At 42.9% G+C, this 284,274-nt stretch overlaps 3 protein-coding genes and 1 long non-coding RNA gene across 8 annotated transcripts; 2 read left to right on the top strand and 2 right to left on the bottom strand.

The window, feature by feature from the left end:
- The first annotated feature begins 20,572 nt into the window (after positions 1-20,572).
- Positions 20,573-78,873, top strand: CHGB (chromogranin B). 2 transcript variants are annotated; one of them, XM_030196302.1, is made up of 5 exons: positions 20,573-20,761; positions 52,259-52,305; positions 57,677-57,770; positions 62,692-64,433; positions 78,481-78,873. In XM_030196302.1, the coding sequence occupies exons 1-5, from the start codon at positions 20,704-20,706 to the stop codon at positions 78,559-78,561; spliced, it is 2,022 nt and encodes a 673-aa protein (XP_030052162.1). In that variant the 5' UTR covers positions 20,573-20,703; the 3' UTR covers positions 78,562-78,873. The 2 variants fall into 2 exon arrangements, with proteins under 2 accessions (XP_030052162.1, XP_030052163.1); XM_030196303.1 differs by having other exon boundaries at positions 20,573-20,756; positions 52,257-52,305.
- LOC115465661 lies at positions 47,151-58,719 on the bottom strand. Its single transcript, XR_003941443.1, has 3 exons — positions 58,709-58,719; positions 51,967-51,974; positions 47,151-47,302 (listed from the first exon to the last, which is right to left on the bottom strand). It is a non-coding gene; the product is annotated as an uncharacterized LOC115465661 (long non-coding RNA).
- Positions 78,874-81,126: 2,253 nt separating the features above from the next.
- TRMT6 (tRNA methyltransferase 6) lies at positions 81,127-182,509 on the bottom strand. 4 transcript variants are annotated; one of them, XM_030196305.1, is made up of 11 exons: positions 182,214-182,509; positions 170,794-170,921; positions 151,545-151,654; positions 141,189-141,280; positions 141,030-141,113; positions 134,708-134,832; positions 117,282-117,646; positions 101,176-101,258; positions 85,549-85,651; positions 85,373-85,459; positions 81,127-82,161 (listed from the first exon to the last, which is right to left on the bottom strand). In XM_030196305.1, the coding sequence occupies exons 1-11, from the start codon at positions 182,312-182,314 to the stop codon at positions 81,988-81,990; spliced, it is 1,452 nt and encodes a 483-aa protein (XP_030052165.1). In that variant the 5' UTR covers positions 182,315-182,509; the 3' UTR covers positions 81,127-81,987. The 4 variants fall into 4 exon arrangements, with proteins under 4 accessions (XP_030052165.1, XP_030052166.1, XP_030052167.1 ...); XM_030196306.1 differs by having other exon boundaries at positions 182,210-182,339; XM_030196307.1 differs by lacking the exons at positions 151,545-151,654; positions 170,794-170,921 and having other exon boundaries at positions 182,214-182,262.
- A 5,571-nt stretch (positions 182,510-188,080) lies between these two features.
- On the top strand, positions 188,081-276,324 carry MCM8 (minichromosome maintenance 8 homologous recombination repair factor). Its single transcript, XM_030196309.1, has 19 exons — positions 188,081-188,161; positions 199,278-199,449; positions 199,547-199,639; positions 201,898-201,980; positions 202,511-202,657; positions 207,287-207,390; positions 212,672-212,870; positions 214,703-214,788; positions 219,982-220,133; positions 229,450-229,648; positions 242,790-242,820; positions 248,564-248,704; positions 253,178-253,319; positions 256,231-256,426; positions 256,768-256,987; positions 258,507-258,716; positions 265,291-265,367; positions 267,499-267,688; positions 274,146-276,324. The coding sequence occupies exons 1-19, from the start codon at positions 188,147-188,149 to the stop codon at positions 274,236-274,238; spliced, it is 2,550 nt and encodes an 849-aa protein (XP_030052169.1). The 5' UTR covers positions 188,081-188,146; the 3' UTR covers positions 274,239-276,324.
- The last annotated feature ends 7,950 nt before the right edge of the window (positions 276,325-284,274 follow it).

The following is a 284,274-nucleotide window of genomic DNA, read 5'->3' on the forward strand; positions in this document are numbered from 1 at the left end:
TGTGGTACACATGTTCCGATCGCCCACTGGTGAGAGTCACTAGCCACTGATCAGCATATTGTAGGTTAAAACGTATTCACTATGGATCTTAGAGGTAGTGCTATGCACAGGGATGGCAGGAGACACATTTTAAAATACTGCATAGACTGTACATACATGCCACACAAGTAGCGAAGATATATCGGGTAGTGAAAAGTATTTGTAGTAAAATGTGTTAGTGTAGATATTACCTATATACGTTGTTTCTGTATAAAGATACAACAGTTTTGAGTTGAGTTATGAACACATTTGCTGGGTGAGTCAATGATTATGAGCCCAGAGGTGTGCTTCTAGGATCACGGTGATGATCTTGAGCTCCCATCTGCTGAAAAAAAATTATTTCTTCCGAAGACCTGTTTTGTGGCTAAAAAAAAAAGTGTTTTGATTCAATGGATACATTCGGAGCTGCTGGGGCAAACCTTGTATCAGATGCATTAAGCTATTGCAGATAGAGGATCTGTCTATGTTCTGAGATGGGAAGAAAGTAATCAATGCATTTTTAAAGATTTGGGATCCCTAACTATGAGATTGCATATTGCACTCTTTAATTCCTTAAGATCTGGGTAAACGTAATTGTAGAGGGTCTATCTGAGTGGAGCATATATTTATTTATTTATTTATTTATTTATTTATTTATTTATCACATCTTTTTCAGTAGTAGCTCAAGGTGAGTTACATTCAGGTACACTGGATATTTCTATGTCCCTGGAGGGCTCACATTCTAAGTTTGTACCTGAGACAATGGAGGGTTAAATGACTTGCCCAAGATCACAAGGAGTAGCAGCAGGATTTGAACTGGCCACCTCTAGATGTCAAGGCTGGTGCTCTAACTAGTAGGCTACTCCCCATATAAGAGGGTGATTGTTGTTCAGGGGGAAAGGGGAAGGTGGAGGTAGAGATGTGCTAGGCAAAAGATTGAGGGGTGGTCTGCTTGGGGTGGGGGACATTTTCAAAATATTGTGAGTTTGTGTATAGTTTAATGGCCTTAATGTGACTTTGTGAGTGCTACTTCTTGTGATATTTGACTAGCTTATATATCTTTACCAAAGATAGTTAAATATAAATTATAGGCATTTGGGTAGGGCAGATTGGAGTAGTGGGGGGGGGGGGGGGGGGAGAAGAAAAATTAAAAAAAAATAATGCATGTGAATATGTGATGTGTCCTCAACAGTTATATGAAGAACCAAAGTTAGCAAAGGTTTGTTGAGATGTCTTTTGTTGATTTTCAATAAAGACAATTTTAATCTAAAAAAAAAGCCACAGCTTTTGCCTCTTTTATGGAATATTAAACCTGATGAGTAATTTATTGAATCCAACCTCATTTAAGTTTTCTAGTTTCTTCATTCAATAAGCAGCATCTTATCATACTATGTAATAATGAGGTCTCTGTGGCTCAAAAATTGACATATTATATGCAGTGAGTGAACAGTCAGAGTCATTCTACTAATGAATAAGAGCAGCAAGATGGCAAATTGAACTTAATATGGGAACCTGCTAAGCAGTTCAATTCACAGATATCATCAAATAAACAGAAATTGTTTAAAGATGGTTTTCAAACAGCACCCAGAGAATCTATGCATAGCAGTTGATAACACACAAAAGATAAGAGGTGTTTAGTAGGAATACTTCATAAAATGGTGCCTTGACAATTCCATTCAAAAGTATGTTGTTCCTTATACAAAAATAACATTTAAATGAAGCAGGTGCGGGATATGTTGATGACCCTAAATGGATGGGAACTAACACTTCATAAGCACCTGAAAGAGCACATTTAAAGTAGGAAAAAACACATCCAGTGAAAGGTTTTGAAGATGATGTTAGACATTGAGATCCAGGTATCAAAAGTAAGGTACGGACAATCATATAAACCCTTCAACAGAGTACCCTGATGATGGACTGATATGGCTGTGGGTTCCCTAACACAGTTTGTGAAACATGATGTCATATTAGTTACTCTACTGCATGTAGGGGGTCTTTTACTAAGCCATGGTAGCATTTTTAGCTTGCAGTAGAAATCAGCTGGAGGTAAACACCAAGACGCCTATTATATTCCTATGGGCATCTTGGCGTTTACAGCCAGCTGATTTCTACCACAAGCTAAAAACGCATCAAGTACAAGTCCACGTATGCTACCTCCTTCTCTTTCATTAGCACTCAGCTTTGGAATTCTTTGCCGAGGACCATAAAAACCATCATAGATCATCTAACTTTCGGGAAATCTCTGAAGACCATGTTATTTGGAAGTGCTTATCCCACGACCTCTTCATGTGTCTCCACTGCTGGAAGCGCATCGATCTAGAGACACTTGGACACATCCCCCTTCCCTCTTCCCTCACAGTTTCCCTTCTCCTTCTGTCCATTCCTACTTTTCCCCAATATCTCTTGTAGGTTTTTTGCTGAATTAGCTTCATTTTACTGCATTGGCGTCTGCCTCTGTGGTGCATTGTAAGCCACATTGAAACTGACACTGTTGGGAAACTGTGGGGTACAAATGAGATAATAAATAAATAACCAACCACCTACTAAGAGGAGTGATAATCATTTTTGTTGCAGGTCATGCATTAAAATAGCAATGAGCACAGATGCATTTAGTGCCTCCCATTTAGGAGGTGCTAAATGGACTTGCACTAACTGCAAAATTGTCAGTTAGGGCATAGTAGCTGCCATGTGCTAACTGCAATATGATCCTCATGACCATTCTCTGTCCCAACCCCGCCTAGTTACACTTCCAATTCAAAAATGAATGCATGAATCAGCCATGTTAATTCCAAAAACACTGCAACAACAGTTACCGAATTTGTGCAATAGAAGTTAACACGTGCCAATTTGCGCTTTAAGGGGCCCTTTCACTATACTGTGGTAAGCGCTAGCGCATGCTTATCGCGGCTTAAGAGGGCTAACCATAGCTATGTGGGTAGGGTGGTTAGGTTTGGGACTACTGAGGGGTAGGGGGGTGAATCTTTGGTTAGGGTTTGAGATCATAAGAGTCCAGGCCTCAGACCTATGTTTGCTTGTTTTCTGCATGTTTTTTTTTAAACATGGTTTTTGTTCCTTTGGGGTGGGTGGGAGGAAGGGAAGCTTCGTTTGCTGTTGTGCTGGTTATTGCATATGCTGTGAGTTTTTCATCTGTCTTTACACTCTGTATTTTGTTGCTACATATTATCAGTAAAAAGAAACTTTAATAATATATATTTTTTTAAAGGGCTTACCATGGGACTTGCTAGGCATTCTGTGGTAAAATCTCAGTCTGTGTCAACAAACCACATGCTAAAAAGTTTTTGTATTTTGTTTTTTATGGAGGGGGCGTATCTGGGGTGGAGAATAGGTGTTTTTTCACTAGTCAGTTAATACATCTGCATTACCACACACACTGATTAGTGCAGGAATAGTGTGTGAGCCCTTACCACCCACAAAATAGGTGTCAATAAGTGCTCACACACTCACTTTACTTAATAGTCACCAACTAATTGCAATATTAACGCATGGCCATTAATTCAAATAATGGAAAACTGACCATTTTACTGCTGCGGTATAATGGCCTTGGCGCACAGGAAGGATCCATATGAGGATACGCTAAAGCCACTTTTTACTGCAGATTTAGTAAAAGAGTCCCTAACGCGCTTTAGTAAAAGGGCATCATTATAAGTTAATGAAAAGTGTTTTGGTTTTATTCCCTTTATGCACCACGACATGGACCAGTGATGAAATCTTAATGGTGAATTTTGTTTGACCGTTCTGTTGCCAATTCTTTTTTTTTTGATGATCCATCAATCTTTTAATATGTTATATAGGTGGGGTATCTTCGTTAACCTTTATAAATTAAATGCTATGTACAGTATTCATCTACGTGCTTCCCCAGTTTAGGTGCCTTGTTTTAACGTCCTCTAAAAGATGTCATATTATCTCTTTTCTTTTCTTATTTGTGTGCAGCATGACCCTATTAAGAAAGGTATAAATATAAAAAGATTTTTTTTTCTCCAAAAGCCTTTAATCCAGTCAAGTAACCAGTATAATTATAAGAAACACGCTGCACTGACTGCCTGCAGCAGGAAATTTCGCTTAGTTACTGCCAGGAGACAACAAGAGAGGTGGCAAGCTTTGTAGTATAGAGCATGCTGAGAATACAACAGAGGCAATTCTGCTGAGCTGAGTACTCCAGAGTGGGGTTTTCCACACTGCTGCAGTATGATGAAGCATTTCTGTGCCACTTTAATGTCTGAAAAGAATTGTGATGGGAATGAAAATTCAATTACGGCTTTATATGCCCAGACTATCTATCTATGGGGCCCTTTTACTAAGATACGCCAAAAAATGGGCTGCGTTAGTGTAGGTGTATGTTTTGGGCGCACGCAGATCCATTTTTCAGCGCACCTGTAAAAAAGGCCTTTTTAAATTTTTTGCCAAAAATGGACGTGTGGCAAAATAAAAATTGGCGAGCATCCATTTTGGGTCTGAGACCTTACCGCCAGACATTGATTTAGCGGCAAGGTCTCACGCGTTAACCATGCAGTAATTGTCTATGCGTGTAGAATGATGATTACCGCCCAGTTTCTGCTGCACGCCAGAAAATAAAAATTGCATAGCGGATGCTTGTCAAAAATGAAATTACCGCAAGGGCCAAGTGGTAGCTGGGCGGTAACTCAAAATTGACGTGTTTTGGGCACATGTAGGCGCCTGTACGGCTTAGTAAAAGGGCCCCTATCTATCTTATTGGTCCCTTTTACTAAGCTGCCACGTAGAGTCCCTTTTTACCACAGCAGGTAAAAAGGTGGAAAAAAGAAATGGCTATGCAGTAAGTATGCACTTGCTGCACAGCTATTTTGGGGGGCGCACTTACCACCACCCATCGAGGTGGCGGTAAGGTCTCCTGCGCTAACCCCCTATGGTGATAATTTTTTAAAAATTCTGGCAGTGTCAGAAATGCTGCACACTGGGAGCAGAACTAATGCCGGCAGCCGCAGTGGGCCAGCGGTAGTTTTGGATTGCTACGCGGCAAACCTTTAGTAAAAAAGACCCCCATATTTCTATCAATATCTCTATCTGATATCCATTGATTTCTATATCTATCTATCTATGTAACTAATGCATTTCATTAACACACTGTAAAGTGTCGGTTGAGAATTATGAAATTCTCATTTCTAATAGTGCTGTAGATCCCTACTACTACTACTTATCATTTCTACAGCATTACTAGATGTACACAGCACTGTATGTATTATCCTCTGGATTCGATATATGGCGACTAAAGTTCCATGTGCAAATCAGCATGCATTGCCAATTTGCGTACACAACTTAATCGATTAATGAGCTAATCAGTGCCAATTATTGGCTGCTAACAACTAGTTATCGGCATTAATTGGCCTTAATTGGGATTTATGCATGGACTGTATTCTATAATGGTCTGTGCATAAATCCTAGGATGTGTATTTTGGGGGTGTGTGTTTAGGGGGTGTTCCTATGAAATACCTGCATTCCTATAGAATACACCCGATCTGTGCCAAATTTAGGCCAGAGGCGTAGCAAGACTTCGGCGGGAGGGGGTCCCAGATCCCAAGGTGAGGGGGCACATTTTAGACCCCCCATGCCCCAGACCCCCCCCCCCCCCCCCCCCGCCATTGCTGACCCCCCCGCCGCCGCCACCACCACCACCACCTTTGACCCCTCCCGCTGCCGACCCTCTCGACCCCCCTCCCACCACCAACCCTCCTCCGCCGTCGCCTACCTTTGCTGGTGGGGGACCCCAACCCCCGCCAGCAAAGGTCCTCTTCTTCCCATGCAATGCTTTGTTCTGTTTCTGACGTCCAGCACGTTGTATGTGCAGGACGTCAGACTCACAGAAACAGAACGAAGCCTTGTGCGGGAAGAAGAGGACCTCGGCTGGCGGGGGTTTGGGTCCCCCGACAGCAAAGGTAGCCCATGGTGATGGTGGCGGCGGGGGGAGGGTTGGCGGCTGGAGGGGGGGGTCGAGAGGGTTGTCAGCAGGGGGGTCCAGGGCCAAATCTACGGGGGCCGAGGCCCCCATGGCCCCACATAGCTATGCCACTGATTTAGGCACCGGCATTTATACCTGCTGAAAGCGGGTGTAAATGCAGGTGACAAGTTAGGCGTGGATTAAGTGCTTAAGCGCTGTTCTATAAAGTGTAGATGCCCTTTATAGAATACTGCTCGATGCATTAATTTTTCCATGCTGATTTTTTGGTGCGACTTACTGAATCTAGTCCTATATGCGGGTTCTTTTTCTGTCCCTAGTGGGCTCAGAATCCTTCCCCTACATGGACGTCACAAGAAACAAACTAATTTAAAAAAAAAAAACAAGCTCATACATTTTGGGGCCCTTTCACTAAAGTGTGCTGAGCCCTTATCTCATGAATTAATACAAGCTGTTAGTGTATGAGCCTGGTACCCATTACTACTACTAATCATTTCTATAGCGCTACTAGACGTACATAGCCCTGTACACATAATATACAGGTACTTTTCTTTCCCTAGAGGGCTCACAATCTAAGTTTTTTCACATGGAGCAATGGAGGGTTAAATGACTTGCCCAAGGTCACAAGGAGCTGCAGTGGGCATCAAACCCAGGTTGCAAGGATCAAAGCCTTCTGCACTAACCATTAGGCCACTCCTCCACTCCCTTTTTGCCATGCTGTGACTGTGTACACTAATTCATGCATTACCCCTGGATTCTATATAGTGCACTTAGATTTAGGCACTGAAATTGGTGCAGATTCTGTAACAACGCGTGTAACGTAATTGGCTTAACAACAGCTCTTAACAAGCAATAATGAGCACTAATTGGCACCAATTAGAATTTAGGTGCACAACACACTCAGTGTATTCTGTAACGATGTGTGCCAACTTCTATTGCGTGGACACCAAAAGGGGCAGGGTTAAAGGTAGGGAAATGGGCGTTTCATGGGTGTTCCAAAATTTAGGCACCTAGTTATAGAGTAGAACCCAGTGTGCCTAAATCTACACACTGAGATTTACCCCAGGTTTTCTTTGGTGTAAATGGATGCACACAGATATCGGTGCTACTAGATTGTAAGCTCTTTGAGCAGGGACTGCCTTTCTTCTATGTTTGTGCAGCGCTGCGTACGCTTTGTAGCGCTACAGAAAAAGTGGCCTGTAATAGTGTGGAATTGTCATGTGCTGAGGCCACTTTTTAAGACAGCAGGAAAAAAGCATTTTAAAAATGGAGGTCATTAATGGCCATGAGTGTGCCTGGTGGTTTTGCTGATTTCCTGCAAGCTACTCGCATGGTAGCCCTACCGCGGCTTCATAAAAGGGCCCCTTAATGCAGTTGTGTGGTAGTCTGTTTCTGTGTGTCAACTGTGTATTAAGTGCTTAACACACTTTAGTAAAAGGGCCCTTTAATGTCTGCATTCTCTTTTCTCTTGCGAGTTGCAGCAGAACTCACAGGCATTCAGAATCCAGAGAGTACAGTATCTTGCTCTCAGCCTTGGCATTCTTAGAAATAAGGAAGTCATAACTTTTCAGATGATGTTCAAAGTACATAGTAATAAGATATATTTTAAATGGATATGTTCCCTGCTGCATACTTATTTTTCTGGTTGATTTCTTTTGCCTGCTTTCCATCGTGTCATGTTTCCATCCTCCAGCCACGTTATCTGTATCTCTCAAAAATTAAAGCAGGTGGTGTCTGTTTCAGTGTATCAGAGGACGGTCCTGGAGACACTGACATACATATATATATATATATATATATATATATATATATATATATATATATATATATATAAAATTAGTGCAAAATTATGCATAACCTTGTAACTAAAATAGAGATTGCTTGGGAAGAATATTTACTACATTGGATATCTAAGAAATAAATTGTTGTGAGAAGTGAACAGTACAAGATGCCAAATTTACAGCAGTTCTGTGAAAAAATAAAACACAGCAAAACTGACATTTAATATAATAGCTAAGTATTTGTCTTCCTAAATGATCCAGTTTATGTCCTATTTGATATAGCCAGAGAATTATTCTTAATCTTTCAAGAGCCTGCATATGGCATCAGCTCACCAAAATTTGGGGCTTAGAACAATTTTTATTGTAAAGATATTTTCTCAGTCAAAAATAATGGTATTCTAGATTTTAAAACACTGTCCAGTCTCTCTACTGCCTATCTTGAGAAAGCATGAGATTTTAGGCTTGCTTCTGCTTGGCATTGCATATGCATAATCAGCTTCATTATAATATGCATGGCAATTACAATGTCCTTAGAGATATGCAGAATTATATTGCCAATGTCATCAGCATTTGGAGCTGAGCTGAGGAAGCCCACTCAGCAAGTTCTTGCCCTCAAGTTAGTTCGAACAAAGGGAAAGAAACCAACAATCCTTCCCTACACTTCAATCATCGTCACCTTTTCTTTCGCATGCCTACTCAGATGTAATGAGTGATTGAAGATGACCATAAAATCCATATACAGATTTGCAGTCAGTCTGAGAAACACTGAACGTGAGAAAGTTGATAAACAGAAGAAGGGCTCCAAAATCAAATCAGACCTTGAGTTTGGCAATGTTGCCAACTGAGTCATTTCAGCAGTCCTCACAAATCCATCTTTGACCAAACGTTTGGGAATTTAGATCACAAATCTTATGCTTTGAAATTCATTATCCTATCATCTCCACCTGCAATATTGAAGGATCAAGGTTCCTTTACATCCTCTGAACTGCTGTCCTACCACGAGATTCCTAATTTCCTGAGAGATGTCCATGGTAGCAAATGAATCTAACAATTCTTCACCTGGGGACTGGTATTGCTCCCCTTTCTTCAAACAGTGCTATGATGCCAGTATCTAGAGGCTGCTTCTTCCTAAAAATATTCCCAGATCATCTCCTTAATGTGGCTATAAGCATACAAGTTGTCAAAGACATACTTTTAGCTGCATTGAGGAAGGGAAATTCTCAGACATCTAAGTATATTTCTACTAATACAAGAAAAACTGCTATAAATGCATGTAGATTACATATGTGTATATGAGTTGCCTAACATTTTATTTTATTTGCTTTTGTTTTTCAGATATGCTGAAGAGGTTAGACCCTGTTTTGGGGGGACTTTTACAAAGGTGCGCTACGCGCTGTGTAGACACCCATAATATTCCTATGGGCATCTATATGGTTAGCTAGTGCACCTTTGTAAAAGGGGCCCTTCATTATTGTAATATCATAACATAGTAAATGACAGCAGAGAAAGACAAAAACTCAAACAATCCACAAATACTGGCAAATAGAAAAACTCCACAACTGATAACCAGTATAGGACCCAAACACTGAAAAACTTGCAATGAGCTGCTACGAATAATGCATCAATAAATTTAGGAGCACATAAGTACATATGTACATAAGTATTGCCATACTGGGACAGACCAAAGGTCCATCAAACCCAGCATCCTGTTTCCAACAGTGGCCAATCCAGTTCACAAATACCTGACAAGATCCCCCCAAAAGTACAAAACATTTTATGCTGCTTATCCCAGAAATAGTCCAATTTAATAATAGTCTATGGACTTTTCCTTTAGGAAGCCATCCAAACCTTTTTAAAACTCTGCTAAGCTAACCACCTTTACCACATTCTCTGGCAATGAATTCCAGAGTTTAATTATACGTTGAGTGAAGAAACATATTCTCCGATTCGTTTTAAATTTACTACTTTGTAGCTTCATCGCATGCCCCCTAGTCCTAGTATTTTTGGAAAGCATAAACAGATGCTTCACGTCTACCCGTTCAACTCCACTCATTATTTTATAGACCTCTATCATATCTCCCCTCAGTCGTCTTTTCTCCAAGCTGAAGAGCCCCAGTCGTTTTAGCCTTTCCTCATAGGGAAGTTGTCCCATCCCAGGTGCAGAGAAGGGTGATATTTTTGTCACCCTTCTCTGCACCTTATCTAATGCCACTATATCTTTCTTGAGATGTGGCGACCAGAATTGAACACAATATTCGAGAGCTATCTCCAGTCCCATGCACCCACAAAACATGTGCAATAATGTGAGAATAAAATGAAAAAGTGTCCAAATAACTCAGTCTTTATGTAGCAATATCAACTTTCAAATAAATGTACTTAATAGAATAATGTACATGTTTTGTGGGTGCATGGGATCGGAGATAACCCGATGAAAGATAATTGAACTAGTTTCACCTGACTGTGAACAGCACTATACTAGAGCTGTGTTGTGGGTGATGATTTATTCTGAGGGCTCTCCTAAATTGATTGATGCATTATTCATAGCAGCTTACTGCACATTTTCAGTGTTTATGCTGCTATACTGGTTATTAGTGGCAGATAAAGACAAACATGGCCCATTTAGTAAGCCCAGTAAGGTTGTTAGGGTGCTCTGTGGAGTGAGCTAAGAACCTGGGCAACTGGGTTCAATTCTCACTCTGGCAATAATTGGGCACTAGCAATCTATTATTGATGTTAAATTAGGATTTGTGCGGACATCTGGCTGCATGATGTTGTATAACACTGCGTGCCCAAATCCCATAGCACAGAACTCAAAAGGAGGTGCGGCCATGGGAGAGTCAGACGATTCTGAAAATTGTGCGTAATGTTATAGAAAACCGAGGATGCGTGCTCAAATTGGTTGCCAGTAACTACTCCTGGTTTCAGCAGGTATAAGTCCTGGTGCTCAGATTTGGGTGTAGGAGTCAGCGCTATGTGTTCTATAAAGGGTACTCAGCTCAGTGTGACCTTTACAGAATAATGCTGAGCACTGATTTTTCAGTTCCATTTACTAAATCTAGCCCTGTGTGTAAGTCCCTAGATGAGCAGAAGGGTGACCAGGGCCAGCATTGGGGGGGGGGGGGGGGGGGGGGGGCAAACAGGGCAGCTGACCTGGGCCCCACAGCACCAGGGGGTTCTGCAGTCCAAACATCTCTCTCCCTTCTGCCCAACATAGTCTGTCTCCTCCTGACCTTTCCCTCATCTTCCCGATCTTCTTTAGAAGTTTATTTCCCTTCTTAGAGGGGCCCCAGCATGGCAGCCATCCTCACAAGCTGCCTATGGCTGCCCCAAAGCTTTCCCTCTCTGCTGCAAATCGCAATCCACCCCCTCTGACACAATTTCCTGTTTCTGCCTGGGTGGATCATGGCAGCTTGCTGAGGCTGGCTGCTGTGCCAGGGCCCATCTGAGAAGGGAAATACATTTTTAAAGAAGACCACAAGGTGAGGTGAGGGGAAGAGAGGGAGAAGGGGAAGAGATGCCCAGACCATGTAGTAGCAATGCAAGTGGGAAGATTGGGGGGAGGGGGAGGAGAGGGGATCAGGGGGTCCCCCCTTTAATTTCTGCCATGGGCCCCACCCTGTCTAAAACCGGCCTTGAGGGTGACACAACTTCTACCTTGTATAAGGTTAAGCCTGTCATCTTTCTGCAAATGTTAATGCAAAATTATATCCATCCCAGTAAGGTCCTTTTCAAGTATTGACACCAAGTCTGTCTTGGCCTTCCTGGACCTCTTTTCTCTTCTGGTTTCTAGTTCATGGCTTGCCTTTTGTAGATATGCAAGCCATCTAAACTACCATTGCTGTAGAATCTTACTAACTAGTAGCTGTGTAGTTGTCTCCCTTATCCCTTCAGTTTTAACCTTATCTTGCAACTTGACATGCAGAATCAAAACTGTCCATTCTGTTTTGGAGAATTTTCATTACTGGCTAGGTTTCTGCACTGTATAACAGAGTGGGTATCACAGTGCAATTATACTCATGTATCTTCATTTGAGTTGTTAGCTTCTTATTGTCCCAGATCTCATCCAATCTGTTCACAATTCTAACTTTCATTTATTTTTCAGTGTTGTTGACTTCTGTTACCAAACTTCCTAAATGCACTTTTTCTAGTCCAATTTATGTCAATTTGATTGTTGTGTAATCAGCTATGTTTATAGTCATAACCATCTTTTCCCTAGATTATAATTAACCCAACCTGCTCACCAAAATGCATTGTTCTATCTGACTTGGTCTGCATTGCCCAAATAGAATGCTCCACTGTGTTTCCAAGTTGTTAATATGGCTCAAGAAATAAGTGATTTATTAGGCCTTCAATTAGTCAGGCAATGACAATTCCAGGATTGAACAAATACTCTGATCCTTCTAGCCTCTAGGCTTGTCATTGTTCTTCTGACATAGGTCCTTAAGCAACTGTCTGAGCATTTGAACATTAAGATAATTCACACATACACAAAGCAGTGGAAAGTTATAAAAACATCTCTAAGCTTCCAGTTAGCAATGTCAGCATGGAACAATTGAAGTCAAGGAAAGATCTGGAAGACCAAGACAAATCTCTGATAGAACCGGTGGTGTAGCCAGGTGGTTGATTTAGGGTGGGTCTCAGCCCAAAGTGGGAGGGCCCAAAATTTCATTTCCACCTCTTCCCTCCTCTCTCCCTGACTGCCCCAAAAACTAAAAATAGAAATACCAGAGCTGGTGGGGGATCTCCCAATCTTGCCAACCAAGGACCTCTTCCCAGCCGGAACACTTGCAACCTGGGTAGCTGGTGGTGGTGTTCCCAAGCTGTTACCACTGCTAGCCCCTGTGCATACTCAGTTTCACATATTTGTGCTCGTGTGCATTGGTAAAAACTGAAGAGATATGGGGGGAGGGGAGGGGGCTGACAGCGGCAGTGACAGCAGCAACTCAGAAATACTGCTACTGGTTGCCCAGGTTGCAAGGAGGACTTTGGCTGGCGGGACTTGGAAATCCCCACCAGCCTAAGGGAGAACCAATGTTGGGTGGTCTTAAGTTAAAAGTGGGCGGGCCCTGGCCCACCCCGGCCTATCCATAGCTACACCACTGAATAGAACTGACTAAAAACTGGTCAGACCATCATATCAGTACTGATGACCTCCTAAAATGTTTTTCCTACATGAGAAGTTGTTTATAATATAGCATTGTTTAGAAAACAACCATCTGCCTGAAAGAATTGTCTAAAGGATACCTCATCACAAAAGTCATCATCTAACATATCGAGAAGAAATTAATTTTTTTTAAACCTTGATAAACTTGAAACTTTTTGAACAAAGTTCTTTGGACTGAGGAAACAAACAAACAAAAAAGAACTGTTCAACTACAAATACACCAGAACCAGTTGGACAAAAAAGGGTAACATATTTGAAGAAAAGAACACCTTGCCAAATTATTAAGCATAGAGGTGAGTCTATTCTGCTGTAGGGTTGTGTAGCAACCAGTGGCACAGAAAAGATTGTGTAGGTGGAAGAAAAACATGTCCTAGAAGCTGAAATATCCAACCTCTTTTCAACTTCAAATTCAGTGAAGCTCAAAAGAGATTGGATATTTCTGCAATATCACAATCTGAAACATACCTCAAAATTAACCTTGCAATAGTTACAGAAAGAAAGTTTAAGATTTTAGACAGGCCTTCATTGTCCCCAGTATCTTTCATGCTCCCTTTCTCTCACCCCTTAGTCTCTTTCTTTACACCTTTCATCTACTTACTGGCTTTTCCCATCTCCCGCTCTCTTCTTCAGCATTCTCATTGTCCTCAATACTCAGCCACAGGTGATGAATCAAGTGCTGTAGTGTATGCAATACCCAACCAAATAAGGACTGTATGAATCTGGTTGTATCACTATGTCAATAAATATATTGTATCAATAAATATATAGTTTTCATGAGGAAAAAGGACCTCAGACACCACTCTGGAAGAAAATATATTATCTTTCCCTTATGGGTGCATATCTCAATCACCAGTCCTTAAAAAAACTCATATTATTCATTTTTTATTGCAGAAGTGAAATTATGCTTTGAAACCCATGAAAAATTACATCCACTGTTCACTGTCCAACACTTCTCACTTGTATTGTCTAACACATAACATCCAGGCAATAATCTGAGCTAAGAAACGCCATCATTAGGCTCACAAAAAAAGAGTGCTTACCTTTAGCTCAACCGGGATCACCATTTCACCAACTGCTGGCTTCCTCAGGGGTTTCTTTCTTATATATTTATTGATTTAGTGTATATAACCAGATTCATACAGTGCCTGTTTGATTGAGTATTGCATCTCATTTCTTTCCTTCCCCAGTCTCCTATACCCCTTCTGTCTTCCATCCACTCGCCAAGTACTCCGTTTCCATCTTCTATATTAATACTCTGTCTTCATCTTCTCTCCACTGCTTCTCATCCTCTAACCAGCCTCACTTTCATCCCTCTTTCCTTGCCTCCAGGCCATTCTTATACCTTTCATCCCTCTCCAGTCATCCAGGTCATTCATACCATGTCTCAACTTCTCCCCACTCTTCATCTTCTCCTTTGTCCCCCTCCCAAGTCGCTGAGTCAATCCATCTTTTGGTCTGTCTCTGCCCCCCCAAGTCCTCAAGTTCAATCCATCTTCTGTTCTGTTCCTCCCATTCTACAAATTCAATCTTTCTTCTCCTGTCCTTACCCCCCCCCCCCCACTCCCAAGTCCCTGAGTCCAATCCTTTTTCCCTCATCCCCTCCCCCAAATCCCATTCATCTTCTGTTCTGTCCTCCTCAGTCCAATATTTCTATTATTCTATTGTCTTCCTCCCTCCCTCCCCCATCTTCCTATACTGCTCTCTAAAGTCCCTGAGATCAAGTTCTTTCTTTCCCCCCAATTTCCCTTCCTCAACTCAGAACCTGTAAAGTGGTCTAGATGGGGCTGCAGCTCCAGTTCTAGTGTCAGCCAGTAGTTATACAGCCCTTCTTTCCTCCTTCTGCTATCCTTCCTACAGCTTCTGGGCCAAGTAATTCAAACCTGCTTTGTTTCTATAGATCCCTGTGTGGTTCAAACATGATCTGAATGTCTGTCCCTCCACGTGCAGAGAAAGCAATAATTTCAAAAGCTGCACATGGGGAGGAAACATGCAGTTCAAACTATGCAACTGAAAAAGATGGTGTCTGAACTGCTTAGGGCTCTGTAGATACAGAGCTCTGTAGTTCACGCAGAGCAAATGTGACTCGGGTGGCCCATCAGCTGTAGGAAGGAAGGAAGGAGGGGCTATGCGACCCATGACTGGCACAAGATCCAAAGCTGCAGCCCAGCTAGACCAGCTTAAAGGTATTTTCTGATTCTGGTTAGGGTGGCAAAGAATTGGCAAGCCATTTTTTAGGGTAGCACCTGTCAACCCTCAGCAATGACTTTGATATTTAACTTTATATCATGTTGAAGTTGTGTCAGCATCTGTTCACTTAGGGATTCATTGAAACATACCATTAGACTAGGGATTGCCTAAAGTTTTGCACACAACTGTAGATAAGCAAGAGATGGCAAGAAATGTGATAGGTGTCTTTTTTTAAATAATTTCTTTATTAGGCATGATCAAGAGGACAAGAACAATAAAAAATAACCAACACAGAGAACTATGGTGCCAAGCACACAGTGTGTTTCTGAACTATGTACCAAGAGACAAATAATCCAAAGAGAGTATGGAGATACAGTATCATAGGAAATTGTCTCAACCATACCATACAATTTTTCAACTTTCAAAACCACCTCACCCTCCCTCCCCATAGGAATTGACAAAAACCTAAAAACACCAAAGAATATGGTAGGAAGTAACCAAATACCACCACTGACAGAGTAACTCCAGCAAAAACCATCCACCAAAGTGTCCCTTGAGAAGAAATCAATGATTCAACAATAAACTCCTCTCCGAATGAGGTAGCTCAGTGAAGTCCTTCCTTCCTTATCTGATCAGTCGAGTACGGCTCTTGGTCACTCTATGGATCAGTGTTAGCCATGCCTTCTGATCTCTCACAGCTTCTTTCAGTTCTGCTATGTTCATTCCAGTATCTTCCTTGATAGTATCTATCCAGCAAATTCTTGGGCGGCCTCTTTTGCTACTAACCATTTGAAGCATGATATCTTTTTCAAGGGAATTGCTTCGCATGATGTAACCAAATAGGAGTGCTTTTGTTTTCCTAATTTGGCCTCCAGCAAGATTTTTGGTTTGATACATTCCAGAACTGCTTGGTTTGTTATTTTGACTGTCCATGGGATGCGTAGCAATCATCTCTAGCATCATAATTCAAATGCATCACTTTTTTGCCTGCCTGCCTTTCTCAGCATCCAAGATTCACAGCCATATGTTGCTATTGGGAAGATGATTGCACTGAACAATCTACATTTGGTTGCCAGGCTGATGTCCTTGCTCTTCCAGATGTTGTTCATGCTGACCATCACACTTCTTCCATGTGTCAACCATCTCTTGATCCCAGGAGTGCACTCACCATCATGATTAATTTTGGAGCCAAGAAAGATGAAATCTTTGACAACTTCAATTTCTTCATTGTTGATGTTGATGTCAGCATTCACATTTTTTTTTACTGATGTCATGATCTTTGTCTTTTTGATTTTCAGCTGCAGTCCAACGTTCTTACTTTCTTCTTTGACTTTCCTGATCAGATGCTCAGTCCAGTAAGGTTCCCAAATATTTTGAAAATGAGTCCAGTGCTGAACAATCATCATTCCCCACTCAAGTGTGTTCCATATGAGCCAGGTCAGACATCAAAGTTCACCAGGAAGAAAGCTGCAGGACAGAACTGGTGCACCATACTATCAAAATAGCTTTCCTTGCCAAGACCATAGCTGTAGCCAGCAGTAAGGCATGAGTTTCTGACAGACTGGCTAGACAGACAGACTGCTGGAACAGTGCACTCTCTAGGAAGCAAATGATGTGAACATTCAAACAAGAGGTAACCAAAGAATGCATGCCTATTGGAGGCAGACGGGGTATGCTGGTAAACTTGCTTAAGCCTGGTCACCTTCTTCTCTAAATCAAGCATCTGAGCTACCACTTGCTGCTTACATTGGCAAACATAAGCAATAATATCTCTGCATAAGACAATCTTAGTGGCCACCCAGAACAAAAGTGCATTCAAGATATGCTCTTCATTGAATGAGGCATAATAATGCAATTTCTGAGCCAGATATTTACAAAATGCCATGTCTGAGAACAGAAAAGCTGGAAACCTCCACTTCCCACCCCCTGCCCTCAACCCCCCCTACTTCTATATCCACCGATACTGGACAATGATCTGACACTGCCAAAACCCCCAATTCTGCTGCCATCACCATAGGGAACAAGGATTTAGACACAAAAATATAATCTATCTTAGAAAAAGTATTATGGACTTTGGACATATGAGTAGTCTCCTTCCCGAGAGTATAAGACCTGACAGGTATCTACCAAGTCCAAACTTCTCTTCCGTGCACCCAGGTTACAATCAGCGCAATGGTGAACATGGCTCCTATCCACCAAAGAATCTAACTGGAAATCTAGGACAGTATTAAAATCCCCCAAGAAGATCTTATGCAATTGTGGGGCATGGAAATTCCCACAAGTGTGGTCAATAAAGATTTAAAAAACACTCTAGGTGACTCATTCAGTGTATTGGTAGAGACCACCACAATTGGCAGATGGTATACCTCTCCTCCGGTCTTTTAGCAGCTGAAAAGGAATCCTTTTATAAACCAAAATAGCTAATCCTGCTTTCTTTTTAGGAACAGGCACATAATAACATTGCCCCACCCATGATGTTTTCAATTTCTGATGCTTTATTTCTGAAGGCCCACAATCTGCACTTTAGACCTGGCCAGTGCCTGCAATATTTTAGATCTCTTAATAGGTGAAGTTACACGAGAGGCATTCCAAGATATCACCTGTTAGAACCTGACACCCCTCCCCCCTTGGAGATTCCAGACCAGAAACATAGCACATAGTACTTGCCCATCAGGGTGCCCAGCCCTCACCCCAACAGGCTGCAACAAACATAAAAGAACAAAGTCCTACTGACCCCACCAACACCACCACCAGCCTAAGGACAACCCTCCACACTGTCACCTACAACCCTCCCACAAGGCCCACCAACCCCACTGCCCACTGTACCACCCACCCATCCGCCAAGTACACTCCACACTCACTCCATCTACTGTTATCACTTCATGCATTCAGCAAAACCATCTCCCCCCCCCCCCCCCCCCCCCCATCCACACATACGCACACCAGTCCAAAACATGTCTATTAGCAGCTCTTCACCTATTCAAAGGCAAGATATATGGGAAGTGTTGCTCTCTGATGCTCATAGAGTCGGGTGAAACCCAAGACGCCTCTCTACCAGAGAACTTCAAAGGGAAAGGCACAGTAGTTGTAATCCTCCAGTAGATAGTCAGACCTGATGGCCAAAAACAAATCAAGATGAGCTCAGGATTAGGAAGTAGTACCAGGCTGCATATCAAACCAGTGCATCACCTTCACCTGAGCCTCTTCTGCGGTGCTAAAAAGGTGGGCCCTTCCCTCATAGAACACCCTCAGGGTGGCTGGATATTGCAGTGTAAAATGCTGGTTCAGCGTAGTCATCCTTTCGCAAATGTCAGCAAAGCTTCTCCTCTGAGCTGCCACATGCACAGAATAATCTTGGAAACAATATGTATAGCTCCTTTTTGAGACAATAGGTGTGCAAAATTCAAAATACAGGCTATTACAATACGAGGCCTTGTAGCCCATGCGGTGTGCCTTCTAAATGCACATTGGGCCTAGCTTGACCTGTTGCATAAGTTCCCGAGTCAGCCAGCCCTCCAGAAAGCCTAAAAATTCCCCATCCTTGAGCAGCTCAAAGAGTCCAACAATCCATGTATTATTCCTTCTAGACCTGTTTTCCAGGTCATCTAATTTGCCTGTGCAGGTTGCCACCACCTCCCGCATCTTTTTCAGCTGTGCTGTCACCGCCTGACCATATCCTTCATCTCACTCACCCACCAATCGACATTGGCTACTTGATCATTGAATTCAGCCACTGAAATGGACAAAGACTGCAAATTTGCATTTATGACATCGAGTCTGGATCTCAGTGCCAGCATTACAGCTTCTGTAAGTTTTTGTAACAAAGCCTCGCTTATTCCCAATGGTTCCTCCAGGATCTCTGCCTTCTTTGCTCCCCCCACCTCCAGGGCCCTTTATCTTTTTTTTGCTGGCTTCTCAGACATATCAGCTACAGTTTTGAACACAAATTTGTCCATACACATTTACAGAAGCTCAGTGCGCTAAATAGACTCTTTATGGAAGCAGAATTTAGTTCGATGGATCTAGAAGAAGGAGGTAGTCTGGAGAGCTCAGGAGAGACACTGTCTCCTCGCTCACTGCATCACAGGACCCCTCCAATAGTTGCTATTAAAAATTAATTTTCTACTTGGGAACAAATCTTTTTTTAGATAGGAAGATCAGCAAATATTTTTGGGATAGGGAAGATTTATCTAATACAGTAAACCATATAAGCTCAGTTCAAATTCAACTGTGGCTCCTTGACCTTGGGCAAGTCAGGTTCAAACTAATGCTGCCATCCCTCCTGGGACTGTATTTGAATGTAACTCATCTTGAGCTACTGCTGAAAAAGGAATAAGCCAAATTTATAAATTTCAGTTAAACATCCTATTTTTTTGTCAAAAATAAAAGTTTTAATGGGAACTCTTTGTGTTTGTGGCAGTCAGCCCAGATTTATGCCCAATTCAGGCACAAGTAAATATATTAGTGACCGAGACCCTTTATAAATGTTACTCTTTTCTATATTTTAAATTATTTATGTGATTCTATAAACTGCCTAGTCTGTAAATAGTGTTTCCCTCCAAAAATATTTTTCCAAGTCATGACAAATCTCACCCAAGCATCTGCTTTGCCAATAGATGCCAGTCAAACCTTTTCCCACCAATCAGCTCCCCCCCCCCCCCCCCAAATTGGTGAGGACAACAAAGCAGTAGTACCCTGTACAGTGGAACAAGAGAAACTATTTGGAGTAAAGATAAAGGGTAAAGGGGCCAAGGATTTGATATAAAAGTATAGTGTTATCTGCCCATCAGGCATATCCAACAGACCCCTGCATTTATTTCTATTAAAAAATCGTTGTTTTAGAACAATTTTTGAAAATCGGGAACTTTATGCCTTTGCTTGTGCATTATTTGAGGGGTTTATGCAGTGTTTTCCATATTATCTGACTTTTTATTTATCCGACAACGGGTCGGTCCCGTTTAGGATAATCGAGACTGTACTGTACCAGCTTTCTGTTGTGATCCATGAGCGGGATTTCAGTGAAAACGAAAATCATAGGTTGATCGTCAACGACTTCTGAAAAGGGATTATGCTCGTGAACAGAAAAGAAAAAAAATAAATCAGTTTGTCAATAGTGATTATAATTAACTTCTATGATTACATCATACCATATCTTGGGTGGACGCCTCCACTTTTGTATCTTGCAGCTAAGGAGTGTGAACAGGTGCACTGACGGGCAGAAAGCGAGAGATTGTGTGCGGGAGCTAGGAAAAGTGTGCCTCAATAATCTCAACAGCAAACAGCAGAGAGAAGTGAATTATTCATTGGAATAGGAGTTTCTACACAGATGGGCTTTCAGGACGACACTTTCTGACGCAGTTCCGATCTAGTAGGGGGCGGTGGATACCCTTTAGTGTGCGAGTCATGGGTCCGCCCCTAGGCAGCTGCCCCTTATAAATACAACCCACACGCTGGGGCTGCAGTTTTAGGGAAAGCCTTAGATCCGAGCGCACCGACTCATTTACGCCGTTAGCGGACGCTGTGTTCCCTCGTACCCCCTAGGGTCCGAAGTAGCTGGTCGAGCTGTGGCTGCGTGAACGGACAGGTGGGGACACGGAAGGAGAATGGCATCTGCAGTTACAGCCCAGCTGCTTTTGCTGTTGCTGGCTGCACTAGCAGCAGGTAAGTGCGGCTTCCCAGCTCACCATTCAGCACCCTGGAGAGCAACCTAAGTTACGGCTCTGGCGTTGAGTCGCCAGGAGCAAGTGAACACAGTAGAGAAATAATGTATAGCCTGGGGTTTCCCTAGCCCACCTTCTGCAGACCCATCCAAGGGTAGGCAGCAAATTCGGGCTTTTATCGAGAGTCTCCCCTATTCTGTATCCGATCTCGAGCCTGTTTTTTTTCTTTTTTAGCAAATGGGTGCTGAAAAGCTGCCCCCCCTTTTTTTTTTCCTCTGCTGCCCATTCCCCGTCTTTGCATCTCAGGAATGTTAATATTGGGGGAGGAGGGGGCGGGCTGTGAAAAGGGAAGAGAGGGAAAATACACCCGAAGGGAAGGGCTGGGGTTCGGTAGTCTATCCCTGAGTCACGGCTTTGCAGTTCTTACCCGTTGCCTCGATCTGCGATAGGTGAGTTTTCCGTTCCATGCCTAAAAAAAAAAAAAAAAAATTAAGGACATCTGATGCGAGGGGGATTTAAACGAGATGCTGAGTTGATTCAACTGTCTTTATCCGAGAAAATGAACTGATTGTATACTCGGACTACTTCTGTCTCTTCTGATTACTTATGGCTATTGGAAGGTAAAGGGCTAGCGGAATATAACAAAGAAAGAAGAGAAACAGCAAGGAAATCACCACAATACCGGCCAGTGCAGTGGCTTCAGAGTATCAAAGAACAGAGCAAGAAGGAGGACAAAGTGCATCTTTAATTCTAAAGGAAAATGAGGGAGAATTTATGACCAAACCAACGGCAGAAGCTTGCCAATAATACGTGACCACCAGATCCTGCTTATCCACATTTTTACTTAGAAAAAAATCGACAGCCAAAGTAAACCTGAAAAAAAAAAAAAGAATAATTTATTAGTTTAAAATGGTAACAACCTACTTGGTGCTTGCTTTCTTTTCGCAATACTATTCCATTTTTGTTATGATGGAAGGGAATTTCACCTAATGATTCAAAATAGCATTTCTTTTGTGGACTACGCCATCTGTCGAGATGCTGGGCTTTTTAACATCTATATATTTAGAATTCCTTTCTTTTGTGTAGCATTACTTCCACTTCTAAGCCACTGATTTTAAAGAACTAGCTCTCTCTCTCTTTCAGGTTTTGAAGGTCTTTTCTTTCCCTGCCCATTTGACCCATTTCCATTAAATATGGGTCCAAGCATTAGTGCCAGTTTTGTGGGCATACTGGGTACTTCGGCACCCCCAGTATTGACTGGGAAAAAATGTCTTCATTTTGGCACCCACTATCGTTTTGAAAAGTTGGTTCCTCTAGGTCCAGGAAATTTTGGGCTGCTGTTGTATGGATTGCTAGCAAGAACACACTACTGCCTCTTTCTTGATAAATATGTTTAACAATTGGAAAAATGGGCCCCCCAGGGAAGCATATATTTTAAATCAGATGCATTTTAAAACAACAAATTAAGCACATCTTTATAATGTCTTTTAAAATAAAATGTTAAGATATATAACAGTCTAGATCTCCCTCCATTTATGTCAACAAAACTCAAATACCCTCTAGAAACAAGAACAGATGAACTGTCAGCTAATGCAATACCTTATAACAAGGTAACTGATGACCAGGCGAGCTGACCTCTGTAGCAAGAGTTAAAATCAAGAGGAAACAGAACAGGAGGACACAATATTACACAACCAGGAGGAAGAAAGACAGGGAGATGACCTAGATTCAGTGCAAACAGCTCTTGTCAGCAGCCCGATGATTATCAGGAAAGTTACAAAGGGCACAGTCAATGACAGCAGTGTTGATGTGTAGCCAATATGATACATTTCCAGTTCTGACAAGGCTGTCCATAGAAGTTTGTAGAATATATTTAGGGACCTTGACATAGCTGACAAAATTGTGTGAGTTGGCTAAGTATTTGTCAGATCTAAACAGCAAGCAATCACAAATGCAGAAACAGCACCTTGGAGAATAAGTGGAATGCAGCATGTGCTCATTATTGTTTATTATATTCATAAATGACTCAATATGCATTTTAAAATATTTTTGACATATTCGTAGCTAAAATAAAAACAGCTGAGAAGTGTAACAAATCTGAGGCTATGGAAAAGTTAAAGCTGACTTGGATAGATTAGAAAAGTTGTTCTCAGTCTAGTCACAGGGTTATACCCCAGCCAGGGGAATTCTTAGGATATCAGCAATGCATATGCATGAGATATATTTCCATACAATGGGGCAGTGTATTCTATCTCATGCACTGTGGATATTCTGAACATCCAGATGACTGGGTGTGTCCCAAGAATTGGGTTAAGAAGCACTGGATTAGAAGCTTGAAGGAGTAGTGACAAATGTAAGGCATTGCATATTGGAAATGGTACCATGTTTGTGAAAAGGCAGGAAATTAGTTGAGATGGGCAGCCAGAAAATGTTTGCTTTGTCTCATTTCAAATGTTGATTTTATTTATTTGTTTGTTTGTTTTTTTCTTTTGCCATTTTGTCATTACGGGAGGAATGCCGTTCAGAGAGAGTGCATCTTCTATGCAAAGAGTGCACCCTATTATCGACAAATAAAAAAAACCCCACGAAGGGACCCTTTTACTAAGGCATGGTAGGCCCTACTGTGTGTTAAAGAGCACAACTGAAGGATGCACTGAGGTGACCTGCAGTAGTGCTCTGCTTAGCACATGCTAATCCTGCACTAGAAAATATTTGTTATTTTCCAACACGGGAGTCATGTCTAGGGGCAGAGAGTAGGCGTGCCTGCAGCAATTAGTACAGGAGTAGCACAGGAGCTCTTACTGCCTCCTAAATAGGTGGCAGTAAGGGCTCCCGGTGGTAATAGCCATGTGCTAATGGGGGGGGGGGGGAACCCTGAATGGAGCCATTTTACTACCATTCTAAAAGTGACTGCAGAGCATAGGAAATTTACACACTGACAGAAGCGCTGGCCACTTTTTAGCATGGCTTAGTAAAAGGACCCCCAAAATGTCATGTTTTTTCTGCTCATTTGTTAATGATATACGATGACATGAGATATGTCGTTGACATTTCCCATGTTTTTATTGCTTATAAGTTTTATATTGATATTTATTTATATACTAGTGGAACTACAGTGGGGGAAATAAGTATTTGATCCCTTGCTGATTTTGTAAGTTTGCCCACTGACAAAGACATGAGCAGCCCATAATTGAAGGGTAGGTTATTGGTAACAGTGAGAGATAGCACATCACAAATTAAATCCGGAAAATCACATTGTGGAAAGTATATGAATTTATTTGCATTCTGCAGAGGGAAATAAGTATTTGATCCCTCTGGCAAACAAGACCTAATACTTGGTGGCAAAACCCTTGTTGGCAAGCACAGCGGTCAGACGTCTTCTGTAGTTGATGATGAGGTTTGCACACATGTCAGGAGGAATTTTGGTCCACTCCTCTTTGCAGATCATCTCTAAATCATTAAGAGTTCTGGGCTGTCGCTTGGCAACTCGCAGCTTCAGCTCCCTCCATAAGTTTTCAATGGGATTAAGGTCTGGTGACTGGCTAGGCCACTCCATGACCCTAATGTGCTTCTTCCTGAGCCACTCCTTTGTTGCCTTGGCTGTATGTTTTGGGTCATTGTCGTGCTGGAAGACCCAGCCACGACCCATTTTTAAGGCCCTGGCGGAGGGAAGGAGGTTGTCACTCAGAATTGTACGGTACATGGCCCCATCCATTCTCCCATTGATGCGGTGAAGTAGTCCTGTGCCCTTAGCAGAGAAACACCCCCAAAACATAACATTTCCACCTCCATGCTTGACAGTGGGGACGGTGTTCTTTGGGTCATAGGCAGCATTTCTCTTCCTCCAAACACGGCGAGTTGAGTTCATGCCAAAGAGCTCAATTTTTGTCTCATCTGACCACAGCACCTTCTCCCAATCACTCTCGGCATCATCCAGGTGTTCACTGGCAAACTTCAGACGGGCCGTCACATGTGCCTTCTGGAGCAGGGGGACCTTGCGGGCACTGCAGGATTGCAATCCGTTATGTCGTAATGTGTTACCAATGGTTTTCGTGGTGACAGTGGTCCCAGCTGCCTTGAGATCATTGACAAGTTCCCCCCTTGTAGTTGTAGGCTGATTTCTAACCTTCCTCATGATCAAGGATACCCCACGAGGTGAGATTTTGCGTGGAGCCCCAGATCTTTGTCGATTGACAGTCATTTTGTACTTCTTCCATTTTCTTACTATGGCACCAACAGTTGTCTCCTTCTCGCCCAGCGTCTTACTGATGGTTTTGTAGCCCATTCCAGCCTTGTGCAGGTGTATGATCTTGTCCCTGACATCCTTAGACAGCTCCTTGCTCTTGGCCATTTTGTAGAGGTTAGAGTCTGACTGATTCACTGAGTCTGTGGACAGGTGTCTTTCATACAGGTGACCATTGCCGACAGCTGTCTGTCATGCAGGTAACGAGTTGATTTGGAGCATCTACCTGGTCTGTAGGGGCCAGATCTCTTACTGGTTGGTGGGGGATCAAATACTTATTTCCCTCTGCAGAATGCAAATAAATTCATATACTTTCCACAATGTGATTTTCCGGATTTAATTTGTGATGTGCTATCTCTCACTGTTACCAATAACCTACCCTTCAATTATGGGCTGCTCATGTCTTTGTCAGTGGGCAAACTTACAAAATCAGCAAGGGATCAAATACTTATTTCCCCCACTGTATGCCCTTTTCCTCAACAATGAAACGGGCCCTAGGAAGGCTGTGATGTAAACTTTTTTTTCTCTCTCCCCTGCCCTCCCCTCCATGTCCACCGATTCTTCCCTTCCCTCCCCTCCCATCCCATCCCCTCCATGTCCAGCAATTCTCCTCTTCCCTGCCCTCCCATCTGTGTCCCATGATTCTCTCCTTTACTGTCCTCCCATCCCATCCATGTCCATCAATTCTCCTCTGCCCTGCCCTTCCCTTCCCCTCGATGTCCCGCAATTCTCTCCTCCCCTCGATTTGTACCTGAACATTCTCTGGCTGGCTGGCGCTGGCTTCTGTTCCGTTCGTAACATCCCTCCTGACATCAGCTTGCCTCCAGCGTTCCCTTCCCTCTCACTGTTCTGCCCTCTGATGTCATTACATCTTGACGCAAGGGCAGGACAGTGAGGGAGAATGGAACGCTGGAGGCTGGCTGATGTGACATCAGGAGATGTTACGAACCCAGCCAGCTAGCCAGCCATGGAACGTTGGAGGTGATGCATTTAGGGAGTAGAAATCCAAGGGAGACGTTTGTGTTAGGTGGGGAGAGTCTGATAGGTACGGACAGGGAGAGGGATCTTGGGGTGATGGTGTCTGGGGACCTGAGGGCGACGAAACAGTGTGATGGAGTGGTGGCCATAGCTAGAAGATTGCTAGGCTGTATAGAGAGAGGTGTGACCAGCAGAAGAAAAGAGGTTTTAATGCCCCTGTAAAAGTCGTTGGTGAGGCCCCACCTGGAGTATTGTGTTCAGTTTTGGAGGCTGTATCTTGCAAAGGATATTAAAAAATGGAAAGCGGTGCAAAGAAAAGCTACGAGAATGTTATGGGATTTGCGTTACAAGACGGATGAGGAGAAACTTGTTGACCTGATCATGTATACCCTGGAGGAAAGGAGAAACAGGGGTGATATGATACAGACGTTCAAATATTTGAAAGGTATTAATCCGCAAACAAACCTTTTCCAGAGAGGGGAAGGCGGTAGAACTAGAGGACATGAAATGAGATTGAAGGGGGGCAGACTCAAGAAAAATGTCAGGAAGTATTTCTTCACGGAGAGAGTGGTGGATGCTTGGAATGCCCTCCCGCGGGAGGTGGTGGAAATGAAAACAGTAACGGAATTCAAACATGCGTGGGATAAACATAAAGGAATCCTGTTCAGAAGGAATGGATCCTCAGGAGCTTAGCCGAGATTGGGTGATGGAGTCGGTGGTGGGAGGCGGGGATAGTGCTGGGCAGACTTATACGGTCTGTGCCAGAGCCAGTGGTGGGAGGCGGGACTGGTGGTTGGGAGATGGGGATAGTGCTGGGCAGACTTATATGATCTGTGCCAGAGCCGGTGGTGGGAGGCGGGGCTGGTGGTTGGGAGGCGGGGATAGTACTGGGCAGACTTATACGGTCTGTGCCCTGAACAGGACAGGTACAAATCAAAGTAGGGTACACACAAAAAGTAGCACATATGAGTTTATCTTGTTGGGCAGACTGGATGGACCGTGCAGGTCTTTTTCTGCCGTCATCTACTATGTTACTATGTAAAAAGGCAGAACACAATACCTTGGCTCAATGACGAACTAAAAAAACTCAAAACACAAGCCAGGAAACTTGAACAAGCATGGAGAAAAATAAAAGATGAACAGACACTTAACGCATGAAAACACATACATAGAAAATACAAAATGCAATAAAACAAACAAAAAGATCCTATTACAAAACCAAACTAGGACCGGATTAAAAAGATTTGAAGAAACTGTTCCAACTTGTAAATAAGCTACTGGACACCACAACCAATACAGACATCCCACCCTCAGACAAACTTGCTAATTACTTCAACAAAAAATAATAAAACTCCACAACACACTTCCTCATCACTATACTGACATCGAAATCTTCTTCAATTAATTAGACTCAACCTCAGACGGATACCCAACTGACTATATTTGGACAACATTTAATCTCATCAATACTGAATCAATTAGACAAGCAACTCACAGATTCGCCAAGACCCACTGCAAACTGGACACATGTCCCAGTTATTTACTAACATCCGCCCCTGATCGCTTCATATTAGAACTCACTTCCTACCTAAATTTCATGTTACAACAAGGTCTCTTCCCCGAGGAATATGGCAACATTTTACTCACCCCTATACCAAAAGACACCAAGAAAAGCACAAACGATCTCACCAATTACCGCCCAGTGGCATCTATCCCACTAGTAGTAAAATTGATGGAGAGCCTGGTGACTAAACAGCTCACGGAATACTTGGACAAGTTCTCAATACTATGTCATTCACAATCAGGATTCCGCTCCCACCATAGTACCGAAACAGTACTAGCCACCCTCCTGGCCAAATTCAAGCAGGAGATAGCCATGGGTAAAAGTATACTCCTCCTCCAGTTCGACATGCCGAGTGCATTCGACATGGTAAACCACAACATACTTCTAAGGTTACTTAACCACTATGGGATCGAAGGAAACATACTTAATTGGATTAAAGGCTTTTTAACTACCAGACCTTATCAAGTAAAATCAAACTCAAACATATCACCACCGTGGAAAGCAGTATGTGGAGTACCTCAAGGATCACCATTATCACCTATACTCTTCAACATGATGATGATTCTATTGGCACAATTCCTATCTAATCAAGGACTCAACCCATTCATTTATGCAGATGATGTTACTATCTACATCCCTTTCAGACATGACATGAAAGAAATAGCCAATAAAATCAACGATGGCCTGAACATTATGGACTCCTGGGCAAATTCATTCCAACTGAAACTGAACACTGAAAACACACAGTCTCAGCCTTACCTCTCAACATAACAAATATAAACCCACAACACTAACTACCCCAAGTCACACCCTCCCTACATCAGACAGTCTGAAAATACTAGGTGTCACACTTGACCGTAACCTAACTCTCGAGAGCCAAGTAAACTCTGTAATAAAGAAAATGTTCCATGCAATGTGGAAGCTTAAACGACTAAAACCCTTCTTCCCAAGGGCAACCTTTCGATACCTAATACAGTCAATGGTCCTAAGCCATGCAGACTACTGCAATGGTATCTACGCAGGATGCATGGAACAACTAACAAAAAAAATCCAGACAGCCCAAAACACAGCAGCCAGATTGATATTCGGCAAGACACGCTTCGACAGTGCCAAACCTCTTCGAGAAAAACTACACTGCCTCCCAATCAAGGAGCAGATAATCTTCAAAATTTGCACTCTGGTCTACAAAATCATATATGGTGTATTCCCAGGATACGTGATAGACCTCATAGATCTACCAACAAGAAACAGAGTCAGTACTGCTAGATCATATCTAAATCTACACTAACCAAACTGCAAAGGATTGAAATACAAAACAACCTACGCATCTGGCTTCTCCTACATAAGTGCACAACTATGGAATGGCCTCCCAAAAGCTGTGAAAACAATCCAATACCACTTTAGCTTCCGGAAATCACTGAAGATCATCCTGTTCCAAAAGGCTTACCCTACTGACCCAACTTAAATGCCTGAATCCAGCAACAAAACGAAACCAAAGTCCGCAACGAACACTATACAACTCTTCTTCTCTACGACTCTCCTAATGTATCCGTAACACATGATCCTCTTTGATAATAACATCACTTTGTATCTGTTTTTCACTGATGGCGACTAACGCCTTACGATATTATGTAAGCCACATTGAGCCTGCAAATAGGTGAGAAAATGTGGGGTACAAATGTAACAAATAAATAAATAATAAATAAGAGCGCTCATTACAAGTCCACACGGTCATCTGTATTTTTTTATCTGGCCCCATATCTTTGAAACAATTTAACATCTGAGGAAAACTTTCCTTTTCCCAGTTTAAATCCTCATTAAAGGCGCACTGCTTTCAAATAGCCTTCAGCATTTCTCCTGATGAGCTTTACAGCTTCTGCCATATGCAGTTACACTGAGATATTGATTCTGCTTGGTATGAATGCATTCTTTCCTATTATTATTGTAGCTCCTTTCTTTGTATTAATGGATTTTATCCTTTTATGCAAACTGCCTTGACCTTTTAATAGTAAAAGTGGTATATAAAATTTTAAATAAACATAAACACAAGTAGCACATATTTTTAGGTGCCCATATTTATTTATTATTTAATCATTGCTTGATATACCGCCCATCATGGACAAGGTATGCCGCTAAGCAGTTTACAAAATAAAATAAAAAGATAGGGGAGAAGAGGAAACAAGGTGGATTGGTATGAAGTAAATTATAATTTCTTAATTGTTGTTTTTCAATTATTATTTTTTAATTACTGTTTTAAACAATTTAAATCTACATGTTTTCATTTTATGTTTTTGTCTGTATCTCAATATTGTCGTTCTGATTGATATGTTTATGTTTGTTTAATACAGACCCCTGATGCAGGCGCTAAGCGCCGAAACACGGCCCATGTCGGGTCTATCTTGGAATATTGACAGTTGTTAATAAAGAATCGTGTCCCGTTTCCGAAGGCTCTTGGTGCTTCTGTGTTTTTCTGGACTTTTTTTGTACTTTGGACCCTCTCTGTACTTTATAGAAATGGTTAGACAGGTGTGCATGCAAATTCTAATTAATGCCAATTAGTGTCAATAATTGCTTAAGTGGAAATTATCAGCACTGATTGGCTTGTTAAATAATAAAGTTGTGTGCACAAATCAAGAATACAACTGGATTTGCACACATAACTTAAGTTGCACTGTATAGAATCTGAGGGTATAAATATAATTAAAAGCAACTGAGGAGCATAGAGCACAACCAGCCAGGAAGCTAACCTTAATACCAGGATTCTAAGAGGCCTAGGTACATATACACCCCCCCCCCCCTTGTATTTTCACTTAGGTGGAACTTTCTAGAAAAGTGCCTACTATAATTCTGCACACAGTTGCCAATTTTGGTGCCTCTGGCACATGTAAGTGGTGCATAAGTGTTGGCGCCAAGATACAGAATTGTCCTTCAAGCTTTTGAACTATTCTTATTATATATTTGAAATCTATGTGTGTGTTTTGGAGAGGGGGGTGGATATGGTTATTGAGGAAGGCTGCTCCTCAACTTGAGATAGTCTAATGTTTCATGAACTAGGACCATACTGCATAAAACTGTACATATAATATTCTGGAAGCACAATTAACCCCAAACTCCATCTACTATAATAAAACTCACCCTCAACGTTCTGAAGACAATGTTCTGAAGTCACTCAGTCACTCCTTGAAGGGTTCGTGGATTCATGGTGGTGAAGCCACAACACTGACCATGTATCTCTCAGCCCCGCCCTCGCATGACGGACCAATCAGAAAAAACACACTCAATGTTCTGAAACACAAAGGACCATCACAAAACCGTTCCCAGGCAACGCTAGGCAACGTAAGACGGACCTATCAGAGGAAACTACGTGGCAATAAGGGAGGAGCATTCACCAGCAGAATGGCTCATTATCTGTGCAGCACGGAGAGCACAGAACCACTGCTTGAACGAGAGAAGAATATTCCTGCTGTGGGTATGTGCAAAAATAGACCGGAAGGGGGGGGGGGGGGGGGGGAAGAAATTTTTAAATGCCTATTGCCGGTACTGAAGAGTGCCAGATGGCCTATAGCACAGACTATATTTGGGTTCGCTAGACGTGGAGTCGGTGGAGCCGGAGAACAGTGTGCCCCTCACCATCTGGGATGTGGGCGAACAGGACAAGCTGTGGCCCAGCTGGAAGGATTACCCGCAACCCAGCCAGCAGCAAATTTCCCTACTCCTTCCCTGCCTAGGAATCGCTGGAGACTGGCTGCAAAACTAACGAAACAACCGCACACCGACACACCACCTCCATCATTCAAAAGGCATCCACTCTTTCTACAACAGAAATGCAAACTAATAATACAAAACAAACAAAGAATACCCAGTTTCTCACGCGGCTGCAGGTAACTCCCTACCCCCTTCCTCTTCCCCTTTTGCTGAAGCGGCCAAGGACGTGCCCAACCATCCCCAGCCTCAGGCAAGCCATCTCCCACCTCGGGGATTCCCCAAGCACCCGGAAAAAGATGGTGCTGCTTCCCGCAGCGCATAAATGTTCCAGCATTCCCCTGCAGCAGGCCTGAAATGGACCAAACATACCGGATCACCCCCCGACGGCCCGAGACCGTGCTCCTCTCCCTTCCGCCAACTTAAAACAACCATCTGCATACTCAGGCAAGCCGTCTCCCACCTCCAGGATGCCTAGAACCCCAGCCCAACCGAAAAAGACGGCGCTGCTTCCCACAGCACATTTCACTTCCAGCATTCCCCTACAGCAGCCCTGAAACGGCCAAAAAATACCGACAGACCAAGATCGTGCTCCTCTACCTTCCGCCCATTTAAAACAACACTGCTGCCTCAGCACAACACAAAAAAAAAAACCCGGAAAAAACAATCCACCACTCAGCAAAGGCTGACCCCCCTACAACCACATTTACATTTCACCAACAGAAAGACCCCCCTCCACAAACCTCCTTGACAGACAAAACCACATATACACAATACAACAGAAACACACCCTCAAAGCCACACACCAATCCATCCCACTTTGCCAGTACAGCACAGCACATACCCCAACCCCCCACCCAAAAAACAAATAAAAAAAAGACACACATCAACAACCTGCACACACACCCCACCCTCACACTCTCTCTCACACACACACACACACACAAAAACTCTGTGACACATACACACAAACAAAAAAAAGCCACATGCTAGCGTCCGTTTCATTGGTTTCGGAAACGGGCCTTTTTTTACTAGTGTATACATAAAAATATAGAGCTGATATTCAAATGATTCAGGCTCCTAACTTTGAGAGTTATGCGCTCATATATTGGCCTCTTTGAAAATGTACTAGGGCTACGAATATCACTAAACATAAATTCAGGAGCATAAAATGTGGGTAGATTTAGGGTACGGAAAAAGGGTTCTGAGTGTAGCACTGATTTCAGCACAAGACTCATAAATTAGGCTCAGAAATCTAGGCAAATGAAGAGCAGGCCTCGGAGTTGGTGTTAAATATGCCGGGGCCCAGGGCAGATATTTGAAAGGAACCCCCAAAGTTCAACCACAGGCTGTATAATACTCAGCTTCAGGTAGGCCTAGGGCCCCTGTAGCCTGGAGGCCCAGGGCAACTGCCCCCTGTTTATACCCCCTAACACTGGCCCCCTGGCAGGCCTAAATTTATAAGTGTTATATTTAAACTCTACATTAAGATGAATTTTTAGCTGAAAACTTATAGCTCCTAAGTTTGGCAGAAAATAGGGCACACATTTAAGAGCCTAACTTCACCTTAGGAGCTCAGCAATTTTTTTTTTTTAATATCAGGCCCGTGAATCAGTAGCAGAACCAAATGTACAATCCTTCAGTAAGCTTTATGGTAAACAATAAAAGCCATTGTTTAGTATTTTCAAGGCAAGCAGATACTTTGAAACAAAAATTAACTAAGGAATGAATAAAATAGAAATATAGCAATCCATAGCCAGCATCAAAAAACTTTCCTAAGCATGTATTGTGTCTGCAGTCAATAATGTAAATAGTGTCAGTAAACCTGAAGGCATGCATTCTTGAGTTTTAAGCTCTGAGATAGGAATATCCAGTTTAAATTTTGCTTCCCTTAAAATGGTGTCAATGTAAACATGCTCCAAGGAGGTACAAAGTGAAATTTACATACCAATAACCTAACAGTGGCAAATATATATATATAGTTACATTTTTACCCCGCGCTTTCCCACTCATTGCAGGCTCAATGCGGCTTACATGGGGCATTGGAGGGTTAAGTGACTTGCCCAGTGTCACAAGGAGCTGCCTGTGCCTGAAGTGGGAATCGAACTCAGTTCCTCAGTTCCCCAGGACCAAAGTATATATATATGGAGAGAGAGAGAACGATTTGACCTCATCGTTGTTCACATTTGCTTTGTCACCAGGGAGAGCGCTCCCCTGGTACAATCAAGAAACAAATGTCCACCAGCAACTTCAATCTTAAGGCTTTTATTCCATGCAGGTTTCTAGTAGACCTGATACACAGTTCCAGCAACAGCATTCACCTTCAATCTTAAGCACATGTAAGCCACCTGAAAGTGTGTGGCACATAGTCCCCTTTAAGCAGGCTATCAGCACATATCAGGATTCAATACAGGCTCACAATTAGCTTCAGTCTGGGCTCTTTATCCAGTGCACAATAAACAGTAGTTCAATTCCAAATAGAAGCAGTCCATTCAATTCATCATCACAGTTAAATCACAAAGCAGCAGTTTCTACCTACTACTCTCTTCACCTTCATAAGGGTTCCATACTTTAGGGACTTCTCATACCCAAGGAATTCCACCTTACATCAGCTCCACTGGTAGATTCAATACTTTAGGGACCTCTCTTACCCCAAGGGTTTTCAGCCTGCACAACTTTAGGGACTTCTCTTACCCAAGGGTTTTCAGCCTGCATCTGCTTTACTCTAACCTCTTCTCTCCTTCTGCTTCGCTCCTCCTGGGACTCCTTCCCACCTGCCTAATCAATCCCTGGCTTCTGCTCTCACAACCAATCATTCTCCTCTCATTAGCTTCCCCCACACCCATACCAGCTGAGTTGAGCATTAGACTAATGATGAGCTCCTGCACACAGGGTTTCCTATCTCTCTTTCCCCCTAGTGGCGGCCAATCTACACATCTTGCTAGCTTACACCCCTGCCTTCCCTTATTGCAGATAGGAGTCCAGTTCGGGTTTTCCATCTCACCCCCTGGCTCCTTGCCTGCAATGCCTTCTGGGACTTGTATTTCAGACTGAAACTGCCTTAACCCAACTATCCTAGATGGGTCTCTATCACAGCTTTAAATATCTTTTCTAGATTTGTTGAAATATTTGGAAAGCATTCTCAAAACAAAACAAAAGCTATTGCCAGCACAGTCACAGAAAGTATTTGAATGAAAATGAACACTGTATTCAAAGGCAAGCAGCCTCTTCATTTTCATCTATCTTCTCTAATTAGATTGTTTTTCTGACAGTTTTCTGCATCTAATTTTATGCAAAGATGCACACGGTAAATCAGTTGAAAAGGAGGGTAATTGCTTATGAATAGAGTAGTAAATATTTATATTTACAGTGCTGAGAAACAGTTTGTGAACTCCCTAGAATGTTCTGTATTTTAGTACAATTATACTCAGACTATGATTAAATGCTAATATAAACCCCGATAAGAGAGACAGATAACCCCACTGAATAAATAAATCTGACAATGATATATTTAAATTATTTATTTAACAAAATGATTCAACGATTAGTATCCTACTGTTTTTGTGTGATAAAGTAAATGAATCCTTCATTCAGTAGCTGGTGGCACTTAATTGAGCAGCAATAACTTCGACTAAACATTTCCTGGAGAAAGGAAATTAAGAAGTATAAATCAAAGGTTGCCCGGGCAAAGAAAAATTTCTATGGTCAAGATATAAGAAAGTCAGATAATTCTAGTCAAATGCTCTTTATGAGAGCTTGACCAATTCAACAGTTGTATTAATGGTTCCATAGTTTTTACAACCTAGCGCCAATGACTTAGCACTTTTTTCAAGATAAAGGGTCCTGTTTACTAAGGTGTACTAGCATTTTTAGCGTATGCACTAACCGTGTAGATGCCCATAGGAATATTATAGACATTACACAGTTAGTACATGCTAATGCTTAGAGTCAGTGGCATAGCCACAGGTGGGCTTGGGTGGGCCAGGGCCCACCCATTTATGGCTCAGGCCCACCCAACAGTAGCACATGTTTAGTGGTAACTGGTGGGAATCCCAAGCTCCGCCAGCTGAAGATTTCCCCCTGATGGTAACGAAAACGCTACTCTCCACAACACCGGCACCTGCGCATGCTCAGTTTTCAGTGCATTCCTGCTGTCAAGGTGGAAAGAAGCATTTTCCCACAAGCTGAGATTTTTTTTTTTGGGGGGGGGGGTAGAACACTTGGTGCCCACCCAATTCTTGCCTAGGCCCACCCATAATCTGTTGTTTGGCTACGCCCCTGCTTAGAGTGTGCTAAAAACGCTAGTGCGCCTGTAGCCAGGGCCACCGAGAGACTGGGCCGGGTCCGGGGCAAGGCTGCCCCTATCCCCATCCCTCCCCCCCAAGGATCGCCGCCGCCCCGCCTCCCCCCAATTGCTACTTCTGTCGCCTCCCTCTCCTACTCCCACGCCACCGGCGCCACAGTCTCCAGTCTCTCCACCTACCTTCCCTCAGCTCCCTTCTGTCTGCCATTCAACCCCCTTCATTTAAAAAAAAATCTCAAAATCGGCAGCGCATTCTGTGTGAAAGCGTCAGATCACCTCGGGCAGGCCTTCCCTCACTGTGTCGCACCCTCACGGAAATAGGAAGTTACATCAGAGAAGGGTGGGACACAGTGAGGGAAGGCCCGCCCGAGACGATCTGCCGCTTTCACACGGAAGGCGCTGTGCTGCCGATTTCGAGATTTTTATTTAATGCAGGGGACCGGGTGGCAGACAGAAGGGAGCTGAGGGTAGGCAGGTGGAGACTGGAGACTGCGGCGCCGGCATCCTGGGAGCAGGAGAGAGTGAGAGACCCGGGTGCCGTGCCCTCCTTGGAGTCCTGGGCCTGGGGAATTTTGCCCCCCCCCCCCTCTCAGTGGCCCTGCCTCTAGCACAGCTTAATAAACAGAGCCCAAAGTCAATAAAATCAGACAGTCTTTTCTGGAGGTTAATTTAGAGAACCTCACAAAATTAGACCATGAGGTCAATAATATTCCTGGAGATAGAATATGGGGACTTTTATTCATGCAAATAACAAACTTTTTGCTTTTATCTTTTCTATCTTGGAGCTTTTGGATCGATTGCCTTCCTGTTTTTTGGGATAGAATATGGGGGACATTTGAAATGTTTTCACTAGAGTCCATTTTGTTTGCTAAAAGAAGACGTACCATTAAATATTTTATGTTGGCTAATTGGGGGGGGGGGGGGGGGGTCTTTTACTAAAGATTAGCTCAAGTTATCTGCAGCAGGGCCCATAGGACTAAAATGGGTTCTGTTACAGATAACTGGAGCTAATCTTTAGTAAAAGACTCCCTGAATTTGTTAATACAATGCTACAATCAGGCTGTTGGAGTTTATCTGAAATTGTTTTAACTCCCTTACCGAAATCAATTGGTGCAAATTTAACTAAACCAGAAAATTATCGTTTGGTACTGAGTGTTCCCTGGATGGCCAAACTCTTACAGTTTTTAGTAAATGAGTAACTTCAGAATTTTATAGAATCATATAATATTCCGCATAGTCACAGCACTGATTTAGACAACAACACAGTACGGAAACATTATTCTTAGTCCTTACAACTAGGATAAAATATTTTCTGAGCAGAGGACAAGTTATACTGCTGCAGTTTGATGTATCGGCAGCATTTGATGCCATATAAATCTTTCAGTGCTTCTTTTTAAGTTAAAAAAAACTGGGAATAGTAGGGAATGTGCTTGACTCATTTCAACTTTTTCTGAAAAGTAGATGCTATAGTGGGAAAGGAAGAAATGGGAGGTCATCTAGTTGGAGTGCTGGCTCACCACCTTCTCCATCATTTAATATCTATTTAAGCTTGGTAGTTTTCTGTTGAATATTGGAGCTTTTGTTCTGTCCTACATAGATGATATCTTTCTCTTAAGCCCAGCTCTAAAAAAAATGTGAGGACACTTTAATATCTATTATCTCGCTTATAGATAAATGGACTACTGACCATTATTTGAAATTAGTTAAACAAACAACTAAAATTCTGTGGTTTGGAAATATGGAAAAGATTCCAATTAAGTCATTGACACTGACCTCGGGTGAGAAGTTAGAAACTGAAGATAATTCTAGAGTACTGGGGATAATCCTGGATTCCAAATTATGGTATGATAAGCACGTTCGGGGACCTTTTATGAAGTGGCGGTAAGTACAATAGAGCTACCTCTGGCAAAATGTAGCCGCCTGCGGTAGTTCCAGCTCAAGCGAATGCCATTTCCTGCATTAAAAAAATCCTGGAAATTGGTAGCAAGGTGCTAACCTGGCAGTAATCGGGCATCGCCACATGCTGCCCGGTTACCACCAGGTTACCGTAGGAGTCCTTACCGCAACCTCAGTGCCACATGGCCACATGGTAAGAGTTATCTTACTGCATGGTCATTTTTTGAGGGAGTCTTTTTACCCACTGCAGATAAAAATGGCCCTGGTGCACGGGGAAAATAGCCCTTGCTGCTACCTCAGAGCCCTTTTTTCCTGCAGCTTAGTGAAAGAACCCCTTATTGCTTTAAGCAAGAGATTATTTTTTAGACTAAGACAGTTACGGGCGATAAGGTCATCTTTACAACAGAAAGATTTTAGGGTCTTGGTCCAGGCAGTTCTTCTTTCTCAACTTGATCACTTTAACTCCTTATTGTTATGATTGGGGTCTGAACCCCTCTCAAACTTACCTCTTTCCTGGGGGTCAGCTTCTTAGCTGGTTTCTGTTTCTTTTCGCTGTCCTTTCTGAGCTGGCTCTGTCTCTCTGTGCTGGCAGCTTCCAGCAGCATGGCTCTAATTGTTTCACTATACTGCACCTGTGTGTGTGTTGCCTGAGTTGCTCTACCTCTCTTTGGGTGTACTGGCTTCCAGTGCTTCACGGTTTTGCATTGGTGTGGGTTGGGCCTCTCTGGGTCAGTGTGCTTTTGCCTAGGTCTAGGGAGTGTGACATCATCAGGGAGGGCCTTGATAAGGAAGTGGTGTTGTTTCCTTCAGAGCCTTTGCAACAGTGGTGTTTGCTTTAGGTAGGGTGGTGCAGTGTACACTTCTGACTTTGTGTCTAGTTTCCCTGCTTGCTTTTGCTAAGGGCCAGGTTAGTGTTAGTGCAGTGTGCACTAGTGTCTGTGTGTTTAGCTTTCCTGCTTTTCCCTTTGGTTCCCCTGCTTTTCCCTCTTGGTTTTGGAAGCATTGCTGTGTGTAGGGCTTTGGAAGCTCTGTTGTTGATATAAGTACTTCAGGGTTTGGTGTTGTTAAAAACACTGCAGAGTTTGCTGTTAGAAGTACTTCTGGTGTTTGTGCTATTGGGAGCATTGCAGTCTTTGCTGTTGGTGTTTGGTGCTTTAGAAGCACTTTTGGCTTATGTGTTAGCTTCACTGCTTTTTCCTTGTGGCCCCCCTGTCTTCCCTTTTAGTGCTAGGAGCTCTTCTGGTTGCTTGCCAGAGTAGTGCTTAGGAAGCACCTTGTTAGTTGTATCTAGCTTGCTAGAGCAGTGCTTAGGTAGCTGGTTAGTTCTGTGTTTAGCTTATTAGTGTAAAAAGCTCTGCTTGTAGCTTGGTGCTTAGTAGCACCTGTGTTAGCTTTGTGTTTAGTTCCCTGCTCTGTTAGTTTAGGGCTTAGGAAGTCCCTTTCTTGAGCAGGGATTAGGAGCTCCTGTTTAGTATAGGGCTTAGGAAGTCCTTTTGTCAGTTTACTGTTAGGAACACTCCTGCTGGTTTAGGGATTGGGAGCACGTAGATCAGTTTAGGTTTAGGAGCACTTCTGTTTCCAGTTCTGGTCCCTATGTCATCCGGTATCCAGTAAGTCCTGTCGGCTACTCGAACCCAGGAGCTCAACTCCTGGGGGGCTTAGTAGCTAAGTACAGGTGAAGCTGTGTGGACCAGTCCGGTGTGCTCCAGTCCGGTGTTCCAGTCCTGTGTCCTCCAGTCCGGGGGATTCCAGTCCATGTGTTCCGGTTCGCTGGGCAGTGTCTGCAGTCCCTGCCGGTGTGCTTGCCCAGTGTTGGTTGGTGGGTTTTGCCTGCTGCTGTCGCTCCTCGGCACGTTTGCTCCAGAGCCCGGCCCCGCGGGCTCTGAACCTGTTTTATCTATCTCTTGTCTCCCCTACTCCTCTTAAGAGGTTGAAAATTTGCCCCCCCTCCACTTATGCTTTCCCTCATGTAGCCTTCCTTTCTTTTCATTCTTCTTTTGTTCTGTTTTTAGGTTGTTTCTTGTGTGTGCTCCCTCTGAAACTATTTATTCTGACTTTGTAAATTGCTTTGGTGTCTTTGTACGTATTAGCAGTATATCAAAGAAAGCTGAACATAAACATGAACTATTTACTTCCACAATTTCTAGAACGCACTATCCCAATGTACTTGGTGGTTTATAGCTCAACACATACATAGCAAAAACAATAACATAATCTAACATACAATAAAACATAAAACAAAGCACTAATCTGAATTAAATGCCAGGTACATGCTAGGCTCAGTGGCGTAGCCAGGTTGAGGGTCTGGGTGGAACAGACTGCGACGGATCAGGCACATATTTTAAACATGACAGGTCACATGAAAAATAGGCACTGTCGCCGTCAGAAGTCCTTTTGGGGGAGCAGCTGCTCCCCTGGCGACCCACTTAGCTACACCTCTGCCTAGGCTACCACAGTAAAGTCAACTCTACTGTAAATTAGTAACAGGCCTCATTGTTGTACTAAAATAGCACAAGTTATTGGTAAAATAGCACAACTTAATGGTACCCTACGTTGATATCAATGCCCCTTAAAGACAAATTTTACAAGGCATGTAGAGAGGGGAATTCACATGCCCAGATTAGGATGTGGAGAGAATTCGCATAATATTTTACACGATCTGCTAAATGTAGATTCTCTTGTAATATAGGTAAAGGACTACACGTATATGCTGCTCCATGTGCGTTAGGAGCAGTAATTCCAAAAAGTTGCATATAGGGAAAAAAATATGCAGCACTACAGAGGAGACCTTTAGGGACATAGTAGAGCAATCCCACCTCCTATCTGAAAGCCCCTGTGTTGCCTTATGCCGTGGCAGATAGTGTGGGCGATCACAACATCTGTCACAGCATTTAATGTGGGAGCAGGCTGAGAAGGTAAAATGAATAAATAATGTTCTAAAGGCCATTCCTGTGATGTTACACCTCCCTAACATCCTCCACTGTGTCAAAACAATGCTCTTACTATTCAGTCCCCATCTTCCCCTACATGTTCAATTCCCTCCCCGCATGTCAGGTTCTCCCTCCAAACCTTCAGGTTCTGTCTCCAGACTCCCCCTACCCCAACAATTAATCCAGACTCCCCCTACCCCAACAATTAATCCCAACCCCCAATCAATCAGCTAGTTTCTAGCACCTCTGCTGGTAAATTATTCTAAGTACTGTTATCTTCCTCTGTGGTTCTTAAACCAAAACCTAAGTTCCCTCCCCATGTCAAACTACTAAACATAATCCAAACAGCCATCCAGGTTAGTGAGAGCATTGTCTGAAGCATCCAGCCGTTCTATGCTCTTGAATGTTAAGATTATATTTGTCGCTTCTCTCTGTACAGCTTAATCCAACTTTCTTGGAAGCTTGATACAGACTTACTACTTGTAACCACAGCCTTCTTGTAAATTTGATGCATTTGTACATCTGATATTAGGGTTACACCCATGGGACCTCCATTCAGGCTTCTTGGAAACCTGATACAGCCTTATCACTGATCTCCGCCCACGGGTTTGCATTTTCCCCTCTCTATGACTATTTTCACACAGTGCTGTAACAGAAGCATTACTAGAGGAAGAATAGAAGACATATGATATGAACATAGAACAATAAACCTATTCAAAGTACATAAGATCAAAACACTACAGATAAAATAGCAAAAGGGTGAGGCCAGTGGCGTAGCCACAGGTGGGCCTGGGTGGGCCAGGGCCCACCCATTTAGGGCTCAGGCTCACCCAACAGTAGCACATGTTTAGTGGTAGCTGGTGGGATGCCAAGCTCGGCCAGCTGAAGACTGCAAATGTTTAGTTTTCAGTGTATGCCTGCTGCAGATTGCCAAGGTGGAAAGAAGCATTTTCCCACCAGCTGAGATATTTTTTGGGTGGTGGTTGGGGGAAGGGAACGATTGGTGCCCACCCACTTCTTCCCTAGGCCCACCCAAAATCTGTTCTCTGGCTTCGCCCCTGGGTGAGGCAGACACTAGAGACAAAGGGTGAAAGGTCACCTCAGTGCCACCAACAGAGAGAAGAAATTATTAGATTGTGTGCCACAGAGACTTCACATTCTATGAAAAGCTAACACAGATATAATAGAGGCAGGTTTAGAAAGTAGAGATTGGGTCTCAAAGAGTGTGTTATCATTATCCTAACCAATGAGTGTGCATGTGACACTTTTGCAGATAAAGCAAATAATTATTTCCCATATTTTGGTATGTTAAATTTTATTTACAAAGGTAGATTGAACCTTTGTTTGCTAAACCCCATTTTTCTGGAAATGATTTTAAAAGGTTGATATGACCGATAGCTGGAACATTTTTTTGTTTTACCTTCAGGAGTAAGCTGGCATTCTATTATTTTTTGACACTCCTGATCAAGCCTTTAAATGCCATTATTTCTTCAAGTAAATGTCATTGAGAGGAGATATATTTTATTCTTCAGAATAAAAGGTTGCTAAAAATTTGTATTTGAGAAATAACTGTATGGCACTGATGATAGTCTATATTAATATGTACAGCAAATTTGACCAGCAAAATGTGGTTGATTCAGTTCATCTGTCTGTTGCTAGAACATTTTGGTATGAAACCCCCGTGAAAGGCTGACTTTTAAATTTGAGAGGATGAGGCTCATGAGGAGATAACAGTAGTCATAAATCAGTGACACATATTCCAGTTGGAGCAAGGTGATGTGCAGATCCTGGGGGAAGATAAGTCTCTGCCTGGACAGCTGTTTAATGTTCACATTTGGAATCTGGAAGAAAGAATAAGGAGCAGTCATGTCAATCCTTTAATCGACTCCAAGCAGCAACAACAGCAACCACAACTAAACACATGTGGACATGTATTAGTAGGGTTTACTACAATATCAAAACATGGGTGTGGAATCAAAAAATCAATAATAATCATTTCCAAACAAAATGATCCATTTTGTTTGTGAATTATCATATATTAGTAGGAAAAGGAGGCAAATGGGATGTGAGAAGAGTGTAAAATCTTCATCAGGGCACACTTCTATTAGGTTCAGTTGTAAGAACTCCTCCTCAAAAAGATTGTCCAGTACCAATTGCTAGGTAGACAGGGATATGCATTTGTTAGTGTGCATTCAGTTCACTTGGGTGCCTTAACAATTCTATAAATGGCACATACTTTACTGAATAACTAACGCACTAACTTAGTTGTTTGATTGGACCTAAATTGGTACCTAAGTGCCGCTAAATGGGGGGGGGGGGGGGGGGGGGAGGGAAGTTATCAAGCTGTGTTAGGGCTTTAAGTCCTGTTATTTGCCCCTTGAAGTAACTTAAAAGCCCCTAACACAGCTTGACTTCATTTACCACAGTGATATTTAAGTCGCCGGGGGTTAAATAGTAATGAGATACAAAACATGCTATGTAAAAACCATATCATGACTTGAGGTGATATGGGCAGAAAATCATGATAAAATAACCCCAACCAAAAGCTGGGGGCAGGAGGGCTTTACCATGCCAGAAGCATTTTGCACACCAGCTTCTTTTTATTCACACCATGATGGCCAACTCCTTGTCTTTGGGTTACTTTCCCACCATTTGGAAGACGGCCATCATTCGCCTAACCATTAAGGATTCTAAAGTAGGTCCTTCCTCTGACTCAAACTTTCACCCAATTACCATTTCTGTTCAAGATAGTGGAAAAGATAATGCTTAACCAGCTTGAGGACTACTTAGATAAAAAAAATATATATATACACCACCCAAATCAGACAGGTTTTTACAAATCGCATAGTACAGAGATATCCCTTTTAGGGCTCACTTCACACATCTTGCAAGTCCTGGATTTAAAAAATTGCTGTGGTACTTTTCTCTTTAGGCTTCAATCCATTGGTATCAGAGACACAGTTCTTAATTGGTTCTCCTCTTACTTTCTGAATAGGAAATACATAGTTCAATGGCAGGAACAAAACTCTGATCCTTACATCTTAAAATGTGGCATCCCATAGGAGTCCATACTCACCCCTCTCCTCTTCAATATATACCTGTCCCCATTCCTGACTCTTATTCAGTCACATGGCCTCATTCCATTCATCTATTCTGATGACATACAGATCTTGAAAAGGTTACCCTCTAATAGTAGTCATGAAATAGATAATCTCAATCTTAACCCTCCAACAGATTAAAACTTAATCCAGATAATTCTAAACTGCTTGTTTTCAGCTGCACACAGCACATGCATGCCAACCCTTTCTTCGCCAATTTTGATATCAGAGATTGCAGTTCCAGTAGTGGATGCCATCAAAGTCTTGGGAGTAACCTTTGGCAGCTCTTTGACGTTCACCACACACATTTCTAATGTAATCCAAGCTAGCTACTTCAAGCTTCGTATGATTTATCCTACTCGGCACCATTTTACCATCTCAGCACTCCACATTATAATCCACTCCTTAGTCATATCCAGGCTAGATTACTGCAATATAATTTTGCAAGGCATCAGAGCTCATGATAGCCATCATCTGTAACTCGTCCATAATTCGGCTGTACAACTGTTGATGAACTCTGACAAGTTTGACCATGTGACACGTCTTTTTCGTAATGAACACTGGTTACCAATTTCCCATTGTACCACTTACAAGCTAGTTCTTATAACATTTAAGGTACTCCAGGCAACCTCCTTACCTCTCTCATCTACTTGTACCTTATATGGCATCTAGAAGCCTTAACACATAATCTATCTGTTCCTTCACTGAGGCAAACCCACTTTCATACTATTTGTTATAAGATTTTTGTGTAAATGGACCACAATTTAAGAACTCACTTCCACTTCATCCTTAGAAACCAATCTTGATAGATCAGTTTAAGGATGCCTTTGGGTCTGAGCCTTCTTGATCCCAAGCCTACCGTGTGGTATGATAGTCTGTGTGGAAGTGAAGGCTCATTGATGCTGCAATACAATGTCTCCTTGTTCTCTTTACCTCTTCTATTCTGTCCTATTAATTGTTGTAGTTCTCTTCAATCTTTAATTTTTAATGACTGTAAACAGCTTAGATGGTAAATACTTTTGACACGGTATAGCAATAATAAATTAAACATGAAACTTGATTCAATGCCATGGTCTGGCATTCCTGACTGGAGCTTAAAGGGGCCGTGATGTAGATTCAGATCCCTTCTTGACTAAGCCACCCTCAGATCCCAATCCAAGTTTTTGCTTTCCCGATCCATTCCCTAACCTTGCAATCCAACTCCCCCCAATCCAGTCCCCAATCTCCCGATCCAAGTTCCCACCCCCAATCCAGTCTCCAACCTCCTGATCCAAGTTACTACCCCCGATCCAGTCCCTAACCTCTAAAAATCTCCCCACCCCACCCTCTTGCCCATACCTGTGTTCTCTGGTGGTCAAGTGGTTCCTGGACAAGGGCAATCCTCACTCGCTCCTGCCCTTCTGGCGCCTGTCAAAATGACGCCCCTAATGGTAGTCTCATGTTTCTACTGCTAGGGGGTGGGAAGTTGGATCAGGAGGTTGGAGACTGGATCGGGGGAAGGGGGATGGGTACTTGGATTGGAGGATGGTGGGCTTGATTTGGAGGGTAGGAACTAGAAGTCATGGCCAGAAACATTACACCACAGCTTGGCAGCCTGATGCTCCAGGCCACTTGAATTCTGCTGCTTGTGGGGTGGCTCACAAGCAGCGTTATTCATTTACCACGCTAGTCGACAACCTGAGAGACTGTTATATCACAGGTTTTTGACTACCATGGTAAATCAAGCTCATCTGTTACTTCACCTTGATAACCTTCCCCTAACTGTCAATATTTGCCACTAATTAGCAGTTATTTGCATTAGTGATGTTTGCCATTACTCTATAAAGTTGGCTCCTAAATCCTATAGTGCACATCTGCAATGAGGGTGTACAAATGACCGGGATATGGGCTGACCACTTAAGCATGCACTTTACACACAGAACTGTCATATTTAGTTATGAGTGGATATGCCTGCTGTAGGTGTGAGCACTTACACCTGTTTTACATTTAGATGCATTTCTGCTGACAAGCTAGTATTCTATAACGCACACAATTTAGCTGCTACAGAATACTAGTTTACTTTTCACGTTTTGGGCCAGGATCGTGGCGTCCTATATAAAATTTCCCTAAGTGTATGCAAAATCGATCATGCAATCATAAACCCATGAATTTATGTATGTAGAATCAAATTTGTGCATGCTATAAAAGCTCTAACTTGTGTACAAAAAAGGTTATTAAAATGAATGTGTGAAACAACCCCAAAACACCCAAATCTTAGAGTTACAGTTACATTTAATTTTCTTATAGTCCGTTACCATTTACATAGTTCACAGCACATTATAGCAAGACTCTAGAACACAAATATCAAAAGCTCAACTGAGATAACATCAGCTATTTCTTATTCACATATTCAGTAAACAATAAAGCCTTTAAACCCTTGTTATACATATCATAGTTAGGTAAAAACAATAAATTAATGGGTAGCAGTTCCAATAGCAGCCTGGAACGCAAATGATCATGAAAAATATTTCTTCAGGATAATACCCCTAGGTAGAGTTTATCTTGTTGGGCAGACTGGATGGACCGTACAGGTCTTTATCTGCCACCATTTACTATGTTACTATGTAAAAGGAGAACAAAACATGTTACTTGACTGCTGTGCTCCCTTGCCCACCATGGCTAACTGTGAACATACAGTGCTAGCCCAAGAGAAAATGAACAAAGCTAACTAATGACAGCTTCTATTGACAGCTTTTTGAAGTAAATAGTTTTTGAGAGATGCTCTGAAGTTTTGGAATGATTTTTCTAAATATAAAAATAATGGAAGGCTATTCCACATTGTTGGCCCAACTACACTGAACATAGAGTATCAAAAAACTGTTCAAGAAAACTTGATGAAAAGAAGAAATAATTAGCTAATTCTGCTGAGCGGAATGGAGTGTCCGTGAGGGAGCGTAGAGAATCAAATATCGAGATAAGAAAAGAGATGAATCGGTATAGTGTGTTTTGTGGACCAAAACTAAGATTTGATAAATTATGTGATATTCAATGGGTAACCAATTTTCAGCTTTTAGAAAAGGGGTCACAAGGTCAAACTTTCTACCTCCAGAGATCATTTATTGAGTTTACTATACCACTTCTCATTATGTGCAAAATGAACCAGATTACAGTACATACAAATAAACATAGAAACAAACCTAATTAATAGGAACACCATAAAATAGATAGGAAAGCACAACCACTCAAGACCAACTAAGCAACACACAAACATCCAAATTTAATTTAATTTGGCATTTATAACCCAATTTACTAACAAGTTCTAAGTGGTTTACAATTAACAGTATGTTATCAAAAGATTAGCTAACGTTAATTAGTAATAACTTATAGTGGAACTGTAAGCAATATTACATTACATCTTGTTAACTAGCTAGACATGGTTGAGCATAATTGAGTATATAAGATCATATTTAATATGAAACCTGATAGTCTTGGTAGCATACTTGCTTCTCCCTCCCCCACTCCCGTTGCAGAAATCCAACCAGTAGGGACATCATAGTCCAAAAGTTTTGTTGAAAAAAAATGGGTTTTCATGGAGGCACGAAAAGATGCATAGGAATCACCTAACACTCTGGAATGCACTACCTGAAAGGCTCCGCTTAACACAAGACTACCTCTACTTCAGGAAGCAGGTGAAAGCTTGGCTCTTCAACCAGGCCTTTAATGGAAGAAGTAACTAACTTGTTAGTCTCACTCACACACACAAGGAGTAACCCGGGCTGCACGTACTGCAGCAGGTCATGTTTATCCATTCCTACCCTAGCTGATATAATATTTAACCATCTTTCTGACCTCATGTGCACCTTTCTTTAGACACTTTATTTTCTAACTCCTCTTACTCTCTTACCTATCTATATGTTCCATCTTTGCCTATACCCTTCACTGTCAATTAAAATGTTCTATTACGTATTGTGTTGACATTGTGAGTAGTGTGTTATGCCATACTTTGCATTGTTATTTGAATATTTGTACTGCTGTAATTGCCTATTGTCAAGTTTGATTTATTCTTACTGTACACCACCTTGAATGAATTCCTTCAAAAAGGCGGTAAATAAATCCTAATAAATAAATAAATAAACAAACCTTAGATACTGAGGAAGCGAGTTCCAGAGGGCAGGTGCAACAAAGGAAACAAAGATGACGTTGGGTAGAATCCCATTGTGCCTTAGAAGGGTGAGGTATAATAAGCCTATTATCCATAAGTGAACTGTTGAGAATGCTTCAGATCGGAGAGTATGGGAAGGGGTGTAAGGTATAATCAAAGAGGACAGGTAAGAGGGAGTGGCAGTATGCAGAACCCTATGTGTAATTATAAGAATCTTATATGGAACTCTGTAGGCAACCAGTGAGGCGTTGTAATAACAGGGAGATATGAAGACATGATCAAAGTGGCCTGCATGACAAATTATACAAGCCACAGTGTTTAGAAGGGTTTGAAGACACTTTAAGTTGGCCCTGATAACACCTCCTTAAATTGAATTGCGTCATAACGAGAATTAATGTATGCATACAACAAGGAACAGAGTGAAGCTGGGTCGACCAAACTATGAACAGACTTAAGACATCTGAGAAATAAAAAATCAGTCTTCATAACGAGATATTTGCAGTGTACAAGATTCAGCAGAGTCAAGAATAACTCCCAGATATCTGAAGGAAGTAACAGGGTTAATCTATCTATCAAAGAACACCGATGATAGGCAAGGTATGGGAAAAAAAAGCCCATAATCCAGCAAGCCACTGTCTTCAGCTTAACTGCAATATTCTGTATTAACTGTAATCATCTGATTTTGACTGTTCACATGCGTAATAAAGGGCTCTGTTTACTAAGATGCACTAACGTTTTCAGTGCACGCTAAATGTTAGAGTTGCCCATATGTTCCTATGGGTGACAGTGTTTAGCATGTGCTAATCATTCAACATGATGTGGGTACTGAAAAGAGTAAAACCATTCCTCCCACAGAAAACTTTCCGCAATCTAGTACAATCCACTGTACTCACCCATGCCGACTACTGCAACAGTATCTTCATCGGCTGCAAAGCCCAAATCATGAAAAAACTCCAAACCGCCCAAAACACAGCAGCCAGACTCATCTTTGGCAAACCACGATTTGAAAGTGCAACACCACTTCATGCAAAACTTCACTGACTCCCTATCAAGGAATGCATAAACTTCAAAGCCCACACAATGATCCACAAGATCCTTCATGGCGAATCTCCAAGCTACATGAACAACTTGATCAATCTTTCAGCCAGGAACGGGTCCAAATCTTCTCGTACTTACCTTAATCTCCATCTTCCCAATTGCAAAAACCTCAAATACAAAACCTACTATGCATCCAACTTCTCCGTTATAGGCAGCCAACTCTGGAACGCAATACCTCGACACATCCGAACAACCAATGAGCACCTACCCTTCCAAAAGCTGCTGAAAACTTACCTCTTCAGACAAGCTTACCCAAATAACCCAACTTAATCCTCGAACTTAACCACACTACCCATACTCCAATCCTCTCCCCCACTTCTCTCCCAATTGTACTACTCCTTACAACTAGATCATCTCTGTTACACTTCGTACCATACTCTGTGTACCTGTACCTTACTCTGTGCTAGCTCTATGATACTCTGTACCATATCCTGTAAGCCGCACTGAGCCTGCTACCAAGCAGGAAAGAGCGGGGTATAAATGCCATAAATAAATAAATAAATAAAAATAATCATTAACGCGCACTAAAAATGCTAGCACAGCTTTAGCACAGCTTATTAAACAGGGCCTAAAATGAATAGCAATGCTACTGAAGCAATAAAGGGAATGCAAGGGTTTCCATTTGCCAAGAGGTTGCCTACGATCAGCTAATTTTCCTTTAAAAATGAAGGATTGTGGAGAAATATTATTATTCTAATATATTAAAGGATCTTTATTCTAGCAATGAACCAATAAAATGGACTATGGGAAATACTTTCACTATCTTTCATAGGAGGTCTTTTTTCTTCAGTGAGTATTGGGAATTTGGAATGTTTGCAGCTTCTGGTCTCCAACCTTCCCTGCTGAGATGTTTTCCATCCCAACTTTGGCTCTGCCTCCTCCCTGCTGATGTCCTTTAGAGCAGCTATTTAGGTGGTCCCCCACACTGCAGGCATACTACTCTTGACAGGGCAAACCTGGGGAACTGAGGACTTGGTACATATTGGGAGTTATTCAGAAATGGGGTGGGGTCAGGCTATATGAGAATTTGCTAAAATAGCAGGTTTTTCAAAATTGTTTTATTTTATAAATTATTTAAGTAAATGACCTGTGACCTGTCCTCCTTATACGTGTGGGATCATTAGGGTTTCAGTGATAGATTGATAATAAATGTATTGTTAATTGCTAATGTATTGTTATGGTCTTAATTTAATGCATTATTGCATTTTAATTATACAGTGTTTCTTGCAGTGTATTAGTTTGTGCATATGGTTTTATAATGATGATATGTTATTTTGATATATGCTGCTATGTATTTATATTTTATAATTAAGAATTGAATGAGCACGAATTTTAACCATAGAAAGGCATGCTCAAACCAAAATTTGATTAGATAAGACAACTTCAGTGGAACATTGAACACTAAAACCATCCATGAGTTTGATGAAACATTTGAACTCTAGAAAAAAGTGCTAGCCTAGGGATTTCAGTTAGTTACTAAGGGATCCTTCTAGTAAGCTATGGTAAGCACCAACATGTGCTTACTCTAGATTAAAAGAGTTAACCAACTCAGTGCCTTTGTTACTCGAATCGGATTATTTTTTTCATTGTATTGCAAAATTAGATATAGATGCGATAGTGTTTTCAGATAAGTAGCCATCAGCACTTACTCTATACAGCAATGTGTGTAAACTCTCTCTCTCCCTCCTTCCGTCCATCTCCCCACATTATCTGGTCTAAACTCTCCCAACATTGCAGGCACTTGTTAAACTTAGTGAAGTTGGTGTCTTGCAATTTGGGAATGATGGTGAAGCCAGGTTCTTCATCAAGTGAAAGGGAAATGGGACTTGACATACCACCTTTCTGAGGTTTTTGCAACTACATTCAAAGCGGTTTACATATATTCAGGTACCAGGGGCAATGGAGGATTAAGTGACTTACCCAGAGCCACAAGGAGCTGCAGTGGGAATCGAACTCAGTTCCCCAGGATCAAAGTCCACTGCACTAACCACTAGGCTACTCCTCCACTCAAGAAAATAATAGCAAGGGGAGGAGCTTATGAACAGGTATAGAGGGATAAAAGGTGGGTAGACGGTTGTCTACATTGGGAGTGGACAAAAGTCCCTCATCCACTTAGGAGATACCAGTGGGAATTGTGGAGGGTTTGCTATGTCAGAGAAGATTTTCATCCATACCTACAACAGTAAATTTCAGAAAACCAAGAGACTTATGCAGTGTATTTTTTTTCTAGCAAAAAAGATGCCGGTACTCAAATGCCAGGCCACTCTTTAGGGGTGGGGTGATCACTGAGGGATCCACTCCCCAATACCCAGGCCCCCTGCAACCAGTCACAAAATCTATGACAAGGCAGAATTGGTGTGTAGAGCCTGAGCTCTTTCATTAAAACTTGAGGACTATGGGTCAATTTTAGCAGACAATGGAAAAGGTGCCGGGACTCAGTACATACAAGTACCCCCTCAAAAAAAGCCCTGGACTTATGAATCCTTGAGCTTTTTAGGACCAATATTTTGGATCCTCCATATCAGAAATATGTTTTTAAGATGTAATGATGTGATGTAACAATTCCGTAGTATTAAGACTGGTGTAAAATGAATGAGCTCAAGACAGTCAGCCACAACATGGACTGAGCTTGTGGAAATAATTTATTCACTATCACTCTTGGCATTCTTTTAAGTACTATGCTGTGTATGGGCTTTTGGCTATATCTTTGGTAATAGTGTGCTTTATGTTTATTTATTTATAAAATTTATAGACCGCATAATCTACAATTCTTAGCGGTTTACAAAGAGCATTCACAATATTCAAACACACATAACTTCGGTATACAATAAAACATAACTAACAGTCAATTACTTATCATTTCTCCATTCAATTTAACTCATCAGTTCATCACATTAAAAGCACACTGATACAAGTGAGTCTTTAAAGCCTTTTTAAACTGATCAAACTTATCAATTAGTCTTAACGACACAGGAAGATCATTCCACAAGATGGGTCCAATCAAATAAAAAAATGACAACCTATAATCTTCCAATTGAACCATTTTAGATGTTAACTAATCTGAGGCCTCATTGAAACCAAATAGTAGTGATGCCAGTGGTTTATAAGTAAAGTTAGCAAGTATGGATGGGTATGAAATTGCAGATAATTCCCACGTCAAACAGCAAATGTAGGTTAGTAAATAGGGGCCTAAATGCACCACAATAAGGTGAATGAAAGAAGCACATTAACCCACATGTATTGTGCACTTTACTTAATGAACTTGTAAGAATATTAACAAAAGGGTGCTTGACAAAGGCATTTTCCTGGAGGAGACAATCTTTCAAGAATGTTAAGGAGGACTGTAGAAAGGTCAGTGTATCGACACAGATGAAATAGAACTTTTCATTTCTGTCAATGTTTTATAGAGAGTTTTTACTCCTTAAAAATTGCGTTCATAAATAGTATATAAGATATTATTTTTGTAGAATTAATTTTCTTATCTTTTGTTAGTGGAATTATTTTTGTTCCTTATCTTATAAGCATCTTTTTTTCCCTCCCACAAGCTGTCAACTCAAAGCCAATTGAAAATGGAGACCATCCTGAAGAACTGGTACGTTTTCAAAGCTCTTAACATTTCATGAGAGGATATCTAACATTAAAAAAAACCCCACAACAACAACAAGTTGTCTCTTGATTTTGGTATCTGAAAAATAACTGAAGTGATTCAAACAATGTAGAGCTAGAGGAGTGAGAGACGTATAATTGACGTATAAATTTCCTGGTGGTCCTAGAAATTATGAGGCTTAATTCCAGCAAGCACAGCGTCCTTGGGTGATTCTGTACCTTCCTGAATTGCTCTTCATCCAGCACTCTGGCCTTGCCACTTGAATGGTGTCAGCCAAACAAGATCCAGGGGTCCTTTTACAAAGGCACGCTGAAAAATGGCTTGTGGTAGTGTAGGCGCGGGTTTTGGGCACGTGCCGATCCATTTTTTAGCACACCTGTAAAAAAGGCCTTTTAAAAATCTTTGCCAAAAATGGAAATGCTGCAAAATGAAAATTGCCGTGCATCCATTTTGGGTCTGAGACCTTATCGCCAGCCATGGACCTAGCGGTAAAGACTCACGTGGTAACCGGGTGGTAATGACCTACGTGCACCAAATGCCACTTGGCGCGCGTCTGTTACATTACTGAAAATAAAAAATATGTTTCAGACATGTGTATCGGACACGCGCCAAAAATGAAATTACCGCAAAAGCCACGCAGTAGTTGGGCAGTAATTCCATTTTGGCACACATAGATGCTCACGCGGCATAGTAAAAGGACTCCCAAGGGAGCTCTGAAAAAGAAGGGGCTCTTCTGACACACAGATGGAAGTGCCCATCAGAAGAGGTGCTACCAAAGGAGCATTCCCCTTTGGGAATTCCTTCAGGAGACTGAGGGGATTCAAATTGTTGTATGCACTATTTGTATCAAGATGGTTAAAAGGAAAAGAAAATTGAAGATATACCCTAAAGTAAAATCTTCTTTGGTCCATGAACCTATAGATGTGTTTGTCATAATTGGATCCAGAGTAGAGAGGAGTGTAGTGACTCCTTCCTCTGGTGAGGGCATTGTATGGTCTGAGCTGGACGTCTCCACTCCTGTAGTTCAGTTTCTGGTTCAGAAGTTGGGGGAAGATTAGATGTTGTGTGAGATAACATATATAAGGCAGTTATTGTGGTTGAAGAAGGGATGATATAAGTCCCCCCCCCCCCCCCACCACTGCTCCCTCTAAGCTGAGCGGGAGTCCTCCATCTACAGTCTTGCCAGTGGTTGGTGCTGTTTCACTATCACATTTTCAATAGTGAGGGACAGGCAAGCTCTGCAGGAGTCCAGGGAACCTACCTATCTCTAGCCATTGAAAACACTCTTTCCATTAAGAAGAATTTCCTTAGATTATTCCTGAGTCTGTCCCTTTTCAACTTCATCCTATGTCCTTTCATTCCCGAGCTTCCTTATATCTCCTGTGAATTATGCCAGAGAGGTATTTAAATGTCTTTATCATATCTCCCCTCTCCCGTCTTTTTTCCAAAGTATACATATTGAGATCTTTAAGTCTGTCCCCCATATGCTTTATGACGAAGACCATTGGCTATTTTAGTAGCTTCACCCTGGCCTGACTCCATTCTGTTCATAATTTTTTGAAGGTGTGATCTCCAGAAATGTATTTATTTATAGCATTTATATCCCACAATTTCTCACCCACGGGCAGGCTCAATGTGGCTTACAACAGTCTGTAAAAACATACATCAATTCAGCAAACAAACAATCAATTACTTAGAAATGTAAGAGAGAAAGGGTAATAGCAAGGAAGGTAAAAAGAGAAAGAGGAGTGGTGATCAATATGACGCCTTGACAGTGACAGTTCAGAAGTAAGAGATGCTAGGCGGGATTTGAGCGTAAGCTTTTCCAAATAAAAAGGTCTTGAGGCATTTTTTGAAGGTCGGGTGATCAGGAGTAAGTTTCACCAATTTAGGTAGACCATTCCACAAATGAGCGCTGATATAGGAGAAGTACATATTACTCTAAATGAGGTCTAACCAGAGACTTATACAGAAGTGTCACTTCCCTTTTCCTGCTGGTCATTCCTCTCCCTATGCACCCAAGCATCCTTCTGGCTTTTGCCATCACCTTTTCTACCAGTTTGGCCATCTTACGATCATCACATATGATCACCCCCCAAATCCTGCTCCTCTTTCGTGCTTAAAAGTATTTCACCCCTAAACTGTAGTGCTCCCTTGGGGTTTTGCAGCCCAAATGTATGACCCTGTGTTTTTTAGCATTAAATATTAGCTGCCAAAATCTGGACTATTCTTCATTAAGATTCTCCTCGTTTTATCCACATCTTTGGGAATGTCTACCCTATTGTAGATTTGGTATCATCTGCAAGGAGGCAAACCTTACCAGACAGCCCTTAAGCAATATTGCTTAAAAAATGTTAAAAAGAACCAGGTCAAAATCCCAATCCTGTGGTACACCATTGGTAACATCCCTTTCCTTAGAGTAAGCTCCATTTACCTCTGTCACCTTCCACTCAACGAGTTCTTAACCCAGTCAGCCACTTTAGAGCCCACACCAAGGAATGAATAAAAGATAAGAATGATACAGTGGGGGAAATAAGTATTTGATCCCTTGCTGATTTTGTAAGTTTGCCCACTGACAAAGACATGAGCAGCCCATAATTGAAGGGTAGGTTATTGGTAACAGTGAGAGATAGCACATCACAAATTAAATCCGGAAAATCACATTGTGGAAAGTATATGAATTTATTTGCATTCTGCAGAGGGAAATAAGTATTTGATCCCCCACCAACCAGTAAGAGATCTGGCCCCTACAGACCAGGTAGATGCTCCAAATCAACTCGTTACCTGCATGACAGACAGCTGTCGGCAATGGTCACCTGTATGAAAGACACCTGTCCACAGACTCAGTGAATCAGTCAGACTCTAACCTCTACAAAATGGCCAAGAGCAAGGAGCTGTCTAAGGATGTCAGGGACAAGATCATACACCTGCACAAGGCTGGAATGGGCTACAAAACCATCAGTAAGACGCTGGGCGAGAAGGAGACAACTGTTGGTGCCATAGTAAGAAAATGGAAGAAGTACAAAATGACTGTCAATCGACAAAGATCTGGGGCTCCACGCAAAATCTCACCTCGTGGGGTATCCTTGATCATGAGGAAGGTTAGAAATCAGCCTACAACTACAAGGGGGGAACTTGTCAATGATCTCAAGGCAGCTGGGACCACTGTCACCACGAAAACCATTGGTAACACATTACGACATAACAGATTGCAATCCTGCAGTGCCCGCAAGGTCCCCCTGCTCCGGAAGGCACATGTGACGGCCCGTCTGAAGTTTGCCAGTGAACACCTGGATGATGCCGAGAGTGATTGGGAGAAGGTGCTATGGTCAGATGAGACAAAAATTGAGCTCTTTGGCATGAACTCAACTCGCCGTGTTTGGAGGAAGAGAAATGCTGCCTATGACCCAAAGAACACCGTCCCCACTGTCAAGCATGGAGGTGGAAATGTTATGTTTTGGGGGTGTTTCTCTGCTAAGGGCACAGGACTACTTCACCGCATCAATGGGAGAATGGATGGGGCCATGTACCGTACAATTCTGAGTGACAACCTCCTTCCCTCCGCCAGGGCCTTAAAAATGGGTCGTGGCTGGGTCTTCCAGCACGACAATGACCCAAAACATACAGCCAAGGCAACAAAGGAGTGGCTCAGGAAGAAGCACATTAGGGTCATGGAGTGGCCTAGCCAGTCACCAGACCTTAATCCCATTGAAAACTTATGGAGGGAGCTGAAGCTGCGAGTTGCCAAGCGACAGCCCAGAACTCTTAATGATTTAGAGATGATCTGCAAAGAGGAGTGGACCAAAATTCCTCCTGACATGTGTGCAAACCTCATCATCAACTACAGAAGACGTCTGACCGCTGTGCTTGCCAACAAGGGTTTTGCCACCAAGTATTAGGTCTTGTTTGCCAGAGGGATTAAATACTTATTTCCCTCTGCAGAATGCAAATAAATTCATATACTTTCCACAATGTGATTTTCCAGATTTAATTTGTGATGTGCTATCTCTCACTGTTACCAATAACCTACCCTTCAATTATGGGCTGCTCATGTCTTTGTCAGTGGGCAAACTTACAAAATCAGCAAGGGATCAAATACTTATTTCCCCCACTGTATATATTTATACCATTGTGAAGAGACAAATATAACTGTTTAAGTACATTTTAAAAAATGCTGCATTGTATTCCAGATCACTGCCGCCAACCCCTTTGAACCCCACTCCTGCTGCCAACCCTCCCCCACCACCATTATGTACCTTTGCTGGCGGAGGTCTCCAACCCCAGCCAGCCGAAGTCCTCTTCTCCGACATGGCCACGTTGCTGATCTGCAAAGGCAGGCTTCTGTTTCTGTGAGTCTGATGTCCTGCATGTACAACGTTGGGGACCCCCACCAACAAAGGTACCCAACAGTGGCAGGGGAGGGTTGGCAGCAGAGGGAAGAGGGGGTCGAAAGGGTTGGTGCCGGGGGGGGGGGTCAAAGGTGGTGGTGGTGCCGGGGGGGCTAAAATGTGCCCCCTTACCTCAGGCTCTGGACCCCCCTCCCGCCAAAGTCTGGCTATGCCCCTGGCACAAACATCAATATTCTGGTTATGTACTATTCTATGAAATGGGGCCTAAATGCAACGATGTGGAGTTTGAAGATGGGGGCACACATGGGTGGAATCTGGATAGAGTGTGGGCGGGGGGGGGGCACAGAATTTCTGTGCATTTAACAATCTAGAAGTGAGCATTTTCACCAGCTATACAGCTGCTGTAAGTGATTGGACCTCATTTACATCTGTGTATTTTAGGCACCTACTTCTCTTTTATAGAATAAGCTCCAGATAGGCACCTTCTTGCTGCCTAAAAATAAACATCTCTTTACAGTGGCAAACCAAGGGCAAGGCGATGGGTGCAGTCCGCTCTGGGTGCAGGCAGTAAGGGGGTGCATTGAACAGTCAGTCACACAGCTGTTGGCTCTGCCGGTCCCCTGTCCGGAACAGGAAGTTGGCATCAAGAGGGCAGGGGACCGGCAGAGCTGACAGCTGTGCGACTGCTCAGTGCACCTCTTTACTGCTTGAAGGGAGGGAGGCAGTGGTGGCAGGCATTGTCAAGTTGCTTAACTATGTATTACTTTATTGTCCTTATTGTTGTGAGTGATTTGCAAAAAAAATTAATAAACAAATATATTTTTTAAAAATAGAAAATAGAAAAAAGCTGCAGTAAAAGGCCAACTTTTACTGCAGCTTTGTAAAAGGACCCCTTTGTGAATAGGGTGCACAATTAAGAACTACTACTCACTTCGTAAGTGTTGACTATTTTTTCAAGCTTGACAGATTAAAATGCATTTTGTTCCACTATTTTTTTTCTTTTGCAGGTAACACGGTGCATCATAGAAGTGCTGTCTAATGCTTTATCAAAACCAAATGCTCCTCCCATAAATCCTGAGTGCAAACAGATTCTTAAGAAAAGTGAGTTTGGATACAGGCTAGTTTTGGACTTTCATAACTGAAAAATTAACTGAATCCCTCTACATTGTCCCTAATAAAGAAGGTTAACATTGTGAATGTGTACAGAATAATAAATTGCACAGCTCTCAAAACCAATCATGCATGTATTTTCACAGAATAATACAGAAAACTGATCTGCAAAGACCACAATACTTTTGTGATTTGTTTCTGGAGAGGGAATTTTTGTAAGAAGCAAGCAATTTTGTGTATTTGTTTTCAGGGCCACCAAGAGGGGGGACAAGATTTTCCTATGCCCGGCCTCCAAGGGCAGGAGCAAAACTGTTTACTGCCCTACGGGAATGGTAAAAAGTCTTACTCCCAAGGTGAACCCCCCCCCCCCCTTGCAATTACAGCTCCCGTGGTCCTGCATCTCTGTGTCTTCCTCCCCTCCCCCCACCGTGGTCTCTATCTTATGGAGCTGCCGACAATTCCCACAGACCTGTTTTGGGCTTTCCCTCTGCCGGAGGTCCTGCCTTGCATTGAAACATCCTGTATTCAAGGAAGTTGCATCAGAAGACAAAGTGCACCTGCAGCGGAGTGGCATTGGAGGGAAGGGAAAGGAGAGAGGTGCTGAAGCCACTGGAGGGGGGTATGCTGGAGCTGGAGGGAAGGGAGAGAGATGGTGGACCATTGGGGGTGGAGGGGAGGGGAAGGAGGAGGAGGGAGGGATGGCTGGAGGGAAGGGAAAGAGGAAGAGGTGGGGATGAAGCAGAGCCCTTAATATTTTTTTGCCCCAGTCCTAGCTTTGTCTCTTGGTGGCCCAGTTTGCTTTTGGAGAACTGACTCATTTAGAGAGAACTTAAAATTGAGTATGAATTCCTATGATGAAAAATTTAAAACAAATGTGCATCAAAACTGCCATAAAATCATAGCTTTCATTCAGCATTTTAAAAAGTAACAGTTGGACATGTTTTACCCATAAGGGTAGGGATTCCTCTCTGGAGTCCTTTGCCCATGTCATGGTGCTGATAACATTAGAGGAATGAGACTTCATATGCAAAAGGGATGGTAAGAATTAGAATACTGTAATGTGATTCTGAGCAGTGGCTCAGGCCCCCTCCAAATCACCCATTCAATGACTGGAGCCCTGTCAGCTGAAGCGCTGCCCAAGCCACCCCCCCCCCCCCCCCCCACTCGTGCTGCTTCAGGAGCAAGGAAGTTGGCAATTTGCTCAGGGAGTGCTGGCATTGGTGGCTAAAAACATGCCACTGACTTCCTCATTCCTGAGGCAGCACAAAGAGGAAGGGGGTGGCTCTGGTAGTGGATTTCTTCGGCTGGTGGACTTCAGCATCCCCACCAGCAAAGTTATGGTTCTAAATGGGAGGAGGGAGGGAAAGGGAGAAGAAATTCTCCCCCCCCCCCCCCAAGTCTACCCCAGGGCCTTCCCAAAAATGGACTGCTGGCTATTCCCCTGATTCCGAGTAGTGTCCAGTCTAAAAAGGTTACAGAAAAAGCATTTACAGTTCCTGAGTAGTATTTTTTCACACAGTTGGGGCAGATTTTCCAATAGGCAGGCTATGCAACTACCTTGGGCCAGCTTCCTTGCTAGTGAAAGCTCACTCCAGGGTTTTGGGTTTTTATGTTTGCAATGAAAATTGATCAAAAATCATTGTAAGAGACTTTCCTCTGAACTGGTAGAAGCAATGACAATGATTTCTAAGGACCTTCCCACCAGGACACACAACTTGGAGGGGACAGTTTGCTGCCGGGCTTCCTAAAGGCACCCAGGAAGTTAAATTGACTACTGCACAGAATCTCTCTCATTCTATAACATGGCGCCTAAATTTATGCAATCACTATATGCAATAAATTTATAGAATGCTAGCATTTATGTGGGTAAGTGCTGAACGCTCAGTACTATTCAAAAACGAAGCACGTAATTTGCTTAGTGTGAAAATGTAAGGGGGCATTTACAGGGGGAGGGGCACATGGGCAGAATTATTATTATTATTATTTATTATTTATTGCATTTGTATCCCACATTTTCCCACCTATTTGCAGGCTCAATGTGGCTTACATTGTTCCGTCATGACAATCGCCATTTCCGGAGTGAGAGATACAGTGGTATTACAGTAAAGGTCTTAATTGATATAGTAGATTGAGCAGTCAGGTATAAGGAGCGCATACTCGGAATAAGTGGTAGGGTGGTATTGCGTTTATGCATGAAACTTACAGAATACTGTAATATGTGCTAAAAGTACCACATTTAGGTGCACCCATTTATGCTTGCTGTTGACATGGTGTAAGTGTGTGCGCTTAAATCTAGGTGGCGCCTAATTACGCTAGTGTTCTATAATACAATCTTGGCTCTATAGTGCCATGTAAATTAGGAAAGGGACAGAAAATCACTTAAGGGGTCTTTTACTAAGCCATGGTAGCATTTTCAGCTCACGGTAGAAATCAGCTGATGGTAAACGCCAGAGTGCCCACAATGGGCGTCTCGGCGTTTATTTATTTGCTGCATTTGTATCCCACATTTTCCCACCTATTTGCAGGCTCAATGTGGCTTACAATGTTCCTTTGTGGTGTTTGCCACTCCGGAGTAAAAAGGTACAGTTGTTATTACATATATCTAGTAAGCATTGTTAACAGTGCCCCATATCATATCTTCATCATACTTTCCATTACCCAATATACTTCTGTTACACTAATATTAACTCTCCTCTCATTTCCACTTTCCACTATATATTGTAAGCCACATTGAGCCTGCAAAGAGGTGGGATAATGTGGGATACAAATGCAATAAATAAATAAAATAAATAAAAATTACATAGATAGCATGGTTTACATAATAGATTATGTGACTAACATAGTGGATCGTCATTACAGAGTAAAAGAGGCGATTGGTATTACCTAAAGAACATTGATGAGCTGGTCGATTAACTAGATAGATTAACAGCACGTCATTTCAGCGTATAGATGCAATTTGTGTACTACAGAGAATATTAGATGATCTACAAAAATTAAGCGATAAGCATAGGGAGAAGACAGTTTGGATATCAGTAATAGCTGATTTCTACTGTGAGCTAAAAATACTACCGTGGCTTTGTAAAAGACCCCCTTGGTTCAGTAATTCCTCTGGACACATGTCAAGGGGAAGACAGCACTATGGATCCCTTTTACAAAGTGGTGCTAAAAAGGGCCCTGCGCTAGAGATGGGGGACATTTTTGCCGTATGCTGAGGCCCTTCTTACTGCAGTGGGTAAAAAGGCTAAGAAAGACATGGCCATTCGATAAGATTTGACATACTAAATGGCCATGTTGGGGTGGGGGGGGAGCACTTAATGCCACCCATTGAGGTGGCATTAAGGGCTCCCGTGCTAACCTGGTGGTAACCAGGTACTGCACGGTGCTGCCCGATAACTGCCAGGTTAGCACCTGCGCAGGAGATGGCGCGCACTGGGGCTGGAGCTACCGCTGGCTCCCACATTGGGCTGGCAATAGCTCCAGATTAGCATGCATTGAGCATGCATTGGGCTTACTGCCACTTTATAAAAGGGCACCTGCCTGGTTAAATAAACCCTTTTGAATACCAATCCCTGTATCAAAAATATTTTGTACCTCTCCACCCTTTTGATGTTGGCGGCCAAGTTGGATGGGCCTGTGCCCATCCAAACCCACCTGTAACTACACCACTGGTTACAGCTATTCTTGTACCAAGCTGCCTACTTATGTTCCACTGCCCAGCCTATCTGGGATACTCCTTATGGGTCCTTTGTAGGGGACAGGAAGTTTAAATGGGCAGAATCATGGGTAATACCGCTGTTTTTCTAGATTTGATAACATGGACCTCTTATCAAAATCATCCTTTGCTCTCCCACGTGATTAGCAGCGCAGGCAGCCATGTTAAGAAGGCCTGCAGATGTTCCAGAAGTAATAATAAGAACTGTAATATTGGGTCACCTGGTTGCACTTTTGCGAGACAGAAAGACATGAGATGATTGAATAAAGGGCAACATTGAAGGGCTCTACTTATTATAAGACATATGTACATTTAGTTTCATGCTAGAAGTGGAGTGGAGGAATGGCCTAGTGGTTAGAGTGGTGGACTTTGGTCCTGGGGAACTGGTTCGATTCCCACTGCAGGCACAGGCAGCTCCTTGTAACTCTGGGCAAGTCTCTTAACCCTCCATTGCCCCAGGTACAAATAAGTACCTAAGCTGCATTGAGCCTGCCATGAGTGGGAAAGCATGGGGTACAAATAATAATTAAAAAAAAGTATAACACTTGGATAAAACAAAATGTAAATGTGATCATAGTTACTGGAATATCCATCAAAACATTTGCAGGACAGGTAGATTTTAAAACTAATGCACAAAAATAGGGCTTAATAATTGGGAACTACAGGGCCATCTTTGACCACAAGATTCTAGACATACTTCTTTTCCAAGGAGAAGGAGCTATAATCTTCACCAATCTTATGCATCTCAGGCTGTGAAATCTGGTGAGATGTATGAGAAAGAAGCTAGCAACTTGAGTCTGCTTTAATAAGTATCAAAAATAACAGTTTCCAAAATTAATTTTATGCCAACTTGATTAAACATTCACAAAATGAAAGCATCTGTGAGGCCTACTTCTTCCTTCCACATGTGTAGATGTAAGTCTAGTAGAACAGTTGTGTACGAATCAGTGACAGCTGCAATATTTCCCCATGATGCCAAGCAGGAAGCAATATATCAAAATAGTAAGATTAGGCAAACAGTAAACATTTCATCTTGCTTTCTAAACTCTTCAAGGGAAGGCTGTATACAACAATCAACTTAACAGCTCTTTCATATGCTCTCAGCTTGTCAATAGAATATTTTGTCTTCATTTCAAAAAGATGGCAAAGAAGTATAAAACTGTATCATTACGGGCCTAATAATGTAAAATGTTATTTTAGATGGAAAACATGATCAAGAAGAAAAGAAGAATGGTGGTGAGATTGTACAGTATGAGAAAAGGCATCAGAAAGAAACAGAAGATACTGAACCACCGCAGTACATGAAAACAGAACAGCACCAGAACCAAGAAGAAGTTAAACGGCATGGGGAAGGAACTGAGGAGAAACATGAAGAGGAAAACATAGATCTTAAACACCACATCATGGGAAAAGAAGGTTATTCTCATGAAGCCCAAAACCAGGAGTGGGGAATAAAGCAGCATTCTGAGAAAAGGAGTGAGGAGAAAGAAGAAGAAGAGGAGGAGGAGGAGGAAGAGGAAGAAGAAGACAAGTATAATAAAACTTATCAAAGTGAAGAAAGAGAGGAGAAAAAAAGGCATCGAGATGAAGAGCCTGAAGCAGCAGAGCATGACCTTTCTGCGGAAAGAGTCAATCCTGTTGCCAAAGGTATGAAGGAATTTTTTGATAAAGATGAAAATGAGAAACAATTTACTGAGCACAGGCATTCTGAGGAAAGGATAAACAGCCATGAGAAAGAGAGTCATGAAGAACACCATCATGCATTTAAACGTCATGGCTCTCACTTTATTCAGAAATCAGAAGAATCAGAAGAAAGTAAAGAATCAGGGGAGCCAGAAAAACGAAATTACAAGCCAAGACATTATCATAGAAAGCAAAGTGCCCACAATTCTGGTGAGGAAAAGAGAAATCATCATGAAGAAAAAAGAAACAGAGATGAAGAATCTGATGAGTCAGAAGAAGAGGAGGAACATTTCCAGGATAAGCATAATTTTTATGAGGAACAGAAGACTCATCATGGGAAGAAAATGAATTACTATGGAAGTCACAGTTCTGAAGAAGAGAAAGAAAATAAACACTTTGGAAGGGGAAGTGAGGAAGAAAGAGAGAAAAGACATCACAGTGAAGAAAAAGGCAAAGGACACCACAGTGAAGAAAGTGAGGAAGAAAGGCACTATGAAAGAAAGAGGCACTACAATAAGGAAGGTGGAGACATGAGGCACCATAATGAAGAAAAGAAGCATCATAGTGAAGAAAGTGAGGAAAACACTGAAAAACACCAGGCTGAGGAGAACAGAGGAGAGAAAAGGCATTACAATAAAAATAAATACAATGTTCAAAAAAGTGAGGAGGAAGAACCTGACAGGCATTGGGAAAAAAGATATTACAAGAATGAGGAGAAAAGTCATCATAATGACAATTCTGAAGAAGAAATAGAAAATAGAGATAATGAAAACAAGAAGCAGCACACTGAAGATGATGAAAGCAAAGAGGAAATACGACATAAAGATAAGGAAGGCTTTAGCAGACAGTATATTGAAGAGAGTGACGGAAGATCTGTGGGTCCATATAATCCTTATAATGAATACCTAAGATGGAAAACCAGGAACTATGAGAAAAAGAGCAGTGATGTAGAAAACAAGCACAACCCACATAAGGAAAACTTCTTTCCAGAATACGCAGACTACGACTGGTGGGACAAAAGGCAATTTATGGGACATGTGAATCCAGGCCTTGGTGAGAAACAGAATCCTTCCAGAATCCACAAATTTGATATGAAAAGACAATATGATAGAATGGATGAACTGGCACAGCTCCTAAATTACAAGAAAAAATCGTCTGAATTTCCAGACTTTTACAACTCTGATGAAGGAATTAAAAAACGGCATGCAATACAGAATGAAAGACGCATTATCAGTCAGAGACCACTGGCAGAAGAAGAGGTAAATTTACAATTTGTTATTTGCTTAAACTTTTAGTAAAGGTAGTACAGATTATTACGGTTAAAAACAATGGGGTCTATATTCTGCAGGTGATACTCGGTGTTTTGCTGACTGCTGCTGGTGTTATGACCAGAAATTCAATGCCAGGCAGTGTCTGGGCTCTGCATTGAATTTCCAGGTTTATGAAACCAGCTAAACCATAGCCGGTTAAGTGCGATATTCAGCACTTAACAAGCTATGGTGAACCACATAAAGATGGGACTGTCCTATTTGTGCAATTACCTTGGCTGGTTAAGTGCTGACACTGTCCCGGAATGCCCCCCCAAATGGCCATTTTGCATTAAGTGCTAACCAGACATTTTCAGTGGCACCAAGCAGTGACGTGCCTCTGAAAATTAGCAATTAGCCCTGAACAATCAATTTAACTGGCCAGGAGCCATTTCTGGATGATTAAATCGCTTTGAATATCGACCCCAAACTTTATTGGGACTACAAGGAAGAAGGCAATTTGTTCTTGCAAATGATGTTCAAGGGTTCAGTTTCTGGAAAAATACCTCATTTAAGCCTCAACCAGGAAGTAGGATTTAAATCACTTGGAAAACATTCTCGGTGGGGAGGAAGGGGAAACAGGAAGAACAAAATTAGTTAAAAAGGAGAAAATCTGAAAACTTTTCAGAATTGGTACATAAAAAGTAGCGATGTATAAAGTGATAATAATTTAGGTCACAATCCCACAACATAATCAGGTACTACAGAAGCACTGCTGGATGGGGTTTTTACTAAGCTGCATTCAACACTAATGTGTGCCTAACGCAGAAAAAATGGAGTAGAATGGGACATGCTCAGGCATCCTGCAGTAACTCTGAAATCTGCACATGTTAACCGAACACTAATTTTTCAAAAACTTTTTGGAGGGAGTGTGTCATGGATAGAGAGTGAGCATTACTCTGCTAACCAGTTAGCACAGCTACATTTCCGTACGCTAACTAGCTAGCGTGGATACCATGTGAGCCCTTACCACCTACGAAATGGTGTCAGGAAGTGCTCCCACGGTAATTTTAAAAAATGGCCATGCGCTAATGACATTAGCGCATGTTAATTCAAAAGATGCAAGCTTTAATTTAATGATGAACTTAGCCCCGTATCTATGATGTCATCCATTAAAATTGGGAGGAAAAGACTTCAGATGCTTGGCAAACTCAGTTTTATGTAGATTTTTGTCTAACAGCCAAGACACTTCTTTATTGGTCAGAAAAACCTCCTCAATATTTATCTATACTTTTCAATTTTATTTTTTAAATTCACAAATTTGTCTTAATTTTGTTAACCAACATGGTCATTTATCTTTAGAATTGGCTGATACTCAACAGAGCTTCTCTGTTTCACTCAGTGCTTCCACAGGAACGGTTGCCAATTGTTACCAAACATGTATTTCCACGTTGCCATTAAATTTCTACCTTCCTTGATCGCCAAGGAAATGGAGATGCTCTATTGAGCATCAAACTTAAGGTGGCACTTCAGGATCCACCTTCTCCTTCTTCGAGTCAGTTGGCAGGGGCTTACCAGCAATCAAAGACCTTTTTCCGAACTACTTCTTCTCTTTTATCTCATCCCAACTCCTCCCAGATCTGTCACTCACCAACTCGTGGGCACTATCTTTCTGTATTTTATTTCATACACACTCTCATGGGCTGGGCTTCCATCCACCCACTCTCTCCAGTGACTCTCTACCTGGTCTTACCCTTTCAGTAATCCCAATTTAACCAGGGATTACAGGTGTGTTGGAGGGTGTGCTCAATGCTTACACATTGTTGTAGAATACTGATAGTTACGTGCGCAATTCTAACATTTAGGCACAGACATTTACTCCGGCCAGTGACATGGTACAAGTGGCCACACTTGGCACATAAATGGTATTCAATAACAGCAATTACACATATAATTGCCAATATAGCATTCCAGCGCTTAACTTTAGGCAACTTGAACTGAATTACCCGCTAAAAGGGCAATTCTATGAATGGGAGTTCACATTTACGCATGTATTATGCGTGTAAAGGTCCAGGATAATGGCATATATGCCGTACGTGCACACAGAGATTTGTAAATGCCAATATTTTTCCAAAGTGCTTTTCTGTAAATACTCGCTTAACTTTTTATAGGCCTACACAGAGCCTATGCTCAGCTGACAAGATACTCTTTAAGCTTATTAGATTGAATATATTTTGTTCTTCTGTTGTTTATATTGAAGGCGCTAGACTGTGGAACGCTTTACCTTTGGAACTAAGGCATATAGGCTCCACAATACAGTTCAGAAAGCAATTGAAAGCCTTTTTTTTCACCCAGGCATTCTCTAATTTACTGGCTCAGTTTGACGCTTTGTAGAAGGTTCAGTAGATTTTTAGATTTATTGTTTTGTTATGATTGTGTTTGTAATTTATATTGTGTATGTTTTATCTGTTCTCCACCTAGAATGGTAAGATAGTGCAGGATATATATATATATATATATATATATATATATATATATATATATATATATATATAGGGGGTATTTGCAAGGGAAGCATATGTGGGGGAGGAGCAAGGGCCACAGTTACTTGCATCCCTGCCATATCTCATGCCCACACATACTAGTTCTATGGTTGGCTTAAGTGCAGGCACCTAAATGCTGGCCATACCGATAGCTGGCATACATTTCTGTTTTATAATACATTCTAGGTGCCTAGGTTCTGTTATAGAAAAGGCTCCTACCGCCTGGCCTTGAGGTGCCGATGAAGATGCCCAGTTATAGAGTTAGCCCCTAAATGCCTATCCTCCTGCCACTGTTCATTCCAAACTTAATTATTTTTAAACCATAGCGAAACTATTTTCTTGTCATTGCTGATCAATATGACTCAAATCAGTAAAATATCATTTGCTATAAGCCCCTAACAGGACTAACCCTGCTTCACTGTACTCTAAGGCTGACTCCTTCAGTAGCCCGTTCTCCTGGTTCAAAGACAACAGAGCATCCTTCATGGTTCAGGAGATGCAGAGAGGGTGGGAAAAATATCACTAACAAGACTGCAAACCAGCTCAGGCCTCCACCCCACAACAGCCACCATTTAGCCTCTCCTCTACCTCTCACTCAGCAAACTACTATGGGTGGGGGTTGAGGTGAATGGCTAATTCTGAATTGGGGCTTCTGGGCCTGTTGCCAGATGGGTGTCTGAGCACTGCCCTGATTGTGGACTTCCCTCCTCATACAGAAATTGGACAGCTCATGACCCCCCCGTCAGTATCTTCTGAATGTATTCACCAAAATCACTGAATCAGTAATTTCATCATAAGAAAATTTCAAACAGTCTGATTGGCCAGTTTATGCTGTTATTGCAGTTGTATCTCCAGTACATACTAGACTTTGAATTACACCTCGACTTTTTTTTTTTTTTACTGACTACTCTGTCCTACTCCTGTGGACCTTCAGTTCAATCAAAACTGGCCTTTACTGGGCTATATCCAAGAAAACGAAAAAAAAAAATCCAGGAACAAACACCTACATTAAAAAAAAAAAGCAGGCACAAAAGTAGGGGTGGTCCACAATCCACCAGCAGCCACATGTGGATTGCCAGTGTTTATCAATAAAGCGTCTTGTATAAAAAAAGACCATGTTTAGTGGAAAAGCGCCTGCTTCAGGGGTCGTATGGTCTGTCTGCAGCTGTAAAAACAAAAGTAGGGTGCTGAACAAACACTGCGTGTTTCACATAAGTGAAACAGAACCTCTAAGGCAGTTGAGTGTGTATGTTAGGGATACCGCGCTGTGTACATAGCTAGCACTTATGCACATATGTGTATTTGCACATGAATGAGTGCCAATATTCTATAAATATACACACACAAATGACACTTAACATTAGATGCACTGTTATAGAAACAGGGGGGTAAGAACCTTCATTCACAATTAGCCACATTTTTTTAATCATATTTTATTTATTTGTTACATTTGTCTCCCACATTTTCCCACCTATTTGTAGGCTCAATGTGGCTTGCATAGTACCGGAGAGGCGTTTGCAGACTCCAGTATGAACAAATACAAAGTTATGTTATGGTAGGATAAAGTTCATGTGGCATAGCCACATTAGGGAGTCGTTCAACAGTAGAGTTGTGTTATGTACGTCACATAATTTGGTTTTGTTGTGTTGCTGGGATCTGTCATTTAAGTTGGATTGGTCGGATATACCTTTTTAAACATTTATAATACCCCTTCCCCCCAGTCCAGCTACTTAATAATGGCCTTTGGTCAAGGTTTGTCTGGAGCCCAATAGGGATGGGCAGCCAGAAACTTTTCAGTTGGTGTTGTCTCCTATCATTTGGGAGAACTTTGATTTTGTTTGGGGGTTCACCCCTTGTGTTGTTACAGAAGATGACACAAAGCTAAACTTTTCTAGCCCCCTTCCTACAGCCCCTACCCCCCTCAATCCAAGCCCCTCTGCAGACACCTCTTTCCATTCCCCCCTCCCCATAGGTCCCCTAGGCCTACCTCAATCCCTGGTGGTCTAGCAGGTGATCGTCAGGGCAGGAGGGATGCCATCTACTGCTATATGGCAGCCACAGACTTTCACCAGGGATTGAGGAAGGCTAGGGAGCCTGTAGGGCATGGGGAGGTGTTCCATGGGGAGGGGGCCCAGAACAGGGGCATAGCCAGACAGTGATGGAAGGACCAGAGTCCAATGTGTGCCTCCCCACTGCTGCCCTCCCACCACCGCCTCTCCCCACCTGCCAAACCAGGGGCCTCGGAGCCAATTTGGGGTGACCCAGGTCGCAGGTAGCTACGCCATTGGCCGAGAAGGGGCTTTGAATACTAGGGGGAGGGGCTGTCATTTGCAAACAAAACTCTGCCCATTTCCATTTGCCAACAACAGGACATGTCATTAACCACTACCCATCCCTAGAGCCCAATATCCATGCAACCTAGCATAAAACAACCCATGGCAGAGACTTCTTCCCTCCCTCATCCCCTAGAGGTTGTTAATGCTTTTTCCACAGCATTGACAGCTACCTTATGGGGCCCTTTTACAAAGTGGCAATAAGCCCAATGTGAGTCATGCGGGCACCAACGATAGTTCCAGCCCAGCGCATAACATTTCCTGCACTAGGGAAAATAGGTCCCTATTTTTTAGCACAGCAGTTATTCAGCAGTAATTGGATAGCTCCATGTGCTACCCAGTTACTGCTGGGTTAGCGCAGGAGCCCTTACCACCACCTCAATGGATGGCATTAAGTGCTTCCCCACACTGTCACGTGGTAACTGTAATCTTATTGCATGGCCAAGTGTTTTTCCTGGCCGCTGCAGTAAAAAGGATGTGGCAAAAACAGCCCCTGCGGGGCCCTTTTTACCTCAGGTTAGTAAAAGGGCCACTTAGGAAACAGAAGCTGATCCCAGAAATTGAACCTGTGACATTCACATGGCAGTGTGCAGCATGATCATTGAGCTGGACCAAGGCCTAAAACATTTTATATTTCTATGTGCACAACAGTTCATTTTGATTTGGAACAGGACAGATAATCTGGAATGAAGCACAGTGACACCTTCCAGAAATACTTGTAGCTTATGCAAACACAACTCTACTACCTCTTTCTTGAAGTGTGCACTTTCAAAATAAAAATGCAGCATCTAGGAAGCCAGAGAGAATTCTGAGGGAAAAAAATCAGTTTTTATGTACACCAATGTTTAGTACAGCTATACAAAAACTAAAACTTTTTTTTTTTAATGTAATTATGATCCCGTAAGCCCTGCCGGTTGGGAAATACTTGAATTGCAGAGAGAGAAATGAACTGTGTATTATTTGGATATTTTAAGTCATCTCCAGGTAAAAGAATATTCATGAAAAGAAGATTTGAGATATAGCAGACAGGATATGAAAAGGAAATTAATTCTGTGTGCAGAGTGTGGGATATTGCAAAATGCAAAGCAAAGGAGATTGCAGCACCAGGGTGACAGAATGGTATGTAGCATGAAAGAACAAAATACAGCAGTAAGGAATTTATAATGTGATTATACGAAGACAGCAGAGAAGAGAATTTTCAATAATGCATAACTAATACAAATTTTTTGCATAGTACTGGAGCTTAAATATTGTATGTTTTTGAGTGTAGAAAATTTGTCAGGGGTGTGAATCTGTACGTTTCCCCCTCCCTTCTTGCCAGGAATTACCATAACCCAGAGCCAGTTTCTATTGTCTCTGCTGGGTGATTTTCAGGTTTTCCAGTTCATTTTACAAATATATTTTAATATGCCTTTTAAAAGCATGTTAGAACTTTTTGACATACTCTAATAGACTTAATGCACATCAGTTAGTTGGTGAATGTACATTAAATCAATGCATACTAAACTTTTATAAGGCATGCTAGCCAAATGCATCTTCCTACAGCACAGTGGACTGAAACAGTGAGTAACCAGTCTACGGGTTAAGGTGGAGGAGTGGGCAACCATGCCCCTCGAGGGCCACAACTCAGTTGTGTTTCCATGATTTCCACAATGAACAGGCATGAGATCAATTTGTACACAATGGAAGGAGTACATGCAAATCAATCTCATGCCTATTCATTGTGGAAATCTTGAAAACTCAACTAGGTTATGGCCCTTCAGGACTATGGTTGCCCACATCTGAGCTAAGGGAGTAGTTATTAACCTGCATTATGGTTCTAACACACATTTGCTATTTTCCTCTGCTCCACCATGATCTTCTCATCACACCTTATCTCCCCTAGCAGCCTCCCCATGCAGCTACTATCTAGTCAGGTCCCCTTCATCTCTCTGTTATTCTGTCTCCTTAAATTTCCTTAGTCCAACCCATCACCCACTACTCATCACAGTTCATGCCATCCCTCCCCCCTCCCCCAGCTAGCATTCCCTTCTCCCTCAAAGCACCTTTTTTTCTGTACTCTTGTTCCCCAAACTCTTCTACCCTTTTCCTTCTCTCACAGCCCCTTCCCCCACAAGTCATCTCTCTTTTTCCTCACCATTCTTATCCTCCTCCACTAACCCTCATAGTTATTATTAAGTCTCTACTTATCTGTTTAGCATCTCAGACTGTAAATGCCTTGGAAGGACTCTAACCCCACTGCCAAACATGTCTTCCTTTCTTTCTTCATCTCCCCTCTCACCCCAACATTGCCCATTTTATTGCTGTTGGCCAAGATTTCCCTCACTCAGCTAGTTGATCTTTAATTCACACAAGTCTCCAGTTCCCTTTCCAACAGTGGTTTACAGGTCAGCCAAATACTCTCTTAGTTCCTCCTTTAAGGGCTCTACTTTAGCAAATACGGGCACAAGCTCTTCCAGCAGTGTCAGAACACGCAATTCCTTCATGTGGCAGTGGCTTCCCATTTTCAGGAGACAACCCCTCAAACTGGAGGAATACTCAATCCCTACGAGCGTCGAAAAAGAGTCAAAAAAGTAGGGTAGACTGCGTCTTCCGAAAAAAAACCAAGGGAGATGCTTACTCAAAAACATTATCTTGATTGATTTCAAATGACTCGACATAGCTGATGTGTTTCGGCGCAAAAGTGCCTGCCTCAGATGTCTATTAAGCTGATGTTGACAAACGGAGCCTTAGATTCAGGTGTCAAAATCCATTTGCATGAACTATGTCACTAGTTTCTCGGAGAATTGTTTGTATTGCAGAGATTTGCACTGCAAAGGATTTTGACACCTTCTGGATTTAAGACTACTTTTATCAACATCAGCGTAATAGACTCCCGAGGCAGGTGCTTTGGCACCAAAACACAGCAGCTGTGTTGAGTCGTTTGATGATTATCAATAAAGATCATATTTTTGAGTAAGCGTCTCCCTTGGTTTTTTTGAAAGAGCCAGTATACCCTACTTTTTGGACTGTTTCTTTCCCATTTTCAGCAGCTAGTTTGGCATCCAGAAGTTGCAACTTGCAGGCCTCAGTAATATACAGTGCACTTCATTTAAGTGCATGTCAGATAAGCGCATGCTCTGTTTAACAGCATGCCATACTTTGGTCCCGTTTTTGGGGACAAACTTCGGTTTAGCGCACCACTGATAAGTGCAAGATTCGCTTATATGCATGGTTTAAGACCGCTCCTCTGCAGGAAAGACTCCGAATAAGCACACGCACGGAATATGGCAACCGATTGGCACGTGACAAAGGGGCGGTAAATTTGAAATCTCGTTGGTTAACTGCCACAGGCAGAATAAGCAAAAGAATGTTAAGAGTGTACACTGGAGTCGTCGTTGTCGTACAACTGTAAGACAACACTGGATGAACGAATAGAAGTTCTTAAAAAAATTAGAAAACAAAGTCAAGCATCTATTGCTAAAGAATATGGTGTCAATCCCAGTCAAATTTCACGTATCTTGAAGCAGAAAGACCAGCTTCTGGAAGACTGGCAAGACAATACAAATCCACACTGGAAACGTAAACGGGAGGGAAAAGCTGAGGAGGTAGAAGATGCTCTTCTTCGGTGGTTTTCTCAAGTCAGGAGCACACAGTTTCCGGTCAGTGGTCCACTGCTAGCTGAAAGTCTTGGACTAACTGAATTCAAAGCCACTGTTGGATGGTTGGAAAGATGGAAGGAGAGGAACATAAAATTCAAGAAACAGCATGCGGAAAAAAAAAAGACGCTGATGACTTTGGTGCTGAAAATTGGGTCGTTTCAGTTCTTCCTACCATCTTGAACGAGTTTGCACCTCGTGACATTTTCAATGCTGATGAAAACGGTCTCTACTATTGAACGATTCCTGATGGAACACTTGCATTCAAACAAGCCGAAATTATAGGAAGTAAAAGTCAAAGGACTGACGATCCTCCTTTGCTGCAATATGGATGGAAGTGAGAAGTTGGAACCACTCGTCATTGAAAAGAGCAAACAGCCCCGTTGCTTCAAGAATGTTAAGCGACTTCCTGTGTCATACGAGGCTAACAAAAATTCATGGATGACTGGGGAAATTTGGAAGCAGTGGCTAAAGAAGTTAGACATTAGAATGCGGGCACAAAAGCATCAGATTTTGTTGCTTTGTGAGAATTGTGCTGCACATAGTGATGATGTCAGGCTGTCTAACATCAAGTTGGTCTTCCTGCCACCAAACACTACCTCTCTGATCCAACCTATGGATCAGGGCATAATAGCTAATTTCAAAGAACAATTATCGGGCTCTTGTGCTACATCGTCTGATGAGCGTTATGGATGACCAGACTGGCAAGGATAAACGTGCTGTTGAACTGGTTCGTAATCTATCACTGTTGGATTCCCTACATATGCAGAAAGAAGCCTGGAATCATGTTACACAGGCAACCATTGCGAATTGCTACAAACGGGCAAGCTTTGTTAGGGATGTGGAGAGGGACGAAACAGATGCAGCTGTTGCAAACGCATCAGATGAACTGGCTATTGACATCCCAGCCGGTGTTACTGAAGAAGAGTTTCATCACTACGTAGCTGTTGATTACGATCTACAAACAGCTGATGACAGCACTGATGTCTAGATACGCACCTACGGCTGATGATGAAACAGATGATGAAATGAGCAGCGAGGCACATTCTGACGAAATTCAACAACCTCCTCCTGTCACTTTTGCAAGAGCACTAGAGAGTCTCAACACCGTGCGGGCCTATTTGGAGGCCACTGGATATCAGTGCTGACAGTTTTTACTGTCTGGCAGACATAGTCTATGGAACTCACAGACACAAGAGTGTACAGAGGACTATGACCGATTACTTCAAGTAAGCCTAACGTCAGTTAACGGAGACTGTATACTCAAACATATGTACAGTACCGTTTATTATATGTAATCAGATGTCAAGCTTCTTTGGGTCACAACGGTTAAGTGCACGCTCCTGTTAACTGCATGTATTTCTTTGGTCCCAAACCCTTGCACTTAAGCGGATTGCACTGTATATGGGAACTTTTCAGGAAAGTCACACTAGTGTTGAGAGTGGCCCACTCCCTTTTCCTCTGTATCCCCCCCCCCCCCCAGGGATGACCTCAGCACTACCCCTCTTCCCTGAACTTAAAACTCTCTTCCTTGCTAGAAAACTCACTCAGCAGAGACCAACCCTCTAGTTCCTGCTCTAGTTTCTCTCCTCCCAGGCTATAGGAAATGAAAAGGAAGAAACCAATATCTAGGAATCAATGCAGAACGCTACCACAAACTGAAGCACATGGTTATCTGGCCACACAATACAGAAAAAGGTTGAGTGTGGGAGTTAACTTGAGATGTACACATGGACTCATGCTGCAATCAAATGTATGGTAATGAGGCCATTAAGTATTCCTTTGCAATGCACAGAAGGAATCAGTGGCTTTAAATGTACGCACAATTCATAAACATTTTAGCCAGGTCTGGGGCAGCATAGAAAGATTAGTCAAGACGATATACTGCCAGGTTTTGGGGGTTTATATTTTTAAATATCTTTATTAAGTCACTTAACACTGCAAAACACAAGTTCAAAAGCACAAAAGAAAGAGGGTGGGATTTCATTACTGCCTTTCTGTGATTACAATCACAGGTATTTATTTTGTACCTGAGGCAATGGAGGGTTAAGTGACTTGCCCAGAGTTACAGGAGCTACAGTGGGGAGTGAATCTGGTTCCCCAGGTGAACTAACCATTAGGCTACTCCTCCACTCCTAAAAGTGACAACAGCTTTCATTAGTAATAGCTTTCATTAGTAATTTATCCCACCCGTAAACCCCTATAATTTCCCAAACCCCTCTTCCACTCTCAACTCAATCAACTATAATTCCTAAACTTGTGTAGTTCCAAAAGAACTACACAAGTTTAAATTTCCAAATTAAAGCAGATCAAACACACATCGTTAAAGAAATCAAATAGGGTCCTAAATTTTTACAAATCACTTCTTCAACCTTAGGCCTGCAGTTTCAACAGACATTCGCTCCGTTCTTCACAGCTCATGCACCTGATTACACCATAGCAGCAAAGTAGACAGGTGGTCCTTAATCCATTGCAATAAGTTACACTTTTCAGCAATCAGACATGCTTTATGTAAGAAAAGAGTGGAGACTTGTACCCCTCTCCACTCTATCATCTAGAAGATCTAGTTGACTTCTAGGGGGAGTTGCCTCCAAAATGCATCCATGCGTGATCTTTGAAAGTCAAGAATAACTGGGCACTCCCATATACGTTTTAGCTGTTTCATACACAGTACCACATTTAGGGCATATTCCATCTGTAGGAAATCCTTTTTTTCTTTTCTGGCTCTAAATGAATACATATACATACGAAGAAGAAATTTGTAATGGAGCTCACAGAGCTGTGCACTTGCCACTAAAGCTAAGCCACTGCATAAGCTGTTTTAAAATCTTCTGCTGAGTATTCTCCAAAGTCTTGGCTCAATTTATAAACATTTAAAAAAAAAATCATACCTTTATGTGTTACTTAACAAATTTTTATTCTATGAAAAATCATAAACAAGTAAAAGTGAAAATCTTAAAAGTAGGAAAAAGACCACAATGGGTCCAGAACAACTCAATACAATGACCTTCTTTGCTACCACATGAACTCCCGATTTCAATCATCGGTCAAAAAACCTTCCAAAAAATGTGATGCATTTTAATAAATTCCATTCTTTTTATTTTGAATTTCTTTCAAAAATAACAGATGATGGAATGCCTCTCATCTGAGGTAAGGCTAAAGAGGTTAGGGCTCTTCAACTTGGAAAAGAGAAGGCCGAGGGGAGATATGAATGAGGCCTACAAAATCCTCAGTGGTGTAGAACGAGTAGAAGTGAATCAAATTTTTACTCTTTCAAAAAGTACAAAGACTAGGGGACTCTTTGAAATACTTTTAAAACAAATAGAAGGAAATATTTTTTCACTCAAATAGTTAAGCTCTGGAGCTTGTTGCCAGAGGATGTGGTAACAGCCTTAACGTACCTGGGTTTTAAAAAAGGTTTGGACAAGTTCCTACAGGAAAAGTCCATAGCTGGCTATTGAGATAGACATGTAGAAGTCACTGCTTGCCCTGGAATTGGTAGAATGGAATGTTGCTACTATTTGGGTTTCTGCCAGGCACTTGTGACCTGGATTGGCCATTGTTGGAAACAGGATACTGGACTGGACCATTGGTCTGACCCAGTGTGGCTATTCTTATGGAAGCAAAGGGGGGGGGGGAACAGACACTGGACTCATGAGGAAAGGAAGAGATGCTGGGGCTGGGGGTGTGTGAATGGAGGAGAAAAAAAAGAGAACAAATGGATGGTCAGGGAAGAGAGTAGGAGAGATGCTGGACCCAGGGAGAGGGTAAAAGGGTCATTGATTTGGTACGCAGCCCCTCTGTGGTACAACTAAAGCAGTTTAGAGAGAGAGAGGTTATACTATGGGAATGGGGACAGGGGAGAGAAATGCTGGCCCCAGGGTGGGGGTGCAAAAGAATGGAAAGTATGGGGGAGGAACAGGGACACAGAGAGGAGGGGGTAAGACAAGAACATGGAATGATGGTGGACATGAAGAAAGAAATATCAAATGGGCAGGAGACCCTGGAAACAACAGAAGATGGATGGGACATGGAAGGTGGGGGAGAAGGGAATAAAGCAGAAGATGACTGGGAGAGGAAGAAGGGGAATCAAGCAGATGGATGGGACTTGAGGGGGGAAGAAGAGTAACAGAGCAGACCATACATGGGACTAGGGATGGGGCAAAGGGAAACAGAGAAGATAATGATTGGGACTTGGTGATTGAATGGCAGAGTGTTAAGAAGCAGTGCAGGGAATTATGCATGGGAGAGAGAGTGGGAATTTCAAATGGATGAGTATTTGGCAATTGGTGATTATGAATGGGGGTGCATTAAAGGGTTAAGAGAATAATTGAGTGTGAAATGAGTAAGAGAAGGGAATGAAGTGTGGGGAAAGTCAAAACATAGTATGAATGACCTGGAAGAATGGAAAGAGGATGAGAGGCACAGAAAAGGGATGGGGGTATTGGAGAAGGATATGAGAAGAAAGGGGTTGGTCTCTCAAGGGACTGAGGGTGGAAATAGGGTTAAAAAGATGGTGAGAGGCAATAGGATATGGGGTTTTGAAGAATGGCCTGAAGGAAAGGGAAAGGAGGACAGGGATGGAGCTGAAGCTGGTGAGGGGATGAAAGGCAGTAGAGTGCAAAAGATGGAAGTAGGGGAACTGAGGAGGGGGAATAGAAACTTGGGAAAAAAAGAGTGGGAGGGGGGGGGCAATGAGATGGTAGAAGCTGATAGGTAGATGAGAGGTGAAATGGAAACTAGAAAGTGATAGGGAGAATGAGGGATAAAAACCATATATAGGTGGGCATAGAGACATAGAAGAAAAAAAGTGAAAAATGAAACAAAAAGCTCAGTGCCTGATATAGAGAAGGAAGAGAAGGAATGGAAAGACAAACCAGGAAAATAATTTCGGAGACAGGCACAAAAAGTGGAACAGGACCAACCCAATTACAAAAGTGTCCAGACAACCGTAGAAAAAAATTATTTTAAAGTCTGTTTAATGGTTGGAATGTGTCCATTTTGAGAAATGTACATCTTATCAATTTTAGCAGAGTACAGCAGAAAATGCACTTGTGAATGCGTAGTGGAGAGTGTCTCGCACTCCACAAAGCTCTCATTAGACTTTTGTATATTCTGGACCAGGCAACGGGGGTAGGCATCACCTACTTGTGAGAATAAGCCTGCTTGTCCTTGAAGAAACGTTTTTAGTTTATTGCCTCTGCTTGTCTGGACTAAGAATCCTGGGTAGTTTGTGTGTTGGATCTGTGGGTGCTTTCTAGGAAATCACCAGGGATAATTTGAGAGTGGGAGACTCACCCAGAGGCAGTTGAAATCCTGTCGGTGGGAGGAGGGTGCCACTGTAGAGCACAAGTGACAGGTGCAGGCAGACCGGAGCTGTGCTGGGGATAGACCCTCATGGCTGCAGGGTAGCCCCAGGCGGGTGGCTAGGCATTTTGTGAGAACACCCATTTGGATTCTAGCTCTGTTTTTTTTTTTTTAATAGTACAAATAATATTTTTCAGTTCTTTCTAGCATTATGAATTTCTTCTTTTTCTTGCTGTAGGAGAAAGAACTTGAGAATCTGGCTGCAATGGATTTAGAGCTGCAGAAAATAGCTGAGAAACTCAGTAACAGAAAGGGCTGAAGGATGTCTAAAGCATGGCTATCCTTTATCTGGCTTTAAATACTTACAATTTCTACATTTCTTGATCCACTCATTACAGCTGTGTGTTGCTTGATCAAGCACAAGAAATGCTGTTTGTCTACCAATTACAGTGTTTTACACCATTGGACCTGGCTGCAGATTAAAACTGTGCTATTGACATTTGAATAGCATGACATTTAGCCTGTAAATGTACACATAAAAGTAGGTATTTTAATATGCTTGTGAAAATTGTTGTGTTTTCCTTCTTCAGAAATAATTATGTCTGAGTTTGAAATAATAAACCAATCAGTCTTTAACCAAATCCTCCTTTGTCCTGGCTCTCTGCTTCAGTTGTAATGAACTGCACAAAAGAGATAAATGATACACACTTCTTTTGCTTATGTTTTAAATGACACAAGTACTTGCTCTCTGATTTAAACAGCGCTGTAGTGCCAGTATCCAAAGCCAATAGGACAAGCAGAGCAGCAGGAACGAAGATACCAACTCCTACCGCTACTTAAAAAAAAGTACACAAAACAAACAAAAAAAAAACAACAGCAACATTTCCTTTGGTACAGTAGCAGGAAGTCTGGGCTTTTTTTTCCCTGTGTATGCTCAATGGTAGATACACCCATACCCCTACCCCCTTTTGCTGACAGTTTACAGTTTTATCTGTTGGACTAAAGCAGGGGTTCTCAACCCAGTCCTCAGGGCGCCCCTAGCCAGTCAGGATAAACACAATGAATATGCATGAGATACATTTGCATGTACTGCCTCCTTGGTATGCAAATCTAGCTAATGCATATTCATTGTGGAAAATCCTATAAAGCTGACAGGCTAGGTGTGTCTTGAGGACTGGTTTGAGAACTCTTGGACTAAAGCATGAAACAGATTTTCTATCTAGCATTTTTTAGAATGCCACAGGGATTTGTCAGGTGGCACAATATATAAAAATACAAAAGCTGGCAGAAGGGAGTGTGCTGCAGAAATTCATTAGGTATTAGAAATCTGTGTGGCTTGACCTTTCTCAGGTTTAGCCTCTGAATTTTAAGCTGAATTTGGCTAAATTAAGCCAGTTTCTAAGGGGGGATCTGTTCTGTATACTGTTAACAACTGATGAACCAGAAAGGCACCAGTAAGTATTCTGGGCCAAAATTAAAACTCAGTTGACTCAAGGGTTAATTTAAAAAGGTAATTTATTTTCACATACACCAGTGGTTCCCAAATGTGGTCCTGGAGGCACCGCAGCCAGTCAGGTTTTCAGTATATCCACAATGAATATTCATGAGATAGATTGCATGCAGTGGAGGCAGTGCATGCAAATCTCTCATGAATATTCATTGTGGGTATCCTGAAAATCTGACTGGGGCGCTCCAGGACCAGGTTTGGGAACCTTTACTGAAGATATAAGCCTTTTGCAATTTTTATGCATAGGCAGAATGAGTGAAAAGTCTTAGGGCCCTGTTTACTAAGGCGTGTTAGCGTTTTTTTTTTTTTTTTTTTTAACCATTTATTTTATTATTTTAATGTACAAACAGGGTAGTAAGGAAAACGTTTCTAATACAACCAAATCGCTAGTCAAAAATTTCCATGACTGTTTCCCTCCCGTCACGTCTGAACGTGTTCTTTTAACCTCCCCCTCTCTTCCTGCTTCAGTGTTGTCGTAATTCTATCTATTCCAGCAATGCATTTTATCTGCTACTGTCCAGGGATGCGCTGTGAGGACTGCCATTGTTCATAAGATTTCCAGATTTTTTTGGTACTGCATCAATCGACCGGTCCGCAGCGCAGTGAGTTTAGCCATCAGGCCAATGTAGTCCAGTTTCTGCAGAACTCTCGAAAGACCAGGTAGCATGGGCTGCTTCCAAGCTGCTGCCAGGACCAGCTTGCTGGCCACAAACACTTGGCCAGCAAATTGATGTATTGAATTTTGGACTCCTTTAGGTTTGAAATGCAGTAAACAGTGGTCCAGGCGTGTTAGCGTTTTTAATGTGCCTACAATTAGCGTGCGCTGTGTAGGCACCTATAGGGATATTGTAGGCACGTACACTGTTAACATATGTGTACATGGTTAATGCGCATTAAAAACACTAACGCGCCTATAACACAGCTTAGTAAACAGGGCCCTTAGTAAAGCAAACAGACTCTAAATAACAAATACTACACAGACAAAAAAAAAAAGGGTCATTGCTATATTTATTAGATCACATATGATAAACCAGCAATGTAAAATGAGGCAAAAACTAAATCCAACACCATTTACTGCAGGGCTATGGAGTCAGTACACCAAACCTTAGGCTCCTACTCCTTTAACTTTTTACTGTCCAACTCTGACTCCTACCGTGTATAGTAAATCTAAGAGAAAGGTTAATTACAGAAAGATGGGACATTTCTTTTGTACAAAATTAGGAGTAATACACCACAAAAAGTCTGAACAAAGAACCTGAACCAAAAAATATAAAGTACAAAATTATAAATTACCATATATTATAATGTTGTAAGTTTTTATTTTGGTGTTGGAGTTGATACATTTTTACCAACTCAGACCACCCAAAATTGCTTTCAACTCCACAGCCCTGGTTTACTGTTTTCAATTTATAAATAAATCTAAGTGTAAAAAAATTTTTAAAAAATCCCTATTTCTTGTTCTTACGTTGTATTAGAATAAATGATAGCTTTTCAAGCGGTAGAGACATTAATAAAATAATTAAGAATTCTTAAACTAGTGTTAGCTTTAAAAATAAATATTTACACCAGCACTTGGAAACCTGGAGCATGTTGTGCTACAAGCCATAGATAGTGACATCTAACAATTCTTCTCGTCAGAGCCGAGTGCTAAGAAAGAGCAGCTAAATTCTGGTATTTTTTCCACACTGATCTTCACATTAGTCACACTCCTCTTAGGTTTCCAGCTGCTATACCCTCTGGCTTGTAAAGCAGGATCAATTTTCTTTATATCAAAAGAATGGAACACAACTGCGTTTGTAGAAGATAAAAAAAAAAGGTGTGGGCTAAAGAATTGTTGAAAGCTCAATATGAAGTCCAACAGATCCAAACTTCCAGAGCTCATGATTAAGACTAAGCATACAGGCACTATACAATTCTGGGATTTCCTTCTCCTTTTTGGTCAGAAGCATTTTCTGAATTAGTGACAACTCCTCAAAAATATAAGTTGGAAAACCGATTTCAAAGTGTTTTTTCACTTACATTCACAAGGCACAAGTCTGATTTCCATATGCATTCTATTGCAATAACTGATGGATATCTAAACAAGCATTCATCAGTACTTTTTTCAGCGCTTGCTGAAACATAAGCTTACAAAATGGGAACACTGGGGGGGGGGGGGGGGGGGGGGGGGATGGGCGGGGGGCTAGTATTTTGTTTTTTTTAACACCTGCAAACCAAATTGAAACAGTTCATCCAATGTTAGCTTTGAAGCTCTTCCATCTTTTGTTTCTTAGGGGCTGGTTCTTCAGTCTTCTGTACATCTAGGCACCGAGAATCTAGTTTGACATTCTCCCTTGTCACAGTAATACCAGAAAGCAGGTAGCCCCCACCACCGCTCATCAGTAACTTTGGATGGCTACGATCTGGCAACACCTTAAAAAACAAAATGTCAGTTAGTGACAAACTACGCCTGTATATGAAATTATACAGATCAGTCTCCTTTGGTGAATATGTACAGTATAGCTATGAAGCAAGAGGGAAAAAAAAAAAGAGGGGGGCTTATGCTGAAGTTGCAAATGCTGGATTTTTATAAAATGTTCATTGATTGGACAATATACACTAGCTCATGAAGAGTAGCTTGGATAGTTCAACCAAAAGATTTAAATCTTAGAATTAAAAAAAATTTTTTTTTAAATACCTTATTCAGGATTGAATAACACATCAAGAATAAAAATTACAAACATTAAAAAAAATATTCAAAACATAAAGAGGAACGTTACACAAGTTCTCTCCACTTATGTTATTCTTAATTGTGTAAGTTTTATTTTAGTCCACCATGAACAGAACACACAATTTTTATTAAAATAAACAAATAGTGGAAGCTTCTAGTTTAAAGGCTTTAAATTTTATAATGGGTTATGATAGAAATTATTACTTCTCATTGGGCATGCATGACGTATTGATAAGTCAACGAGATTTTGCTATCAAAATATATAACCATTTAACATTGATTGAAAAGGAACAATTCCAATTTGTAAATGAAAACAAGGGACTAAAATGTACAGCTGTAGTACAGAACAAAGTAACTCATATAGGCATCTATATTATACAAACTGAACAGAAAAGGGTACAAAAATGGTGTTATTTTCAACAAGCTTTCATACAACAGCTCAACAAAAACAAAATTTACTTAACTACAGTAAATGTTTTCTTGCTTCCAGCTTTCCAGCTCGCATGGCCCAACACTAGCATTATAGTGTTTAAAAGTGCTGGTCACAGAGTTATGGCAAAGACCAATTTGAGTTAATGATGATGTTCAACACTACCCAGGGACACCAACGAATTGGAAGGCAACAGACAAGAAGGTTGACTTTGTCTGTTCATTTGTGAAATTCCATACAGTCTGGAAATGTCAGTAATCTTTCCATTTGACAGTATTAAGAAAGTTTGCATCAAACCACACAAGACGCCCCTCGTTGATACTTTTGCACTATCTGAGTAGACTGAGAGCTAATGGAACCAATTTAAGGATAAAGCCATTGTCCCTTGCTGGCTGTGACAAAAATCTTCACAAAAGAGAATGAAGCCTCTCAGCTACAGATTTTCTCAGTCAAACATGAAATTAAGCACTGTATAAAATGTGCTCAAAAGCCACATATATTATACTAGTAAACTCTAATATTTTATGAACTATTATTGTAAAACAGAATGCATTTGTATGATTTAAGCAAATTATTTACAAAAATGAATGCTGAAATGGGTACGAAAACGGAACCCCCCCCCCCCAAAAAAAAAAAACAAACAAGCAGGAGCAGCTGTCAATTTCAGTGTCCATAACCTAGGCTTTCTCAACATGGCAACACCATTTTAAACTTTCTTGCTAGTTTTCTCAATATACTTTTTTTTTATTTTTTAGTCTTCATAAGAAAAGCCATGCTGAGTCAGAACAAGGTCCACTGAGAACAGCATCCTGTCTCTGATAGCAGCCAGTTCGGGACAGAAGTACACAGCAGATCCCCCCAAATAGATCCATTTCTCATAGCTCATTTCCAGCGATGAGGAATGTTGTTCTCCCAAATCTACCTGGCTAACCATTTTTTTAATGACCTTTCCAATGCCTCTGAACTGCCAAAAAATTATTTGCCTTGACCACATCCTATGAGAAGAGATTACACAGCTTAATTAAGCACAGTGTGAAAATATTTGTTTTCAGTTTGCTAGTCATTTGTTTCACGGAGTATCATCTTGTTTTTGTGTATGATGTTTTAATCGACCGGTCCATGTCACTCATGGAGTTACAAACTACTAACCCCCCTCAGATTTTTTTTTTTCCAAGCTAGAGAGCCCTAACCTCTCCTCATATTGAGGGTGTTCCATTCCCTTTATCATTTTTGCCACCCTTCTCTGAACTTTTTCTAGTTCTGCTATATCCTTTTTAAGATGGAGCCATCAAAACTGCACACAACTGTCAAGGTGCAGTCACATCAGATGTATACACAGTACTACTCTCAATTTTGTTCTAAATGTGTTTTCAAATAGTACCTAACATTCTAGTAACTATTTTAACAGTTGTGGCATACTGAGATCAAAATTGTCCATGAATACTCAGATGTTTTTCTTGGGTGCTAACTTCCAACTCAAGACCCATCCACAGGGGCTGTGAAAGTGCCCAGCCCACCCAGACAATGAAAGATTCAACCAGCAATCCAAGTTGAGGTCTTCTAAATGTCAGTATGCAACACTACGACAGCTGCTGGGCAAACCCCAAACATGCACTTACTATTTTTACTAAGCAGTTATAACACAGATACACCCTTAATTCTGCCCTCAGTAAATGGGTGTCCAAATATCAGTAGTTTTCACTTGCTCTTTGAAGAGGATGCAATTAATAGGCACAATCAGTTAAATGAAGATTTTCTGGAGGTGCTCTGCATCAAAACCAAGCCTGTTGTGAAGCACAGGTAAGACTCGTATGCCGTCTCTAACCTTCAGGGCCTTTGTGGCGCTTTCCATTCTTATTACGTCTCCCGTTTGCTCATTAAAGAAAACGCCTGCTTCTGTCTATATTAAACTTTTCAACTTGTTCCATAAGGGACTTGGGTCCTCAAGCCCCTGGTTACTGTAAAACCTCTTGAATCCATATCTTCCATTTCGCTCATTGCACTCCTCCCAAAAGGCCCTCCTTTCCTCGCCTCCACCCTCCCACCTGCAACTCGATATCTCTGGGGACTGTGCTTTTAGTTATATCAGCCCCCAACTGTGGAACTAACTACCCACTGCCTTCAGACTTAAAACCTCCTATACTAACTTAAAAAAAAAAAAAAAAAGTTAAAGACTTGGCTTTTCAAACAAATTTTTGGTTCCAATGCTAGTTCAACTACTTGCCTCAAACACCTCTTGAACTGCTCTTTTCTCCTGTTATCCCCCCTCCCCCTCCCCCACTAACAATAATTCCTTGTATACTGACTGCTTAGATGCAATTTCTCTTTGCAACTGTCAGTATATCAAAATGCTGTTAAATAAATAAGATTTACAAACACAAGCACAGTATACACAATATTGAATCTTACATTACATGTTACCAGTCTTCTGGAAAATTTTCACTGGAGACTGAACTTTCACTCCAATTGCTCTGTTCACCTACCTGATAATTTCTTAACCAAGTTTCAGAAAGCCTGAGACTAACAGCTCCACCCACTTCTCGCAATTTTGTGTAGCAGTCTAACAATGGCTGAAATATAAAACAAACAATTTAAGCAAGAATGTTTGCCAATGTTAAGACTCTGGCGGTAATAAGAACAGAAATTAATTAGAATTTACCTCTTTGTACTGACAGTAGATGACAAAAGGCCTAGATGGAGCAACAAATTCTAATAACGAAAGTAGTAAGGGTGCAGGGTGGAATCGGCTGGCTATAATTAATCTGCAAAAGGAAAATTTTTATGCAAATTACTTTCAAATGATACATCCCCGTAAAGTAAGAGTATGATAATGACATTTTCTTAAAATGGATGTGTATTCAGTTGTTAGTATCATTCTGATGAAAACCACAATGGAGTTGTCAAAGGGATGTCTATTTTATGAGACTCAGATTTTGTGTTCAGTTGCTCCATTGCTTTCCCACTAGTTAATTCATTCACATTGCTGAGCTGTGTGGTTTAAGCAGCAATAGAGTCAACTTTACAGAAGGAAAGTGGGTTGGGGGGCAGCATACTTAGTAGCTATGTACTGGGATTTCTAGGCTTGAATTTGTTACTAGGCTAAGAAAATATAAGACCCCACACTTTGTCCAAACTAACACATATTATAGATTCTGCTTACAATCTCTCCTCCCCCCCCCCCCCCCCCCCAAAAAAAAAAAAAAAAAAATCACATCAGTTGACACTTGATGCTTAATTCATATCAACTCATATCTAGAAACACAATGTGCTGTTAGGTTCAGGTTATGTATAATGTTTCCAAGCTGGATCACTTTGCTTTTTTGCCACTGCAGCATTATGTGGCTGATCTTAAGGGACCCAGTTTGTCGGCAGCTAGAGGACAGGCTTTTAATCAATGTTTGGAGTTCACAGGGGTGCACAAACTGTGAGATTATCATTATGCCAAACATCTGTTGATCTCCCAGACACAGAATATGAGAGACTTGATCAATTTTGGGAACTGATTTGGGATGTGACATATCAATAGAAATGGTGTAAAATTCTTTTATGACTATTAATAAGATTACCGAGAGTATGCTGTATCGAGAGCAAGAATATAAATTCATACACAGGGCACATATATCCCCTTGGAGGGGGGGTTTACGGCTGGGTTACCAAAAGATGGTGTATCCTCCCAAATGTAAAGGCCCAAACTTCACATTAGTGTATGTTTTGGCACTGCCCCAAGGTGAAAAGCTATTTGATGCAGCTTGGAGATTACCTCCCTTCCTTAGATTATCAGTCATTTCCATTGCAACCCACCTGTTTGCTTTTCGAAGGGGGGGGGAGGGGGGAAGAGATTTTTCTTTGCTTATGGAGAGGCATAGACTTTCTATAAGACCCTTCTTCTAACTAAAAAGCGCATTCTTTTGTTTTGGAGAGTGCAGTTAGCCCCGCAGGTCTTGAAATGGAAATCTTCCATGCTTGAGCTGGCCCTGTTAGAAAGGACAACGGTGGGAAATGGCAATGGTCAGCAATGGAAGATATCTAGGAACTATTATGGGAGCCTGTCCAACATAGTGAGATAAGCTTATTATTAAATAGGTGAGACATTGGGCAAGCTCACTTCCTACCAATGAGATGCTGGCGAGGTCTCCTTAGATCTCACTAGATCCTTCCACAGAGGCCCAACTGATTGCCACATGGTTGGTTTATTCTAGAGGTGGGATAGTTTAAAAAGATTCAGGGGGGGAGGGATGGCAGGTTGGGAGATGGGGATGTTCAATAGTTCTGGGTTGTTTTGTGAAATATATATAAAACAAAAAAATTGTTTGGCAACCAATGTTGTGTGTTCACTGGGACTATAGTTAATGTTACTTGCTATATACACAGCTTGCAGATAAGAAACCACCACAGGTGTGGGAAGGAAACAAGGGGGAACATTCTACCCCCCCCCCCCCAAAAAAAAAAAAAAAAAAAATTGGTTACTGCATTATCTTTCTCATTCTTAGCTGCTCCAAAGAGAGCTCTGTTGGATAATGCAAAAACTTACTTTGCAGCTGCACCTTCCCCCCATAAGTACATAAGTATTGCCATACTAGGACACACCAAAGGTCCATCAAGCCCAGCATCCTGTTTCTAACAGTGGCTAATCCAGATCACAAATACTACTTATTTCTAAAGCGCTACTAGACGTACGCAGCGCTGTACACTTGAACATGAAGAGACAGTCCCTGCTCGACAGAGCTTACAATCTAATTAGGACAGACAGAACAAACAAGAGATAAGGGAATATTAAAGTGAGGATGATAAAATAAGGGTTCTGAACAAAGTGAATAAGGGTTAGGAGTTAAAAGCAGCATCAAAAAGGTGGGCTTTTAGCTTAGATTTGAAGACGCCAGAGATGGAGCTTGACGTACCGGCTCAGGAAGTCTATTCCAGGCATATGGTGCAGCAAGATAAAAGGAACGGAGTCTGGAGTTAGCAGTGGAGGCGAAGGGTGCAGATAAGAGAGATTTACCCAGTGAACGGAGTTCCCGGGGAGGAATGTAGGGAGAGATGAGAGTGGAGAGGTACTGAGGAGCTGCAGAGTGAATGCACTTATAGGTCAATAAGAGGAGTTTGAACTGTATGCAGAAATGGATAGGAAGCCAGTGAAGTGACTTGAGGAGAGGGCTAATATGAGCATAATGACACTGGCGGAATATTAAAACAAACAAAAAAAAAAACAGCACCACAGGCCTTTAAAAATGGAACAAAGTTCTTTATTGAATGAGCCTTGACAAAAAGACTCGACACGGGCCGTGTTTCGGTGACTAGCACCTGCGTCAGGGGTCACAGTGATGACGTGGAAAACTTGGGGAATAACTCGAATATATTCCTCTACAATATATTATTCCTTATCCCACGTCTCATATAGTAAAAGCTACAAAGCACCAAGGCACTTTCACTTTCTGTATCCAAACGGAATATTAGTCATGCAGCAGAATTCTGAACAGATTGAAGAGGAGAGAGATGGCTAAGTGGGAGACCTGTAAGAAGCATTTTATACTGCTTTTCCCAGAAATAGTGGATTTTCTCCAAGTCCATTTAAGAATTCCTTCCTACTTCACTGAAACCACTGTGAACTTAACTTCTCTTGTTTTGATAGTTTGTGCCAATAAAGGTAAAATTATGTATAATCATACCTGATAATTTTCTTTCCATTAATCATAGCTGATCAATCCATAGACTGGTGGGTTGTGTCCATCTACCAGCAGGTGGAGATAGAGAGCAAACTTTTGCCTCCCTATATGTGGTCATGTGCTGCCGGAAACTCCTCAGTATGTCGATATCAAAGCTCCATCCGCAGGACTCAGCACTTAAGAGAATTACACCCACGAAGGGACACTCTGCCCAGCTCACCACCGCCGAAACGGGGGAGGGGAATTAACCCAGCTCATCCCCACACAAGTGGGGGAGGGGAATCCGTCCAGCTCATCCCCGCGGAGCGGGGGAGGGACACCACACCCGCCGATGCGGGGGGATCTGGCTTATCCTGCAACCGCAACCGCGGGAGGAGCTGACTGACCCTAACACCGCCGAAGCGGGAGGGGTACAAAGCTGCCCTACAGCCGCACGAAGCGGGAGGGAGTGCCGGCAGAATTTAAATCTCAATCCAGCCCCGTAAAACGGAGGGGAGAGGAATGCAGCAGCTCACTGTAACACAAACTCGTCTCAACTCTTGAAGAATCCAAGTGAAAGAAGAACTTGAACACGAAGTCCTCCTGAAGTAACTGAAGGCTAAACTTGAACCTAAAATTCAACCAGAATATAAACAGTACAGATATCTGGGAGGGGCTATGGATTGATCAGCTATGATTAATGGAAAGAAAATTATCAGGTATGATTATACATAATTTTACCTTCCATATCATCAAGCTGATCAATCCATAGACTGGTGGGATGTACCGAAGCAGTACTCACCCAGGGCGGGACATAGAAATCCCTGACCGCAACACTGAAGCTCCAAACCGGGCCTCCGCCCGAGCAGCCACAGTCAAGCGGCAATGCCTGGCAAAGGTAGGGCCGAAGCCCAAGCTGCCTCCTTGCAAATCTCTTCCAAGGAGACGGACCCTAAGCCGCTGCAATGGCTTCCTTGCCCATCTTGCCACTGTAGGCTTAGAAGCCTGCAGACCCTTACGAGGACCTGTAAACAGGACAAACAGATGATCCGATTTCCGGAAATCATTGGTCACTTCCAAGTATCTGATGATGACTCGTCTCACATCCAGAAACTGAGAGCAGAGTATTCCTCTGGGTAGACCTCCCTACGAAAGGAAGGGAGACAGAGCTGCTGAATCACCTGGAAGCGAAAAACAGTCTTGGGCAGGAAGGAAGGCACTGTGCGAATAGTCACTCCTGCCTCAGTGAACTGCAGAAAAAAACTCTCGACATGAGAGTGCCTGGAGCTCGGAAACTCTTCTGGCTGAAGTGATAGCCACCAAAAAGACTGCTTTCAACGTCAGGTCTTTCAGAGATGCCCTCGACAAGGGTCAAAAGGCGGCTTCTGCAATGCTCTTAGCACCAGGTTGAGATTCCACGCAGGCACCACTGAGTGCAGAAGAGGGCGCAGGTGATTAACTCCCTTGAGAAAGCGCACCACATCTGGCTGCGAAGCCAGGGAAGCACCCTTCAGGCGGCCCCTGAAGCAAGCCAGAGCCGCTACCTGAACTTTCAGGGAACTGAGCGACAGGCCTTTGTCCAGACCTTCTTGCAGGAACGCCCAACACTGAAGAAATTGGAGCAGTGAAGGGAGAAAGTGAGCCTGCTTCACACCACGCTGCAAAGATACGCCAAACCCTGGCGTAAGCAGTAGAAGTAGAGCGCTTCCTCGCTCTCAGCATAGTGGCGATGATCTTGTCTGAGAAGCCCTTCTTTCTCAGACGCTGCCGCTCAATAGCCAGGCCGTAAGACCAAAGGGGGAGGGATCCTCCATCACCACGGGACCCTGATGTAACAGGCCCTGCTCCACTGGCAGCCGCAGAGGATCGCCGACTGAGAGCCTGATCAAGTCCGCATACCAGGGACGTGTGGGCCAATCCGGACCCACCAGGATTACCCTGCCGGGATGCTTTGCCACCCGGTCTAGCACCCTGCCCAACATGGGCCAGGGCGGGAACACATAGAGAAGCTCTTGTGTCGGCCACCGTTGGAGAAGATCATCTACTCCCAGGGATCGAGGGTCCCGTCCTCTGCTGAAAGAGCGCGGCACTTGGCAATCGGCCGATGACGCCATCAGAACTAGGCTCGGCTGGCCCCAGCGCTTCGTGATGCTCAAGAACGCCTAAGCAGATAGCTGCCACTCTCCGGGCTCCAAGGTATGGCGACTGAGAAAGTCCGCCTTGACATTCATGACTCTGGCAATGTGGGCCGCTGACAGCTGTTCCAGGCTCGCTTCCGCCCACTGGCATAGATTCATGGCCTCCTTGGCTAGAGTGGCGCTCTTGGTACCTCCCTGGCGGTTGACATAGGCCACAGCCGTGGCATTGTCCGACAGTACCCGTACAGGCTTCAACAGCAGTACCGGGATGAACTCCAACAACACCAACCGAATGGCTCTGAGTTCCAGGAGGTTGATAGACCACTTGCCTCTGCAGGAGACCAGAGCCCCTGCGCTGTCCTTCCCAAACAGTGGGCTCCCCAGCCCATCAAAGAGGCGTCTGTCGTGACGACAATTCACTCCGGGGTCACCAGAGGCATTCCTGCAGACAACTTGTCTGTCTGCGTCCACCAGCTCAGCGCCTTGCGCACTGCTGGGTCCAAGGGAAGGCGCACAGCATAATCCTCCGACCTCGGAGTCCAGCGCAGCAGCAGAGATTGCTGTAGTGGTCTCATATGAGCCCTGGCCCAGGGCACTACTTCCATCGTGGCCGTCATAGAGCCCAACAGCTGCCCGTAGTCCCAAGCCCGAATAGGAGAGGCTACTAGGAACTAGTCCACCTGAGCCTGAAACTTGACAATCCGATTGTCTGGCAGGAACACTCTGCCCACTTGGGTGTCGAATCGAACTCCCAGATATTCCAGGGACTGAGTCGGGCGCAGCTGGCTTTACTCCCAGTTGATGATCCACCCCAGGGAGCTCAAAAGAGCAACCACCCGGTTCACAGCTTTGCCGCACTCTGCATAAGAGGGGGCTTGGATCAACCAGTCGTCCAGATAAGGATGGACTTGAACTCCTTCCTTCCTCAGGAAGGCCGCGAAGACCACCAATACTTTGGGAAAGGTCCGCGGAGCAGTAGCCAACCCGAACGGGAGGGCTCTGAACTGGAAGTGTCGGCCCATTACTGCAAAACGCAGAAAGCGTTGATGAGGAGGCCAGATGGGAATATGCAAGTACGCTTCCTTGATGTCCAAGGATGCCAGGAACTCTCCTGCCTTCACTGCCGCTATAACAGAGCGGAGGGTCTCCATGCGAAAGTGCCGAACTTTCAAAGCCCAATTGACCCCTTTGAGGTCGAGGATAGGCCGTACAGAACCTCCTTTCTTTGGAATCACAAAGAAAAAGGAGTAACATCCCTTGCCAAGCTGATTTTCTGGCACCGGAACGACCGCCCCCAGGCGGATCAGATTGTTCAAGGTCTGCTGCACTACCACAGCTTTGACCGGAGACTTGCAGGGAGAGAGTACAAACCCGTCTTTTAAGGGTCGGCAGAACTCTAGCTTGCAGCCGTCTCTGATGACTTCCATCGCCCAAGCGTCTGAAGTTATTGTGGTCCACTCGCCCATAAACGAGGACAGCCGTCCTCCAATCTGCACTGGGGCGTGGACCAAGGCCCCGTCATTGGGTACTAGACCCTGGGGGAGGACCGGAGGGAGCACCTCCGGGACGGCGATCTCTGCGAAAGGAATGCTGCTTGGGGGAGAAATTCCTCTTGAAGGAAGAAGGGGCAGAGGAACCCGACTTGCCCGGGCGGTACCGACGGGCTTCTGCAACCGTCCTCTGGAGGTACCGGGACGAGTACTAGCCCGAGCCCTGACCTCTGGTAATTTCTTGCCCTTAGTCGTGCCGAGATCGGTCACGATTTTGTCCAGCTCGACCCCAAAGAGCAGCTTGCCTTTAAAAGGCAATCTAGCCAGGCGGGATTTAGAGGCGTGGTCAGCAGACCAATGTTTCAGCCAAAGCCACCGCCGCGCAGAGATTGTCTGAGCCATGCCTTTAGCTGAGGCCCTCAAGACATCATACAGCAAGTCTGCCAAATAGGCTAAGCCCGATTCCAGGGCCGGCCAATCAGCCCTCAAGGAATGATCCGAGGGGGAAGCCCGCTGCACCATAGTCAGGCACGCCCTGGCCACATAGGAGCCGCAAACTGAGGCCTGCAAACTTAAAGCAGCCGCCTCAAAGGACGACCTTAAGGCCGCCTCCAATCTTCTGTCTTGGGCGTCCTTTAGGGCCGTGCCACCTTCCACCGGCAACGCCGTTTTCTTAGTCACCGCAGTGATTAAAGAATCCACGGTAGGCCACAGATAGGCCTCACATTCACTCACAGCCAAAGGATAGAGGCGGGACATAGCCCTAGCCACTTTAAGGCTCGCTTCCGGGACATCCCATTGAGCCGAAATTAAGGTGTGCATGGCATCATGCACGTGGAAGGTTCTAGGCGGGCGCTTCGTCCCCAGCATAATGGCAGAGCCAACAGGGGCTGAGGGAGAGATGTCCTCCGGAGAGGAAATCTTCAAAGTGTCCATGGCCTGTAACAACAGGTTGGGCAAATCCTATGGGCTAAAAAGCCGCGCTGCAGAGGGGTCATCCGCTCCATCCGAGCGGGGATCCGTCTCCTCCAAGGAATCCGCAAAGGACCGTTGGGAGACCTCAGACACGCTGCCCTCATCTACATCGGAGGAGACAAAGTCCTCCAAGGCCTGGAAATCAACCCGAGGGCGTTTACCTCTGGGAACCTCAACCTCTTTACCAGAAGAGGGAGCAGGGGCAGCGTTTTGCATGAGGAAAGCCTGATGCAGCAGCAAAACAAACTCGGGGGAGAAACCCCCCAGACTGTGCACTTCCGCAGCCTGGGCAACAGCCCTAGACGCACCCTCAACCGGCGCTCACAAGAGCGGGGGAGAGACATGCTGCGCATCCAAAATGGCGTCCGGCGCGACACTCCGCGAAGGAGCCGCGCGGGAAGAACGGCGCTTAACTTTAGCCGCTTTTGTGCCGTCGCCCAAATTAAGGGCGTTCATGGCATTAATGTCTCCAACCTCAAGGGCGGCCCACGAAGAAGCCGTCCGAGCCGCGTGGCCGGCCAAGATGGCGGAGGCGAGGAGCGGGGGATGGGCGTTTATGGCGGGAAAAACCGCCACGCCGGAGGAAGGACCGGGACATTCATCGGTCACGAAACTGTCACCCAACAAGGGCGAATCAGGCTGTAAGACCCCCGCATCCCCTCTAGAAGCGCTCAAGCGATCCGGGGAGCGACCCTTTGCGCCCTCGCCCTCCGACGCCATATGCCACGAGGAGAAGAATCGGGGAACCCCCTGCCCGCTATAAAAAGGTAAAATTACCTGCTTGCCGCTCCGAGCTGTAACGAACTGGTGTCCCAGTGAGTAGCTGCAATAAACGTTTAAATAAACGTCGAAATAAACGCCTTTAAGGACGTTTAAAATTTTTTTTTTTTTTTTTTTTTTAACGGAGCCAGCGGGAGGGGGGAGAAAAGGAGGGACCTGGCACCACCAGGTTTGCACTTGCTCAAAAGAGCCCTCAACCCCAGGCCTCAACAAAACCTAAGGATTAGGCTTGGAGGCCTAGCCAGAGCTGCTGCTGTGTGTGACCACCACCTGCTGAGATAGAGAACATACTGAGGAGTTTCCGGCAGCACATGACCACATATAGGGAGGCAAAAGTTTGCTCTCTATCTCCACCTGCTGGTAGATGGACACAACCCACCAGTCTATGGATTGATCAGCTTGATGATATGGAAGAGAATTTACCAAAAATAAAAAAAATACACAGACAAGCTCTGTTTTTTTTATAACACTGAGTATTCATTATTTAATGCCTGCTCTGATAGAAACAATTGGAAATGCAGACATTTTGGTTTGGAAATAACCTGTAAACTCTGGTGTCTTTTTCGTTTTAACAGTCAACACACGTAAGGCTATTGCCAGCTTCTACGACCCGAGAGCATTTTACTATATCTATAAATGGGAGGTGACATCCAATACCTCTGAATGGTTAAGTGTGTACTACTCACCTTACAGCTTTTTTCACTGTGTTCTGTGCTACTATGGTGTACATGACTGTCTTTAATTTAAAAGGTCTTCGGATCCAAGGACAACTCTGATGCTACCTGATCATTATTCCTAGAAAGATCCTGAACTGTCACTGGTGCTGCACTGTGAGAAATGAACTTTAGACGGTTGCTACATTTTCAGCAGGCTTGCACAGCTTCTCTTTCATTGTAGGAGCAGCTGACACTTCCTAAGCATGCAGATTCCTTTCTGACCTCCATTTTCTGCTTAGGTCTTTTTCTGATCATTCAAAATAAATCAAACCTCCACTCATATGAAAACCTTAAAGGTTGGAATGTAAATCCTCAACACAAATTCAAACCTAAATTGGACTTGTCAGAATACCAGAAACATGTTTAAAACTGCTGTACTTCTTCCCAAAAACATATTTGTACTTCATTATATACTATGAAAATGTGGGCCCGTCTCATCTTCCGCCAGGGTTGCTTTACTCATACTACCCCTCTCCTCAAGACCCTTCACTGGCTCCCTATCCGTTTTCGCATCCTGTTCAAACTTCTTCTACTAACATATAAATGTACTCACTCTGCTGCTCACCAGTATCTCTCCACACTCGTCCTTCCCTACACCCCTTCCCGTGCACTCCGCTCCATGGATAAATCCTTCTTATCTGTTCCCTTCTCCACTACTGCCAACTCCAGACTTCGCGCCTTCTGTCTCGCTGCACCCTACGCCTGGAATAAACTTCCTGAGCCCCTACGTCTTGCCCCATCCTTGGCCACCTTTAAATCTAGACTGAAAGTCCACCTCTTTAACATTGCTTTTGACTCGTAACCACTTGTAACTACTCGCCTCCACCTACCCTCCTCTCTTCCTTCCCATTCACATTAATTGATTTGATTACTTTATTTATTTTTTGTCTATTAGATTGTAAGCTCTTTGAGCAGGGACTGTCTTTCTTCTATGTTTGTGCAGCGCTGCGTACGCCTTGTAGCGCTATAGAAATGCTAAATAGTAGTAGTAGTAGTAATGTATGTGCTTATAGGGGGAGCAATTTGGTATTCTGTGTGAAATGAATATAAAATAAATGCAGTCAACTATGAATAATCATTTTAATTCAAACTAATTATAACAGCAAAGGACACTGGTAAAATGTTAAGGGGTGGCAAGACTAGTTTGCTACTAAAATGGTCAGTGCTCTTTGTCATAAATCACTTGGGACAGATAAACATAGTAACGGCAGATAAAGACCTGAACGGTCTATCCAGTCTGCCCAACAAGATAAACTCATTTTACATGGTATGTAATACTTTATATGTATATCAGAGTTTGATTTGTCCCTGCCTTTCTCAGGGCACAGACCGTAGAAGTCCGCCCTGCACCAGTTTTATTCTCCAAATACCGGCGTCGCCACCCAATGTCCGCTAAGGGGATAGACTCAGAAGTAACCTAAGGAAATACTTCTTCACAGAAAGGGTGGTAAATTTGTGGAACTGCCTCCCGGTGCAGGTGGTGGAGACAAAAACTGTATCTGAATTCAAGAGAGCTTGGGACAAGTACATAATATTTCTAAGGGAGAGACAGGGAGAGTAGGTGGCATGGATGGGCCGTATGGTCTTTATCTGCCAATATTTTTCTCTGTTTTTCTAGGGAAATACTAGTGTAAGTTCAGCAAGGATATATTACATCTTAATTTCTCTCACAAGCAATGGACTAAGTTACTGTGTTCCCAGGTACTCTGTTCATGAAGGGTCCTGCCCTAGTCTTTCCATACAAAAAAGCAGATGTTTAGTCAAATGTTTTTGGAAACTTCCAAAGACAGAAAAAAAAATCTATGAATAAAATGATTATTTTCTGTGTAAAAGTAATAAAAAAAATTACAATACAAAAATTAACATTCTACAAAAATTCTTGTATAAGAAAGGAAAACCTCAGAACAAAACAGGCTCTCTCCGCGTTAAGAGAGCCTGGAATTTTCTATTATAGTTTAAAATAAAGCCTTATTTTTCTAAAATCAAACTTGAATTGTTCATGGAATGTGAAACTTTGTGTACACACATTTTTCTTTATTATTATTATTATTTGTTACATTTGTATCCCACATTTTCCCACCTTTTGCAGACTCAAAGTGGCTTACATATAACCCGTTAAAAGCGTTAGCCGATTACGGTCTGAACAAATACATGGTATGAATGAATACAAAGTGATATTGTGGTACAATGAGATGCATGTATGGTAGGTACAGCTGGGGGGAACTTAGAGAGGGAAAGGGGGAAGAAAAGTCAGGTAATGTCCGTTACGGTTTTTGGTTACATTGTGTCGCAAGTGACCAGGTATTTATATGTTGGGTCGGTGGGGTATGCTCTTCTGAACAGGTCTGTCTTTAGTACTTTCCGAAAATTTAGGTGGTCGAGCGTAGTTTTTACTGTTTTTGCCAATGTGTTCCATACTTGTGCGCGGAAAAGCTGGCTGCATAAGTGGATTTGTATTTGAGTCCTTTACTGTTTGGGTAGTGGAGGTTTAGGTACAATTGTGCAGATTTTGTGGTGTTTCTGGTTGGCAGGTCGATGAGGTCTGTTATGTATCCCGGTACCTTGCTGTAAATAATTTTATGAACAGTCGTACAGATTTTGAAGGTGATCTGTTCTTTGATTGGTAGCCAGTGCAATTTTTCTCTGAGTGGTTTGACACTGTCAAAACGTGTTTTTCCAAATATAAGCCTAGCTGCTGTGTTTTGGGCGGTCTGAAGTTTCTATATGATTTGATCCTTGCATCCCGCATAGATTCCATTACAGTAATCAGCATGGCTTAGTACCATGGACTGTACCAGGTTACGAAAATATTTCCCTCGGGAAGAATGGTTTTACGTGTTTTCTTTATGGTGGATTTCGCTTGGGTCTCTAGTGATAGGTTACGGTCCGTTGTTATTCCGAGAATTTTCAGGCTGTCTGAGACAGGGAGGGTGTATCCTGGGGTGTTGTTTGTGGGTTTGTATGTAATGTATTGGGATGAGATGATAAGACAGTGTGTTTTTTCTGTATTTAGTTTTAGTTGGAATGCATTTGCCCATGATTTTGTTGGTGATTTCCGCCAGATCATGTTTGTAAGGGATGTATAATGTAACGTCATCAGCGTAGATAAATGGGTTGAGGCCTTGGGTGGATAGGGTCTTGGCTAGTGGAGTCATCATGAGGTTGAAAAGGTAGCTGAGGTGAAAACTATTTATCTCTTTTCAGTTCAAGACACTACTACAATTTTACAGTGTGAAGAACTGGTTAACACTGTACAGTCTATCACACCCACAGGATATGCAGTTACAGGAACAGTATAAGAAGTTCCACAGGCCACGTGAGACAAGATTTATATTCACACAGCTTCCAATACGTTGGCTCTAACATTTTAATATAGCAATAATCTCAACATGATAATAAACATGTTCATACTATCCTTCTGCTGCTCAGGTGTTTTTGGAATAAGGAATGACAGTCCCCTAACCAACCCTGGGATTATATGGGAATATCTGCAGACAGTAAAGAAGGCTAAGTGGTCCCTTCATTACCCAACACGAGGAGTGGCCTAGTGGTTAGGGTGGTGGACTTTGGTCCTGGGGAACTGAGGAACTGAGTTCGATTCCCGGCACAGGCAGCTCCTTGTGACTCTGGGCAAGTCACTTAACCCTCCATTGCCTGCCGCATTGAGCCTGCCATGAGTGGGACAGCGCGGGGTACAAATATAATAATAAAAAAAAAAACACCTCATGTCTGTGGAAAATGAAACTAGTGACAGCGTTGCACTAATACAACTGGAAACAAAAATTATATATTAAGATTTAATTTTAGTACTTATTGTGGGATCAACAAACCCCTGGGGGTGGGGGGGAATCAGACCTGGTGTCTAGGGCTCAGAGCACATGGGCAGCAGTATACCGGCAGAGGTTCCGGAATGGGGGTGGGGGGTAAGGGCCCACACCAAACTACCACCGACAGCTGAAATCGAAAACCAGGTATACATATTTCACAATGCCACCCTAGTTAATCACTTTATGCAGTGGGTGAATATTGGTACCTATAGGTATAGATTTGGGGGATTATTTTAGCAGCTTCATTTTCTATTTCGCATGTAAATGTCAGCATTCACACCTGTAAATCATACACGTGTAAAAACTAGTTTCAGAAAACCACTATTGACACATACAAATCCACACTACATAATTATTAAGGGGGTATGGCTAGGGAGGTACTCGAGACAATAAAATCTGTATTCCTCATTTTACAAACAGAATAAGTGTGTATGGGACAAATTTCCAAACTGTCTTTTATACCTGCTCAATGGAAGTGGAGGAGTGGCCTAGTGGTTAGGGTGGTGGACTTTGGTCCTGGGGAACTGAGGAACAGAGTTCGATTCCCACTTCAGGCACAGGCAGCTCCTTGTGACTCTGGGCAAGTCACTTAACCCTCAATTACCCCAGGTACAAATAAGTACCTGTTTACAGTATGTAAGCCGCATTGAGCCTGCCATGAGTGGGAAAGCGCGGGGTACAAATGTAACAAAAAAAACAAAAACATATAGGTTTACAAAAGAAAAAAAAAGTGCTCATTTCAGACTTTCAGTTGGCTTCTGGGAGGGTTGACTGCTCAGTGCTTCCCTTCTTTCTTGTTCTTTCACCTGTCCTATCTTGTTACTGTAGTTCTTTTCACTACTCTTTTTTTTTTTTTTGTAAACCACCTTGATTGACTTTCTGAAAGGTGGTATATCAATTAATTAGTAAAAATAAAGACAAGGCTTTACAAGAGGGACTAAGGGAGTCATTCTCTTTTATTCCTTTAGTTTATATCCAACTCCAAAATGAAACCATGTTAATGTTTTTTTTTTGTTACATTTGTACCCTGCGCTTTCCCACTCATGGCAGGCTCAATGCGGCTTACATATTGTATACAGGTACTTATTTGTGCCTGGGGCAATGGAGGGTTAAGTGACTTGCCCAGAGTCACAAGGAGCTGCCTGTGCTGAAGTGGGAATCGAACTCAGTTCCTCAGTTCCCCAGGACCAAAGTCAACCACCCTAACCACTAGGCCACTCCTCCACTACTTAATTGTTGGCACCGACATGTGTTTGTAAATGGGACAGCTACAAGTGGAACGGGTGAAACTGCCATATCTACATGTAGGTTCTGACACCTCCGTGTGGAAACTGCCAGGTTCATACCATTTATTTTTCCAAAAGCACTGCCTGCCACTGGCTCAATATCAAAAGGGGGGGGGGGGGGGGAGTTAGTATGTAGAAATGCTTTATAAAATTGTATCTAAGCGCAGGAGTTTGGGCATCCATATTAGGTGCCTCAACATGATGTTAAGCACATAACGTTAGATACCAAAGTTCACCTCTGAAAATCTGACCCAATATCAACTAAACATTCTTTTCAGGCAACCTCACTGTGAAATTCCAAGATTAGAAACAGAAATGCTTGCATACCATAGCAAACACAAACTATGTGATCAGACAAATGCTACTACAGAGGTGAATCTTGGAATATATCCTAGCACCAGCAGAGCAGCAAGATAGATATCAGCAAACTGATTCCTGACCTTAGAAATAAACTACTTTTAGTGGGGTGGAAGCAGATCCCACCCCAAACCAGGGCTTAATTTGTGCTGGAACGCCATTCTAGCAAGCCCACTCTCCTGTATTCTTCCCACCAGTTCACTCTCTCTGTGGTCTAGCTTCTTTCCCCCTCCCCAGCCATCGCTCCGGCATCTTTTCTGGCCTTTAAACCCCCGTGTGTACTTTTTAAATATTGTTTTCCTTGTAGAGACTGCCAGTAGTGAGCAGCAATGCATAAGCGCCGTACATGCATTCCCCACAATCTTCACTCTGATGTAACTTCAGAAGCGTCAGAGTGAAGCTGTAAGGAAGGCGCATGCACTGCTGCTCTCTATCCTTGGCCTCTACAAGGAAAAAGCACTTAAAAAAAAAAAAAAGGTACGGGGGGGAAGAAAAGCACCAGCTGGGTAAGGGACAGCAAGGAAAAATGCTGGCCAGGGGGTGGGGGAATGCTGGACCTTGTGTCTGTGTCTACTCACCCCTTGAGGAGTGTTTCCCCAAATTCAAATCTGCTTTCAAAACCCGTCTAGTTCAGTCAGGCCTTTCCCTCAGATTAACACTCGATTGCTACCCTCACTTTCACCTCAACCTGCAGCTGGTTTCAGCAGTCATGTCTATGTCCGACTATTGGCCTCCATTTCCTTATGTATGTTCTGTTTTATATTAATTTTAGCTATTGTTTTTGGTAATAGTTATTTTTTTATACCGTTAATGATTGTTTCCCTTTTGTATTGTTTTATCTGTGATCTTTATGTATTTGTTAGCCTTATTTTCTCCCCTTGAATCGTGAACCGCTTAGATGTACTTAACAAGTGTGAAATGTCAAATAATGCTGCTGCAGCTTTGATTAAGGCAAGGAACACATTATAAGAACCGTGTGTCCATTGTTCAGACCTTTTTTCTTTAAAGTTCCATGAAATACCAGATGTGTCAGTGTGTTTTCCAAGTCTCTGTCTTACAGGGTCTGAAAACTCACCCATCTGCATTTTTCTTTCTCAATAGAACAGCAGCTTGCATTTCTTTTTTCCTTTTCTCATCTTGCCTTCTCTTCTTTTCCTCCTTAAAGACAAAAATAAATAAATAAATACGGCTAATTTGGGATTTTACAGCTAGAGCTAGCTCAGATTTCACAGTGTCTTCACACCATGCTTCTATTCTAAACAGTCGACTGTTTCACAGTAACATTTTTTCTTCAATAGAGCCTCCCACTCACAACAAAATAACAGTTTTGTAACAAGAAAGAAAGAAAAGCCTTAGGAGAGAGGCAATGCTAGGAAACATTTCTATTTTAGCTGCAGCAAATCATAAGACCTGAAAATCACCACATTTATCATGATGTATACAGCCTGACTTTTTTTCATACTATTTTCTATATTGTATACAAGAGTTTTCCTTTTGTTTGGACTTTTTTTTTTTTTTTTTTGCATTTTCTTTTTTTAATTATAGATGCCATATTTTAAGAGGGCATCCCATTTGTGAAGAGCACAATCTTGTAAAGAGTGCACACTGTTAGCAACATGAAAAAAAAAACCCTGATTTTATTTGGGGGGGGGGGGGGGGGGAGCCAGAGAATATGACAAAACAGCACTGGAAATCCCTATTATACAGCATCAAACTGAATGGCAGCTAGGCCAAGTCACAGACTGAAGGGGACTTTTTTTTTATGTAGTGCTTTATTCATGCTAAAAGTCCATTATAAGAGAATCTACAGAATGAACAATTGTTGGGTGGCTAATATATAAATTACACTATTGGTGATGTATTGCCTTTCAGAAGGGTAACAAGCAGAAAGATAAAGTGGAGCTGAATGATACTGTATACTGGAATTTTCAAAAACACCTGTTTGATAAGGTCTTTTAAAAGCTCTTAAGGACCTTCATGGATCAAAAGTAGTTGAAATACAAAATAAAAAGAAACAGTGAAGGGTAGGAAAAAAGAGGTAAGACAACACCAGATTCCCTCCCATATGGCTCTATGCTAGGCCCAGCACTACTCAAAGAATTTATGCACTAATTTGAAAATAAGCAGGGAGGAGACAAAGGCTGCAGATGATACAACATTCTCAACAGCGAAGAACACCAAACAAATCTCACAAAACTGACCAAATGGGTAAAGGCACAGAGGAGTTTCAACCTAAGTACAATGTAATGCTTTGGGGGGGGGGCACACACACAACCCCCCCCCCAAAAAAAAAAACCTCATAGGGACACACACAACTTGTTTGACACCACTCAAGAAATAACACAGACTTCAAAGATTTAACAAGTGGTGAAAGCAGGTCTCATGGAATTATTTTCAAGCTTCCTGTGTAGACTGTCAGTGACTTAGCGAACAGAAGAGAGGGGGTGTACTATGTTTCACTAAGTTTCTATGCTGCAGAAGCCACCATTGCTTCTCTCACAGAAATACATTGGGCCATTTTTGGGGGGAGCTTGTTTCTCTGGAACCCCCATTCCAATCGGACCCATTTTTCATACTCAATGTGTCTTTTACAGGTTTCTCCCTCAAGCCAAATTTGATTCTGTTTTGTTAAATTTTCAAGTGTTATCTTACCCCAGACACATTCTTGATCCCTTAAGTATAATTCTTCCCCACTTCAGTTGGGTTGGACAGAATAAAAACACCAGCTCAATTGTGCAGCAGCAAAGAGGCTTATCGAAGGTCAGAAATAAATTACATATTAAAAAAAATAAAAAAACAAAAACCAATTTGCTGTTATAAAAAACACTAATTTTCTTCTGCATGGGGAGCAGAAAGCAGCTACAATGGTCTTGGTTTACTTGTGTGAGGTTATGGCAGCTATAGGTGCTGTATGAGGGAAGATCCACCAGGAGGTGGAAAACTCAAGCACCCCACGGTAAAAACAACAGTGAGCAAAAAGTGGGAGTACGACCAAGGAAACCAGACGCTGGAAGACGTTCTTAAATAAAAACTTTATTAGAGATTTGAAGACTCGACACGTCGTGTTTCGGCCGTCAAGCCTGCATCAGGAGTCTATAAAAAGTACATTTATATATGATATGTGTGATAAAAGGACAACAAAAAATATTAATAATAAATGAAATAAAACACATATAATACATATAATAAAACTGATTATAAAAATACTGTATATGAATTTATGAAATGAATAAAATGCAATACAAAAACATGTCATATATAAATAATTCAAAATGTATATATACGCATAAATTTAAACAATAAATATGAAATGATAAAAGTTACACATACATATAAAAAAATAAGAAAATTATGTATGCTTACATGTGCTGTATTAAGATAACATACATTTAGAGAATATAGTAATATTAATCAAAAGTTTAAAATCAACTAAATGAATTAAAGAAATTGTGAAGAAAGAACTGGCCTTGAGCCGACTTGCCCAGGTAGAGAAGACTACAACTGCAAGTGATGGGCTCATGTGGCCTGAGAGGAAGAGGCTACAAGGAGCCACATCATACTGGCCTGTGGGTGGAGGCTGCAGCCACAAGTACCAAGGCCTGAAGGGCTGGCTCACACAGGCCCCCAGTGAGGATGCAGCTGCGAGTGGTCCCAAAAAGAGCTGTGCTGTTTGAGGAAAACAATTACATCAGCAGGAGCAACAGCACTATAGGTCCAGTGAGAGATGACCGTATAGAGAAAGGGGGTAGGTTCAAGCACGGAGTTGGAGACAGAGACAGACAGAAAGAAAGCTGTGGATTTTGCTGGGGAGGGGAATGGATTGAGAAGAACAAGAGAACAGGGAGGAGCAGAAAGAGCTAGCTGGAGGAGAGAAGTAGAGAGGGAGAGCTGGGAAGATAAAGCTGGGGTATGGGGGCAGGCAGTTGGAAGAGAAGAGCTGGAGAGAGAGCAAGCTGGGGGGAGAGGTTTGACCCTGAAAGGAGAAGGAGAGATCAAAAAAGTGTGATAAGTTCAAGACAAAGTGGGGAAAGAGGGAATGCTGCATCTGAGTAATTTTTCAATATTGCATTATAAAATTCTACTCGAAGATACTTTATTTGAACAAATGAACGATGCAGAATTCTGTAGAAATTTCAAATATCATGCACAGAGTTCTCCTACAAGAAACAGCTTGAATATACATTGATACCACTATCACAATGTGGCACATCTAGAAAATGTGTAGAAAAAGGCAACCGGATTGATTCATTAAGGGTATACAACTTCCATCAAAATTCAAGGATTCCTTCAGCTTGAAAAGAAACAAATGAGGGAAGGTAACAAAGGTATAGCACCATGAAAGATGTGAAGAAAGTAAATAGGGATTATTCACTGTGTCTTATAATACACATATGAAGGGCCGCCTGGTGAATCCAAGTGGCAGGTTTAAAATTAGGGCTGCACATTGACTGAAACGGCGTACATCGCATGGGCAAGATCAATTTTTTTAATTGCACGATTAATTGCACAATCCAAATGTAAAAGTTGAAATAAATTTAGCATGTACACATAATAGTGTATATATATATATATATTGTTCCTAAACAAAAGGAAACAATTCCTTCAGGCTTGTGCATAGAGAGATGTGCCAACTAAGTGGTTTTTATGAATATATATCATTTGGATTTAGCTAGCATCTTTCTGAGTAGTAGCTGTAGGTGAGCTAAATTCAGGTACACTAGGGTATTTCCCTGTACCAAGGGGAATTAGAATCTAATTTTGTACTTGAGGCAACAGAAGGTTAAGTGACTTGCTCAAGATTACAGGGGCCAGCAGAAAGATTTGAACCTGGCTTTGCTGGTTGCCAGCCTGGTAGTCTAACCACTAGGCTACTTCTCCACAAAGCTGCAGTTACTTGCATAACTGCACTAGGTGCTATTCTATAAAGCAGTGCCTAAGACAAGCCTCAACAGATTTTCACTGAGTCTAGGAGCCAGACCCAAAACTTAGTAGTTGACAGCTGTTTCCTCTCCACACCCAACATTCTCCACAATGAATTTCAAGTGTGTACAGGGTGGGGGGAAATCCCCTCCATGATCAAGGACCGGATAACTTTTAAAGTTTGCATCCTGGTGCATAAAATTCTCTACGGTGAAGCTCCAGCATATATGGATGCCCTTATCAGCTTACCACCTAAGAACTCTTCCAGATCATCGCGCACGTACTTGAATCTTCACTACCCAGCCTGTTTTGGCATCAAGTATAAAACCGCCTACGCATCCACCTTTCCTTATGTTAGCACTCACTTGTGGAATGGATTACCAAAATCTGTAAAATCTATTCAAGATCATTTGGCCTTCCAAAAGTCTCTAAAGACCCTATTATTTGAGAAAGCTTACGCTGCAGATCCACCTAGCATCTCTAACTTCTGAACTGCTGCAGACGTTACGACATATTGAATTCTATTACACTTTCTCCTTTTCCACTCCTTTGCTGTTACTTGCTTCTCTTTACTTCACTGATTTTGATTGTTAGCTGCCTTGATGTATGTTTTTTGCAGATTGATGTAAGCCACATTGAGCCTGCCCATGGGTGGGAAAATGTGGGATATAAATAAATAAATGATAAGCAGAAGCTCCTTTACAAACTCATTTACTAAGGCTCTTTCTCATTCTGTGTCTGAAAGTTTTTAAGGTACCACAAAACATCACTGCCAGAAACTAGTAGCCTCCCTTCTGGAAGCATAGTGTCAGCTGTGTGACATTACCTGATGGATGACACATGGCACACAGTCACTTTGCCTTGCACAGCCCCCTTACTATCCACAACTACAGGCAACAGCTGCACTGTTCACTCTCTCCCTTGTAAAACTGTATTGCAAGAGGAGGAGCGTGAATAGCTGCATATCTGGCTACTTCCTTCCCCTGTGCATGCCTAGAGCCAACTGCTCATATGAACCACGGGGCTGTATACAGATCCCTTTGGTTCACATGTGTAGTTGGCTTTAGGCAGACACAAGGGAAGTAATAAGCCAGATATGCAACCACTCACTCTTCTCCTGTTGCAGTACAATTTCAGCAAGGGAGAGAGAATGAACAGTGAAGCTGCTTGTGACTGATGATTTTCCAACTCTTTCCAGTGGCTCTGAAAGGGTCCCAGCGGCAACACCTGCTTTCAAGGGGGTCCCAGCAACACCAGCAGCTCTCAGAGTGGTGGAAGGAAGATGTCAGTGACACCAGTGGCTCTCACGAAGGAGGGGATCAAAGGCACCAGCAGTTATAAGGTTTTTTTTTTTTTTTGTGGGGGGGGGGGGGGTGAAAAGAGGAAAAGATAAATGATGGCTTTACATTTAATTCAGTTTTGAAAATACAGGCAGTTATTTAAAATAAGAAATTTGGAATGAACTCTGGTCATAATTAACATTGATAAAAACAAGGTTTTTTTTTGGATCACTGAAAGACAAATGGAACACATTTAAATGACACCGATAGAATTAAATGGTGTCATTGGGGTTTCTGAGATCCTATTTCCGCCAAGGAAAATACAATAAATATTTAAAAAAAAAATTTGTAGGTTGCAATATTGCTACTTGAATACAAGAGTCCATTGTGTTTGGCAATTTTGCTGTAGAGTCTTGTTTCATCTTGTGTAGGGGACAGTATTTAGACCTTACCTAAATCTCCAAGTAATGACCACTTGAAACTGGAATGGTATGACAGCAAATGGACCACTCTGTTTCCCCCTCTATTGAAACACCCTGTGTATCCACTGCTGATCACTGTTAAGAGAGGATATTGCACTAGAAGGATCTTTGCTTTGACCATTTTGACCTCTTGAAGCTCCTGTACCAAATATGCACACACCAGACACAGCCAATATCACCCCTTCCAATGTTAAACACCAGTGCCATTTAAATAAAAAACTACACTTTTGGTACATTTCTATACAACAGGACAACCCTCAATTGGATCTTAGTATTTTTCTTGCCTAGTTCATCATGTTCCCACCAACAGAGACACAGCAATTTTCACACTGGGACAAATAATGCAGACACATAGATAAAGTATGTGCATACTCTTACTTTTCTGTTAGTAGATATGCAATCTATATGCAAACATTTCCAGCCCCAAAATACATACCCAGGAATGTCTCCTCGATAGGAGTTAAAGCTTGTGCATTTTGCTTTTTACCCATGTAAAATTGCTTTTAAAGTTACCCTCAGAATAAACAAAACTCACTTTGCTTCTTATATCACCTAAACAGCACTCCTTCTACCATGGGACCACTGTAGAAACTGATGGTTCCTCTTCCTTGCTTCACTAAGATTTTCCTTTTGTCACAGGCTTTTGGAATAGAGGTGTGAACGGGGACATAATCTGGTCCCCATCTCCCCCATATTGCTACCACCCCCTCACCAATCCGGTGTATTTCCCATTGTGCCATCCCCGAGAACACCTCTATTCTGGAAGCATCCAGATCACATAATGACTGGGCATCTCATCTCTGGTTCAGTCCAGGTATGCATAGCAGAGCAATTCTTGACAATATAGCCTAACAGCATAAATACAGTAAAAACATTAAGAAAAGATTCAGTAAATGGCACAGAAAAGTAGGTGCTGGTAAAAGTTTGCGCTCAAAGTGTGGTCCAGACTCAGCGTTCTTTATAGACTAGCACTTAGCACGTATTCCGGCACCCAACTTTGGACACAAAGATTTACACCAACTGAAACCTGGTGTAAGACCTGCCCCTCTCATAGCTATTCCCCATTTTGGGTTACACTCAAGATTTCGGCATGGATCTTTATAGAATCAAGTGCAAACCCACATGTCTGTGAGGAACCCATTGACTGCACCAATTTTCAAAGAGAAAGCTTTCCTTTTGAAAAATTGCTGAGGGGAGGTTGAAGGTATAAGCACATAAGCATTGCCCTACTGGGACAGGCTGAACGTCCATCAAGCCCAGTACCGTTTCCAACAATGGCCAATTCAGGCCACAAGTACATGGCAAGATCCCAGAACAGATTGTATGCTGCTTATCCTAGGAATAATTGTCAAATGTGTAAGGCACTCCTCTACTAATACTGCCTATACATACAAAACCAAAGGAAGTAGAGCATTCACTCGGAGTAATACTCAACCACCTCTGTGATCATTTTTCTTTACTTTCTTTTGATAATCAGGGAGGAGTCTCATATAATCACAACAGCCGATTTCACTTCACCCATGCTGTGAACCTATGCTCGTGTGTGTATTTTTAATCATAGACTCACCCCCCCCCCCCCCCACCTTAATTCATAGAACTTAATTCGCTCTAGACTTTGCATTGGTAATCATCTCACTTTGAGGTAGTACTTTTTTTTTTTTTTTTTTTTACATTTGTACCCCGCGCTTTCCCACTCATGGCAGGCTCAATGCGGCTTACATGGGGCAATGGAGGGTTAAGTGACTTGCCCAGAGTCACAAGGAGCTGCCTGTGCCTGAGGTGGGAATCGAACTCAGTTCCTCAGGACCAAAGTCCACCACCCTAACCACTAGGCCACTCCTCTATTTAATGCTGACAGCTAAATAACACTTATCTGTATCTGCCGGTGTGCTCTCATTCCCCGACAGGTGCTTGTTTCGCTATTCAAGCTTTGTCAAGGGGGAGTCATAGCACCGGACCTGCAATGATACACAGAGTACAAAAAATTGTAGGCCAACAGCTTATATCAAAATACTCCCATTCAAATATGCCCCTGGCTCACGGTCTCACTTTCTTGTTGCCTTCTTGTCGCCATATATCCAGAGATTCATTATGGCGGCGTCAGCGTCTTATTTGTACCAGCTAAACCGGAAACAGCTGATCTCTCTACGCACTTCCTGATGTCTACATGTGATCAAATGAAACACTCCCAATGTAAATATGTATTTAACCCTTCTGGTTCTAGAGTGTTTAAATGGTAAATCCAGTAAGTTTCCCTCTGCAGCAATTTTCTATCGTAATCACCACCCCTTGACGCTGGACAAATTTGGTCAGTCACCATACACTTTAAAACATCAAAAGAATGGCCATTTTGTACACAATGTTGAAATAACAAGGCCCCTATATTTTGAGCTGCTAATCGTGAATGATGTTCGGTCATTCTCACGTGCAATGATCTCGTCGATTTCCCTATATACACTCTGTTGCATGGGCAGTGTATGTAATATATAATCCCTAAAGTGCGGCATGTAGTGTAATGTCTTAACCTGTATAGCCGGCCATTGTGTGTAAAACTGTCTGTCTCCTGCGTTAAATTGCATGTCTTGCAATGTGCTTTATTGCATTTGAAATGCCCAAGCACTGGTTTTGAGATGGCTACAACATCTTCTGGCAATTGTGCTGGGCTTAATATTTCTTTCAAATTCATTTCTGAAGGAGTTCGTGACAAATAGTCCATCTTTTATCAAAGACACCACACATTTCCTAATAATACTGCAGGAAATCCAATTACCTGATATTCCGGTTATAATGGCTACATTAGACATTAAATCTCTATATACAATGATCCCTCAAGATGAATTATTAAGAGAAATTGGAAATGTATTGGACATTCGTCCAAGACCAAGACCACACGATGTTCCATCTAAGTTTTTGTTGGAATTTAACCAGAATAGCATTATGTAAAAAAAAATTTTCAATTTAAAGACAAACTATTCTTGCAACTATCGTGGGTGGCCATGGGAGTGACATTTGCTCCCACATTAGCAAATCTGTTTATGGCGGCATTTGATGATCAATGGCTGCGCCATTGCCCATTTCAGTCCAAGATTGGTATCTGGCGTCGTTTCATAGATATTTTTTTTTTTTACTATGGCTGGGCAGCATGGAGGACTTCCATGCATGGCTCATTCAGTGCCACTCTAAGATACAATTCACTTTGTCGTGGTCACATACATTTTCTGGATGTTGAAGTACAACTAACACATCGGAAGTTCACCACCGAAGTATTTATGAAACCAACAAATAAGAACACGTTTTTAGAGTATGGAAGTTGCCATCCGACAGCGTTGCGGGAGAGTTGCCCTTTTTCACAGTTTCTTCGCTTCAAAAGGATTTGCACATCACTTGATGACTACAAGACACATGCACAACAATTTAGTGGGAAATTGGCACAGAGAAAACATCCGCAAAAAGTGAGAATATAAAAGCAAGCATACTGTAGGGTGAAGTACAATGACAGGGACCTTCTATTACAAGCACAGCAAAAAAGTTGACGAGGATCCCATGATGACATTTGTTATGAGATTTGCCCCGGGAGGTGAAGCAGCAGCGAGTATAATAAGACAACATTGGGCTGTGATGAAATCACATCCACTGTTTGCTGAACACCATCTAAGAACTGCATTCTCACAATCAAAGAATTTGAAAGAGATATTAAGCCCAGCACAATTGCCAGATGTTGTAGCCATCTCAAAACCAGTGCTTGGACATTTCAAATGCAATAAAGCACATTGCAAGACATGCAATTTAATGCAGGAGACAAGACAGTTTTACACATAATGGCCGGCTATACAGGTTAAGACATTACACTACATGCCGCACTTTAGGGATTATATATTACATACGCTGCCCATGCAACAAAGCGTATATAGGAAAATCGACGAGATCATTGCATGCGAGAATGACTGAACATCGTTCACGAATATTAGCTCAAAATATAGGGACCCCGTTAGTCCAACATTGTGTACAAAATGGCCATTCTATTGATGTTTTAAAGTGTATGGTGACTGACCAAATTTGTCCAGCGTCAAGGGGTGGTGATTACAATAGAAAATTGCTGCAAAGGGAAATTTACTGGATTTACCATTTAAACACTCTAGAACCAGAAGGGTTAAAAACATATTTACATTGGGGGTGTTTCATTTGATCACATGTAGACATCAGGAAGTGCGTAGAGAGATCAGCTGTTTCCAGTTTAGCTGGTACAAATAAGACGCCACTGCCATAATGAATCTCTGGATATATGGCGACAAGAAGGCAACAAGAAAGTGAGACCGTGAGCCAGGGGCATATCTGAATGGGAGTATTTGATATAAGCTGTTGGCTTTGTATATCATTGCAGGTCCGGTGCTATGACTCCCCCTTGACAAAGCTTGAATAGCGAAACAGGCACTTGTCAGGGAATGAGAGCACACCGGCAGATACAGATAAGTGTTATTTAGCACTCAGCATTAATAGTATTACCTCAGAGTGAGATGATTACCAATGCAAAGTCTAGAGCAAGTTAAGTTCTATGAATTAAGGGGGGGGGGGGGGGGGGGTGAGTCTATGATTAAAAATACACACACGAGCATAGGTTCACTGCATGGGTGAAGTGAAATTGGCCATGGTGATTATATGAGACTCCTCCCTGATTATCAAAAAGAAAGTAAAGAAAAAAAGAAAAATTATCACAGAGGTGGTTGATTATTACTCAGAGTGAGTGCTCTATTTCCTTTGATTTTGTATCCTAGGAATAAGCAGTGGACTTTTCCAAGTACATCTTAATAATGGCTTATGGACTTTTTTTTTTTTTTTTTAAGGAAATTATCCAAACCCTTTTTAAACCCTGCTAAACTACTTGCTTTTACCACATTCTCTGGTAACTAATTCCAGATTTAATTACTTGAGTGAAGAAATATTTTCTCCAATTTGTTTTAAATTTACTACTTCGTAGCTTCTTTCTGTGCCCCCTAGTCCTAGTATTTTTGGAAAGAGTAAACAAACGATTTACGTCTACCCTTTCCACACCTGCTTCTTTGGTTGGGGGGGGGGGGGGTGGAGGGAGGAAGGAGATAACTAAGGTACTTACCTGTAGCAGGTGTTCTCCGAGGACAGCAGGATTTATATTCTCACAAGAGGGTGACGTTGATCCAAAAGTTTAATGAAAGCGAGACAAGCTCCAACTCGCACGTTTGAGTGCCTTCCCATCCGCCACGAGAACACGGTCTCTTCAGTTTAATACCACAGCAAAAGTAAAAAACTTCAAAAGGAGACAACTCCAAGGTGAGTCCTAGGAGAACACCTGCTACAGATAAGTACCTGCGATTTCTCCGAGGGCAAGCAGGCATATTAATTCTCACAAGTGGGGAATCCCTAGCATCCAGGCTCACCAAAAACAAAAATGGGTCAATTAGGTCTTGCAACAGCGAGGACATAGCACAGATTAACCTGAAACTATATACAATTTGAATGAGTGCAGACTGGAACGGAATAAAATGGGCCTAAGAGGGTGGAGTTGGATTGTAGTTGGATTCTGCAACATTGTCTGCCTGAACTGTCGCGTTGGTTATCCTGCCCAAGGCAGTAGTGTGATGTGAATGTGTGGACTGAAGACCACGTTACAGTCTTGAGCTGATCTCATGTGAAGACGTGTCATGGATGTAACGTACACAGTGGAAGCAATGTGGGCCAACAATCTCAACAACTGCCGAGCTGTGACCTGTTGAGAGACTCGAATCGTGGAAGCAAGGACAAGAGTGTCCGCTCTAGTCTCCCGAAGGTAGGTTTGAACCTTCCGAGTACTGAGCAGGTCTCCAACGAACTCCAAATCACTGGACAGGGAGGAGATGGGACTTGGGGTAGTTTAAAATGAACCCTAGTAGCTCGAGCACCTGAATAGTCATATTGATAGGAACTCCTTGGCTTGCCAAAAGTCCTCCTAGCTGAGGAGGCTGATGCAAAAGGCAACTGGCAGGAGAGAGAAGAGATGGTATCAGTACGTTTTTTTTTTTGTTTTGTTTTTTAATATGGTCTGCGACCTCCTCAAACTTCTCTCCAAAAGGTTATTCCCCCCCCCCCCCCCCAGCATGGGGCATCTGCCAACTTCTGCTGAACATTGTTTCAAGTCAAGCCATGAGAGTCTATGCATTGCTATACTCTGGGCAGCGATCCTGGATGCCACATCAAAAGTGCCGTAAGTGCCCCTGGCCAAGAACTTTCAACACACCATCTGCTGCTTCACAACTGGTGAACTGGCTCAGTGTGCTGGGGGGAGGGGGGGGGAGGAGAGTGTGTCACGTGTCAGCCAGGTCGGACAACTTGTGCACTGAGTTTCGCAAGTGGACGCTCGTAAAGAGCTGGTATGACTGTATTCGGGAAATGAGAACTGAAGACTGATACATCTTCCTTCCAAAAGAATCCAGGGTTCTAGCTTCTCTTCCTGGAGGCGAGGAGGCATAATCCCTGGAACTCTTAGCTCTTTTGAGAGCGAATTCCATCACCACTGAATTGTGAGGCAACTGAGGCCTATCAAAACCAGGTGCACCGTGGATCCGGTACTGGGTGTCAATCTTCTTGGGCATGACAGGGACCGACAGAGGGGACTCCCAGATCCTGACAAGAACTTCCCTGAGTACCTCATGGAGAGGGGCAGTCACAGCCTCCTTAGGAGGACATGTGTAATCCAGGACCTTGAATATCTTGGCCATGGGCTCATCCTCCACTTCCAAATGGAATGGCATCAGCCATTTCCTTAATGAAAGATGGACATGAAAGGCTCTCCGGAAGAGACTTTCCCCTGTCAGGTGGAGGGAAGGGTTCAGAAGGAATTCCATAAGACTCATCTGAGGAAAAGTACCTTGGTTCTTCCTCTGAATCCCATGAGTGCTCCTCATCTGTGTCAGACAATACCTCCCGAAGGGAGTGTTGAGACAGAACCGGACTTGGAGGAACCACATATCCTCGAGAGCAGTGTTGAAAAGTCAGCTCCCATAAAGATTCTGGTGAAGCTTCCTCCACCGACATCGAGTGAATACTGGCTTGGGTGGCAGTCGACACCAGAGCCGCGTGCAGCACCGGAGGCCGCACCGCAGGCTGAGGGCCAAGCAGGGCCTCAATGGGAGGCAGGGTAGGCGTTACACCCTCGATGCACACTGTTGCATGAGGCCATCCAGCAGCTCAGGGAGCAAGGCCTAGATGTGCTCATCGAGGGCCGACACTGGGGAAAAGCTAGGGTGCTGGCTCAGGCGCAGGCTGCAGAACTGCCGAAGTCAGAAGCAGGGTCTTGGCTGCTGGGAGACTAACATGTCAGTACCTCCTGTATGGAGGGGGGAGCAGTCCTCCCGGCGCTGACGCTTCTCAGGAGCTGAATCCTTCGATGTCCCAGAGCTCCTGGCCCCATGTATTGAGGGTGACAGGCCTTCGCCCAGTGTGACTCCTTGGTGCTGATGAGGACGACGTTGAATCAATACGTCGCCTTGGGGTTGGGTCCGACGATGGACGGTCCCAGGGACCCTGCACAGCGGGAGGCCTCGAGGCATGTGGAGACTACTCAACAATGCTTCACTGCTCCCAGTGTCCAAGGGTCTAGCAGCAGCCATGCTTACTGAAGCTCCCGAGGCCAGTGCAATGCTCGACGTCGATGCCAGTGTCGAGGAACCGGACTTGGCTTCAAAAATCCTCTCTCATTGAGCCTCTCTAGAAACATGAGTCCTCTTCTTTATACGAAGACAAAGAACACAGTTAGTGGGGCTATGGTCGGGCCCAACACTCTGTAAACACCAAGAATGGGTGTCCTTCCCAGAGCTAGGACGACTTTAGCGGGTACAGCGCTTAAAGCCACATGGACATGGAAGGAAAAACTTCCTCTCCAAAATCAAATGAAGCAACAGTGCCTGAAAAAGGGGAAGGCACGCAAAAAAGAAAAGGAAAGTTACCGGCTAAAGTCAAGGCCTAAAATTGGGCTGATGACAATGAAAAATGAAAGGAAACTTAATCTTGGGCAACATAGCTAAGAAGTTAAGGAAAAAATGTTTTAAAAAAAGCAGAGGTTCCACAACAGTAACACAAAGCACGAAAAAAATAAGAGAAAAATACAAACAAGCTCTCTAGAAAACTGCGTTCACGCGGCAGGCGGGAAGCCACTCGAGCATGGAGCATATCTCGTGCTCCACAAAGCTCTCATTAAACTTTGGTAAATTCCGGACTGGGTGACGCGGATTGGTGTCACCCACTTGTGAGAATTACTAAGCCTGCTTGTCCTCGGAGAAACAAGCTTTTTGAAAATGCAACAATTTGTATCACTGATACTCTTGACTTAGGGCAAGATGCATCAACCAAACGTAAAAGAACCTAAAACGTAAAAGTTCTTACTGAATTTGAAAAAAAAACGAAGAATGCACTAAAAGAACAAGTCGCACATGTTCGGTGCGGTATTGTAAAGTAGAATGCATTAAAGAATCGTTAAACTGGTGTAATCCCCGTCGATAATCTGCCCATAAAGCATGCACAGAGCAGCCAAGTGTTATGCTGGCTGCTCTGCGCATGACACAAACGTTTAAAAAAAAACAAAAAACATGTCCTTTATGGACGGCCTTGCCCCACCCCCCGCCCGAGGTCGCCGCTGCTCCCCGCTACCCCCTGCATTAAAAATCAAAACTTAAGGCTGCCCTGGCCCCTCTCCCTTCCTTTCTCTATTTCTCCCCAGCTCTGCCTCCCGCCATCCTCTGCCCCCGCCGCCCCCCCTGAGGTCGTCGCCGCTGCTCCCCCCTCCACCGGGCCCCCTCCCTCTTACCAGGCCCGCGCAGCGCCTCTCACCTCTGTGTGAAGGCGCTGCACGAGCAAGAACAGCTGATGCCTCTTCGCGGAGTCTTCGGGCATCCCTCCTTTCCTCCTGGGCCCGCCCCCGTCTAACGTAAGTAACCTACGTAGGTTACTTACGTCAGATGGGGACGCGCCTAGGAAGAAAGGATTTCCCTATGAGGAAAGGCTGAAGCGGCTAGGGCTCTTCAGCTTGGAGAAAAAACGGCTGAGGGGAGATATGATAGAGGTCTATGAAATGAGTGGAGTGAATTGCTTGTTTACCTTTTCCAAAAATACTAGGACTAGGGGGCATGCGATGAAGCTACAAAGTAGTAAATTTAAAACTAATCATAAAAAATGTTTCTTCACTCAACGTGTAATTAAACTCTGGATTTTGCTGCCAGATAATGTAGTAAAAGCAGTTAGCTTAGCGGGGTTTAAAAAAAAAACCGTTTGGATGACTTCTTAAAGGAAAAGTCCATAGACCATTATTAAAACGGACTTGGGGAAAATCCACTGCTTATTTCTAGGATACACAACAATAGTAGGACAAAACTTGTATGTGGCAATATATATCTTATAGGCTGTAGAGGTTATCTCATAGCATTTTTAGCGACTGTGTATATCAGCGTATCATATGCCTCACACGTCTGCAATTGTAATCATAGACTACCTCCAGCCAGCCAGTAGTTTCGTGTTATATTTAGACTTTTAATTGAAACGTACTGCTGTCTCAAAAACTTAACATTATTGCACACATAAAAAGCAAATAATGCACCAATTCGACTTAACTTAAGGGCTCCAGACTTTATGTGTTGTCTTCGGTAGTGAAAGTTCAACAGTTTGCATCCCAAATTTGTGGAGCCCTTATCGGCAACTCCGTTGTTGTGGTAAGCCCGACAGGACCCTGTTTCGCGGTCTCAAGCTTTGTCAAGGGCAAAAACCTAGCAACAGTGTCTTCTATCTGAATCGCCTGTCTGAAGACACTGTTGCTAGGTTTTTGCCCTTGACAAAGCTTGAGACCGCGAAACAGGGTCCTGTCGGGCTTACCACAACAACGGAGTTGCCGATAAGGGCTCCACAAATTTGGGATGCAAACTGTTGAACTTTCACTACCGAAGACAACACATAAAGTCTGGAGCCCTTAAGTTAAGTCGAATTGGTGCATTATTTGCTTTTTATGTGTGCAATAATGTTAAGTTTTTGAGACAGCAGTACGTTTCAATTAAAAGTCTAAATATAACACGAAACTACTGGCTGGCTGGAGGTAGTCTATGATTACAATTGCAGACGTGTGAGGCATATGATACGCTGATATACACAGTCGCTAAAAATGCTATGAGATAACCTCTACAGCCTATAAGATATATATTGCCACATACAAGTTTTGTCCTACTATTGTTGTGTATTCATACAGAGCCCTCTTGGGAACAAAACACAGCCATTGATTTTGTATTTGTATATTTCTAGGATAAGCAGCATAAAATGTATTGTACTTTTTGGGGATCTTGCCAGGTACTTGTGACCTGGATTGGCTACTGTTAGAAACAGGATGCTGGGCTTGATGGACCTTTGGTCTGTCCCAGTATGGCAGTACTTATGTAAAGAAAAAAAAAAAGTCGGCTTTTCTTCCTATAGTTGTGGGAACATTAGGTAGGCCATGGAAAGAGACTCCTTACGTTGTCTTTTTTCTCTTTCGCATTTCTTTGGTCTTGGTTATCCTGATTTTCTAGCTCTCCGGTAGACAACTGCATTGCTTCTTGAGCCTCTGACTCGTTACTCTCTGGGACCATTTCAGAGCTGAATTCCTTTTCAGCCACCTGTTGCCCACCCAGGCATCCGTTGCTGGTCTCTTCCAGGGGCAACTTGTCATTTGGCCCTATAGAGCTGATTTCAGGGGAATACTTCCCAGACAGGAGACTGTTGACTTTGCTAAGAGGGAATTCATGAAGCGTGTCAGAAAAGGACTTCGGAAACCCAAAGCAATCTGTTGCTGCTCTGACAGGTCCACCTCCTGGGTACATCTGAATGACAACACCATACCCTTAAACATAAAAGCAAGACTTTAATTTTACAAACACAAGCAAGTTTTTGCCACGTAAGTTGCCAGAATAGTAGAATACATTTTGAATGCATGTTACTCCACAAAGAATGGGGCATTACATAAGTGCAGATCTTCCCAGACTGCATTTATTCTGTTGGCCTCTTGTGCTCTAGTTGTACATACAATGTGAATCTTCTGTCTGGATCTTCTCTCTTGCATACCCGATTTGGAGCTCATTCAGTATGCACATTAGTAAATACTTTTATAGGAGGAGGTTGTGATATAGGTTTACTAGAGTACTAAATTGAAGAGCACTTTTCCAAAAGTCACTCAGTCCATCAGAATCAGTTTTGAGATAAATAGGTAGCAGCTTTTGGACTGAGTTTTACATAAAGTATTCAACACAAAGTCATTAAAATACCATGGACTTAGTGAGTTTTGACACAGGGATAAACTACATCAAACAAATCTTGCCTTGATGAACAAAATTGATTGCGTAACTAAAACTGACAAATAAAGGACTGCGTTTTGGAAAAGTGCTCTTTAATTTTGTCTCTAAAAGGGCTGTTCTTACTTTCAAGTTAAACATTTTCTTTCCCTGTGCCTCAGTTTTCTCAACCATAATTGGTAAATTGCATGCATCATTCTCCCCCACCCTCAAAAAAACTTTCAGGCAGCAGCCAAGGGATCCACTCCAGAGGTGGCAGCATGCAGGAGTCTGAACTGTTAGGACACTCTAAGATGCTATGTGGATGAAAGTGGCTGTACATTTATACACAAAGACCACTTCAAAGACTGAGGTTTATACCACAGAACATTGAAAAAATTCCACCAATCACTGCTATGAGGAAAAAGGCCTCAAAAGTCTGTCGTACTCAATGAACAATGTCAAAGAAATTTAGTATTGCCACAGACATGTCCATCATAGGCCATAAATAATAAGAGCTTATATTGTCTTTGCACACTTTTGTACTAGAATCATATGGCACTTATCTGCTGCTGCCCAACGGGGTCCCATTTCACTTACAAGTTTTTGTCAAGAGAATACTCTTAGATATGCCATATTGATCTACAAAAAATAACGACAATCAATCACATCTATCTTTCTTTCATGCTGGGTAGCAACGGGACCCTGCTGGGCAGTAGCAGATAAGTGCCATATGTTTCCAGTATAAAAGTGTGAAAAGGCAATATAAGCTCTTATAAAATAAAACAAAAAAATGAGTTTGAATAAAGAAGAGTAGTTTTTGGAGGTTTTTAATGGCCTATGATGGACATGTCCGTGGCAGTACTAAATTTCATTGACACTGTTCATTGACTATGACAGATTTTTGAGGCCTTTTTACTCCTTAATTGAATTAGATTAGCATTTGATTATTTGAACCACAGCAGCGATTGGTGTGCATTTATACACACATGTAGGGCAGATTGGGTCTGCTACTGGAGATGGTATATAAGGGAAGAGAATGCTAGCACAGGATATGGTAGGTATGTGTACCTCCAAAGTTAATTTATTAATTAGCATTCCACTTATTCCTAAGTGATACACAATCAACGTACATAATCATAAATATAACTAAAGAAAAAAAAAAAAACAACCAAAATTCACAAAAATTAATAGTTAGCACAGTGTATTAATACCTCCTCCACCCTTTCATATGCCTAAACAGATGAACTTTTAAAATTTTTTACAGTGTCTGTCATTGCCCTAATTTGAGGAGGAAGCAGATTCCAGATTATAGGACCTGCAATTGAAAGAGCTCTTTGTCTACTTTCCTCAAAGTGTCTTACTTAATCCTGGTATGATCAGACGTTGTGTACCTTCTGATTACAGAACTTGTTGTGGATGATATATTTTTAAAACTATGGCCAAATAAAGATCAGATTCATGCTTTAAAGCCTTGTGAATCAAGAGTAATAGTTTAAAAATTCTTTTCTCAACATACAACCAGTGAAATTCTTTCAAGATTGGAAAGATCTGCTGACATCGTGAACAACCAGATATATTAACCTAGCTACAAGTATTCTGAATATACAGTGCCCTAATACTTATTGTTGATAATCATAAAAATAAAGAGCATTACATTAGTCTAGACTGCTAACTACTAAGTACAATCCACCAATAGTCCAAAAGGAGGGAGACTGTTCTCCCCCCCCCCAAAGGGGAGAAAAACCCCTTCTGCACATGGTGTTCAGCACCTAACTCTGCATATGACTAAGTTCTCAATTCCCAGCGGTTTTAATTCTGCACATAATCTAATTGATCTCAGTTCCCGCCAATACACCAATGTCCTTACTACTGTGAACTCACACCTTAACGACCTTAATCCTCTGAGGCCCTCATCTCTGACCTGCATCTCTGCCAATCATATTTCCCGCTGCTCTGAGCAATTCCTGTCTTTAATTCTGATATCACACAACTTTGTAAGCAACGTCACATGGGACTCTACCTGCAACTTGTAAAAACTCAAAGAGAGCCTACACAAAGTCACAATTGACTTTTCTTTCTACTCAATAACACTACAACTTCCGCCATAACAATGCGTTGGCCTTGGTTGCTACTGCTAGCTTTTCTGGGCTTTCCAACCATGGCTGCCACCACTGGCAATGACTCAGCGATTAAAAGCATCCCAGTTCTACATACCGTCTTGAGTAATCATAAACCCAGGAGGGGCAACGTCCTATTTAATAGATGCCTCACTGACTGCTCTTCCATATTCCGCTCTCAGATTGAAACAATTGTTAAAAGACAAACCAAGACATGCACGTTCCTTTCATAGAAAGACAATCCACCTAAAAATCAATCAAGCATGTTCCATCAGACCACACCACTGTGACCACCACTCCAGTACCATTTAACTACACTAACATTAGATAAGTGGGTAACAAGCTGCAACTACTGAATGATTTGATAACATTCCAAGAGTTAGATATTACATTTCTAGCTGAAACCTGGATGGTAGAAATTGACAGTCCCTCATCCCACATTTCTGTCCTCAGGGTTACAGAAATACAAAACTCCCCTCGCTTGGAAAAACCAGGTGGAGGGCTGGCAATAGTCTATAGAGTTTCCTTCAACTCACCATGGTTAAATCTATGGTCTTAACTTAAACGGAACTAATGCTATGTATCTCCAAGATGAAAAAATCTCCTTTAACTCCACTGGTCTACTATTGATTTACCGACCACCTGGTTCTTGGCCCAAAGCGGAATCCATACTACTAGAGATTATTGCCCAAACCTTCTGCCAATTCTCCACGATCATCATTGTAGGTGACCTAAATTTACACATGGCAGATGACACAGATCCGAATGTAACTATCCTTAAAACTTTCCTATCATTCTGGGAACTATCCTATACTATTCTCAGGCCCAAAGGTCACACCTTCGATTTCTTCCAAGTATTTCTTCCTGACAAACGTCTCCTACCTAGTGGGCTGTACAATGGTCAGATCATTACTTACTAGAGGCAGTATTAAATATGTGCTTATCTAAATCATTTCACCTGAACTCCCCTAACTGATTCGATCTAGGAGGTAAAATTAATGAAGAGGCTTTCTGGTCAACAATAGCTTAGCATAGTCAAAGGCCCGACTTCTTTCCCAACATATAAACCTGCAAACAAAACATCAAATCCCACACCAGAATTCAGTTATATAATGGGATAAATGCATAGACATGTCTGAAACATTTGACAAAGTTGAGATTAGCATATATACCAACTTGGATTTAAGTCTGCCCTTTAGTGATACCACTTGTTCAGAAATCAGAGCCATAAGTATAGACAGCTATTCAAATATTCTCACATGCACACACCAGAACAGGCATCCATACAAACATTGCAAAACAACAACTTCTACTGAGTACATCAAAAAATTTTCTCATTTCCATCTTCCAAAATTCTAGACAGCATATGTACAGATCAGCAGGACCCAAAGCAGTCCAAAACAAGTAAAGTCAGAAACAACAGTTTATACCTAATTGTTCAACCACCCTTAGGATTCATTCACCATTGGGTTTAAAAAGCAAAACCACATGCATGTAAGGACTAAATAAATTAAAACAAAGTTTAAAGCAAATGCCCTTAATATGTAATACTTAGTAGCAATAATGAAACAATGATGGAATATTCAATAGTAAGCAGCCTGAGCCAACAGATTTATTTTTCACTGAACATAATTAACTCGTATGAACTTGGCGGCTAATAGTGTGCTGAACTGGACAATGTTAGCATATTTAGACTGAGTGGACAGAACTTCTGCATGAAGGATGCCCTTCCCTCATTATTCAATAACTCTCTGTGAAATACTAGTAATAAAAAAGGCAAGTGTATTTTTTTATAATATACCACTGCAATCCACAAAACAAAAGGAGCAAGTTGCCAGACATGCCATAATCTTTTGATGTAGGCACAGGGAAAAAAGATATTAAATGCTCCCAGGTTTCAACCTAATTAATGTTTTTTTTAAATATACTTTTAAATAGAAGTCTGATTGTTAAGCACCTGAAAACATCTCTACATGAATACAAGGCATCCCTATAACCAGCCCCTCCAAATGACATGATTTAGAACAAAGCAGTACTCTAACTCATTAAACCAGTACTTCCTCTGTATACGCATCCCTATGCTGCACAAGCCAGTATGCTTAAAAATATAAGTAAAAAAGTAAGGCGCAGTGCCATGCAGGGTGCACGGAGCCAAAGATAACATGGCGCCGTGCCCCGACGGGCATGCGCGCCGAGAAGAGCAAGGAGGCGCAAAGGGGGGGGTGCCGGAGCCCGTCGCTGCGAGGCACCCCGCTGGCAACAGGAGGAGCCAGCGAAGGGGTTAAAAGACGCCCGAAGGAGCCTGGACGTCCTCTTCCGGCGTCCAGGACAAGCAGACTGCAGCAGACCTACCTCGAGCGAGCCTTAGCAGCAGCCACGCGCGTGGTAGCTCCGGTCCCCGACTTCCAGTCCCAAGCAGCTCGAATACGGTGAGTAGGGACGGGGGGGAGAGCATAAATAGGAGGAGTGCGGGGCAGCAGGGCTAATTACTGATCTGAGACGCGAGGACGGCTAGCCGCAAAGCGCCAGGCCCGAGAACGTTGGCCGGCAAAAACTGATTGCGGCTCCGTGGAGCACACGCTCGGCACGCGCTGCGCTATCGGTGGGGGGAGCGGTCTAGCGACGGGGGCAGGACATAAAGTTAAAGTACCCCCTTTCCTTCTTGCTGAACAACCACGAGCGTTATCCTTCCTTGCCCCCAGCGCATCCCATTGGGTAAGAACAGCCGGTGTGCACGTGAATCGGGTCCTATCAGCATCAAAAAGCATTGCGACAGGCCCAGGCAGCCTATGTCCCTCCCACCTCTACATTGAAATCCTTATCCGTTCCCTTAGGGGTTTATAATCACCATAATGACTATTTCCCACGAGTTAACAAGTGCAAACCTGTGCAAGTGTAACAGATATAAACAATATATTATCCACCTTTAGCTTTAAAGTGCTTTAAAGTCAGCTGCTATTATCCCTGGAGTCACGATCTACTTGCTCTCAGACAGGCGATGCGAGACGGGGTTGGCCAGCAGAGGGCAGATATACAATTCATGGTAGCTGAGGTTTGTTTGTTTTGAAAATTTGTGTATAGACATTTTAATTCCTCATGGTTTTTTTTTTTTTTTATTTTCTCTTTATCAGTTTTGTATATTAGCCACAGGGAACGTTGTGGTATTTTGTGGGTTATAAGTAGGGCCTTTTGTGGGTGGGGGGGGGGGGGGGGGGTACTTGGGGGGTACTGAGTGCTGGCACCTTTTTTCCATTGTCTGCTAAAATTGACCCATGGTCCCGAAATGTTTGTAAGGTATGTGTGAACCCTAACTGATTATCTTTTAAGTTTATTTAGATCCCGTGGTGTCGGCATCATCACCCGCCCCTTCCTCGTCCAGCATGGAAACGACGGCAAAAGCAGACGCTGCCGAAGTGTATCCCGAGCGAGAAATGGGAGTGGAGGAAGAGCACGATGGCGAGACAGCCGCATGCATGACTGACCCGCTCGACTCAGCAGGGAGGAAGCGGCCGGTGGCCAGCGGAGAAAAAGGAAAAGGTCAAAGAAAGCAAAGTGGCAAGAAAGCAGCAGAACAAGCCACCCTCGCAGCAACGGCCACACCATCGATGAAGAAAAGAAGCAAGGAGGCGGCCCCGGGAACACCGAGTGACACCGCCAACGGTGTAGAGACCATTCAGCTACAACAGAGACCAGGCAGAACAGGCAGTTGGCCGCACCCGCCGACTAGCGCAGGTTGGACGCCACCATGCGCAGCGGGGCAGGGTGCCATACCTCGGGAGCACGACAGTCCGGGGATGGCGGGGGGACACAGTCAGCACCCGGTGTGGCCACATGGCATGGGATGGGGATACCCGCAGCATCCTCCATGCTGCGGGCCATGGCCAGGTTTTGGCCCCCCTCCTCACCAGGCATGGCAGACACCATGGGCTGCACAGCACCCAGCACCCGCTCTAGCCCAGGGCACCCCAGACCCGAGCTACAGGTGCCCTGCACAGAATATCCCAAGGCAGAAACCTGCTCACATGGACAGAGCAACGCCGCTAGAGCACGCAGGTACGTCCAGCGGGGTGCATGGGCACGAGACTGTAAATGCTGATATGAATGTGAAAAATACGATTTTGGGGGAGGGAACGGGCAGGGTAGCGGGGAGTGTGGCCGCAAATGGGGGGGAGCAGAGCACACACGCAGAGAGTGGGGGGGCCAGTGGGGGACAAAACGCTGCAAAGAAGTAGAGCCCGCATCAGACAAGAAAGGAAAAAAGAAAAAGAAAAAGAAAGGAAAGAAAAAGAGCAGGCGAAGCAGCTCAGACAGTGAGAGCAGCTCAGATTCATTGTCCTCCTCTTCCTCAGATGAGGACGATGAAGCGCGGAATGCTGGGGGTGCGGTACTAAGTACCAGGGACGACCGTCCCCCACCGCTAGCAGCACTTCCGCACATATGGAGATTAGTACCTAAAGCCACCAGAAAAAAGATAAAGAATAGGAAATACTTTGATATATTTAGAGTGCTGGAAGGTAGAAGAAAGGACAAGAAAAGAAAGAAAGACACAAAAGAGAACACATACACACGAGACAAAGGCACGCCAAAGTCAATTGTTAACTGGCTATGGGCCTATGCTGCACAAGCCAGTATGCTTAAAAATATAAGTAAAAAAAGAAGATCAAATAAAAATGCTACCAACAATTAAAATCAACAACGTGGATGGAGCAGTTCCTCTTAGATTTGCTTGCTTTGAAGTTAACGGCTGTGTGGAGCAGAGAGATGGAAAGGGAGAAACAGGCAAAAGGTAAAAGATGGATACATCAGTAGCATGCCTTTCAACGTTTTGAGTTCCATCTCCTTGTTCACACCATTGCCTCCCCAACTTGACTGCAACAAAAATTAAGCCGCATGCGGGGTCATAGCCCTTTGCACACTACTGCTGCCTCTGCCGGTTCCTTCCTCCACTGTCTGCTCCCTCCTCCCAAACAGGAAGTTATTTCTTTGGGGCAGGGGATGGAGGAGGAGGGAAATTGACACTGGCAGAATGGCAGCAGTGGCGCGCATAGGGCTATGGATCAGTGAACGGCTTCATTTTGTTGCAGCCAAGTCAGTCAGGGAGACAGTGGCTTCAGTGGCCCAGTCAGTGAGGGGCAGAGAAGGGATGTTCGCAGTTCCTCCAGGCTGCTGCCGACTCAAAAAGCAGCAGCCAGGAGGAAAAGTTAATACAGTATGAAGTGGCAGGTGCCTTTGATGCATAGGCGCCATTTTTTCTAATGACCCTCTGCACTCCACTTCGCTACACCACTGGGACAGGCCAAAAGTCCTCCAACCTAAACCAATCATGACAAATACATCTTGGACACAAAACAATGCTAGAGCTGACCAACACTGAACTACATTTACACCCATCCCTACAGAGGTTACCTCATTACTTAAAAAAAAAAATGGTCCACTCGACGCATGCCCCTCTCACCTCTTTTCTTCATCCTCTCCCTCTATTACCTAGTGGATAACAGGTATGACCAACGATCTGTTGAACAGGGGAATTCTTCCAACAGTTGAGCCAAATAGCTCTGACCCTCATCCCAAAGGGCAGGAGTCCTAGATCTAATGACACCGTTATTGCCCAGTGGTGAGTGGAGACGTGTCAGTCAACAACTCTCAAAATACCTCGATAAAAACTCTTGCCTTCTTTCAAATCAATTCGGAAACAGGAAAGCCCATAGCATAGAAATTCTACTACTGGTTATGAACTATGTGAAATCACAGCTATCACTAGGCAAGCAAACAATACCACTACAATTTGACATCTCTGCTGCCTTCGACGCAGATGATCATGATTTTCTACTAGAAAAGCTGAGCGAGATCGGGCTATCAGGGCCTGTGCTTAACTGTTTTCACAATTTGTTGGTCAACAGAAGCTATTGCATTCGTAACAACAAGGAGATGTCACAATTTTGGAAACCATCTTGCAGCGTGCCACAGGGTTCCCATCTGTCACTGCTCCTTTACAACATGTTCATGTTGTTCCTCAAGAACATTAATCTACTAAAGGACAAACAAGGACAAACTTCTACTCTTGTATGCAGACATCTTCATGCTAACACCAGCCTTCGCCAACCCATCAGAAACCATCTCTAGACTTTCTATATGTATAGACCGCTTTCAAAATTGGGCCACTGAGAACACGCTAAAGCTAAATATGAACAAAACCAAACATTATGTTTTACGCTTCAAATGGTTCTACTCCAAATACATTAACCTTACCCCTGGGCCTATCTATACCAGTGGAGGAGAAATCCAAGGTACTATGAGCCACCCTAGAATCCTCTTTGTCCTTGAAACCACAAGACAATCAACTGTGGTAAAAAAACATTCTAAAAACTTAGACATCTAAGACTCACCAGATCCTACTTTAGTAGTAGTAGTACTTTGATCAGTCATCATTCGCTTGCTTGTTCAAATGCTTGTTCTTTCTCTCACTGACTATTGTAGTGCTCTTTATTTGGGTGTCTCAGCTAAACTGATGTCTAAACAACTCATCCAAATACATCCACCCGCTTGATTTTCAGCCTTAAGAAATATGGAAGTCTTGCCATACTTAAAACAGCCACACTGGCTCCCCATTCAGAACAGTATTCTGTTTAAAACTGCCTCTGTACTATTCCAAGTTGTGTATGGACTAACCTTGAAAATGCTGATATCTTCAAAAAGACTTCTTATTCGTACACTCTGCATGGTTGCAACATTTTCTGATACTTTGCTCACCAAGCACCAAAAATGTCCACCTCTTCAAATTCTTTGTTCTATTTTTGTTTATAGTCATTCCATTCTGGAACTCCCTACCTACAATATGCCTCAAACCCTCTCTCTCTCTCTTTGAAAGAAACTGTAAACCTTCCTATACGATTGTCGCCATATGTAAAATTGGTTCTACCTTCCTAGTGCTAATAACCACTAGCACTTAACTGTCATAATTCTGAAATTCATATATTGTCGTAACTACCAGAAAAATAGATTATTGATTTAATGATCTTCTGTAAATTGTTTGTAAAATGTTCACAATCTCATATATAATGTATACCAACAAACTAATGTAACCCTAAGAATTACTGCCTACTAGTTTACTGCAAACCGTGGTGAACCCTTTCTGGGGATACAGCAGTATATAAACAATAAATTGATATTGAAATCCTCTGTTTAGATGCAGTCTTTCAATTTACTGAACATCCATGATTAAAAGATCCTTTGACCAATCTTTGAACATGCGGCTGAAATCTAAGAGGTCCATCTAAAACAACCCCCAAATTATGCACTTGTTGCACTAAAGTCCAGTGACGGCACTTGTGCTGGGCCAGAAGCAGTGCACCAAACGAGCGGATGCAAGTATGGTTATGGTGCCGAGGTATGCTAGAAGAGGAAGAGCTCATCTAGAAGCAGAAGGAGGGGGCACCAAAGCATGCATCAGTACACCTCCACAGCCCTCTCAGGAGACTCCACTCTATAGGTGGTGCCACCCCATAAGCAGAACTGTGGTGCAATTGTACTTTCAGCGACAGAGAAGAAGACAAGAAAAGAAAGGTGACAAAAGCAGAAACAGGAGTGTGGCTGGAGGAAAGGAATAAAGTGAGGCTGCCTTAAAACCCTTCATATACACAAACTGCTGGAGTGAGAAAGTGAGACAGGCTTGGGATGAAGGGGAATTGAGAGACTACCTGCTGGATTCACGTTTATGTTTGGGGCTTTGGGCATGTGTTCAAGATAGGTGGTGATAGGTCAGACTAGGGAGAGTTCACCTAGCAGGGGTGAAAAGAACTAAATAGTCTTCTCTTGTGAATTTCTGTAGATGTCAGCTAGCAATTTCCAAAACTTTTAGGAGTATTTGCAGGCTCTCTCTAAAATCATGCATCTTATTTTGATTGTTATTGCATCAATTATCTATAACAAGTTGGCATTTTAAAGGAAGTCAGAAGTTTCTATGAAAAGGACACGACACACGAAGGACACAAATTCGAATTGCTGGAGCTGTGAGCAGCAACTTGAAATCTCGAGTTTACAGGAGGCAGCACAAAGCAGCTATTTACAGGCTGTTTCTCCGTTTGAATCTGCAAATCTGTAGATAAAATATAGTACATTCTCGCTATCCAAGCGCTTGGTATTCGCAGTTTCACATATCCACAAAGGTTCAAATAAGGGACTCAATTCGCCATTTGCGCCACCATGTTTGCATATTCGTAGACATGTGCATTTCAAAACAGCCTTTTTGCTTTTCACTTTGCATTTTTGGCATTATTAACAAGTTAATTGTGCGTATGTTTAAAGTGCTGTCCCATTCAGGAATCTAACCCTGTATTTCCCATAGAACTGAAGTTCACTTTGTGCAGTTTTATGGAAATATAGGTACAGCTGGAACCTAACCCCTATTTGCCTATATGTTCAATATTCGCAAGTTTGCCGTTTGCAAAGTTTACTTTTTTTAAAGGACCATACTGCTGCAAATAGCAATAATGGACTGTATCAAGTCACACATAAGGAGAAATTAGTTCTTACCTGCTAATTTGCTTTCCTTTAGTCCCCGCAGACCGGCCCAGAATGTGACTGATGGGTTGTGCACTCTTTCCAGCAGACTGAGAACTCTGACTCTAGAGAGAACCAATATGAGCTCCTGCCAGCTAGAGACAGATTCAGTATTATCTAACAAACTAGAAGAAATGAGAAAGGAAACTACATTCTGTGCAGAACCTGAGCTGCCACAGGCACCACACTAACAAAGAGCTTGTGCCTCATACGTAATATGTCTTCTGAACAACAAACAGAGGTAATGAACATTTTTTTCTTCTTAATCAAACCAAGAACAATGCAACACCAAATACAAACGCAACCCGAAACAAAATCCAAGCTTGCACCTAATGAATCAGCAGACCAGATAAGCAGAGGGAGGGATCTCGGAAGGTCAGGAGGGACTAAAGAAAAGAAAATTAGCAGGTAAGAACTAATTTCTCCTTCCTTAACATCCCTCCGGACTGGCCCAGAATGTGACTGATGGGAAGTAAAGCAGTATCATTATGGGAGGGACCAAGCTATCCAGCTGTGAGAACACACACACCAAACACTGCATCCTGATGGCTCTGAACATTCAATCTGTAATGCTTCGAGAAGGAACGCAAGGAAGACCAAGTTGCCGCCTTACAGATCTCTAAGGGAGGAACTAGGAAACGCTCTGCCGAAGATGTCGCCTGTCCCTTGCTAGAATGAGCTTTCACCCCCTCGGGTACCGATTTCTGGGAAAGAACGTAAGCAGAAGCTATCATTTCTTTAACCCACCTAGAAATGGTGGATTTAGAAACTACAAACCCCTTACGAACTTCTCCAATCAGCACAAACAGACAATCCATCTGTCAAAATTCCTCCGTAGACCTCAAATACTGCTTCAGGACTCTGACATCGAGACACTGCTCCTCCGACTCAGAGGAAGAACCGAGCACAGGCAAAACAGACTGGCAAATGAAAACGCGACAAAACCTAAGGGAGAAAAGAAGGCATTGGACGCAACACTACCTGGTCCTTGGCAAATTCCAAAAACGGAGGCCGAGAAGACTGCAACTCCAACAACCTCCTAGCCGAAGCAATGGCCACCAGAAACATCAACTTGAGTGTCAAATCCTTCAAAGTACAGGACGCCAAAGGCTCAAAGGGAGACAGAACTAGATTATGATCCCATAACAGAAAAATCGTCCAGGAGGGAAGAGGTATAAGTCCCACTCCACGTAAAAACAGAGCAACATCCGGATGAGAAAGATTTTCCCTGAACATGTCCCCGAAAGCAGGACAAACTGCAATTTGAACCTTAAGCGAAGCCAATGCCAGGCCTTTGTCCAAACCTCGTTGTAAAAACTCCAGGATATGTGCCACTGAAGCGTTTAAAGAGAGACATGTTCAAATCATCATAGCACGCCTCGAACACTCTCCAAGTTCTGCTATAGTTAAGAGAAGTAAAACGATGCCAAGATCGAAGTATCATGGCCACTACGCTCGCTGAGTAACCCCTCTTTGTCAACCTCACCCGCTCAAGAGCCAAGCTGGAAGACAAAATCGACCCAGGTCTGGATGAGCCACTGGGCTCTGAACTAAGAGGCCAAGAGTCTCTGGAAACTTGAGAGGGAACTGACAAGGCGGCACAGAAGATCAACATACCAAGGCTTGTGTGGCTAATCCGGCATCACCAAGATCATGTGACCCCTGTGCATCTCTATTTTCTGAATTAGACGGCCTATCAACAGCCACAGGGGAAATGCAAAAAGACGACCTGCTGGCCAAGGCTGAAGAAGAGCATCTACCCCCTGCGCCTCGAGATTATTTTGGCGACTGAAGTATTGTGGCACTTTCGCACTGACTGAGGCGGCAAAGAGATCCATGACCGGAAGCCCCCCAGCGCTCTACGATCGCCTGAAACGCTGTGTCACCGAGAGTCCATTCCTTGGGATCCAGAGTGTTGCAACTGTGATAGTCTGCCTGAACATTCTCCATGAATGCTACATGAACCGCTGAAAGAGCAACCAGATGCAGTTCCGCCCAATTTATGAGCTGAGCAGTTTCTTGTTTCAACTGACTCCTTGATCCTCCTTGCTGATTGACATAGGCCACCGCTATGGCATTGTCTGACATGATTCGAACTGATCCGTCTTTCAGCAAATGAGAAAGCGCTAGTAGCGCCAGCCAAATCACTCTGGTTTCCAAGAGAATGATCTAATAGGTGGTCTCCGCCCGAGACCAAAGACCATGTGCATACTGACCCTGGTAATGTGCTTCCCAACCTGTTAGACTGGCATCTGTCATGACTACTATCCACTGTGGTGGACCCAGAGGCATCCCCTTGGAGAAATTGGGCGTCTGAAGGCATCAGCAGAGGTTGCCGCACTTCTGGGCTGGTAGTGGCAATTTTCTCTGTAACGAATCCTTCTGTGCAGACTACCTGGAGAGCAGGGACTTCTGCAGAGATCTCATGTGTGGTCTCACCCATAGCACCGACTATCGTTGCTGCCGTGGTGCCCAACACCTGAAGATAGCCCCTCGCACATGGTACCAACTGCTGTAGGAAGTGTCAAATTAGCTCCTGCAACTTGAGTATTCTGGTCTGTGTAAGAAATACTCGACCCCGCCTGGTGTCAAAGCATACTCCCCAGATAATCCAGTGACTGAGAGAGGTGGAGACGACTTTTGTGAATTGACTACCCAACCTAGGAATTGCAGGAAACAAACTACACTGTGACTTGCATACTCGCTTGGTATGACTTTGCTCTGATCAGCCAGCCGTCCAGTAAGGATGAACTAGGTCTCCCTCCCTCTGGAGAGCCGCTGCTAGTACCACCATAACCTTTTTGAAAGTGCGAGGGGCCATTGTAAGGTTGAAGGTCAACGCTCGGAATTGATAATGCTTGCCCAACACTGCAAAACGCAGAAAACATTTATGCATGGGTCGAATTGGAACGTACAGATAGGCCTCTGTTAGGTCTAGCTCTGTCAAGAACTCTGCGGACCGAACCACTACTATGACCGAGAGAAGAGTCTCTATATGAAAAGTGGATACTCTGAAAGCCCAATTGACCACTTTGAGGTCCAGAATTGGTCTGAAAGAGCCCTCTTTCTTTGGCACGACAAAGTAAATGGAATACCGGACCCTGTCTGAGCTCTGAAGAGGGAACTGGACAAATAGCCTGAAGGCTGAGACGCCTTTCCAGAGTATCCCTGACCACACCCTTCTTGAGACAAGACTTGCAAGGAGGAAAGCATCTGGAAGAGGCCATGCAACCTCTGAGACATACCCTTCTCGAATAACCTCTAGCACCCACATCCAAGCAAACTGCGCTAAGCACATTCCCACCAGAATTAGAGGCTAGGCCCAGATTGCCTGGTCTAAAGCGATGAAAATAGTGTTCCCAACCACGGCTAGAAAACATACCACACCTGGATGCCTGAGGCCAGTCCTCCAGCAGCCGCGGAACCTTGGTATCTCCCAGACTGCGGACTAACTTGTCCCAACTCCTCACCAAACAAGAGAGACCCGAAAGGGAAATTTACTGAGCTGGGACTTAGTTGCATCAGCTGATCAACCTCGTAGCCAAAGAGACCGTCTTGCGTCCAAAGTCATAGACTTAGAGGAAGTTCTCAGCAAGTTGTATAAAGCATCTGCTAAAAAGGCAGAGCCCACTTCAATCTTAGCCACCTCGGGTGTATGATTGTCAAATCATCTGAAAATCTATCGAGGACCTTCTCTGACCAGTAAAAGCAAGCTCTAGCAACTAAAGAACTGCAAGATCAGAAATGTCAAAACTACTCTTCAACAATGCCTCCATACGGCAATCCTGAACATCCTTGAGTGCTGTGCAGCAATCCACAGGAACCGCATTCCTCTTAGTAACTGCCGAAACTCCTGCATCCATCACTGGAGGCCTCAGGAAGGCCTTGTCCAAATCAGGGACCAGATACAGATGAACAGCATACTTTGCAGATCTAAAGGAGGAATCCAGAACATCCCAATGTGCCTGAATGACGTCCCTGATATCTTGGTGCATAGGGAAGGTCTTACCAGGCCTTCGAATGCCCTTTAAAAGGAGATCCATCTTCCGTCCCTCTACTGTGGGGGTCTCCTCCTCCTCCTCAAAACGTAAAGTAGTGGAAACCAAAGAAATCAGCTCCTGCAAATCTAGTTTTGTGAAAAATCCTAACCACTGATGGATCTTCTCCTAGAAGAAGAGAGTCAGCACCCGAGTCTACCTGACCAGAGACTTCAGCAACCCACCCTTCAAATGCAAAATCTGGCTCCTCCAGGGAGGGCATCTCTCCTGGTCTGGATCAGAACCCAGGTTCTCCTCCAGATCCCAGGACTGTCTGGGCTGCTTAGCTGAGACCAGCTGATCAGTAGCCCTTCTCCCAGAAACTGAAGGATGGCCCGACTTTTGCAATACAAACGCCTTGTACATCTGCAGTACAAATTCCTGTGAAAAACTCCCTTCAGATCCTGCCTGCAGGACAGGAAGATTCTCTGCCAGCTGCTGTACTGACAAAACTAGTAGAGAATCAAGCCAATCTACTGAAACAGCTGGGGAAGACAAAATGGCGATGTTTTCCACCAAAATCGGCGATGCCGACTTGTTCTTTCCCACACCAAAACACTCCTCCTCCCGACCTGCCGAGGAGATAGAAGAGACGGGACCTGCCTCTGGCGAAATCTCAGACACTGCAATATTTAAAGCAGCTGCTTGCTCCCAGACCCCGTCGTTGACACACTGCACAGCAGCGGAGCTTCTCTGCCATGGCGGCTGAAGGAAAAAAAAGAAACAGCGCAGCTTTTTTTTTTTTTTTTTTTTTAACTCTCTGATGCCAGAGTCAGGAAAGCCTACAGACAGAGGCAAACCGCTAATACAGAAGGGAAGGGAGAACTCCTACAAGCTTGCTGTTACCAAAACCAGGTGCTCGCGTTTTCGTTAGTTTTAAAATGGCAGCCTCTCCCTGCCTTACCGCTGTCCCCCTGAAGTGATTGAGGCAATAAAAAGCATAGCAAGCAGCTAAGACAGCTGCAATAGGGAGCACATAGGGGGAGGGACCCGGCCACCCGAGTTTGACACCTCCAAGGCTGACAGAGAGCCCCACGGGCATCAGCCTTCAGTCAGGTAAAGACCCCAGATGCATAGAAACTACCCTTAATAAACAAACTATACAAGAAAAAAAAAAGTTTTTAAAGAAACAGCAGATAAAAACTAATGGAACAGGAAAACCTACAATAAAGATACTGAAGGGCTCACCACTTTCCACCTGCTAGAGACCGAGAATACTGAATCTGTCTCTAGCTGGCAGGGGCTCTTATTGCCTCTCTCTACAGTCAGAGTTCTCAGTCTCCACCTGCTGGAAGGAGTGCACAAACCATCAGTCACATTCTGGGCCAGTCTGGAGGAACGCTAACGCTAAGGAAGTTACTGTTAAAATCTTACTGCACTACAAAAGCACCAGCTCAGCCTTGAGTGTTGCCCTTATTTTGACACTGAATTGTAATCTATTCCTGTCTCATGCTTTTGTGGAGTTTTACCACTTTTGCTGGGAAGTTGTCCCATGCAGTCACCTACTTATCTGTCACAAGATGCTTCTTGACCTTACTCCTGAATCTCTCTTTTGTACTATCCTTACATATGCAACAAATCATGTAACAAAGTACACAAAAATTAACTGAACTGCATTAAACAAACATTGATACAAAAGCTAAGGATAACTATAGCTTATCCTAGGTTGCATGGTGGCAGTGAAGTACTCCAATTAAGTGCTTCAAGGTCGGCACAATGATTGTGGCATATTGGAGATCGACTGTGTGCAATTTTCTCTCATGTATAACTGTTGTGGTAATCATAAAAATCTAGCATCTCAGGAGAGGGTCAAGAAGCACGGATTTAAATACCTTCTGTGGACCCCCCCCCCCCCCCCCCCCACCACCACCAAACACGCCCAAATGCAAATACATCACTGTTGTGCAAAATTCCTTACCTCCCATACGTTCCATCACAGCCCCCAGAACCAAGCCAGCACAAGTTTCCATTACAATCACTTTACTGCCCGCATGGATGTTCCCCAAAGTCAGCATCTGAGCAAGAGTGTCATAGCGTAATTGGCTGGGAGGAAAAAGAAAGCAGTGTGTGTCAGTTTCAAACTGAACACCAAGACATTCTGTACAAATGTTACTGATCAATCACACAAGTGTATTTAAAAACATGTCAAATGGGGAAACCCCCCACCCCACCCCCCCATAATCCCAGGAGCAATTTTCAAAGTATCTGCATTGATGTAAAGTCCATGCACATTTTATATCTGTAAGCTTTGCTCAAATGTTTAAAAGGAAAATCATGTACGTGTTTGGCATATTCAAGTCTATGCATGTTAATCCTCATAGAAAAGGCAGATGCAAGTGTCCACTATGGCCCATTTTCAAAGGCAAAGGTAATCTCCACACATCCCTGGGAAAACAAGGATATTGTACAGTGGAACAATGTGTGTACTTTTAGTTATATAGAAAGGACAGTTTTCACACAGATGTTTAACCCAGGTAAATGATTTTGAAAATTGTCCTCCCCCAACAGAAGTAGATAAATATCAATTCTAAGATAAGCAAATCAGTTGAACTTGTTCTTATGCATTGTGTGAAAGCATTTTAAAAGCTCTTCTTCCAACCCATATGTCCATATACATGCACTTTCAGCCAAAAACTTTATCGCTTCTTCATGACACTCATTGCGCTCAATGAAATGCAGCCCACATTATAGAAGATGGACTGCTGCTTCTGCCCATCAGTTTTGGCCTTATACTCATTGCTATTTGCTAAAAAGGCTTTGAACATATCTCTCTCTTTTCATTAAAAATCCCCATTTAGTCCCCAGGAAAACTAAAAACTAAAACTAGTAATAATGTTATTCTTTCTCCCACCACAATCCGCAAGTTGACATCCTTGCTGGATAGCACATTAGACAGCTGGGGGCAGGCAATATACCGGCATGCTGTCCTCCTGGGAGTTAGGGTAGAGGGTGAGCAGGATGGATCAGGTCTGCAGAGCACTCCAGTGTAAAAGCAGCAGCATGGACTGTCAATGGGGATCTTTCATCCACATGGGAAGGGCTGAAAATGCTCTTCAGGCAGGTGAGACAAACAAACAAGGTCACAAGTCCTGCTCACAGATGTCCTGTCAGACACAAAGCTTAATGAAGAACTAATTTCTTGATCAGCAGCATACATGCGATAATTCAGGCAAATTTAGGTAGTCCATTATTTGATCAACTCTGACTTGTATGGTGCAGGTGTTAGTCTGATGCAGGGATGATTGGTAACAAACTACTTTTACAATCTTTTAATGTGTAACGTGATACAGGCCTTTAATGCAAATTGGTTTGTGTTTTAAATGTGGATAGATTATAGTATTTGCTAATTATTTTAGCTACCTAGCCTTTAATACAGTTTAAATTAACTCCTCTTTCCTCTTACTTTGTCCAAATCCTCCCTTTCCTCAAGTCTTCTTCTCTTTCTCCTCATAGCTCATCTCTGAAGCATTATCACCCCTTTCATCTCCCTTCACTCCTATCAGGAGTTGGATGACCTGGTGCAAAGGTGAAGTGCACAGAAGATGGTGGCTCCTTCCTCTCTTGTGGAACTTGCAGAATGACTTCTGCTGCTATAGGTCAGGTGACAGCTTTTCACTTTATCTCCACACTCGGTCCCAGTCATGCAATTCTTCTCCTTGAACACCAATGCTGGGAGCAGATTAATTCTACTGACCCAAAGATACCTAGTCACACTTTCTCACTCTTATTACATTTGAGCATCAATGACACTGCAGTGATCTCAATCACAACTTTCATGAGGCAAGCCTAAAAAGAAGAAAAGCCAAGTGACCTAACCAATAAGAAGAAATATGAGTACATCTTCTTGTGTACCACCTTTCCTCTGTGCCATCACTGTTCATTGCAACTATAAGCAAAAAAAAAAAAAAAAAGAGTGGAAAGTGGATCGAGGCACTTCAAAATCAAACCAAGGGATGTTCAATGAAGGATAAAAACTTTACTGGAGATTCTTATCCTTTATTGAACGTCCCTTGGTTTGTTTTTGAAGTGCCTCGATCCACTTCCCACTCCTTTTTTGCTTTGTGTTTTTTCATGGGACCTTGGTGTTCTTGCCACATGTGTGTTTTTTCTTCAGTTCTCCTTGCAACTATAAGAACATGCAAATACAATTTATACTACTGATTCCCAAACTCGTCCTGGGGGAACCCCACTAGTCAGGTTTTCAGTATACCTAAAATAAATATTCATGAAAGATTTGCATGCAATGGAAGAAGTGCATGAAAATCTAACTCATGAATATTCATTGTGGGTATCCTGACTACCTGACTGACTGGGCCTCCAGGACAGGTTTGGGAACCACGGGATCTATGTACATACTTTTAGCCACTGAGTGTAGGGCAATTTTCAGCCCAGATAATTTACTCATATTGCCTCCACTCCTTTCAGGAAGCTTCAAAGCAAATATTTTATGCCACTTAATTAATTTGCAAAGCAATGCTACACTTACATCTTTCAAGACTGATACCCTGGACAGTTCATCTGGAAAAACTCACTCTTTGGGATAGAGTATCTCTGGCAGCCCTGCTCACATTGAGATAAATAAGGAAGCATTTACTAAAGTAGATGTTAGATTTTTTTTTTTTAACTTATTTATGCATTCTTGTATCCCACTATTATCCAAAAACAAGTTTCGATTCAAAGTGGCTTACATTTTACATTTTGGTGGCGTTACGATAGTACTGTGCAATGTGGAGAAGACCACATATAGTTTGTGTGATTATTCATAGAGGATTTGAAGTGGAAAAGATAATAGTGGTGCATAGTACTAGGAATTTGGTTTTGTCTCTGTTCAACCTGGCCAAGTCTGTTGAGGTTCCTGAGGTCTTGTTGGTTAAGATTCACACCTTTCTTTTTCTTAGGGATGACCAAGGTGGGCTATGTTGCAGTCATAAGGGAAAGTGCCTCTATAAATGAGGCACTAGAGATGGATACACTAGACAGTCTAGGAAGAAAAATCCACCTAAGTGGATGGACAACAAAGTCCAATGAAATCAAACAGAATGCAGGGAAAAGTGGGAAGTGGACCAAGAACTTCAGAGACTTAAGAAACTGATGTTTTATTGTTGACTCAATGGTCTTCCAAGACTGTATAGCCATGACACTTCATACATGAAGGAAGTCCCTCAGCCTAGGGCCTCCTCATAAAATTTCCTATTTTGCTTCCCAATGTTGTGCTTTTCTTTCAAATTCCTGTGATCCAAAACTACTCATGCAGAGCCCCGTCAAGCCTCAAATACCCCCCCCCCCCCAACTGTCCTTCAATCCTCAGAGCACCTCTTTGCTCATTAATACTGAAAACAGCCACTGTTAATACATTCATTTTATGTTTTTCCTTTGTACTATAATTTCTTTTTTTGCTACTTCCTGTAAAGCTTTCAGACTCTCTCCCCCTTTGTCGTTCCTAGACCATCTTTATTCTTATGTCTTTTATACACATTTTTGTCCCCTTTCCCTACCTTATTCTTGAACAAGATCAGCTTTTTTCATTCCTTTTCTTGCCACCCTTCAATATCCCTTCCCCTCCTCACTCTCCCTGTTCCCATTTTGCCCACATTTACTTCCCCATTATCTTCTCAGTAGCCTACGGCCATAGACACAGCCTCATATGCCCAGAGTCTCATGGACATGCTTATTGATCCAATAAAACATACTGGAATCTACAAAATTCTAGTTTTCTATTGCTACTGGAACTTGCAGACAGTGCACACATACTCCAATGAATCACTTTTATGATCTAACTCAAAAGGAGTGGATCACACAGGAACAATTAAATTCTAAAAGAAGTCTTTTTATTATCAAAAACGCCCAATGTGACCACGTTTCACCCATTTCAGGGCTGTGTCAGGGGTTGACTGCAATACAGTATACTTATGTTAGTAACAAGCCAAATAAAAACATCACATTTATGAAAACAGAACAAGTAAAATATTCAGTATATGGGAACCAGCTGCCAAAGTGTGCACAAATATGCCTTCAACAACAACAAAAATCAAACATGCTACAATAAAACTACATTAAGAAAATCAACACATACAGTGGACTTGGAAAAATTCCGCATTTTTAGGTATAACTTGTCTGGAATGTTTTTACGTTTGGGGAGCGTGCCAGGTGCCCTTGACCTGGATTGGCCACTGTCGGTGACAGGATGCTGGGCTAGATGGACCTTTGGTCTTTCCCAGTATGGCACTACTTATGTACTTATGTACTTAGTATCTGGGAACCAATCAGGTGTGCACAGACATGCCTCTTACATTTGTATGAAAAACATGTTATCACAGTGTTGGGGAAGCAGAAAGTATAGAATGCATAAACATGCCTTTTGTGTTGAAAATAATTGAAAACATAAAAACAGTATGACGATAAACTGGTTTACTATAAAAAATTATGCTAATACATACCAGTAGGAGGGATTTAATGTACAATTTCCCTCCAAATTGTATAGAATTTAATCTGACTTTGAATGCAGTGCCTTTTTGTGAGATGTTACCTGCTTCTGAAAAGGGGACTGGATGTTCATTTTGTTTGACACTGGGGACATTCATCAGTTTACACCCCTTCCTTCCATGTTTTTCTAAATGGCTACTTTTGACCTGCCTCTCTCCCACATGCATTCTCTCAAATCACTCCTTCTGTCTCTCAATGCAGTTTGGAAGGATAGAAATAACCTTTAGAACTGTATTTTACATATTGCCTTGCTTCAGGTATGATTTCAGTTGAGCTGGTCACAGTTAATGTCCCCCGTCCAATTACTGGTGCTGATGCCGTTTTTCAACTCTACCAAAGACTTTGCCATGGCTTATATTGCACCGATCACTCTCCAGCTTCTACAACCAGTCACAGGATGCTGTCTAGCAAACCTTGGAGTCCTTTTAACTAAGTGGTGGAAAGCACTAACACATGCCAAAATTCACTACTGTGGGGCATGTACAAGCATCCTACAGTAGTTCTGGTACCTGTGCACACTTTCAAGGCACTAAAATACACTTTAGCAATTGGGGCGTGTTTTTTTTTTTTTTTTGGGGGGGGGGCGGGAAGGGCAGAGTAGGCGTGCCCTATCAGCAGAGCTAGACTGCTGCATGCCCGTGAGCCCTTTCTGCCTACTAAATAGGTGTCGGTAGGGGCTCACATGCTAACCGAGATGGGTAGTAACAAAGTTCTTGTACTTGGTTACAGTACTTAAGTACAATTTGCAGTACTTCTACTTCTAACGTTACATTTTTTTTTTTTTGCAATACTTTTTACTTGTAATGAGGTACATTTAAGCTGTACTTGGTAACAAATTTGGAAAGTAGTATAAAAAAAAAAAAGTAATTTTCCAACCCTCTGCTTCTCAAGTGATGTCAGGCGAGGCTTGCAGCTGACTGGGCCCAAAATTAGCTGAGCTGGGAACAGAAGTTTGCACCCAAATACAAGCCAGGGTTTGACATCACCTGGAAACCCTAGTCCCTGCCCTCTACACCTGTCTAGAATAGCTGTTGATTGGCTAATACTGTGTTGTCATCAGAGTCAGCTGCCTCCCCAGCCTGAAGAGCACCTTCACTGCATGCAGGGCCCGCTCTCTCTCCTCTCCCATCCATCACAGTCCTGCAGCAGTCTTACTCCCTCCTTCCTGTTGCACCTCTGCTGGGATCACGCCAATAAGTTACCATGGGAGTCGCACAGGACCTTTAATGCTTTCTGTGTCAAGCCTGCCTCCTCCGATATAAACTTTTGGGACAGGTATAGAAAGCACTAGCAGCAATGCAGAGAGCTGGGTCCCGCGTCTCCCCCATGGTAGTTTATTAGCGCAGGCCCATGTGTGACCCCCTGGAAGTTTCTGTGGTCTGACTTGTTAAGAATACTTTTTACTTTGTAGTAAAAAAAGTAGATTTAAGACCTGTACTTTATTACTTTTACTTGAATATTTTTGGGGGATAAGACTTACTTCACTAATTTTGAAGCCAGCACTTTTACTTTTTACTTAAGTACAAGTAACAAACCCATCTCTACGTGCTAATGCCCACGCACTAATTGGGAAATTAGCACATGGCCATTAATTGAGGAAATGAAAACTCAGCCATTTTACAGTTGCACTAAAGGTGGCCTCAGTGTAGGGGGAGACCCACACACTAGTCATAGCGCAGGTCACCTTTTAGTGCAGCTTAGTAAAAGGGTCCCTATGTTTTACAACCCTATTATAACGTAAAATAAAAACTGCTTACCAGATTTTACCAGGTTCTCTTCCATAATACATCTTTGCAAGAATGCGAGCGCAGGGCTTCAGGATTGTGACAACTGCCTCATACCTGTAAATGAAATGCAGCATCAACAGTGCCAGTCTAAACACAAAAAGCAGGTTTTATTTTATTTAATATACATACTTTTTCTTTTTCTTCCTTATGTATTTCTCCTGAGCAAATTCAGTCTTGTCTCGGAATGTTGTGCTGTTCTCTATTAGCTGTTGAACTATTTCCTACAAGAAAATAAGCCAGAGGATTTCTTCCATTTAAAAAATTGTCCACCTTATATATTTCGCACATAATGATCATTATAAATAAATTCATTTGTCATCTCATTTTACACTGTAACAGTTTCTGTGGCATATCTCAAAAGCGAGTCAGGCCCTATAAGTGTGCAAATCTTAAGTAAATGAACTGGAAGTCTGGAAGGTTCTGTGTCAGACTGTAGTAATGATCAATGGTGCCTAGTAAGATACATCTATTTATCCATTTATGCTGTTGTGTGTCTACCTATGGGTTTATATTTAAATCTGGCTTACCATGCCATTTCTAGGCAAGTGACAAACCAACATACACAATCCTGCTTATAATCGAACGAGAAAAACGCCCAAGTTCCGACCTAAATCGGGAGATGGACGTTTATCTCACAAAAACGAATAAAGCGGTATAATCGAAAGCCAATTTTTGGACGTTTTCAACTGCACTCCGTCGCGGATGCGGACAAAGTTGATGGGGGCGTGTCAGAGGTGTGGCGAAGGCAGAACTGGGGCGTGGTTATCTGCCGAACAAAGATGGGCGCATTTCACCGATAATGGGAAAAAAGTATGCGTTTTTAGCTAGAATTTAGGACACTTTTCCTGGACCCTGTTTTTTCACGAATAAGGCACCAAAAAGTGCCCTAAATGACCAGATGACCACTGGAGGGAATCGGGGATGACCTCCCCTGACTCCCCCAGTGGTCACTAACCCCCTCCCACCACAAAAAAATGGTGTTTCACAACTTTTTATTTTCACCCTCAAATGTCATACCCAGCTCCCTGGCAGCAGTATGCAGATCACTGGAGGAGTTGTTAGGGGGTGCAGTGGACTTCAGGCAGGTGGACCCAGGCCCATCCCCCCTACCTGTTACAATTGTGCTGCTTAATGCTTATTAGTCGTCCAACCCCCCCAAACCCACTGTACCCACATGTAGGTGCCCCCCTTCACCCCTTAGGGCTATAGTAATGGTGTAGACTTGTGGGCAGTGGGTTTTGAGGGGGATTTGGGGGGCTCAACACACAAGGGAAGGGTGCTATGCACCTGGGAGCTCTTTTACCTGTTTTTTTGGTTTTGCAAAAGTGCCCCCTAGGGTGCCCGGTTGATGTCCTGGCATGTGAGGGGGACCAGTGCACTACGAATCCTGGCCCCTCCCATGAATAAATGTCTTGGATTTATTCGTTTTTGAGCTGGGCGCTTTCATTTTCCATTATCGCTGAAAAACAAAAACGCCCAGCTCACACATTGTTGAATAAAACATGGGCGTCTATTTTTTCCCAAAATACGGTTTGGTCCGCCCCTTCACGGACCCGTTCTCGGAGATAAACGCCCATGGAGATAGGCGTTTTCGTTCAATTATGCCCCTCAATATAAAATACAAAACACCACCCTTATGCTTCCTATCATATATGACTTAACAATCCTCTCTAGTCCATTATGACTAAGTTCCAAAAGCTTTAAGCTTCCCCCCCCCCCCCCCCCGAAGCTAATAAAATCTGGTTCGCTCAGGATATTCATAGGTAAATCAATTCCAAGCCAATGGCCCAGGTATTGAAAATATTGAAGACCATAAAATACTCAACTCGGGCCATTTTCAACAAGGGGTACACTAACAAACCTCACTGATTGGATTGTAAGTTATGTTCTGCAACTCAGACTTGTAAAATAGAACAGAATAGCAGCCCCCACATTAAGGATACTTTTACAAATTTACATATAAGGGGCAACCACTAGCTTTCATTCTGGGACCTGCTGGTTTTCACAGTTGTCCCTTTGTTCTCTCACTTTTTATGATGGCAGGAGAAGTCCTTGTGGTTCCTTCTAGGACCATCCACTATCCTCTCAACAATGACGACTACTACTACTACCACCACCACCAGTTTTTATGGTTCAAAAAAAAAAAAAAAAGTTTTAAACTAGGCCCTAAATGGTCAGAGGGACTGGTTTGGTTTTATTACTTTGCTACATGTAAAGACATCCTAACAAATTCCCTAAACAGTCTGTCGTCATCATGTTGACTTAGGGCCCCTTTTACTAAGGCACACTAGCAGATTTAGCGTCCACTAATGATTAGCACGCACTAAATGCCAAGATGCCCGTAGAAATATAATGGGCGTCTTAGCGTTTAGTACACATTAAATTTTAGTGTGCACTAAATCCGCTAGCGCCTCTTTGGGGCCCTTAATTTGTTTTTATAATACATACAAACCATGCAGTAATTTTAATAATAATTTGTTTTATGTGTACTTGAGTTACCGTATGGTTGTTATATTCTAATGTAACTGTACTTCTAATTTATGCTTTTATAAGCCACTTGCTCCTTTTGGAAAAGGTGATATAACTACTAACTTATTAGGTTTAATATTTCCTATTTTATTATATTCTTTGGGAGTTTTGATCAAAGCGTTACTGTATTCCCAGGACATGAGTCTGAGACTCTATCATGGACTATTTGATTTTTCACAAGATTATTAATCTCGCTATACTACAGAGAAAGCTGTGTATTTACTAAAGAGATTGTCTGGGTTTTGCACTTCATGTGTGTTAACAAGGAAAATCAACACACTAAGTTCAAAAGCTCTATGCAGATAGAAACAGGGAGGCACACCAGGTATGCCGGGGGTGGGGGAGCTAAAGTTACATTTTCAAACATCATAATTATCCCCTTACACCTTTAAATAAACTATAAAAGACACCAAGTCTCAAGGGACTTCTACGCATAAAAGAATACCTGCTAGCTAGTTTTAGCCACCCAGAAAACTACCAATGTAAATGATAGCATTATTTCACATATTCTTCTCTATGGGAGTAAAATTGGGATTCCATACAAGATAGAGATAATCCAGACATGCCAAGCTACTTAGTTCCAGGAGAGACAGACATTGCCAATCCTGGGTTTGAACTTACACCCCAATCTTTCTCTTTTTACTACATCAACCTACAGCTTTCCATTTTCTTTATCCCTGTCTTTCCATTCCACATTCTATGATTTTCCAGGTTTTTTTTTGCTAACTTCCTTCTAACACCTCCTTTCACTTCCCCTCTGTAAAGAACTCCTTTTTCTCTCTTCCCTCCCCCTTCTATCCAACATCTCACTCTCTTGCCATTTGCAACCAGCATTCCCCCCATCAACCCGTTCACTCCCCAACATATCCAACATCTCCCTTCTCCCCTCCCATCTCTAGCATCCTCCCTCTCTACTCATTCAAAAGACTAGGGGACACTCAAGGAAGTTAAATGGAAATACTTTTAAAACAAATAGGAGGAAATGTATTTTCACTCAACAAATAGTTAAGCTCTGGAACACTTCACTGGAGGATGTGGTACCAGCGGTTAGCATATCTGGGTTTAAAAAAAGGTTTAGACAAATTCCTGGAGGAAAAGTCCATAGGCTGCTATTCAGACAGACATGGGAAGCAACTGCTTGCCCTGGGATTTATTAGTATGGCATGTTGCCACAATTTGGGTTTCTGCCAGGTACTTGTGACCTGGCCACTGCTTGGAAAACAGGATACTGGGCTAGATGGACCACTGGTCTTACCCACTATGGCTACTCTTATTTTCTGTCCCTATTCCCTCTCCAATGTCCAGCATCTTCTCTGTCTTCCTATACACCTTCATGTCCAGCATCATCTATGTCCCTATACTCCCATATCTTTCTTTTTTCCATCCTAGCCAAACTAGCACCTCTACTCTCTTCCACCTGCTCTAAGCCTGAATCTTCTGCCACCTTGTTCCTTTTTAAAAAAATTATTTAGAATGTAAAAAAAAAAAAAAAGATTATAAAAGGAAATAATGAAAAAAATAATACAAGAAAAGAGGAAATATATTCTTATCAATTTCATCCACATCATTGGAAATCAAATTCAAGAATCAGGCAACATGATAGGAAATAAAATATCACCCTAAAGGGACAACCCCCCAGCCTAGCCATGAACACATAGTTATTGCTTCTTCCTTAGCCTTAAGAAAATCCTCCAGTTGTTTATATCAAAAAGCTGAAATTGACTGGATTGCAAGTTAGGTTCTGTAACTCAGTCTTGTAAAACAGAACAGAATAGCAGCCCCTACATTAAGTGCTGGTGAGGAGCCGGTTGTCTTGGTACATGTGGGTACCAATGACATAGGAAAATGTGGGAGAAAGGTTCTGGAAGCCAAATTTAGGCTCTTAGGTAGAAAGCTCAAATCCAGAACTTGTAGGGTAGCATTTTCTGAAGTGCTCCCCATTCCACACACAGGGCCCAAGAGACAGGCAGAGGTCCAGAGTCTCAATGCATGGACGAGGCGATGGTACAAGGAGGAGGGTTTTAGATCTGTAAGGAACTGGGCAACATTCTGGGGAAAGGGGAGCCTATTCCGGAAGGATGGGCTCCACCAGGGTGGGACCAGGGTGCTGGCATTTTGGTATTTAAAAAGGAGATGGAGCAGCTTTTAAACTAGAAACAGGAAGAAAGCCAACAGTCGTTCAAAAATATCACCAAAACTGGGCTGATAGCGAGGTTGCAATAGAGACCATAGTAGACCAGGTGTCTTTAAATAACAAGCAGACAAGAGATTGCAAATTAACTGTCAACTGCTGAGCAAGATGTAAATAACAGTTTGAAATATCTACATGCGAATCCCTACGAACAAGCCTACAAATGCCTATGAAATAAGATGGGAGAGTTAGAACATAGCTCACTAAATGAAAAAGTAGATATAATAGGCATCTCTGAGACCTGAAGGAAGAAAAATAACCAATGGGACACTGTCATACCAGGGTACAAATTATATCATAGTGATAGGGTGGACCAAATAGGTGGAGGGGTAGTATTATATGTTAAGAAGGGCCTTGAATCAAGTAAATTGAAAATTCTGCAGGAAACAAAACATCTTGGATTCCCTATTGATTGAAATTCCATGTGTAAAGGGGGAAAGGACAGTGACAGTTGTGTACTACCATCCACCTGGCCAGGATGAACAGATGTAGAAATATCAGAAATTAGGGAGGCTAACAAACTGGGGAACACAATAATAATGGGTGATTTCAATTACCCTGATGTTGACTGGGTAAATGTAGCATCAGGTTATGCTAGGGAGGTTAATATTTCAGAAAACTTGATTCCAAAGTTAGATGCATTGCACTGGTTGCCTATTTCAGAAAACTTGATTCTAAAGTTGGATGCATTGCACTGGTTGCCTGTGCAGGCTTGAATTATTTTCAAGGTGCTTTGATTGGATGGTACTTGCCTGGAAGGTGCTTCTCAGCTGGTGAATTTGCTAAAGTTCAGAACCATCTCTAGAAGATGTTAGTTTATATATTCACGACATTATTAACAGACCATATTCTTTTCGAAGACGTAATTTTCAGCTGACCTGTGCTGGGACCTAGCTGCAATTCAGCCCAACCGTCGGCTAGGTCCCAGCACAGGTCAGCTGAAAATTATGACTTTGAAAAGAATATGGTCTGTTAATAATGTTGTGAATATATAAACTAACATGCTTTATGCAGACGTTAAGTACTAAGTGCTCTTTATACTTTTGTGATAGGATAGGTGTTAATGTTATAGGGTCGTCATCTATGATTTTATATTTTCAGCTCACGTAGAGGTCCCCTGAGGACGCACAGCACGAAACATGCCGAGCATGTAGGGAACCAGGGAATTAAGAACATCGACTAAGTGAGAACGTCATTCCCATAACAAAGGAATCACGGAACTATGATTGAATTTTAACTTCACTCCGGATGGAGTGGAGGAGTGGCCTAGTGATTAGGGTGGTGGACTTTGGTCCTGGGGAACTGAGGAACAGAGTTCAATTCCCGGCACAGGCAGCTCCTTGTGACTCTGGGCAAGTCACTTAACCCTCCATTGCCTACCGCATTGAGCCTGCCATGAGTGGGAAAGTGCAGGGTACAAATGTAAAAAAATTAAATCCCCACAGGACAGCAACATCAATAAAATTGAGCACAGACTCCGGAAGCAAGCTAAGTAGCAACATTTAGTATATTATTAATTATTAACAAAGAGATAGGAAGGAAGGAGGTGTGCAATGATGTTTATTAGGGGGCTTAAGAAGTAAATACTGTACGCGAGTCCTGTGGACGATACCCCCTCCACTGAACACAGCATATTTAAAAATTTTAAAAAATCAGTTTTGCACAAGAACACTGGGAATAGATACTAGCGGGTTTCAAACAGAAAGGTAAAAGGTTTCCTAATATAGGACTTAGAATTAAATTTTAACTGCCAGACCCTCAACCATTTATCTAATGTTTGGAAATCTCTTCTCATGGTTTCTACTCCCTCCAGGGTATTCACCTCTATTGGCTACCTTCGTGTCATCTGCAAAAAGGCAAACTTTTCCTTCTAACCCTTCAGCAATGTCTCTCACAAATATATTAAACAGAATCGGCCCCAGCACCAACACCTCAGGCACTCCACTACTCACCTTCCTTTCTTCCAAGCCAATTCCATTTACCACCACCCTCTGCTGCTTGTCAGTCAACTAGTTGCCAATCCAGTTCACCACTTCGGGTCCCAAGGTCAACCCTCTCAGCTTATTCGCAAGTCTTCTGTGAGGGACCGTACCAAAGGCTTTGCTAAAATCCAAGTAGATTACATCTATCGCATGTCCTTCATCCAGTTCTTTGGTTACCCAGTCGAAGAAGTTCAGCCCCCTCAGCTTATTCACAAGTCGTCTGTGAGGGACCGTTATCAAAGGCTTTGTTGAAATCTTTTGCATGTCCTTCATCCAGTTCTTTGGTCACCCAGTTGAAGAAGTCAATCAGATTCATTTGGCAGGATTTTCCTTTGGTAAAGCCATGTTGCCTCGGATCCTGTAACCCATTGGCTTCTAGAAAGTCAACTAGCCTTTCCTTCAGCAGCGATTTTATTATTTTTCCTACCACTGCCGAAAGGCTTACTGGCCTGTAGTTTCCCACTTCTTCCCTGTCACCGCTTTTGTGAAGAGGGATCACATCAGCTTGTCTCCAATCCCGCGGAACCTCTCCCGTCTCTAAAGATCTATTAAATAAATCCTTAAGAGGTCCTGCCAGGACTTCTTTGAGCTCCCTCATTATCCTGGGTTATATCCCATCTGGCCCCATAGCTTTATCCACATTCAGATTTTCAAGCCGTTTATAAACGCTTTCTTCCATGAACGGCGTAACAACCGCTCCATTCACAGATATATCCTCGGCAGCCGACTGGGGTCCTTCTCCAGGATTTTCTTCAGTGAAGTATTTGTTTAGCATGTTTGCTTTATCCTCAACACTCTCCACATAGCTATTCTCAGTATCTTTAGAGGAGTGGCCTAGTGGTTAGGGTGGTGGACTTTGGTCCTGAGGAACTGAGTTCGATTCCCACTTCAGGCACAGGCAGCTCCTTGCGACTCTGGGCAAGTCACTTAACCCTCCATTGCCCCATGTAAGCTGCATTGAGCCTGCCATGAGTGGGAAAGCGCGGGGTACAAAAAAAAAAATTCCATTCCTATTTTTAATCCTTTCCCTAATATATCTAAAAAAGGTTGTTACCTCTTTACATCTCTAGCCATTTTTTCTTCCGCCTGAGCTTTCGCTAGCCATATTTCCCTCTTCACAGTTTAATCTGGTAATATTTCCATGATTCCCTTGTTTCGTTCTTCTGTATTTCTTGAACGAAGCCTCTTTTGCCCTTAGTTTTTCAGCCACTTGTTTTATGTAGTCCAGATACAGAGACCTGTCCAAACATGCCCCCTTGTAAAAATTCCCTAAGCTTCCAACCTTGACCCGTTCTTAAAGACTGACTGATCTAAGCTGGCATAGTAGTGATGCAACTGCAGATAAACAAAGTAGTCTGAGTTAGAGAAATTGTAAGACAGAGTAGAGTCTGCCTTCCTCATTGAAGAGATGCTCAAGCAAAGTGATGCCCAAGTCCGACCATCTCCTGAACAGTCCAGGCTCCATTCCTGGCATGAAATCAGCATTGCTCCTACATGGTAACAAATCACTAGCATTAGGATTCAGATTCCAAAAATGTAAAAGCTCTCTCCAGAGACTTCTCATTGGTTGCAGCAGAACACTGTTGTGGAAAGTCATTAGCAAACTTCCAGCCCAGGCCTGTAGAAGAAAATGTAACATGCCACAGGACAAACAATGCCTGCTTCCACTGTACTGGTGTAAATTGGTAAGAAACAAATATCCAGTCTCAAAGATGCCTCAATAAACAGGCTTGATTGTACTGCTTAAGACAGGGTAAACCTGGACCTACCTGTGACTAGGTATCATAAAAGTACTCCATATGTATTTTTGATTTCTTCCCACACCCCCCCCCCCCCCCCAAAAAAAAAAAAAAAAAATTCCTATATATTCTATTTAACAGCTACAAAACTTTTCTCAAGAGACGAATTGGTAAAAACTTGCAAGACAGAGCCAACAAGGGGAAAAAAAATCACAGTTTTAAATAGATTAATCCTACCCATTAACGATAAAGGTAGATGGCTCCATTTTTCAAAACTTAAGTTTAGTATCCTGTAACAGCCTGTCTACATTCAAACGATAGATATCCTGCATCTCCATAGTCAGCTACACCCCAAGATAGCGGGAAATCTGTCCGTCCATTTCAATGGGAAAGTTCCCTGCCATCCTAACTTAAAATCTCTAAAAAATTCCTTTCCCATGGCAGTTCAGTTACTGAGAAGGGCTATGACTCAGGGATTGAACTGAGGGGGAATGAAGAGAAGCACTACTGCCATGCTTTACAACAAAATAAAATTATTATTCCCCCATTATATCTCACAGGAGGTAGAAATGGTAAGATGGAGCCTTGGTTTATGAGAGCCTAAAGAAGTAATGCAGCAGCACCAGCAGAAGAGATTATGGGAAAACATTGTCAGAGTTTATTCTGGTAGGGGGGGGGGGGAGGAAGAGAGAACAAGGGGCATATTGCCTCACAAACACTATGTGTTTCTTTTTTTGACTCTCTGGTTTTCTTCCTACTTAACTGCTGAATACATGCTCCCCTCTGCTCTTGGTAAAGTTCTGCAGCAAACTCTCAGATCCAGACTTGATTCCCGGAGCTGGATATTTGTTCCTTGGCTACAGTAGTATCATGTAGGCAGGCGAGAACACAGTGGCTTAGTATGAGTGCGTGCTCCCACACACTGGGCTGATAGAGTATGTTTTCCCACTCAGCATGTAATCTCTGAGGCTTCAAGTTGTGATCCATGCTGAGCTCAGGGTGGGTATGTGGCAGATAATCTCATATGGACACTGCAGGCAGGGAGATGCCACTGACCTGAAATTTATGAGTACCAGAAATGCAGGGAATGCAGAACCAGTCCAAGAAAACAGGTATATGCCTGAAGCCAAGGAGAGTAGAGCAGAGCAGGGAAAGGAACCAAGCCCAAGAGAAAGGTGTGTGTGTGGGGGGGGGGGGGAGGGGGGGGGAGGACAAGGAAGAGAGGAGGAAAAAAATTAGGGAAAAGTGAAAGAATGGGGGAATGTGTGTGTGGTGTAGTTAAGCTGAGAGGAGGAGGGACAGAATGGTAAGGACTAGTTGTTTGGGGGGAGGGGGGAAGAATGTGTTGTATGGATGGACAAAACAGGAGAGAGAGTATGATATGGATGGCCTTGGGGGGGGGGGGGGGGGGGAAGAACAGACTGGCAGTAACTTAGCTTTTGATCTGATCACATGAATCTTCCTCATGCCCACATTACCTGCCCTGCTCGTGACATTTAGATACAGGCTGGTCACTCACAACCAGCAGTAATTTTTTTTTTTGTGCTGCAAAGGAAAATGGTGTCTTTAGTATACGAATTCAGCACCCCCAACCATTTTCAAAAGTTGGCACTTAAGGCCATGAACCCTCTGCTCAACCCTCCACTCAACTAGGACCAAGATGACCAAATGGCCACTATCCTATGAGCATCCCCCCCCCCCCCCCCAAAAAAAAAAAAAAACCCCAAAACAAAACAGACCTTTCCTTTTCAGTTTTTGAGCTGCACAGGTCTTGTCCTATCTGCTGGAGAATACAAGGGAGCTAAGGTTGCATGGGGCCCTATATAGGGTGATGTAAACAAGCTAAGATGTTCTCGGCCTCCATCTGCTGGTAAGGGCACAAACTCCATATGTCTGGTCTGGTCTGATAGGATGAAATATGTGTTTCACTCACCCCACACTGGCCATTTTAAATGATTATGTTGTTGCTAGTTTCAGTTTCAAAGCATAAAGAAAACCCTGTTCATAGAGAAACACAAGCTATCAGCAAAACCTTTGATTTTACCTGTCCTTTAATGCCCTTCTCTTTCAAAGCCTCTATGTCATCTCGTGTCAATTTCTGGGACTTTCCATCATCAACTATGTTCCGATTGTCAGCACCTGCTTCTTTAGTTTCTAGAGAAACAGACAGGTATATAAAACCCACTGGCTCTAAAACATTCCTTCACCTGGATGAATGTAAAATTTGTATTGAAGCCAACAAAGTACAGTCCACTGACAACACATTCATATTTATCTTTATGAATTGAAAATGAAGCAGAGTTTTGCTGATGACAAAGAACCAGATTTACTGAGGGGTGAACTGCAGCAAATAATTCAGCAAGACCTCATCTGGAACAGTGTGTCAAAATTCTGGAAATGGGGTGGAGTGCTATTAAAATGGTACACAGCTCACCTTGTGTGTATGTGGGGGGGGGGGGGGGGGGGGGGGGAGAGACTATAGATTTTAAGATATACAAACCTGACAGAAGGGGAAAAGGGAAATTTGCTTACCTACTGGTTGGATTTCTTGGCCCTCTACTATAACAACCCAGATTATGGGTTACATCCTTTTTTCAGCATATGGAAAGACAAAATGTAGGTAAAGCAGACACATCAAGTGATGAGCTCTAAAATTTAAGGTGGAATATCAAATTCTGATAAATAAATCTGACCCTTGTACCATTTCCTAGTGAAAAATATATGACTCAATTTGCTTAGTTATTGATGTTGATTACTTAAGCAAAGCAAAAGTTATCAAACCAGAATATGTTAATATTACTCCCAGAATCAGACATGAGGAATAAGTTTACATCTATTTAGAATGTCTACTCTTGGGTGCTTTTTATCTCTAGCAGAACATCTAAATTTACAATTTATTAGGGGTTCTTTGAGGGCACAAAAAAAAAAGAAATCTGTGTTTATGTGTTGTAGGAACTATTGCTGGGTATTTTTTAATGGAATCAAATAACACAAGCAGACTTATTAGTTTGGCTCGAGCCTTTTTCAGTTATAGCTCAAGGTGAACTTCAGGTATAGCAGGTGTTTTATCCCTGGAGGGCTTATAATCTATGTTTGTACCTGAGATAATGGAAGGTTAAGTGACTTACCCAAGGTCACAAGGAGCTGCAGCGGAATTTTAACCAGGTTTCCCTGGTTCTCAGCCCTCTGCTCTAAACATTAAGGCTATGCTTCCACTTTAGTGACTTCAGGGTAGAAAAGAAACAAAAATTGAGTGTTGAGAGTACTGGTGAGGTGGTGTTTACCCAACAGAGAAGGTCTGTAGGGATCCTCCTCATGGCTACAAGGTAGAGAGACATGGCAGGGAGAAAAACAAAATACCGGACCACGGGGGGGGGGGGGGGGGGGGGGGGGCTGGAGGAAGGTAAGAGAGAGGGGAGAGAGTTGCTGGAGTCCCATTGGGGGGGGGGGGGGCTGGAGAAAGGGAGAGACACTGGTGTGGTGAGGAAGATAGGGACCGGACAAAAGAGAGGTATACAGAAAGAGGGGAGATGCTGCATGTGAATGGAATATGGACATAGAGGGGCAATGCCAGATATGGGAGGGGAATATATGGACACAGAGGGAAGATGCTAGTCATGGGGATAGAACGACAGAAGGGAGATGCTGGGCTTGGGGACACAGGAGTGATGCTGGAGACAGGGGTTGAGGATAGAGACAGAGTGGTGATAATGAATGCGGGGAGATGGACAAAGAGGAAATGCTGGACAGAGAAGTATAGGGGACACAGAGAAGGGAGATGCTGAACATGGGGAAAAACAGGTACACAGAGACAGAAAATGGATGGCAAGAATGAAGAAATGTCAAATGGGTTTTAGTTTAATATGAACACACAAACACACCCAGAATTATCTTATGACAATTATATTGACAATATCATTTGTACATGAATTATACTAGCTGTTTTGATACATTCCCAGGAGCGACAACAAAAATCTCATTCACATATCTTACAACTTAAAAAACACCATGCAGAACAGTAAGACTAGAATTAATATAATCATTCTTGATAGACTATGATCACAGATATTCCAATATGAATCAGTTGATGTCCTCTGATTTCCTTATATAAACCACTGCTAAGCACTCAAAATCTTCTTTGCTCCAAAGAGCCTTATAAAACAGAGTCTGACTTAGCATCATAGTCCTTACAAAGATGTTATCCTAACTGATAAAAAGCTGGAATCAATGAAACCAGACACAGTAGAAAAAGAGAAGAACGCCAGAAAAGCATTGGTCCTAGAGGTGCGAATTCCAAGTGATTACTCAAATGTGTGGAGACAGAAGGCCAAGAAAATGTGTCAAACATATAGAACTATTTCCCATAAATTTTGGATGTCACAGCCTTAATTAAAAGGAAATTTTCAAGCACACCTGGATAAGTTGCTTATACATATTACATTGTATGACCTCCAGAAAGAAGCCCTCTAACTACTACTACTACGACTACTATAAATCATAACTCACAATAGAACTTGCATCATGCTACTCAGATTGAGATGATACTCCACATACCCCTGGGGCTTAGGAGTGAGGTTCATTACCATGATGGTATGTACAAAGCAAATCACAATACACAAGACGGGTTATATGTTGGAATAATGTATTGTATTTTACATGCATTGCCTGTCACCAATTTTTTCTCTGTGATTACTCTGTGACCTCTGATGTGAATTTCCTAGAGAGGTCACACCCATGCAACTTCCTGTGGGGGTTAGGCACAGCACATGGAGCTCATGGTCTCTCCTAACCTGAGGATCTATGGTGTGAGCATCCATTACCATCTAAGCACATGGAAAGAGCTGATAATCCAAATGTATAGTATTATGTATATATAAGCCTGTCTGAATATAATCTAACTACAAACTGTGAGTAAACAGATGTTTTGTTACTTCAACTTTAAAGTGACTCAGCAGTGAATTATTCTGGGGTGTATGTGAGAGAGATGAAGAAAAGAAATTAACATTTCTAAAGCTGAAGCTGTGTGTATAAAATCTGCTAATTATTACTACAAATAATCCAACAAAAGGGTTATGGGCCCAGCCCAGGAATTGAAAAAGGGAGAAATATTACCAGGCAGTGAAAAAGCCACATTTTTCTCTTAAGTTTTAAAAGAAAGATTCAGTCTGTCTCTCTCTCCCCCCACACACTAAACAGCAGACAGAAGGCTAAGAAATGGCTGAGGGAGGAAATTCACCATTTTTCTACTCTCTCAAGGTGCCTAAATTAACTGAATTTAATTATCAGCAGTGGGAACTAAGATTCAGATGTCTCCTTCAAGCAAAGAAATTAAGTATATGTTTAGACCAAAACAGAACAGCTGAAAATATGGCTGAATGGGACAATGCAAACTATTATGTGAAGTGCATGTTTTTGGAAGCTCTCTCAGAGAAACAAGCCATATTAGTGGAGGCAAAAGATACAGCAAACGAAATTTTATATAAACTGAGAACTATGTATGCAACTACATATGCAAAACGGCAACCAATTTGGTTAGCAGAGTTGAATGAAACCAAATTAAGGGATAAAAGTAAATGTAATGATCACATTATGCATCTTATGTCTTCATTTCAGAAGTTAGAACTTTCTGGAATTCCCATGTGTGATGCATTGAAAAGAGCATTTCTTTTTACCTCACTATCAAAGAAGTTTGATGTTTTTAGGTCTGTAAATGAAGCCATTGAAGGGCAATCTTTTGAACAGGCAGCATCAAAACTGAGGCAGGAATGCATAATTAATGATTCTGAGGAGATGTGTTCTCAAAGACAGTCAGAGAGAAATGAAACAAATTTCTTGGCAAAGAACAGAGGAAGGCGGAGCTATGGGAAAACTCCACCCAAGGGCAAGCTGATTTGCTATTCATGTGGAAAGGAGGGTCATGTATCTAAATGGTGTAAGGAAACACAAAACACCCCCTCTAGCTCACCTAAGCCAATGGAACAAAAGAACTTTCCAAGCAGGACATGTACAAAAGACAATGATAAACATAAGAGCTTTCTAATGGCAGAAAAATCTTGGACTATGGTAAATAATAATTCAAATGAAAGTACTTGGATTTTGGATTCAGGGAGCACATGCCATTTAACCAATTGTAAGGATTTCTTTCAGGAAATGAGTCCAGAAGAAGGTATTCTTCAAACTGCAAACGCAGGGACTACTCAGATCCAAGCAAAAGGCATTGGATTCTTAAAATGCAAAGTGTCTAATGAAGTTAAAGAAATTCCTGTAAGTGATGTCTTGTATATTCCCCAAGCAGTTTGCAATATGCTTAGTGTATCTACATTAGATAAGAAGGGATTTGCGATTCATTTTGAAAACAGTAAGTGCACAATCTCTAAAAATGATGAAGTGTATGCTGAAGCTTTTATGCATAATGATGTTTATAAACTGAGCATTTCAGGTGAAGCCTCACATCTGGCGCAAGTAAGGAAGAATGATGGTAAATGTAGTCTGGAATCTGGCACCGCCGCCTGGGACATCGTGATTTTAAGGTGATCCAGGATCTTCACAGTGGGCAACTAGCCACAGGCATTCAAATAAGTGCAGATACTGGTAAAATGGAGAAATGCATAGACTGTGTTACTCAAAAAGGTGTGAGACCCTCATTTCCTGCATACACAGGAAATAGGAGTAATAAAGTGCTGGACTTAATACACAGTGACTTATGTGGACCGTTTAATATCCCATCATTGGGAAATAACAGATTTGTGCTAATATTCTTGGATGATTTCTCTAGATATTGTGTGGCCTATTTGCTGAAAGAAAAAAGTCAAGTCACAGACATGCTGAAGAAATACGTAGCCATGGTGAGCAATAAATTTGAAAGAAAACCAAAGGTTCTTCAGACCGACAATGGTGGTGAGTTCACTTCACAAAGCATGCGCACATTTCTAGAACAAGAAGGCATTCAGCATATCACAACAGTAGCTTATACACCAGAGCAAAATTCTGTTGCAGAGAGAAAATTTAGGTCACTTGTGTATGCTGTCAGATAGCAATCTCCCTAAAAGACTATGGGGGGAAGCCATTCTCACAGCAGTGTACCTACAAAACAGAATGCCAACTAAAGGCGCTGAGCGCACACCACATGAGACATGGCATGGTAGGAAGCCAAACCTGTCACACATAAGAACATTTGGAAGTACAGCATATGCTCATGTACCAAAGCAAAGAAGGCATAAGCTGGATTCCACAACAGAAAGGGGCATTTTAGTTGGCTATGCTCCAGGACACAAAGGATATAGAATTTTGAATCTGAAAACTGGCATTGTTGGCATAAGACATGTTACATATTTTGATGAAAACAAAAGGGTTGATAAAGGCTGGATTATCCCAGATGAGCCTTATCATCCAGAATATGAAACTAGAAACATAATAGACATGCCAGTGTATATAAATGCCATACCAAGGCAGATGTCTGAAAGCAACTCATCTGTATCTAACGAGGAACAGAGGAAGCAGACACAGAAAGGATCATTGCAGGAGACAGTACAGTTGGAGAAGGGGAATCAATTGGAGAAGGACTCTCAGATTTAGAGGATGCGGAAAGGTCAGACCAACCTGTTGTCAGACGCTCATCCAGGGAAAACAAAGGTGTTCCACCCCCAAGACTGTCTTACCTAACAAAGTCAGCAGAAGCTCAAGAGCCCTTAACATGGGATGAGATTGAGAAAATGCCAGCAGAAGAAGCTGCTGAATGGCGTAAGCTGCACAAGAAGAAATTGATGCATTGGATAAAAATAAAACTTGGATTCCTACAAAATTACCTCCTGGCAAGAAAGCTATAGGATGCAAATGGGTATTCAAGTTAAAAAGGAATGCACAAGGAAAAGTGGAAAGGTATAAAGCCAGATTAGTCGCAAAGGGATATCTTCAAAAATATGGAGAAGATTTTGATGAAGTGTTTGCACCTGTAGTGAAACACACGACAATTAGAACACTTCTGAGCATTGCAGTCTCAAAAGGCATGCAAGTCAACCACATTGATGTGAAAACAGCATTTCTTCATGGAGATATAACTGAAGACTTGTACATGGAACAGCCAACAGGTTTCATAAATACAAAACAAAGACAGCTAGTGTGTAAATTAAACAAAGGTCTTTATGGATTAAAGCAAAGTGCAAAATGTTGGAATGACAAATTGCATGAAATATTGACAAATTTAGGATTTAAGCAAGGTGCAAAATGTTGGAATGACAAATTGCATGAAATATTGACAAATTTAGGATTTAAGCAAGGTGAAGCAGATAAATGCTTGTACACTAGGTGCAGAAATGGACAATATGCATACATTTTAGCTTTTGTTGATGATCTGCTCATTGCAAGCGAAAGTGAGCAAGAGTACAAGGACATTGTAAAATATTTAAACCTGAATGTTGAGATAAAAGAACTTGGTAATGTGTCATACTATCTTGGTATAGAAATTGAGAAACAAAATGATGGCTCTTATCTTCTAAGCCAGAAGCAGAAAATAAATGAGCTTATTGAAAGTTTAGGTATGCAAGATGCCCAAGTTGTAAGCACTCCCATGATCACTGATTTTCTGAAGGATGAAACAGTAAGAGAACCTTTACCAGATAACATCCAATATAGATCAGCCATAGGTAAGCTTTTATATCTGACTACCACATACAGGGCTGATATAGCAAATGCAGTAGGAATTTTGAGCAGAAGGGTCAGCTCACCTACCAAATCAGTTAAAAGGATGGTAAGGTATTTAAAAGGTACCATTGATTGTAAATTAAAGATTTCAGCCAATAGTAATCCAAAACTAATATGTTACTGTGATTCAGATTGGGCAGGGGATCATTCTGATTATAAATCCACAAGTGGATATGTGTTTATGTATGGAAATGTACAAATTTCTTGGGGCACTCATAAACAAAGTATTGTGAGTCTGTCTTCTACAGAAGCTGAATATGTGGCTGTATCAGAAGCATGCAGAGAACTGATGTGGATTGAAAAACTTTTGCTGGATTTTGGAATAGCTGAACAGAGACCAATCCAGATAATGGAAGATAATCAGAGCTGCATCAGACTGTCACAGAATGACAAGGTTCAGTCACGCACCAAGCACATCGCAACGAAATATCACAACGTGCGAGAGCTGGCGAAAGAAGGAGTCATCAGTCTAGACTATTGTCACACCAGTGAGATGACAGCTGACATCATGACCAAACCGTTACCCAGAGAACGTTTTGAGAATCTGCGAATAAAGCTTTGACTTTGTGTGAATTAATAATTGCATGACAGTTATGCATGAGAAGGGGTTTGTTGGAATAATGTATTGTATTTTACATGCATTGCCTGTCACCAATTTTTTCTCTGTGATTACTCTGTGACCTCTGATGTGAATTTCCTAGAGAGGTCACACCCATGCAACTTCCTGTGGGGGTTAGGCACAGCACATGGAGCTCATGGTCTCTCCTAAGCTGAGGATCTATGGTGTGAGCATCCATTACCATCTAAGTACATGGAAAGAGCTGATAATCCAAATGTATAGTATTATGTATATATAAGCCTGTCTGAATATAATCTAACTACAAACTGTGAGTAAACAGATGTTTTGTTACTTCAACTTTAAAGTGACTCAGCAGTGAATTATTCTGGGGTGTATGTGAGAGAGATGAAGAAAAGAAATTAACATTTCTAAAGCTGAAGCTGTGTGTATAAAATCTGCTAATTATTTACTACAAATAATCCAACATTATAAAATTGAACAAATAAATTAAAAAAAAAAAATCACTAACCCACCCACTAAGAATTAAAGGATTTAAAAGTATCCACAAATTCTAAAATATCTAAGGTAATGTTTCTCAACTGGTACCCAGAAAACCTGATCAAGTATATATGGCACCAAAAATCCACCAATGCCTAAAGCGTTGATACAGGCCAGATCCTGAACTCAGCTACATAGCATTTATGGGAAGTCAAAATGTACATATAAAATAGCTGACAACCTCTCCAATATATGAGGAAAAAAGAAAAAAAAAAAAGAATTTAGTGGAAGAAAAGTCTATAAAGGGAACTAAGCTCTTACCAAAGACCACCACCACTGATCAAAAAAACCTCCAAAAATTGATTAAAGCAATCACTTCAAAATATAATAAAATCCAGCTTCTATCAATTGACTTGATTGCATTATCTAATATAATAATTCGCACCTCCAATGTTCTGAAGCTGACTCCGTGGCAGTGCAGCCGTGTAGTGTTCATAGGGTTCGTAAATCACCCCGCCCTCGAGGGAATGCTGTATAGTTACCAGGGAAACAAACGCGACATCAGAAGGAGAAGGGACCAACCACAGGCAATCACACTCGCTCTCACTGCCCCGCCCTCGAAGGGAAGGGAAGGCTGCATATAATATTCACCCACCGGAAGTTCGCTCCTTCCCTCCGAGTTCCAGGGTCATCATCCGTCCCCCCTCCCTCCCAGTGTCCCCCTCCCTCCGAATTTTAAAAGTCATCCTGATTTATTCCGCGCAGTAAAAAGCGTGCAGGCTCGACACTTACTTCAGTTTTCCCTTCTCTGTCTCTGAGCTCTGGTCCCGCGCCTGCACGCTTTTTACCGCGTGAGGTAAGTCAGGATGACTTTTAAAATTCGGAGGGAGGGGGCGGGGATGCTGGAACTTCCCTTAAAAACATTAATGGCAGAAGGTGATTACCTTGCTAGCGCCCATTTCATTTCAATGAGAAACGGGCTTTTTCTACTAGTTATGTGATAAAAGGCACAATATTGTACACTGCAAAGTTGTTTTTCAAGTCAGTTGATGGTTAAAAATTAGATTTTGTCATAGTCTGAAGTGATTGCTTTAATCAATTTACAGGATTTTTTTTTTAACCAATGATGGTGGTCTTCAGCAAGGCCTCCTTAGTTCGTTTACAGTCTTTCAACCAATGTCTTTTTTTCCTCCATATATTGGTAAAGGACATCAGCCATTATATATATGTTTTTTCTACAGATCAGGTATCATTTGTGATTTCTTTCTTCTTCTGATACCATTGCTCTTTTTTTGGTAAGTACAAAAGACTAAGCCATTTGGAGAATTTTCTCCTCAAGACTTCTATGCACCAAATGGACAAATTATGGCTGAAGCCCAAGAAGTGTTACTTAAAAATGTACTGAAACAGTAGACAACACATAAAAGCATAACTAACTTTTTTTGGTCTGAAAATTAATACACATACTTGATTTGTCTTTCTCTTTGGAAGCAATCTGCCAGAACTGGGATAAGCTCCCAGGGACAAAGGATCTCTAAACTGCAGCAAAGGTAACAGTATCCAAAAGGACATAAGCTGTGGTTACAAGGTCAGATCTCTCATTTATAAATGGAGAAATCCAATCCTCTGAGCTCTACAATTCTGTGGCAGACATCCATGAGTAAATTAATCATCATTCCAGTCAGAATGACATTAATATAGAGAGTAGATAGTCAAAGTTTCTTTAACAAAATGAAAATTGTGGGGCAAGATACAACTGATCTAAAAGCAACAGGATGACTTTGCAAACAGACAAAGGAAGCCAAACATAAGAATTCCAGGAGACAAAAATATATATGTATTTTTTGTGGTGTGAATGGTATTGTCAAATAAATACAGGTTGGCAGACAAGAGAAAAAAAAACCCTAAACCTGGACCAAACTCCCAAATAGCAAAGAGGAAAAACCCAGAAACTAAATGTGATAAAAGGGGCCCTTTTACTAAAGTGCTGTAAAATCTGGGCTTAAAGATTTTGTTTTGATATATATATATATTTAATTGTAGGACGTGCCAATGATTAGCACATGGTACCTGTAAAAAATTAATGCAGGAGCACTTACTGCCTTCTATTTAAGAGACGCTAAGTGCGTCCACATTTAACTCTGCGTTATCCAGTTAACACATGCAAATCAATAAGCTAGCTGGATAACGCAGGAATGTTTACTCTCTACCCATGAGATGTCCCCTCTGAAAAATGTTTCAATAAAAAAAAAAAACAAAAAAAAAAAACCACAAACACGTGGTTAGCACACGTCACGAAAGGCCTAGCCACCCTTGGCCTGGGGTTACCCCATGGCCACTCAGAGGTCTATCCTCAGTACAGCTCAGGTGCGCCTGCACCTGCCGCTTGTGCTCTACAGTAGCACTCTCCTCCCACTGATTGGGTCACAACTGCCTCTGGGCTACTCCCCCATTCTAAAATTATTCCTAGTGATTTCTAGGTTACTGGAACACACTCCCACTGGTCCCACAGTTCCCAGAATGCACTCAGACCCAACACACAAACCACCAGGATTCTTTCTGTCCAGACATGCAGAGTCAAACAATTGTTTATTGTCTTAAAAATATACTGAACAATGAACAAATACATGTGCAATCAGCAAACAGTTAACTGAAATATGGATCAAGTATAACAATAACTAAACATTTGTTTACTTTCTAAAAAGTATCTGGGAAGATCAGGACATATAGCTGCTCAGTAGTTACCAAATATAACTCTTTTACAGAGCTTCAGTAAAGAGCTTTCTCTCTCTCTCTTCTCCCAGAAGAACTGGAGCAAAAGTCAGCACTACTGGGTAATTTCAAACTCCAGGCCAATCAAAGCCCAGAACATCATTTAAAAAAAAGCTGGTTACATCACTGCAGCACTTCCCCTTTCTCTGTGTTCTAACTAAAAGAAGGAGCAGTCATTCCTCTAACAGTTTTAAACATAAACATGCACCATCTGTATGCTAAACTAGAGAAATATATTTTACAGGCTTAACACACACTGTTCTGTTCTGTCACATACACGCTAACAGATAAAATGTTGCAATGTTTTTCTGCGGTAGCCTGTTGGCACGCGCTAACCCCACGTTAAGGACTTAACGCCATTTAGTAAAGAAAGCCCCAAAGTGCTTGGTAAGTCTTCACACCCTGGAACATTTTTCACATTCCGACATCAAAAAAATACAATTCAAAATGCATTAAAGTCAAGTAAAAGTTTGTTTCACTGATCCTCACAATATACATTACACTTTTGATGTGAAAGAACAATTACAGAAATATTCAAAATGGGCAGCCAATGGGCGGCTTTGAGTGGAGTCACATGATATTTTCTTGCTTCTGAAATGAGTTTGACAGCAGTGGCTAGCACTAACTGTAGACGTTTAAGATTTTTCACGCTAAATTAATTACAATGCCTTGCATAAAGGACTTAATGACCAATGAATAAGCTTGAGAACCTAATAATGATCTTTTGGTATCGATCATTTGAAACTTCCAAAAGGAACCTTTAGAGGCTCATTTTCAAAGCACAGACTTACAAAGTTACATAGGTTACTATCTAGCTTATTTTCGAAAGGGAAGGACACCCATCTTCCGACACAAATTGGGAGATGGGCGTCCTTCTCCCGAGGTCGCCCAAATCGGCATAATCGAAAGCCGATTTTTTGCATCCTCAACTGCTTTCCGTCGTGGGGACGACCAAAGTTTACAGGGGCGTGTCGGCAGTGTACAGAAGGTGGGACGGAGCGTGGTTAAGAGATGGGCGTCCTCAGCCGAAAATGGAAAAAAGAAGGGCGTCCCTCACGAGCATTTGGTAGACTTTACTTGGTCCATTTTTTTCATGACCAAGCCTCGAAAAGGTGCCCAAACTGACCATATGACCACCGGAGGGAATCGGGGATCACCTCCCCTTACTCCCCCAGTGGTCACCAACCCCCTCCCACCCTAAAAAAAAAACAAACATTTTTTTCCAGGCTCTATGCCAGCCTCAAATGTTATACCCAGCTCCATCACAGCACTATGCACGTCCCTGGAGCAGTTTTTAGTGGGTGCAGTGCACTTCAGGCAGGCGGACCCAGGCCCATCCCCCCTCCACCTGTTACACTTATGGTGGTAAACGTGAGCCCTTCAAAACCCACCCGAAACCCACTGTACCCACATGTAGGTGCCCCCCTTCATCCCTATGGGCTATGGTAGTGGTGTACAGTTGTGGGGAGTGGGTTTTGGGGGGGGATTGGGGGGCTCAGTACCAAAGGAAAGGGAGCTATGCACCTGGGAGCAATTTGTGAAGTCCACTGCAGTGCCCCCTAGGGTGCCCGGTTGGTGTCCTGGCATGTAAGGAGGACCAGTGCACTATGAATGCTGGCTCCTCCCACAACCAAATGGCTTAGATTTGGTCATTTCTGAAACGGGCGTCCTCAGTTTCCATTATGGCCAAAAACCAGGGCCGACCATCTCTAAGGTCGACCTAAATGTTGAGATTTGGGCGTCCCCGACCGCATTATTGAAACGAAAGATGGCCGTCCATCTTGCTTCGATAATATGGGTTTCCCCGCCCCTTCGCCGGAACGCCCTTAGAGATGGGCGTCCCCGTTCGATTATGCCCCTCCATGCAACTTTGTAAGTCTAAGTGCAGAAATTTGTGGAATAAATTTGAGTGCTATCTACGGTTACACAAAGATTTTTGTAGTGGGCACTAATGGAACAAGAATAGTACAAATTAAGACAGGTGCCACAAGAGTTCCACTAGCCCAAGTGCTGAAAAGAGGAGACTTGGGCCATCTACATTTATTAAAATATCCAAAATGTTTTTATCAATAATAATTATAGTTTAAACATCTAATATAAAATATGTCGGTATATTATTTAACCTGCCTCTCCTTGCACTGAACACCTACCTCCATGACCATGGTCTAGCCCTTTCCAGATGTGCAAGTCAGTCTAGCTCCTTAACTTCATGTAACTGATTTCAGAAAGGCCTATTCCTAGTCATTTGCCAATCAGCTTTTTTACATGCTATATACTCAAGTCCCACTATGATTACCTCAATTAACTGTTTTTTAAGGGTTTAATAAATCAGAAGGGAAAATTAGGTTCTTACCTTGATATTTTTCTTTCCTTTAGTCACAGCAGATGAATCCATTAACTGATGGGTTGTATCCGCCTACCAGCAGGTGGAGATAGAGAACACTGAAAGCACATGGTGTTCCTGGACGTCCAAGCCCCCTCTGCCTTCAGTATATGAAATTTCCAAAGCAGAGTGAATAAGAAAGGCAAAATAACAAACGCCCCTGAACAGGAGCAATAACCAAACAAAGGAGGGATGTTATCAACCTCCTGCAATAAAAACAGCATGTAGTAACTCTGATAGCTTGTCTTCAAGTACTCCTAATGAGGCACAATGTCTGTATGCAACATCTGTACAAAAACTAAAGTCAGACAGGGAGGGATCATGGATTCATCTGCTGTGACTAAAGGAAAGAAAATCAAGGTAAGAACCTAATTTTCCCTTGTCATCAACAGCAGATGAATCCATTAACTGATGGGATGTACCAAAGCACTCCCTAAGTAGGGTGGGAACAGGCAACTACGTGAGCAAGCACTTGCACTCAAAAACGCGCATCCTGCCGCGCTGCCACATCCAGCCTGTAATGCCGCACAAACGAGAGCTGAGAAGCCCAAGTAGTCGCACGACAGATCTCTTGAAGAGAAAAGACACCCGTTTCAGCCCACGAAGAGGACATTGCCCTCGTAGAGTGTGCTTTAAACGCTTCAGGCGGCGACCGCCCTTGAAAGCGGATAAGCAGAAAAAATGAGTTCCTTAAGCCAGCGGGCTATAGTGGCCTTAGACACCGGAAACCTCCGTCGGGGACCTGCCAACAGAACAAATAAATGATCAGAATTCCTAAACTCATTTGACATCTGCACATACTGCCACAGAGCCCTGCGGACATCCAAAAGGCCCAAAGAAGTCTGGAAACTCCTCCTTACAAAAGGAAGAAAAATGGGTGAAACCACCTTAGGCAGAAAGGAAGGCACCGTACGAACAGTTACCCCGGATTCCGAGAACTGTAGAAAAGGATCCCGACAGGAAAGAGCCTCAAGCTCAGACACTTCTTACAGACGTCATAGCCACTAAAAAAAAAAACTGTCTTGAGAGTCACATCCTTCTCAGAAGCCCATTTAAGAGGCTCAAACGGAGATCGCTGGAGCGCCTTCAACACGAGCCCCAGGTTCCAAACCGGACAGGGCGACCGCAAAGGCCGGAGACGAAGCGCCCCTCTGAGAAATCGGGCAATATCCGGATGAGCAGCAAGGGACAAGCCGGAGACTTTCCCTTGGAAACACACCAGCGCTGCCAATTGAACTCTAAGGGAATTGTAGGCCAGGCCCTTTTGTAGCCCGTCCTGCAAGAAGTCCAGCAAAAGCGAGACTGTCGCCAGAGTCGGCAAGATAGCCTTTGGAGTACACCACGCCTCAAAAGTGCGCCAGATCCGAGCATAAGTCGCAGAGGTAGACCGTGACAATAACCCTATTAGAATAGCCCTTGTCCCTCAATTGCGCCCTCTCAAGAGCCAGGCCGTAAGACCAAAGCGGCAAGGATCTTCCATAGTCAGCGGACCCTGAACTAACAAGTTCAGAATCAGAGGCAAGGGAAGAGATGCGTCCACCAGCATCCGCCGGAGATCCGCGTACCACGGACGCCTTGGCCAATCCGGAGCGATGAGAATCACCAATCCTCGGTGCAGGCAAATCCAAAGTATCACTCACCCTATCAAGGGCCAAGAAGGGAACATATACAGGAGGCCCGAGGGCCAAGTTTGAGCCAGGGCATCCAACCCCGCCGAGCGAGGATCTCTCCTTCTGCTGAAAAAGCGAGGGACTTTGGCGCTTACGCTTGGTGCCATGCGGTCCAAGTCTGGAGTCCCCCATTTGGCACAAATCTGAAGAAAAACTTCTTCTGCCAGTTTCCATTCCACCGGGTCGATTTGATGTCTGCTGAGGAAATTGGCTTGTACGTTGCTCTGAGCGGCTATGTGAGCCGCAGACAGCAGCTCTAGGTGGCGCTCAGCCCAGTCGCAGATCTGAGACACCTCCGCAGCCAGGGCCCTGCACTGGGTGCCGCCCTGACGATTGATGTAGGCCACTGCTGTCGTGTTGTCTGACAGAACTAAGACAGGAAGACCCTTCAGCGTCCTGTGGAAGGCCAGAAGAGCCTGGAATATCGCTCAGTTCCAAGCGATTGATGGACCATCCCGCTACCACGGTGGACCACAGACCCTGAGCATAGCATACACGGCAATGAGCTCCCCAGCCCGAAAAGCTGGCATCCGTTATCACCAGACACCGAAACGGAAGAGCCAGTGGCATCCCCTGCCGCATGTTGTCGGAAAGCCACCAATCCATACTGCGCTGGGCCGCAGGAAGCCACCTTAGTCTGCGTTGGTATTCCTGGGAAATCGGAGACCATTGCTGAAGCAGAGCAAGCTGCAGCGGCCTCATGTGAGCTCTCGCCCAGGTAACCACCTCTATGGTGGCCGTCATCAATCCCAGGAGCTGAACAAAGTCCCAAGCTCAAAGGCGAGGCATCCACAGGAGCAGGCAGGCGGACCTGATTCTGAAGCTTGAGACACCTGTTGTCGGGAAGAAAAACAAACCCCGAAACCGTGTCGAACCAGACCCCCAAATACTCGACTGAGAGGGGGTCAGGTGACTTTTGGGCATATTGACTACCCAGCCCAGAGTAAGAGCTGTAACAACTCTGGCTGTGGCAAGTCGGCTTTCGTCTGCCAAATCCGCTCTGATGAGCCAGTCGTCGAGATAAGGGTGAACTCTGATACCCTCCTGCCTGAGAAAGGCAGCCACCACTATCATCACCTTGGAAAAAGTTTGAGGGGCAGTTGCCAGGCCAAAAGGCAAGGCGCGAAACTGGAAATGTTGGCTCAATACCGCAAACCAGAGAAACCGCTGATGCTTCCTTGAGGTCCAGAGATGTGAGAAACTCCTGGCTGTACCGCCGCAATGACGGAGCGCAGGGTTTCCATGTGGAAGTGTCGCACTCCTAAGGCCTGTTGAGTCTGCGTAAGTCGAGGATAGGTCTGAATTACCCGCCTTTTCGAGGCACCACAAAATAGATGGAGTAGCGACCGCAGCCGCGTTTGGCGGGAGGAACCGGAACCACCGCTCCAAGCTTCAGCAACACCTGCAAGGTCTCGTTTACCGCCACTCGCTTGACGGCAGTGCCGCATCGGGACTCCAAAAACGTATCTCCCACCGGGGCAGTAACCTTTCTCTGATCAGGTCCAGGACCCACTGATCTGAAGTAATCTTGTTCCACTCCTCGAGAAAGAGGGAGAGACGACCCCCCTACTGCGGAAACCAACAAATGGTTTGGCGCCCCATCATTGTGGAGGACGCCCCTGAACTCCTCGGCGTTGCCCGGACGCCGCAGTGCGCTTGTCCGAACAAAAGGAGTTCCTCTGCTGGAAACGGGTACATTGACCAAACCCCGCAGAGCGCCCTGGGCGATACCTGCGAACTTCGCGAAACCGTGGCCTGGAAAAGGAGGGTAAAGAAGGACTTTTGGAAGAAGGCCTCGGCCTATCCTCAGGCAACCATTGGGACTTAAGGTCCTTAACAATCTTCTCCAAATAAAAGAAGGCCCCGAATGGGTAACCTCACCAGCCTTTGTTTAGAGGCCATGTCAGCCGCCCAATGCAAGAGCCAAAGAAGGCGGCGGGCAGCAACCACCACCGACATCTGCTTAGCCGAAGATCTGACCAGATCATAAAGGGCATCAGCCAAAAAGACAGGGCAGACTCCTGCAAAGAGCCTGCAAAGAGGTGGGAAAATGTGGGATACAAATGCAATAAACAAATAATATGCGGGCCGACCTCAGTGAGGGAACCCGCTCCATCGGCGGGTTGCTCAACCGCCTGCTGCAACCAGGAAAGGCAGGCCCGGGCTGCATAGGAAATGCAAATAGCCGCCCGTAAGGAAAGGCCCGAGATTTCAAAGGACCGCTTCAGCGCGGATTCCAGCCACCGGTCCTGCATATCTTTCAAAGCAACCCCTCCCTCCACTGGGAGAGGGGTCTTTTTTAGTCACAGCCATGACTAACGCATCCACTTTAGGCATCCCAAAGAGGGCCAACTGACTTTCACTCAGAGGGTCCCTTCCACAACATAGCCCTGGCCACGTTCAAGAAACCATCAGGGTCAGACCATTGAGCTGAAATAAGCTCTTGGATGGAAGCATGCACGGGAAAAGCCTGAGAAGGCTTCTTAGTACTAGCCATCCTAGGATTAATAGAAGAGGCAGCGCCCTCATCAGGCTCTTCAATACAAAGGGCCTGTAAGGCATCAGAAATGAGAGCTGGCAGCTCGTCACGGTGGAAAATCCGAACCACTTTAGGGTCATCCAACTCCTGTGGCAAGCAGCCATCCTCGTCTGGATCATCAGTCCGTGATGGCCTGCCCGACCCCTCAGACTCCCCGAAACTAGACCAAGGGGGAGAACAGGGTGAAGAGTCCCCTTCAGACGGGGTATTCACTCATCTACGCATAGCGTCAGCCAAAGGCTCGGGGGAAGAAATAAAGTCTCCAGCAGACGCTGGGCTATCAAGAACTGGAGGCAACCCAGTCCAAAAGGAATTGTCAGGAGCCTCAGGCAGTGCTCTTTTTAACAAATTCAGGGGAGAAAAACTCACCCTGTATCTCCGCCCCCACATTGGGGGAAGCGAAGGCAATAGCTCCTCTAGAAACCTTGAAACGCGGCGTCCCCCTGCACTCAGACCCCTCCACAACCACGAGGGTCGAGTCACGCGGCGGCCGCTGCCAACTCCGTCAGGTAGGAAGACTCACCGCCTGCAATGCTCGTGCCAGCATTAGCATCTAGGCAGAATAAGCTGCAAAGCCCCGCTGCTGATCTGCGTTTCCCACAGTGGGAGCAGTGCTTAACCCCTTCAGCAGCCATCAAATACAGAAAACAAAATGGCGCCTTTGCGCCAAAACTTACCCCGCACAGAGCGCTGTCAGCGGGAACCTCCCCGGAGGAGCTGGGCAGCACTCTCACCTCAGGAGACCGAGTCAAACGAGCTTCGGTCAAGCTGCACCGAACCAGGAGCTCTAGAGAAGCGAGCCTCTCTTTTTTCTTTTTTTTTACTGTGAGAAAAGTTAGAGGCAGGCAGCTACAGAGGAACTCTGGGAGGAGGGGGAATGGGGTAAGGCAGGGACAAGGAAAACCAAGTGTGCCTTTAAAGTGGGCACCACCAGCCACAACAACCTCCCCCAATCTATTGGCAAAGCATAGGGGCCACCCTAGGCAGAAATCCAGGAGCTGAGAAAGCGACATCCACATCTACTGGGAGACAGAGATATACTGAAGGCAGAGGGGGATGGGTGTCCAGGAACACCATGTGCTTTCAGTGTTCTCTATCTCCACCTGCTGGTAGGTGGATACAACCCATCAGTTAATGGATTCATCTGCTGTTGATGACAAGGAAGTAGTGGATATTTGAGACACTGGAGTGAGAGTGAAAAGACAGTGATAATCTTAGAGTGATAAGGGGAGTCCATTATTAACGCTTTGAATTTGTTGTTGTTTACTTAAAAGCATAATGGTGAAATGTGCTCTTACCTGCTAATTTCCTTTCCTCAATTCCTGCTAGACCAGTCCAAACTAAACAGGTTATGCAACCTTATCAGCAGAGGCAGAGAAGCTGAACTTTCCAGCGATACCGTCAATACCAGAAATGGTGCAGCCTGGAACTTGTTAATATTCCCAATGCCAAAACCAGTACACATGAGTATGGGGGGGAGGGGGGGGGGGGGAAGAGCACACACTCATACACAGGACCCCAGAAAAGGAACCCTCTGTAACAAAACTGAAAATCTTATAGATAGAAACTGAACAGGAGACATATGGTATAAGGATCTCCCAAAAGCTGCCATCTTCCAGGATGGCAAATTGACTGGTCCAGCAGGAAATCAAGGAAAGGAAATTAGCATGTAAGAACACATTTCATTTCCCTTTTCATTCTCTTAGATAAACAAAGCACCATTCTTCTTGAGCCCAAACGCCAATCCTGTAGGATCAGTCCAATCTGCACCATATGCTGGAAGCAGAGACAAACTCATAAGTTACAGACTGCACTACTCATTAAACCAGAAATGCCACTGGAAAGTTTTTAGCTTCTCTGACTCTATCTGCTTGTAAAGTGGCATTGCTAGACAGTCTAGGCTGGTCTAGCATGATGAGGAATGTTTTAAAAAGTTTTATTCCCTATAATTTGTTCTGTTACACAATTTTTTATACATAACTTGGAAATGACACCTCATATTTCCAAAATACAAGCAAGGATATATTATAGTAAAGTATAAGCACTTTATACAGCGCTGCTTATGCCTTGTAGCGCTATAGAAGTGGTAAGTAGTAGTGTTGATGCCCAGCAGTATGACTTTTTTTTTTTTTTTTTTTAGTATCCCTTCCAGTCCCAGATTAAAATTCATACCTGTGTTAGTCTCTTCCAGCTTTCTCTTTGGTTGGAGGTTCCCACCAGCAGTTATTTCAAAAGTGGTTCCATAAAACTGCTGAATAGCATTATCCAGGTAGATCCATTGTTTTTCAAAAATAATTTTTCTAAAAACAAAACAAAAACTTAACAGTGCATGCTCCAGTGGATCCTCCTCCACTTCTATCAGATATATCAAGCTGTGTTCCTTAGAACTGACTTGAGACCTCTTCTGTCTACACTTATTCCCTTGGTGCTCTGATCTTCAACAACTTTCTGCACTATTTTTTTCCATGTATATTTTATTGAAGTATTCAAAATAACACACAACTCGGTCTTATATGAACGCTGTACAAGTAATATAAGCATTATAAGCATGATGAATAAAACTCCAAACTAAAGCCCTCCTCCCTCCCCCCAAGGAGAACCATTGATTCCAGTAAACCATAAAGATTACTAGAAAGGCCCATATAGTCCTACAGTAAGTAATAGTCCAAAAATAAGTGGAAAATCAGCCACAAAATAAAAAGGAAATAGTCAGTGATCAATAGGTAGAGAAGTATGCCTGTAGTGGTGCTCACAAGCACTGGAAATGTTGGATCCTATCATTTTTAATTGTTTTAAGTTTTTCCATTAGTAGAAGGTGTCATAGTGGCTATCTCCATTCTGCCAAAAGTGGATCCACACGGCCACCAACATGTAGGAGCGTCTTTGTAGATGCGGCTCGAGATATTCGCCCAGTTCCACGCACTCCAATCCTGATTAATATCCCCATCCCAAGCATCCATATATCAAGTCCTCTGAAAGACAGTGGGCTGTAAAATAAGTGTATAATGCAGAAATAAGACTTCTAGATGAAGACTGATGTAGCCAAAGTTGCTCCAGAGGATGCCGGTCCCTAAGCACCACATTTCTCCATACTACCATAGACAGGCCATGTCTAACTTGTAAATAGTGATAGAAGTGAGGACTCCAAGCCATATTCCTTTCTTAATTGGTCAAACGGTTTCAAAGTTTTACCATCATAAAAGTTGAAACATACTGTGCAAGCCTTTAGAGACCCAACCTTTAAAACCTGCCTTTCTTTGCGCAGACCACCCCCCCAAAAAAACAAAACAAAACGAGAACTGATAGGCCAGGAGGACCATTCTCTACCCCAAAATTTAGTTAACTGGTCATACTAAATCTGCATTATATATATATTTTTTTTTTTTTAATTCATTTTACAAAATATATCAAGATATATAACCTTGAGCAGGAAAGTAAATATTTCAGGATGCCTGTACATACAACAACTTAGAAGAAAAAAAACCATGAAATATATTACTCAAGTCCACCATGGAGTGAGTCCAAGATACAATATATGGAGGTTAACTAGAAGAAAATTGTTTTAAACAACTTCAAATAATACCTAGAACAACAGAAAAAAAAAAATTCTTATTTTACTCCTATTGTATTCTTAGAGGCTAAGAAGGATGTTAGCTGTGAGGGTTCTGTGAATACATACTTCGTCAAATTATATCGAATCACACATTTACATGGGAACCGCAAATAAAATACGGCTCCCAATTGAAGAACTGCTGATTTTAACAAAATAAATTGTTTTCTTCTCTTTTGAGTTCCCTTTGAAACATCTGGGAACAAATTTACTTTAAATCCAAGAAATAATTTGTCCTTGTTTCTAAAGAACATTCTAAATAGCCAAACCTTATCTGATGATAGTGCTAAGGTAGCTATCAAGGTCGCTGGCCTAGCTTGTTCAGATTCAGAAGTCTCTAATAATGCAGAAACATCTAATGACACATTTTGTTCTTGCTGAAGATCTTGTTGTGGCACATAATATGCTTGATTGAAAGGTGGTAAATTTTCTTGTGGAATTTGTAACACTTCCAATAGATATCTTTTAAGCATGTCTGCAGGTTTCACCATTTTAACCATGGGGAAATTTATAAATCTGATATTATTATACCTCATGTAATTGTCATAAAGTTCCATCTTCCTTCTCAGATTTACAACATCTTTCACCATAGTTTGTTGTAATTTTTCAGCCTCTAGAAGCTTTTTATCCATCTTTTCTTCATTATCTTTTAAACCTTTGATATCAAATTCATTTTTAACTACCTTCTGTTCTATAGAAACCAATTTCTCAGATAAAACTTTAGATTGACCAGTAAAGGTCTTAACGGACTGTGCCATTAAGTCCCATAAAGCGTCCAACGTTACCTCAGAAGGTTTCTCCGGAATTTTTAGGGAATAAGACAAAAGTAGATCTTGAGAGCCCACCAATTCTTCTCCTCCTCGTCCCGCAGCCTGGGTCCCCGCAATGGTCATCTCGGGAGTTATAAACTGACCCTCTGGCTCTTCCTCGCGTTGTTCAAGAGCTTCCTTCACAGGGATTACCCTTCCGCTCAAAGGCGGAGGCCCCGTTGATCCTCCTGAGGGAGAGCTGGTAAACCGCGGTTGCGGGGGCGGAGTCCTCTGATCGGGGCTCAGCAAAACACTTTGCCCGGAGTTCGCCGATTCCTCCAAGATGCCGGCGACACTCTCGGGACCGCTCCCGATCCGGATATTCTGTCCCGAGGGTCTAACATATTGGTCCATCGAGCCAAGAGGTAAAGGGGGAAGCGGCAGCGAAGCTCGGGCTGCTGTTTTCCCCCGTCTTTTCGGCATTATTTTCTAGTTAAGAGAGCAGCTCCTCGGTGTTCATAGGTACGGCAGCCATCTTGGTCCCCCTCTGCATTATATTTTTGAAGTACGGATTATCAGCCCAGGGAAGCTTCGGTCCCCACCCTGAAGACAATGGTAAATGTTGCAAAGGCACCTTAGGAGAAAATGATTGTTCAATTTACACATAAGGTTTCACCTGTGCAGCAGGCCTCCAGTCCCATAAGTGCTGTATTTGGACTGCAACATAATAGGCGCATAAATGAGGAACTCCCAAGCCCCCCCAGTTCTCAACCAATGGTCATATTGACCTGCAAAATACGAGGCTTAGTAGAACCCCATATAAATTTAAACAAAATTTTTTTTGCCACCTGGTAAGGACCACTAGAGGTATCAGAATGGGCAATGACTGAAATAGATAAGAATTTTGGAAGTACATTCATTTTAATTGCCATGTGCCCCAACCAAGAAAATGAGTCTAAAGACCAATAAAGATCTGTTTTGATCTTAGACACTAAGGTGAATGTGGAAATAGGCTTCTGTAAGATCGAGTGAAGTCAGGAACTCCCCGGATCGCACCGCAACAATGACGGGCCGCAAAGTCTCCATACAGAACGAGGGCACCTTGAGAGCTTGATTCACCGCCTTGAGATCTAAAATCGGAATAAAAGGAGCCCTCTTTCTTCGGAACCAGAAAGTAAATGGAGCAACGGCCTTGACGCTGCTCCTCCAAAGGAACTGGACAAATGGCCCAAAGGTCCAGAAGCCTGTTGACAGTATCCCTGACGGCAGCAGCCTTGATTCGAGAACGGCAAGGGGAATCCACAAAGGCATCTGAAAAAGGATGAGCAAACTCTAATGCGTTCCCTTCTCGAATAACCTCTAAGACCCACTGATTCGAAGTAATCTGGGCCCACCTCTCTTGAATTTGTGCCAGCCGAGCACCCACTGGAACTAGAGGCTGGGCCTGCAAACCTTCATTGTTGAGGATGGGAAGAGGAGGCAAAAGAACGTCCTGCCTCTCGCCCCCGTCTACGAGTTCCTCGAAAGGACTGAGTCCTTTGGAGAAATCTGGAGCGCTGTCCCTGAAAAACTCTGCCTGGCCAAAAACGACGAAAATCCCGGCCTCTAGCGCGACCAGAGAAAGAGCCACGACCAGCCCTAGGACAATCCTCCAGCAACCTAGGAACTTTAGCTTTACCCAAGCTATGCACCAGCTTGTCTAATTCTTCTCCAAACAAAAAAGAACCCCTAAAGGGAAACTTACTTCGACTTAGAAGCTGCATCAGCCGACCAACCTCGCAGCCAAAGCGTACGACGGACCGCAACAAAAAAAGCCATAAACTTAGAAGAAGCCTGAAGCAAATCATAAAGAACATCAGCCAAAAAAGCTGAACCCATTTCCAGCTTTGCCACCTCATGATCAATAGCCAAAAGATCATCTGAAGTCCGGTCCAACACTCTCTCTGACCAGCGGAAACAAGCTCTCGCTATCAGGGACCCACAAATTGCTGCCTGCACCGCTAGCACAGAAACATCAAAAGAATTTTTTAACAAAGTTTCAATACGACGATCCTGGGTACCTTGCAGATCTGTACCACCATCCACCGTAACCGTGTTATGCTTGGTAGCCGCGGAAACAACTGTATCCACTACCAGGGGGCGCAAAAGGTCCTTATCTGAGTCAGGAACCGGATAAAGCCGGACCATAGAATGAGCAAGCCTAAAAGCAGAATCAGGAAACTCCCACTGAGCCTGAATAATATCTCTAATATCCTGATGCATAGGAAAAGACTTACCTGCTCTGCGAATACCCTTGACCAACAAATCCACCTTTCTGGGCTCGGACACCTGAGGATCCTGATCATCAAAACGCAAGGTAGAAGAAACCTGCGAGATAAGCTCTTGAAGATCATGTTTATGAAAAATTCTGACTACCAAAGAATCTTCTTCCACAGGAAGAGATTCCTCACCTTCTGCTGTGTGCTCTAGCTCCTCAGCAAACTGTTCCGCAGGAGAAAACACCATCTAAGGCAGGCATCTCCTGATCCGGAAAACAAGAAAAATCCTGTTCCTCTTCAGAGAACCTGAAACACTTTTAAGCCATAGAAACACCTTCTATAACACCCCTCGCAGGAGGGACCACAGGTGCAGCTTTGTGCAAGAGAAGGCCTGGTACATCTATACCACAAATTCAGGAGGAAAACCTCCTTCCCCCGCAGGTAAAACGGCAGCCTGAGAAAAAGAAATAGGCTCAGCAGGCAAAGGAGCCAGAGAAGTAGATGACGACGAGGCATCCAAAATGGTGGCATTTCCTGCCGAAATCGGCACCGGAGAGGGAGGGGACGCAACCGCTGACAAGAGACCGGCATCAGGCCACCCAGACGGCGAAACTAACAATTTTCCCGGACCTGCACTCTGGTCTTCCTTAGCAGTGCAGTACTTACACACCCCATCGGACCCGAGAACCCGCCGCTGACAAACAGCGCAGCGGCAAAGTTTCTCCGACATCGGGAAGAAAACACCTGATCAACAAAACAAATCGCAGAGTTACACTGCTCAGTTTCTTAAAGAAACAGGCCCAAGACGGCTCTGCCAAACCAGCAGACCGAGGGATCCAAAATTTTAACTTCTCCTTCTAAGTGGTTGCCTCTCCCCACCTCCAAAGCACCTCCCTTGAGGAGCATGAGGAAACTTTTCTCTTTTAGCTGTATCTCTAAAATGCCAGCAATAGAATCTATTGGGAAAAAATTTAAAACAGCCAGCAAGAAAGAGATATCGGGGAGGAACGGGGGGAGGGACCCGGCCTCCCGAGTGTAGCACCCCCGAGACAATAAGAAGCCCCCCAAGGAACTCTGCCTCCAAAGCAGGTTTTTTTTGTTCTTTTTTAAAGGCACAGATAACAAAAACACATTAAAGAATAACCAGACAACAAGAATTAAAGAATTAAGCAATAAAGAACTAAGACTAAAGGGCTCACCACCTTCCACCTGAGATTACTGGATCTTTCTCTAGCTGGCAAGGGCTCTTCTTGGCTAGCTAGTCATAGTTTTTTTTCTCAGTCTCCACCTACTGGAAGGCGTGCACAACCCATCAGTCACATACTGGGCCGGGCTGGAGGGACGCTAAGAAATATCTACTAAGCTTTACAAAGCGAAGGAATCTAATTTCTGAAGTCTAGTTGGGAGGGATTCAATTGATTTTTTTTTTTAAAGCTATTTTGTTTAATCACTACCCTGGTCTCTCCAGCCCAAATTTCTGCCATTAACTAAAATCAACCTTGAACTGCAGAAGTAGATACTTAATTTACTGGGAAAAAAAGGACAGTTTGACAATCCGTAACAAACCACTCCACTTCGAATTGATGCTTGAGATAGCTCAAACTTGGGAATGGCTGACATTAGGTTAAAAAAATTCTCCCACAACCTATTTGCTCAACAGTAGTTGTCTTTACTGCACAAGTTTCCAGCCTCCCATTGCACTGAGGATAGATGTCCATGTTTTCTTCTTACCAATCCCCCATTTGAACTCATTAACTTTGTTTTTGGGTAGAGCACTTAGTAATGGTTGTGTTTCCACATTTCTAGGAGACCTTGGACTTACACATATTCTTAAAATGAACAAACTAGATTTGTGCCCGTCATCTAGTTATAGGCAAAGAGCCAGCATTCCTATTTCAGCTAAGCTATTAGGTGCTTTGGTTATCTATTCAACTGATTATCTGGAGTTCAACGGATGCTTACATCGTAGTCAGGATTCCAGAGCCCCTACAGTAGTAGAGCAGGCTTCTCCAAGTTCAGTCTTCAGGGGTGCAAGCAGACCAGGTTTTAAGGATATCCCTAATAGATGGGCATGCAAATATTCTAATATATACCAATGGATGTAGCAGGCATGCAAATCTCTTATGCACATATTCATTAGGGATATCCTGAAAATCTGGCCTGTTTGCAGACTTCAAGAACTGAACTTAGACAAGCCTGTAGTAGAGCCTCTACTGATTGCGCTGGTCTCAAATGCTAAAATCAACGGTTCCCAATGGAGGCTCCCCAGTCAGGTTTTAAGGATGCCCACAATGAATATTCAAGAGAGAAATCTGAACACAGTGGAGGATGTGCATACAAATCTCTCACGGATATCCTGAAAACCTGACTGGCTGGGGTGCCTCCAGGATCAGGTTTGGAAATCACTGTGCTAAATGAATGTCAGGGAAGACAAGTAATTCTGCTACAGGTACAATTTGCCTTTTTATCAGCAGCAGCTGATACAGTTCATCAAGTCTTGATGATACTTAAGTTAAAGTGCAGGGCTGGTGCAAGGGTTTCTGGTGCCCCCTGCAAACGGTAAAATTATGTATCATACCTGATAATTTTCTTTCCATTAATCATAGCTGATCAATCCATAGACTGGTGGGTTGTGTCCATCTACCAGCAGGTGGAGATAGAGAGCAATCCTTTTGCCTCCCTATATGTGGTCATGTGCTGCCGGAAACTCCTCAGTATGTCGATATCAAAGCTCCATCTGCAGGACTCAGCACTTAGAGAATTACACCCACAAAGGGACACTCTGCCCAGCTCACCACCGCTGAAACGGGGGAGGGGAATTAACCCAGCTCATCCCCACACAAGTGGGGGAGGGGAATCCGTCCAGCTCATCCCCGCGGAGCGGGGGAGGGACAACACCCCGCCGATGCGGGGGGATCTGGCTTATCCTGCAGCCGCAACCACGGGAGGAGCTGACTGACTAACACCGCCGAAGCGGGAGGGGTACAAAGCTGCCCTACAGCCGCACAAAGCGGGAGGGAGCGCCGGCAGAATTTAGGTCTCAATCCAGCCCCGTAAAACGGGGGGGAGAGGAATGCAGCAGCTCACTGTAACACAAAATCGTCTCAACTCCTGAAGAATCCAATTGAAAAAACTTGAACACAAAGTCCTCCTGAACAGGAACTGAAGACTAAACTTGAACCTGAAATGCAACCAGAATATAAACAGTACAGATATCTGGGAGGGGCTATGGATTGATCAGCTATGATTAATGGAAAGAAAATTATCAGGTATGATACATAATTTTACCTTCCATATCATCATGCTGATCAATCCATAGACTGGTGGGATGTACCGAAGCAGTACTCACCCAGGGTGGGACACAGAAATTCCTGACTGCAACACTGAAGCTCCAAACCGGGCCTCCGCCCGAGCAGCCACAGTCAAGCGGTAATGTCTGCAGAAGGTATGAGCCGATGCCCAAGCTGCCGCCCTACAAATCTCTTCCAAGGAGACGGACCCGGCCTCTGCCATCGAGGCCGCCTGTGCTCTAGTGGAGTGAGCCTTCAGCTGGATAGGCGGCACCTTCCCTGCGGCCACATAAGCCACTGCAATGGGTTCCTAGACCCATCGTGCCACTGTAGGCTTGGCAGCCTGCAGACCCTTACGAGGACCTGCGAACAGCACAAACAGATGATCCGACTTCCGGAATCATTGGTCACTTCCAAGTATCTGATGATGACTCGTCTCACATCTAGATATTTGAGAGCAGAGTACTCCTCTGGGTAGTCCTCCCTACGAAAGGAGGGTAGACAGAGCTGCTGATTCACATGGAAGCGAGGACCAATCTTGGGCAGGAAGGAAGGCACTGTGCGAATAGACACTCCTGCCTCAGTGAACTGCAGAAAGGGCTCTTGACATGATAGCACCTGGAGCTCGGAAACTCTTCTGGCTGAAGTGATAGCCACCAAAAGACTGCTTTAAACGTCAATTCTTTCAGAGATGCCCTCGACAAGGGTTCACAAGGCAGCTTCTGCAAGGCTCTTAGCACCAGATTGAGATTCCACGCCGGTACCACTGCGTGCAGAAGAGGGCGCAGGTGAATAACTCTCTTGAGAAAGCGCACCACATCTGGCTGCAATGCCAGGGAAACACCCTTCGGGTGACCCCTGAAGCAAGCAAGAGCCGCTACCTGGACCTTAAGGGAACTGAGCGACAGGCCTTTTTCCAGACCTTCGTGCAGGAACGCCAACACTGATAAAATTGGAGCAGTGAAGGGAGAAAGTGAGCCTGCCTCACACCACGATGCAAAGGTACGCCAAACCCTGGCGTAAGCAGTAGAAGTAGAGCGCTTCCTCGCTCTCAGCATAGTGGCGATGACCTTGTCTGAGAAGCTCTGCTTGCTCCGACGCTGCCGCTCAAAAGCCAGGCCGTAAGACCAAAGGGGGAGGAAACCTCCCTCACCACGGGACCCCGATGCAACAGGCCCCGCTCCGGTGGCATCTGCAGAGGTCCGTCCACTGAGAGCCTGATCAAGTCCGCATACCAGGGACGTCTGGGCCAATCCGAACTCACCAGGATTATCCGGCCCGGATGCTTTGCCACCCGGCCTAGCACCCTGCCCAACATGGGCCAAGGCGGGAACACAAAGAGGAGCTCCTGTGTCGGCCACTGTGGGAGAAGAGCATCTACCCCCAGAGATCGAGGGTCCCGTCCTCTGCTGAAAAAGCGCGGCACTTGGCTGAAGACACCATCAGATCTAGGCTCGGCTGGCCCCAGCTCTTCGTGATGTCCAAGAACGCCTGAGCAATATTCATGACTCCCGCAAAGTGGGCCGCCGACAGCTGTTCCAGGTTTGCTTCCGCCCACAGGCATAGCTTCATGGCCTCCTTGGCTAGAGGGGCGCTCTTGGTACCTCCCTGGCGATTGACATACTGAGGAGTTTCCGGCAGCACATGACCACATATAGGGAGGCAAAAGGATTGCTCTCTATCTCCACCTGCTGGTAGATGGACACAACCCACCAGTCTATGGATTGATCAGCATGATGATATGGAACTATAAATTGGCGCCCTCAGAAGATCACAGAGAATGATACAGGGACAAAGTATGTCCCCATCTCTGCGAGCTCTGATCCCATCTACATAAGCCTCAAACAGTTATGTATGCAATACTATAGATATAGAAATAGATGCATTTACTCCTGTATTGTTAAAAATATAAAGATGGGCACATGCCAGGGATGATGTTAGGGGAGTGCGACTAGGGCAACAGCCCTTGACCCCCAAGCCTGTGGGAAGCTGAAGGAAGTGCGGTCTGGTAATGGGCTTTGGGTTCCCCTTCCAAATTTGTACCCTCGTTCTCAGCCATGTCTAATACTAAATCTGGCAAGATGTACATTTTAAATCTGACCTACCCCTTCCACCGGCATTTGTACGACGTGCGACAATCGAGGGTAAATGGTGCCACTTTCAACTACCACGCACCAACTGAAAAAAAAAAGAGGCTGCTGTGAGCAGCTGTACATTGGACCATGCTTTCCTACTCCACTGTTGCTCTGGCTTTGACCGCTGACAAAAATCACACTGGACAGCTGCCCACCTCAAATTCAGGAGTCAGACTTAGATGGAAGAGGAGAATGCAGCCCAACATGCAGCCACAAAACTCTTCACTTCATTGATCAGTGTGTGTGTGTGGGGGGGGGGGGGGGGGGAGATGTGAATCACTGGCAGATCTACCTTTCTACACCATAAATTTCACCAAGAATTCAGTTCCAAATCTCACCCTGCTTGTCTGACCTTGCTGTCTGGATATCCCATTGCATCTAAAACTTAACATTGTCAACCTAGAGAAAGTTTATATCTTCCTCCCTTCCACATTATAATAAAGAGCATACAGCATATGTGTAAGAGAAACATAGATATAGTAACAAGAGTTAAATAGAAATATGAGTAACTAAATTAAGGAAAAACTGCACATGTAGTCAGAAAAGGTGCAGGAAATGATTTCAGCTATAATAGGAGTGGATAAGCAAGTCCTACTACAGTATATGTAGCTGGTACTCTTGTCTGTGTGACAAACTAGTTAGTTGCTTCTTCTATTAAAAGCTTTGGGGAAAGAGCCAAACTTTTGCCTGCTTCCTGAAGTACAAAAAGTCTTCCTTTAAGTGAAGCCTTTCTTAGAGTGTTTTCCAGAGTTTGGGGCTACTCTGGAGAAGGCTCATTGCCACCTATCACATTACATGATTTTCTTTGAAATGTGTGGTTAGGGACCTTAGGACCCAGAAACCTGTAAAGGGAAATCCTATTCTTCAAGTACTCTTAACATGTGCACCTTCCACCTTTATAAAACTGCCCCTCCAAATGTTCCTGTATTAAAAAAAAAAAAAAAAAAAAAAGAACTTACCTAACCTAGCATCTTACAACTCTGCACCAGCAACTCCCAAGCTCCATCCTCAGGTATGATTAGGTAGAGATATATAATCTATAAATAGAACCTAAAAATTGGCACTGATAATGTAATACATTTAGCACAATTCTATGGAGTATGCGTCCTTGTAAAATCACGCTTAGGCATACTCTGCGCCTAACTGTTGGCACCTACTATCAGCAGGCTTAAATACTGGTGCCTATAGTTAGGCACACTTTGGCCATATTCTATATCAACACAAATTAATCAAGCACCGATTGGCTCATTACTCAACTAAGTTACACCATCTCTTAATGCCCCCAGAACAAAAATAAAGATTTTATTCTCACCTTCACCCATAAAGCAAAATAAAAATTATGAGTGTTTAGTTAGAAAAACTGAATACTGGAAAATGCTGAATAACATTTGTATTTCAATTTCCCACCAGCATGTGACATACAGAATTTTTAGTGTTTATCAAAACCTTGCATTTGAAAATACCCAAAAACTATATTCCAGTGAAAAAAACTGCATTTAAATCCCATCAGCCACACGCACATTTCTTCGGGAAACCAAAGTCAAACTCACTTTCTCCACAGCAGTTGCACAGCTTTGAACACATCTTCCCTTTTCAGAACCACGAAATCTCCTTCTCGAATTAGATCCCCAGCGGACTTTGAGCTCTCCATCTCCCTTTCTCGGGACCGGATTAAAGGATAGGCCCAAAGAGTTCAGCGGGGGCACGCGGCTGCAGTGCGCCGACTCTGATCCAGGGCAAGAAGGTTCCTCCCAAGTACATACCAACACTAAAGAGCGCCATACGCCGAACCCATGACGTCATCCGACCCATATCTCCCCGCCCGCACGTGGTCCCGCCATCTCTCCGCCCCCTCTTCCCCGGCTGTTTCCTCCAAGGAGGTTTAATAAACAGGAGTGGAAGTGTGCTTATCTAGTCCATTGTAAGCAAAGAAGCCAATTAGGACAGTCTGAGTTTCCCCTTCCCAGCGCAACCGTCATCCCCGTTTACTCAAAGCAAAGCAAGCAAACCTATGAGCTGCTGCATCCACATTGTCGTTGTTTTACTGTTGGCCCATCTGTAACAAGTCTCTAAAGCTGTTTCAATTGGATAGGCAGTGCCTTAAAAGGTGGAAGACAAAAGTTTTTGTTTTGTACTTATTGGACAGCTTTTTAATTTATTTTTGAAAGCTTCCCATATGTAGATATAAATATAATGAAATAACAATTGAATACCACTAAAACAGCTTAAAAATTATTATAGCTGGTAGAAACAGCTATTTTAAACTATGTATTTTGTGCTAATTTTTCTACACTAATCCTATATAATAAAAAGCACCTCCAACGTTCTGAAGCTGACTCCGTGAAAGTGAAGCCCTGAAGCATTCATGCTCCAGTTGTATCCATCTCCTGAATTGAAGCCGGGTTCATCACAAACAGCAGTGACCAATCACTGGAAGGGAACGCTGCAGAGTTGCCAGGCCACGGAACGCGACGTCACATGCATGAGGGTGTCGTCGTCGTCGTCCCTCCCTTCCAGTTCCAGGCCCCCTCCCTCCAAATTTTAAAAATCATTTTCCCTTACCAAGTTGGGTTTACGGTGGCCGCAGCAGCGGGAAAAGGCGTGCAGGCTTGGCCCTTCCCTCTCAGCTCTGGTCCCGCCCTCATTTCCTGTTTCCGCAAGGGCGGGACCAGAGCTGAGAGAGAAGGGCCAAGCCTGTATGCCTTTTCCCGCTGCTGACGGCCGCCGTAACCCCAACTTGGTAAGTGGACTTCTAAAATTCGGAGGGAGGGGTGCTGGAACTGGAAGGGAGGGAAGGGAGGGATGACAACCTTGGAACTGGGAGGGAGGGGGACCCTGAAACTCAGGAGGAGGAGGACTCTGGAACTCAGAGGAAGGGAGGGGATGACCCTGGAACTCGGTGTGAGGGAGGGGGACGACGACCCTGAAACTTGGAGTGAGGGAGGTAGGGGACGACCCTGTAACTCGGAGGGAGGGAGGGAACGGATGACCCTGGAACTGGGAGGGGGATGACCCAGGAACTTGGAGGGAGGGGGGACGACCCTAGAACTGGGAAGGAGGGAGGGGGGCCCATGGCACACACTTTCATTCTCACACACACACTCTCTCAAACATACACACTCCGTGGAAAACCTTGCTAGCACCCGTGTCATTTGTGTCAGAAACGGGCCTTTTTTACTAGTAAATATATAAATACACTGTATACAATACAGATGGCCAAATTTCAGTGAGGATATCCTGTTTCCTGATGGGTTCACTTTAAATGTTGTTGTAATCTGCCTTGGGAAGCATGGTGTTCTAACGATGATGGATATATTGAAATTAAATGGAAGTAGAATTAAACTCTCCTTTCATTGGGGCACATGGAATCACATTTTCATCTTTTTTGTAGAACTTTACCTTTTAGATATAGAAATGGATTATTCTGTTGTTTGAGCATGTTTCAGGGATAAGTGGTTTATAAGTCAAAATAATAAAACTATTTTCTGTCAAACAGATCTCTCATTTGTTGAAACACTAGTGCAATAAAGCCCATTTCATCAAAAATGAAATGGGCCCTAGGAAGGCTCTCGTCTAAGCGATTTCTCCTGTCTCCCCTGCCCTCCCCTCCATGTGCTGCCATTCTCCTATGCCCAGCCATCCCCTCCGTGTCCCGCGATTCTGCACTCCCCTCCTTGTGCAGCGATTCTTCTCTGCCCTGCCATCCGTGTCCCGCGATTCTGGCCTCCCCTCCATGTGCAGCGATTCTCCTCTGCCCTGCCCTCCCATCTGTGTCCTGCGATTCTCTCCTCATCTCCCATCCCCTCCATGTCCAGCCCTCCCATCCGTGTCCCGTGATTCGCCCCTCCCCTAAATGTCCAGTGATTCTCCTCTGCCCTGCCTTCCCATCTGTGTCCTGCGATTCTCCCTTTGCCTCCCATCCCCTCCATGTCCAGCGATTCTCCTCTGCCCTGCCCTCCCATCTGTGTCCCGCAATTCTCCCCTCCATGTCCAGCGATTCTCCTCTGCCCTGCCCTCCCATCCGTGTCCCGCAATTCTCCCCTCCCCTCCATATCCAGCGCTTCTCTACCCTGCCCTCCCATCCGTGTCCTGCGATTCTCCCCTCGTAGGTTGGGCTCGTGTCGCCTCCAGCATTCCCTGCAGACAGGTTGCGCTCGCATCGCCTCCAGCGTTCCATTGCCTTCACTTGGGTTCATAACATCCTGATGTCAGCTTGCCTCCAGCGTTCCCTTCCCTCTCATGAGTCCCGCCCTCCACTGACGTCATTTCATCTTTACGCAAGGGCGAGACAGTGGGAGGGAAGGGAACGCTGTTGGCGAGCTGACGTCAGAATGTTACGAACCCAGCCAGCCAGAGAACCTTGAGGTACAAATTATTATACAGATAACTAAATGGGCTATAAGCCTCTAATGCACTCGATTGGTTTTCTTATATTTTGTTCTTGTAATTGCTTAAACTGTACCAAAACTGGAAATACAGTGAGACAGAATAATAGCATTCAGTAACATCCAAAACTTATTTTTTATGTTTTCATCATCTTTTATTAAAAGCAAAACATGTTGGTTGATAAGCTTCATACAGAACAAGAAAAAACAGTAAACCATCCAACATGGCACAATAAAAACTTTTACTTTTACCCCAAAAACCCTTCCCTCCCTCCCTATAAACCAACCTGACTGTTTCCACCCCTCAAAATAACACAACAGATGTACAGATCAGTGGGACACAAAGCATTTTATAACAAGTAAAGTCATAAACAACACAGTTTATACCAAATTGTTTAACCACACTTTGGTTTTGCCTTCGGGTGTAATAAGCAATACCATGTGCATGTAAGGTCTAGATAAACAAATGTAAACAATCTATGTTTACTTAAACATAGATTGTTTACATTTGTTTATCTAGACATTACAGTTGATTATTTTCAGTGGAAAATAAGTGTGTTGGCTGCCTGCTATGTGAATATTCCATCACTGTTTAATTATTGCTACCTAGCAATAATTAAACAGTGATGGAATATTCACATAGCAGGCAGCCAACACACTTATTCACAGCATACTCCTTGATACCCTGTCCTCACTTGGATTCCAGGGCTCTGTCCTTTCCTGGTTCTCTTCCTACCTCTCCCTCCGCACCTTCAGTGTTCACTCTGGTGGATCCTCTTCTACTTCTATCCCTCTGCCTGTCGGCGTACCTCAGGGTTCTGTTCTTGGTCCCCTCCTCTTTTCTATCTACACTTCTTCCCTTGGTTCATTAATCTCATCCCATGGCTTTTCCTACCATCTCTATGCTGATGACTCCCAAATCTACTTTTCTACCCCTGATATCTCACCTTGCATCCAAACCAAAGTTTCAGCGTGCTTGTCTGACATTGCTGTCTGGATGTCTCAACGCCACCTGAAATTAAACATGACCAAAACCGAGCTTCTCATTTTTCCCCCCAAACCCACCTCCCCATTTTCTATTTCTGTTGATGGCTCTCTCATTCTCCCTGTCTCCTCAGCTCGAAACCTTGGGGTCATCTTTGACTCTTCTCTCTCCTTCTCTGCTCATATCCAGCAGATTGCCAAGACCTGTCGTTTCTTTCTTTACAACATCCGTAAAATCCGCCCCTTTCTTTCCGAGCACTCTACCAAAACCTTCATCCACACCCTTGTCACCTCTGGTTTAGACTACTGCAATCTGCTTCTTGCTGGCCTCCCACTTAGTCACTTCTCCCCTCTCCAATCGGTTCAAAACTCTGCTGCCCGTCTCGTCTTCCGCCAGGGTCGCTATACTCATACTACCCCTCTCCTCAAGTCGCTTCACTGGCTCCCTATCCATTTTCGTATCCTGTTCAAATTTCTTCTACTAACATATAAATGTACTCACTCTGTTGCTCCCCAGTATCTCTCCACACTCGTCCTTCCCTACACCCCTTCCCGTGCACTCCACTCCATGGATAAATCCTTCTTATCTGTTCCCTTCTCCACTACTGCCAACTCCAGACTTCGCGCCTTCTGTCTCGCTGCACCCTACGCCTGGAATAAACTTCCTGAGCCCCTACGTCTTGCCCCATCCTTGGCCACCTTTAAATCTAGACTGAAAGCCCACCTCTTTAACATTGCTTTTGACTCGTAGCCACTTGTAACCACTCACCTCCACCTACCCTCCTTCCTGTACACATTAATTGATTTGATTACTTTACTTTTTGTCTATTAGATTGTAAGCTCTTTGAGCAGGGACTGTCTTTCTTCTATGTTTGTGCAGCGCTGCGTTCGCCTTGTAGCGCTATAGAAATGCTAAATAGTAATAGTAGTAGTAGACTAATACTGTGCTGCATGCGATTTTGTATTTTGGCGGTGTATTGTTTGCCTGCATAATAAAATCACAATTGCAAATATTTTTCTGTCACAGCTTTAATTAACAAAAGTTACCATAAGAGGCAGGCATGGATGGTCATATAATTAACATTATAATTGTATTTGTATTTGGATAATGACTGAGGAAAATGCTATTAAAATTATATTACAAAGCATGACGTTGACTTTGTTAACTTCTGCTGTATATCAACCAGTAGTAAATAATAGTAATAAACAATATTAACTACATTCTTCAAAACAGATGGAGCAAGTTCCCACAAACCATCTTCAAATCCTCCCAGGTTTCAACACAATACATGTTAAATGTGGGATATGAATGTCATAAATAAATAAATATATAGAAACTCTGAATGCTGAGCACCTGATTCTCATTACATGTCCGTTTTAGTGGCCCCATTACCAGGAGGAAAAAAAGAATATCGGAACGAATATAAAACGTCCTAGGGTGTCCCTGTAACCAGCCCCTCCAACTGACCACTGATTAAGATTTATAACAAATTACTACTCCACCTATGAAAAGTTTTCCCGTTTTTATGCTTCCTCTGTGTACATCCGTATGCTGCACAAGCTGGCATATTTGAAAATACAGGTATAAGTGAGATTAAATAAAAATGCTACCAACAATAAAGAACGACAACGTAGACGCAGCAGCTCATAGGTTTGCTTGCCTTGGACTGTTTTGAGTATACAGGGATGACGGCAGCGCAGGGAAAGGAAAACTCAGACCAATCTAATTGGTTTCAACGTTTTTACTTCACTTCATCTCCTGTCTATTAAACATCTTGGTTTAATAGACCTCCTTGGTTTCCTCACCTTCCCACCCGGTCACCTTTTTTTTAATATATATATTTATTTTTCAGTAAAATCCTCTTTACCCCGGCAGGCCCGGCTGCAGCCACTGCGGCGCTACTGAAAACCTGCTTGCGGCCTACACCGGACCACCTTCCCTCTCCAGATTCTTTCTAACCCGTCCCACATAGGAAGTTACGTCAGAAGGGGCGGGACCGGGACCGGGACCGGGACGGGTCAGAGGGAAGGCAGGCCCTGTGGTGGGTGTAGGCCTGTATTTCATTTGTGCTGCTGCTGTTGTAGCAACCCGGGCGAAGAGGATTGCGCTGAAAATGGGAAACAAAAAGGTAACCGGGTGGGAAGGGGAGGAAAGAAAGAGCCGTGGGGGCGGGAAGCGCGGAGGTTAGATAAAAACAGGAGACGGGGTGAGCCTATCTAGCCCATTATATGGGCTGAAGCCAGTAGGCGGAGATTGCCGCCATTTTTGCTCACCCAATACAATTGCCAAAGATTGTAAAGGACTGTTTATGTGTGGGCCATTCTGTAAAAATTCTAAAGCTGTTCCAGTTGGATAGGCAGTGCCTTAAAAGGTGGAGGACAAAGGGGTTGGTTTTTTTTTTTATTACTTATTTGATAGCTTTTTAATTTATTTTAAAGCTTCCCATATGTACATATTCAATTTTTATTTCATTTTCATTTTTTACACTGTTCTATACAATACAGATGGCCAAATTTCAGTGAGGATATCCTGTTTCTTAATGGGTTCATCTTAACTGTTGTTTTGTAATCTGCGTTGGGAAGTCTGTTATAAAGATGGAATATATTGAAATTAAATGGAAGTAAAATTAAAATCTCCTTTCATTGGGGCACATGGAATCACATCTTCATCTGTTGTGTAGAAGTTTACATTTTAGATGCACAAATGGCTTATTCTGTTTTGAACATGTTTCAGGGACAAGTGGTTTATAAGTCAAAATAAAAATAAATATTTTTGTGTTATTCAGATCTCTTTTCTTTAAACATAACTAAATGTGCTATAAGCCCCTAATGCAGTTTGTTTTTGTTATATTTGTACCGGGTTTCTTGTATTTTGTACTTGTTATGTGCCAAAACTGAAAACTCTTATCTCTATCTGGCCGATAATAAAAGGAGCTCATTGTGAACACTATCCACCCTAAAAGGTTGTTTTGTGGCTGTACATGAGGAATTGTGATATTGAATAAATAAGTATATGTTTTTGTTCCTAGTCATGCATCCAAAGGTTTTATAATCATTTCAAGATAGCCAGTTAATTGTTTAACTTATTAGTGAAACATAACCACAGATGCATGGTGTGGTCGCATTTTCAATAAGGTAATACTAAAGCTCGGCTAAGGAATATTCCATATCATCAAGCTGATCAATCCATAGACTGGTGGGTTGTGTCCATCTACCAGCAGGTGGAGATAGAGAGCAAACTTTTGCCTCCCTATATGTGGTCATGTGCTGCCGGAAACTCCTCTGTATGTTCTCTATCTCAGCAGGTGGTGGTCACACACAGCAGCAGCTCTGGCTAGGCCTCCAAGCCTAATCCTTAGGTTTTGTTGAGGCCTGGGGTTGAGGGCTCTTTTGAGCAAGTGCAAACCTGGTGGTGCCAGGTCCCTCCTTTTCTCCCCCCTCCCGCTGGCTCCGTTTAAAAAAAAAAAAAAAAAATATTTTTAAACGTCTTTAAAGGCGTTTAATTCGACGTTTCTTTAAACGTTCATTGCAGCTACTCACTGGGACACCAGTTCGTTACAGCTCGGAGCGGCAAGCAGGTAATTTTACCTTTTTATAGCGGGCAGAGGGTTCCCCGATTCTTCTCCTCGTGGCAATGGCGTCGGAGGGCGAGGGCGCAAAGGGTCGCTCCCCGGATCGCTGGAGCGCTTCTAGAGGGGATGCGGGGGTTTTACAACCTGATTCGCCCTTGATGGGTGATAGTTTAGTGACCGATGAATGTCCCGGTCGTTCCTCCGGCGTGGCGGTTTTTTCCCGCCATAAACGCCCATCCCCCGCTCCTCGCCTCCGCCATCTTGGCCGGCCACGCGGCTCGGACGGCTTCTTCGGGGCCGCCCTTGAGGTTGGAGACATTAATGCCATGAACGCCCTTAATTTGGGCGACGGCACAAAAGCGGCTAAAGTTAAGCGCCGTTCTTCCCGCGCGGCTCCTTCACGGAGTTTCGCGCCGGACGCCATTTTGGATGCGCAGCATGTCTCTCCCCCGCTATTGCGAGCGCCGGTTGAGAGTGCGTCTAGGGCTGTTGCCCAGGCTGTGGAAGTGCACAGTCTGGGGGGTTTCTCCCCCGAGTTTGTTTTGCTGCTGCATCAGGCTTTCCTCATGCAAAACGCTGCCCCTGCTCCCTCTTCTGATAAAGAGGTTGAGGTTCCCAGAGGTAAACGCCCTCGGGTTGATTTCCAGGCCTTGGAGGACTTTTGTCTCCTCCGATGTAGATGAGGGCAGCGTGTCTGAGGTCTCCCAACGATCCTTTGCGGATTCCTTGGAGGAGATAGATCCCCGCTCGGATGGAGCTGATGACCCCTCTGCAGCGCGGCTTTTTAGCCCAGAGGATTTGCCCAACCTGTTGTTACAGGCCATGGACACTTTGAAGATTTCCTCTCCGGAGGACGTCTCTCCCTCAGCCCCTGTTGGCTCTGCCATTATGCTGGGGACGAAGCGCCCGCCTAGAACCTTCCACGTGCATGATGCCATGCACACCTTAATTGCGGCTCAATGGGATGTCCCGGAAACGAGCCTTAAAGTGGCTAGGGCTATGTCCCGCCTCTATCCTTTGGCTGTGAGTGAACGTGAGGCCTATCTGTGGCCTACCGTGGATTCTTTAATCACTGCGGTGACTAAGAAAACGGCGTTGCCGGTGGAAGGTGGCACGGCCCTAAAGGACGCCCAAGACAGAAGATTGGAGGCGGCCTTAAGGTCGTCCTTGGAGGCAGCTGCTTTAAGTTTGCAGGCCTCAGTTTGCGGCTCCTATGTGGCCAGGGCGTGCCGGACTATGGTGCAGCGGGCTTCCCCCTCGGATCATTCCTTGAGGGCTGATTGGCCGGCCCTGGAATCGGGCTTAGCCTATTTGGCAGACTTGCTGTATGATGTCTGGAGAGCCTCAGCTAAAGGCATGGCTCAGACAGTCTCTGCGCGGCGGTGGCTTTGGATGAAACATTGGTCTGCTGACCACGCCTCTAAATCCCGCCTGGCTAGATTGCCTTTTAAAGGCAAGCTGCTCTTTGGGGTCGAGCTGGACAAAATCGTGACCGATCTCGGCACGTCTAAGGGCAAGAAATTACCAGAGGTCAGGGCTCGGGTTAGTACTCGTCCCGATACCTCCATACCGCCCGGGCAAGTCGGGTTCCTCTGCCCCCTCTTCCTTCAAGAGGAATTTCTCCCCCAAGCAGCATTCCTTTCGCAGAGACCGCCGTCCCGGAGGTGCTCCCTCCGGTCCTCCCCCAGGGTCTCGTACCCAATGACGGGGCCTTGGTCCACGCCCCAGTGCAGATTGGAGGACGGCTGTCCTCGTTTCTGGGCGAGTGGATCACTATAACTTCAGACGCGTGGGTGCTGGAAGTCATCAGAGACGGCTACAAGCTAGAGTTCTGCCAACCCTTAAGAGACGGGTTTGTACTCTCTCCCTGCAAGTCTCCGGTCAAGCTGTGGTAGTGCAGCAGACCTTGGACAACCTGATCCGCCTGGGTGCGGTCGTTCCGGTGCCAAAAAATCAGATTGGCAAGGGACGTTACTCCATTTACTTTGTGGTTCCAAAGAAAGGAGGTTCTGTCCGGCCTATCCTCGACCTCAAAGGGGTCAATCGGGCCTGGAAAGTGAGGCACTTTCGCATGGAGACTCTCCGCTCTGTTATAGCAGCAGTGAAGGCAGGAGAGTTCTTGGCTTCCTTGGACATCAAGGAAGCGTACCTGCATATTCCCATCTGGCCTCCTCTCCAACGCTTTCTGCGTTTTACAGTCCTGAGACGACACTTCCAGTTCAGAGCCCTCCCTTTCGGGTTGGCTACTGCTCCGCGGACCTTTTCCAAAGTAATGGGGGTCATAGCGGCCTTCCTGCTAAAGGAAGGAGTACAAGTCCATCCTTATCTGGACGACTGGTTGATCCGAGCCCCCTCTTATGCAGAGTGCGGCAAAGCTATGGACCGGGTAGTTGCTCTTTTGAGCTCCCTGGGATGGATCATCAACTGGAAGAAGAGCCAGCTGCGCCCGACTCAGTCCCTGGTGTATCTGGGAGTTCGATTCGACACCCAAGTGGGCAGAGTGTTCCTGCCAGACAATCGGATTGTCAAGCTTCAGGCTCAGGTGGACTAGTTCCTAGTAGCCTCTCCTATTCGGGCTTGGGACTACGTGCAGCTGTTGGGCTCTATGACGGCCACGATGGAAGTAGTGCCATGGGCCAGGGCTCATATGAGACCACTACAGCTATCTCTGCTGCTGCGCTGGACTCCGATGTCGGAGGATTATGCTGTGCGCCTTCCCGTGGACCCAGCAGTGCGCAAGGCGCTGAGCTGGTGGACGTAGACAGACAAGTTGTCTGCAGGATTGCCTCTGGTGACCCCGGAGTGGATTGTCGTCACGACAGACGCCTCTTTGATGGGCTGGGGAGCCCACTGCTTGGGAAGGACAGCGCAGGGGCTCTAGTCTCCTGCAGAGGCAAGTGGTCTATCAACCTCCTGGAACTCAGAGCCATTCGCTTGGTGTTATTGGAGTTCATCCCGGTACTCGTGTTGAAGCCTGTACGGGTCCTGTCGGACAATGCCACGGCTGTGGCCTATATCAACCGCCAGGGAGGTACCAGAGCGCCCCTCTAGCCAAGGAGGCTATGAGTCTTTGCCAGTGGGCGGAAGCGAACCTGGAGCAGCTTTCAGCGGCCCACATTGCCGGAGTCATGAATGTCAAGGCGGACTTTCTCAGTCGCCATACCTTGGAGCCCGGAGAGTGGCAACTATCTGCTCAGGCGTTCTTGGACATCACGAAGCGCTGGGGCCAGCCGAGCCTAGATCTGATGGCGTCATCGGCTAATGGCCAAGTGCCGCGCTTTTTCAGCAGAGGACGGGACCCTCGATCCCTGGGAGTAGATGCTCTTCTCCAACAGTGGCCGACACAAGAGCTCCTCTATGTGTTCCCGCCCTGGCTCATGTTGGGCAGGGTGCTAGACCGGGTGGCAAAGCATCCCGGCAGGGTAATCCTGGTGGGTCCGGATTGGCCCAGACGTCCCTGGTATGCGGACTTGTTCAGGCTCTCAGTCGACGATCCTCTGCGGCTGTCAGTGGAGCAGGGCCTGTTACATCAGGGTCCCGTGATGATGGAGGATCCCTCTCCCTTTGGTCTTACGGCCTGGCTATTGAGCGGCAGCGTCTGAGGAAGAAGGGCTTCTCAGACAAGGTCATCGCCACTATGCTGAGAGCGAGGAAGCGCTCTACTTCTACTGCTTACGCCAGGGTTTGGCGTATCTTTGCAGCATGGTGTGAAGCAGGCTCACTTTCTCCCTTCACTGCTCCAATTTCTTCAGTGTTGGCGTTCCTGCAAGAAGGCCTGTCGCTCAGTTCCCTTAAAGTCCAGGTAGCGGCTCTGGCTTGCTTCAGGGGCCGCCTGAAGGGTGCTTCCCTGGCTTCGCAGCCAGATGTGGTGCGCTTTCTCAAGGGAGTTAATCCCCTGCGCCCTCCTCTGCACTCAGTGGTGCCTGCGTGGAATCTCAACCTGGTGCTAAGAGCATTGCAGAAGCCGCCTTTGGAACCCTTGTCGAGGGCATCTCTGAAAGACCTGACGTTGAAAGCAGTCTTTTTGGTGGCTATCACTTCAGCCAGAAGAGTTTCCGAGCTCCAGGCGCTCTCATGTCGAGAGCCTTTTCTGCGGTGCACTGAGGCAGGAGTGACTATTCGCACAGTGCCTTCCTTCCTGCCCAAGATTGGTTCTCGCTTCCATGTGAATCAGCAGCTCTGTCTCCCTTCCTTTCGTAGGGAGGACTACCCAGAGGAGTACTCCGCTCTTGAATATCTGGATGTGAGACGAGTCATCATCAGTTACTTGGAAGTGACCAATGATTTCCGGAAATCGGATCATCTGTTTGTCCTGTTTGCAGGTCCTCGTAAGGGTCTGCAGGCTGCTAAGCCTACAGTGGCAAGATGGGTCCAGGAAGCCATTGCAGCGGCTTATGTGGCCGCGGGGAAGGTGCCGCCTATCCAGCTGAAGGCTCACTCCACGAGAGCTCAGGCGGCCTCGATGGCAGAGGCCGGATCCGTCTCCTTGGAAGAGATATGCAAGGCGGCAACGTGGGCTTCGGCTCATACATTCTCCAAGCATTACTGTTTGACTGTGGCTGCACGGGCGGAGGCCCGGTTTGGAGCTTCAGTGTTGAGGTCAGGGATTTCTATGTCCCGCCCTGGGTGAGTACTGCTTCGGTACATCCCACCAGTCTATGGATTGATCAGCTTGATGATATGGAAGGTAAAATTATGTATAATCATACCTGATAATTTTCTTTCCATTAATCATAGCTGATCAATCCATAGCCCCTCCCAGATATCTGTACTGTTTATATTCTGGTTGAATTTTAGGTTCAAGTTTAGCCTTCAGTTACTTCAGGAGGACTTCGTGTTCAAGTTCTTCTTTCACTTGGATTCTTCAAGAGTTGAGACGAGTTTGTGTTACAGTGAGCTGCTGCATTCCTCTCCCCTCCGTTTTACGGGGCTGGATTGAGACATAAATTCTGCCGGCACTCCCTCCCGCTTCGTGCGGCTGTAGGGCAGCTTTGTACCCCTCCCGCTTCGGCGGTGTTAGGGTCAGTCAGCTCCTCCCGCGGTTGCGGTTGCAGGATAAGCCAGATCCCCCCGCATCGGCGGGTGTGGTGTCCCTCCCCCGCTCCGCGGGGATGAGCTGGACGGATTCCCCTCCCCCACTTGTGTGGGGATGAGCTGGGTTAATTCCCCTCCCCCGTTTCGGCGGTGGTGAGCTGGGCAGAGTGTCCCTTCGTGGGTGTAATTCTCTAAGTGCTGAGTCCTGCGGATGGAGCTTTGATATCGACATACTGAGGAGTTTCCGGCAGCACATGACCACATATAGGGAGGCAAAAGTTTGCTCTCTATCTCCACCTGCTGGTAGATGGACACAACCCACCAGTCTATGGATTGATCAGCTATGATTAATGGAAAGAAAATTATCAGGTATGATTATACATAATTTTACCTTTTATTTTGAGTTAGTCTTCACTGAACTAAACTTGCTTTCCTTGTGCCATCACCTTCCAGCTGGATAGGCAGTGTCTTAAAAAGTGGAGGATAAAGGTGTTTTTTTAAAACATTTATATCACACATTATCCCAAGTAAACTTGGATTCAGTGTGTCTTACATTTCAAAGTATAGTGAGACAGAATAATATAGTTCAGTTATATCATGGGGAGCAAGTAGATGGATATGTATAGTAACATAGTAGATGACGGCAGAAAAAAGACCTGCACGGTCCATCCAGTCTGCCCAACAAGATAACTCATATTTGCTGCTTTTTGTGTATACCCTACTTTGATTTGTACCTGTGCTCTTCAGGGCACAGACCGTATAAGTCTGCCCAGTACTATCCCCGCCTCCCAACCACCAGCCCCTCCTCCCAACCACTGGCTCTGGCACAGACCATATAAGTCTGCCCAGCACTATCCTCACCTCCCAACCACCAGCCCTGCCTCCCAACCACCGGCTCTGGCACAGACCGTACAAGTCTGTCCAGCACTATCCCTGCCTCCCAACCACCAGTCCCGCTGCCCACCACCGGCTCTGGTACAGACCGTATAAGTCTGCCCAGCACTATCCCCGCCTCCCAACCACCAGCCCCGCCTCCCGATCTTGACTAAGCTCCTGAGGATCCATTCCTTCGGCACAGGATTCCTTTATGCTTATCCCACGCATGTTTGAATTCCGTTACCGTTTTGGGATATGAAACATTTAAAGTTGAAATTAGCATATATACCCAACTGGGCATTTAAAAGTCTATCCTTTATTGATGCCGCATGTTCAGAAATCATAGCCATAAGTATAGACAGTTATTAAAATATATACATATATATATTATTACATGCTTACACCAGAACAGGCATCCATACACACACACTGCAAAAGTAAACAACTTCTACAGAGTACATCCAAATTAAATTTTTATTTTTTCATTTCCATCTTCCAAAATTCCAGACAGCAGATGTACAGACCAGCAGGACCCAAAGCTCTCCGTAAGTATTGCCATACTGGGGAAGACCAAAGGTCCATCAAGCCCAGCATCCTGTTTCCAACAGTGGCCAATCCAGGTCACAAATACCTGGCAAGATCCCAAAAAAGTACAAAACATTCTATACTGCTTATCTCAGAAATAGTGGATTTTCCCCAAGTCCATTTAATAATGGTCTATGGACTTTTCCTTTAGGAAGCTGCCCAAACCTTTTTAAAACTCTGCTAAGCTAACCGCCTTTACCACATTCTCTGGCAATGAATTCCAGGGTTTAATTACACGTTGAGTGAAGAAAAGTTTTCTCTGATTCGTTTTTAATTTACTACATTGTAGCTTCATCGCATGCCCCCTAGTCCTAGTAGTTTTGGAAAGCGTAAACAGACGCTTCACATCTACCCGTTCAACTCCACTCATTATTTTATCATATCTCCTCTCAGCTGCCTTTTCTCCAAGATGAAGAGCCCTAGCTGCTTTAGCCTTTCCTCATAGGGAAGTCGTCCCATCCCCTTTATCATTTTCATCGCCCTTCTCTGCACCTTTTCTAATTCCACTATACCTTTTTTGAGATGTGGAGACCAGAATTGAACACAATATTCGAGGTGTGGTCACACCATGGAGCGATACAAAGGAATTATAACGTCCTCATTTTTGTTTTCCATTCCTTTCCTAATAATACCTAACATTCTATTTGCTTTCTTAGCCGCAGCAGCATACTGAGCAGAAGGTTTCAACGTATCATCAACGACGACACCTAGATCCCTTTCTTGGTCTGTGACTCCTAATGTGGAACCTTGCATGACGTAACTTTCCCACATGCATCACTTTGCACTTGCTCACATTAAACGTCATCTTCCATTTAGATGCCCAGTCTCATAAGGTCTCCTTGCAATTTTTCACAATCCTCCCGATATTTAACGACTTTGAATAACTTTGTGTCATCAGCAAATTTAATTACCTCACTAGTTACTCCCATCTCTAGGTCATTTATAAATTTGTTAAAAAGCAGCGGTCCCAGCACAGACCCCTGGGGAACCCCACTAACTACCCTTCTCCATTGAGAATATTGACCATTTAACCCTACTCTCTGTTTTCTATATTTTAACCAGTTTTTAATCCACAATAGAACACTACCTCCTATCCCATGACTCTCCAATTTCCTCTGGAGTCTTTCATGAGATACTTTGTCAAACGCCTTCTGAAAATCCAGATACACAATATCAACCGGCTCACCTTTATCCACATGTTTGTTCACCCCTTCAAAGAAATGTAGTAGATTGGTGAGGCAAGATTTCCCTTCACTAAATCCATGTTGACTTTGTCTCATTAATCCGGCTCCGACGTCAGACTCAAAACAAGTAAAGTCAGAAACAACACAGTTCATACCTAATTGTTCAACCACCCTTAGGATTCACCTTTGGGTTTAAAAAGCAAAACCATGTGTCGTCATTTGCTATGTCACTGTGTAAGGACTGGATAAACTAATTAAAACAAAGTTTAAAGCAAATGCCCTTAATAGGTAATACTTGGTATCAATAATTAAACAGTGATGGAATATTCATGTAGCAAGCAGCCTGAGCCAACAGATTTATATTCCATTGGACATAATTAACTTTGAATGAACTTGGCGGCTATTAGTGTGCTGAACTGGACAATGTTGGCACATCTAGACTGACTCTGGACAGAACTTGTGCATGAAGGAAGCCCTTCCCGCATTATTCAAGCAACCAGGTAAATAAAAGTTGGCCAGCCGGCCTGCCTACATCTGTTCATTGTTTAATTATCAATTCTTTTCATATGCCTATTTTATTTATTCATTTATTTGTGACATTTATATCCCACATTATCCCAAACAAGTTTGAGTTCAGTGTGGCTTACAATAAACAGTGTAGGATACATAAGAAAGAATAATGCATAAGAAAGTAATTGTTTTGAGAATCCAATTTTACAGTATCATTAAACATACTAGGATAGCTATGGATGTTTAACATTTAGAAAATCTATTATGAATGAGAAATTGTACACGAAGCAAAGCGAAAGTTAGTGCTAAATAGAGTAATAACCAGTTCAGGTAATAATTAATTGTTTGAGATATGGTTGTTCTTTTTGAGGGTTTGTTTGAATAGGAACAATTTGAGGATTTTGCGGAATTAGTATATTCTTGTATATTTCTTATTTTGGGTGGTAAGGAGTTCCACCATTTGGTTCCTAGGTGGAATTCTGCAGAGTGGACAGTATTGTAGATCACTTTTTTGCAGTTTGGGAGGTGTTGTCTGAGATAGTTTCTTGCCCCATACTTAGTGTTTCTTTGAGGTAAGTTTATTTATGGTACATATAGTCTGGAGCTGTGCCATTTAGTATTTGAAAGATAAAGGTACATAATTTGAAGGTGATTCTTGCTTTGATAGGAAGCCAGTGTAATTTGATTAATAAAGGGGAGGCACTTTCAGAATGAGTGATTTTATATATGAACCTGGCTGCAGTGTTTTGAGCTGTTTGAAGTTTTCAGGTATTCCTTACAGCCAGCATATATGGCATTACAATAATTGAATTGGGATAATATTAATGATTGTACCAATAGTCTGAATGTTTCTGATGAGAAATAGGGTCTGATCCTTTTTAGTTTCCAAAGAGACCTGAACGATTTTGTGATTACTGAGGAAACTTGATTATCAAATGTTAAATATTTGTCTATAATTACACCTAGAATTTTCAGATTGTTGTCAATTGTGAAACTATTGTAGTCATTTTGGTCAAATAGTTTGGATTCTGAGGCCCAGGTTTCCATCAAATTTAAGCCAAGGTTTGCCTTTTGTAAGATGTCTTGAATATTCTTTTTGAAGGTTATGTATATGATAACATCGTCAGCATATATGAATGTTTGAATCCTGCTGTTTCTAGTCTGTTACCTAGTGGTGACATCACTACATTTAACAGAATGGGTGATAACGGAGAGCCCTGAGGGATGCCACAGTTTGGTGATCAAGGAGAGGATAAGGTTCCTTTCATTTTCACTTTGTAAGATCTTGATTTCAGGAATCCTTGAAACCATTTGTGGACTGAGCCACATATACCAAAGCTGTCTAGTATGTTTAGTAGGATATTATGATCTACTACATTGAATCCATAGGCTGTACTTATTTATGAATGTTAATCCATCTTTTGGAGGAGTTAACATTTTTCTGGTACTCTGAAAACTTAGATCTCTTATTTTTCCTTACACAGATGGATGGGGATTACAGAGGAGGAAGAGGATCTTCGCAAGGAGGATCCAGAGGCTGGAGAGGAGGAGGAAGTGGTGGTGGTGGTTATTCTGGAGGATGGAGAGGTGGTCAGTTCTGGAGAGGAAAAGGAGACCGAGGGAAAGGGCAAAGAGGGAATTGGAAAAGAAATACAGGTAGAGATAATGGTGAGAAATGAATTTGTATACCAGATGATACAAGAATTTTAAATGTGATTGAAATAATTATTTTTCTTTTAATATTATATGTTAGATTTTTCAGTGCCGGCTTCTCAAGTTGGATTAATCCAATCAAGTCTGGATCAGTTCATTCCATATAAAGGATGGAAGCTTTATTTCTCTGAAGGTATTATACTGTTAACGATAAACTTAAGCTTTCAAAATTAGTATATGATGTAGAGGTATATGTGGAAGTATAAGGAGGATTCAGTAAATGGCGTCCTATGTTAGGCGCTGGGATGATCTGTGTTAAGCTAGTATTCTACAAACCACGCATTTCCTGCCTAACTTTGGGCGCAAGCACTTCGTTTGCCAAAGGCTGGTGGCCAGCTAATGGCAGTTAGATACGTAAATCACAGTATTTTATATCATGCCTGAATTCTGGGGAACAGCCGTGCCTCTCCCATGGCCATGCTCCCTTTGCAGTTGCACCTATGAAATTTAAGCACATAGGTAGGATGTAGGACAGATCCATATGTAATTACTACTACTAATTAAGGGCTTATTAACACCAATTATTGATAGCACCTAATTAGTTAATTAGTTTGTGTGGCTGTGTGCCAAATTTGGGTAACCTATACAGAATCTGGCAGATAATGGCTACATTTTTTGTTTCATGCAAAGAAAGTAAGCCTAGCTGAAATTGTCCTTTTATTAATTAGATTGTTTGTGTCTTTCACTTTTTTGGTATTTAATTCCAAATATTGCACCTTGATGTATTTTAGAAGACAGGGACAGGACTTTTGGTACCAACACAATTTTAATTTTTTAAACTTACAATACAGAAACTAAAATCAAACTTCTTTGGTCTGAAAAAGGATAAAAGCTGCAGTTATTTTCAGATCAAATGAGATAAAATCTAGGCATAAAAAGTTAGGCCTGAATCAGGTGTGTGTATGTATAGTGAAGAATGAGGTAGAACAGGCTGTTCTATGAATCAGAGCCAGTTTAGTGTGACGTTAGGACATTTTCGGTTTTATTGGGTTTAAACCCCAATTGTGAAAATGTTTACTAGGGCAATTGAGTTTATCTGTAAAAACAGTCTGATCAGTGCTCTTTGCTGCAAGGTCTGGGGGCCAGTGGAAGCCCCAGTCGACCTTATCTGTCCCCAAAATTCCACTTTGTTCTCTCAAGACAGAAAGCACCAGGCAATTCAAATGTACTGCAACCGATATGGTGCTGGATGGTAACACTTGTTTTATATTACTAGTCTTTTTTACCACCTCCCCAAATTAGTACTCACCAGCCACCTGCAATTTAGAGAGATAAAAGACTAGGAAGGCCATACGTATGAGAAAAACAATTCTTTAATTACTTACCAAGATACAGATACAAATTGGTAGCACATAGAGTTTATCTTGTTGGGCAGACTAGATGGACCGTGCAGGTCTTTTTCTGCCATCATCTACTATGTACTGTGTTACTATGTTCTCATATGGGAAAGAAGCACTGTTACATAGAAATGTAATCTGTGACTGTCTCTTCCAATGTACTGCTCTGGTACAGCTGTTTTTATACCTTTTGTGTTAAGCAGTGCTTCACATTACTTCAGCGCTTATCTTCCTCAGAGATCATTCTGTTTTCTGTTCTCACCATCTATTTTCCCTTAAGTTGCTAAATCACAATTCTGTCCATCCATAATTGCACCTTTCCCACGCCAGCTTGCCCATAAGGGTATCATAATAGATCATAAATTCCTGAGTTTACACAGGCTCATGTTCTTTAATAAATTACAGGCTTCTCAATCTCTGATAGATTCCAGAGTTGCACCAGCTTGTCAGCCTCTGCCCTTTTTGACCTGTGCTGGGGTGCTGACCTGTGCTCATGATTCTACACACTACAAAAAAGGCTTCAGAAAAGATATAGGGGGAGATTAAAACCGGAGCCAGGGGAGAGCCAACTTGAAGGGGTTGAGAGTGGAGACGGGATGGTGGAGGTTGATAGGGTCTCTGCTGTTTGTCCTGCAATGGTCTTGGCTCTCATATTAAAGTACGTTTGTTTTTTGTTTTTTTTTACATACTGGCCCTACTTTAAAAAATAACAAACGCTTCTGATCTGATAGTGATTTTGAACTAAGTGCTTTTTTATTTAGGTGGTTGTTTACTAAAGCTAAGCTCGAGTAATCTGCAGCAGGGCCCATAGGAATAAAATGGGTCCTGCTGCAGATAACTTAAGCTAAGCTTTAGTAAACAGGGGGTTTACTGACCTTTATGTATTCAAAACAGTTTGCCTAGCATTTCTGCAATTCAACCTTTAACCCTTCCTAGTGTGAGGGGTTGGCGTTCTATTTCCCCATGGTACCTTTTTTATTTTATTGTGCAGTTTCTTTAAATGAATGTTTGCCTTGCCTGCTCTGTGGAATTTCTTACAATTTTCTCTGATTAGCTTATAGTGAGGATTCTCCTTTTGTTCAGAAGATTCAAGCATTTGAAAAGTTTTTCACAAGTCGTATAGATTTGTATGATAAGGTAAGACATTTTAGCTATTTGAGGACAAAATGTGAAAATGTAGGGGGTTTTGTATTATTTATTTTTGGGAATTAGTTCCTAATGTTTAAATTTTCCATCCAATAAACTTTCTCTGCTTTCCTTTTTGTTTTTTTCCCCCACATTTAGGGCCCTGTTTACTAAGCCATTTTATAGGCGCATTAACCATGTATTCGCATTAACAGTGTACGTACCTACAATAACCCTATAGGTGCCTGCACGGCTAGCACACACACTAATTGTAGGTGCGTTAAAAACGCTAACACGCTTTAGTAGACAGGGTCCTTAATAAGTACTAGTATTAATCTTGCACTGTGTAGAATTACTAGCGTTGTTTTTAATGATAGGCACAGCAGCAAGTGGGCTATATGGTTGCTATTTGATATTTTCTTTTGTATAGAGGTGGGTGGGGGTGGGTTCACCCTACCGCATCCTTATGAATGTATAAAAAATGTGAATAGTCTTTTATATCTGGAGGGTTGTTTTCGTCTCTTAGCTTCAATCTTTTACAGGATGAAATTGAAAGAAAGGGAAGTATCCTTGTGGATTATAAAGAGCTCATACAAGATGAAGAATTAGTTTCATTAACACCAATATCCACTGAACTGAGAGATATGCCAGAAAAAATATTGGATTGTATGGGTCTAGCAGTTCACCAGGTAAATATTTGAATAAGTTGCTGTGAAGCTGTTACAAATTTTTTTAACAATGTAACTTTTTTATATTAAGATCTTCAGTGATGAGTTTCTCTTAGAAAAGATAGTTTAATGATCTTGTATTCAATAATGTGGTGGTAACTATCCATTAAAGGTTTGTTCAAATTGTGTTTGTGGAGAAGGTACTCTGGGACCTTTTGAGTAGAGTTGCCTAGTGGTTAGAGCACTGGGCTGACGATCAGTTTCAAATTTCACTGCTCAAAATCAAAAAGAGCAGCAAGTCACTATTAAACCTCCATTGCCTCAGGTACAAACTTAGGGGTATGTTTACTAAGGCCATGTATGTGTCCATACTATTCCTATGGGCGCATACACAGCGCACGTTAAAAACACTAACACACCCTAGTAAACATACCCTTTAGATTGTGAGCCCTTCAGGGACAGGGAAATTACTTGGTGTACTTAAACTTAGCTCACCTTGAATTACTACTAAAGTATGAACTAAATTCAAATAAGTGTTTTTGACATGATTGGAATTGTTTAAATTAACTAAACCGGGATATCACCATAAGTATTTGCAGGAGAAATACACGATTGTCACAAAAGTGGGGAGAGGCGTTGCATGTTTCTCTTTCAGGGGATTTAAGTGATGTTTGGTGTCCGCCGGAGCTGTAACTCCAAGTGTCTTGTTATGGGAAATGAATTATAAGATGCTTATGCATATCTACTATAATAAAACTCACCCTCAAAGTTCTGAAGACAACGTTCTGAAGTCACTCAGTCACTCCCTGAAGGGTTCATGGATTCATGGTGGTGATGCCACAACACTGACCATGTCTCTGTGCCCCGCCCTCGCCTGACGGACTAATCAGAAAAAACACCCTCAACATTCTGAAACACAAAGGACCATCACAACACCGTTCCCAGGCAACACTAGGCGCAACGTAAGACGGACCAATCAGAGGAAACTACGTGACAATAAGGGAGGAGCATTCCCCAGCAGAATGGCTCATTATCTGTGCAGCACGGAGAGCACAGAACTACCGCTGGAACGAGAGAAGAATATTCCTGCTGTGGGTATGTGCAAAAATAGACCGGGGGGGGGGGGGGGGGAGAAATTTTTAAATGCCTAATGCCAGTACTGAAGAGTGCCAGAGGGCCCATAGCAAAGATTATATTTGGGATCACTTGACATGCAGTCAGAGGAGCCGGAAAACAACGTGCCCGTCACCATCTGGAACGTGGGCGAACAGGACAAGCTGCGGCCCAGCTGGATGGATTACCCGTGACCCAGCCAGCAGCAAACAGCGACCAAGGAAGGGGGAGGACTCCTTCCCTGCCTAGGAATCGCTGGAGACTGGCTGCCAAACTAACGAAACAACCGCACACCGACGCACCACCTCCATCATTCAAAAGGCATCCACTCTTTCTTCAACAGAAATGCAAACTAATAATACAAAACAAAGAATACCCGTTTTCTCACGCAGCTACAGGTAACTCCCCACCCTCTTCCTCTTCCCCTTTTGCCAAAGCGGCCGTGCCCAACCATCCCCAGCCTCAGGCAAGCCGTCTTCCACCTCCAGGATGCCCAGAACCCCAGCCCAACGGAAAAAGACGGCGCTGCTTCCCACAGCACATTTCTCTTCCAGTGTTCCCCTACAGCAGCCCTGAAACGGCCAAAAAATACCGACAGACCAAGAACGTGCTCCTCTACCTTCCGCCCATCTAAAACAACACTGCTGCCTCAGCACAACACAAAAAAAAACAAAACAGAAAAAACAATCCAACACTCAGCAAAGGCTGACCCCCCTACAACCACATTTACATTTCACCAACAGAAAGACCCCCCTCCACAAACCTCCTTGACAGACAAAACCACACACACACAATACAACAGACACACACCCTCAAAGCCACACACCAATCCATCCCACTTTGCCAGCATAGCACAGCACATCCCCCAACCCCCCAAGCAAAAAAACAAAACAAAAAAGACACACACCCCACCCTCACACACACACACACACACAATAACTCTGTGAGACATACACACACACACACACACACACAAAAAACCACATGCTAGCGCCCGTTTCATTGGTTTCGGAAACGGGCCTTTTTTACTAGTATATATATATATTTTGCCCCATAGAGCCTGTAAAGCTCTGTTTTGAGCTGATAGTACTTGTTTGAAGTATCAGCAGTTGCAAGCTAATTTGGAGCACATGCTCTAGACTTCTCCTGTAATTGCCTCCTTTGGAGGCAGATCTGTGCTTATGTACTGTACCTACCTTGTGGCGAACACAATGGACTATGATGCCACTTACTCTTTTTGAGAGATGGTTCCCTGTACTGCAGTGATTCACAGGATTCCTAAAGTGAGAGGTGTGTATGGGGAAGAAGTCAATTTTGCAGAACTGGATGCTTCCAGACCCCCCTGCTTTGGGCCAGTAACATTCTTTGATGATGAATTTGGTGGTGATGGAATGCTGTAATGTTCTGGACATGGAGTCTAAGAAAGGGAAAGTTTTTCTGTGCACCTGGGCAGCCTTCTTGAGTTCACAACAACCTGCAACCTGAAGGAGAATCCTGAACTACTAGTGTCTTTGCTGATATACAGCTGAGTATCTCATTATGTGACATGTATTCTGTATTGGGGGGGGGGGGGGGGGGGAAAGTGTGGGACAGTTGGAGTTCTTTATAGTTAGCATACCTATTTGGAAAATTTTGGATTGTACCAGTTTATTTTTAGTGACTAAGTTTGTTTTGGTTTTGCTGATGTGTTCTAATAAAATTTTTTTCACATAAATGAACACATCCAAATATCTACAAAACAGTATTTCCCCTGTTAATGGGGGAAATTATCAAGCTACGTTAGGGCAATAACCCACATTATTAGCCCCTTAATGCAACTTAAAAGGCTCTAATGCTGGGTTTCATGCCCTAATGCAGCACTAAATAAGTTACTCTTCAGTACATAGTGATGAGATGCAAAACATGGAAGTGCAGCTCTTTGGACGTTTACAAAAATTATGATATACATGACTGCTGTCCTATGCAAAGAGGTGATTTTAGTTCATCTTTTTTTGGATGATTGGTTGATCAATGCACAGTCCTGAGAAGAGAACGAAGCATTAACTGCTTGAGTTATTCAATTTCTGTAGGACTTATGCTGTGTAGTGAACTTTCCCTAGAGCAACCTTGGTCCTTCTCCAACTCTGGAATCTTTGGGATCCAGGTTCCACACTTTCTTAGGCAAAGAGTTTCTCCCTCTTGAAAGAATAAGAAAGGTACAGTCATAGATCAGAAATCAGAGTCGACTCTACAAACCAACCGTATGCTGTATTACCTGTAGGTGATGGGATCGATGGCAATGACACTAGATTTAGTGCTGTGGCCAAAATACGCACGTGCCCCTTGAAAAGATCTATCTTAGTGAACTCCTCAGTCACAGGATTATGGAAACCAAGAAGAGTCTTGATTGGTGGTTGAAGAGTGACTGACTGTCTTTTCAAAGGAAAGAGTCTGGTGACATTAGACTGGATTCCGGTAACAGGTGCAAGCCTCTACTGATTGTTGGGTGCATTGCAGCGACAGATGGACTCGAGGTTACTAGTTGCAGGAGGAAGCCCAGTGGTCAGTCAGTTGCATGGAGACAGTAGCTATTTGCGTAGCTCTCAAAGAGTTCCATCTAATATTTCAGAGCAGTCAGAATTCTGTTGAACAGTGCAACATCAATGGCTTATGTAAACGTGCAGGGAGGAGTAAGAAGTTGTCAACTTGCAGAAGAAGTGAAACTATTGAAGGAATGGGCTGAAAAGAATTATCACCGGGGCTGCCGGTCCTAGATCTGATAACGGACCATCAGTCACAGGAAGGATTAAAAGTCACAGGGTTAGGTGCTTTGATTCAACCCTGGCCATAGATGGGTCCTCTGTATCTCTTTTCCCTGTGTTCCTTGATAGGCAGGGTATTACAGCGGAACAGGCGCATGCAGAACTGATAGTTCTTGTGGCTCCAAAATGATCCAGGAGGCCTTGGTATGGAGATCTGGTGAGTTGCTGATATTCTCCCCCAAGACTCCCTTTTTGGTACAAGATCCAATCCATTTTATCTTATGGCTTGGCTGTTGAGAGGGTGTGGTTAAGGAAAAAAAGGTTACTTAGAGTTCCAGAAAGAAGTCTTCTTCTTTGGTGTATGTTAGGATATGGAGGATCTTTGAAGGTTGGTGTGTAGCAAAGGGCCTAGTTCCTTTCTGGTATATGTAAAAACATAGAAATTTTAAAGATTTTGGAAACTAGAATAGGAGTGAATAAGCAAGTCCTACTACAGCCAGTCAAGCACATTCGTAATAAATAGCTCATTCCCTCCCTGTTTACTAAGCCGCACTAGTGGCTGCCGTTCGCTAATGCTGACATAGCCCATTCACTGTGAAGGGACTGTGTCAGTGTTGCCGCACGGCTTAGTAAACAGGGGGGTTTATCTCTGAAGCAGATATTGACTTCTAAAAAAATGAATAATAATTGTAGATTAGTGCTGTTGCCTCATTTATTTTCATCCCTGACCATAAAGTTGTTTTTTAGGTGTTTCATCTTTTTTTTTTTTAATTATTATTTTTATTTTTTTACGAAGGTACTCACAAAAGACCTTGAAAGACATGCAGCTGAATTACAGGAGCAGGAAGGACTACCGAGAGATGAAGCACCTATTATAAATGTACCTTATATCCATGCAAGGTATTGAACTTCGAGGAACATTTTTTTTCTCTGATAGAATGAAGAGAATAAGTAGGGTATGGGGATATCCAAAATGTTTTGCCATTTGTTTTATTTCTAATTTTACTTTTTGAACATTTTTTTTAAATAGTGTGGTTGGGTTAATTCACGTTAAGGATATTAAATAGAAAAAATAGCATATTTTTAAAAGTAACTTTTATTATTAATTTACCTTTTTATATGCCACCTAGCCCTACAGAATTCAGGGCAGATTACAGTAGAAACGTACCCCCAAATTCTATTTATGTTGTTTATCATGTAGCTTCAGCTCATTTTCAGCTCAGCTTCAGCTCATTTTCAGCTCAAGGATTTTGAGCTGGATAAAGAGCTGAAGTTATTGGATGTGAAGAGTCCTGTTGGACTAGCTACTTGATTTCAGACTGTTGGAGCTCAGTCCTGTCCGATGGAGGATCTAATTCCCTACAGCTGGGCAGCATCGGATGTTGAATGCCGCTGAATCAATAAGGGTTTGGACACTACGATGTTTTCCCATGGGATGATTTGACTGTTTGATGCCTTTTTGGTTTTTTGGTCTTCTGGCTTTTTATGGGTAATGAATGTATGAATGAAGGATGAATGGTTATTTTGATATGTGTAGTATAGAACAATAAGTTAGGTAATTAATTATTGTGTTTATATTTGTTTAATACTAATAAAGATGATATGCTAATTATATATACAAAATATTTATATTTTCCTAATTTGTAGCTGATTAACTTGGGGTGAATTCAGACTGTGAGATTCCTATTTATTTTAATTGTTGTAACGCATCCATTTTGAGCCTGAGACCTTACCGCCACCCGTTGACTTAGCGGTGTACTACTGTCTTTGCCTCTGAGACAGGAGTAACCTTCTGGAGGTCTCCTGGAGGGTGGACCCTTGCCCCCCAGGCAGAACCCCAGGCAAGAAAAATTCTGGCTACTAAATAAGTATTAGGCATAATAAACGTTTATTCAAATAGTCAAAGAAGCCAATCAGTAATTATTGAAATATCAACAAATAAAATTCCAATAGACTATAATATGTAGCAAATAAAAACAGAATTTTCCCTGGGAGCTGTCAATATGTCCACCTGTTAGTGTAGACACATTGAGGCTCGCCATCCTCGGTTCTGTTTCCTCTTAAATACTTTTTCTTCCTTTCTTCATTATCTTAATTATAATTGCCCTTTCTACCTAATGAATATGCATCTTTCCAGAACATTCTATTTCCTTTTATGGTGAATCCTGTTCCAACACTTTCTACCATCTTCCAACTTCTATCATTTATTCCCTCATTGCATTGACAGTTAGGGCCTGTCATTGTCACCACTGTGGTCGTGACTCCTCTTTGACTCACCTTATTTCCCAGTGGTCAGCTTCTGAGCTGGCTCCTTTCTGTTCTTTCACCTTGCATTGTTGTTTCCTTCCTGTTTGTTTCAAGCCTCACTTTGGTGTTCAGTGTGTTTTCTGCCTCTGTCCTGTAGTGTTTCCACTTCCTGTGTGTTTCAAGCCACACTTTGGTGTTCATTGTGTTTCCTGCCTCTGTCCTGTAGTTGTGACATTATTAGTGAGGGCCTTTATAAGGAAGTGGTGGACTTTCATTCAGGGCCTGTTCAATGCCAAAGGTCTCCAGGTTAGTCCGTGTGCAGTGAAGCACTTCTGCCTTGTTCATAGTCTGTGTGCCCGTGGGCACTTCTGTCTTGATTTCTTGTTTAGGGTGCCTGTGTACACTTCTGCTTCTGTTCTTCTCTGTTTGGCTGTGTGCTAGGGTCAGCCTTCAGCCTTAGTTCTGTTGTTTGTCTGTGTGGGTCAGCTTTGTGTTCTGCCTAGACTGCCTTGCTTGCTCAGTACCCTCCAGTCCTGTTGTTCCAGTCTTGTCTGTTCTGGCATTGCCTGTCTACAGCTTCAGCTCCAGTCCTGTCTGTTCCGGCATTGCCTGTCTACAGCTTCAGCTCCAGTCCTGTCTGTTCCGGCATTGCCTGTCTACAGCTTCAGCTCCAGTCCTGTCTGTTCCGGCATTGCCTGTCTACAGCTTCAGCTCCAGTCCTGTCTGTTCCGGCATTGTCTGCCTACAGCTTCAGCTCCATTCTTGCTTGTTAGTCCAGTCCTGGTTGGGGGGTTTTGCCTCCTGTTGCCACTCGACGACAGTAGGCCAAGGGCTCATGTTGTTCCAGAGTCCGTGACTGTTTGTTTAGAGCCTGAGACCGTGACAGTCATGGACATAAGCAAAAGTTTTCATTAGAAAATGGTTTGACCTATGACCTTGTCAAACATAGTCACTATGCTAGACCCCCCCCCCCCCCCCCCCCACCGTCTTGCTGAGCCTACAATTTCACCCACACCCACTTCTCCTTCTGATTGTTTATCTGGATACTGCAGGTGTCCTTAGTCTTAGGAGTCTCTGGCTCTTGGTTGCTGTCCACCAACTTATCACAAGTTAGCATAGGCCAAATGTCAAACCACAAATTTCTACTGCCTTAGAAGGGTAATTTTTTTTTTTTTTTGTTACATTTGTACCCCGCGCTTTCCCACTCATGGCAGGCTCAATGCGGCTTACATGGGGCAATGGAGGGTTAAGTGACTTGCCCAGAGTCACAAGGAGCTGCCAGTGCCGGGAATCGAACTCAGTTCCCCAGGACCAAAGTCCACCACCCTAACCACTAGGCCACTAGGCCACTCCTCCAGAAAAAAAACATTTATAGCTGTCTGGGGACTCCTAAGTCTGTTCACAGCTCAAGAAAAGCAAAATAGCTATATTAAAATAAAAACTAGAAATATGGAGGGTTTGCACCTTTTTGTGGCCTCTGTGATATACAGCGGTAAGGTATTGTGCATTATCCGGGCAGTAATCAGCGCGTGTACACTGCTGATTACCACCCAGTTAGTATCATGCAGTAGAAAATGAATATTTTGTGCCACGCGTATTGGACGTGCGTAAAAAATGGAATTACGCGTTAGCCTGGCGGTTCCAAATTGACGTGCGTTGGGTGTGTGTAGGCACCTACATTCCTTAGTAAAAAGGCCCCTAAATATACCAGTAAACAAAAGGATAACAATTGGGACAAGAAAGGGAAAACTAAGCATTGAACAGCAATGCCATACACACTCTCATCCATCAAACTCTCTCAATGGGTCCATAATTTTTCACCAAAAATTTTATTTGAGCACATTCCCACAAACAATGAAGATAAGTCGCTTACTGAGTAACACATTTCTTACAAACTTCCAACCTCCTTGGCAAGACTTGTAGTGACCCAAACTGGCAACATATATAATCTGTGTAAAACTTTAAAATTCTGTCAACATAAGCTCTCCCAAATCACAGGCCCACTTATTCACCGCATTTCGGGTTTCCTGCTTTACTCAGAAAATAGTTATAAAACTTTGCAATCAAACCCATGACACCATGGCTAATTCCCATATCGGCCTCTTGTATTGCCCGCAATAACTTCCCCTTCTGACTCGGTAATGATGATATGGTGCTGAATAATACTGAAACAATTCAGAGTTCTCTAGTTCATACTGTTCCTGTAAAACTTGAAACAATATTTCAGACATCTCTTCATCTAGCAGATGTTGTACCTGCCATATACCCTTTACTGTGCTGCGATTTAAAACCCAAACTCTCTAAGCCTAGAGGGAATAACCTATTACCTAAGAATGTATGACATAATTTTTCCATACCCAATGCACTGCTCACAAAAGCAGATTATGCATTATCTGGATTAGTAACATCTTGCTTTGAGCATGTAAGACATAAGCTAAACAGTAGTGCTGGCTTACAAAATAAATATGTGTACAAGTTCTTTGTGTTTTAAATTTGCATCTCGTTAGGTTATTACATGGTGCGCTAGAAGCCTCTTAATCAGCTTCTAAAGGATGCACTTTAGGTTACCTTCAGTAAGATTTTTATATCTGACCATGATATTTATTCCATCACTTTGTTTCCCATGTCGTATGATAGTGAGCTTGTTTAAATAGTACAAATTGCTTAAACTACTCTTAAGTTCTTAAAATTTGGCAATCTTTCCCATTTCCAGTTAGCTATGATTTTGCAGTGAGCTGTTACCATGCATTATTTCAAGAACTTCCACTTCTTCCTCCCCTCCCCTTGTAATAAAAAAAAAAAAAGTGCTAGGATGCTGTTTCAGTTGAATAACTTATAATTAGGTATTTTTAAATACTAAAAAAAAAATAAAATGAATGATATGAAGTGTGCAGTGATAAACTCAAACTATAATGTGGATAAATATAGTTTTTAGAAGTGCTCAGTTAACACGTCGATCATAAATGTAGTGACTGGCTGAGTAGAGAACCATCATTGCAGCACCTGACAATCGGCATTCTCTGAGATTCATCTAAACCTTAGATTTTGTTCTCCATATCTTCTCTTTTCCTCCAGTTCTTCTTTCTTCTCTCCCAAGCCAAACACTAACGCCCACTAGAGCCTTGTTTAGCTCTTCATCCACACATCAACCACATCCTCCCACTTGACCACTTGTACGTTTGGGAAGCTTGCCAGGTGCCCTTGGCCTGGATTGGCCGCTGTCGTGGACAAGATGCTGGACTCGATGGACCCTTGATCTTTTCCCAGTATGGCATTACTTATGTACTTATGACCAGTGCTTCGTAATTTCCACTTTGATCTCTTGAGTCTCTTTTGAACTCTTGAAACCATTCTCTCATTTTTGCATATCCAGTTCCTCCCCACTGTTGCACCAATTTTGTTATGCTGACTGTTTTTTCTGTTACACCTCACATTCGGTTGGCTGCCATCATCAGGCTCAAGTCCTTGCAAGGTGGCCCACTTCCTGGGAATGTGTTTTTTCTCATAGCCATGTCCTTCGATATCTTAGGCACTTCAATTGATGCCCCATGGGGATTTTACTACTGCAAATCTTAGATTACTTGCTCTTTTTTGCTTGGTTGAGACAGTGTTCTGTGGCTAGACGGCTGTGTTGGACAGTAACAATCATTTCCTACTCCTCCTCTGCTAATACTGAGTGCTAATGGGTTTCTTCATTGTTAGTAAATGCCAGCTTCCTTAAGTCATACTAATTGTTGGGAGGAGAGAGGCTTTCCCTTCTAGATGCAGTGGGTAGCCTGATTTATTTAATCATGAGAGAGAGAATATTTGTTCTATGCTTTTTTATTTTATGTTTTTGCTGCACATGTTCCCTGTAATAAATCCACACGAAATACATATAATCATTTTCACAAGTTTAGCAGAAATGGTTGACAACTTGTTTGTTTTTGTTTAGAGTATATAACTATGACCCTTTGACACCACTGAAACATCTTCGAGCAAATTGCTATGGGAAATATATTTCCTTGCGTGGGACTGTTGTGCGAGTGAGTAATATTAAACCACTGTGTACCAAGATGGCTTTCAGATGCAACGCTTGTGGAGATGTGCAGAGTCATTCTCTCCCGGATGGAAAGTACACTGTTCCTACCAAGGTGAATAGCTATTTTCCAGGAAATTTATGCATCATCATCTAATGCTGTGTTTATTCAAGCATTTAGACAAAATAATCCAATGTGACAATTTTGTAAGTGGACATTTGTGATAGTTGTTTTGTTTATCCCTTCCTTGCAGTTTGCTTGGAAGTAAACATAGCTTTGAAGTTTAAGGTACTGTTAGTGCTACTTTAACAGTGCTTTGAAGTTTTTAACGCTTGGTGATTAGTTTTGATGTCACATTTATTTGTAAATGGTTTTCTGTGGTTCTGCTGACTCGCTCTGGTGCACCGATCAGATTAATAGAACAATACAAAGAATTATTGCTCTCCCAGAGTTCAGAACTTGTTGGGAAGTTGCCACTGTATAGCAGTCTCCTCAGCTGCTCAGTTCTAAAGCTGTAGAAGGAAAGCAGCAACTCTTGTGGACTGATGATCAGAAGCAAGTGCAGGTGCTAGAGGCTATTAGCGCCATATTAGCACCTGTGTTTGCTTCCGCACTATGATCAGAGCCCCCGAGCGCATGAAACAATGTGCTTGCAGGCTCTGGACGCAACTAGCATGCAAATGCATGCCAAACAGGGCTCTTAGTGCAAGTAGCATTCAAATGCCTGCTAAATGTATTCCTCCCCAATGATCAGCAAGCAGCGTGCCAAACTTTGGTGCAAACTAAGCTAGCTCTGAGTTGGCATTAAGGTTTGCAGACTATTGGGGAGGAATGGTGAGCCCTGTTCAGCATGCATTTGCATGCTAGCAGGCCCCCCATTCCTCCCAATGCAACCGCCCACGCAGGAGCAGGAACCCTGACCCCCCCAAGCCACACGGTGGTTGGAGGTCCAGCAGACCTCCAGTCCCCCCAACCCCTCCTGACATAAGTTAAGGGAGAGGGGGCTGGAGATCTGCTAGGTCTCCATCCCCCCTATCTCCTCCTAACATCCCTCCAGCTAAAGCCCTGCACATCAAAAAATAAAGAATTAAACCCAGGGCTGATATGGCAATCCACTAATAACTAAGGCTGCATCTTGATTAAAATTTTAATCATGCGATTAAAGGTATGTTGTTTATTTTGTTTTTCCCCATTGTGCACCTCCTTGTAACTGGGCAAGTCACTTAACCCTCTATTGCCCAGAGTTGCAAGGATCTGCAGTGGGAATAGAAATAAATAACATACCTTTAATTGTGCGATTAATCGTGATTACAAATTTTAAACCAGATGCAACCCTAAAAAAAATGCAAGAATAAAAAGTAATGAAAAGATGATAAATACAAAATAGAAATTGAAAAATTAGAAATTGAAGAATCCAAAACAGCATGCAGAATAGCTATAAACAGCCTTACAGTTTTCACAGCTTGCTTCAGAAAAGCAAGCCTACGAATAACCCCTCTTTCATTGGAGTGCTATTTAGTATCACTTTCTATTACCTTAACATTTCTCAAGTTTTTAATCCAGTTTGTCACCTTGTTCATCAGCTTTCTGTGTGCAGCAGTATTAAAGCTTTTACTGAAATTAAACACGTCACATCCAGTATTTTCCCATTCCTAGTTACCCAGTCAAAAAAAATGTCTGTTTTTAAGAGATGTGATGTTCTCATGTAAAACAATGCTGCCTTGGATCCTGTAAGCTGTTGGAATCAAGATCTCCATTGTATTATACTTTAGTAATGATTCCATTTTTTTTCTGTACTCCTAGCACTTCTGAAACTATGAGGCTTACGTTTTTTCCTATTGATAAAAAATATTGTGTTCATAATGATGATAGTCTTTATTTAAAGAATGGTATATTATTAATGGGGAAAGTAGAAAACAGCTAAATCTGAATCATTCTTGCAATAGTGTCCTCTTCTAGAATGTCGTGGGCGATCATTCACTGCCAATAGAAGCTCTCCATTGACAACTACAGTGGACTGGCAATCTATCAAGTAAGCAATGTTTGAGTGTTCAATTATTTGTGAAGCCCCATTATCAAAGGTATGTAAATGTGTGCTATTTTTTTAATACTGCCAGCTCTTTAGGGAAGATCAAAAACAATTCTACAAAGGTATTATGTTATAAAAAGGCATATTGTGCATTGTAGTGCTTTAATTATTTTGCATCGACTTTATAGAAACATCATTAAAATTCTTTTTACTATTAGCTGCTACACTCCAGGCTGTAGTCTGCATAATTCAATCTGTTATTATGTAAATAACTGGTATAATGAACTATAGGCTGAAGAAGGGTTTTAGATACTGTGTACCTACATTTAAGTAGTGGGCGATCATTTTATTTCTTGACATTTATTAGTTGAATTGAATCTTGTTAAATGCATAACTGGTTTTATATCATTTTATATTTACTTTTAAAATGCTTTCTTACAAATCAGAAATGATTCAAAAATTATGGTACATTGTTGTGGAACAATATGGTTTTGGATTTTAGATTCATTACTTTTCCAAATCTGAGCTCAAGGTGAGTAACATTCAGATTTTTGAGTTATTCCTTATTATCCATACAGGACCAGTCCAGACAAACAGGTTATGTATGCCGGCCAGCAAACAGAGACAGAACAAAAGCCCAGAACTGACTTAACTCCCTTTATAGGGGGCTGGTGTGGCTTTCAGCACCTCAGTATTCCTTAATCTCCATCATGGGGCAGACATGTAGGCTGCTTCTGGGAAGTCTATAGGCCCAGATTACTGTTGGAGGATACTCTGGGAAACAGTCCTTTGGGACTTTATTTCCTCTCCCTTCGGAAAAGGCTCAGTTGGGGTCTGAGTTCCCAACCCACTGGGTCAGTTCCAGGTGATACCAGTGACTTTTCGTCCTTGATGGGTCTGACGGACAACATGATCTCTCTCTTTCTCCTCCCTCCCCCTCCTCTCACTTTGAAAATAATAGGGAGTTATCCAACAAAAGGGATGAAAGGCTTGCAGGGCAACCTCTTCCCAGACTTCTTATGGTGTTTTGTCAAATTTATATTCACTGATTGCACTTTACCCGCACCTCCCTCCCTCTCCCTCCTTCTGTCTCTCTCCACCTGCTCCCAGTATGCCTAGAAAAAAGGGTGGTGATGGTGCTGCAGGTTGTCATAGCAGTTCAATATGTTAGCTGGTGCATGTAGCCTGGCTTGGGAGCAGGTAAGTGAATGCAAGCCAAAAGTGAAGCTGGAGGGGTTGCCTTGATTGTGCAATGGCATAAGACCTGGTCAGCCCTCCTGTTGTGGTGGGATTAGCAGCCATTTTACTATTACTTTGAACCAAAAATACATAAGTAAAGCATGCTGAACTTATTATATCTTTCCCTCTGATAGACCAATAGAAATGTTTGTGGAGGCTACGTATCAGCCTCAGACATGGCAGAACACATGTAGCTCCAGATCTCTACAGAGTTAATATTTCAACAGACAACCTTGCAGATCTACCAGATCTCCTGACTGTTTTTCCTCCCTCAAAGATAGGGGATCAATGGCAGGAACAGCCTGCAGAACTAGCTGTCTGCTCTTCTACATAGATGAAGCTTCCCACAGTGTCTTTAAGCCAGGTAGCGGTATGTAGAACAGGGAGGTCTCAAGTATATGCACACTGAACCTTATAGCTCCTGGAAAGGCTGCCTGCTTTTCTTCCTATCTCTCACCTTCAGGCGTTCCCCCCACCCCCCGAACCTTTTCAAATAATTTTCTCTGGTTGTCCAGTGGATCGAACTCCTTCACCCTATGCGTGCACACACTCCCCCTCCCGCCCCTCCCTATACTTTTACAACAAGGTGGAGGTAGGAGAGCATGAGCAACAGCTCCTTCCTCCTGCCGTGGGCCTGCTCAGAACAAGATGGTGGCACCCAGACCCTGCTCAGTGCATTCTGGGATGTACTGGGTGGGGCTAAACACCATATAAGGAAAAAACACCTTATATGGTGTTTAGCCTGACCCAGTGCATCCCAGAATGCACTGGCAGGTCCTGGGCACTGCCATTTTGTTGTGGGTGGGCCCGAGGGAGGAGCTGTTGCTCCTGCCCTCCTGCCTTCACCTTGTTGTAAAGGTACAGGGATGGGCGGATGTGGGGGGGTCGTATGGGGGTGTGTGTGCATGCGTGGGGGAACAGGTCCGGTCTACTGGACCACCATGGAAATTTTAAAAAATTTAAAAAAAAAAGGTTCAGGGGTTGTAGGGGTGAGGGTTGTAGGGAGGAGGGTTGCGGTCCACTGGACCACCAGGGAAAGTTACAAAAAATAAAAAAGATTGGGGTGCTCAGGGTCCACTGAACCACCAGGGTAAATTTTTAAAAAAAGGGTCGGAGGGGTCCGGTGCATCAGAGCTGTCAAATGGATTTGACAGCAGTGTCAAATCTATTTGACATCTTGGACTCGCCAACAGCAATGATGCACAAAGGGGGATCCGTGCAGCTCATTTGCATGCGATTTAATTTGTGCATCGCTGGCTGTTAGTGATTTGCTAAATTTTAGCAAGGCAGTCGTATTTTATGTCTGCCTTTGTGCATCGGGGCCTACGTCAGGGAGCATCTAGACTGGCACTAGTAACAGTACAGCAGGGCCTTGACAATGAACCATGAGAGCAGCTGGGCAACAGAAGAGCCTGAAGAAGGCTGTTTAGGCTGTTACATAGGCAACAGCAGGGGAAGCATAGAGGACAAGGGAGGAGGAAGATTTTCTCTGTGCTCTTGTATGTGGTGCTTTGTAAGGTCCAAAAAAACAGCAGGAGCAATATATAATCCACCACAGAGCCCAGTGCTGATATTTAAACTCATACTTATGCAGCTACTGGTAATATTTTTATCTGAATCCAGGCCTCGGTGGTGAATCGTTTCACATGGGCTTCACAAGCTCATGATTCACCCAGATCGTCATCGGTTTAGAGAGATATTAAAATTCAATGTTTTCTATTTTTATTACAAACTCATAAATTAAATACTTTAAAACTGCATACTGCACATTTATCTGAATCCCAGCAGTCTGGTTATGAACGGATGACCCCATAGCCTAGCCTACATGGGCCATGTTTCACAAAATGCTGCTTCAAGGCTGGTTCTTCAAAAATAAAATAAAAATATATTTGTAAATCAAGAGGAGGAGTGGCCTAGTGGTTAGGGTGGTGGACTTGGGTCCTGGAGAACTGAGGAACTGAGTTTGATTCCCACTTCAGGCACAGGCAGCTCCTTGTGACTCTGGGCAAGTCACTTAACCCTCCATTGCCCCATGTAAGCCGCATTGAGCCTGCCATGAGTGGTACAAATGTAACAAAAAAAAAAAAAAACATTTACCAAAAATCTATAACAAAATGCTTCATCTAATATTTTGGATTCCTCAAGGGCTTCAGTTGTTAGTGTCCAATGTTCCCGTAATAAGCCATATGGGAACAGACTGATGGGAACATTGGACACTAAAGGATTAAACCCCCTAGGTTGCTTATATATGATTAGGAGTTTATAATCAAATGGAAGTGATTCTGAACAAATGTAGTAAAGATCTGATGCTGCTGATTGTAGAAATGACTGCTAAGCTGGAGGTAATATGTTTCCCATTCAGCTTGGTAGTGTACCCTCTGTCTAGATTGGTAAATTGGACATAAATATGAAGGTTGGTGAGTTTAGGCCTTTTCTATTTTATCAGGTTTCTTTTTCTTGGATTTGTTCTCTCTATAGATTCTGAAGGATCCTATAATTGGGAACTAAAATAGGATTTTTTTTTATTACTTCTGTAAAGTTAGTATTAGTTTATTTCTTGTTAATTGTGAAACTTTTCTTTTTGGGTAAATCCTTATTTCTTTATACGTATAAAATTTTGCTTGTAAAAAATGTGGAATACTTAATAAAAAGAACATTAAAAAAAAAAGAAAATGTATTAATTCACTTTACTTACAATGGTACCTTATTCATGGTTTATAGTTAGCCTTTATTTGATATACTTCTATAAGGGCTATATCCCTGTCTCAGTATCTGAACAAGCATGAACCAAAGGCCAATATGTAGAAAACTCCTCACTCCACCTATCAGGTTTCATAAAAATGTATGTATGAAAAATGTTATAGATTTTGGGATAAAACTAGAATTTTTATAAAAGCCTCTTAGTTGAAGTTGTACTTTTCTCTGTTTTATTAATTAGAACAGTTGATACATGATCTGCTATGGATTTACAGCCTGTCTCACTAACACAGACTACCCAATAATTACTGTGGATTCTTTTGGATTCGTAATGAGTAAATGAAACCTTTATTAGAGGAAGCTAGATTCTACAATGATTCTGATATATACAATGATTAACTATATGTACACACTGATTAGCTATATACCTAAACAATCATTACATCACTGGGCTTTACATCTCCATTCATCATTGGGCTTCTATATCTAAGCAATGCTAAGAGTTCTTAGACCAGGAACAGAAGTAATCAATCATCACTGGCCCTCTATAGGACAGATATATACGTATATATACATACATCATCACTGGTCAGGGATTTCAGGCTCTTAACTCATCAGCTGGGGAGGCCGGATCCAACGAAAGCTTGAAGTCTGAACACAGGAACGGATCCAATGATCCCTGCTTCTATACAGCACGTCTGCTTGTAGATGACCTCAAAGCTTTCGCTGCAGCATGACCCCTTTTATAGAGAGTTAAAGCTTGTTTTCAGAGCAGAGGAAAATTACCAGAATGAACAGGAAGATGCAGTCACATGCTCTCGGTTTCAGACAACAAAAAACACTGGCCAGGTGGTTTTCCTCCTGAACCTCAAGCACATCCTGCATCCCCCTTTCACCAGCTGGCTTCAAGGACATTCCAGCCTGTTGTTGAGATGTGGAAGAAGAGTTACTTTTGGTCAAAGACAGAAAGTTACTCTCGGTCAAAGTTAAACAGAATTACTTCTAATTAAAGATACAGACCCCAAGTGCACTGGTCTGTCAAGGCAGACAGAGTTGAAAAGCAATCTTTTAAAATTCACTTCCATTACAATACACTGCCCTTATGTCTTGTTGACTTACTTTATTTTATGATGTGATATGATACCTTCATCTTCAGACAATCAGTGGTTTGTGAATTCAGGAAAGGCACACGTTGAACAAGGTTCTAGCAAATTTCAATGTATTCATTTCACTTAAAATTTGGTAATGGTGTATTTTTAGGATTCAAGAGCTAATATCTGATGACCAGAGGGAAGCAGGTAGAATTCCTCGGACAATAGAATGTGAACTACTTCAGGATCTTGTCGATAGCTGTGTCCCTGGTGATACAGTAACTGTCACAGGAATTGTAAAGGTCTCAAATGCTGTCGAAGGTATGTACTTTGCCTTTTGCTTGGATTTTTTTGCAAGGAATCTAAATCATATCATTAAGTTTGAGCTATGTTTCCCCTTGTTCACTAGTAGGATGTAAAGAAATTCCTGTGGACAATGAAGAGAATTAAGAGTGTTTATTTTTTATTAGGTATAAAAGAGAAAAAAAGATGGTCTTTCTCTCTTTATAAATCAAAACAACCAGTGAGATTGGGAAACTTTAGAAGTACTTTTGGATAAAATAGGTCATATGCAAAATTCATGGACTTTATCATCCTTAATTATCTTTTATTATCTTTGTTGTCTTATACATTGCATATTTGATTACTATCTTATTATTACATTGTTAAATTGTATTTTACTAACTGTAGCCTGCACTACGGTATTCTGTAAGCCACAAACAACAACTAGTGGGAAAATGTGGGGTAGAAATGTGTTAAATAAATAAATAAATATGTATTAAGCATTTCTACATAGACAATAAATGGAGCAATGGGACCCCTCCATACATTTGGTCCTAAATTTTAAAAAGTTGAAGTACTGAATGCCAAATATTTTATTTTCCATACTTATAGCCTGCTTTAAGCCAAAGCGGGGTACAATAAAACATACATAAAAAATCAATACATGCAAAAAAGTTGCACATTTAACACTTCAAGGAAAGCACCCTTTTCATTCCTAAAAGCCATGCAACATGGTACATATGGAGCAATGAGTGGCAAAGATCACCGAGGATAAAGAGAGAAAATGGCCATAAACAAAATAAAGTATTTTTCTGGAAAAACAAATACAACAAAAAAAAAATAGTTGTTAAAACTACATTAGCATGCCCGATTGCTTAACTAAAAATCACATCTAAAGATCTACATATGTATTTATGACCAGTATTAAAGCACTAATTATTATTTCTTTTATATACTGCCTATCTGTGGTACAATCAATGCAGTTTGTATATTGCAATTTAGACACTTTCTTTGTTCCTAGTGGGCTCACAACCTAACCCCCCCCCCCCCCCCCTTACAATGCCACGTGGCACTGCCGACACAGCGCATTCAAAGTGAATGGGCAGTGTTAGCATTACCACACCGGCAGCCACTAGCACAGCTTTCTAAAAGGGTGCCTACGTTTCCTTAGCGGCTGCTCCAGACCATGCCCTTTGAGGGCGTATATATTCTCCTACCATCAGATGAGGAGACTGAGACAAACTGTGAAGTGCCTATGCTTGGTGCTGTGGAGCCTTGCACACCTCAGTATTTCTCAGTCTCCTCAGCAGATAATAGGTAGGTGCTGTGGGCTTTGCATTTCTTTAAAAAAAAAAAAAAAAAACCCAAACTGATTGTTAATTCCTGTGGCCGAGGAACAACAGACTAGGAGGCTTATTTAAAAAACAAAAACAGAGAAGTGGGGCTATTAATACCTTTGGCGCTGCTGTGGAACAAAGTCATTTGACTACCTGCTTGGCTGCAGTGGAGGATCCGCGTTGCTTAGCCGGCCCCCCCGGAGGTGCACATGCTGCACTGTGGATCCCTCTCCCCTTGGATCCCCCCTCCTTACCCAAAAGTAGTCTCATTGTCCACCTCAGCCCCCTCACTAGAGAGGGGTTCCTTAAGGCAGCCCCATGGAGAACTGGAACTCCCGGAGTGCTTATGTGTTAAAAAAAAACAAAAATAAAACAAAAACTACTCAGCAATTTGAGAGCCTGGCCCTTCTGGCATAGCGGTTGCTTCGGCCCAGACACTGGGAGGACTGTTTGTCTCATGCTCACTTGCCTCCTGATCTCCTCCAGGGTCCGGTCCTGCAGGGCGTTTCTGGTGTGTGGTGTTTGCCGGAGGGATTGAGGCCTGTTTCCTGCCTTTTTGGCGGCACAGGTTGCAAAGGCGCGCTGTTGCGAAGCCTACCAGCTGCACCACGTGCTGTCTCCAGCATCGAGTCTCAGCAAGGTGTGTGAGGAGGCATCTGACGGGGACTCATCAGCCCTGGAGGGGTCGGGTCCGTTGGGGTCTGAGTCCACGGCAGTGCCAGAGACTGGGGAACACTCAGGGAACTCCATGCACGGTCTGCAGGAGGCACTGGCATTCTCAACTTAGGCACAGGCGCTGCACATGGAATTAAATCTGGCATTGACAGCTTCGCTCCTTCTGGCTCGGCGGCTAGGGATTCCCCCGCGTTTTCCCCCCAAGTTCGTTCTTCTACATCAGGCCTCCTGCCTCAACACAGTAGCCATGACTTCTCACAAGACCTGAGTGGGGCATCTGATGCAGGGTGGGCTGGTTGGCGCCAAGCGTCTGTACCAGGTATCCTTCAGCCATGAGTCCATGGACAACCTTTCTGCTCTGCCCCTCTTGGAAGATGAGTTTGGAAGATGAGGAGGACGAGTCAGCCTGTGGGGTCTTGGAAGACTGCTCCGAACTCCCTGTGTGGGAAGATCCTTCGGTGGTCAGGCTTTTTCACTGCCAAGAACTCCCCTGGCTCACCTCCCAGGTGTTGCATCAGCTTAGGTTTCAGGAGGAGCAACGGGTGGCTCCCTGCAAGGGGATTTGGTGCTAAAGTGTCAGGCTTCTTCCCTGGAAGCACTGGGTTTGTGAGCTCTTGGACCACTACCATGGAGCGGCAGTGGCAGGCAAGGTCACCTTCAAAGCAGAGTCTAGGCAAGGCTGGACTGGAACCCCGAACTGGAGTTCTGCACTGGAATACACAGGACTGGAACACACCGGACGGGTGCGCACTGGACTGGAACCCACTGGACTGGTACGCACTGGAGTGAAGCCCACTGGACTGGAACACACGGGACCGGAACCCGCTGGACAGGAACACACTGGACCTAGGCTTCACCTACGCTTAGCCACCATTTCCCAAGGGTTGAGCCCTCAGGTTCGGGCAGCCAGCAGGGCTTACAAGAAAACCGGAACTGGAACTGGCAAGCAGGAACAACAGGAATCAGGATACAGAAGTGCCCCCAGGCACCTAGGTGAAAGCAAGGCAGACAGGCAAGGAATGTCAGGGTTCCAGCAATAGTAAGGTCTGGCCACAGGCAGAGAATATCCGGGTTCAGGCAGTAGTTGGGTCAGGCAGCAGGCAGCAAGACTATGGCTGGAGCTCCAGTAGCAAGGAGTACTGGCAGCGGATAGAACTAGGGCTGAAGCTCCAGAAGCAAAGGAAAACACACACGGGAAAACCAGAAAGCTAAACACAAGAAAACTAGTAAAGCTGTACACAAGCTAACAAGAAAGCTATGCCCAAGCTAACTAGTCACAAGCTAGAAACTCACACTAAGCAAAACACAGGAGAACTAGTAAAGCTGTACACAAGCTAACAAGCACAGCTATGTCCAAGCTAACTAGTCACACGCTAGGAACTCACACAACACAACACACAGGAGAACTAGTAAAGCTGTACACAAGCCAACAAGAAAAGCTATGCCCAAGCTACTAGTAACAAGCTAGAAACTCACACTGAACTGGACAAGGTAGCAGTGCACAGAGCACTCTAACATACCAGAGACCTTAGTCAATGCAAAGGCAAAGGCTGCAGTCTCTAAGTGATTAATAAAGCCCTTCAACATCTGAGGAGCAGCTGCAGCCATCAGTAAGCAACTACGGAGGCTGTCCAGGCACAAACAAGAGAGACAAGTCTGGCAGCCTGGAAGAACCGGACCGGACTGGGCTAAAGTCTGGAATGGGTAGGAACAGCAAGACAAACTATGGCAGCCACTGGCTCTGGCCACCAGCGGGTGAGAGGAGCACAAACAAAGGAGCAGGCAGAGCGCACACAGAACATAGAGAGACTTAGAATACCTAGGTGCTGCACAGAGGAGCAAACAGAGCCAGGCTGGAGACAGAGGTAGAGCAACTCAGGCAGCACCCCCAGGTGCAGTAGAGTGGAGTAATTAGAGCCATGCTGGAAGCAGCCAGCACACAGAAGGAAAACTACTCCAGAAAGAATAGGCAGAAGCCAGCTTAGAAGCTGACCCCCAGAAATAAGGTAAGTCTGAGGGTGGCCACGGCCACAGACGTGACATAAAGTGCACCTGTTAGCCTGCTAAGGTCTTCCCATACAACGAGGATCTCAAGGAGCTAGTAGAGGCCATCATCCCGGTGCCGCTGCAAGAGCAAGGTTCTGGCAGGTATTTCTTCTATTTTGTGGTGCCCAAGAAAGAGGATTCTTGGTGCCTCATTTTGGACCTCAAGGGGGTCAACTGGACCTTTTAGGTTTCCTGTTTTCATATGGAGACATTGTGGTCTGCCATTGTGGCAGTTTGCAGGGGCAAGTTTCTCACGGCATCAGACCTCCCCGACGTCTATTTCTACGTTCCTATTCATATAGATCATCACAGATTTTTGTGTTTTCCATCCTGGGGCATCATTTTCATTTTTGGGCTCTACCCTTCGGTGCTCAGGACATTTACCAAGGCGATGGTGGTCGTGGCGACCCACCTCTGCAAAGAGGGTATCCTGGTCCATCCCTACTTTGTCAATTTGGTTTATCTGAGCCAAGTCCCATGAGGAGAGCCTGCGGGTCATGGTCCGAGTAGTGTCTATGTTGCAACATCTTGGCTGGGTGGTCAACCTGGCCAAGAGTTGGCTTCAGCCAGCCCAGTCCCTGGAAGCTTAATCTGGTGTTGCCCATGTTCCTTCGTCTTCCTCAAAGTCCTGACACTCAAAGTGGTGTTTTTGTTCGCCATTACATCAGCGTAGTGTGTCTCGGAGCTTCAAGCGCTTCCTGTTGGGAGCCTTTGCTTCTTTTTATGGAGGAATGTGTCGTCCTGTAGACGGTTCCGTCCTTGCCAAAGGTAGTTTCTTCATTTCATGTCAATCTTACTGCCAGTGTTCTCCAGGCGGGCTGCTGGTGATGATCTCTAACGGCTGGATATTTGCCAATTCACTGTTATTTGAGCAGGACAACAGAGTTTCGACTCTCAGATCATCTTTGTTCTCTTTGCGGGTCACAGGAGGGGTGAGGCTGCTTTCAAGGCAACCATCACTTGCTGGATTTGAGAGACAATCTTCTCCGCCTACTTGCTTGGGGGTCGGAGTGCTGCTTAGGGATTACACGTTCATTCCACACGGATACAGGCTACCTCTTGGGTGGAACACACGTTGGTTCCTGTCGCAGACATTTGCCAGGCAGCTACCCGGTTGTCAATGCACTCCTTTGTTAAGCACTACCGGTTGGATGTTTAGGCATGCGGGGAGGTGGCTTTTGGGGCAGTAGTCCTGGAGCGGAGATTGGCTGTGTCCCACCTTCGTTGAATACTGCTTCAATACTTCCCATTCATAGAGTATGGTCTGGAGCAGACGCTAGGGAAGGAGAAATTAGGGCTTACCTGCTAATTTACTTTCCTTTAGTTGCTCCAGACCATGCCCGTTCCTTCCCTTGCTTTTTGCGTTTCCTGTTCCTGATTCGTTGCCACTACAGGGTTTCACCACTGAAGGATTTATCAGGAGGCAGAAGCCAGCTGGCTTTTGGTATGTTGGAAGGAGTTTTCTGCAAGAAACCAAAAAAAATTTTTTTAATGAAGAGAAAAAAGGATGGAAATTAAAGCTTACCTGCTAATTCACTAGTCTGTCCACGTCTATGAGTGGGTATATGTCCTCTTATCAGCGGATAGAGAGACTGAGGATAAACTATGAAGTGCCTATATTTGGTGCTTTGGAGCCCTGCACACCTCAGTATTTCTATTGATAAAGCAACATCAGGAAACATAGAACAACAGATCCCCCTGAAAGACCCATAGGGAACTGAAACAATCAGAACAAATAAGGAACTGTCTACAGCCTGGGTAAGGGGAACCATCCCTTTGAACTGGACTAGTCTCACAGGGAGATACAGAATGCAATTTGTATTCTCCTTTGTACCTGGAGCAATGGAGGATTCAGTTTTGTCAAGTTTTAAAAATGTTCAGTATGCATTAAAGGTGGGCCTCCCCTTTTATTGAATAAAATGCATTCCATTGAAACATCACTGTCACCAGATTAGGACTCAAGAGCACATGGCGTCACTGGTATTGTGCTTGGCAACCCTTGATAATTTACAATAATTGGAAATACCATCATAAGTGTTTACTGTGTGTTCCTGTTGGTCATGCAATCACTGTTCCTTCTAAGCTGAGCGGAAGTCCTCCACGTACAGTCCTGCCAATGGGTGGTGCTGTTTCACTATCACATTTTCAGTAGCGAGAAACAGGCAAGCTCCTCAGGATTCCAGGGAACCTGCCTGCCCCTAGTGATTGAAAACATAATATTGAAGCACCGTCCCCCCCCCCCCCCCCCCCCCCACTGGCAGCAGTGCAGTTGGAGGACTCCTGCTCAGCTTAGAGGGAACAGTGCATGCAATATGTTTTCATGTTGAGCTTTTGAAGACTTCATAAACTTACTGAGCTTTGGAATGCAATCAAACCTGAGTTACGAAGGAGAATCTGTTTCTGCCAACCAATTCTTTCTTAATTTAGTGTTATTAGTAGCAGGGGCGTAGCTACGGGTGGGCCTGGGTGGGCCCAGGCCCACCCAATTTCAGTCCAGGCCCGCCCAGCGTCAGCTCCCATTGCCGGCCACTGCTGCTTTTCCTGATGAGCAGCAGTGGCCGGCGCTACAAAAAGAAGAAGCTCTCAGCTGACTGAGCTGAGCGCCAACGCGTCGCGAAGGAAGAGAATAAAATGTTTTTTAAAAAATGCGGCACCGCAGGCAGCCTCGAAGCATTGGCTGCTGGCTCTGTGCAGGCTCCTCCCGTCTCTTACGTCACTGCTGGGGCAGTGATGTAAGAGACGGGAGGAGCCTGCACAGAGCCAGCAGCCAATGCTTCGAGGCTGCCTGCGGTGCCGCATTTTTTAAAAAACATTTTTTTCTCTTCCTTCGCGACGCGTTGGCGCTCAGCTCAGTCAGCTGAGCGCTTCTTCTTTTTGTAGCGCCGGCCACTGCTGCTCATCAGGAAAAGCAGCAATGGCCGGCAATGGGAGCTGGGGCTGGTGGGCCTGAATGGGAGAGGGAAAATGGATGGCAGGATGGGGAGAAAGAGGGAAAATGGAAGGATGGGGAGAGAAAGAGGGAAAACAGATGGGAGGATGGCAGAGAAAGAGGGGAAACGGAAGGATGGGGAGAGAAAGAGGGAAAACAGATGGGAGGATGGCAGAGAAAGAGGGGAAACGGATGGATGGGGAGAGAAAGAGGGAAAACAGATGGCAGGATGGGGAGAAAGAGGGAAAATGGAAGGATGGCGAGAGAAAGAGGGAAAACAGATGGGAGGATGGCAGAGAAAGAGGGAAAACGGAAGGATGGGGAGAGAAAGAGGGAAAACAGATGGGAGGATGGCAGAGAAAGAGGGAAAACGGAAGGATGGGGAGAGAAAGAGGGAAAACAGATGGCAGGATGGGGAGAAAGAAGGAAAATGGAAGGATGGCGAGAGAAAGAGGGAAAACAGATGGGAGGATGGCAGAGAAAGAGGGAAAACGGAAGGATGGGGAGAGAAAGAGGGAAAACAGATGGCAGGATGGGGAGAGAAAGAGGGAAAACAGATGGGAGGATGGCAGAGAAAGAGGGAAAATGGAAGGATGTGGAGAGAAAGAGGGAAAACTGATGGGAGGATGGCAAAGAAAGAGGGAAAATGGAAGGATGTGGAGAGAAAGAGGGAAGACGCTGGATGGAAGGGTAGGGAGAAAGAGGTGACACTGGATGGAAGGATGCAGAAAGAAAGAGGGGAGACTATTGGAAGGATGGGGAGAGAGAGGGGAGACACTGGAAGGATGGGGAGAGAAAGAGGAGAGGCTGCATGGAAAGGGGGAGTAGTGAAAGATTGGAGAATAAGAGGAAGGGGCATGGGGAGAACAAGGGTGAGAAAAAGATGAAAAGCCATAAGTAGATGAAGGAAATTAAAGAATGGATAGTAAGAATGAATTAAATCTGGACACAGAGAGAGGCAGAAAAATATTGAAGAAAGCAAAGAAAAAGGAGAGAAAAATGACAAATGGCCAGGAAACCCTGGCAGAAGAGTTAAGCGAAAACGAAGGAAAGCAGAATCTAGAGACTGGGAGCAACACAATGAGAAAAAGTAAATGGCCATACAACAAAGGTAAAGAAAATAATTTTATTTTTAATTTAGGATAAAGTAATATGGTGTTAATAAAGTTTCAGAGACCAATACTTCCTTCCTTAGGTCAGGAGAGGATACCGTAACAGCATTATACTGACCTGAGGCAGGAGGTTTTGGCCTCTGAAAGCTCACTGAAAAGGATTAGGCTATTAAATATATTGTCTGAAATCTGATGCACTGAACAGCACTTTACCCTGTGTGACAAATGCATCTGAGTGTGACTACATTTTGCTGGGGGGGGGGGGGGGGGTAGAGAGAAAATTTTGTGCCCACCCACTTTGGGTTCAGGCCCACCCAAAATTGGCAGTCTGGCTACGCCACTGATTAGTAGCATGGAACAATGCTACTAATTGGGTTTCTGCCAGGTACTTGTGACCTGGATTGGCCACTGTTGGAAGCAGGATACTGGTCTGACCCAGTATGGCTATTCTTATGTTCATGCTGATGTTCTGTTTTGAGACATATCATACCATAGCTGCTTAAGAAGGTTAATTGATCCAATACTTGTCACTGTCAATCATATATCGCTTTGGGCATATTTCAAGCTTACCAGTGAAACAATATCAGCATTTCAGACCCTGATAAAGATGACAAATGACTTCAATGGGTGAAGGAGCCTTTCCTTTTTATATAAATCAGCAGCAGCTATCATCTCATAAAAGCTGTTTTACATTACTGAGTACAGGCATCCAACTTTATTCCTATATTGATGACAGACATTGTTTGACCTTCCTGTTGGCATTTAAATCACAGTATTTCTGACCTGAAAAAAAGTCACGTTATTGAGGCACTGAAGAGTATCCAGAGGAGCAACAAGCTCGATTTAATAGATTTTTCCTTTTGACAGCTTCATACTCTGAATACTTAGTCTTGAATGAATAAAGTTACATAGTTGAATTTGATGGGCTGAGAGACAAGCAGTATTGGAACTCTGATACTGTAAGAACAAATATTTTTGACAAGTACCTGCCAAGTAGATACTTTATACACTGATTACCTGTTTACTGTGTACTAGTTTATTTTCATCTTGTATAAATAGCAGAAATAAAAGTACTTGTCCTTTTTAGTAATTAAAAAAAAATAGTGCTTTGTGTTTTTAATTTATAGTCTGCTTTAACCCAAAGCAGAGAATAATGCAACTTATAACAGTAACTCCAGTAGAAATAAAAATACCTAAGTCATAAATGTAAATCTCCTGTGACGTTCAATCTTGAGGATAAAATTATTTTATTGCAGGTGGCTCCAGAAATAGAAACGATAGGTGTATGTTTCTGTTGTACATTGAAGCAAATTCTATCAGTAACAGTAAAGGCCAGAAGGGAAAAGATTCTGATGATGGCACTAACAAAGGAACAACTTTGGAATATTCCTTAAAAGACCTCTATGCCATCCAGGAGATTCAATCTGAAGAAAACCTCTTCAAGCTGATTGTGAAGTATGTTGTGTGTTGTTTTTTTTTTTTTTTTTTTTTTTTAAATCTTGCTCAACAAAAGTAAGACAAGGTTTTATGACAATAATGATAAATCTGTAATTTTAGTCACATTTCTTTTCATAGCTCTCGCTGTCCTTTATACAACAGGATTTTTAAAGCATCATAGAATCAGATAAAATCGGCAAAAGTTGAAAAAACCTTTTTCTAAGATTAATTCATTTTTTCGGTGGGCAAGGTGGTGGCATCTTTGGTCCTAGTCAGTGCCCTCCAGTAAGATAGAGGGCTACATTTGAGAAGGATTAACGAACACTCAGGTCTATATTAGAATAAGCTACCACTCAAATAGATAGGGCTTAATGACCCGAAATGCTAAAGAGAGGATTTTAAACACAGAGAAACTGCTATTTAGAAACCAATATAATTACATAGCATAGAGTGTAATGTGATCTAGCCACACACTCCCAACCATAACCTGGGCAGCTGCTCTGTAGATTAATGGCTGGTGTTGCATCAAAGTCCCTGATAGACCTGCATGCAAAGTAGCAAAGCCACATTCCTTATTTTCCCTCTAGACCAGTACAGACACTTGGGTTTGTGATGTCATCACTTAAGAATCCTATGCAACCCTCGGTCAATCATTATTTCTTAGTCTCCAACAGATAATAGGCTTCCCATGCAACCTGTGGTGGTCTCATAGAACTTGATTTCCATTTCCTTAGTCAGTCATAGACATATTTAAAAAGAATGCTGCTGTTGGCCATGTTTTTTTTTTTTCTAAAAACAAACAAAAAAGTGTGTGTGTGTATATATATATATATATATATATATATATATATATATATATATATAATGTGTATATATTTTTTAAGGGGTGTAACACATGGGGGTCTCCCCCCTCACCAACCAACCCTTTTCTTAAGGGATTAGATTTTGGCTTGTGCCTTAGACTTTCCCTTGCAGGGAAAACCTTGAGTGCCTGAACTTAATTTCTTCTCAGCAAGGAGCTGGACTAGCAGTTTGCAGTTATCGGTGCATCTTTGATCTTTATTTACCTACTGTGGTTCACCTCAAGGTGGAAAAGCTGCAGCAGAAGGGCTTTTGATTTTGATTCCATTGGTTTTATGTGTCAGGGTAGCTGGTGTATTTTCACTATGGCCGTGCTACAGGATAAAAACAAGTGCTGTTCTGTTTGTGGGGTGTAAAGGTTGGCTACCGGAGTGGGGGACAAAATGCTGACAGTGTGATGAGAAAGCTGCGATTTCCTTTTCTCTCTGTGCCAAGGGACTGTGGCTGAAGCGGTGGCAGACCCAATTTTGGCAGAAACTGCTGCCATGTTTGCAGCATCCATGGCAGTTCCTGCTAGAAACGAGCCGCCTCCCTCCCCACTGGCAGTGATGAATCCTTCTCTTGCGGGTCGGTCGCAGGACAAGTTTTGCTCAGAATTTCTCACCTGAATTTATTCAGTTGCACAGAGCCTTTTGTATGGGAAGAGACTTATCCTCTGCTTTTTTTTTTTTTTTGCTTTACTTAATGGCCCTGCTGCTTCTCCTAAGGTAGCTGTTAAGCAGCCCAGTTTGGAATAGATTGAAGATCAGGGTTATAGGTTTTCTGTAGTCTCTGGAGCGGAAGAAAAGCTAGATTTAAATTCAACAGAGCAGCAGTTTGGGTTAGAGGAATGTATTCTCTCGTAGGGTGATAAAGCTGCATCCGGAGATGATCCTTCTTTGGCCCATATTTGTCTTCCCAGGTTTTGTCTGCTCTTAAGATTTAAATGGATTACCCCAGTTCTAATTCTGGTTCCCAGAACCCCCATTTGGCTGGCATCAGAAAGCCTTCCAAGGCATTCCCTGTCCATCAGGTGTTAGATATCATTCTGATATGGAAGGTTTCAGATGCCAGTTTTCATGTTAAGCAATCTATGGCTAGGCTTTACCTCTCAGCAGTCTGAGGCCCCGATGCACAAAGGCAGCCGTAAAATATGGCTATGGCTGCCTTGCTAAAATTTAGTGAATTGCTAACAGCCAGCGATGCACAAAGGGGATCGCATTCAAATGAGCTGCACGGATCCCCCTTTGTGCATCCTCACTGTTTGTGAGTTCAAGCTGTCAAATCCATTTGACAGCTCTGATGCACTGGACCGCAACTGTTACCCTGGTGGTCCAGTAGACCCTGACCTCCAAAATCTTTTTTTAAACTTTCCCTGGTGGTCCAGTAGACCACGAACCCCGCCCCCCCCCCCCCCCCGTGACCCCTGAACCTTTTAAAACATTTTCCCTGGTGGTCCAGTGGACCAAACCCCTTCCCCTGCGCAGGCACATCCCCCTCCCTCCTGTACCCAACCCCCGCCCCCCCCCCCCCCCCCCCCCCCCCCGCACCTTACAACAAGGTGGAGGCAAGAGCAATGTCCTCCTGCCTCGGGCCTGCCTGGAACAAAATGAGTTTTTAATCTAAAAAATGCTTTAGGGAGTCGGGAGATTTAGATGGGGACAAGTAAGTGCTACTCCTTGCAGTAGGTTACCTTTCAGAGGTCAGTCCTTTTGCGATAGCCATAGAGGAGGCTGAGATTTCTCTGCAGCAATGTGAGGTATTATCGAGTTCACAGTGAAGCTTTGGGACCTGCTGTTTGGTGCCTTTGTTAGGAAGTTGAATAAGTCATTTTGACAGATGTGGGGCCAGATAACCACAGATTCTTTAGTTATTAGGGATGGTTATGCTCTGGTGCTTGGTCTCTTCCCAAGGCATTTCTGGAATCACTCTCATTCTTGCCTAAAAGTGCCAGCAATCTGTCAGATCTTATTCAGATTACTTCACTTAGAAGTGGTGGTTCCGCTAGGATGCACAGGAGACATTTTACAGAGGTCTCGTCTCTCTTGATGCTCTTCAGAGTCAAGAGTTCCACCTTGTACTACCACTAGCACCAGAGGTCAGACAGAGGTTCAACTGTTGCCTGCGCAGCAACAATCTGTCCAAAGGAAAGAGTTTGGAAACCCCAAATTGGATCCTTGACAATGGATGCAAGTCTCACAGGTTGGTGGGCATATTACCTTGACAAATGGGCACACAGTCGTGGTCCTTGTTGGAAGCTCAGTGGTTAATTAACCATTAGGAAGCATGAGCAATCCATTTAGACCTCCTGGAATTTCTTCAGCTACTTCAGAACAAAGTGGTAAAGATTCTCTCAGACAGCATGACAACAGTAGCCTAACAAACAAGGAGAAACAAGTGGCAGAAGAGGTGCAGATGTTGATGGATTGAGTGAAGGAGAATCTGGAAGAGATCTCGGTGGCAATCAGCTGGTACCCAAAATATCCAGGCAGACTAACTCAGCAGAAATTCCATGCATCCAGGAGAATGGAGTCTAGCAGAGGATGCTTTCTTGGAAGTGGTACACTGTTGGGGTTAGCTGATCACGGACATGATGGCTACAGGTCAAAATGTGAAAGTTTCAGCCCTTTTCACTTGGTGAAAGGATTGGAGGTCCAAAGGAATAGATACCTTAATTCAATCATAGGTGTGTTTGGGTCTTCTATGTGTATTTCTGCTGTGGCTGTTCACAGGCAGAAACAACAAAGAGAGTCCAATTCTCCCGTAAAAAACAACAGAAAAAACAAAAGAACGGAAGAACTCAAAAGAACCAGACTCAAAAATATATGAAAAGCCAAATTTATTGCACAAGACCCTACACGGTCCGTGTTTCGGCCAAAAGGGCCTTCCTCAGGGGTCTAAAAAACAAAACATACAATATATCATAAAACTTAATAAATACTAACATATAAATTTAAGATAAAAATAAAAATAAAAGATCAATGATAAACCGCAAAGATAACATATTACTATAATGGTAAGAATATAAACCATAAACAATCAAAATTTCTTTCAGATAGGTTCATTAAGAGAGGATATCCCAAAACATGCATTAGGAAAGGATTTCACAGAGCATGCGATATAACAAGAGAAGAACTTCTACAAACTGAGGGCAAATCGAAGATGGCCCCTGATATTGTATGCAATTTTCGGTTCTCTTCATATAGCCATCAATTCAAAAATATCATCAAAAAACATTGGCACATTATACAGACACTCCCTTGTTTCAAGGATATCATACCCATATTCGCCGTTTCCAAAAATCCAAATTTAAAAGATCGCTTAGTTCCATCGGCACTCCCTACATTGAATAGATCTGTAGTAACGAAAAATGGCCATAAACCCTGCAATACGTGTTCTGTTTGTATCCATTCATTGACCCTTCGAGAGTTCATACACCCTAAGACTCAAAAACATTATAAATTAAACTTTAACAGTGATTGCAAAACACAAAATGTGGTATACATAGTTTTATGCCCGTGTGGTCTAATATATGTTGGCAAGACTAACAGAATGATTAAGGTTAGAATTATAGAGCACCGTAGCTGTATTAAGAGACAACTTAGGACGGCACCCTTGGTGGACCACTGGATAGAGGCTGGACATAATTTAGACGACATAAAATTTTTTATCTTTAAAACACTTAAAAAAGGCTGTCGAGGTGGTAACTTAGACAGCATGCTGCTGAGAGCAGAACAACGTGCTATTTATGAATTAGACACAGTAACCCCAAATGGTTTAAATAAGGAGTTAGAATTAATACATTTTTTGTAATAAAAATCTTTTTCCATATTGTCCATCTTTAAGTTCCGATATACTTGCATTCTGTTTCATAATTGGGTTTCATTGTTCATACCATACAAGACATATAACCAGCTTTGTGCTTGTTGTAGCCTTACCCACACTTCATCAAAACGAACCGCATACAGGTTACTATTCAAGTGGACAACTGTGATTATCGTACAATGTTTGCTTTTGACAGGCTGCCTTGTTATCTTACATTCCCGCTACCCTGCGCTCGGTGCAACCCTATTCATTATATTATTTGTCAATTCATTAAAATGTGTTGTATGCAAGTCATTATTTAAGCGGACAATTAAGATTAGCATATAGCCTATACATGTCATTGATTACTTTTTGACAGTTCGTCCTGCTACTCTGTTTTCTTTCAAACGATCTCGGTCTTGATTCCCATTGGCTTTCATTAACATCAGATGTCATCTCACGGCACGTACGTCGCTTTGAACTTTAAATTGCAGCGCTTTCTCTACACTGGTTTTCATTTCGATTACACGGCTTATGCATCAGCTTGGATAGGATCAGCAGGCAAGTTTTTCATTATATTTATTGGACATAAGTATATTTCCATTAATGGTGTACGTCGTTTTGAACTCTAAATTATAGCGTTTTATTTATATTAACTTTAATCTCGATTACAAGGTTTATGTATTAGTTCGGGCAGCACCAGTAGGTTATGCTTTTTTACAATACATTTTAGATATAAGTATAGACTTTCACCGACTTTCATTACCAAATTTAGCTGTAACCTGTGGCTTAGAGTGCATTGCAAGGTTTTTATATATATGTGCACACTGTTCAATACAATTGTTTAACTAGGGTGTCACCCTCAGAGAAAATATACTTCTTAGTTTTTATTATAAAACCCTTCAGTTTGCAACGCTTCTAATTTTACCTATTTTTATTTACCTTTTTATTTTACCAGTATTTTCTGAATATTACCTTTCTACAATGGGTAATTCCGAAACGACTCAGACGTTCATTTCTTTGGATGTCAATCCTTTTTAGTAGTTAGTATATTTTGCATAAACGCTCGTGGTAACAATTCATTCTGCTTTTCTCTAGGGATATAATACACATTACTGTTAAGTTGAACTATGTTCACATATCTGTAGGGCTCATGCCATTTACCAAATGCGGTGGTTAATATATTTTTCTCATATATTTGCATATTTATTTATATATATGTTTTTGTTTAGATCTGTCCGAATTTGAATGAATCTTTGGATGTATATATGAATATTTGTATAAGCCAATTTATAGGTATGTCATAATCTCATTTTTCAATAATAATTTCTTTTCAAGAACATATTTATGTAAATCCACTCTGATTGCTTTTGGTCGCATCATTATAATTTATTGTATATGTTTTTGGTTGCATTATCATGTTTCCTTTACCCTTCATTTGTATAAGATATCTCTATATGTTTATGGTTTATATTCTTACCATTATAGTAATATGTTATCTTTGCGGTTTATCATTGATCTTTTATTTTTATTTTTATCTTAAATTTATATGTTAGTATTTATTAAGTTTTATGATATATTGTATGTTTTGTTTTTTAGACCCCTGAGGAAGGCCCTTTTGGCCGAAACACGGACCGTGTAGGGTCTTGTGCAATAAATTTGGCTTTTCATATATTTTTGAGTCTGGTTCTTTTGAGTTCTTCCGTTCTTTTGTTTTTTCTGTTCACAGGCAGAGTCATTCAAAGGAGTAGAGAAGCATGAGGGTCTAGTAGTGTTTATAGCTCTGGCCCTCTGAAGGCGTGGATAACATGAGGAGGGACCTAGCAAATCTTGAAAAATGGCAGCTCAGATTTAATGCTAAAAAATACAGGGATATACATTAGGGCTGCAAAAACCTGAGGGAACAGTACAGTTTAGGGGGTGAAGAACTTCTGTGCACGAAAGAGGAATGGAACTTGGGTATGATTGTCAGTGATGATCTTAAGTTGGCCAAACAGGTAGAAAAGGCGACACTGAAAGCTAGAAAGATGCTTGGGTGCATAGGGAAAGGAATGGCAAGTAGGATGATGCACCTATATTTGACACCTCATTTAGAATATTGTGTACAATTCTGGAGACTGCATCTTCAAAAAAATATAAACAGGATAGAGTCGATCCAGAGGGCGACTACTAAAATGGTAAGTGGCCTTTGTCATATAGTGTATGGGGACAGACTTAAAGATTTCAATATGTGTGCTTTGAAAGAAAGGCAAGAAAGAGGAGATATGATAGAGATGTTTAAATACCTATTTGGCACAAATGCACAGAGGGCGAGTCTTTTTCAATTGAAAGGAAGTTCTGGGGCAAGACTCAGAAGTAACCTGAGGAAATATTACTTCAAGGAATGGTGTAATGGCCTCCCGGTGGAGGTAGTGAAGACGAAAACTGTATCTTAATTCAAGAAAGCTTGGGACAAGTACATAGGATCTCTAAGGGAGTGTAGATGGCATGGATGGGCAGACTGGATAGGCTATATGGTCTTTATCTGCCTTCATTTTTCTATGTTTCTATGGATTGGCCATGAAAACCCTGGTAGGGGGAACTTGATGCATCTGAAAGTAGAGGATCCTCTCTATCTCTGGTGAGCAGGGAACATCTGTTGGTTCAAGGCCCAATCAGCATGCTAGACATGCCTGTTTTGTCTTATGACTTGGCTCTTGAGAGGGAAAAACTAAAGAAGAAAAGTGGTATATCAAGAATCTAACAATCAAACAAAAAGGTCTACCTCATTAGCATACATATAGATTTGGAGATTTCTTTTGAGAATTTGTGTCAAGATAAGTTTTTCCATTGCATTCTTCTGTTCCAGATAATTTGGATTTCTTGCAGGATGGTTTGGACAAAGGGCTGGCACTCACCTCATTGAAGGTACAACTGGCTGCTTAGTCCTGTTTTAGAAGCCTAGTGAAGGGAAAGACCTTGGTTTTGCATCCGGACATGGTATATATTATTTTCAGGCTTAAAGTTATCAATCTGCTGCATCGTTCTTTGATAGTCTCCCCCCACCTCCCCCCTGGGATTTAAACTAGTTTTTGTTGACCTTAGTCCAGTCTTTTGGACCTCTGAATTCTGCAACCTTAAAAGATATGACTCTTAATACAGTTTTTCTGGTCAGTATTTAGGTTAAAAAAAATTGTAATTAAATTCCTTATTTACTGCCTTTCGGTGATACAATCAAAGTGGTGACCCTAGTGGTCTCACAGTCTAAGTTTTATGCCTGGGGTAGTGGAGGGTTAAGTGACTTGCCCAGGGTCACAAGGAGCCACAGTGGGAATTGAGCCTAATTCCCTGATTTCTCAGCCCACTGCAGTAACCGCTAGGCAAATTTCAGAATTACAGACCTTGCCTGTAATGTATTTTGTCACCTTGTCACCTCTCGTTTAGACTACTGCAATCTGCTTCTTGCTGGCCTCCCACTTAGTCACCTCTCCCCTCTCCAGTCGGTTCAAAACTCTGCTGCCCGTCTCATCTTCCGCCAGGGTCGCTTTACTCATACTACCCCTCTCCTCAAGACCCTTCACTGGCTCCCTATCCGTTTTCGCATCCTGTTCAAACTTCTTCTACTAACCTATAAATGTACTCACTCTGCTGCTCCCCAGTATCTCTCCACACTCGTCCATTCCTACACCTCTTCCCGTGCATTCCGCTCCATGGATAAATCCTTCTTATCTGTTCCCTTCTCCACTACTGCCAACTCCAGACTTTGCGCCTTTTGTCTCGCTGCACCCTACGCCTGGAATAAACTTCCTGAGCCCCTACGTCTTGCCCCATCCTTGGCCACCTTTAAATCTAGACTGAAAGCCCACCTCTTTAACATTGCTTTTGACTCGTAACCACTTGTAACCACTCGCCTCCACCTATCCTCCTCTCTTCCTTCCCATTCACATTAATTGATTTGATTTGCTTACTTTATTTATTTTTTGTCTATTAGATTGTAAGCTCTTTGAGCAGGGACTGTCTTTCTTCTATGTTTGTGCAGCGCTGCGTACGCTTTGTAGCGCTATAGAAATGCTAAATAGTAGTAGTAGTAGTAGTGGTCTATAGTAGAGAATGACACAGAGGCAAAGATTGTCCCCATCCCTACCCTATCCCCGCAACAGTTCAAAAAGCAAGCAGTAGTGTTTTTATTGAAAACTAGTTCAACAAAGCCCGTTTCTTCAAAAATGAAACAGGCCCTAGGAAGGCTCTTGTCTAAGCGATGTCCCCTCCCTCCCCTCCGTGCCCCGCGATTCTGACCTCCCCTCCATGTGCAGCGATTCTCCTCTGTCCTGCTGTGCCCTGTGATTCTGGCTTCCCCTCCATTTCCAGCGATCCTCCTCTGCCCTGCCCATCCCCTCCATGTCCAGCGATTCTGGCCTTCCCTCCATGTCCAGCGATTCTCCTCTTCCCCTGCCCTTCCCTCCGTATCCCAGGATTCTGGCCTCCCCTCCATGTCCAGCGATTCTCCTCTGCCCTGCCCTCCCATCCGTGTCCAACGATTCTCTCCTCTCCTACCATCCCATCCATGTCCAGCGATTGTCCTGTGCCCTGCCCTTCCATCTGTGTCCCGCGATTCTCCTCTGCCCTGCCCTCCCATCTGTGTCCCGCGATTCTCCTCTGTCCTGCCTTCCATCCGTGTCCCGTGATTCTCTCCTCTCCTCTCATTCCATCCCATCCATGTCCATCAATTCTCCTCTGCCCTGCCCTCCCCTCCCCTCAATGTACTGCAATTCTGTCCTCCCCTCCATCTGAGCGGCAGCAGGCAGGTTGGGCTCACGTCGCCTCCAGCGTTCCCTCTCAGTGTCCCGCCCTCCTCTGATGTCATTTCGTCTCTACGCAAGGGCGGGATAATGAGAGGGAAGGGAACGCTGGAGGCAAGCTGATGTCACCAAGATGTTACGAACCCAGCCAGCCAGCCAGCCAGCCAGCCAGAGAACCTTGAGGTAAATTATTATATAGATGATGGAAGTAGTGTGGTAGCGTTTGAGTTTGTGGGGACAGGGTTGGGATGGGGCCAAAGCTTGTGGGGATGGGGACAGACTTTGTCCCCGTGCCATTCTCTAGCCTTTAGTAAGGAAAAGGTTGTGCTTAGACCAGTTTCATCATTCCGTCCCAAAGTGGTGTCGTCCTTCCATCTGAATCAGACTATTTCTTTACCTGTTTTTCAGGATTTTAAAAATGGGAGTAGTACAGTTGCATTGCATAAATTGGATGTGGGACGCATGTTGAAGTACCTGAAGTGTATGGAGGCAATAAGGAAACCAGATAAGCTCTTTTTTTTTTTTTTGTGGACCCCCATAAAAAGGAAGCAACATCAAAAGTGACAGTTGCTTGATAGGTTAAAGAGGCTATTTCTTCTCCATTCTTTTGACTGTCACTACAGATTGGATGTTCAAGCTCAAAGTGATTCGGCTCTTGGGGCTAAAGTGTGAGTGGCAGAGTTTTCAGTGTCCCACCCTCAGTAAGTACCGCTTTGATACATCCCAAGCATCTGAACTGGTATGGTGGAACAATAAGGATGGGTACATTTTATTTCCTTATGTCCAGAACCCACGCGTGGTTCTTAGCATCAGTTTGTTTTCAATTTCCAGAAGCACAAACATTTTGGTTAGTTTTGTTATTCCTGTTGGATCTTTAGGCTGAAGGTCTTTAACCTTTGTTAATGGTTCTCTGAGCAATTCATTAGCTCCTAGGGGAGTTATTTTTCCTTTTAATTGCCTGTGCTCTTCTACTTTGTTATAATAAATACTGACTAGCCCAGGGGTTGCGCAGGGTTCTTAAGTGATAAGATCACACCCAGTAGTTCCCAGTCTCCACCTACTGGCAAGACAGCAAAAAACCTAAGCATCTGCAGGCTGATGCTCAGAATTCCCATGGTAAAGCCAACAGCACAGAACTCATACTGCTGGAACAGCACAGAAAACTAGCTTGCCAATGCTTGAAGGAAGTGGTGTTCAAATTATATGCGTGCAGTAAATGCAATATCGGGGGGGGGGGGGGGGGGGACGTGCTTGGCACATGGTAAAAAGAGTTTCATAATAAACTCAGGTCTTGTGCGCATGTGCTAGGCAAACCTGAAAGCGAAGCACACAGTGCCCGTTTTCTGTGCCTTTAAATATAAGATTTTCAAAAAATGTTTTTAAATTTGGAAGACAGGAAAAAGGCCCCAATGTGTGCTTTCATTTTCAGGTTTTCTCAGACTCTTGCACATTTATTTCTTTGTACCGGTGCTTACAGGCTTGCACAGACTTTCTTCCACTCCAAAAAAAAATCAAAACCCGGAAGATTTTAAAGATAGAATCGTGAGAAATCTTCTCTTCAAACATCTTAACATCTGCTCCGAGCAACAGTTAAGTTTTCAGTGGTAAGGGCAGGTTTTGTTTTGTGTGCTGTTCTCTGAGCTTTGGGAAGGAGTAGGAAATGACATCATTAACATCCGTTTGACTATATTTGCATGCTATTTGCATTTTGGCGTGCACATTGTCTCCTGCGCTAGAGCCCTGTGAGCATTCTGTGCTCACTGACCACTGGCGCTTGTCTGGTACTAATCACCTCTAGCACCGGCGTTACGTTCTGAGCATTGGCCCACTGGACTGGTTTTTGAGGGAAAATTTTCAGGTAAGAACTAATTTACCCGTTTTTAAAATTATATGTACATTTCTTGTTTAATTAAAATTTGATATACCACTCGTCAGCAAACCACCTGAGTAGTGTAGATAAGTACAGGGATTTTTTTTTGAGGGGGCACTTGGGGGTACTGAGTACTGGCACCTTTTCCATTGTCTGATAAAATTGATCCATGGTCCCCAAGTTTTAATGAAACAGCTCAGACTGTACACACCAATTCTGCCTTGTCATAGATTTTGTGACTGGTTGCAGAGGGCCTGGCTATTGTGGGGTGGGCTCCTCAGTGATCACCCCACCCCTGAAGGGTGGCAGGCATTTGAGTACGGGCACCTTTTTTGCTAGAAAAAACACACTACATTATATAAAAATATATATAAGAAGAGTAAAAATAATAAAACACAGTCATATCAGGAAGATGAAATCCATCATACAGAGGACAGAAAAGAAAAGAATTACTCACTTTGCTAAGTTCCAGGCTAGGCTCCCCCTGGCTCCCATAATCATTTATTATGATGTACTTAATAGGAATAACACAGAGAGAAAAGGTAGGTCTCAAGAGACCCACCATAGAGAAGGATACATAACATTAAAAATAGAGCTTCACCCTTTATCAAGACAAATATGCCTAAAAGACGGAACTATCAAAAGGTCTGTTGTGCGGACCAAAGAGTATTAAAAGAGGAATAAGGAAGCAGTAGGCAGAACAAGAAATAGCAGAAATCCGGAATAATAAAGTTTATGCACTAATGTCAGAATAAGATAAGCCTTTAAGGGATAAGCAACCAGTGTTCGGCTTTAAGTAGAGGTGATCAAAGCTGCACGCACTGATAATAAGGTTGACAGCTACATTTGTAATTGTATGAAGATGTATATGCGAAACTCATAAAGCATGGAACAAAGCATTAACAGTAATCCAGTGGGAGACGTGACAGAATTGAAGGAAGAAAACTTCACGTTTTGTGAGGTGGGGTGTGAAAGAAAGAGAGAAGGTTCCTCTGGGTTAGTATGTTAAAGGGGTCTGAACTCACCAGGCAGAAGTGCTTTCGGTGTGCCTGCTACTTCCTTCCCTCCTCAAACTAAATGGAAGAGGTAGACTACACCCCTCTCAAGTGTTACTCCAAAGGTGCTCTGTGCTGGCTTACAGCCTTTCAGTACAGGCCTATGTGCAAGTGCTGCCATGTCCTGTTCTCCTTCCAACAGCAAATGCATCACAGAAGCTCCCATTGTGCTCTTCCTGTTGGGGGAGGGTGAATCTGCATTGGAAGGCCCTGTGCCAGCACAGAGCACCTTTTGGATCTACATCAGAAGAGGTAGGCTGACAGTGGCCACATGAGGAGTGTTAGATGCTGGCCATGGGACCAGGGGATCAAACAGAAGATGATTCACTGGTCCCTGGATGGATAGGGAGGAGAAGGGGAGATGCTGGCCTTGAAAGCAGGGGAAAGAATAGGAGAGAGATGCTCTCCTGCTGCCCCACTGTCCACCCCCCCCCCCCCCCCATCAAATGTGTCCTATAAGCAAGTTGTCATTTTCTCAGTACTTAGGGTAAAAGTTAGGATGCGTCTTGTATGTGAGGCTGACCTATATGTGAGTACCTTGTTTCTCATGCATACCTTGACTGCAGTTCATAAAAACTTCTTTGTTGCATTAAATATTTTAATTTCTGTAATAGCCTTCAGCAATTTATTTCCTACTGCCAAAAAGATATTTGGGCTAACTTGGGATATTTTGTCTTGCTTTCTGGCTACATGTCTATGTGAATAGATTGGTTTTTTTTCCTGCAAAGTTCTCAGTTTGTAGAGTCAGCCTCCGTTTTTTTCGAATGGTCATAGCAGACAGCACATTAATATTATGTTTTCTTGTGTTTCAGCTCTCTTTGCCCTACTATCTATGGCCATGAGGTAAGCATTCATAGGCCTGTATTGATTTTGACTATATCGGTACTGATAAACAGGTTTGGTGCAATAGATCATAGGGAGTTGACCAAAATGCTGATAGTAACACAGTACATGAGGAACCCAATTGGGAACAAAGTATTAGATATTTTTTTGAGTGATGGAGGGTTGACAGATTCTTACTGTCTTTTGCTGACCTAGCATCTCCTTAGCTGACTTTGTTGGAAGAGGCGGGACACAGGGGTGCTTCAGCCATACCTTACCAACCCCCACCCTCCACATACACAATCACAGACACATTTTAACTCCTTAGGCAGGTGCCTAGTCCACCTAGTGCTAGGACTGGCCCTGTATAGCCTCCTTTTGTAATTTTTAATTATCGCCTAAAATATTCATTTACTTTTACCCCTATGCTCATCTGTACAGAACATGCTGCTGTTTCATGGAAGGTGACTCACTGTGAAGTGTACTAAGTGTTATCAGCAAAAATGCTAAAGGCAGGTCTCTGGCAGGCCGGTCTTAGCAAGTGCGGGGCCCTATGCAGACCAATTTGACGAGGCCCCACCTAGCTCCGCCCCCACCCTAACTCCGCCCACCCTAGCCCCACCCCCACCCTAGCTCCAGAGCCGGCCACCCCTCCCTCCGAGCTCCAAGACCCCCAAGCTCCAGGGCTTGTCGATCCTGCACAGTCAATGCCAACTGAAAACCATGTCTTTTTCACAAACACAGATACACCCTAATCCACTATAGAATAAGTAGTAATATTTAAACTTTCTATTTAGACAAAAATTAAACTGAACCCCCAAGATGCCAGACTCTGCATACAATACAACACCACAGAAACAGAAAATGTCCCCTAGTACTGTGCAAAATATAAAAACAACAGATGTAAATTTGAAAAAAAACTAACAAATACCAATCACCACTTTACAAATTAACAAACAGAAACAAAACAAATATAGAAAATAAAATAATACCATTTTATTGGACTAATACGTTTAGCTTTCAGAGGCCAAAACCTCCGTCCTCAGGTCAATACAGTATAGAGCTGTTACAGTATCCTATGCTGACCTGAGGAAGGGGGCTTTGTTCTCTGAAAGTTTGTCAAAATGTATTAAAATTAGTCCAATAAAAAGATTACCTTATTTACATGTTCTATTATAAACATTTATTAACACAGCTACAATACTATATCCTAAAGCAAAAAAAATAAAAATATATATTTTATTTACAGTTTGTCATCTCTGGTTTCTGCTTTCCTCATCTTCTTTTCACTGTCTTCCTTCCATCCAGCATCTGTCTTCACTCTCTCTCTGCCATCCAGTGTCTGCCCTCTCTGCTGTCCCCTCCATCCAATGTCTGCTCTCTCTCCCTGCCCCTTCCGTGCACATCTGCCCTCTATCTCTGCCCCTTCCATTCACTGTCTGCCCTTTCTATCCCTTCCATCCACTGTCTGCCCTTTCTCTCTGCCCCTTCAATCCACCATTTGCCCTCCCTCTCCCATCCATCCAGGTCTGCCCTCCCTCTCGCTCCCCCTTCCATCCAGGATCTGCCCCTCTCTCTGCCCCTTTTTTTCAGCCCCCAGTTCCAGCCCCACTATTCCACCAGTCCCCCATTTCAGCCCCAGCCCTTTTCTCCCACCAGTCCCGAGCTTCAGCCCCCAGCCACTCCTCCCTGTCCCCTTTTCAGCCCCCAGTTTCAACCCCAGTCCCCAGCCCTTTTCTCTCACCAGTCCCAAGCTTCAGCCCCAGCCACTTCTCCCTATCTCCTTTTCAGCCCCCAGTACCCACAGTTTCAGCCCCTGCCCCTTTTCAGCCTCCAGTCCCAGTACTAGCCCCCTTATCCCACCTACCCTCCTTTTCAGCCCCCAGTTCCAGCCCCCTTCATCCACATGCCTTGTATTAGAGCCCCCCTTTTCAGCCCCAGAACCATTCTCCCACCTGACTCACGCATGCCCCATTTTCCCACCAGCCCCATGCATGGCCCCCATTTCCCATATGGCCCCTTCTCAAACCCCAGTTCCAGCCCTCTTCTCCCATCTGAGAACCCCCATCCCACACCCTTCTCCCATCTGAGTCCCCCTTACCCCCTCCCCCCAACTGAGAACCCCCATCCCACACCCTTCTCCCATCTGAGTCCCCCCCCCCCGACCCGACCCGACCCACCTACCAACTCTGTTCTCCTCCTGCTGCACCCACTAACTTAAAAAAAAAATTGAGAAGTGCCGAGTAGCAGGCAGTGCCTCGCGTCTGCCCTGCTAGTAAAAATCTCCTGCACGTCGTCGGGCCGGCCTTCCCGCATTAAGTCCCGCCCTCCTCTGAGGTAATAGGCTCTTCCCGCATTAAGTCCTTCCCTCCTCTGAGGTAATAGGCTATTAACCAGATACACCCCAGCCACAGGATGTATCTCTGATTTCCAGTAGGAAAACACTATTACCAGTACCATGTCCTGCAGCCGAGTTGAAGCTATTCAGCCAACCCGAGGGTTAGCTAGGCCCCGACTGGTGGCAGGTGAACCACCAGGACTAGACAGAACAGGTAATAACGGCTGACCAGAGTCAAAACAAGCTGGTGCTAAAGACTAGGCTGGAGACAGGACAGGAGGCAGGGCTGGAGTCAGGGCACAGGCAAGGCAGGAATAGAGCTGGAACAAGGCTGACATCAAGGCAGGATTCAAGGCAGCAGTCAAGACACACACTAGGAACCTCAAGGAGACAGTGTGAGGGAGCACCCAACTTCCTTTATATGGGCCATGGAACATGACATCACCAGTGGGTGCCCTGTTAGTCCTGCTGTAGATGGCCCTTTAAGTGAAGCATTGTGGCACTGGCACAGTCCAGCATTGGGAGACTCCTGCAGAGGGCAGCCTTCAGGCCCACTGAAACTCCCAGAGCACTGGGAAACGCAGAATGGGTGGCGCATTGCCCTTAGCAGGCCACCTGAGTCCTGGGAAGAACAGCAGACCCAGACCCCGGTGTGCAGTGATGCCAGCAGGTAGGACTGGGCACGGCTATGACCGTGTCACCTTTGGCCTCAAATCAGCTCCCAGGGAAGGAAGGAACTCAGGAATCCCTGTGAAGAATTTTTTGGGTGTTAGAGCTACTAGGGTTTGTGATCAAATACCCAAAGTCCCTTCTTGCCCCTGTACAAAGATTGGAATTTATAGGAGCCCTACTAGGCAAAGCTTAAGCCTGAGCATTCCTTCCAAATTAGCAAGCTGATGCATTGGTCAACTTTGTGCTACAGATTCGGCAAAGCAACCAGGTCACAGCTCAGCAGATGTTGAGGCTCTTAAGCTACATGGCTTCTACTGTGCATGTCACACCTATGGCATGTTTCCATCTGGCCATGGAAAACCTAGCAGATGTCATCACTGTTGCTGTATCTCTCGTGGAGTTGCTGTGGTTGATAATTTGATCCAATTTGATGAAGGGACTCCCATTCCAAATTCCACTATCTCACAAGATTCTAACTTCAGATGCATCTGGCCAGGGTTTGGGAGTTCATATAGATGGGCTTCACACTCAGGATTGGTGGTCTTTTTAGGAGGAACACCTGGAGCTTTGGACAATCTGGAACGCTAATATTCTTCTAGCTACAAAAGGCCAAAATTGGTAAATAATTCCAAATTTGAGAGTCGTGGTATGAAAATAAAGTTGTAAAATATTTATTTGAACATAAATGTATGTATGATGGAACAGAGAGGTTTAAATTATTATGAGTGTTGTACTTAGAAGTTATTAGATTAATCATTGAAAACATATAACATGGTGCCATTCCCTTCAGAATCTTATGAACAAAACAACAAAGCTTATAAAGAATTCTGCCCTCCGCTGGCAGCCAATGAAGCTTTTCATAACATGAAGAAACTCTATCAAATCTGTCCAAGTCACATATAAGGCACATTGTTATATAAATGAAAGACATGAATGAGGGTTCATAGGATGAGGATAAAAGTAGATAGGTTCAGGAGTAATCAAATGAAATATTTCTTTTATGGAAAGGATGATGGATGCGTGGAACAACCCCCCAGTGGAAGTAATGAAGGCAACGTTAGTTTCTAAATCCAAGTAAGCATAGGACAAGCACATAGGATCTCTGAAGGAGAGGGAAAGATTGTAGAGCTTAGTAGTTGATGTGTGTGGTTAGACTATATATAGTCCATGTGTTCTTTACTGTCATTTTCTATGTTTTCTATGTATTTAATATCTACATGTGATTCCTTTGTAAGACTGTAAGGTGGGGCTTAGCCTATGTACACCATATCCTCACAATGTGCAGATCCTATGCCCCTTCTTGCAGAAAAAAAAGGGAGCAATGGATAACATTAGTTCCTGTTTGAGGAGGGTCATGGATTGGTATGGAGTTATAAATTGTGATATTGTGGATGGAAAAGAAGAAACATTCCCTTTTGATCAAGTCAAACTCTTAATGAGCCTCTATTATGGGCTTAGCAGGTATTTATCTAGACACAGAAATGTTTCTGGAACCCCAGGTTGCAGCTATGACTTCTGCTTCCTTTGGCTGAGGTTGTCTCTGTCTTAGGGTGATCTGGTTAGACTGGCCTCGTCTACTGTAGTATCTGGGCTGGGCTACCTTAATTCAGTTGAAAATTGCCCACAAAAGTATTTTTTTAAAAATGACTTTGCATTGAACCTTGAGTTTATCTCACTATCACTCTCTGTCCCCTGATTTATAGCTGACTGTCCTGTTTTTAGTTCTTGTTGATTTGCAAACCATTCTGTGCTGATCAATGTCAAAATCAGTTCAATGATTTGATTAACCGCCTTTTGAGGATACAAAAAAATGGTTTATAGAAAAATGTTAAAAAGTGTCTAAAATTTAATAGTTAAAATTTTAAAAAGTGGAAAGACAAGGAATAATTAACAAGTATTAGAAATAGAGAAAGTGGATAAAGTGAAAGAAAAGGGAGAATGTTATCACAGCAATAGATGGGTAGAAGAGGACAACAAAAAGGTAGAATCAAAAGAGGTGCCCTGTGACTACATCCTGCCCCCTCCTGTAGGTGAAAGAACTTGATCTTGAGACCAATTTTGAACCTGGGGTATGATGATTTAAATTTGTAGGGGTGAGTTTTCGAGAGTGAGATCGGGTACTGAAATCCGGTTAGGCAGCATCCACTGCATTTCCCTGATCAGCCTGTCTCATTGTTTTTAAACACAGAAGCAAAAAAGAGGTTTCTCAAAAAGTTCAAAAAGTACAGACAAAAAATACATTACAAAAATTATTTTATTGTAATTCAAACTTCTTGAAAGAATGAAATACCATAGACACAACGGAGCTAGTAAATCAGATCCAGAAGTTTGATGAATCTTCAAAGCGCCTGCTTAAGCCTTAGCAATAGGCACAAAACATTGATTCACAACGGGATCTGTTTTGCCAACTCATAAGGCTTCATCAGGGTCAAATATACAACAGGCATCACATTAAGAAATCCTGTGTGTGTCTCGGAGACAGCTTCACATCTCCAAAATGGTGCTATGTGTTGTTTATTAGTTTTCTCTACATCTTAATTTTTTAGTAAAGATATCATTATTTTTAAAGTAATTTTAGAATTTGGCAGATTGGAGTGTAGGAGTTCAAGATGTATTCAAAAGAATTCCCTATGCTTTTCTGGATCCATTGCTCATGGAAAGATGGGGGAGGGATCCATTAACTAAGAATAGAACTATAAGTTGCTAGGAAGTTACAGTTAAAAATTCTGACGTGTAATGTTTTTATTTTAACAGATTGTTAAGGCAGGTTTATCACTAGCTCTGTTTGGAGGATGCCAAAAATATGTTGATGACAAAAATAGGATTCCCATCCGAGGAGACCCACACATTCTTATGGTTGGAGACCCAGGACTTGGAAAGAGTCAGATGTTGCAGGTGAGGCATAATTTACTAATTCATACACAGAAAGGGGTGGGCATATTTCTGCCATAGTTCTGTTGCAAGTAGATTTTGGAATTAGTTTATTTATTTATTTATGCATTCTTGTATCCCACTATTATCCAAAAACAAATTTTGGTTCAAAGTGGCTTACAATTTAAATTTTGGTGGAGTTACAATAGTGTTGTGCAATGTGGAGAGGGCATCTATAGTTCATGTGGTTATTCATAGTTTTTTTGAATAAAGAGGAGAAGGCAGTGGTAGCTTTTGTGTTCAGTTGTAGAGTTTTAGTGAGTTTATTCATATAGTTTTTGAAGGGTGGATTTGAAAGGAAGGCAATTATCTTTGTGATTAGCTGTAGAATTTTTTTGAAGAGGTAGGTATTCCTGTAAGCCAGGGGTTCTTAACCTTTTTTTGGTTTCTGCACCCCTTTAATTGATCAATGAAACTGTCACATCCACTTCCTTAACCACTTATCCACTAGTGACTGCTGACAGCTAAAATTGTCTCTAACTGTAGTTGCTAAAATTACAGTAATACATAGCTAATACTACTAATACCTGTCCTAAAAGGTGCCTTCTCTCTGTCTAGAACAGGGGTGTCCAACCTCGGCTCTTGCCAGGTCAGGTTAGGTTTTGGGGATTTCCATAATGAATATGCATGAGATCTATTTGCATACAATGGAGGCAGTACATGCAAATAGATCTCATGCATATTCATTGGGGAAATCCTGAAACCCTGACTGGATTGCGGCTCTCGAGGACAGAGGTTGGACACCCCTGGTCTAGAAAGTTTCAGTAAAGACCTTTGCAGATGGCAGCATAGCTTTGTGGCTCCGAAGGGGCTGCATTGAATTAGAGCGATTCTTCTTAGTGATAGACGCACTGCTATCGAGTCTTTGGCTAACAGTGCAGGGGAATGTATGCCGCCATGAAAGAGCCTGGAGAAATTCTGCTATACCGCCACACAGGGAGAGAAAGTGAGGTTGGAGTCAGCGGGAACTTTGGAGAGCGAGAAAACGATGGTGGCGATACCATGTAAATACGGGCGCCCAGTTATAGAACTGTCCTTCAGATGTTTTATGTTGGTAAATGTTTAAAGCAGGCTTGTCCAAGTTCAGTTTTCGAGGTTTGCAGACAGGCCATGTTTTCAGGATATCCCTATTTATTTTTGTTATTTATGTATTTGTAAAAACTTTTAACCCGCTTACACCTAAGCTGTTCACAACTGATGATTAAAAACAACTCGCTCCTAATCAACAGAATCTTCCACTAACAACAGAACCAACATCATTATATGTTAGGAAAGGTCTGTACAAATAAGTGGGTCTTTAATGCCTTCTTAAATTACAGCAAAGTTGGACTGAGCTATAAATATCAAGGAAACATTCCAAAATAATGGTCCTGCTACTTAAATGTTGGTCAGCCTGGTTTCTGCATAATGTATAGCCGTCAACGATGGTATAGAAAGTTGTCGTGCGTGTTCAGATCTTCCAGGCCTATGTAGCTTCACTGCCTATGAAAAAGAGGCCCACAAAGACAAATTGATTGGTAGAGAAGAGTTAAAATATTATACTACTACTACTACTACTTAACATTTCTAGAGCGCTACTAGGGTTACGCAGCGCTGTACAATTTAACAAAGAGAGACAGTCCCTGCTCAAAGAGCTTACAATCTAATAGACAAGTGAACGGTCGGTCCGATAGGGGCAGTCAAATTGGGGCAGTCTGGATTCACTGAACGGTAAGGGTTAGGTGCCGAACGCAGCATTGAAGAGGTGGGCTTTAAGCAAAGACTTGAAGACGGGCAGGGAGGGGGCTTGGCGTAAGGGTTCAGGAAGGTTGTTCCAAGCATAGGGTGAGGCGAGGCAGAATGAGCGAAGCCTGGAGTTGGCGGTGGTGGAGAAGGGTACTGAGAGGAGGGATTTATCCTGTGAACGGAGGTTACGGGCGGGAACGTAAGGGGAGATGAGGGTAGAGAGGTAGTGAGGGGCAGCAGACTGAGTGCATTTGTAGGTAAGAAGGAGAAGCTTGAATTGAATGCGGTATCTGATCGGAAGCCAGTGAAGTGACCTGAGGAGAGGGGTGATATGAGTATATCGGTTCTGGCGGAATATGAGACGTGCAGCAGAGTTCTGAACAGACTGAAGGGGGGATAGATGGCTAAGTGGGAGGCCGGTGAGGAGTAAGTTGCAGTAGTCCAGGCGAGAGGTAATGAGAGCGTGGACGAGAGTTCGGGTGGTGTGTTCAGAGAGGAAAGGGCGAATTTTGCTGATGTTAAAGAGGAAGAAGCGACAGGTCTTGGCTATCTGCTGGATATGCGCAGAGAAGGAGAGAGAGGAGTCAAAGATGACTCCGAGGTTGCGGGCAGATGAGACGGGGAGGATGAGGGTGTTATCAACTTAGATAGAAAGTGGAGGAAGAGGAGAAGTGGGTTTTGGTGGAAAGACGATAAGCTCGGTCTTGGACATGTTCAGTTTCAGGTGGCGGTTGGACATCCAGGCAGCAATGTCGGTTAAGCAGGCCGATACCTTTGCCTGGGTCTCCGCGGTGATGTCTGGTGTGGAGAGATACAGTTGGGTGTCATCAGCATAGAGATGATACTGGAAACCATGAGATGAGATCAGGGAGCCCAGGGAAGAGGTGTAGATTGAGAAGAGAAGGGGTCCAAGGACCGATCCCTGGGGAACACCAACAGATAAGGGGATGGGGGTGGAGGAAGATCCATGAGAGTGAACTTTGAAGGTGCGGTGGGAGAGATAGGAGGAGAACCAGGAGAGGACAGAGCCCTGGAACCCAAATGAGGACAGTGTGGCAAGAAGTAAGTCATGATTGACAGTGTCAAAAGCGGCGGATAGATCCAGGAGGATGAGGATGGAGTAGTGGCCTCTGGATTTGGCAAGGAACAGGTCATTACAGACTTTAGAAAGTGCTGTTTCTGTCGAGTGAAGAGGGCGAAAACCGGATTGAAGCGGATCAAGGATGGCATGAGAGGAGAGAAAATCAAGGCAGCGGCTGTGGACTGCGCGCTCAAGTGTCTTGGAGAGGAAGGGTAGGAGGGAGATGGGGCGGTAGTTGGAGGGACAGGTAGGGTCTAGTGATGGTTTTTTGAGGAGTGGCGTGACTACAGCATGCTTGAAGGTGTCGGGGACAGTTGCAGTGGAGAGAGAGAGGTTGAGGATATGACAGATGGAGGGGGTGATAGTAGGAGAGATGGTGTTAAGTAAGTTGGTGGGGATGGGATCAGAGGAACAAGTGGTGCATTTTGAGGAGGAAAGAAGGCGGGCGGTTTCCTCCTTGGAGATATCAGGAAAGGAGGAGAAGGAGGTCTGGGTTGGTTGGTTGAGGGAGAGGGTTGAAGGGTGAAGAGGAGGAGGTGGCTTGGTAGTGAACTCAAGGTTGATCTTTTGTATTCTGTACTATACTGATAGCCAGTGCAATTTAATTTCTACAAACGTTAAGTGCTTTATTTAAGAAATTAAATGTGGACTGGCAAGAGTTTATTTGCTCTGTTTAAGGAAGGATTTACTTTTTTTGCCTATGATTAGAATATTGAATAAGTGGAGAGCTTGAAGTAAAAGTTCAATCCTGCTCACTGAGGCTTTTTTCCTTCATCAATTAATATATGCTGTGATATTTACATTACAGAGCATATAGTGAAGGTATTTTGTGATGATGTGTACAAATTTACTGCATTCCAAAACTGGTTTAAGGCATCACTTGTTCAAGCTAGCTTTATAAATAATTTTATGAGATTTATGTACTTTTTTTTATTTACATGGATTAAGTGTGTATATGATTAATGTAATTATGAATGCAATTTTATAAACTGCCTAAAAATTGTACTATGTTTGGTAAAAAAGATTATTAGTTGAAATGAAATAACATATCAGTGGACTTTATTCCGAACCTCTACAAACGAATAGATTGATTAGGATTTAAAATTATGGATAATAAAACCATCATGGACTGTTGGTGAGAATGATGATTTTGGAAAATCGTCTCAAACTTTTAATAGTGAGCACTGAAACATTTCAGTTCACTTTCTTCCCATAAACGTAGGTTCCAAGAAGAGTTTGAGACACTTTATGTTCTAATTCTTTTTATATTATAAATTCAGTAATTTTTTTTGCAAGTGTTTAATAAGGATTACATAGGCAAAATTGATTCAGAAATAGTCCAGTTGTGGATACTAGTTAAGAACATAGATATTTAGTGAATCTATAAGTGAAATAAATAAATAGAAAAGTGAGTGACTACAATGTTTTATAGGCAAAATTAATTTATTGCAAGTCATCATTATTTCATTTATGTTGTAGACAGCTATGTTTTGCATTCACAAGGAGTAATAAATATCTAGCTGCTTGCGTGTTCTATCAGACTTAATTTCAAATGAAAGATTTTGTCAAAATAATGTATGCTATCTATCTACATAGACAATTAAATCATACTGTACTTTGTTCTTTTCCAGGCTGTGTGCAGTGTTGCCCCTCGTGGTGTATATGTATGTGGTAACACCACCACCACCTCTGGCCTGACGGTAACACTCTCCAGAGACAGTGCTTGTGGAGATTTTGGACTAGAAGCTGGTGCGCTTGTTCTTGGAGATCAAGGTGACCAAGTTAATGGCCTTCTGGAAGACTTTTAAATAGTCCCCCCCCCCCCCCCTCGGCAGCACAAGAATCTCAGGCATCTCAATTCTGCCCCAACCCCCCCCCCCCCTCCCCCCCATATACCTTCAAAACACTTTTACACAGCACCAGCTCTGCAGTGGTACATCTATGCTGACTGAGCTCCACTCTGGAGCATGACCTCTGACCTGTTCTGCCCGTTCGGAAACAGTAAGTCAGAGGGGGCGTGCTCCAGTGCAGAGCTTAGGTGACTTAGGTGTACCGCTGCAATGCCGGTGCTGTGTAGAAGAGAGTTTTATAGGTACACTTTTTTTTGGGGGGGGGGGGGGGATTGAGATGTCAGAGAGATTCTCGAGCTGCTGGCTGGGGGGGGGGGGAAGGGTTAATCATGGTAATCGCTTGTAATTTTTGTTATACTTGGGGGTTCGCAGACTTTGCTGTATTTGTATTATCCATATGCTTTCTGCTGGGTGAGCACAGACCATCCTAAAAGATACAGAAATCTCTTTATTTAAATGGTGCAAATTAAACATAGAAACTGAAAGGACTTAAGATATAGTTTGATGATGTGCTGTTCTTTGTGTAAGGGTTCATTTCTTTCAAATAAGGAGTCTGTAGGGAGGAAGGCTAGGGGAAGAATGGGTTAAGGCAAAAAAAGGAAGAAACTAGAGGAGGAGGATAACAGTGAAAAGCATAAAGCAGAATTGCAGAGAAAAAAGATGCATACATGAAATAGACCATACAAGATCTAAAAGGGTAAATTGAAAGGAACAAAACATTTATAGGTTGGCATCCTAATGTTCTAATATTTGTACACTGCTAATATTTGTATATGTACTATATATGTTAAAATCTGAACAAAATGATTTAACAATCACAAAATTCACCATGTGCAATATGGCAGTTTTTCAAAACCTCATACAATAAAAAAGACATGCTGGGGGGGGGGGGGGGTGCAGCAGAGATGGCATACTGCATCTGTGAGGTGGGGTGTGAGTGAGGCAGAGAGACGGGTATACGTGCATGGCCTCTACGTATATGCAGGTCACAGCAGTTTTAGCCCCAAAACTGCCCTTGACCTATACACAAAATTGACTATAGTCAAGTATATACTGTATATATAAAAGATAGCTTGTATTTGTTATATTCCCTTAATGGGAGTGTGCTGCCACCTCAACTGATACTACCAGTACCTCAGTGTAACTGTTACTGAAGCATATGGAAGACCTAGATTCCATTCCTGGGTCAGGCCTTTAGTCCTCATTCTCTGCTCTTGGGCTGAGTGGATGTGCTGTAAAGGCAGCATTCACAAACAACTGGGGGAAGAAGTGGAAGAGGAGCTTAGGAAGGCCAAAGTGATACCTCTTTGAAGCAGCGTAGGAACATGGTACTAAGTAAACAGGAGCAGGCTCCTCTTTAGCTTGGTATTTGGCACTCTAGGAGGCTGCCTATGCCTAAGTATGGGCCTGTATGGAATAATTAGCAATTTCATATGTGTTTGATTTTCAAAAGTGAAGCTGAAATCAGACCAGACAGCAAGGCTAGAGAAAAAGCAAGGCAGATGTGAAAAATAGAGCAGAAGATAAGCAGAGGAAAACAAAGTAGAAAAAAAATTAGAACAGGATGAGAGACAAAAATCAAGCTGATGAAAAGATGTATAGGCAGCATACATGGAGGGATACATGGAGGACATCTAGAAAGAGATTTAATTTAGAAGTGTTGGTAGGTCAGCAATAGAAAGCAATATTTGGTTCAACTTAAATTGGATTTTGGGGAGCTGTATTCTGTAAAATCGTTTTTCAGTCACTTATCAAATTGGAAGTAAAATTTCTCCATCAAAATCTAAATTACTCTTGTTGAAGGTGTTTGGCATCTGACAGTGTCATAGCAACTTGCACAATGCTCTTGTAAAAATCTCCTATTTAGCCTTTCCTCTCTGGGGAAAGAGGAAACTGGATCATTTGGTTTTAGGTTTCCAGTTTTCCAAATGTACTGACACATATGAAGTTGAACATTATTCTTCTACATTTGTCTTTACTGATAGAAACTGGCTTCAGATATGCCCAGCTGAGGGAAAAATGACTGGATAAACCACTGTTATGCAAATACAAGAGAGAACTTTGAAGTCTTATTTGACAGCTCAGCTACGCACTTTACATGCTTTGGATTTATGGTAGTAGATATATGAATAGTTTACATTCAAATATGTGACTTGAATGGAAGCTAGTGATGCAAAAGAAAAGAAGCAAATCAAAATCTCAATGTTTTTATCGATTTATTAAAATGTAATATACCACCCTTCCTGGGAGCATCACATGGTGGTTTACAATACAATAAAATAGCACATGAAAGGGAAAAGAATGCCAACAATGGATAGGAATGAAATCATCTTACCAAAGGGGAAGAGAGAAAAGGAGACAGTAATTAGTATAAGCTGCGGGAGGAGCAGAGAAAATCATGAGTCAGTGGATCCACAGGATCTCAGTACTAAATGTGTACTGTATTTTGCGTAAACATGTTGAAAATTCAGAACTGTATGTTAAATACTGATACATTTCCTCAAGTTAAAATAGGTATGAAGGTAGGAATTTCATGTTTAGGAAATAAAATAAGATCCTTAAGTGTGCCCATTCTCTTTCCTGTCACACATCTTTGTTGCTACCTAGCAAGACCCATGTCAAGGAAGTCAGGAAAAGAACTGCCACTAAAGAGCACAGCTTTTTCTTTTCATTGTTTTCCAGCTGTGAGATTCAGCTGCATATGCTGTCTAGTACAGCAGACACTCGTTACATGAGGCTAGTAGTTCGTGCATCGGATTTTTGTTTTTCAAATAGAAATGATGTTGTAATAATGGCAAATCCTCTTTTTATGCAACTTGTGTTAATGTTTCTAGGGATCTGTGGAATAGATGAATTTGATAAGATGGGAAATCAGCACCAAGCCTTACTGGAAGCTATGGAACAGCAGAGCATCAGCCTTGCCAAGGCTGGAATTGTTTGTAGCCTTCCAGCCAGGACGTCCATTATTGCTGCAGCAAATCCAGTCGGGGGACATTATAACAAAGGCAAAACTGTCTCTGAGAACTTAAAGTAAAGAAATGCTTTTGTTTCTTCCAAAATTAAGTGATTCGTTGCTCTAGATAACTATCTCTATGTGTAAATAAATATACATATGTGTGTATGTGTGTTTGATTATTCTGTGTGTGTGTGTGTGTGTGTGTGTTTGTGTTTGATTATTCTATGTTTGTTGATTATTCTATGGCAGTGTTGGGGGGGGGGAAGTGAATGTGCTGCCTTAGAGTAAAAAGAATAACTTTTTTTTTTTATTTGTGCGTAAATAGAAGTTGGACTATTTTTAAAGAAATTAAATTTGTGATTCAGTCATGGGAAGGGGGTTTCAGTTAACTCAGTTGTGTTTTTTTGCATTTTAGAATGGGAAGTGCTTTACTGTCAAGATTTGATTTGGTGTTTATCTTGCTGGATACTCCAAATGAAGCGCATGACCATTTACTCTCTGAGCATGTGATGGCATTGAGAGGTGGGAAGAAAGGAATGCTGAGCAGTGCTTCAGTGACTCGTTCCAACACACAGGATTCAAACATGTCTGTCCTCGAAGTGCTTTCAGATAGACCTTTAGCAGAAAGACTAAAGGTATATTTACTTGTCTTTTGTAATGATTGTTTGCCACTTTTTCCTTGTTGCTTTTTATCCACTATTTTAAAGAAGCTCATCAACATATTAAAGGGATCATGACTGTCAAGAGGATGACTTTGTGAAGGGTAATGTAATGCCATGTGTTATGAAATACAAAAGTGAGCAACAATGTCTTTTTCCAATTTTAATGTTGAAATGAATAAAGAATAATATGTGTCTGTATTGTAAATCAAGCTGCACGGCCAATCCATCATCTGCTGGAGACAGGAATACTGAAGAGCTAAGGCTGTACAGTGCCCTTATAGGGCAGAGCTCACAGCTATTTTCTGTATCCATCTGCTGGTTGGCAGGCATGGGTGGTATATCAAGAATCTAATAAACATAACCCACATGTTCTGGACTGTTCTGGTGATGATGTTAAGGAAATAGCTTGATTCTTAATTTTTGGAAAATTAATTAATTTGGGTTTTCAGTAATAAAGGGTGTGATTTCGTTTTATTTACTTTTATATATTTCTATAATTAATTAACATAAGTCATACTTTCAAGCTGAAAAATAAACTCCTACTGTAATGCATTTTGAATTGAAGAGCATTTTTCTAAAACTCACTCCAATTTTTGTCAGTTTTGAGTTATGCAATAAATTTTGTTCATAAAGGCAAGATTCATTTACTGTTGCTTATTCCTGTGCCAAAACTCACTAAGTCCATAGTATTTTAATGACTCTGTGTTGAATACTCAGTGCAAAACTCATTCAGTCCAAACGTCACTCCATATTTTTCTCAAAACTGCTGTTGATGAGTTGAATGAGTTTTGGAAAAGTGCTCTTCAATTGTATTTTGTTTAAATGAAATAATGTGAAAATGTACAAGTGTGTGAAAATTGTTGCAAGATACTGTATTGCCTTTGTGTGAGCTATATAGGGTCTATTCTAAAATCTAACAAAACAGAAATGTTTACATTCCAGAGTTCAATTTGAAGTTACTTTTGTGTATGCTATATTTCTGAATATTTGAAATTTACTTTTATTGGCAACCTCACAGCTATTTTTTTTCATTTGCTGCTCCTTTTGTTCTAATAGGGTTTTTACATTACAGCAGAACTTATGTTTTCCAGTTAACCTTCCAGTTCTACGTGGATTACAGTAAAAAGAGACTGGACATTTTTTGGAGAATTACAATATCAATAGTAGAAAGTTACAATCAGTTTAACCTAGATTGTAACTAAAAGGCCAATAAAATGATAAAATTACCTGCTGAATATATAAAATATGTACCTCTCTTTTAGGTGATTATACAGTCTTTCACTCAAGATGTCCTCTAAGTTGCATGTTGTGGCTTTGCCATTATTTTATTCTGGATGATTACTAGGCCAGAAACAGGGCAATGCCATCTCTGTCTTCTTACCCATTATACCATTCAACTTTGTTGTGTAGTTCTATTGTTCCAAATATAAAATACTCCATAGATATGTAAGAATAACTTTTATGTCCTAAGAAAAGTTTGTATTTAATTTAGGTCAGTCCTGGTGAACATTTTGATGCCCTTCCACATCTACTATTGAGAAAATATATTGGCTATGCCCGGCAGTATGTGCATCCTACGCTATCTCCTGAATCTGCTCAGGTTCTCCAGGACTTTTACCTTGAACTCAGGAAACAAAACCAAGGAGTTGATGGCACACCTATCACTACTAGACAGTTGGAATCACTAATTCGTCTCACTGAGGTACACCTTGAATACATAAAATGTTTTTCTTTTCTTGTATAGGAACAGCTAATACAGATCTTACTTCCTAACCCTAGATATATACTATAGGACCAATCACTATGTTGCTGTGTAGACTTGTCAGCCTTGCATAGTATGTGCAGAAATGATTAGTCATACAAGAGGGTGATTTCTTCTAATGATGTTGGATGTCAGACATTTCTAGCAAAATGGAGAAAGGTCTAATAGAATGTTCTAAGCATCTATGGAAGATCTTGTGTAGTTGCTGCCAAGTGATTCCCCTGAACCTGTCTGTCTTTTGAGACCCATTTGGGCTCATTTTCGAAATAGAAGGACGCCCATCTTTTGACATAAATCGGAAGATGGACGTCCTCTTAGAAACGTCCAAATCGGTATAATCGAAGCCGATTTGATGTCCTCAACTGCACTCTATTGCAGGGACAGCCAAAGTTCAAGGGGGCGTGTTGGAGGTGTAGCGAAGGCGGGACTTGGGCGTGCCTAACACTTGGACATCCTTGACCCATAATGGAAAAAAAGAAGGACGTCCTTTTCACCCAGACCTGTTTTTATTACGACTAAGGCACAAAAAGGTGCCTGAAATGACCAGATGACCACCAGAGAGAATTGGGGATGACCTACCATTACTCCCCCAGTGGTCACTAACCCCCTCCCATCCTCAAAAAACATCTTTAAAAATATGTCATGCCAGCCCCAGATGTCATACTCAGGTCCGTGACAGCAGTATGCAGGTCCCTGGAACAGTTTCAGTGGGTGAGTGCACTTCAGACAGGCGGACTCAGCACCATCCCCCCCCCCACCTGTTAGGTTTGTGGAGGAAACAACGAGCTCTCCAGAACCCACCAGAAACCCACTGTACCCACATCTAGGTGCTCCCCTTCACCCATAAGGGCTATGGTAGTGGTGTACAGTTGTGGGTAGTGGGTTTTGAGGGGGGGGGTTGGGGGCTCAGCGAGCTATGTACCTTGGAGCAATTTCTGAAGTCCACTGCAGTGCCCCTTAGGGTGCCCGGTTGGTGTCCTGGCATGTCAGGGGGACCAGTTCACTAGAAATCCTGGCTCCTCCCATGACCAAATAGCTTGCATTTGGTCGTTTCTGACATGGACGTCTTTGGTTTCGAAAATCAGAAACGTCCATATCTAGGGACGTCCATCTCTAAGGATGACCAAATTTAAGGATTTGGACGTCCCTGTCAGTATTTTCGAAACGAAAGATGGACGTCCATCTTGTTTTGAAAGTATGGGTTTCCCCGCCCCTGGATCGGGACGTTTTGCAAGGATGTCCACATCGAAACTTGGACGTCCCTTTCAAAAATGCCCTTCATTGTATGCAAATATATTTCATGCTTATTTATTGTGATAATACTGAAAGCCTAACTGGCTAGGTGTGCCTCCAGGAAAGGGGTGAAAAGCATCGACCTAGGCCATGCATCCTGGAGAGATGATACTTTTGGTCAAGCAAGTCTCAAGTTTAATTATGATTTGATATACTGCCCAGTTAGAGGACTGTCTAAGCAGTTTACAATACAAAACACTATTAACATGTTTGCATAATATTGTTAACTGTCTTTTTGTTGAACTATTGGGTGGCAAAAAATTTGCTGAAGAGAATATTCTAAGTATGAATGATTGCAAGCTTAATCTGAATTATTTTTTTAAGTATAGTAGATGTAGGAGGAAAAGACCCTAGATGCTCAGCTTTTTGTTGTGGATTTTTTTTCACGCTATGCCTTGCAAACTTCTTCACCGGTCTAAAAAACCTCCCGTTAAACAATTTTTTCTTTATTTTTTTCTACTTATGCAATATTAGAATTTTTCTTCTGTGCTTTTTAAAAATAGTATTTATATTGTGAACTTCTTCATTTCATTAATATTTTAAATAGAAAGGATATATATAGTAGATGAAATGCCAGTATGAGAACACTTATCTTAACTCAAATGACTGCTTGGCGGTTATCTCAACAGAGAGCCTCCGTTTCACTAAGTGCTTCTTCGAGAGACCAACCGCCGTACATGTGTTTCTTCAATTCATGCTTTCTCCTACATGTGTCCTGATTGTCAGCTTTCTTTTTTCTTCGGCTAGTAAGTCCAACTTTTTGCAAAAGTCATATTTCTCAGGACCTACTAATTATTAAGGATCACATACAGGCTTATTTTCGAAAGAGAAAGACGGCCATATTTCGACCCAAATCGGGAGATGGGCGCCTTTCTCTCATGGGCGCCCAAATCGGCATAATCGAAAGCCGATTTTGGGCGCCTCCAACTGCAGTCTGTCGCGGGAACGGACAAAGTTGACGGGGGCGTGTCGGAGGTGTGGTGAAGGTGGGACTGGGGCGTGTTTATCGGCCGAGGAGAGATGGGCGCGCTCAGCCGATAATGGAAAAAAGAAGGGCGCCAGAAGCAAGAATTTTCTGGACCCTTTTTTTTAAGGACAAGTCCCCAAAAAGTGCCCCAACTGCCCAGATGACCACCGGAGGGAATCGGGGATGACCTCCCCTGACTCCCCCAGTGGTCACTAACCCCCTCCCACAAAAAAAAAAGAACTTTAAAAACTTTTTTGCCAGCCTGTATGCCAGCCTGAAATGTCATAGCCAGCACCATCACAGCAGTATGCAGGTCCCTGGAACAGTTGTTAGTGAGTGCAGTGGACTTCAGGCAGGTGGACCCAGGCCCATCCCCCCCTACCTGTTACACTTGTGCTGGTAAATGGGAGCCCTCCAACCCCCCTCCCAAAACCCACTGTACTCACATCTCGGTGCCCCCCTTCACCCATAAGTGCTATGGTAATGGTGTAGAGTTGTGGGGAGTGGGTTTTGGGGGGGGGGGGAGATTTGGGGGGCTCAGCACCCAAGGTAAGGGAGCTATGGACTTGGGAGGTATTTTAATTTTTTATTTTACTTTTTACAAGTGCCCCCTAGGGTTCCCGGTTGGTGTCCTGGCATGTGAGGGGGACCAGTGCACTACGAATCCTGGCCCCTCCCACGACCAAATGCCTTGGATTTGTTCGTTTTTGAGCTGGGCGCCTTCGGTTTCCATTATCGCTGAAAAACGAAACCGCCCAGCTCAAATCTGCACAAATCCCAATGCATTTGCCCGGCACAAACCGTATTATCGAAACAAAAGATGGACGCCCATCTTTTTCGAAAATACGGTCTGGCCTGCCCCTTCGCGGACCCGTCCTCGGAGATAGACGCCCATGCAGATGGGCGTTCGCGTTCGATTATGCCCCTCATAGTAAAACAGTTCCTTGCAAGACAGCTATAAGATCTTATGTGATCCACAGAAACTTGACACCATGAACCATAATATTTTGATTAACAGGTTATAAGGCTTTGTTATTCATGGTACAGTTTTGAGCTGGTTTAGATCTTTTTTTTCTCAAATCAGTGCTTTGGTGTACAGAGTGGGAGTGAATGTTCGGATTGGTTTACAATCTCTGCTGGTGTGCCTTAAGGTTCATCGCTTTCTGCGCTACTTTTTTCTATTTTGCGCAACTCTTGTCACGTTTTGACATCACTGGGAGTTCAATCCAACCTGTATTTGACTACTGTAATGTCCTGTTAGGCCTTCCAAATAATATTCTTCACTCTTTACAGGTAGCTCAGAATGCAGCAGTAAGGTTACTAATGGGTTTGGCTCATTCTTGTCATATTACACCAGATCGAAGGGAGTTACATTGGTTACTAATTAAGTTTTGTTTGCAATTTAAAGTTCTCACTGATTTATAAAGCTTTGAATAATGAAACATCTCCCGCAATTGCGACTGCTCTAAAAATGTATCAACTGAGCCGTTGTTTGAGATCTATTGACAAATTACTGGTGGAAGTACCTTAATTTAAACAAACTAGGCTCGATGTCTATTGGCCCTCTATGGACATTGTTGAACATAAGAACAGCAATGTAACCCAGTATCCTGTTTCCAACAGTGGCCAATCCAGGTCACAAGTACCTGGCAGAAACCCAAATAGTAGTAACATTCCATGCTACCAATCCTAGGGCAAGCAGTGGCTTTCCTATATCTGTCTCAATAGCAGACTATGGACGTTTTCTCCAGGAACTTGTCCAAACCTTTTTTTTAAACCCTGATACGCTAACTGCTGTTACTACATCTTCTGGTAAAGAGTTCCAGAGCTGAACTATTCATTGAGTGAAAAAATATTTCCTGCTATTTATTTTAAAAGTATTTCCATATAGGGGTGGCGTCAAGATGGCATAATGTGTTGCCCTCACTGCCGTTAACGATAGTGAAGAAAAAGGCAAGGTGAGGGTTTATCCTTCTGAACCTCAGCCACATTCTATTCCAGTGTTTACCTGTCCTATGGAGTCTTTTATTAAGCATGAGGATGCGAGCTCTTCAGTCTCTGGAGAGTCGCCGGCTTGTCAGATCCTGCAGCCAGGAGGGGCATCGCCTGACTTCAGCACAGGAATTTCTTACTCCAGATCTACGGACATCTCTGCCACAACCATTGCTGCTGGGGATGCTGATTCCAGATCTGGAGGCTCTGCGGAAGTCGCTTGAAGCTTCTGGGCCAGGACGGAAGGACCCAACCATGCAAGAGGATGTGTTTTCTTCCTCTTTGGATCAGCTACCAGCAATAACCAGCAGGACAAGAACTGCCAAACCGTGAGACAAGGTGGCACCTGCTGTGGGCCAGTCTTTATTTGTGACGGGTTGGGTTGCAGAAATCACTCTTCAGAGACGTACCGTTTTCACACTTGAATTGATTTGGTTAGGCTGTTGCTGACTTAGGTAAAGTGTTATCTGTACAATTTGCTACATTAAATCGTAATGTTCAGTCTCGCATGCCTCCAATTAAATACTCTTCAAACTCGGATGAATCAGAACTTTCAATGCTTAGAAGACAGCACTTTACAAAACCAGAACACTGAATCAATGACCTTATGGTCAGAATACTGAAAGGAGATTTTAAGACAATCCATGAAGTCAAAATAATGAAATATTTTGACACCCACCAGACAGGATTTAGCAAAGATATGGGCTTTCTATCCCATTATAAACCACAAAATTATACTGCTTTGTCACTCTCTTATCAGCCATCTGTTAGAAGTAAGATGTCCCCCCAGAGGTCAGATGTCAGCCTGTTGCTTTGTCTGGTTCTGAGTTCCTTTCCTTGGTCCCGGATTCACACAGCACACAAGTGTGGCTTGGCAAAAGTTATTTTATCTAGAAGTCAGCTTACAGCACTTAGGGTAGAAAGATAATACAGCAGTGCTTTGGTGTGTCTCAGGGTCTGCCCAATGCCTTTCGGTGAATGGGAGTCCATGTGGATGTGGAATGGATGCAGGTGTGTGTGTGTGTGTATGCTTCTGTCTCTCTGTCCCTCTCTGGTGTTTAAATAATGAATTATTTTCCCACACACCGACCTATGATATAATTTGATTTACTTTGATCCTGTGTCTCCTGATTCACCAAGGAAGTGTGAATGCCTGTGAACTAGCACAATGGTATATTTCTATTGTTTTCCTATGCAGATTCTTGTCTGGTTTATTGCTGGAAGCACAGGTGTTAGGAGACATCCTGTCTTTCACTGACATTCCCAGGGGATCAGACTATGAGGGGAAGAGGGAATGTCAGAGCTGCTCTCCCAGAGGTCTTAGGCTGATACAGAGTAGGCCCTGAAGCCTCAGTTAAACTAACTCTTAGGGCCGTGCACAGCATAAGGTAATGCTGACACCATCCATCTCTCCATGTCTCTCACCCACCCAGCTCTCCCTATTTCTCACCTAACCCACCCCTCCCTCTTCTTGCAAAATACCATACTGTCCTTTGACTTCCATTTATGATGAGCACTCTGTTGCACTTTTTTAAACAAAGTTTATACTAAATTGTAAAAATTTGATCAGATGTTATAACTACATTTTCTAATTTTCCATCGAGTACAAACATTTGCATCGCACTAACTACTTCCTGTTAACATATGCAATTAGCATTATAAAGAATTGTAACCAACAGCCATGCATAACATTGTGTGCCTTATCAGCACTTCTGAAAGACTTCAAAGACATTTACAATTCTGACTCAATTATTATAAACAGCAATTTGCATATAGGAGATTTACTGGGATTGAGACCAAAGAAATAGCCTCTTACTGTCCTTTGAAGTCCATGTAACAATATTAAAAACAACATTCTTCATAACAGTAAGTTCTTGTGACCAATATATCAGTGACCTAATGGCTTTATGAGCAATAGCCATATGACGGGAACGCACTGTGACAATAAGTCCTTATGACCAATATTAGTGACCTAATGGCTAAATGACCAATAATAGATGTGCCCATTATACATATGACCACAAGGTCCTATGACCAAAAGGCGGTGTGATCAAAGACCCTATGACCAATTGTCCTATGATCAATAGTCCGTACACCCTGAAATATAAGTTGAAAGAGAGAGTTCCAGTTTTTCTTGCCATACATAGGTGATATAAATTTGAATTCCAATGCCTATTGGTTTCATTTTTTTTAACCAATTGCCTAATGATCACTGCAACTGTACATTAAAAAAAAATAACATCACCTAGCTTTCTATTTTAGGCACGGGCAAGGTTGGAGTTGAGGGAAAAATCAACCAAGGATGATGCCGAAGATGTCATAGAAATAATGAAACACAGGTAGCAATTCTCTTTAAACTGTTTTTTTACTTTTTAAAAATATTTTAAACGAATGGAAGGTAGGCATCTATTCTACTGATCAGACTACTGCAATTTATATTCAAGCTATAATTCCTTTAATTTTTCAGGTAGAAGTATCTGAGTTTTAATTCAATATTGGAGGTCCAATAGTAAAGCATTAGAAGTTCAGTGCGATATTAAGGGCCCCTTTTACTAAGCTGTGTTGGACGTAAGATGTGATACAGTGTCACAATGTAATTCTGCAATCTGCACGTACTACACCCTAAAAAAAAACAACATTTATTTTCTGAGGGGGCATGTTGGGCAGAGAGGGGGCATTCCTGCACTAACCAGTTAGCACAGATATATTACAGTGCACTAACTGGTTAGTCCACAGATACCTGGGGGCATTCCTGCACTAACCAGTTAGCACATGAGCCTTTATTGTCTAAAAATGGATGGTGCTAAGTGCTAACACGGTAATTTAAAAAACAAATGTCTGCACGCTAATGGCAACAGTGCATGGCCATTAATACAAAAAATAGAAAAAGCCATTTTTACGGCTGCTTTAAATGTGGCTTTAGTGCACGGAAAAACCCACAGCTTTGTAAAAGAACCCCTAACACTGTAAGCCCTCAAGGGACAGGGAAATGCTATATCTGAATGTAACATGCCTCAAACTACTGTTGAAAAAAGTGAGGCATTGAAGACTGAAAAATGTTCTTATTTGAATAAGTCTTTTAATCCCTAGTTCCTGATAATCTTGGAAAGAGAACATGGCAGTATGGAACAATAACATTTTAATTTACAAAGATTTGAGTATTTATTATAAATATAATGCATTCTGTGAATCCAGATTATTAGGTGCTAATTGGAGCTAGATAAAATCCCAGCACTCAGGCAGCTGTAGCAATTCACAAACGTATATGCATTCTTCTCTAGTGTGGATTAATTGGCAGATTAATTTTTGGCATCTGAGACCCCAGTGCTCAGAAGCAAACGCAGGCAGTAGAGATCCCTTAGAAGTTCAAAATTATAGATCCCTGTCTTTAATTAACATAGACGCAAAGATCTTTACTAAGAATTTTACATCTTGTTTACACTCTGTATTACCAAAAATCATGGAAAGCAGCAGGCAGGAAAGAGTGGGGTTCTTTCCTGCTCCTGAAGAGGCCATTACACAACCAGGGCTCCTCAAGGTAGGCCTGATGTGCAGCTCCTCCTCCTCCTATTGTGCTGGACTAGGGAATGTGCAAGGGAGGGGGGGGGGGAGAGAGGTCTGGAAAAATGTAAATGGGAGTATGAGTGCAGTGAGCAGGGTTGAAAAAAGGTTTCACTTTCAGTATTAAATATTATTTGTCCTTTAACCTATAGTCCTAAAAGGTTTATTTGCAATGCCTGTTAGGCCCATAAAATTGCACAAAATCTTCCTTTATGCTTTGAGCGGGGAGATGCAGGGAAGAAAATAAAGACTGGGGATGGAGTGGGAACGCAAAAAAATCTTTTGTTGCAGGGTGGGAATGGGGATGAATCTTTGTCCCCGCGTCACTCTCTAGTAGAGAACTCTGCCTGGGCATCCCTGAGCTAGATGAAGCGCTCCACCACTAGACTCCGCCAGAAGGATGTCACTATAAAGTGTAGCTGCATTTCCCTGCAACTCTACTTTCTGGATGTATGGTTTGTTATATGGCCAAAGTTAACTGTCCCAAAAGGGGGCGGGGTTTGGGGCATTCTGGGTCATTGTCATTTAGATGTATAACTTATATGACTAAGTGGCAATAATAGCTGCTGCACATCTAAATATTTCAGTGGGCCAAACAATAGAAGGTATCATTCAATTTGAAATGTCTAATTTGGATGTTTCAACTTAATGTGGATATCCAGTGGCTACTAAAATGAATAATGTAACTGGATATATATATTTGATTTCAAATTGTCTTAAGTTAGACCATTCTTCTTGTGGCTGAGCATTAACCTTTTAGTATTCCATCCTCAGAAAGAAATGCTTCCTAATCCCATGTGCTTTCTGTAAAATTTGCAAAATTTAAATTATGAGAATCCTTTTAGGTAAAAGTTGCTTAGGTGAGAGTGGTTTGCACAATATTCTTACATGGCTTTATTTGATATTTAGCTTGTTAGGTACCTATTCTGATGAGTTTGGGAAGCTGGACTTTGAGCGCTCTCAGCATGGCTCAGGAATGAGCAATAGATCACAAGCAAAAAGATTTGTTTCTGCTCTAAACAGCATTGTAGAAAGGACCTACAACAACCTATTTGAATTTCAAGAACTTCGGAAGATTGCAAAGGAAATGCAGATAAAGGTGAAGTATTGCAAAGGAAATTAAATGTTCGCACATATTTGAAATTATCAAAGCATAGGCCTATCATAGATTTCTGATGCCAGTGTACATGTGCCAAATGAGAGATTAGCAGCTTTTCATTGAAAGAAATATTTTTCCCAGCACAATTTTTCTTTTTCATTTCCCCGTTCCCACTTTGTTTTTTTCTTCCTTCCCATTCCCATCCTTTCCTGCTTTTTTTCCCACCTTCTGCTGCTTGTCCTTTTCTCACTCCTTTTCTTCTTGGCCTTTCTCTCACCTATTCTCTCTCATCAGGCCACTGTTGATTTTTCCACAAGCCGTATACAGACCCATACTAGCTTTTTCCCTCATCCCCATCCTTGCCACTGCTGCACAGGGCTTTGCTGGTTCTTCTTCCTTTTCTATGTGGGCTGCTGCTTGCTTTTCTTTCAGAATGCTGCTGTCATCTGTCAGGTGAGGAGGCTGTAGTTTTCTAAAATCTATTTCACAATTATAAGGTGAGGCTTATAATTGGGCTAATATAGTAGATTCTGTTTCTTTAATTATTTAGAAGAGTTATTGGAGGTAATTTTATAAAGAATTTTTTGCATTTTGCAAATATGCATATAAAAGTATGAAAGATGCAATTATGTGCATAATTGTACACGACTTTAGGGTAGGCATGTTTAGGGGAGGAGTTTGGGCAGAGCACAGACAGTCACAATTTACATGCGTATTTTGTAAAGTGCATATGTTCACGCATACTTTAACTCGCTAATATTTACGCTTGCTTCTAAGCAGATGTAAATGTCCTTGGCTTCAATCTAACTATTTCTGCAGGAAAAGAGAAACAAATGCATATGTGTTTTTATAAAATAGGCACCTATAATACCTTTACACATAGGCCACGTTTCTAAGTTTTATTACTTGTTATACCACCAATCGGGCACCATCTGAGCAGTTTACAAAATAGCTAATACAACATAAAATGAAGATAATACACACAACTTAATAGAGGAAAAAGAAAAGAAAGTAGGAACTCCATTCAATATGCAGAAAAAGGATAGTGGAAGAGAGAAAAGAATGTTGGTGTGCATTCCAGGGACCCCATTCATCCAGTGGTACATTCACCTAGATGAGTCCTTTTTGTGCAGCAAAGGTGCCACCACAACCATTACCTTCAAAAAATATTTGTGGTGCCCTCAAATTGGTAATATGCACTCCCAGGGCAAGTTCCTGGAGGAAAAGTCCATAGTCTGCTATTGAGATAGACATGGGGAAAGCCACTGCTTGTCCCTGGGATCAGTAGCATGAATCTTACTACTATTTGGGATTCTGTCAGGTACTTGTGACCTGAATTGGTCACTGTTGGAAGCAGCATACTGGGCTAGATGGACCATTGGTCTGACCAGTATGACTATATGTTCTATATGGGAGTGGAGAAGTAGCCTAGTGGTTAGAGCAGCGGACTTTGATCCTGGGGAACTGGGTTCAATTCCCACTGCAGCTCCTTGTGACTCTGGGCAAGTCACTTAACCCTCCATTGTCCCAGGTACAAAATAAGTACCTGTATATAATATGTAAACCACTTTGAATGTAGTTGAAAAAAACCACAGAAAGGTGGTATATTAAGTCCCATTCCCTTTATATTGGAGTGTGAAAATATTCCTCTGAGATCTAGAACCATGAATTACTCTCCTTTGCACACTGCCACTATCACGGGATCCAGGACTTCCATTTGGAAATGTGGAATTGTTAGACCCCCTTTGAGATCTGAATGGGGTGATGAGAGCCTTCCTTCTTGGGCACCATGATCAGGTACTGCCTGTGCCCACTGTTCTATGGGCACAGAAACAGCTGCTTCAAGAGCCTGTGTAAAGTAGCATGCACCATAAGCATTTTCCAGGCACTCAACAGAGGGAGACCATAAAAGCCTCTGAGAGGGCAGGGAAATTATGGGGTGTAGTCCTGCTGATGATTTTGAGGACCTGCTGGTTCATTATGATGGGTTCACTCCTCAGTATCAAGACAACTGAACACCTATCGGTTTCTCAGAGGAGAGGACCCCTTGCCTATCTTTATGGTCCTCTGGAGGCTGCCTCATCACTTCCAACTCCACCTTTCCTGTCTGAACGAAAGGACTCCAGCCGAGAGCGCTGACAGGAGGACCCCTTCCTTGCGGTGGTGCCTGGCCTCGCAAAAGGCTGACCTCCTTGGATGAAGCTGCACCACTTGTTTAGGCCTGCCTTCTAGCAACATCTAGGTCTCCATCTTCCCAAGGTCTTTTACAAACGTTTCTAGGTTCTCTCCAAACAACTACTCCCCCTAAAGGGAAGCTTAGTGAAGCATATCTTAGCGGCAACATCTGCTGCCCAGTTTCACTACCATAACAGTCGCCTGGTGACAACCACCACCATCATGCCTGTAGAGGAAGCCCTAATTAAGTCGTACAGGTTATTCAATACAGAAGCCAGCCCTGATTCCAGTCGAGAAGCTTCCTTTCGACAGCCTCACAGGGAGCTGCTGCAGAAAACGCAAGTAGGTTTGGGACATGCAGCCACTGCAGAGTGCTGCTTGCAAAGCCAGTGCTATCACTTGGAAGGCCTGCTTTAGTAGGGGTTCCAATTCCTGCCCTCCAGTGGGATGGTGGTTGTCTTGGTCACCATCATGACCAAAGCATCCATATTTAGAATCTTGAATTTCTCTTTCTCCTCCAGGACTAGCACGTAAAGCTTCACTATAGCCCTCCTGATCCCCAGACTAGCTTCATGAGTTTCCCACTGCACCAAAATGAAAGCTCTGATAGTCTGAACTGAAAAAGATTGTGTAGGTTTTCTCAAACAGTCTGTCTTTTGCCCAATCTCCTGTGCCATCTGAGACTTGTATCATTTTCTTGGTGATAAGAGCAGTTGAGTAATTAAGGAAGAGAGCTTCTGTCTCTGAAACAGCTGGGCTACGGATGGATCATCCCCCTTACCAATGGGGATCTCTCTCTCCTCCAAGCCACTTCTAGAGGGTTCCTTTAGGCCCTTCATGCTTCCTAGGCTCCCTAAGATGGAAGTGGGAGCTGAAGCTACTGATTACTTTCATTTCATTTTAATTTATTAGTCTTATATTCCACATTATCCAAACAAGGTTTGGGTCAATGTGGCTTACAGTGTAACAAGGTGAAAAACATTACATAGAACTATGGACAACAATGTAACTAGGGTGTAACAAGGCGAGAACTTTGCATAGAACTATGAAAAACAATATATGGGGGACGTGGGTTGCATGGGACAGTGATGACTGCTCCCAGACCTCTCTGGTATACAGTTGAGGCCTACTATAGGACCTAATCCGAGGTGCAGGAATTTTTGCTGGGAACTCTGGCCTGTGACACCCTTGGAGCTTTTGTTTTGTGTGGGGTGGGTTTTGTTTGTTTTTGTTTCTTAACTCATACTGATCACTGGAGTGCTGGTCCTGGCTGGGAAGATGGACCTGGATTCCTCCAGGTGTCTCCCTTTCTCCTGCTTGAACAGAACACAAGAGGTCTCCATCCCCTGCACTATTTGAGCTCAGTTGGCAGCCTGATGTTCTATCCAGGCTTGAGGAGCACCACCAAAGATCACAATCCAGGTGCATAGGTACCCATCTACCATCTGCTGGAGGGGGCAAGCTGCATGGTTCCTTTCATAGGGAGGTATGCTGAATCCTTTGTTCTGAACCGGCCTAGTGGATGATAAGGAATAGATTAAAAGAACCCTTATACTTCATTATTACGTGCATTAGCTCAGATTCTATTTCTTTTGTCTTCTATTGGGAGGGGGGAACCAAACATTGTATGAAAGCACAATTTTTAATAAGGATTATTTTGGTCTGTATTTTTTTTTTTATCATCATTTCTATTCATTTCATAAATACGTGAGAATTGTCCTACTGGGTTAAATGAAGGTCCATCTAGCCAAGTATTCTGCTTCCAACAGTGGCCAGATCACAGGTACCTGGCAGAATCCCGACAATATCCTCAAAACAATAAATTATTGGGGTATTTATTAAATATTTATGTCTTTCAAATTAGAATATGTGTGGTCTCCATTTATTTTGTAGATTCCCAATAGTAGCAAGAGTCCATGCTTCTGACCCTAAGGATAAGTAGTTGCTTTCTGTGTGTACCTTAACAATTTAACAACAATTTATGGACTTTTCCTCCAGGAACTTGTCTAAATCTTTTTTAAACCCAGATGTGCTACATTTTATGCATTCTCTGGCAATGAGTTCCAGAGCTTAACTATTTGTTGAGTAAAAAAAATAACACATTTTCTCATATTTGTTTTTAAAGTATTGCAATGTAACTTCATGGAATATCCCCAAGTCTTTGTACTTTTTGAAACTGTAAGCAATTGATTCACGTTTACTCAGTCATGATATTGTAAGACCTCTATTATATTCCTCCTTAACCATCGCTTCTCCAAGCTGAAGAGTGCTAACCCCTTCAGCCTTTTCTCATATGAGTGTAGTTCCATTCCCGTAATCATTTTGGTCACCCTTTTTGTACATGTTCTAATTCAACTATATCTTTCTTTTAAGATTGGAGACCAGAATTGCACACAGTACTCAAAGTAAGGTCACATCATGGAGCGATACATAAGCATTATAATATTCTATTGCTAGGAACAATTTATAATATAGATCCTAGTTCACAATTGATAGTGGAAGACCAGGATTTTAAATTAGAATCTCATTTGAAAATGTTAAGGATTACAGTTCTTGACTTTTTATTCCCAAATTTAGAATATTATCAGGAGAGCTTTTTGTCTGTTAAAATTTAAGACAGATTAGAAAATTGTTTGCACATGAAAATTTTAAGGTTATAGTTCAGACTTTGGTTTTACCACAAATTGACTATTTGTAACCTTCTATATGTAGGTGGTAGAGTTAGTGTTAAAAAAATTTACAGACATTGCAGAACACAGTGGCTAGACTGATATTTTCAAAGTCAAAATATGAGAGTCACACCTCTATTTATAAAATTGCACTGGCTTACTGTGGAAGTGAGATTGATTTTTAAGTTATGTTTTTATTTTTTGTACGGTGAAGCCCCAGATTACATGGAAATTTTGATTTTATTATTAGATTTTAATAGATTAAGAATGGCTTAGCATTATCTAGAGCTGTCATATCCCAGTAAGTTTAAAACAAACCAGAAAAATTATCTCTTCACTCAACGTGCAATTAAACTATAGAATTTGTTGCCAGAGAATGTGGTAAAATCAGCTAGCTTAGCAGGGTTTAAAAAGGTTTGGATAATTTCCTAAAAGAACAATCCATAAGTCATTATTAGGATGGACTTGGGAAAATCCACTTCTTATTTCTAGGATAAGAAGCTTAAAATCTGTTAATGTTTTGGGATCTTACCAGGCACTTGTGATCTGGATTAGCCACTGTTGGAAACAGGATACTGGGCTTGGTGGGCTTTTGGTCAGTCTCAGTATGACAACGCTTATGTTCTTATGTAGTACTAAAAATATTGTATTATGGGCTTTTTACTACCTTTCAATTAGCCAAATAGTAGAATTTATTACCTGTGAAACTTAGAATGATTTCTCATTATGGCTATTCCGTAAATCACTTAGCGGCCCTTTTACAAAGTGGTGGTAAGCCCTTCCCCTTCCCCTTTCCCCTTGCCTTTGTCTTTTTTTCCCTTTTGCCTTTCTCTTTCTCTTTCTCCTTTTTGGTCCCCTTTGCCTTTTCCTTTCCTCTTTGCCTTTTTGTTCCACTTCCCCTTTCGCTTTTCCCATTTTCATTTTCCCCCATTCCTTTCCCCTTTGCCTTTCCTGTTTGCCTGTGCCTTGCCCTCTCCTTCCCCCATTCCTCTTTCCCCTTTGCCTTTCCCCAATCCCTCTTTCCCCTTTGCCTTTCCCCAATCCCTCTTTCCCCTTTGCCTTCCCCTCCCCTTTGTCCTCTCCTTTGCCTTTCTTTACCTCTCCCCTTTCCTCTTGCTCTTTGCCTTTACCTCTCCCCTTCCTGTTTGCCTTTCATTTGCCTTTCCTCTTGCCTGTGCCTTTCCCTTCCCCCTCACCCTCTCCCTTCCACTCCTACCTTTCCCATGCCTTTTGCCTTTCCCCTTTTGCTTTTCCTTTCTTTTCTTTTTCCCTTTTTGCCTTTCTCATTTCTCTTCTGCTTTGTCTTTCCATTTTGCCTTTCTCTTTTTTCCCCTTTGCCTTCCCCCCTTGTGTGCTTTTTCCTTTTACCTCCATTTTCCCCTTTCCCTTTCCCCATTTCTTTCCCCCTTGGCCTTTATCCTTTAATGCTATTTGGACTGAGAACATAAGACTTTGTGTTTTCTATTAACTTTTATTGTTGTTGTGTTTATTTTGCATAATCTTTCTTTCTGTAGCTACCTACCCACATACAGTGCTGTATGAATGATGTAAACACCTTGTAATTTTCTTTAAAATTATGCATATGCTTTTATATTTCATTGTATCCTTTTCAGGTGGTTGATTTTGAAAACTTTGTTGGCTCTTTGAATGACCAAGGCTACCTTCTGAAAAAAGGACCGAGAGTTTACCAACTTCAAACTATGTAATATAAAAGCTATCACAGAAGCTACTTTTCTAAATACCTTTAAGGGTTTTGCCAAGGTTTGGTTTGTAGAAAATTGTTGAAATTCTTCTGATATTGAGATGTTATTTTTGACCACCATGGGCTTATTTTACTAATAGATGAATACCTTCAATTAATAATGCCCAGAGAAAAGTTGCATTTAAATTATTCTCCAGTCAAAAATTCAACATAGATTCATTATGAAATATGTTTGTTTGTTTTAAACAGGATGTTTGGTCACAGAAAGGTACTTGTTATGGCTAACTGTTTGGCATGAGCCAAGCATAAATTTTAATTTTATTTATTTGTTGATGGTAAAATATTTACAAAACTATATTAACAAGAATCTCCACATTGGAACAGTCCACATTACTGAATATGGCCAGCTGGAAAGAAAGGATGGAGAAGATATGTGTAAATTGTAAACATAATTCAGAGTGATAAGGCTCCAGCTAATATGTACTCTACTTATTGAATAATGCTTTAGATAAATATTTTGTGAGACCTGTTGATAAAATTATTTAATGTATAAGCAATGTAAACTTGTGAGAATTCCTGCCAATAAGAGCATATTCTTCTCACCTGACAGACTCATATGACCTGAACTTCAAAAGCAGTGGTGGTCAGTGGCTTATGGATAATGGGAGAGACCATCACCAATGATACGTTCACTTATAGAAAACAGAATAGTATGTTAGAGCAGCAGTACTAACCAGAGCAGTAGAAGTAATGTAGTCCTGAGGGGGGACTGGGCTTCTCCAAATTGGGTTCAGACCCCCTCCCCCTAAGATTCAGGCAGTCTGCTGTTTTGGCTATTGGGGGTCCCTAAGCCTGACCAGTAGAAGACCTCCTCTTTGTGAATGAAGCCAGGCAGGTGGCAGCGCTTTTCCTGGGTGGCAACCACACCGTCTCACCTCCTCTCCCCCACACATGCTTGCTTTTTCTGAAACTGAGCATGCACATGGAAGTCCCGCCTCCTGCACACGCTTGGGGAGGTGGGGGGAGCTGCCTCGTGAATGCTCAATTTCACAAAACAACAAGCATGTGTGTGTGTGTGGGGGGGGGGGGGTCAGCCGGTATGACAGCCCAGGAAAAGTACTGCCAACTGCCTGGCATCGGGAGGAGGAGGAGGGCAGGACTTGTGAGGTGGGGGGAAATTTTGCCCATTGTCCTCCCTCCCCCCTCAAATCTGAGGTATGGCTATGCACCTGAACCAGAGTCCTTAAACCACAAAGTTAACTGTTTCTTTGACAGATTTTTCCATTTTGGATTTTATTCCTAGTTCTCTCATCATTTTTGTTATTCATCTTAGCCTTATGATTTTACTTTTTGAGGGAAATGAAGGGGAATGAAAGGTATATACTAGTAACGGCCACACCTCGTTTCGACAATTTGTTTCTTTATATTCATTCTCATCATTCATGATGTGTAAGTCCCACATGTGGCTCTTGTTAAGGGTTTAAATACCAGTGCCTGAATTTATTTGTCTTAGATGTGTAATGGTTGGTGTGTGTGTGAGTTAAGGAGATTGAGCCTTCAAAGTGTTCATAAAACAAGGAATTAGAACAAAGAGGGAGAGGGAGAGAGAGATTTGTATTGCTATTTTAACAGGTATGTTTAATATGTTATTTTTGTACATTTTGTAAAATTTATGGAATTGCAGTTGAATTTTCTCTGTTAGAGCCAGTTGTAACCTACAGCTGGCAAACTGTTATTAATTATTTGACAGAAGCGAAACAATAGTGGAGAGCAAAAGCCACTTGTGGAACCAAAAAAGGACTTTATAACCAGCGTCTATATATACTACAGATGTTGGTTATAAAGTCCTTTTTGTTCCACAAGTGGCTTTTGCTCTCCACTGTTGTTCTGCTTCTGTTGATCTTGTTCATGTGGATTTTCTCCTCCTTTGGTACTCCTATTAAATATTTGACTTCATAATTGGTAGTAAAGGTGATAAAGCATCTATAAGCTATGGTTTATTTTAAATGTATATAATATATATTCAATTGTGTTCCTTTTAATATACATATTTTTTATATAAATAGAATATATTTGTGTATCTGATTTTATCAGAACATTGTCAAATGTAAAAAATGTCAAATTTTGTGAATATATTATATTTATATATTTTTTCTGCTGTTAGAGTGGATTTTAAAGTGGTAGGCTTATAGTTTATTTTTGCCTCAATCCTCCTATTTCATATCTACTAATTGTTCAAAAGGGGTGGTGGGAGGGGGGGGGTCACATTTCCTGGGGCAACTTGCCAATGAAACCAGTTGAGACAAAAATGGAAATAGAATTCAAGAAAGTATGTTGCAAGCACAAAGGTTCTTTAATGATGAGGTAAAACCAAAAATGAAGTATATGCAAGACTTCTGGTGAGTGCCCAATATAGTCCTAGACCAGTGGCCTCCACTATGTTTCAAATGGGACCACATTGCCAAAAAAAAAAAAAATCTTAAAAACTGATGCCCTGTTCCCTAGGCTCATCATTACCCCTTTATATATTCTCTTCTAACCCCATCAAAATCCGCACCTGCTTCTTCTACTAATCCTTTGCCATTCTATTTCACCCCCTTCTCTAATTTGGCTTTACTCCCAGCTTAGTAAACTCCACTGTTCTTCCTCCCTCACTTTCTACACTTGCTTTCTGCTGTTGCTGCCACCAGAATGCTTTCTTCATTTTCTTGTAGAGTGACAGCACTATGCTCTGTGTAAATTTCTGCATTCATTTCACAATCTTGCAAGTCTTGCGCAATTCAGGTAGGGCATGGTTATGGAGCTTTTTCAGAGGGTGCTTTGGTAGTAATTCTCCAAATGAGGTGGGGAGGCTGTATTTAGGGAAAAAAGCCAGGGAGATGTACATACAGTTGATGGAAGTTTCCACAAGCTCCTTCCTAATCCTTATGATGAAGAAAACTATCAAGATTATGATTGAGACATACATAGATTAGAGCACCATCTGGTGACCTGCTGATAAAATTACATCTATTAACATGGTGACTGAAGGATCAACAAGTTTTAGGTGATTCTGTTTTATTGCATTAACACAGTGGTTCCCAAACCTGGTCCTGGAGGCACCCCAGCCAGTCAGGTTTTCAGGATACCCACAATGAATATTCATGAGAGAAATTTGAATGCACTGCCTCCACTACATGCAAATCTCTTTCATGAGTATTCATTGTGGGTATCCTGAAACCCTGACTGGCTTGGGTCCCTCCAGAGCCAGGTTTGGGAACCACTGGATTAACATAATACATCTGATTACTTTTCAAGACCTGTGCTCCCTTTATCAAATATTAACCTCATGAAGGAAATATAGTTCTTGAAGCTAATTATAGATTTATTTTGTTCAAGAATAAAGTGTCACTTAATTAACTTATTTGTTGTCAATTATTTTTATATGTGCAAGTAGACTAATAATGGTAACTATACTACTATACATCAAAATAGGGGAAAAATACTGAATTTCACCAGACAAGCAAGACTGAATGTCCTCACAGCCGGGTGATGTCGCTGATGGAGCTTGGATGTGAGAAAGTTCTGGTTCTTCATTGTAATAGTAGCATAGTAAATGTCAGCAGATAAAGACCACCTTTTACTAATCAATAGGACTCAACCACAATATTTAATGTAAATGTTACTTAATATTCAAAAGGTGGTTGCAAACTATGTGGCAATAGTTATCACTGTGTGATGGAGGAAAAGCCTCTGTACTTATGTAACTATTGCCACGTTGTTTGCAACCACCTTTAGAATATTAAGGAGATAAAGACCTGCATGGTCCATCCAGTCTGCCCAACAAGGTGGCCAGATTTGAATCTGGCATGCTGGACAGGTTTGATTTCATGATTAAACACTGGTATACTTCATCTCTCCCTGCCAATTTTGGGGCACAGACTGTAGAAGTCTTCTTGGCACCAGTCCTACTTCCCAACTACTGGAGTTGCTGTTGAAGCCCACTGCAGCCTTTATCCTGATCAGTGTTTGTCATTTACGGGACTCAGACTGTAGAGGTCTGGCTGGTATTGGCCTTCTCAACCTCTAAAGCTGCTGTCAAAGCTCACTACAGCTCTGAGGTCATTTAAGTTTTGCTTTAATTGGATTCTATTCTTGAATTCCATCACCATTTTTGTCTTCACAACCTCCCGTGGAAGGGCATTTCAGGCATCTATCACCTTTTCTGTGAAAAAGCATTCCCTGACATTGCTCCTGAGTCTCTCACCCTGCAACCTCAACTCATGACCTCTAGTTTAGATATTAATACTTTTTAAGTATTTAAATGTCTGTATCATTTCTGCCTGTCCTCTAGGGCTGTGCTTCTCAACCCAGTCCTTGAGGCTCACCTGGTTCCAATAGGTTTTCAGGATATCCACAATGAGTATGCGAGATAAATTTGCGTGCACACCCTCCAAAGTATGTAAATCTATCTCTTACATATTAATTGTGTATATCCTAAAAACCTGATGGAACTAAGTGTGCCTCAAGGACTGGTTTGAGAAGCGCTGCTCTAGGGTGGTATACATGTTGAGGTCTTCTCATACATCTTTTAGCACAAGCCCCATCTCATTTTTGTCACCTTCCTCTCGACCACCTCAAGTCTTTTGATGTCCTCAAAAATTGAACACAATATTCCAAATGGGGCCTCACTAACAACTTGTACAGAGGCATTAACACCTCATTTTTTGTACGGGATGTACCTCTCTAAGCAGCCTACTATATTCAATTCTGTACAGACAGAATCAATCAATACACCATACCACAAACTCTCTGAAACTTTTCATGAACCACTTCAGTCCAAGCAGTTGTTCTATAGGCAAACACTATCCACCCTAAAAGGTTGTTTTGTGGCTGTATATGAGGAATTGTGATATTGAATAACTAAGTGTATGTGTCCCTAGTCAATGATCCAAAGTTTATATAATCCTTTCAAGAATGGAACTTAATCACAGATGCATGATATGGTTGCATTTTCAGTATGGTAATACTAGGGCCCAGCTAAGGAACAGGTTATTTTGATTTAGTCATCATTGAACCAAGCTTGCTGTCCTTATGCCATTTCTATCCAGCGGGAAGGCAGTGTCTTAAAAGGTTGAGGATAAAGGATTTTTAAAAAACATTTAAATCACACATCCCAAGCAAAGCTGGGTTCAATTTGGCTTACATTTTAAAATACAGTGAGACTGTTATACCATGGGAGTAAATAGATGGATATATCTGAAACATCTAACAAAGTTGAGATTAGCAAATATACCCAACTGGGCATTTGAAAGTTTGTCCTTTAATGAAACCACATGTTCAGGCAGTTATTCAAAGATTATCACATGCACACACCAGAACAGGCATCCACCACATTGCAAAAGTAAACAACAACAACTTCTATGGAGTACATCCAAAATTTAATTTTTATTTCCCTGTTTCCATCTTCCAAAATTCCAGACAGCAGATGTACAGATCAGCATGACCCAAAGCACTCCAAAACAAGTAAAGTTAGAAACAACATAGTTTATACCTAATTGTTCTACCACCCTTAGGATTCACCTTTGGGTTTAAAAAGCAAAACCATGTGCATGTAAGGTCTGGATAAATAATTACAACATGGATAAATAATTACAACAATCAAAGTTTAAAGCAAATGCCAAGAATATGTAATATGTGGTAGCAATAATGAAACAATAATGGAATATTCACATAGCAAGCAGCCTGAGCCAACAGATTTATTTTCCCCTGAACATAATTAAGTTTGTATGAACTTGGCTGCTTATATTGTGCAGAACTGGACAATGTTGGCACATTTAGACTGACTCTGGACTTTTGCATGAAGGTAGCTCTGCCCTCATTATTCAATATATGTCTTTTAAATAGTAGTAATAAACAATATTAAATGCATTTTTATAACATGCCATTGCAATCCACAAAACAAAAGGATAAAGTTCCCACAAACCATCTTTCTCTTTTGATCTAGGCACAGGAAAAAAAATATTTTTAATGCTCCCAGGTTTCAACCTAATTCATGTTAAATGTGGGATATTACTGCCATAAATAAGTAAATAAATAAATATATATATATAAACTCTGAACGTTAAGCACCCGATTCTCATAACATGATGTCTGCTTTTGTGGCCCTTTACCAAGAGAAAAAAAAAATCTCTGCACAAATATAACACAAGCTAGGGTGTCTCTATAAGTAGCCCCTCCAAATGACACACTGATTATGATTTATAACAAATTACTACTCTACCTATGAAATGTTATTCCATTATTATACTTCCTCTGTGTACATCCTAGATGTAGCTGGCTAGATTCTGACCGGCCACATGTAACCCGCTAGAGTCTCATCATCACCATGGAAAGCAGACTGCGGAATACCTCAAGGATCACCACTATCACCGATCCTCTTCAACCTAATGATGACCCCACTAGCCAAGTCCTTATCCGACCAAGGTCTTAACCCTTTCGTCTATGCGGACGATGTCACAATATACATTACTTACAAATACAATCCAACAGAAATCACCAACAAAATTAAGCTTGGCTTGAACATCATGGACTCATGGGCAAATGCATTTCAACTGAAACTCAATACAGAAAAAACACGCTGCCTCATCCTCTCATTCCAATACAATGTGAACAATCCAATAAATATAAACACCCCAGATTACAGCCTCCCCATCTAAGACAGCCTAAAACTCCTCGGTGTTACAATCGACCGCAACCTAACAATAGAGAGCCACGTGGAATCCACAGGTAAGAAAATGTTCCACTCAATGTGGAAACTCAAACGCGTGAAACCATTCTTCCCGAGGGAAACATTTTGGAACCTGATATAATCAATGGTACTAACCAGCTTATAATCGAAACTTTTCGCCGGCGATCTTCTGACACAAATCGGGAGATCGCCGGCGATTTTGCAAAAGCGGCTAAAAGTGTAAAATCAAAAGCTGGCTTTTTAACAGCACTGCTTTCCCGTCGCCTCGCCGGCGAAAGTTCAAGGGGGCGTGTCGCCGGTGAAGCGAAGGCGGGGCATGGGCGGGCATGGGCGTGGCTACCAGATGGCCGGCTTTCGGCGATAATGGAAAAAAAAAACGGCGTTAAGCGGTATTTGGCCGGGTTTACTTGGTCCTTTTATTTTCACGACTAAGTCTCAAAAAGGTGCCCCAACTGACCAGATGACCACCGGATGGAATGGGGGATGACCTCCCCTTACTCTCCCAGTGGTCACCAACCCCCTCCCATACTACAAAAGTTAAAATGAAAACCTTTTTTGCCGGCCTGTATGCCAGCCTCAAATCCCGTACCCTCCTCCATGACAGCAGAATGTGTTGTATCGTCTGACAGCCTTTCCGTGGTTGCGATGTGGCTCTCGGGTGAGTGTGACACCTTTTCTGTTAGGTGCCCTGCAGAGTCACATCAGCAATACATTGTGGTGGGTGTAGGGTACTGGGCTATACTCCCATGGTGCTTTTCCCCCCTGCTAACTGGGTCAGAGTGTGCCCTGTTTTGTTTCCGGTAGTCCATGAGGTAGTGGCCATTTTTGTAAGCCAGTTTTAGATCCCTTTCATGTGTTACCCACGTTAGAAAATGTTCTTACCTTGAATGTTGCTGAAAGAGGGCATTGTACAGCATTCTGCCAGCTCGGAGCTACTGCTAATCTCAGTATCAGGGAGACTCTTTGCCAGTGGGGCACAACCTCTGATCTGCAGTTAACTGTGAGTAAATGTGCTTATTCAAATAAAGCACTTTTTCAAAGACATTAGTCTTCAGGTGTCAACTGCTGTGCCAAGGTTATACAGCAGCAACAAGTCCTAGAGGCCTGAGTGTGTGCAGGTCCCTGGAGCACTTTTAGTGGGTGCACATTTGTGGTAGGGGTTTTGGGGGGGCTCAGTACCCACAGTAAGGGAGCTATGTATGTGGGAGCTGTTTCTGAAGTCCACCACACTGACCTCTAGGGTGCCCAGTTGGTGTCCTGGCATGTACCGGTAAGTGCACTACAAATGCTGGCTCCTCCCACGACAAAATGCCTTGGATGTCGCCGGGTTGGAGATGGCCAACATTTTTTTCCATTATCGCTGAAAAACAAAACTGGCCATCTCCAACCCAGCGACATCCAAGGCATTTGGCCGGTGTAAACCGTATTATCGGAAAAAAAAGATGGCCGGCCATCTTTTTGATAATACGCTTCCGGCCAGCTGTTGCACCGCCGCCAAAATAGATCGCCGGCGATCTATTTCACCAGCGCCGTTCGATTATTCCCCTCTAAGCCACCTAGATTACTGCAATGGAATTTATGCGGGATGCAAAGAACAACTCGTAAAGAAACTTCAGACCGCTCAAGATACGGCAGCCAGGCTTATATTTGGAAAAACGTGATTCAAAAGCACCAAGCCCCTCTGCAAAAAATTGCACTGGCTCCCAATCAAAGAACGTACTGCTTTCAAAATCTGCACCCTGGTTCATAAGATTATCTACGGCAAGGCCCTGGGATACATGACAGACCTCATCGACATACAAATCAGAAATACAACCAGATCAACACAAACATATCTAAACCTCCACTACCCAAGCTGCAAAGGACTGAAATACAAATCAACTTATGCATCCAGCTTTTCCTACATAAGCACACAACTATGGAACACACTACCAAAAGCTGTGAAACTGCCCTGTTCAAGAGAGAACCTTTATCCTGTAGAGTCCTGTTCCAGTCCATCCTGCCTGACATGGTAAAGCTATTGTGTCACCTGCCAGAACTCTGCACTCAGCTGATACCACTGCTGAAGCAAAAAATGAATCACTCCATCACAATGTCGCAAGAGCAAATTGCATCTCTTCTGGCCAATGCCTTCTTCTGCACATTTCCACGGCGCAGTGCCAAGATAAAGGCAAAGTACTCCAGCTACCCAGACATTAATTTTAACAGACTGCTGCACGTTGAAGGGGCCCTGTTTCCTCCTGGATCGCCAATTCCAGCTGTTGGCCACTGCCTGCATTCCTGTCCTGTTCGCAGGATCTGATTACCTGCCTAATGTATCTCAGCCAGTCAAGACCTGATTTTGGAGTCCTTACTTTCTCTTCTTGCTTTCTTTTCCCTGCCTATTTATTTGTTTAAATATTGTATTTATATTCCCTTCCCTTCCTCCTCTTTCTCTGTTCCTTCTACCCTCTCTACTGTCACTGTAATTGTTTCATTAGTTCATTGTAAGCCGCTTTGAGGCTGCTAAACTGTGGTAAAAAGTGGGGTATAAATGATCTAAATAAATAAATAAAATAACCACCTAAACTTCTGGAAATCACTAAAAAGTTACCTGTTCAAAAAAGCATACCCTACCGACCCTACTTAAAAACCTGAACCCTGCAACACTACGAAACCAAAGAACTTAATGGACATAACTCTTCCTCTATACGATTCCCTAATATGTTTGTTCCACATGAACCCTATTCTACCATAACATCACTGTGTAACTGTTTATACTGGAATTGGCGAACGCCTTGAGCCTGCAAATAGGTGGGAAAATGTGGCATACAAATGTAACAAATAAATAAGTCAGCTTTATGTAGCCAGCTAGATTCTGACAGGCCACGTGTAGCTGGCTTAGGGTTACCATATGTAACTTTTTCAGATATGTCCTCCAGGATTTTTAATTTTTAGGGAAATGTCCTCTTTTTCTTTATGTGCCTATGACCAACACACCTACCCACATAATGAGTCAATGGGGGTAAAAAAGAGAGAAAGCCATTGCTGATCCCTTCTTTGTTCCCCTGCTAGTTGAATCTGTCCAAGGAATTTTGTTCCTCTAGCACAACTTTAAGCATATGTCATGCAAAGACTTTCACAGGTATCTGGAAGCCAGCCAAAATTGTTGAGGGTATGTGATCGTCTGCTAAATACACTTGGGCTCAGACTGTCAAACTCAGATCCAGAAGTTCTTGAAAAGTAGATTGTCTACTACTGTACTGTAACTGTATGTCACTGTTTGATGTGTATTGATTAAGTAAAGGCTACAATTAAATATTTCTCTAGC

Source organism: Microcaecilia unicolor, chromosome 3 (genome assembly GCF_901765095.1).
Source record: "Microcaecilia unicolor chromosome 3, aMicUni1.1, whole genome shotgun sequence".
Lineage (NCBI taxonomy): Eukaryota > Metazoa > Chordata > Amphibia > Gymnophiona > Siphonopidae > Microcaecilia > Microcaecilia unicolor.

Coding starts and splice junctions, on each gene's coding strand:
- TRMT6 (XM_030196305.1), bottom strand. CDS start 182,314: ATGGAGAGCTCAAAGTCCGCTGGGGATCTAATTCGAGAAGGAGATTTC. Junction 134,833..141,029: donor AGAGAACCTGGTAAAATCTG/GTAAGCAGTTTT, acceptor TTTTCCTCCCAG/CCAATTACGCTATGACACTC. Junction 85,460..85,548: donor TCTACTGTCAGTACAAAGAG/GTAAATTCTAAT, acceptor TTTATATTTCAG/CCATTGTTAGACTGCTACAC.
- CHGB (XM_030196302.1), top strand. CDS start 20,704: ATGGCATCTGCAGTTACAGCCCAGCTGCTTTTGCTGTTGCTGGCTGCA. Junction 20,762..52,258: donor GCTGGCTGCACTAGCAGCAG/GTAAGTGCGGCT, acceptor CCCTCCCACAAG/CTGTCAACTCAAAGCCAATT. Junction 64,434..78,480: donor GACCACTGGCAGAAGAAGAG/GTAAATTTACAA, acceptor TTCTTGCTGTAG/GAGAAAGAACTTGAGAATCT.
- MCM8 (XM_030196309.1), top strand. Junction 199,640..201,897: donor GAAGCTTTATTTCTCTGAAG/GTATTATACTGT, acceptor TTCTCTGATTAG/CTTATAGTGAGGATTCTCCT. Junction 248,705..253,177: donor GAAAGAGTCAGATGTTGCAG/GTGAGGCATAAT, acceptor GTTCTTTTCCAG/GCTGTGTGCAGTGTTGCCCC.